Here is a 265,766-nt window from a genome sequence, read left to right on the forward strand (position 1 = left end):
AATCTCCCTGAACTGCTTCCTTAGCACCCGGTGGAGGGCGCAGTAGGCTACTCTTCAAATGTTTCACGAAATACTTACCATGATGACTACTCTTACTGTTTAACATTTTGGTGTACTTCATGTAATAAAATAATAACTTCATGGTAAGGCTACTAAAAATGACAAGGCTAAGTAATGTAATGCTAACTAACGTGCTCGCTACTCGTCGCTACAAGCTAGGTAGCTAACTTGACTATGTTCCATGCACAACATGTATATTACCTATGATATTACCTGATATGTCTGATCCAGCGACTCCTGGTCCTTTCATAAGACGGGAAGCGATAGAACGAGCAAGTGGTATGATCACTTTTGTGATTACAACATGGTACAAAAGCACACAGGCATCTTGTAAAAGTGAATTTATTGGAACAATCTCTTATATTTATTGGAGGGAATAAATCAGTTATGAAATCTTCTTTTTCGCTTTAATTACGAGTCGCAACCACTTGGAGCATTATCGCCTGTGACATCACATGCGCGACCCAGAATGGGATTTGGGATTTGTAGTCTTTGTAGTCGCATATTTTTCATAGTCTTATATTTCAACAGTTTTACGACAAAATGTGACTTTTTTGACATGGAAATGATTGTTTAAGATTGACAAACATCATATGTGTAGTTCGTGGCACAATTCAAACGGGATCAAAAGATACGTTTTCTCTCTCCATTGAATTCAATGTATAATTTTTCGCTTCCGGGGTCCCATGGACCGGAAGTAGATGGGCGTGACTTCGCCTCTCTATGCTGGCATGCAGTGTTTTTACAGTATAAATAATACCTGTTCAACCCATTGATGCTGCGTAGAGCAACATTGACCCAGGTGCCTGAAGCTGCATGGACGCAGCATTCGGGCTCATGAGATTTGAGGTTTGAGGTTGTTGGTTAAAGTGTTTTTTTTAAGTTTGGTATGTTAGAGCTGAATGAACACATTCTGATGCAAGATGAGGGTCTTAGCTTTTAAATGCTTATCATTTCATGTTTATTTCATGTCTTCGGAAGCTGAGGCTGAGGGCACCTTTTCCCAAAAAGGGTTATGTAGCAGGATTTTTGCAGGTGCTTTTTTTTATCATCTGTTTTGCAGTCATGCAGCAGCATAGATGAACATCTAAAAGAAAGAGAAGGAAAACAGCCATTCATCCTTGCGGTTGGCCGTACCCGTAACAAGATCGACACCTACTACGTCGCCGTTGACAAACGGCTCATTCCATGCCATGCTACCAGCTCACTGAGTGCGTTTGACGAACTTTTTAAATGTCACTACGTCTTCAACCTCTCGTATGATGAGTCCCTGGTCCATCTGTACACGTTTGTACAGACCACTGTATTCAACATCGATGTTACCTCCACGGAGGAGTCACCACGTGTCCGTGAGTTGCGTGCCAAGATCTTGAATGACAATGTTTAAATGTTTTATCTGTCAAGCCTTGCATACCACCAGTAAGGCCTTAATAAGCCACTTGCGGATAGGACACAGTTTTTACCCAAGCACCAAGTTCAAATTGTCTTGTTCTCAGGACGCCTGTCGGCGTCAGTTCAGTACATATGCAGGTTTGAAAAAGCATTTAAATACTATTCATGGTAATGATTTATGTCACAGTGATGATGCAGAAGAGGGTGGCCTCTTTGATGATGATCAGCGTGAACCTGATTGTGTTGCCTCTCAAAATCCTATTGAAGGAAATGATGTCTTGCAAGGTGCCGGGTGTTCTGAAAGCAATGGGTCTGGTCAGGGTAGCAGTGACAATACGAAACACATTTGTGCTGCAATTATTTCTAGACTAACTGGTAGTGGTGTGGCAAATAGTGTAGTATCATCAGTTGTTAGTCATTTAGAAGATTTTGCAGAAGGACTTCATTCTGAGTTTAAGCATAAAGTATTGTCTGCTATATCGGTTGATAATCCTGAAAGAAATACGTTGGAAAAATGTCTTGAAACCTTTGAAAACCCTGTTGAGAACTTTAATACTGAAACTAAAAGAAAGAAGTATTTAAGTGAAAAATGGGGAATTGTGGACCCTGTGAAAAAACTGTTGGGATTCCGCTATGATTCAAGACTCAATAAAGGTACGGGTACTTTTGATCAAGTACCAGTAAAAGACACTTTTGTTTATGTTCCAATTTTGGAAACAATCAAATTTATGTGTCGCAATACTCATATTTGTGGACTGCTTAGCACACCTTCTGTATCAACCGAAAACCGGTATGAAGACTTTTGCGATGGCAGTTACTTTAGATCACATCCATTGTTTTCAGAACAAAAGACATCCTTGCAAATTCAGTTATATTACGATGATTTTGAGACAGCGAACGCGCTTGGATCAAAACATGGACTTCATAAAGTTGGAGCACTGTACTTCGTTCTGAGAAATCTGCCCCCAAAGTTAAATTCTGCACTAATGAATATCCATTTAGTTGCATTGTTTCATGCAGAAGATGTTAAAAAATACGGCTTTGATCCCATTTTACAGCCTCTGATTGATGACATAAAAGTGTTGGAGAGTCGTGGAATTAGTTTGCCATATTCATCTGTGAATGTCCACGGCACAATTTGTCAAATCACAGGGGACAATTTAGGAATGCATGGGATTCTGGGTTTTATTGAGTGTTTCAGTGGCCGTTATTTTTGTCGTTTATGTTTGATTGAAAAAAGTGATGCCCAGAATGTGTTCAGTGAGGATGACCCAAAGATAATCTTACGAGGTAAAGAAATCTTTGAAACTCATTGCAACGAGTTACAGTCAGATCCACAAAAGTTGCATGTGTGTGGTTTAAAGAGGAATTCAACTCTAAACAGCTTACAGTTTTTTCACGTTTGCCAGAATTTTTCTCTGGATATAATGCATGACATTCTGGAAGGGGTAGGTCAGTTTGAGATGAAGCTGCTGTTGGGGTACCTGTCTGAGAACTTTTTGTCAAAAGCTGATCTTCTGTCTCGAATCTATGCTTTTGACTACGGGTACTTGGAGCGGAAAAATCGTCCAACAAGGGTCCACTTGGATAGTGCTAACAATACTATAGGATTGAACTCAATTCAGACTCTCTGTCTGATCAGAAATATTCCCTTGATTTTTGGTGACATTGTGCCGGAAGGTGATCAGAATTGGTCTTTGCTGTTGCTTCTACTACAAATCATTAACATAATTTTCTCTCCATCTGTAACAATGGGCATGACGGTGTATTTAAAACATTTAATAATGGAGCACCATGTCTTGTTTAGACAGCTTTATCCAAATAGAAATATGATCCCTAAACACCATTATATGTTACATTATCCGAGTTGTATCAGAAAAATTGGACCCTTAATTCATATGTGGAGTATGAGGTTCGAAGCAAAGCACCGGGTGTTCAAAAACACCCTGAACATTTTTAAGAACATCACAGTCTCACTTGCCAAAAAACACCAAATGTTGATAGCTTACAATTGGGAGACGTCCCCTTTAAACCACATAGAGTATGGTCCCCTGAAAGCATTTGATCCAGATAATGATCATGAACATTTACCCCAAGTTGTGCCATTAGTGCAAGATGGAGATGCCTTTTCAACTAACTGGGTAAAGATCAGTGGGACGGAGTATAGAGTTGGATTGGTTGTATCTATGGGCACTGACCACGAGATTCCTTTGTTTTACAGGATAAAAATTATACTTAAGGTTAATAATTGTGTCCATTTCATTGCCAATAAGCTTGACGTTGAATTCTTCAGTGAACATTTTCATGCATACAGTGTGTGTGAATCAGAGGAAAAAATTGTAATCAATGCAAACTTTCTGGAAAAGTATAGGCCATTTGACCTGCAGAGTAGTAATGGTACTGACGATGATCGTCTTTACATTGTACCATTGTTTTTGTAACCACTTTTTGTGGTGTCATTTGTAATTGTCATATGTTTGTAGCTGTGTTTGGTGCTTGGTGTAATAAAAATGATAAATGCATTATTTGCTTGTCTTTCTTCCCCCTGTTGTGTGTAAGATGACCCTATTAGCACTTCTAGAACAATTCATGTAGTTGAGTATATTCAATGTATTTAAATGTAAGGTTGCACACAGTCCAGATAAACATTACGTTTTAGAAAAAGCAGCATTTCTTTATTACAAAATAACACTAATTAGTGTTACATACTAACCCCTACAATGAGTAAAACTAACCCAATTCAACTCTCAAATGTGTTAAAACATAACACTATAGGTGTTAAGATGTTACACTTCCAGTGAAAAGTTTTAACACTAATCAGTGTGGAAAATACACTAGAATAGAGTCAAATGTAACACTGTAAGTGTTAAAGAATTAACACTGAAATAGAGTTAAACTATTAACACTATCCAAAGTGTTAACTTAACTCTGAACCAGTGAGGATTATATAAACTCTGGGAAAGTGTTAAATTTAACTCTATGGGAGTTGATTTAACACTGGCCGATTTGCTGTGCAGAGCTGATGTAGAGTTTATTGTTTTACATGGGGGGGGGGGGACATCATTTTGACATTTGAGTCAAATATGAATGTTTAGGTTTGAAAGTCACTGTGAAGTTGAGTTGAGTTTCCCCATGCTGAATTCCATAACATGCCTGACCGTCACTTGGCCTTTTCCTCATGTGCTCAGCCAACCTCATACTGTGATTAACAGGCAGCCACAGCAGGATTTATTCTGTATTTAACATCAGCTGGCTTCCAGGGTGGCCTGCAGTGTCAGCGTACATGACTGAAGGCTATCAATAGTCTTTGGTTAACCCTTGAGTCATTTATGGAAAGATGACATAGGTGATGGGCATATATAAAACATCATGTTTGGTTTATTTCTTTGTCACTGTCCGTGTTACTGCACAGGAAGACTGTTTTATAAGAAAAGGGTTGTTTTTTTTACCGGTAACACGCACTGAACTTCAAAATAGCAAAAGGTGCTCTATAGTGTAATTAATCAGTGTAAAATATAACTTCTGGCCAGTCAGCTGCATGAGACATTTATGTCATTTGATATTTTTGCTCCAGTAAGAAGTTGCAGATTTCAAGAGATAGTATTTCGTTCATTCACTTATTGCTATTTTTAAGTATGTTTTAGCCTGTAGTGCAGAAATCCTATTCAAGAACTATTCATATGTTTCACCATCATTTCTGGTCTTCTTTTAGGCCTTCAGCAACAGTCTGGGGAATTTATTGAAGAAGCAGGAAGGTAAATAATCCAACAGAAAAAGCTTGATATTATCGCTATTATTGCCTTTTCTTCCCAAACAGTAGCCTTTATAGTTCTCAAAAGAAGAGGACAGCTGCATTCGGGAGTATCCCAATAGCCACTTTGAGGCTTTAACATTTGGAAAATACAATTTGTTTCTGTACAAGTTTTCAACAAACCACTAAAAGGCAGTCAAAGTCAGGGCTGTTCCAATGTTAACAATGAAGTGTAATCACACCGCTCTGAAGACCAATCAGTCTGTCTGTGGCCTTCGTGTGAGCTCCGCTGCTGCTCCATTGCACAGGCAGAGGGGAGGGGGTCCGGTTCGGCCCCTCTGGAGGGCTGCAGAGTGGTCCGAGTGCCAGGGAGCCAGACTATGAACTGTGGGCATTTCCTCCTCTCAGATGGCTTTGGTTAAAATGGCGCTCCATTCTCTCAACCTTTGCTTGGCTTCACACCCGCCCCTGTGGAGCATCTTTCATTAGGACCTATTGTCGGTAGCCAAAACCTCAAGAGCTCGCTGCAGCACCACTCCCCACCATCAACACCTGCTAACACATGACACACAGGCTCCGACGGACTGCTGGGAAGAACTCCCTCCTGCTCTCCCGTCTCTGGATTTTGACTAACAAGGCCCTAAGCATCTCTTTATTTTCCTGACGCCTTTCTTGTCAGATGTCCCCTTCGGCTGCCATTTATTTTTCCAACTTAATGCTGCACTTTCTCATAAACGCCTGAGAGGTCGGAAAGTCATCACACTTGAGTTTAAAAATAAATGTTATTAGTTGGGAACGGGGATCACTTTTGTGGGTTGTTTGTCTTACGGCTCCATCACATGGTGTCTCTCATGAGAGTCACAATGACTCAGACAGTTGAACATGTTGTGTTGAACAGATCTGTCCTCCGTTCACTAGCTCTGGCCTTTAGACGGGGTAGCCCAGTCTCCTGTCTGCTTAACACATCATATATTGGCAAAGCCATAGGACCAGTTCCTCACAGGACCTATGGCTCCTTATTGGAAATTACGTCACCTCATAAAGGGACATGACCCGTTTCAAAATCACGCTGCTTCTTGTTATTCTTGCTCTACAAAAAAGAAAGTCTCTCTCCCTATGATTTGGTCGGTTTAATCAACTCAGCCTTGATTTTGTTTGTTTTTTATCCTTTCCTTGGATCACGTGAGTTCTCATGAAACCTCCCAGGTGGACAGGAAGGCCATCAAGGCTGGGCGAGCGCTTGATTAGAAACAGCACACAGTGAGTGTCTACGCAGCCACTCTGTGCTCTTCTTCATACCTACCCATCCAAAAAAAAAAAAGACAACTTGTCAAAACACGGCAGTGGAGTGTGTCGGTCCAGGGGCCTTTACATTGAGTCCCTGGGAACACATTTAGCCATTCATCTGTGATTGTCATGATCAGGGTTGAGCGCTGTCAACCCTGCAAGGTGTTGATACAGAGATGCCAAGAGCTCCTAACATGTCAGCATGTTTCATAGAACATGGTAATAACAACGTGATGTCGACATGTCTGGTACAAGGTCTTTGCGCGAAGCCTGAACCCACATAAGCGCAAAGGTATACATTCCAGAAACCTCTAGGGTTTCATGGGAGCGCTTGTTACACCATGAACACGCTCGTCAGGCGTCCCTCAGCTTTTATAAATGCAGAAATTCATAATGTGACGATATTTAACCTTGTGGAAATACAGTACATGCAATCAAAATTATGTCTTCACAAATCTATGGGGAATCCGACATTTTTCTCCTATTAGCTAACGTTTTCAAGACCACACATGTATCTCATGTTGTATTTGGCAATCAAGACTTTTTTGCAAAAGCCATAAAGGCTGCACCTGACACCTGCACGAATATTAGATATAGAGTACATTTATTAACACTTAAATGGCAGCCAATTGTGAAGGATAAAATAGCTGTAATGTTCTAATATAGCCATAGATAACGGTAGAAGGATGAATGTTTCAATATTCAACAATAAGTTGCTCCTCCACATGTAATCATGACATCATCAACTGCAGGTGCAAGGACTACGGTTGTATTTGTCCAGATTTTGAGAAATCTGTCCCTGTAGAACTGTTTATGTGTAGAACTGTTTATGTGTCTATTATTGCGAGTAAAGGCCCATTTACACCATAAAGTGAAGTAAAAAGTCTGCGTATCATTGTAATATAGACCAGGGTTCCCAAAGTGGGGGTCGCGAGATGATTACAAAATGAAAATGGAAAATAAAAAATAAAAAAGTTATAAAAAAAAATTGATTATCTTTTTTAATATATCTTTTTTTAAATTACTATTAATAATAACGTTTGCATAGACATTTTCAGGGGCGGACTAGTAGTAGTGATAGTAGTGAGGCAATAATAACACTCCCGCGAGAGTGCGGAAAACTGAAATTAATTCACTAGCTTGGTGAGGCCAGCACAGATAACCCTAACTCTATGAAACTCAATAATCGACTCTTAATCCAAAAAAAGAACTTGTCCTACTGACCTCTCTCGACCCTTCTGCAGTCCATTTCTGTTTCAGACGGCTGTCAGCTCATCTGAGGCCCTGCACACAAAAGCAATGAGCTTCTCAGGTATCTTGGAGGTCCTTGGATCTGTCCCTGTGGTGTAGCTGCTGCCACATGGAGGTAACTTTAGCAGATTCAATATTAATAACCATTGACCAGGGCCTCCTTGTAATCCACTTACCGTCATTACACTGGGTCAGCATGGCTACTGCTGCTGGTCTCTCATACCCCAGCTGGACGCTCTGCCACATTCCATTTGAGTGGTGTATGCTTGGACGATGGAGAAACACTGTTTTGCTACTTACATTTGCATGTATTGGGTTTTACAAAGTTGCATGAGGTTGTTCAAATGACAGCGCTGCTGGAAACGTATAATACAGACTTTTCAAAGAACAATTCATGCAATGAAAAGAGACGCATTTGGAAAGCAGGTGATATTGTCTCACTCACCTCATCGAGGGGCTGTGTTGAGACTAATTTGCAGCACACCAAGAAAGATCTTGACCTCCAGAGGGTTCCAACTTTAAAGATGACAGTTCCGCGTCCGTGTAATTAAAACAGCGTCGGAAGAGGGACACTCGGGAGGGAAAGTTTAAGAAAATACAGGTGGACAGCTCTAAACTCCTCTAACATAGTCAATGCCTTTGTGCAACCTCGGCCACGGTACCCTGCTTTAGCTCCACATGTGTCAGAGGAATTTTTTAGCGCAGCGGACCCTTCGGATGAACTTTTACCCCTTGGACTCATTTTCAAAAGTACACAGAGACGAGTTAACCTGTGCAACCGAAGCAAGCAGTGTATACATGAGGCACCCAGTATTAATGATCAACTGCTCTACGGCTATTAAACTGAGCGTGTTGTTATGATTTCCAGAATTCTGATAAGGTTGAAAGGCGTTCTCAGGCCACGGAGGAATGAAGGGCATCCACTGACTCCTCGCTCCCCACCCTCCAGGTTTCTTAAGTCCTGTAATTGAGGAATACAGCTCAAGGTAACGTGTCCTGAAGACCTTTGCCTACAGACATGAGGTAATGGTGGGGCTAATTAGGCTGAGGAGACAGGGTGGGCGGAAGCTCCTGGCCTGAAGCCCCATTAGTCTACAGAACAGTCTCCCAATGGTCAAGGACATTTACCCGGGATGAGGAAAACAGAGCGGCATCGCTGGCTGGCTCCTACGGTAAAGCCATGGTGATGGACTGAGTCACCACATGAAAGGATTGGGAAAAAGCCGGATAGCAGAGAAAAAGAAGCAGGAGAAAGAAAGGCCCATTCAGGACAAGAACTTATGAAAAAGATGAGGATTCTCAGCAGGAGCCTGGCTACCCCTCCCCTTTTCACCCCGACTACCCTCTTCTGATGCTCAATACAATCTGTCTGACTTATCACATTGAGCCCCGTTCAGGATATTCGTCCTGACTCTGTAATTTGAACGTAGTAAATCTAAATGATTGCAGTGTATATCGTAACGCGAGACTTAGAAGTTTCACTTTAACGGTTTTCAAAATGCGTGAATAGGAACCCCTATGACAGGACAGGACGGCATTTTGACTTTTCCACATCTTATTCCCCCTTGTCTGTCTAGCTTGGTACCACATCTTCTGAACAATGGAATCCCTTAATGCATGGATTTATGGGCATGAAAATATATACAGCTAAAGGGAAAGAACTAGAGCGATTCACAAACCATAACTGCAATATTAAACTCTGGAATCTGAGATTAAAGCTGGACTTCTGTTACAATAAATCCTTAGATTTAACTGTTAAACTATTATAGTCGTCTGAACTACAGTATAGACTAAGAGCAGTTGTTTGATTCTGTGAGCGCCAGTATTCATGTCTAAGCTGGGGAAGCCATTGCTTGGCCTTCACTCACATGGCAGCTCACTCTTCAAGAGATGACGGAGAAAGATGAATAGAGGGCGAGGGATTTGTTATCTTAAATCAGTCACGGGCTGCAGGCAGACGTTTATACTACTTTAGTAAAGATTTACGAGAGCGTCTCCTTTTTTTGCTACTACTTAATGTAGGGCAATGCCATTTACTGGTCCGTTTTATACATCATATATGCAGACCCAACTGTACGCACATAGTATTTTTCATTATTACATCATAACTCAGCTAAAGTACCTTGGCATATGGGGCTGATTCCTCTCGTTATCCTTGTCCAGGGATACCTAATCTGCGAACATGTGTTTCTGTCGTCCTAATTTAAAGAGAATAAAGCACAGCATCCGGGCTCCAATCTCTTGCGGGCTACTTAAGGCGCGGGATGATGGCATGTCAACGAAACAAGTGAGCAAGCAGAATGTCCGTCAGTAACTCCAAGGACGCTGAATCAGGCGCTCATCGTTTGTTACTGAAACAAGACTTGGGAGTCCAAGTCGCGTCACTCCCTTCTAAGGCAATCGAAGGGCTATCAAAACATAGCTCGACACCCTTGACACCTTCAGTCAAATAAATGCATGGAAAAACCTACAGCGGATGAGATAGTAGGTGAATAAAGACAAACTTGAATTTAATGGGTTGAAGCGAGGAGTGAATAATAGTCAAAACTAAAATACTGGAGAAGGAGCTACATTGGCTCCTCCAAGTCTGACAGAGAACATTTTACTCATGATATTTTGGGTTAAAAAGCCCAGAACACGGGTCCTTCTTTGGTATTACGACGTGAGAGAAAATGAAGTCCATTTACACTCACTTAGAACCTCCATAGTGTCTATACCAAGTATTCCACTTAGAACAATGTAGGGTGGCGTTTGTCTTGTGTTGAAAACGCATCATTGAGCTTGAAGGGGAAAAGCTTTCTCGCTCCCATACTCACTCGCTTTACTTGCCTTAGATCAGAGAGCATGATGGGAGAGTCTATGTTCCTGTACATACAGCTGGCAGTCTCCCTCCGTCACTCTGTTATCCTAATTAAGAAGAAAGACTGACTGAGGCAAGACATAAAGAGAGAGCAAGACATGGAATAACCAGTTCTTACGTTAACCCCAACTGAGAGCAGTTACCTCCTCCTGACCTTCCCTGCCTCCATCTCACTGTGTCTTTATCCACCTTGGCTGTAAACACCCCCCCCCACCCCCCCTCTCTCTCCTGCTCCACTCAGCCATCAAAGTGAACACTGTGGAAAAGAGGAAATGTGAAGGTTAGGCGACCTGATTTGGACTAGTGGGGGATTTATTTTGGAAATTCATCAAGCGGAGGCCCATTGAATCCTCGAGTGGGTCACTGGATAGAAGTTGAACTCCTCCAGAGCCCCCTTTTACCACCCCCACCGACTCCCCACCCTTTCACAGAGCCACTGTTTTCAAAGGTACAGTGACATCTGAATTAGTAATTTGGCTCACAGATGTAGCAGGACACTGGGGTTTAATTGGGCTGCATTGCTTTAGTGGTTTCAGCAGTAACTGGATTCAGGCCCTTTCCTTAAAGCTTTATCCAAATCTTCAACGTCTCTTTTAGGTGCTTAGACTCCATCTGGACTAAAAGTCTGTTTTTCGCGTGCATTTTCAATTTGCGCAACCAAGTAGAAAGGCCGGAAATTCAAAATATGGCTTGGCTGAGATGGAAATGTTGGTGTATGGAAAAAGCAAAATGAAGAGAAACAGACTCATCAAATTATTCATGATGTACATGAAGCATGCGACTTAAACGTCTGCTGAGGTTTCTGCACCGCTAAAGAAACAAAAGACAGCAGCAAACGAAAACATCAGATCTGTAAGTAGCAACATGAGGCTAATGTTTCTTAATTTAATACACGAAACAAACACATTTCTATTAGTTTGTCTGCTTCATTGGAGGTTTGACTCACGCTATTTCATTCAACTAATCTAGTTGCTCATTCTTTTTGTGAACGACTGGAAATAAGCACTTACCATTTATCTTGTTAAAATGTGAATTTTCTTCTCCTGATTTCCAATACATTTCTATTAAATCTAACGTCAAGCCAAATAACTATTTATAACTCATTTATCAAATGAAATTGCAGTTTAAGGAAAAGTACTCTGTACTATGATTTCAGAAATGGCCACAGACGGCGATTGACATTAGCTTCTCTCTAGCGCTGTCAGTAACGGGATGAAAGGTGTCAGCTCTGTTTGCACAACTGTGCACTCTTCTGTAGCGGCAGCTGAAAGATGTGGCTGGAATATTCTTCCCAAAACTGAACAAAGAGAGATGTGAATGGCACCCAATGGCACAAATCCCAGGAACACTGGAGCATTTTTCCACTTCACACATCACTGCTCTCAATATTTGCCCAGTTGAAGACAGCAATTCAGTTGACACCTTAGAAATACAAGTTTAGTTGGATTTTCTTTAATATAAAATGTAGCAGTTATCAAGAATAATGCAAATTCATACAACAGCATTTCATTTACAGCAACAAATTACAAATATTTTCTGGAGACTGTACATATCTGATTCTGATCTATAAAGAACATGCCAGAGGGCTAAGATATGCATGGGTGAGCAAGTACAATTATACATTAAAAGGGAACTTAATGTGATGCTAAAAATCAATAAAACACGAGAGGCAAAATGAGGGGTGTTAAAATATCATTACTGAACATTAACAGTCCTATTACCCTTTTAAAAAATTGACACGTTTATTTATAAATATTAGAGTAGGAGTTAAAGGAAGAATAGAAGACCAAATACATTTGGGTGATGCAACCTGAGCTGGACTCTTTAAAAAAAAACACAACTACAGGAATAGTTTTATGTTGTGAGAAATACACATATTGGCTTTCTTGCCAAGAAGACAAAGCATTGTGAAACTTATACTCTGAAGTAAAAAGAAAACGTGAATGAGCACCTTTAAAACTTCCAAATGAACATTACATGTTCTTCACAAACAGAAACAAGTATATTTAACCGCAACCTGAAAGGTGCTACATATTTTTGAACACAAGAAAGAGCCAGGCTAACTGTTTTTCTCCATTTCCAGTTTAACGCTAAGCTAAGCTAAGCTAGGCTAATTGTCTCTTGACTCTAGGTCCATATTATATAATATGTAGACATGAAGTGGTATCAATCTTTATCTGCAAGAAAGGAAATTAGTTAGCAAATAAATCCTTTACAGTGTAAAATGTTGCTAGCAGGGATCTAATATTGTTAATGATTAAAGTAAAGCCAGTATTAATGTCTAGCTTCTTTGAAAATGAAGTTAAAAAAGAGAAGCTATGAGTAAAAAATGAATAAGTTAGGCTGGAAATAGGAGACTAGAATCAGCAATAAACTTCTAATGCTCATAAAGTCAGTAGCAGCTAGGCTTACTTAGCATTTCATTAAAACCCTGGAAGTGTGCTTTGGACCTTCTATTAGCAGCCTTGCTGAAGCCCTTTTTATGTGAATAAAAATACAGACTCCACCCTAATAAAACACAATTGTGACCATTTTCTTCTAGCAGACAGCCAAAAATGTCCAGTTCTGGGACATTAAATGGCAAAGCCGTTATGCTGGGCACCTTCATATGAAGGGTGGATTTGCAAAACGTTTCTAAATGGAATAACACCTAAATAAAATGGCTCTTTGTGTGCTTTGTAGGGAGAAAGTACAGACCAGGGTTATGAAATCAAACAGTTTACTGAAAGAGCATACGCCTCTGGTTTAATAAGCTGTCAGAGATGTTGCTATTTTTAAGATCAGGTTACTTTAAAAGATATGTATATAAAATATAGGCAAAAAACACCCGGAGGGTATTAGAAAATATATTAAAATCTCTTAAATAAAATTATACTTAACTGCCCTTTCTCGAGTGTACCTGAAAATATTTTGTTTGGAGTAACAGTCAAGGAAGCATTATAGAAGCACAGACATATAAGACAGAAGGTGTTTTCCTTTTTCTCCCTCTTTTCCCCTCAGCGGTTGTGTTCTTTGACAGACATAATGCATGTCAGTTGTCCACCAAGAAGAAAGAAGTCAATCCCTTTGGTTTCTAATGGTCTAATGTTATAAACACTCTAAAAATGGAGACCTGGTTGAGGCTGTTTCTGATGTGCTGGCGGTCCAAGCTCGTTCCACATGGAGCTCCAACTCTTGCGGCACAGACTGAGACCCAGATCATTGTCGAGAACCTATATTCTGGACGTACGCCCTTAGCCTCAGCTCTGTCAGATCTGGTCAGACCTGGAGATCCGTATCCAGACCACAGCTGAGGTCTAAACCCAACCTGATCTCAGGCTAAAAGATTATTTTTAGCTCTGTGATGCTCAGGTATGGCGACGAAGCCGTTTGGCCTTGTTTTATTCCCGTTATTCCCCCAACACCAGCTGCAGCAGACATAGAAAGATATAAAAAACCTGCATAATATTGTCAAAGCCCTTCCCTTTTCTTTTTGTGTGGATCTCAGGATTGAGTCCAGCTAACCGGAACCCAGTGAGTCTCGGTCTCCACTTTCTTTAGCGCCAACCGCAGCTCGCTAAAGGCCGCCGAGAGGTCATCGTTGACTATGACCTTCTCAAACAGGTGGCCATGTTGAGTCTCCAGCGTCTGCGCAGTGTTCAGCATCTCCTGGAAGTCCTCGTCCTGCATGTGAGTACAGAGAGATGAAGATTTTTGAGGAGGCGATAAAAGCAGAGATTTATTTAACCTTTATTTAACCAGATAAAATAATTTAGATAAAATCTCATTTAAAATGCTGACCTGGCCCAGAAGGCAGCAACGTTACACATTATAACACAGACATGTAAAACACAGAGAACACAACTAAGTAAACAAAAGACGAAAAGCAGTGTGCACATTAGGACAGTAAGAAAGGTACACTACTTATTAGTGCAAGAGCAGCTGGTGGTAAGGACCTCAGACAACTTCAATTTAAAATAGGCTATAGGGACAAGTGCCCTCAGTCTGAGGCTTGATTGAAGGTCATTCCAAGACCAAGGACCAGAATAAAAAAGACTCATTTTTCCAGCCTCAGCCCGCACAGCAGGTAACTGGAACCGTATCCAGGCACTGGTTCTGAGGTTGTAAGAGTCACAAACTGGAGCAAATCTGGCACATATATACAGTGGAAGCTTACCTAAAATGAGATGAGATGCACAAGTTAAAGACAAAACAGTTCATCTGCTGCGAAGAGACAGCACTGGCCACAGTAAACAAGAGGGGAGACATATCCACATACTGTAAACACAAATTACACGGCCTTGAACACACAAATAAGCACAAAGTGGCCCGTACAGAACCCGTTATAACCTCTCAGAGACATGGTATCCACACATGAGCCCTGGCACCGACCACGTACTAAAACTTCCCTGCGCAACGACGCGACCTCAAGGAATTTTCATCATTTCCTTAAACATTTATCCAATTCACAAAGAAAAGAAAATATACTCAAAAATAAGCATAACCATCGTTTTCAAAAGGCTAACATTTAAAAACATACATTATTGTAGGTCTGGATTTGTGAAGCAGTGAAGCTGCTAAACACGGTCTCCTAAAACTGGACCGATAGTTATTACTATACCACGAGCATGTCTTGAAACTTTCATTCAACTTTATAAGGAAAAACGCTATAAATGGTTGTTCCTTTCACCGTAATGTAGTATCTGAATATTGGATAAGAAAGGCTGCAGAGATAGTGACTGAGGGATGACACATACTGGGTTTTTCAGGTCAATATGCACATCAGCTACGCAGTGTAAATAATAAAACCATATATCTGCGAGGGATTGCCAAATAACATATTTTGATCAGGGTGGGAGTAAACATTGCCTATCTGGGGTATCCAGGTATCTCTCCACGATGGCCCTCTGAGGCTTTCTGGTCTCAGCTGTGTGGGCCCTGGCTAAAGTGGCCGCCCCGAATTAGCCTCATGTTTTTACTGGGAACACTCAACTTTAGATTTCTGCACAGATATGGTTTTATAGTGAATCCCTGTGCCAGACACAAACATATAAATACACACAGATGCACATTCATGCACAGGAACCTAAATACACAAACAAACTGTATATGTGCCCACACACCCACAAACAGGCCGAGTGTGCATACAATGTGTACGCACATAAACACGGTCTAGTTAAAGTGTAAAAGTCCTATTTTGAGACGCTTCTTTCAGCCAGGAGTTACTTTAGAAGGTTTCTGGTGGTTTTCCGCTTCATTATGGATTAGCTGCGCGGCTAAATATAAACACTCACTTGCGCTGACATTCAAACGGCGGTCTGTGGATGACATCTCATACTCTATTGTCTTTTGGGAGGAACATATGATAGTTTTAAGCTCATAAGGTTTGTAGATCTGTGGAAAAAATAGTTCCACAGCCGGACTATTTTTCTCTCTCAGCTGGACCGAAGTCCCCGCAGGACTTCCACCGTTGGACTAACAAATGACCACTGTGTCCATCGCCAGGACGACAGCCCCTCTGACCTGTCCTTGCAGCTCCATGAACTCTGGAGACTTTGCGCTGCTTTGTGTTAATGTTTCCATGTCCACGAGGGACGTCTGTCTCTAGTTAGGCCATTCCAGGTAAAAATAACATTAATCACAGCAGGATGCCGCTTTAGGGACAGCGAGCTGGGCAGGGACATGGAAAGAGAATCAAGAAACAGAGGAGGAGAATAATAAGATCGATGTAGTCGAAATAAAGGGGCGGAGGAATGGATATAATGAAGGTAATAGAGGCGAATGGAAAGCTGGGCAAGAAGCAGGGAGTAGATATTCTTTGGCGTCAGCTCATCCGTGCTGGATCGCTCTCCTCAGAGGGTAGTTTGAGCTGATGCCACTTCTCGAGGGCCAAACTCGAGCTCATTTATCCCCACTGCCATTAGATTGCTTAATTTCCACAGTAGATGATGTAGCGTCTTGTATGTTAAAGTACTTATCCAGCACAGATAAATAACATGTTTTCACTCCACAATATGAGGTTATTAGCGCTGCTTTTACCACTGATGTTTGTCCATGCTGAGTAAACTGCAGGTTTTTAATCAGGATTTTATGGTTTTCTTTTTATCCAATATATTTGAGATTTTCTTTTAGCATTCGTTTTTCTGTAAATTCTGTCAAGAGTGGAAAATGTGCCTCAGGAGAACGGCGTGTGTCAGCCTCTGGTGTCATCTTTTAAAGGAGCCACACACACTTCGACCCCAGCGGGAAGCTTGCTTCATTGATCCCAATGAAACACACCATGTCTTCTTTAGAACAAACCAAGCAGATCCCAATAAATCATTTGAAAATGATTGCAGAGTATTCAGATGTCTGATTCTCTGCACTAAGCCTGAATTAAGCATTTAATCAGACAGTTTTTGGTTGTTTCTACATTGTGCTTACACTCCTTTTTAAAAAAAAAAGCCACTTTGAATCGTTTCCAGCTCAAACAATGGAGCTAAAGTCTGACTGCTCGGCTGAAACAATGATCCGAGTGTTCCTCAGTTTTTATCATTAAAGCAGACCCGTCTCTCTGACAGAATATACAGCTGGCAGAGGACAGAATATGTCTGAGACAACTCACCTAACAACAGCTCCTCTTTCAGAGCCTTTTATAGCAAATCTGAGGTGGCTTACGTCCTGTCAGTGTACATGAACATTTACACAGAACCAGTTTTTTTCCCCCTTGAAGTATGCCTGCTTGTCACACAGTTTTACAGACGTGTATTTGTATTACTTGAAAGAGCAGAAGGTAATAAACGGGCAGTGAGTACAGCCACAGTACGAATTGATAGGAATCACCATGCTCATTGTTCTCTGGAACCCTGCTGGGAAGTGAGAAGCAGACAGAGGAAACATGATATTTCACTATTGGACTAATGCCAGCTGACTTTGTAGAAGTTTTTAAAGCTTTAAAAACTTATGGGGAGGGTGACTCTGGGAAAGCCCAAATAACTACACATTGATCTCAATAAAACTTAGAATACATTAATATTATATAAATAAACCTAATTAATTGGGGACTATGTCCATGTCTTATTTGCAATCTAGATCAGAATTCATGTTTTCGAATTTTCCTTTATTTGTCTTGAATAGTTTGTGTAATGTTTTTCAAGCAACATGAGGTCACCACTGAAAAGGAAATGCTTTTCCGGACTTTTTTGGGTGGGATTTAAGTTTCGATTACAAATTCCAACCGCAATGAAGAATTGACATTTTTAAAACGTGAAATAATTTTATTTTGGTTATGGAAAATATTTTTCCTTTATTTTGTCAGGATAGGATTTATTTTTCACTCCCTAAGATTTAGTGTATATAATCTTTAAAGTAGTTGATTATTGAACTTAATTTTCCAAATGAAGTTTGTAAACTTAGAGTAGTAAGTATTTATCACGGTTTGGCGGGTATTTTTGTGTAAGAATGGGGTAAGAACAGAGGATGAATATTAAAAAGTAGGAAAGAATAAATGCAGCTGTGGCTCAGTGGCTGATGCGCTGATTGACCCCCACTGCAGTGAACATGTCTCTGGGTGGAACATGTCTTCCGAGTCACTTGCTTCAGAAGCGAGGCAAGAATCTTTCCTAGCCTCGGAAAACAAAGAATGGTGGAACAGGTCAACAGGTGTGCGTCATATGAGAGGCCTCGCCTTAAATGGAGCGCTATTTCCGCCAAAGATTTGGAAATTGGTCCGTCCGCAAAGCATTGTGGGGATTTTAAGACCGCGGAGTCTACACATGTGCAGCCTCGAAATTTCTCGCTATGAAGTACGCCGGCCTCGGTAGAATTCCAAGTGTGCTGGACATTGGAACAGTCCTTCGGCGGCACTCGATGACATAGTATGCTTGAAATAGTGGCTCTGGAGCAGCCTTCCTCGACATTGAGAAACACCCTCTGTGTCCTTGGGCAAGACACTTCACCCCATATAGCTCCTGTGGGTATATTGTCCACAGTATTGAATGTATTGCATGTCTAATAAGTAACATGTAATGTAATGGAAAAGCGCTAAATAAATACCATGTCTTAATACATTACATTATTTTCAATGAAGAAATATATAAATCATTGATTAAACTCCAGCTACGCACCATATTGGATCCACACCTGCAGAACAGCTTACACACCCCCCCCCCCCCTCCACTGTTCCCCTTCTGACAGCCTCTCAGCTTCACTCTCCCCCCATGGTGTCCCGTCGGGCCATCCACAGTGTGCTGCTGACCCAAGTCTTGGCCTTAGCGCTGCCTGTGGCGAGCGAGACACGCGCTCACCGCAGGCAATGGAGCTGGGAAAACCATCACCCCCCCCCACCCGGCAACTTCACAGCAGCATCGTACAATGGTTAATTGGTTTCATCTGCGTCCGAGCAGGATAAAGGTGTGTAAAGGATGACCTCATCACACACACATTGAACACATAGGGTCCAGATAGTGTTTCTTCCTGCTGCTAATCTGCTGCTTCAGTAAAACACCATCACGTTATTGAACTGTTTGTTCCCTAGATACACCCTTCATCCGACTGATCTTTTTGTAGAGATGTCAATTTTAGAGGATACAATTTAAATTACTCTCACACTTTATCTGTTGTAAATTTGCTCCCTGGCTGTATGTTAAATATCACCATTTATCTTAATGTAATGTATATCCTATTGGCTGTATCCTACGGAGCCCCCTAGGCTGGGGGACATGGAGAAGAAAAAAAAATGTATTTGAAAAAAAAATTCTTTTTGCGAGATCTCGCAAAACCCCTTTGCGAGATCTCGCAATACTTTTGTGAGATCTCGCAAAACTCTTCATTTAGCTCGATGTAGTTCCTGGTCAGTTCGGCAACACAGAAACCACAACAATGGAGCGGTTCATCGATTTTACTTTGAGCTTGGCCTTAAATATAAAGATATAACATCAGTGCTTGGCAATAGGCACGGGTTTCACTTAAGTGAAAGACACTTCAAGAGAACACTCAGAGCGAGGGGACATGCACGTCGCAAAACATACTCTGAGCTGAGTTATTGACTGATTCAAATTTCGCGGATCAATAACTCATGAACATAACGTTGTAAAAAATACAAACAACATGACTTTACAATCATAGCAAGGTAGACAACGAGCTACTGAGTCGATTTTATCAGAACAGTTCGATACGCGCCGTCATCCAAGCTAAACTTCAAGAATTGGTCACAATCTGCAGCCTGAGGAGGGAGAGGAGTGCTTAGGGACCGTCTACAAACTGCAACGGGGTTTTACGAGATCTCGCATCGCAAAACCTTTTTTTTTTTTTTTACCAAATAATTTTGTTTCTTCTTCTCCATGTCCCCTAGGGGGCTCCGTAGTATCCTGGTAGTTTCTGTTATACTGATCCAATTTCCTCATGGGGGTCATTAAACGTCCTTTAAATGTCATCTAAATAACATCAACAAATAGTTAAATCCAGTTTGGGAGCACAAGCAGGGCAACACACTGAGAAGTCTATATCATTGATTTCCTGTGATGGGCTAAATCAAGGAAAAACTGACACATCTGTTGCGCTCGACACGTTAAATGACTCTAAACAACATATTACGTTGAGAAATTCAGTGTGAGGATTACACATTCTCCTTGTTTCTTCTCTTACCGTGAATGACTTGGCAGTTCCTTTGTCGTCCTTGCTTGATATCATTTTTGCGCTTTGTCTGGTCTCCTTCAATCTCTCGATCCTCGGAGGCTTCACAAACACCACAAAGGGTTTGAACTCCGCCGTCCGCAGGTGTTTTATGGTCTGCAGAGAGGAAACAGGGAAATAATATGGAGTGTAAAAGCAAACGGAGAGTAAGTGAATAAATCTTTATCAACCTTATAATCATGAGCTGATTGAAGTAGGGGCAGACGAGTAGTTTCTTTAATGCAGTGGCTCCAAAACTAGAGGGTAGAGACTAATCAGATGATAAAAAAGATTTTTTAAAATAAATCTGAGAGAATAAACAGTTTGGCCTTTCTGGTCACATCTCATGACACTGGGTAGTTGTGTTTTAGAGAATTAAAAGCCAAAAGGAATGGCAACCACTTGTTCAATGTAAGGGCGGGTGAGGCTAACAGCAGGCCTTTTGTAGCACATGTGTTTCTTTTAGAAGATACATTCCTGTCCACATCTGCCCTGCCTTCTTGTCTCTTTTTTCTGGGGACAATTGCACGACACAACACCGCCAATCTGGTTCTCAAGAGGTAGAGGAAAAGTCAGAGGTGGTTAGTGGTGGCGTCAGGCTTCAGGCTCTCCCCTGGTTCTGGAGCCACGATCAGGGCTTCCCACAGTGCTAATAGGCAGTGGGTCCAAACCCACAACTGATAGGAAGATGGATAGAAAGCCAAAGGAGGGGCAGAAGAAGAACAGCCAACATGGGGGCAATAACACGCTTTGACACTGCCACTGATCTGACCCGTGAGTCACGATGGAGAACGGGCTTGCACAACACAATAGATGTATGCCAAAAAGAAAATAAAGCACATACGTATATGTACATACGCCCACATGAGCTTCTGCAGACTCACTCTCCCACACACTTTAGCCCAGGGCTCAGGGGCTGACTCTCATTGCTGCTCAGGCCAAGGTGGTTTGAGAAGCTGCCAGGCTAATCTATATAATGGTGTATTTACGCCTGCCATTATCCACTGAGCAAAAACAAACAGAGAGGAGCCGGTGGGGCAGAGGCAGCGCGATACGGAGGCCCGGTCCTGGACTAATGGGAATCGTGCCATTTGTGTGGGGTCTGATCGCCACCACCCAAGACACATAAGCCCAAGAGGAAATCTTCAAATAGAGGAAATTAGCGGTAATTGCTCCCTCAGAATGCCCCCTTTATAACCCACTTTGGTAACCTAGAAAGGAGCCAAGGCCTAAGGAAAATCCAGGGATGGGAGGGATTTGCTTTGATAGGGGCAGAGGTGGAAAATAAAGGAAAATGAGGGATGATGGGAAAGGGTTTGTGTCACTTACATGGGGCTGGACATCCAATAGGCACACTTTGTTCTTGGACAGGACGGATCGTATCGAGTCAAGGCCTGTCCCGTAGTAGTTCCCTTTGAACTCGCCATACTCGATGAACCTGAGAGGTGAAAGACATCGAAAGGGAGAAAAGAGGACATTGTCAAGAAAGGAAAACACAATTTTTGGGCACGGATTAGTTTGTAATGCAACACTAATGCCCCTCGGGAGTAACATTAGAATCTCATGCTAATCTGGTGTCAGCACACTTTGGAGATTCGTTTGAGAAATAATGATATATAAAGCCCTACAAATCCACCGAGACAGCAGGATTACTCTTTCAACCGCGGAGAGAAGATTCTGAACTTAAAAACCAGACGTTTTGCATGGAGTGTGTTCTTTTATAATCTCCTACGCAACACATTCAATCAGTAACACCTGTTTGTTCTAGAAAGACCACAAAGCCCCTGAATGCCAAACTGTACCCTCCTTTAATCCACACGGGTTTTAGTAACTGTGTGCGCGAGTAAACAAACACTTCTCCACCAGATAATCTTCCCCTTTTCTCACAAATCAACTGTCATGAGGAAAAAAGCCACCGGTGTATTTTTAGCTGAAAACATGGAGGAAAAAAGGCTGCGAGGAGAGTAACTACGTGGAAAGAATTTGAAGCTAATAGGAGTATGTGGTATGCTTGCAGTCTGCTCATGACTAGCGTCGGACAGAATGACTGATGTAAAAAGAACGTTTTATGGTAATTGCCCATGTAAGAAAGTTTTACTCACCTTTTTTTTTTTTTAAAGAGAGTAGGATTAAGTCTCTGACAAACCTATGTTCGGTTATGGGAAAAATAATTTAAGAGCTTACAGTAGCCTGCGTTTAAAAACTCACACCATACAGAATTCTGCGCTATTAGTCGTCAAATATATAAGGTATATAGATTACAGTAAAGCATGCCAATATAGGTTTGGCTGTTGCCATTTTTACACTGAACAGGGCTTCCCTTGGGAAAGTTGTTCAAGCTAAACATACGTTGTTGCGGATCCAATTCCGAGACCTTTTATTTCTGCATTGTTTCTGCTGCATGCGATGAGGCATAACGCAAACAAGTTCATCTCACTCCTCGTCTACTTTGCTGCCTTGTAATTTCAACGTGGAGTGTCCCACGCATCCACCCCACATCACAGCTCTGTCACTCTCCCCTCCGACTCCCTAAAAAGCATTGCATGCCTCGACCTGCACCGCAACATGGCCTAAATATACAGCCCCCTCTTCCCCTGTTCCCTTTGCATGCTCTGACTCTATATCCCCTCACCCCCACAGGCTTCCCTCCATGTCATATGCATTGTGTTTGCGTGCATAAATGTTTTGTATCTGCACCCTACAGTGTATCTTCTCATCACTTTCCAGCTCGTGTGAGACCAGCAGAAAGACATCCATCATTCTCAGGACTATAACATTTGTGGCATTTCAATTTGTTGGCCACAAATGTCAAGGCGGGCCCCGTGGTGTGGCTGCGTTTACAGAGAGCGCCTGAGGAAAGGAGGAAGCAAAGACAGGAGGGCTTGGGGCCACTGTCTGGAGATCTGTTACCGACACGGCCTGGCCCTGTCAACACCAGCTCACTCTCAGTTACAGAGACACGGACGGACGACAGCAGGGAGGCCGCAGAGCAGCGAGTACAGGGCCAGTCCGGCTGCTGCACTTCCTCCAGAGGTCCAGAGCACAGATAGGGAGGGACCCTGTTGTTTTCACTGGGGTCTCAAATCGCACATATTCTTAACTTAAAAGTAAAAAACCTATATTTGTACACATGTTCCATGTACATGTTAATACATGTCATTCTTTCTAATGTGATTAGGGATTGGAGATGTGTCAATTCATCCTTTAGCTGAGGAACACAGTCACCAAAGATCCTTTTTTGGTCTCAGGCAATTTTAAAGAAAACATGCCAAACATTGTTGTTCAAAGGTCATATAGTATAATTCACAAAAGTGAAAAAGCCTTCTGGAACACTCTGTGAAGAACAGGGCTGTATTAGAGGAATAGTAGTAATACTACAGGATATTATAACAGTAGCAAAGTTAGTGAATAGACTTAATACAACATAAAAAGTACTTAAAGGTGGGGTAGGTCATTTTGGAGAAACCAGATTGAGTGCGCTAGAATTTGAAAATACACAACCGGAAAAAATCTGCCACTTCCTTACAGAGCCCCTCCTCCAACACACACGAACGCGCACATGACAAATGAGGGCACGAGATTAGTTTGTGCACAGATGGAAGGCTGACAGGCAGGTAGGCCATCCAGCTAAAATGATTGGTCGTGCTTTTTACAGCACTAGGGCTTCCACAGATAGTATATATTGTCAAAGCATTTCATATATGCATTGCTATCGGGATGTTAAGAGAATTCCATGGAATATAACAAAAAGTGTTTCTGAAATAAATTACATACCCCACCTTTAAGTGGATATATTTGCAGTAGGGAATAACAATTGCATAAATAGGAGGAATTATGCAACCTGATTTTCATAGACATGTGTGCACTGTCTATATTGGAAATGTAGTCCTAACAAAGTGTAGCGGCGTAAGGTTTTACCTTTTAAAAGTGTTGAAAAAAGGAATATCTGAAGTCTTTTTACATTGTCTCAAGTTCAAATCTGGTGGCTAAACATTTAGTTAGGTGGAGTGCTCATGTTTTCCTTTACTCTACCATGCACAGTTGTGCCTACTTGTTATTTTGTATATCCGTGTCAAAGAGATGTTTGGAGATGAAGTGGTACTCCACGCCGTCGCTCTCCTGGTTCTTCTTGGCCCGACTGGTGTCTGAGAGAGAGGAGAAGAAAAAAAAGAGTGATTACTTAAAACCCAGACTGTGTGACTCACTGTTGGGGCTGGAAGCATCTGAACTCAGCCCCTTATTAACATCGCTGGAAGTCTGAAACACAGCACGCTGCGCCATGCCAACCCTTGTATATATTATTGTGTAATAGCACCATAAAATACACAACCTATAGCGCTGCAGCACTAAACGCAGACACTTAAGTGACATTCTGCAGAGGTTAACTGTGTCTTATTAACTGTGTCTCTTGTAATGTGGCTGCAGTAACAGAAGCAGTCGCGTTAGCCTCCACCGTTAGCCGCTGGAAGGTAATTGAGTTTGGGAGCTCTCATTAACATCAAGTCTCTACATTTACTTGGCCATAAACTGTAAAGCCTCGCTGTAAAATGAGCAGTGGAGGGCGGCACGTGGACAGGCAGCGCTGGAGGATTTGTAAAGGTCACGGGGTTGACTCGCACTACAGCTCCTTTCAGTGCTTCAAAGGTCAGAGGGGAGGGTGTACACCCGTCAGAAACTCCAACAAGCTCCAAAACAAACTATTACATTTGCATCACCTGCAACCAAAACTGCCAACTGCTCTACTCTCCCTCTGAGCAAGTTGTTCTTCTTGTCACTGTGTGTTTAAGTAAGCCATTTTAGTGGACTAGAGCTTTTCCTTTACAGGGTCCAGACTGATCTACAGGGTTTATGGAAAACCACTTTGTGATTTACAAAGTGTGTCACTTGTTCGAGAAGGAAAGACACTCATAAGTCTGACTGGGCTTTGGGAGGACACCGAAGAAGATCAATGAGCCGTAGACAACAGTAGGAAAAACATGATAATAAATAGAAAATATTCGTGTCTGTAGATACTTATATCTCCTGTTCAGAAATGTGTCAGATACAGCCAAACAGCACCTTGGGTAGTTTGACTAACACCATCCACCATGCATTGTTTTGGCATCTGTTTTGTGGCACAGCAAATAATTACAGTGCAACAAAAGAATGCGCATCAGTTCATTTCAAAATCATGGAAAATATCAGTAAACTTGGATTAAATTCAAAATGTTCAACCCCCAACTCTAATGGCTTATTGCAATGTGTTTCGGAGACGGCTGGTTTACGTTTTACAGCGACAAGCAGAGAAAGAAATTCAACCAGAGCCACAAGCCGGTGGTCTCCAAAGCTCCGGTTTTCAAATGACCAAAAAGGGATAACGCTTTCAGGCTTAATCTGAAACAACAGCAAGTGTTAAACACATCCATGTGTCTATTGGCAGCAATCAAACACTAAAGAGGAGGCAGATACTTTCCGAATCTCTTTCCTCTCATTGAGAGCCAGGACTTGTGCCATACGTCTTCTATCGTCAGCATCAGGCTGTCTGGGCTCGATTAAACACAGCATCACAGGTCACATTTGAGAACAATTAACATGCCTTGTGGAAATACGGCCCCACGGATGGGATTTTAATACCAGGGACATTTCAAGTGTCAGACTTGGGTAGGGACACATCATTTCTGCCACACGGCATGTAACGGACAGGAACATTTATATTAGTGGCGCGATATTTCCTCAAAGTCATGTCGCAGTTTCCCTACAAGCCCTACAGTAGGTGGTAACTACTCTATTACTAGTGCCATTACCCTGCTTAAATGTAGAACTCAAATAGATGTATTTGTCCCAGCGTTTTGGAAAATGATTAGTTTGGATTGCTCTAAGAATTTTAGCACGCTGTCGTTGGGTCCTTAAAGAGAGAAACAGGGAGGAGGCAGTGGAGGAAAGAGACAGAAAACGACAACAAAAAAGTGATAAATAGGTTGAGAAAGAAAGTAGAGCGAGTAGCTTGGTGCCAATTCATGAAGCAGTGGAATGGCATGTCTTCAGGAGATAGAACAACTCAGTTTCCTCTATCATTCGGAGCTCGTCAGGCAGACTGGGAAAAGATGACAATTACACGGGAGGAGAAAACTACCGCCTGGGCCTCGAGAGGAGCTGTCGTACCCTGAGTGTTAATGCAATGTGTACGAGTGTGTGTGTGTGTGTGTGTGTGTGTGTGTGTGTGTGTGTGTGTGTGTGTGTGTGTGTGTGTGTGTGTGTGTGTGTGTGTGTGTGTCTCAGACTGGACCGGCATCGCTCTAACAGCACACTGTCACACATTGTGAAGACTAGACTGGAACATGTACTGTAAGCTTGACGCCTTCAAAAGGGCCCTCAAGTCCCACCTGTTTGCCAAGGCCTTCGGCCCTTAATTGATTTGTTGTTTTGGCTGTCTGACTGTCTGTCTGACTTTTAGTTTTTGTTTGTTTGTTTTTACTCCTGTTTTTCTTTGTAAAGCGAACCTTGGGTCCCATGAAAGGCGCTATATAAATCCAAGCTATTAATATTATCATTAAGCTAAACGTCCTTCACCTAAAGCGGTTATTATGATTTGTTGCTAAAACTCTTTGTCGTAGGAATTTGATCGTGGGCTATACATTTCTTAAAGAATATTTTTGTTTCAGTGGACAGGTGTACAAGAAGCTTCTAAGGGACACATGGATTGAGAGAGGGAGACCACTTATCCACATGAGAATAGAGCTGTAGTGTGAGTTATTTAATGTTTGAGAAGGGTCCTTACTCGAGACACCTGCAGCTCAAAAACACCCTCAATCTTTCATGCTTATTCTATCATTCTGAGAATCTCGATGTTGTTTACAGTAAGTTGTCCTGAGATCGCATCAGTTATTATTAGTACAGAGTGAGAGCTCCCTCCAAAAGTCTACCACGCAGAAAACTAAATCTTGGTGATAAAGGTTTTTGCCTGAATGTCCAGGTGGCCTTGTGAAAACCTATTATTTAAATAACAGCAACAATACCAAAGAATAACATTTTCAAAAATGTACAGTATTTCTGGGTGCGATATCAAAATAATTTAAGAATAGAGATCAAATACAAATCGGAGCATTAATTAACACTATTATGCTAATTTCCAGGTTATATATTTGTATTTTGTGCCTCTACTGTGACATGAATACATTTTGCTTTATTTTTCCTCACAGTCCCTGTGCTGCAGCACCTCTTTTTACCCTCTGTCTGAAACCAGAGAGTGACGGTCTGCTCTGATTGGTTAGCTGGCCGGCTCTGTTGGGATTGGTCAACCACGAGATGTCCTACCCCTTTGCCTACCACGTACAATGTGTCAGAGCACTAGCCAATAGAAGCACAAATGTTACGTAGTGATGTCACCGACGTAAAAACAAAGGAGTCCAAGGAAGGCGTTTCAGGGAGAGAAACTCTCTCTGGAGGGAAAACAGCTCATAAGGGCCCCTTTAAAGCATAAAGTGACAATATTTGGTTTGGGTGCTGCCGAGTCTATTTCTTCTTCTGTCATTTCTAAATTTAACTTTTATACTATATGTATTCTATACATCAGGGGTTTCAAACTCTATTTCATCGTGGGCCACATTAGCATTATGGTTGCACTCAAAGGGCCGGTTGTAACTATATAAATATACATAAATACATAATATATATGAAATAATGTATTATATTATATTATTGCCTCTGCATTGGAATTGTATTGGATAGGGTAATAACTTCATAATTAACTACGTCTGAAAGCAGAAGTCTGGGGCAAATAATTACAAGTCTCTTCAGTGCGCATGTCACAAAATGAGATGCATTGTGGGACATATAGTTTATGGGCAACATGCTTCTGTAAGATAAGATAAAATAAGATGGACCTTTATTAATCCCCGTGGGGAAATTCAGTAGTTTAACAGCAACAGTGTAAGATTGAAAAACAGGACAGCACAGATTCACACAGATGAATACAATTAAGGATAAATCAAAGATACAAATTAAAAATGATAAATAACTATAAAATAAGAAATTAATTAAAAATGAACATATATACATATACTGTAAAGTAGCATGTAACCGTGTAATAAACGTATTATATTCTTTGCAAGCTCTTGCGGGCCACATACAATGAAGTTGCGTGCCGGATTTGGCCCCCGGGCCTTGAGTTTGACACCCCTGCTACATCATACAACATCATTTGAAATCTTTTTATTTTTGTATGAACATAATGAATATCCCACAAAGCACCAGTCTTTCTAATAAGCAGGTATAAATGCAGCATTTGGAAAAGGCCAAATGGTGTTTTGTTAGAAGGCTTCATGGTGGACACATTACGTAAAAAACAAAGTGGAAGACAAATGGATAGGAAAGAGGAGAAGACACATGACTTCATCACTTGGGAGACACTAATTTAATAATGTGGAGTGGAGGGTACTTACGTGGGATGGTCACACTGAAGTGCTGGGGGTCTGAGATCAGCAGTTTCCGCTTTAGCTCATTCAAGCCAACTCCTGTGGGTCCTGGACAAACACAGAAGCACATGTGAATATTAAAGAAGTCACAGAGTCCATCAGCACCTCTCTTAAATCAGTGTAGAGACAGGCTGCCATGCTGAAGGTCTTCCACTCTCTGGTGACTGACCTCGTTAGGGTTATTAGGAACACCTGTGCTTCTCATAATTTGACCGGTCATAATGTATGCTCTAAAATTAAACATAGTACAGTATGTATCCCAATACAGGCTTTATAAAGTGTTTTAATGAACTTTAATCACTAACAATACATTATCACCAATAGATTTATCTGGGATATCGAGTCAAAAAGAGACCCAAAAAAGACTGATTCAAAAAAAGAAAATCTAAATGTAAGCAGCAAACCTGAAATATATCCTTATATGTTTTATCTTTTATGGGTCTTACACTTCCGATAATGGAATTTTTCGGACGCCCCAATATTCATAATAATGATAATAACTTGTGAGTGCAGTGGGATGAGTAACTGAGGTTGGAAGGCTATCTCAAACAGATGAGTTTTCAGGGTTGACTTAAAGATGTCCAGAGAAGGGGCTTTACGCATTAGAGGGGGAAACAACCTGGCAAACAACTATGTCCTAAAACTTTTTCTAACTCCTAGTTTTTAAGAAAAATGCAAAACATGGTAAATCTGTATTGTTTTTCAGACTTTAGAATATTCTTCTCAGAGCTGCAGTTTTCAATAGGTAAGTTGTCCCTTTAAATAAAAGTAAAAAAATACATTAGACTATTTTACAAGAGTACAACTGCAAATGGTCCACCATTATATTACTAGTTATATTATTACTATGAGGGAGATAAAAAGGGGTCGCATATCAAACAGTGCTTTTTATTATATATTCTTTCGTTTATTATGATCCCTAATTTCTATAACTTTATATTTTATTTGGATCTATTTCATACAAATAGTTATCTTAGTTTCCTTACGGAGACCATGCTAACAGGACTTCTAGACCTCGAAGTGTTCCCTTTTTCTTCTCTTCAAAAATGATTTCAGTCTTCTTGTTATGTAATAATGAATCAATTTACCACGGGTCAACATTTATTTCAGATTCAATTAAAACACAATAGATGCAGTAAAAGCCTTTGGAGCAAAGATAATTGATTTCACAAGACAAAGTCATGGGTATTCTACAGTTACAGGTCATTATGTAACAATTAAAGGAACGTTTTTTCATTGTAGTTTGGCGGAACATTAAACCTTCAATATAGGTACACAGTAGAAGTGAGGAAGCCTTTTCCACGTATTGTTGCAAGTCAGCTGGACTTTCCATCAAATCCTCAGGGGGAAATCTGAGGCAATGGGTTGGATTTAATAGCAAACCCTCCAACATGTGGATATGGTAAAGCTCAATCAGACTGAGCAAAGTAATTCAATTTTGATATTAAGGAACACAAAAAAATATGCCAGAACGTTGTTTACACTGGTTTTGATTTCGAGGAAGTCACCAAATCCATTTCCAAATGTTCTATCTTCTATTACAGTTTCCCTTCTGTCTCTTTTTCTGCTTTCTGTCTCTGATGCCATTCTCCAGTATTTAAGTGGTTGTTACATGGGTACTACATCATCTTGAATTTGAACTGACTGGCATCAGTGTCCTCAACAAACTGGACAAGAAATCCGTTTTGGAGTAACAAGTGCACGGCTCGGCGTTTCAGTGTTTTGTGTGGACTTTTAGAGACAGCGCTTGATCTGGGCTTGAGATTCCTCGCATGCCTGACGTTCTGGGCAGGCACTACAATCGCATCGAAGCCTTTTGGAAATTCATTTCTCCAGGCAAATGTGTTTAGCAGCAGGCTGCTCCACTAAAACAAACGGACAATGAGTTCACTCAGCGATGCGGATACGGTGGAAAGAGAAGGAGAGATACAAAAAAAAGGTTGAAAAAGACTTTATATTTCTACGACTAAAGTACTCCCGTTTCCTCTTGTTCCATCTTCACTTTGCTTCTACATTTCATCAGATGAGAAGCAGGAAGGTTTCAGAGTGCCCCACAAGCTGATAAATAGGTGTGGACAACAGGGCTCCTTTAAGCATAATCTCTGACAGGGAAGCCTTTACACACAGACAAATTCACACCCCATGCTTTCCTTTTACTTCTGCACCCAGTAACACATGGTTTGGGTCCGATATGTGCGAGTTCTGTAAGTGATAAAAGCTGTTTCCTCAGCGCGCTTACACTGTGAATACAAAAAAATTGCGAAAAAAAACCCTGACCCTCTTTGGACGGACGGCGTGAAGCATTCTGTGGTTACCGTCTCTCAAACAAGCACATGGCCAGGAGAAGACAGCGATCAATCTTAGCTTGGGAGTTTTTCACTGAGGAGAGAAAGTCAGAGTACCTGGGGGTTGAGAGACTGCGTGATTTATTAAGATGAGGAAATGGAGTTCATTTCAAATTTGTTTCGGGAGTACAGGAGGAATGCGGAGGTGCTGTTTGAACAAGGCCGTGGACCAATGTTGTTGTAGGTGCTGAAGGTGGCAGAGCGTGGTAAAAGAGGCTCCTTTATGAGCCCTATCGCAGTAGTGCGGACAGTCCTCCCGGCAGGCCACAAACCTCCACACAAGCTTGTTTGCATGAATCTAAGCGTAGATATTAAGGCCCGGGCGCAGGGGACTAACAGAGACATTTCTGCTACCCTTCGTATGAGTAACGGCCCCACTTCTGCACACTCGTAAAAACATTTTCACCTTACATATCGTTCCCTTGCTTGCCACTTGTGATATCAATGATGCATGGCAGCAGGCCTTCATCAGAATACCTCGGATGGCGATTAAAGCTTATTCCAGCTGTACCACTGCCTGCCAAGGGGGCCCAACAGGACCACCACCGGGTCTTTTACAAGCAGAAGCTGTGTCCTGTGGTCCCGTTCCACCGTCTGACCTGAAACACGCCACCTCTTTGTGCATTGTTTGTCTTTAACAATGCCCCAATACAAGAGCAAAGTTATAAATTTGAATGCCACAATTAAAAAAGGCATAACAATTTTTTGGGACGAAAGCTGCCAGTTTCATTTATTGTGTTTATGTGTTTTTCTCTCCCTACATTTGTGTCTCTCGCTGGCCCTCTTGCGGTGCTTCTGGCCTTGCAGATTGGCATGCTAGTAAATGTGTCAGATTTCATTACTGCACTCATTAGAGAAGTTGCTTTTAATATCGCAAGCTTAATAACTTCCAGGCCAACCGTGGAGCGGAACGCATGTCGTTCGTACTGTAAGATGCAAAGGCCAGGCCCAACGAGGCCCGGCTCGGAGCCCTGACCCGGCCCCAAACGTCCCGGCCAGCCTCACATTCAGGGCAGTATATATTACAGCTCTACTCATAGTGCTGGCTGTGCTGCTACCACATTTAAAGGATGACAGTGGTGCAATGCGGTTACCACAAATCATTTACAATGCACTGCTACTGCATTTTAAAGAGGAGTTGAAATGGAGCCCTCATTTTATAAATCAGGAGACCACATATACATTCACTTAGGCATAGGTGTATATAAAAGAGATTGGAGCTAAACCCCAAACTTAAAGCTTCCAGTTAATCAAAAATCTTACTGTGAGTTAAGTGTCAAGTTACAAGGAAATGTGGAATTAGCAAAACCATTTTGCCAGGTTAGATAATCAGATTCTTTCAAACGTATCAGTGGTTGAGTCGATCTATTCATGCAGTATGTAAATTGTATTTTTATTGGCTCATTTAAAATCTGATTATAAGTATAAGAACCCAGATAAGCATCTTGATTTGTCTTTAAGACAGATCTCAGACTCTGCGCGAGAGGTGGGCAGCAGGGTACTGTGACACGTGCGTCCGCATAAATGAAGAAAGGCCTTTTGGGATTCCTTAAGATCTTTAAGAAGGGAGATGTTTGATATGAAAAGGGGGATTGTGGTTGCCGAGGTCCTGTCAAGGTGAGGGATGTGTCCTGTATAAAATAATGCAGACTTTACTCATTCTTCTCTGAAGTATTACATTGACCGTCTGCTCAACTTCCCCTCCCACTCATTTCTAAGCTTCTCCACATGTTAATTTTGTATCAGCTGGAGTATGAGCAATGCCCATAGTGTACATTTGTAAAGGAACACAAAAGAGCTGAAATGCATTACACTGTGCTATCTGCTCTAACATGAATTTAGCATGTCAGGCTAAAAAGGAGGCTAAGCCATGTTGTTAGCAAACTATTTTGTTATGTTTTTTATCAAATCAATAACATCAATAACATTCTTAGTTAAGGCCCATTCAGCAGTTTTGTTAATTCAATATGAGTTGGCTGGACTGTGTGTCGGCCTGAATTTGGAACTACTGTTAGCTTAATTAGCTGGCTAGCAAAAGCTGCTTAGCCTGCTGGTGACAACAGTAATTTCAGCTGATAAAATCCACAGTTGCTGTTACATATGCGACGCCTGCTTATTTCTGCCTTTGTCTGTAATAAAGGACACATTGTTTCAAAATACATTACATAAAATCAATGGTATATGTATGTACATGGTAAACTGCAAGTGTGCTGCTAATGGTCGACTCTGGGTGAAAATTGAAAATGACCAGAGTATAGGTTTGATGTTGGGAATTGCTTGGATAAAGTCAATGAAGAATGTTGAAAACGCATGCCCGTACATTGAGGGATAAAGTGTTTCAACCCCTGAACAGAAGGAGGGAAGGGCAGTTACACAGAAAAGCATTGGCGAGAAAATATTTTTCGAATAAGAAAAATCAAGAGACTCCGGGGAGAGGAAGAAGGAGAGAGGGAGGCAGAGAAACATAAAGCAGATCTTTCCTTAGTCCTTCGCTTCATTACGTGTGAAATTGTCCATAGGTTGTCCTCGAAAATTATGGACTTTAATTGAAAATATTTACATTAGCATGACAGGTGGGAGAGGTTCAGCCTCTGTGTAAGGCTGTGACATGCAGGCAGGAAAATGGGCTAGCTAATTAGCAACACGCCTGATGAAGTCCATGCTCTGCGTGGCGTTTTTTAAGTGAACCAAGGCCTGTTCAATCTACAAGCTCAACTCTGCAGAGAGCATGCGTGAGAGTGCGAAATAAAAAAGAAAAGAGAAAGACCTTGTTGCCAGTGGTGTTCATTTTTAAAATGAACCTCACAAATGTTTCAAATCTGCTGTCAGATAGTGCGAAATGAAAAAATGAAAAAATGGAACCGTACATTTCCTCCCTTGATGAATGGAAATAGATTGGAAGGAATCAAAATGTAAGGAATGTTTTGTTCCATCCGAGTCTGGGACATTCTTGTCATTTTTGTCATGATGGAGTAACACAATCTAAAAAGGGAAACGTGGAAAAAGCTAACTAACGGTACAGTTGGTCCTAGGAAAGATTTAAGTCTTACTGTTGCACCTGGCTTAGCATATTGTTCCGCCATTCACTGGCAAAGCTCGTCTTTTCACCACAATACAGAACGAGAAGCCGCTAAATTCATTTCAAGACCATGGCACGTTATAAAGCTCTTTGGAAGGTGTCCTCGAGGCAAGTGTTAACAATTCCACGGGCTCGACAAATTGAAAGGACATTGAAAGTGAGTGCTGTAAATGAAAGAACTAAATGTGACTGATTAATATGAGGTCTGCTCTGTCGATTTCCTTGTGGTGCTAACATTTTTTAAATTAAAGGAGGAATGACTGTGCGTAAGGCCCCGCATTGGGAAGCTTATTTCTGGTTTGGGGGTCGTGGAAGGACAAGGCCGGGCCACTCTGGAGCTCACAGTCACTTCTGTGATTTGTATTTGTCACCATGCTTGTGTGTGAGGAACATTATTACATCTATGGTGCCAAAGCGTGAGGTAAGCATTGATATTGTCATTTTTTCCCAGCTTTTTTTACTCACCTACTAGGATCACCAGCCTGTGCTTAGCCCCGCTCTGCCTGCGGTACTGGGTGACCTCCTCGTACGTGGGCACGTCAGCCATGTCGTACATTTCGCTTTTTTTACATTCGTACATGGTCTTGTTGGTCTTCTTTTCCCTCTTGCTCAGACGGAAGCTTCTTCTGAAACCAGCTGGAGGTCAGGATGAAAAGAGACAGGAAGGGAGAGGAGACAGAAAGAGACACATTAATCCAAAATGTCCGCCAACACAAAAACCTTTGTGTCCGTGTGTGTGTCTATGAGGAGTTTCTAAATTCAGACACATGTATGTACACACAATGGCGCAGCTGTGCATTTCGATTTATAGTCGTTTCAGCGTCTTGGCACACACCTCCACAGCTCCATGTCCAATACCTCATATTGTTTTGTGCAGCTCAGTTTTATGACCGCTATCTTTTGCTGTAGGTGAAAGAAGAACAGGGCCAAACCGTTTCCCTGGATCTCGAAGCCTAACACATTTTCTTCTGGTGACTTGCAGTAGATTTGAATTTTCTTCTTTTCTGCATGTCTCGCCAGATTGATTGTGTAAAAAATAAAAAACTAGATGTTCCTTTTATGTAATTCACTGCTACAGTATGTGAATGTACCACTAGTCTGTGGATGGTTGTTCACATAACTGTCAGGCTATGATTTGTAATTCATTCACACTGCAATTTTAGAATGTAATGAGGTATGTGTGTGTCCATGTATGTGTGTATCGTTTAGTGTTCTTGGCTGGCCCGCAAAGCAAAGATTGCACTGTGCATACGGGTCGTTTTACATCAGCCGTCGTATCTGATTGGTTTACAGGTCCTGTCCTTGGACTGCCGTCACAAAGGCATCTTAACATACTGATCCAAAATCGCACACTCCTTGATCTGATAATCTACAACAGAATCAAAAGGAGACATTTACCCCTAATTTGAGGACCACGGTTTAATATTCATGACAGATGTTGGTCGAACCTAATAGGATGTAAATCTCCAGAACTATGGACGTTTAATATCTTATTTCTGCTTGAATTCATGCAGCCTTCTCTTTTATTATTTCAGTTTTTAACGAATATGATGCAAGATTAGCACGATAAATGACAGACTAGGAGAAGAATCAGGAGTTGAAACAGATCCTGATATCCAACCCCTTTAATACTTTCCACAACATTTTTAAACCACAGTGGGGCTGTGCAGGAAAAAGAAAGTCTGCATTCTTCTCAGCTTGTTCTTTTCCAAACAGTCCCTTAATAAGGGATGGAACTACAGACCTATGCTGAGTTACAAATGAAACACACTATGAGTCACTGGAGCAGAATAATAATGTTTTTGCACGAGCCTGTGTACACGTATGAGTGTGCACACGCGCCTGGATATAGTGTTACACTGAACATTTACGGCAGACTTTGTTCCACTGTGGGCAAGCTGCGGCTTACGATGTCTGTGCCATTTCTGCTGTGGTTAATCTACTCATTCAGCACCCCCCCCCTCCCCTCCCCTCCCCTTTACACCCGCCCTCACCCAAGGAGTATTAGCCACTGCCACACAGTGGAAAACATCCACCGCTCATCTGCATTTCTCCTGTAGAGACATCAAACTGTAACCGATACCCACAGGGGTTGACATCATTACAATAAACATTAACAGTTAATGATATCCTATTGAAAGTGTGCAGTCAATTTCCTGGAAATTTAAAACCCAAGTCATTTTTCACAATAAACACAACCGGCTAATTAGGCTTAAGTAATACTATGATGGTCGTTAATTCTATGTGTCTGTACCTTGACAAGCTACCGTCTTATTGGATAGGGCCAATCGCAATCTTACTTTCCACTTTGCAGGCAGGTGCAGAGGGTTTCATTCACAGTTATAAATTGTCGTTTCTTAGTATTGTAGTGCCCCTCAAGATCACTTAAAAATGTTTAGACAGCTCCATCGAAGTAATTGTGGAGAACTATCCTGCGTTCCACTCTAGCGCTGCCTGAGGAAAGATAAATCAAAGTGTAATTTAACCGCAAGCAGCACCCAGTCCTTCACCAAAACCTCCAACAACCATCTCCACTTCAGCACCAACGGAGACTCAATTCCACAAAGGGGATGGACATTCATTTAACCCAGCGTTAGGGAGTGATTCAAATCCTGTTTGTCCTGAAAAGCCCTAAAGTTAGTTGGAACACCAACATGTTTGTCACAGGATGATCCTGGCACAACTCTTGCGAGTAGAAAGGAATGTATGATGTGAGTGGCACTGACATCAAATAATAATAATAATAATCATTTGACAGGTCAAATCTGTTGACAACGTATCTGTTTTTAATTTGTTCTGTAATGAGAGCTGCAGGCAGTGTCCTGGTGTGTTTTCCTCGCAAAAAAAAATAGTGTGGTTAGTGGTAAGGAGTTAAAGTTTCCTTGCGACTGGATGATTACCAACACTGCAATTGAAAACTTGCATGTAAGCACACAAACACACCATCTTCTCACTCTCTTCTCTCTAACAGACAGAGACATTTTGATTCAAAATCCTTTCAGCAGAACATTAGAATGAAAAAACAATGACGGAAAGAAAGACAAGCATATTTAATGTAGTGTCAACACAAGCTGTGACTACACACACACACACACACACACACACACACACACACACACACACACACACACACACACACACACACACACACACACACACACACACACACACACACACACACACACACACACACACACACACACACACACACACACACACACACACACACACACACACACACACACACACACACACACACACACACACACACACACACACACACACACACACACACACACACACACACACACACACACACGATCGCTTGAAAGTCGCCAGCTGTCCTTCAAGCTCATTTTCCAGTGTGATAATATCTAACAGCCACGTAGGAAATACAGCATCTGCGTAAAGAAAGCGCCGGCGGCCTTAGCAATCTGTGAATGCAAACTGCCCACTCGGACCCTAACATCCTGTGCATTGCTACAAACCCGCACCTGTTGAAGAAATAGCCGACACTGTAAAAAGAAAACAGTACAGTGCATTAAGACAAATGTACATACAAAAATAACAGATGGTTCGAAAAGGCTCATTTGCCAATGTCTGTCTGAAAGGAAGAAGAGAAGCCTGAGAATACCAGCATCAGGTCTTCCAGACATTACTCGTAGGCGAACAGTGAGATGACAACAGAGAATAGAATAAAAAATGAAGTTTTTCCTCCGATTAGACTTCATTTTGTGTGGAGAGGGAGAGTGAAACCGTGGAAAAGAAAAAGGCTCATAGTGAAACCACCTGTTGCGAGGCACCGATGCCGTGTGGGCCGCCGTCTGAGGCCGAAGTCAAACTACAGGAGACTGTGCTGACAGCTCCAGTGCCATCCTGGCTCTCCCAGAGGGGGCCCTCTCGCTCTCAGTTTGGACTAATGGAGACGACATCTATGGAATTAACCATGCATGGCAGCTGGAGATTAAGTGACTATTATTCTTGTGGCACAATGCCCTACGCTGTGGTTAAACGCTGTAACACTTAGTGGGCACCAAATGTGGGAAGCATTAGCAGCTCTCGTGCCCTCACTCTGTGCGCCCATTACTGGATGGGTTAGAAAGGATGAGGAAGGCTCATGGTAGGCAGCTAGGGAGGTGCAGGGCGCTTTCCATACTGTCAGCCATTATTACCCCAATGCTGAATAAAAGAAAGAGGAGCGTGGCTGCTTATAATGACAAAATACAAAGGCGTTTGGAATGATGTGGACTGAATGACTGGTCTGCTTGATTTATCATCGTTTTGCTACAAGGAATCCAAGGAAGACAATATATACGCAGATTGCAACGGACAGAAGTTGAGCCATGATAAACAGTAAAATACCTCAAGAGGTTTCAAGAAGGTATCAAGAAGTGGATAGGAATTACAGTAGGAGAGGCATCAGGTGAGAAAAGGAGAAAAGAGGAGAGGAATCAGGAGAGGAGAGAAGAGGAGAGAAAGGGAGGCATCAGGAGAGAAGAGGTGAAAAGAGGAGAGGAATCAGGAGAGGAGAGAAGAGGAGAGAGAAAGGGAAGCATCAGGAGAGAAGAGGTGAAAAGAGGATAGGAATCAAGAGAGGAATGAGGTGAGGAGAGAGACAGAGAGGAATCACAAAACTAATCGGGAAAGTAGAGAAGAGGAGAGGAATGAGGAGGAGAGAGGAGGAGAGGAATTAGGAAAGGAAAGGAATCATTAGAGGAACCAAAAAAGGAGTGGAGAGCAGTAAGGAGACGAGAGAAGATAAGAGGATTCAGGAAAGGAAAGGAATCATTAGAGGAATCAAAAAAGGAGTTGAGAGCAATAAGGAGGAGAGAAGATAAGAGGATTCAGGAAAGGAAAGGAATCAGGAGAGGAGAAGAAAATAATCTGGAGAGGATCCAGGAGACCAGAGGCCAAGGTCGTAAGGACAGCACGTGAAAAGGAGGAAAGGGACATTTCCAGGCAGACGTGTGTCCTTCAAATGCTCCCTCCACACAACTGTTAACAGGCATCTGTGAAACTGATTATGGTACAGTAGTAAAGTGTGCTCCAAGGCTGATCTTAGAATACTCAATTGTATCAAACGTCAAACTGTTCCTGGACAAGATCACAACGTTGTATACATACAGTACCAGATCTAACCTCTGGATTTTACTCCTCAACTACAAAATCAAAGCAAAAAGGTAACGTTCTTTAGCGTGACATTTGAAATATGTACGTGTGGCAGTCCACGGTGGTGAACTCATTAGAGTGTTATCTGGGGAGAACACATTCTGGGAGTAGTTTCCACGGCCCCCGCACAAAGCTTTTGGAAAGTGGTACCCAGGCTTATACGGTGGAATAGCGCTATAGACCTTTGGCTGCAAGAGGTTCATTTGTATCGAGCGCTATTTGTTTTTCCCCTCCATCGTATCCCGCGGCACTTTGGGATCAGGAATGTCTCGTCTCCAAACGATGCCTGATGCCTTATGTTGGCAAAGAGAAACACACACGCACAAGTACTTTTGCTTTTACTGGAGTCCTTGAAGCCACTATCAGCATGCCAATAGGGACCTCTTAGAGCCAAAGCACTGATTGCTTTCCTGTTTGTCTCATCAGTCCCATGTCAAAACAGAAAAGATGCTTTACAACAAAGCTACGTTCAAGGGAATTCCAGTCCATCTATCAATTTTGTACAATGATCCGTTGCTAATGCTAATAAAAGCACCCTTCTCAAGCCAGTGCGTATACCTGCTATGATAGAATCAAAATGTTGGCTTTCCATAAAACAAATATCCTTTTAATCTGAAAAGGTAAGTCCCCTCTGTTTGGACTCAGATTGGGAAAAACTCAGTAATCCTGATATATTGGCTCCTGCAAGTCCTCAATTATTTAAGCTACAGCCTGATGAACTCATCTCGCTTTGGAAATGCAGCATTTTTTATTTCAATTCATAGCACTTTACCATTTTTTCCCGTAACTTGGACATAATTGGATTGTGAGGGGCTGATGAATATCCCAGCCCCCAATCGTTGAACTTTAACTGATTTGGGACTACTTTCTTGCCCTCGGTTCACCCGTCTTTCTCTCTGGATGTTCAGTGTGCGACTTTTGTGACTTTAGGAATTACAATAGAGAATGTTATAATGCCTACTCCTCATAGTCTAAATATTTGAAGGTTCTGGTTGTCAATTGAGTGCACTGATGGTTCTTTAACATAACAAATGCTCCATGGGTGTCAAACTGTTGATACAGAATTGAAAGGCTCCTAATAGTACTTGTCTAGAAAGGCCTGATAAGAAGGTGGACTTAATTCTTGAGTTTGCTGGCTCTAGAAGCAGCAACATCAGAGCACAGGAATCTGCTCGCCCCCAGTAGAGCTCCAGGATCACTTTTGGCAAATGAACTTACAGACGTTGCATCACTGAGAGAGGCATGAAGGGGAAACAAACCAAAAATCTAAGGACAACAACCACCTACCCCCTCCCACCGCCTCCTTTATTTCCCCATGCAACCTCAGTAGCATTGCAAAAGCATCTGTAAGTTCTAGGATTTCAAACTTTTCAGGACGGGCCAACTCTAAATCACACAACCACATCCAACAGGCTGAAAAGCCATGCAGCAAGTACTCGCATAGAGAAGATGTTATTATAACTCAGATTTTCTTTTCTCCTCCTCCTGAGGGTCTCTCATTTCAGTTAAACCTCGTTCTGGGCTGCTTGAGTCAAGAAATGCTGCTAACCCGCTAGGGTGCTGGATGTTGTTTGGGTACCAAAGGGGGAAGAGGAGAGGCTGAGGTCATTGACCTTATGCAGGAGGCAGGGTGACAGTAAGGGCAAGCCTGAAGGGGACAGAGCAGAGTGAAAATACTGGACTGGTATTTGGCATAGTCCGGCCGTAGGAAATGACCCTGATTGAGCTTGGCAGACATGGCTCAAACTCAGTATTTATAAACCTGTGTGTGCACTGGATATCCTGTGAAATCTGGAGTCTAAACTGTGTAGTGTGCAGGGAGAGCTCTGAGGCCAGCTCACCTCTTGACCTCAACGTCTGAATATAGACAAAATGTGACAGAGAGAGAAGGAGAGAGAAATAAAGAGACAGAAACTGAAAGAAAAGGGAAGAAAGAGGATTAGAGTGCGAGCCAGCTACTAGGGCCTGTGGTCCTCCAGTGGGACGATACCTTGTGATTTGTTAGGGAAATGACAGTGGTAATAAAAACACGAGTACATTTTCTGTACAAGACAGATAATTGGATGCAGCTCCTTGGGAAGAGCTGCAGAACTAAAGCGGGCCACGGTAATTGTCATTAAGTCTGACCGGGACCACATCAACTAAAACCAGGACTGGGATGGACTTCCAGAACAAAACGAGAAAAAAAAAAACCCTTCTTTTTTACCCAAATCCATCCAGAACCACTCTCAAAAGATGCCTTTAGACCCGCAGCAGTGCCACACCAGAATAAGTACTATATTCTGCAATTCCATGACATGATCTGCCACTGCACTCATGCTGTCAGCAAGAGGGCAGAAATAGCACACCGTAGGTCAGTGAACCAGAACTACTACTTTGTGTTTTTACATGGGGGCCCAAGTTTAATGAGTTGTGACAAAAATAGGAGTATGTCAAGTTCATTATGAAAGAACAGTTATCCCTTTTACAGTGAAATAATGCATGTGTACACACTATACAGGCTGATCCATAAAGGAAGGGGTGAAGGGTTGAGGAAGGATTATTGTTGAGGACCCATGACAATCTAACACCATCTCGGCGACTGTCTTCAAAGTGAACGGATCAGAGAAATGGGCACATCTGGAGGGTATAGGATAGAAAGAGCAGAAGAAAGCACCGTCTCTCACCTAGCTGGAATCCGCTAATAGAGTCAGCGTCCTCTGGTTATGAGAAGAGAAAGAAAGGGGGGCCAGAAAAGAGGCAAATGAAACATGTAAAAGAGAAAAGTCAGAAAAGAAAGCAACAGGTACTTACCGCTCTGAAACATACTGAGAGGCAAAAGTCCATAGATGAAAAAACACAGGTATATTCAACACGACAGACATCTGATTAGATCGGTTTTGGTATTATTGTTGGTGGAGTTTGTCCACTTTTTCCAAAGTGATAGCCAAGGATGTAGTGGTGAATAAGACACGGGTTCACTATGACCTCCAGCCATGCGTCACGAGTCAAATGAGAACCAACATAATCAAAAGAATATGTTTAAATAATCATTTGAAAACTGTATTCTGGTTTATAGTCCACTACATCCCTGGCCATGCTATGGAGGGTTTGCTTTCTTTAATGTTATTAATAATGTAATATTATGAGTGAGTTTGGCAGGCGCAGGGTTACGGGTGTTGTCCATGTGTACAAATGATTCTCCAAACGATGAAAACGACAAGTTAGCAGGTGAGAGCCAATAAATCGTAAACTCTCCAACATTTTGAAGAGGGGAAATTGACAGGGGCGCCTGATGCTCTGCTTTGAATACGATTAGCTTTGACGTGAAGATACAGGCCAAATGAAAACAAGAAGTATGGAGAGCAGAGGTGAGAGGTAGACCTTTTGTTACACACAACATGATGAAGGGTAACCAAGCACAATGCTAATGTTTGGCCATATTGTATTAGCCAGTGACCTATTAGTAATGGCCTATTCAATGGGAGATGTTAGACAAGTAGTACCTTCGATCTCCTCAGCTGTGAGTGCAATAGAAGCAAGGAAGGGAAATGAGTCAAAGTTAGAAACAAAATTGGATTACAGAAAGTAGTTTAGGGACAATACAAGAGAATAAAGAAGAGGAAACATACCAAACTCTACAGCCACATCGTCTTAGAAAAGCAAGACAAAAGAAGAAACAAATGACAAAAAAAGAGTTATCATCTTAAATTAGAATTTGTTGTCAGCTGTTCATGCTGATTTGTCTCCATCTATTATAAAGAACACAACATTCACACATTTTATTACATGTTGTTTTGCGTTGAGTCATTTCTTGTATAAAATAGATACAGCTCGTTCTAAAATGTGATTTTGTAATGTTTAAGAAAAACGCTCTCTACCACAAATATTGTCTAAAAGTAAAATAACTCTATTAACTTAACAAAAAACAAATGAATACTAACTCAAGGTCCACTCACTAGTTTTTGGAAGCAACTCATGGCCTTCATCAATTGGTCATATGTGCTCAGTTGTCATGACACAAACAAAGTATGGAACTTCAGTGGGAGATTGTAAGCCCCAATACAACTTCTAACCCAGGTTACGGGAAAACGACAACCAATGATGAAGGAAACGTTAAAAGCTCAGGAAAAAACGAGTAATTGGACCTTGTATTAACACTACAATGTGTTTTTAAAGCTACAAGAATGAACATTGGCATTCTCTAAAAAAAATACATTTCTATATTACGGAAACACATGTTTATCCATTGTTACCTAGTGAGACACAGTCATCCATGGTGGCTACAAAGAAGAAGAAAAAGAAATGTAGATTCCAATCAAAAGGGATGCTTAAATCGCTCCGGGGGTCAAACCTTAATATTATAAAGGGACCATTTTGACTATTGAGAAACAGGAATAACATTTTTATTTCAGGAAGCTTTTTAAATTACTCCAGACGTTTAGGATTGCCATCCAAACAACTTTAAGATGCTGGTTTCAAAATGGTAGCTCATACAGGATCAGACAAGTGTGTGTGTGTTTGGTGTAAGACGCCGTGAACATTTGGAGGCACTTATAGTTGCTTCCTCCCCTTCACGTGTTACAATTTTGGCCAAACAAGGTTAAATCAAAACATTCATAACATCATCTACCACAGCATGGGGTTTGCCTTACAGCACCGCGATCATTTCCCAGAGCGCACTGCAACTCGGGGAGGTGTTACGTCACACCCGAGATAACGACTAGCCAGAACAGCAGTCAGGAGCGATCACTCCCGAGGTTGTTCCGATCCTAAAGCATCAGGTCTGTGAGCCGTGAACGTTTTGAAGTGCGGAGCCAAATGCGTCTGCCTTTATCTGACATCTTGTTTCACATGTTAGTGTTCACGGCGATGTTCCTACTGATGTTGCCCTCCTCCCACTGTTATGTGACATTTTAAGTTGAACCAGCAACCAAACCACATTTTGAGTAGGATGAGAGGTAATTGTAGAGGAGGGGGGGACGGGGGGCAAACTTGAAAGAGGAAACGACAAGGACAATATGAGAATGATAAAGATATCTAAAAATCCTTCCAAGTGCTGCCCTTATTACACTCTGGAAGGCTTTCATCTGGTGCCTATCTGCCACAGGAATGGTTTGCATTGCCTAATGGCCTTGTACACAGGCATTCCTAGTCTAATGAAACACCATGTGATAACACTGCAGACTTTGAATTGAAATGGCATGGCCTATCAGAGAATGCCTAAATTGTGGAAAACCTTGTTCTTTGCCCTTTTTTGAGGGTACATTTCCATCGCCATCTCAAACATTTTAAGAGCCGCGAGAATGAGCTGAGGTAATGATCTGATGTGTATGGTGATGGTGGCAGCTAAGCCTATCATTTACTGAGCTCAGGGGAGCCATGGCTGCTCAGATTGCGGCCGCCGTTTTTCGTAGACATTCTCGGTGTGCAGTCAAGCTGGTCGGCTACTCATTCTGACTGGATGCTTCATGGCCGCCCGCCCCAATCATCACTGGAAAGGGACGCACGCTTAAGGGTACATCCCATGTCGCCAACATACCAAAGAGTCACCGCAGAGGATGACAGAAGGGGTGAGATGAGGGTAGTGTTGGAATGAAGGGAAAGGATGGATGACAAAAACAGAAAGGCGAGTGGATGTAAGGTTTGTTAAAGGATTAATCAAGTGTTACAACTTGTTTTTGCGGTTTTGGCTTTCCTTTTGATTCGTAGAGTAAATTGTACTGATAATAATCACTAAGATCTGGATACAACATTTTATGGAAGGGAAAGAAACATAGACAATCAGACAATCAGACTGTCTGTAAACAACAGTTTAGACTGATTATTCTAACCAATTTATTTGACTGGGCTGAATAGCAGGTCATCATCAAAACCCATTGTTATTATCCCACCGATCATCACCCTAAGGGTATCAAAAGATGGTCCAGGTCACACTACCCCACTAGAGAAACATCCAATGTTGGGTATCTTTACTCCTTTGAGTTGTGTGGATTATATCTGGCACAGGAAACCATCCTGAAGTGCTGCCAGAAAATCTTTTAGCTATCTTCTTACGAGTCAGGAAGAGACAAAGGAATGACCCCTAGTCAGCACCCTGTAAATGGCCCTGAGTTACGAGCTGATGTCACCCTCGCAGCCAGCCAGCACACAGATGGCCTTCTCCTTGGACACACTTGACGCTGTCAATTTCTCTCTTGCTCGCAGTATCTCTCTCTCTCTCACTTTTTAAACAACCAACATGAGACCGGTGGAATTTTCCAGATGACAAGGAGTGAGATCTTTGTCATGCATCTTTTGGCCTTCAAATGTAGAGCCGGTTATTGGAACTCAGGAGGGGGAAAGTGAATGAAAGACAGAGCTGAGCTGGTCTGCATTAAAAGGCTGAATCCATACATTACCAAACGGTACATGTCACTCATAATTGTGATACTGACAATGAACCAATGTAAAAGGGAATTTTAACATGAAGGGCAACAATAACAACTTGATCTATAAAACTTTAAGGGTGGTCTCTGCGGGTTTAACTGGCTCTAATCTTCGAGAATAAAATGGAACTTTTGTCATGCACCCATTGCGCTTCTAAATCTACTCCCCGGTCTGTAAACGTTTAAAGTTGAAAAATGAAATGGACGGATAAATTGAACACGGGGCCAGGTTCAGGGCCACTTAAGAGCGATTTCGGACGGCATTTCGAAATGGTTCAGTCGCTCGTTGGAGGAGAGTTGAGAGGGAGAGCGCTGTAATATATGGAGAGAGACATATAGAGACCTCAAGGTGAGCGATAAGTGTGTCCACGTGTTTGGCAAACCGAGAACCAAACCAAACAATCAGACAGTGGAGAGGTTTGCACGTCAGACAGGAGTACAGACATACTGTAAGAAAGCCCAGAGAGCCGTTAGCACGTTCAGAGAGAACAGATGGGGAGGCTGGAGGAGAGCCAGGTATCAATGGAATTGAGCTAGGGGGTAAGAAGGGAGGAGGCAATTACTGTAGACTAGGTTGACAACTATGGATGTTAAATAGTTGATCTAACCCCAGTATCAGATTAATAATAGATTTAAACTGATGGTACTTTAAACATCAGTTTCATAGTCGAGGAATGCATCCACGAGAGCAACAGAAAGGAAAGGGATTATTTATATCTTGCAAATGTTAGGCGTAAATGGACACGGTTAAGCAATGCGCGCCGCAGCCCCTCGCCAACACCAATATTGTTCCAGCCGACGGAGCTCCCGGGCTGGAAAGGGAGAGAAAGAAAGGGACCCCCTCCTCAATCACCACCTCCGTCCTCCGCTTGGTAACAGCGGGGTCTCCACGGTATCCTTGAATTAGGTTGTAGTTTATGGCCCCGGGGCGCAGGCGGTCCGGCGCACACGGGGCCAGGATCCAAGCTTGATCCGCCTCAATCTCTCTTGACCCAGCCATCACCACTCCGCTGGGCCACATCTGCTACTGAATGTGACCGCTCCAATCAGTCCCTCCCCATCTATCTCTCTGTCAGTCCATCCATAATCCTTTTTCATTTTGCTAAATCTCCTTTTTTTGTCTTTTTCCTTCATTCCTTTCACTCAACTGGATCCAACATTCTTCTATAATCAAGGTTGTTTTGTTTTTTTTAATACCGAAAAAAATGAATGAACATAGAGTGAACTGTTATCTTTTCCCCAGTTATTACTGTAGTCCTGAGAGGGCCATGTCAAGGGACTTCCTACTACTGCTGCTCCAAATACAACTAATCCTTACAGTATGTATGAGGTTAGCTCAAAAGGAGACTTATGTTCTTTTGGTATGGGCTGCAACAAACGACATTTTACACCTGCCACCTTGTGTGCATATAGAGAGGATGGGGGAGAGGTTAGAAATCCAATAACTCATAAGAGGAACCGGGCCATTAAAATGAAATAGGAAGGGAACAGTACAGCACTGTCTGTCTTTAACTTTTTAGCAGGCTATTTTTGGCCATCCTGCACTATGTATGCCAGTATGTGGTTGAACATAACCAGGAAATGACAACATCCATAATTCACCCGAGGGCTTAAAGCCTGAAGCATAAAACGAGCCTAATGCTAAGTTTAGAGGTGGTCAGCTTAGCTCTGTTGGCTATTTTGGAGCTACATATTGGAAGAGTCACGTTACATTAAAGGCTCTGAGCCATGTTGAGGGAAACAAGTAGTCAAATGGATCTGTCTGTTTTTAAGTAGTAATGTACAGTAAAAAAAATATAGCCAATAAGAACTAGCTTTTGGTTCAATGGGGTCATTGTGAGACTGGTGCAGGCCTATAAAACAAAGTACAAGTGTGGTTCTGAGGGTTTGTATGTTGGGATGTGAAATGAGAGGAAGGAAACAAGCTGGATATTGCAAATGAGAACATATGTGGTCTCATTAGGCAAACATATGTGCTTTTGAACACAAAAATGTCAGCAAATACATATAAACAAAGCAAGGAAAAAAACAAGAAGGAAAGGAGAGGTGTGTAAGAAGGAGCCATGTGTGATTTGGAATCGAGAAAACACTTTCAATGATGAGTTGAGTGGTATATATATATGGATTATATCTTAGTATTGCTTAGTTAATGAAGTTGAACAAAAAAAAGGGTTGCAGAATTAATTTTCAGCTTTGAAGATTCCAATAAATGCAAATGCCAAGTAAAAAGCATTTAGTAAACTGCAGTCCAAGTGGGTCGAGTTGGCTCATAAGAACAGCAAGACCCACAGCAGATATTGGCAGAATGAACGACTTCTTTATGGCTACAGGCATGCACACGTAGTCATATTGTAATGCGCAGCCACAAAGCCAGCTGGATTAGGCTTCTGTTCACGCACTGTAGCCTACCATATACAAAACAAATTGCTGGTTGGCAACTGTTTTGTAAATTATAACTAATGTGTTTGTCATTTTGAGACTGCATATCAGGGAATATCTTACAGGTGCAAGGAGAGTCCTGCCAACAAGTCTGTCGATTTGGGCTTAAAATTAAGTATTTTTTCTTATGTGAGAACATTTCAACTTTAACTGGAGGAATTTACACTGTTGAGAAACCAAAATGAGTTTTTGTTCGGTAAGATTGATCAACATTCATGTCAGTTGCAGGCTTTTTCTTTTTTGACAGTAGTGTGTTTTGATTTGACTGTTTTATAAAATAGAAAAATTCAGTTCAATCTTTTTACATTCAGTCTATTACTGGGGGCACTATAGCTCCCAGAACAGTAGCCTCCAGTATTTCTAAACTATCATTCCATACAGGCCATACATAACTGTTCCTGCTGCTGTCATGTTCCTATAAGACATGGTTTATGTCTTCTGTCTTCATTATGAAGCCATCAGAAATCTTTGATTTATAAGGGCAATTAAGCTATACTCCCCCCCTTTCCTGATCTCCTACATCCTGGCTTGTTCCAGCATATATCTGCTAAGTACTCCCGCTGATGTTTTTTTTCCTAACATACCTGCACACACTGGCCAAGTTTGGGGTCACTGTAGAGACTTGTAAATACTGTAAATAAAATCTGTTATTACATCTTAAAGTCTAGCATCAGTTCATTAATCCGTCATTAGGCACTTTGATATGTGGCTGAGCTGAATGGGTAGGATGCTTGGATGTATACAAATAACTGGATATAGCATTGGAGGGCCCCGTTCAATCCTATTGGAGTTGCTCAGTGGTGCATTAAGCCAAAGTGGCTTGAGTCTCAAGGACAAAAGTACCTGTATTCGGGCCCATAGAGCGCGTGCGATTGCTTTTCCTTAACGGTACGTCCACACGGCGGCGTGCGTTGAAGCTTGCAGGTGGGCGTGTCTGAAACTCGACCAACAACCAATCACATGAATCTCCCGCCCCGGAAGAACAAGCACGCGGTTTGATTGGCTAGAGCTTATACTGGCATATGATTCGATTGGCTGACGTTTCCGTCGAAGCTTCAAAAGTTAAACATTGCTCAACTTTTGCAGAGAGCAACGCTCCAACAATGCAGTTCGGCGAAGCGTGACGCCACCCCATTCAAAGTGAACGGGCAGAAGCGATGAAGCTTCGACGCACGCTGCCGTGTGGACTGCCGTGTGGACAGGCCGTAAGACTTGCCTCCAATCTGGAGCTTCACGGCCGTTCACGCCTCAGTCAAATGAATGGAGTGGACTGATTTAGCTTTAGCACATCATACAACTTTGAGGAAGTATTGTTTAAAAAAGTGCTAAGGCTGTGAAGTTGATTGACCTAATGCTGATTTAAAAATAAAGTCTCTTTCCCACTGTAATTGAAATGAAATCACATAAGGAACACGGAAGTAGTATTACTGCTGTATGGCCACTACGAAAATGTGCTTCAATGCCCTGCACACTTCTTGTGGGCTTGGTAGGATGGTAGCGCCTGCATGACTAACACCACATCGACACATGGAGACACAGAGGGGGGCTGAGGAAGGAGGGTCTGGCAAGAGACTGGGAGATACGGAGAAAGCAAAAAAAAAAGGAGCAGACAGGAAAATAAGAAGGAAGGTAAATCCAGACACAACACTTCCTCTGATGACAGGTGTGAAGCAACTGTACCACAGACATCCAGAGATGAGTCTTGAGAAACATCCCTACCTTTCACTGTTTGTTAGTTACTACCAGCTACTCTGCAATACCTCTGTCATACCCATTAATATGTTGCGATGTGCTGTCACTATCTACTTTGTAAGGGCCTACCAGAGCTTATAATATATGCTTACATGATCGTCGGCTGGGGGTCTTCTGCAGTGGGAGAGTCGCAACAGGTTGCTTCAGTGCAAATCTCCTGGAAGAAGAGAGAGGAGGATAAAAGAAGAAAGGAAGAAGGCACAATAAAACCATCAGTTTTCATGACCACATTGGGAATAATAAACACTCCCTGCTATGCTACAATATCCACCATTCGGTCAGCTGAGACTTGAAAAGGAGAGTGAAAGAGTGAGAAAAAACACACTTGCTGCCGACAAAACTGCACGGTTAAATGTTTATGAATGTTCTTTTTCTTCATTTGCTCTCCTCCCTTCCCCTTTTTCAAAGCTCTTAGACGGTGCCAAGAAACTGCCCCGGCCTCCTGAGCTCTGTGTTCGTCCGAACGCACACTGATGTGTGATTTTCCATCCACTTGCCATCCAAAGTGGATCGGTACCAGCACTATCATTTTCTGTCATTACTCATTTCGGTCCAGACATTGTGCGGAAATCCAGACTATTTTGGCAGTATGAAGCAAGAACAGAAATAAGCGAAAATAAGGGGAGTGAAAGAGAAAGAGGGTGAAAGCTGTGTGACTATGACAGAAGTAAAGACGGTGGGTTCAGCCGTGTTAAGAGAGAATGGTTGACAAGACATGCTGATGGAGCTTGTTGTTTCCTACCTCTCCTGGAACTGTTTGGACGGAATTAAGCCGGCACGAGGATTGTCTTCTCCTTCGTGTTTGGCCTGCCACCAGGTTGCATCATCTTGGCTCATGACCTGTAGGATGTCGCCCATCTTGAACGCCAGTCCAGCCTCCTTACATGGGATGGCTCTGTCCTGCTTAGGCTCGTAGTCAAAGAGTGCCTTCATAAACACCTGGACATACAGCAGAGAAGGGATGGGGAGGGGGGGACAAAACAAAGAGCTGGATTGAGGGCAGAACAGGAAAAATCAGCGGTTCACTGTAAATGACTTTTCTCTCCATTGCGTAGAGTGTGAATACTCAAGGAAAGTCATCACGGGGAACACAGAAGGTGCTTCACCAACGCTCAGGGGGATTATTTTAGAAAGGTCATTGCAATCAGAAGTTGAAACCTGCGACTGCTGGCCAAGTTAGTTTCTCCATGTGGTTCAATCAACACTGAGGATGCAGTAAGCCCTGTCAACATATTCCAAGTGTGGCAAAACATAACATTTATTCCAGGCTCCAGTTGGAAGGGCATTGTTCCACACGTTCTTCTAAGTCTAAACACAAACTAATATATTTCCACACTAAGGGAACAAAAGTAGTTTTCTTTCTTTAAGGAGTTGTTCTTATTTGCTTTGTCGGCAGAGGTATACACAACTCATCAACACAAGGGAGGTTGGACCTTTAAGTGGAAAAATCGATGACATACGTCCCCCGTTGTGGCAGTTAAGCTGCAATCTAAAGCACCGTGATGCATCTTTTGCCATCATTGAGTTCTGTCATGATGAGTTAGTACCCAAAAGACACTTCAGTACAAGTGGAAATACAGGGAAGGTAAGTGTGTGAGAGAAAACGAGGAACAGGGAAGGAGAGATTATAGTTTTTATGTCCTATTGATTTAAAGAGTGCTTTTTGCCACGTATTAAAACTATCTTTCAGACAGAGAGGTTTTGTTTGGTTCTTAACAGCCTGTGTTGAAACCCTCCAGCTGAATACTGTACACTCATACATCTACACACTAAGATCTCTACCTCTCCCTTGGCCAAGTTTATCTGGCCTGTAGATGCTCAGCCACTTACTGTAGCTTTTACACTGCCTACTGTTAGCGCAAAGGCTGTTCCTATGACTGAGTGGCTGAGGGTTTGGCAGTGGTGAACTATTTCTCCACAGGCTCAACCATTTCAGGATTATAAATGTAAGAAGTAGCCGACCATGTCCTGTAAACCTCTGTTACACAAGAAGCCTTACCTTTGTTGTGAATAATGAAAAACTGCCTTTAAAAATGTTGAGTGGATGAACGTTTGATACATGTTGTATCAACACGCCACTGGGTGAGAATTATGGCATGGTTGAAGTAACAGTTAAACCAGCCTCAAATGGATGGCTGAAAGCTACTGTCTACGAGGGCAGCATTCCAAATAGAGATAATCTTGTCCTACAGTGAATGTAGCTGGGTATCAGCAGTGTTACAATGGTAACCTCAAAAACGATGGCCAAAAAAAACTGCAGGACTTAATGCTACAGGTTACAGTTATGATTATGTGGTCAGAATATAAACAGCTCTTATCATACTAGTCAGCAAAACGTTATTATTTGTGTTGTATTACAAACAATTTGAACCATTTGAAGTAGTCTGCTCTAAAAGGCTGTGTGGTTACATTGTTGTTGGAAAGAAGCAGCCTGTGGTTCACGAGCTGGTAGGATCAGAAAACAGAATGTTGGCTTAAGTGTATATAAGTGATGCTGCATGTCCATCTCTTTAAATTAAGGAAAATGTTACACTCGGTATCCTTTTACAATAGTTTATTGTTGTCTTAGCTCAACCCATTCAAGCCCCTATTGTGTCACTTTATGTCTCTACAACCTCTGCTGCAACCTCAGAAACACTTTGAACAAGGCCTTTGACTCAAGGTGGAAGAATGGTTTTTTTTAAGTCTCTGCTCTCCGTGTCATCTGGTAAAAAAACAGACACTTTGAGTTTCACGACTGAAGCAAAACCTTGGCCTATTTAAGTCGCAAGATCGTTACTATGGATCTGTAAGGTTTGGAGGGTTTAAAGATGTATTATCTAGGTATCGAAAACACAGGTTTTGTTTAGATTCATTAAAGTAAAGCATCCCAAATGTTTTAATGGTAACGAAACTTAAATAGCTTTTCTGCATTTCTGCAAGTTTTGATACATTTCAATAACCTGCCCTAGTTCTACAATCACATTACCATGTGTACAGCCCTTCTCCCCCCTTGTCCGTATATCATTGCCTCCCTGTGGCTCAAAAGCAATGTTCTGTATCCAATAAAAAAGTATTCTGAGAAGCTCTTAATGTCTTTTGAATGGATGAGTGTAACCCAAAGAACATAATGATTGCGCCTTACCTTTGGCTCCTTGCTTGGCGCCTCTTCCTTGATTGCAGGGACAAGTTTAAAGGTGATGGCTCCTTGTGACTGGGCCTGAACATTGGGAAAGACACGATAGATGCACCAGTTTAGGTACAAATGAAGGGGGCGGGAACCATTTATCTGTTTCACACAGCACCTAATTCAGTGAAAGTCACACAATGCGAACCACTGTATGATTTTTCAACAATGCTTCGGGTTATAAGGATTGGATGACTGTACTTGGCAGGGATAGGCAGCGTGTGTAGGGGTAAGAGGAGGAGTGTTGAAAGCTATCATCAGCTCCGGAGGCCTTTGTGTCTGTCTGAGTGGGCCTCCAGAGTTTAAGAGACTGTCTTTCCTCTCCAGTTGTCCCCCCTGGCAGAGCTCAGGCCCATGGCGGAGCTTGTTTGAGGCGTGCGGCGGAGGCTGCTTGGAAAAACGACTAAGCATCAATCTCATCCAGGGGGACCGCGTGGCTCTATGCATGCTGTCTAAAGACTTACAGAGAAAAGCCAGTGTTTGGTTTTCTGCACTGCGATGGGAGGCACGTGGTCCTAAGTGAGTTAGGGGAGGTTTTTTGCCATCACAAACAAGGATTGTTATGTTGGCCAAGGGACTGGAGCTTAAACACAGGAGAAAACTCTTGGACAGCACACACAAAAAACAGAGAGAGGGCAGACGAGGCTTACCAGAATACGGATGATTTCCTCCGGTTTCTTGTCATCCACAGGGATTCCGTTGACCTCCTTCAGTTCATCCCCAACATGAATCAATCCTGCCAAACACACACAATATTCTATTATTCTGATGTCCTAATACAGGTAAGTTACAGTTTAAAAAGTCCAGCTCTAATAAAGCCTAGGGATGTGTACAGCACACTACATTACTGTTTATCGTAGTGGTGGTATTAGAGTTTGGAAGGTAATCAAAACGTTATTGTCGACACATGTAGAGTTGTGCCTATGGCTACACTGTGGCAGAGCTGAACAACAGACTGGACACTATGAACACATTTTTGAATGGAAACCATTAGCGAAAACAACTGAAGCATTATACTTCATGTTTATAAGAAAAAAGTGAATAAGTAAAAGTGATGACACAGAACTTGTGGATTCAGGTGCAGTGATAATTCCTGAATACATCCCTGTTATGTCAGACTTCATTCCCCACTACATATTCACGTATAAAATGTTGAGACGAAAATGTATAAAAACATGTTTGAAAAAGAGGAAAAACTCACCACTTCTGTCGGCTGCCCCTCCTCTCATGATCCGGGCCACCAGGATGGCTCCTGTGTGATCGTCACGCATTATTGTTGCACCCTGCAGAGCAAAAACACAGAAAGGAGAACATTTGGATGAGCGGCAAGTACTTTTGTTAATAGATGCATCGTCAAAATGATGACATATTGCCCAAAATGACAGTAAGAAGTATTGGAAATTCAGTCAACACATCACCCTTTTTATAAAAAAAATTATGTGGATGTTTTTTTGTGATGTTTTTACCTCCCATGTAACTAATAGTGAGAACATGCCAAGTATGGCAAGACATAAAGACATGGCATTTTCTCTTTCTTGCTATGATATACCGTAGATACTCTTTGTAACTGGTTGCTGGGGTAAGGCACAGTGAGAGATCAATTTCATGTGTAAACCAATGGAAAAAAGCTCAAAGGTTTAAATAAATAGTCCCCCAATAGCATCTTGAAGCAAGTTTGCATTCATTTCTCCAAAGAAACAAATAGATTAAACAAATTACTGAACATAAGCATGCCAAGTAAAAGCATCAAACTATTTTACGTAGCTTATGGCTTGGAAAGAGAGGGGGAAGCTTAGCAGGTACGAGGCAGACGACTCAAAAGACACACCCAAACACAAAATCCTTCCCTGTCCTCCTTTATGGGCTTAGTGCTCAGCCAGAAAGACACACGAAGAAGAGGATAGTGTTTCAACTTCCTCATTGCTATGCTAAACAAAGTGTAGCATTGATGCATTTACCAGTTAACCAAAATAGACTCGGTAGGTCTAACGCGTGCCGACCTGTCACCCCACGATCACAGTTTGTCTGGCTGAGATTTAGAATGGAATAGGACAGCAAACTGCAACTGAACGTGTGGCGTCATTCTCGCTTGCGACCCGAAACCAGAGAAATGCGCCGTCTAGTCGGCACATAGTTTGTCGGGGCCGCAACTCATCGTCCACTAGCCGTGCCATATTTCAGCTGTCCTAACCCACTGTCGCCCAGGTGGACCGCTGGAGAGTAACAAAAGCTAGCTGGTCAGATTTGTGTCACTTTCCTGTTTGCCTTCCTCCGACAGGCCCAAAGTAGTTCTGGCTACTACCATGGATGGGAAGCCCAGGAAGAGATATTAAGAAAAACAGATCCTCAAAGACCAAAGGAGCCTCTGGTTTGTGCCACTTCGCCGATGCCATTAGCTTGTCATCTTGGTTGTTTTCACGACCTGTTCACACGTAATGGTTTTCCTCCTAGATAATGGTTTCCTCAAGGCTTTTTGGGGTGTGGAGATTGGAAAGGACATCAGGATAAGACAGTGGTAGGGTTTGCAGAGAGTCGCGCACCTAATAGAATAATGGGGCTAATTAGAGAAACCCGAGAGGTTGCAGTAGGAGAAAAATCGGTGGAGCAGGTCAGTGAGAGGGGAAGGCAATGCCAAACCCTGGTGTCAGGGTCACGTATAACCTCTCAGTGTGACTTTTTAAAGCAGCTGTTTGTGAAGCAATGGCCCTCAGAAAGACAGACAATTATCTTTGTGTGTGCGTCTGAAAGAATAGAGCGCTGCGGGAAAAGAGATGGACTGTGACAGACAACAGGGTGAGATGGGGAGTCTGCAGGAAATCTCACAGGAGCATTCAGACATGTGGTCATTAACTTTGCTTTCTGAATCTCCTTTTTGGAGGCTGGCTGATGGCCAGTGGTATGATGGATGTTTTTATTGTGTCCCCAGGGCTCCCTGGTGGCTGGTGGCAGTCTAAAGGCTAACTAAACAGCACAGAGAGAGCCTTGGACTCTGAGTTTGTTACGACAAAAGGCTTGTCTGCATAGACTCCAGAGACATGCTCTCCATCGCATGCCTGTGCCTATCTATGGAATCTGCTCACACATGGTGTGTTGATATAAATCTTGTTTTGACACATATGGCTTAAATCATATGTTGAAAGGCTGATGCCATTTAGAAACACCACTTTTATGACTTTTATTGCAAGTGGCAATGGTGATTATAGAGCAACACTTTTAGCGTTCAAACGCGAAAGCGTGGGGTCGTGAACCCAGATCTCCGGGAAGCCATTTTATTCCCATTCAAACCACCATGCTTTATGTGTTTTATACACCAGTAGAGAAACAAACAACTTTGCCCATGCGTGTTTTCAATTTACACCGCACTGACTCTCTATGAGGAGTTATTTGAAGCAGCAGTTATTTAAAAGGTCTTCATTCTTTCGTGACTCTCATCTGACCCACTGCCCTTCAAAGTGATGGGCCTACAACGGGATGCCAAGGCAGCAGCAAGGGAGAAAGAGATTCATGGAGGGAGGGGGAGCCTCCCTATATAATCTGGCCAACCCCAGTCTGAACTCAGCTCTGGTACGGTAGCCAAATGAGCTCTGTCCGATAAGGAAAGCTAAGAGAGGCCAAAACGCTCCAGTGGCAACACGAGCGAGCCAGACTGAAGGGTAAGTGGAAGAGCAGAAAGAGTCTGGACTGACAAGTTGACTGGGAAGGAAGCAAAGGAGGCAGACAGTGGGGGTCGGAGTTGAGCGTAAGACTGTTTTTGTATAAGTGATTTAGTAAGTGAATGAATAAGAGGTAGATATAAATTGAAGGGATATGATAAGAAATGGATAGTAAGAAATCAAGAATGCAAGAGATGTGCTAAGATGTCCAATGCAAAAACTCAAATGAGTCTTTACCGGACTGTCATGAAATGATTAAGAGTCAAATTAAAGACTTTGTAAAAACAAAAATATGAGTATTTTTGAAGTATTGCAGTACTTAGATTAACTTAATCTCTGCTTCTCTAGGCTACAACTAGCACATTTTATCCCTGGACGAATGTAGCTTACAGTCGTTTTTTGTTGCAGTGTCCTAAATAAAATGCTATATTCTTAGTTCTCTTCTTCTGTTTCAAATCTGCCTCCTGCATTTTAACCCATTAGAATATTTTTCAACAGTATATTATAGATTTTAGATATATACAAAACATGTCTCTGAAGTGTTTGGTGGGAAATACCAAACAGATCATGCATTGTAGCACACCGTATACCCCTCTGTTTCATTCCTAAAGTGCTGATTCTGTATCTGTAGCTTTAAATGCAAATGAACCGCCACTCCCCAACCCCTAAGCAAAAGTGTATGGTTTTTTAAAAAAAAGGTGGTGCTCTATGAGAAGATTCAGGTGATAAGGTGAGCGGTTGTAACCCTGGTTGGTTATTGGCTAATCGTCGCACAACCCCAACACATTCCTAAATATGTGGCCAAAATCTGATGAGCTAATTTTCACACAAGTTTTTATATAAATGGATCAGAAGAACAAAAAGGATGAGTCTTTTTTCCTGAAACTTTAAGAATCTTTTAACACAGAGGAGCTACATATTTATGTATAAAAGACATGAAAAAGTGGATTTTGCATAATAAGTGACCTTTAAAGCAAACAGGTTTGAGATCAAGTGAAGTCAGGCAACCTCATTGAAGGCACTCAAAATATGGAGGTAGTAAGTTAAAGATGTCAGAAAGTAGCCGAAGTTCAAATCGACAGCAAACTGTTGAAATAATCACACCTCACATTTTCACGTTTTTCTATGGCCATTCCCAAGTTTTCCCAATTCTTGATTATTTCGAGAGTGCCAAACTTCCCCCTCATTAGAATCTATAGTCAGCTTTCATATTCTCAATCCTCCAGGGGTCCATCAGCCTCTCCTGGAGGCCTGACGAATTGGAAGCAGTGAAGGCAGCTGGAACAAGCAGGGCAAATCCAACATCATGAACTCAGCATCACCTCCCCCTGTGCCTTGATACCCTATGGGTGCTATCATCAGAATCCAGCCATGCATGGCCACTAATGAGGAGTCCTTGCTCTGTTAAACAAATACATAAACAGTCAGGCTAGAAGCTAAATAAGCTCCATGAGGCGTGTGTGTGGTGGGGACGGAGGTACATCAGGAAGAAACAAGGTAGGTAAAGACCCTCAAGCACCTAGATGGGCTCCCTGGTGTAGCAGCTAAGCATTAGCACAAACTGATGGCAAGGCTTACACCGAGCCTTCAACGCCTACTGGCACATGGAAGCCATTTCAGACTTTTCCTTGCGTTTGGAAACAGCGCAGGAAGTCAGAAGGGGAATGTCTACGTCTGTCAAAGCACATACACGCATGAGTGACAGCATGTGTAGGTGTGTTTTTGTGTGCATGCAAGCGTGCCTGCGTGTGTGTTTCTATGAGAGCTTCTACCTGAAGTCAGGCCAAACTGGCCCAAGAGAAACCTCAAAAGACTGGATGATGGATGCTGGACAGCCACTAAGCCTGATGAATGGGCTATGCTATGTTAGCAATTAAAGACAGGGCGCCACTTAACTATCAAGTGGCTCAACTGCAATATTTGCAAAAGAAAAAGATAGAACTGCGCACACACAAGCCGGTAAGCTTGTTAGGGACTGATTTCATCTTCCTGTTGTCAACCATTGCTCCAGTTTGCACTTTAGCTGAGTGTAAAAATAGTACTTCCAGTATTGAAACATTGTAGGGCAGAAGGAACAGAAACAGTCAAAAATAGAGATGAGAGGGGGGTCATCGTGGACTGAGGAGGGCCTCCTAGCTGTGGTCAATTAGTCATCAGTAAGGCAATCCGAAGCCTCCACTCCTAACGTGATCAGCTCCATATGCAGCCGCTGCTCCCAGCTCTTTTCCTCAATTTCTAACACATAAATGCCTCTGATTGTTATTGTTCGGCCGGCCAAAACGCAAAGGCTTAGTCTCTGCTGTGTGATGAGGAGAACTGGAGCGACGCTTGTCCGTATCAAGCCATCGCCCCTCCCAGCGCATGCACTGGAGCGCACATACAGACATCGCAGCCACATTAAGTATGTGATGACAAATGGCTCACACCTCATACAGAGCAGGAAAAAAAACGAGAGAATAGGGAATCAAATATGGATGTATGAGAGTGTGTTTATTAGAGAGAATGGAATGGAGGCAAGCTTGTCCAGGGAACTGTCAGCGCACAGTAGTGCCATGAAACTTCAGCAGATAAGAGGAGTAAGACAAGCTGAATGTTGGATGCGTCATCATGTTAGCTTGCCTGCGGATTGGCCACATTGGGTTTCTGGCAAGCTGTGTCTTTAAGGGGCAATTAGAATGCCCTCTGGCTGATGGACGGGATTGATGGCTGGATGACATGATGGAAGCAGGCTGGCTTGTATTCTGGTTGTATGGATGACGAGAGAGCTGGCTAGTTGTCTTGGCCTGGCTCATCACGTCTCGGGGGCTGGGGCAGGCTATGTGTGGCCTGTCTGGTAAATGCCACAGTGGAAAAGAAGGATCCAAGGATCTCTTTACCTTGACGTGGCCACAGCTAAAGCCACTCCACAGTTCTTAACTCGCCAGGGAAAACAAGCACGCCGCTCCATTTCAAACACCGACCCCTCGGCCCGCAACGACAACTCAAAACATCGGCCCGTGAAGCGAACCGCACACTGTGGCATTTGACAAACATTATTTCTCCCTCCAGATTGAGAGCGACAAGGGAAAACAAACACGAGTGGCCCGGGCAGAGAGGCCAACGTGTTTTGACATTATGTCACTTAACAGCAAAAGTGTAACAGGGACAATAAACTCCTGCCGACTGCTGTGTTGACTGCTATGTTTAGAGGTATGAATACAAAGGTTAGTGGAAACACATGCTGACGTTCTTCACACCAGATGTCGATCATGGAAAAACCAAAATACAAATTGGGAATGGGCCCCCTGGACATTAAAATACAATTACCTCCAATCATATCAGGTGTTGGAGTGTGTCATTTCATCTTACCTCACTGGGATGGCATAGAGCCCCCCACACATAACACACATGACCGTTCCACACATTGAGAACTGCATATTTACGAGTTCTTACATCCTCGAACGCCACAGTCTCCAGGGCATCTCAGAAGGTGTAAAATAATGTAGTATTCGGTCATGATCAGAAAATCCATTGAGCGTTATGGTCACCTATAAACATTAATACAGTGCTGTAAAGAATTACCAGGAGCCCAGATGAAAATCTATTTTATTTTTGCGAAGGGAAAGAGCACCTGAAGTTTTACGTCAAATGATTTTTCGAGCTGATGCAACAAAGCTGCTGGCCAATCCCCTCTGGGTGTCCTGGTGCATGACTTTCCACCCGTTTATAAATCATTAATCATTATCACTTGTGATTGCAACTAATAAAAACGACTCCCCGCCCACCCTACCTTTCCTCTCTTCATTCCTAGACTCCCTCTTGCACTAAACCAGGCTCCGGTTTCTCTTTTTATTTCCTTAACCTCGGTCTTGACCTCCCAGTCGTAATTAACAAGTGTACTGAGAAAAAGGAAAATTGCGGGTCATTATTTTCATAATTATAGTGAGGAGGAGAGATTCCAGGAGAAACTGCCAGGTAATGTAATGCAGAGGGCCTTGTGACGGAACGGCTTACCTTCATGGCTCTTCCTCCACCCACTCTTTCCTTTTCCTCCTCTGCCTCTTTAAACCTTAATGTTAGCTCAAATCATTACCAAGTTGCTATGAAAACACACTTAGCAGCCCACCTCAGAACTTCAGACAGGTGCTGGCGAATTTGGGTGTGTGAATCTGTGTGGCAATCTCACCAAATGTGTGTATTTCTTTCCATACTGTCCGTATGACTCACCATGTAGACTGAGTGGAATCGCCGTCTCTTTGCTACAAGCCGGACAGTGCCAGATATTTAGTCATTATGTACTGTATGTGTGTGTCTTGTCTGAGAGCCCTGCATGAGCGCATACAAAGAGACAGTTGTGTCACAGAGAGAGGTCTATCTCTGCTGTGGGATTGTTTAGTGTTTTCCCCCCGTCGTTATCCCGGGTAAAGAAAACTGCACTTTCACATGTCACTTCTCATTTCCAAAGTGGGCTGGGAAGCAGGGCCGCTGAGGAGCACCCGGCCTGACGGGCAACAATGCTCGCATTCAGCCTCAGAGGCTCTCTGGCTCTCGGAGCGCCGAGCGGAAAAGAGCAGGAGTGCTGGGATGTGTGTCCTCGTTTATGATTACACATGATGGGAGGAAGACATTTTATTTAAGAGGGCCGTGAGATTAGGATCTGGGAATGCCTCAGATGTGGCTTTGGAGGCCGTGCATGTTTTCACATTCACAACTCGGCGGGCTGCAAGGGTGGTGTTACTAATGGCCGCTGGACTGAGTGTTGCACAAGAACATGCATATGAACAAACACAGGCTTTGAGAGGTCTGCCGTGTGCGATATTCTGCATTCTGTATGAGTTTTACACAAATGAACCTTCTCTTGTAGGGTATTACATTTTTTTTATTAGTCAATAAACACAAATGAATGTATTATTATATCTACCGAAACCCTTTTTATATGTTACTAGTTAAGCATCCTGCATCACCAACAACTATAATATAACATTTATAACACAAATATAATATATAATCGCTCCTACAACATCGCTATATAATGCCTGCTAATGTCATCAGGTCGAAAGGTGCAACAGAAGTCCCCAGATAGAATCAAAATAATGATTTGCAGGCATATGGTGTGCCTATTAACATTAAGGTCAACAGATGACCTGTTACTTTTTTATACCTTTTGACTCTTTTCTTTTAATAGGCATTTCACTGGTGCACAGGGAGTGTACAACACAATAAAAGACTTATAAATGACATCATTCTTTTTCTTTTAGCAAGTGTCTCTTGGGTGTAAGAAGTGCGGTCTAAATCTTCTTTCAACTCCCTGCTTGAGGTTTTAAAACAACTCTTGCTCTGCCTCTTTAGATGACATGTCAGTAGCTTAAAGGTTAGAAAGGAAAGGTTGGTCGCCCAACGGTGGAGCTAGAAAAAAAGTATTGTTCTCAGCGAAATCCACCCAATGAATTAAAAGGGCAAAAAACACTACAGGCACAAAAACACAATTACACAAATACAGTAAAACCAAACATACACACATAAGATTAAAGGAGGAAGGACATAAGGCGTTTGAACGAAGTGGATAAGCCTTTACTGCGACATGACGGCAACAGGGGTGTAAACTCAAAACAATCTAAAATGTAAAAACTCATCAGATCCACATGAATCACACGGATGATCAATATTGGATTTAAACGCCAACTTTGCACCCCTGCAGTGAGCCAGTCAACACCGGCAGTGCTCTCCACTTGTCCTCATCTTATGAGCATGGTGCTCCATCTTCTTCTGCAACGCTCCCAAGACACTGCCGCCTAATCCATCAAGTGAAAGATGTATTGCTTTTAAAGCACATGGGTCTATCTTTAAAACACTAACATGTGTGCTGTCTACTCTAATCTCATCTGCTCCATTAATTCCCAGCCAGTGTCATTACTTTCCTCATTCAGTCTACTTTCTGATGTAAACAGACAATAGAAAAGTCACTTTTTTGAAAAACACATCTATTTAGTCTGCTTGGTAACTGTCTCAATCAAGAACCTTTCCAAGGTTTTCAAGGATGCTCAAACTTACTGAGTAAACTTGGGTTTGTATACATTCACATCTAAACACTTTAAACGTGTAATAATTGAGATGGTATTAAGACTGTCTGAATGAATGCACTTGTGAAGACTTCCAGACAAATGAAATCACAGCAGACCCAATTGTGTCAGAGGGGGCGTGCCGGCCACAGATGAGAGAAGCATGGCATGACAAATTGCCAATAGATCATTCCTGCGACTGCCATTCATGGAAAACCAACTCCGTCACAAACTGAATCGATCACGAGAATGTCCTGCTTCACAATCATCAACTCCCTTATAAAGCAAAGAAAAATTCACTGACATCAATCTCACAGCTGGAGCTTTTACAATAATAACGTTGGACATGTCATCTGAATTTTAAAAAAATTGCAGCAACTTATAGAGCTTTGCAGTTGCACTGGTGCTATTTGTGGCTCTGTAATGAGAAGACCAGCTGATCCACTGGTGGCTGGGGCGGATGGCTGGGCTCAGTAATTTAATATCTGTATTGATTGGTGGTAGCTGGTGCCAGGCAGGAAGGTGTTGGCATTGCCAACTGGATGGCACGAATATTACAGTCTACACAGTTTCCATTCAGTTGTACCCGATGACACCCAGTCATATTGGAAACAACAGAGCAATAAGAAATGGAGAGTGGAGAGGAAGGAGAGTGATAGATCCTGACATGGATCCTGTCACATTCCTGGCAGTGGAGGTTTTATGGCTGCTAATGATGCCTAACAACCTGGGATGGAAGAAGTGAGTGAAAGAGGGATGGATAGAGTGTCAGTTTTGCACCGAGGATGAGGATTTTGCACAAATGCGAAACAGTACTGTAGAGAGGTGCATCTATAATTCTACATTCCTGAACTGCAGGTGTTCATATAGAAAAAGGGAAGTAAAGGGTTACTTGAAGTGAAATGCACTATCGTTAAGCTGTTGCATGTTAAAAGCAATAATGTCCTCATTTCAACTCAAATAAGATGTGTTATGTACCAAATAGCAAAACCAGGTGAAAGAAAATTACTTAAAAGACTATTGGCGAAATAGAAACACTGTGTGCTAGTAGGAGGACAACTTAGGATGAACTGAGTGGGAGAAGAGTATGAACATTACTCTGACAGCGATGAGAGCCGCCACCGACGGAGTGACATTGAGCAGGCTGTCAAGTGATGTATAAAACAAACTCACAAACAGCGGGGCGTGCGCGGCGAGCATCTCAAAGTCTGCTATTTACATCTGCGGCACTGGACTTCCAGAACATCCAAATGAGAGGAACAGAGCCGGCCACAGCGGGCTTGACAGCCTCGAATGTTCTCACATAATACCGATGGTCACCCGGAGCAGCTGCGGTGTACCCTGCTGTGGGCGTTCAAAATGGTCTTTTGCTACTCAACACATTTTGTGTGTGTGGAGATTGGGATCTTCCATAATGCTCTGGGACGACCATGTAACTCCTACAGTACATGGCAGTGCAAGTCAATTAAGTTCTTCAGCCAGCAACTCAAACACTTATGATCACAAATGTTTAAAATCTGGCATCTCACTACACTTGAACCAATAAAAATGACATTTAAATCTAGAGAAATTGGTGATTTAAAGCTGTATTAACAATAATGAAAGATGTAACACTATATAACTTGGGGGACATATTTTCAGCTCATGTTTTAGGCCTCTCTCGATCTTCCAAGCTCCTGTATTTTTTTGTTTTGGATGATTTGTGGGACACCAGTGCATTTCAACTTCCTCCAACTTTTGACTCCAACTCTGAGTCCTCCTATTTGTCAGTCTGCATTCAAGCCCTTCATCACCGGAGCAAAACCTCACCAGTATATCAGCAACACCAACACATACTCCGCACTGACGCAACCCCCTTAATGCTCAAATTTAGCCCCCCACCAAAACTGTTTTGAAACCCAATCCAAAATAACACATTCTTTTAATAAAAAGACATGGCTGAGCTGATGTTTCTGTATAAGTGCACATGTTTATGCCGCTCTCCAAACCCAATTATTTCAATGTCCTGACACCTGAGCTAATAAATCTGCCAGTTTGAGAGCAGCGGGAGAGCAGAGAGTACAACAGAAAGAGGGGGAAGAAGAAGGGGGGAGTTCGTCCTGGAAGATAGAGTTTTTAGTTCCACTGAAATGTCGCATGAAGTCAGGCTCTAAGAAATGATAGTAATTAATCAGAGCTACTGAATACAATCCGCTCAACTAATCACAATTAACTAAATGGATGAGTCACAAGGAAAGGGGTCTGCATGCTAACCACAGCCCAATCCCTACAAAAGTGTAGAATGAGAAAGGCAGATAGTGAAAAAACAAGAAAATAAAAAAGGGCGAAGTAAGGAGGGATGGAAAATAAATGAGATATTGTATAGCCACGTTGTAATCATGTGGAGATTGCGAATTTTAAGGCTGATTATATGAAATTAGGAGTTAAAGGGCACATCCAAATCAATTTGGTGCGGCACTGAATGAGGAACATTCGCAATTAGAGGGTTTTTCATTGGTTAGTGAATTGCTGTGATTTCACTTTCAGCATCTGACCTGCAGGTTGTTTCCTTAATATACGATCTACTGTAACTGTTCATTAGGGTCAGTTTCCCTTCAAAGATAGACATGATGACAACCGTTAAGGGGCCAGAGGTAGATGGATAACCTTCCCATTTCATGTCTAATTAGAGGGTCACACAAATAAAGTAACTTCACCTTCACAAATTGCAAAGTAACAAGAGCAATTTCACAATTTGTGCAGAATTTTGACAAATGTCAGCACATTTTCAGTTTGGGTGTGGTATTAGGAGCTGCTCTGCTGGAGCACTAGATCAGAATTTCATTCAGAGTTATTATGCATTTTTTAAGTTTAAAACCTTCATAATCAATACAAAAAAGCTTTCTGTATTGAAAAAGTTGTATGATGTGAACATATGGTGGTACTGGTTCTTTAGTGTAAAACTACTAGGTAAAGGATTGTTGAGAAAACATTAGACATGTACCTTAGGGAAAAAATATATATATTAGGTTTGAAAAGGCCTTTAGCTACACAGTCAAATATAGTACAAAATGTAGAAGTCCCACTTTTTTCTTGAAAGTCTACATTACTAAAGCTTTATTCCCTAAGGAACAATTTGACAAATGCAAGTTGCACTCTCGAGACACATTAATTCTATAGTGGACTTAAGAGTCATAGGTTCTGACCAAAGGTGTGTACATATGACTGTAATGATGGAAGTCTTTTTCAAAGGTTGCAAACCCTTGCCGACAAAGAGGCCTAATCTTCTAAGGGGATTCAAGTTGATCTTGTTTTGGTGCCCTACGTAAAAATAGAAAAACCATCACACTTGACATTTTTGAGATTGCTCGATACCACAATAGCAGGCCTTTAGAATTCTTTGTTTTCTTTCATGCATACATAGGAAAAGTATGGCCTGTAGAAGAATTCGCCGGTTGTCAACATCACGTCAGGCCTAACTATAGCCACAGTGGGTCCTATGGGCAGTGAGAGGGCAACTAAGACATGCACGAAAGAAACGCATTCAGTAAAGTGCTACTTCCAGTTGATCACCAGTTGTGTAAGATGTCATTGTAGAGTGTGAATTGGTCTGTGTAATTATTGTAGTTGCAAAAGCAAATTTGGTGGCTATTGGTGTTACGTTTAAGAAAAAGCTGTATTTTCCAATGCAGGTTGAGAGTGATTATAGCTTGATTCCCTGCTATGAATCAATTTGGGTAGCCTGCTCTGCATCAACAAACTAAACAGAATTAAATACTAGTATACTGGCCATTTCGACAATATTGCGGTGATACTGATGATATACTACATTTGAAAAACCACATTAAATAAAACCACTTTTAAATTGAACAAGTATTTATAAAACTGACCTCTAAAAGAACCCCGGAGGCACAGCACCTTCTCTATTTAAGTTTTTGAAAACACACAATAACCAGTGTCTACCCTTAACCTATAAATTGTAACTCATTCCCTATATTACTAGAAAAATGTATTCTACATAATTAACACCTTCAATCTTGTACAATACCACGCATTACACATTGTAAATGTGTGTTACAGATGTCCTCAGGAGCCAAATTTACTGAAACAAAAAAGAATCAAGCCGTGTAATGGAATAACACCGGCTGGATGATTACGCTGACTGGGGCGGGTGTAAATCACATTATGGTTTCAGGGAATGTGATCCAACATCACAAGACTCAGGAGAGGCCGGAACAGGAAGCGCCCGGGACAATGTGTGTTCAAACGGGAGAGCGAGAATTCCTGCGAGCCACATTATTACGTTCAGCAGCTCCGCAGAACATGCAACAGGCAACAACCCAAAAATGGTTTAGGTGTGTTCTCCGTCCCCAGGGGTGTGGTGAAAGGAGCGCGCCGGCCTGGAGCCAAGATGGTGGTTAGGGTGAAAACCACAAAGTGAAAATAGAGGCGGCTGGGGCCAGGAAACGTCCGGCATAGATCAAAGCTGGGCGGAGCCTCAGCACACAACAAAGTGCTTCAATGACAGATGGAGGTCAAGAGCTTGAGTAGAGGAGTGTTTACGTATGTGCTAGGGCACTGAGGTCAGTCAGTGAATCAAAACAACGGCAACACGTAAGTTATCAGGCGACAAAGATGAAGAAATGTAAAGGTATCAGGTGAAGCCAGCGGGAATTAGGTTTGGTGGGGTTACAGAAGCCTGCAGCATTGGCTGACAAGAGCAGGGAAATGCACGAAATAAAAACCATCGAACGACACAAACAGCCCAAGATGTCACTGCAATAAAGATTGGGCCAGAGGCCAACAGAGACGGGTGGGTGTTGACGTCTGGGACGGTGTCTGAAGAGCACGGACGTGAGAAGCATGTTACAATGAGAGAGCAACACTGACCAGGATAGAAAAGGGGAAGCCGTTCGCAGACAGTGAGCCTAGACTGGCTGAAAATACTCATGGCCAAGAGCAGGGTAATTGCGGTCGGTTTTGGTGTGCTTACAACTTCAAGGTTGCGGGTTGGATTCCCACAGGCAAGTACCTCAAAAGCATGTATGGTATTGGCTTGCCTTGTGGGATGGATGCTGCTTTGGTACGAGAAGTGTGTTCAGAAACGAAGTAAACAACAGCAAGATAAGAGGATTAGAGTGACAAAAATATGTTAACCAGAAATGATAAAGAACCTGATGATCATTTATTTTTGACGACATGGTTTCTTTTAGTATTTAAAAAACTTGATTGGGAAACAGTTTGCAACAAAAAGTCTTTAGCATCCCTTGGCGCTATTCGGGAATGTTGAGGCCTATGGTGGAAGCGTTTACACCCAGGCCACTAGGGCACCCCAAAGACATATTTTTACTATCTGTTAACTTCCCAAAACCATCTTTCAGACTTCTGGGAGCTGCTGAAAACTACGACGTGCAAATCAAACACACAATATAATATGAAAACTGACAAAGTTACTTACGAGAGGCTCCTTGTTTTTGACCAGTCTAATGATTTTCACAGAATCCTCATCGTCGTCAATGTCTTCAGGCAGCGGAGGTAGTTCAGGGTCGTAACTCTTCTGGGCGATAGTGTCGTGGACCGACAGGAGGCTCTAGTGAAAGAAAGAGAGGGAAAGAGGGATTAAATGGGAGGAAAGCAATAAGAGGCAAGGTTTACCAGTCAAAACATAAAGGCCTTTGCTTTTACCTTAGTCTAATTAGCCAAATAAAGTCTAGCAAAACGTGCTATTAAAAGTGAAATCCATCATTTCTTTCTTAGAAACAACTGCAGGGAGGATGGTTATAAATTGAGGTGTCCGCCTAAAATCCTGGGTGATGAATATGAACGCATTCATTGCCAGGAGTTGGAGCTACATGCATTAATTGCCATTAGCCCCACGCTCTCCCAACATACATTTCTCTGATTAAAGGCCACCAGCAGTCACCTGGACCAATACTCACCAGGGACCATAAGTGAAAGGGAATGGGGGGGGGGGGGGCAACCTTGGCAATGGTTTATAATACCGAAGCGTTTTAGGGCACTCGAGAAGCGTTGTTCTGTGCTGTTCGTCGGCAAGCTCAAAGTAATGAAGTTCTCAGAGGCCTAGGATATTTCGCACGTTCATGAGCAGACATGAAAAAGAGACGGGACGCAGACAAGAATGATGCCATTGAGACGTTCATTTTTCAAACTATTTAACGACTGCATGTCCGGACCAAGATGCAGCTGGACGCGTGCTGCTTTTTCCGTGGTTGAGGAGAGGGGAGAGAAAAGTGAGAAAAACATCTTCCACCGTGTGTGCCAGACAAAAGTATAGAGGGGGAGAGGGGGAGAGAAAGAGAGAGAAGGATATGGTGAGAAGAGGAGCAGTGTGTTTTATGACATGGGAGCATGCTGCAGTACAGCGTTCAAGATGTTGCTAACTGGGAGCAGATGAGAGGAGGAGACACAACTGGAGCTCTGTGGCCCAGATCCACTGAGAGACAGGCTGACCAACACACACACAGAGTTTGTCTTGTCTTGAATCGTTTTTTTCTTAGTGCTAAACTTAAAGTATAATGCAGGTTTATTAAAGGGGCCCTGTTATGATTATTTTCAGGTTTCATATTTGTAATTGTTGCCTCTACTGTGACATGATTACATGCTTTAATGTTCAAATAGATCTCTCATACTGCTGTAGCAGCACCTCTTTTTACCCTCTGTTTGAAACCAGAGCCCAGTCTGCTCTGATTGTTTAGCTGGCCAGCTTTGTTGTGATTGGTCAACAACTTAGAGATGCCCCCAAAAGCATAATAGGACCCCTTTAAAACATTTGTCTTACTTTTATACTTGTAGTCATTATTCCTATCTGAATGTATAACATTGTAAACATAGGGCACTCTTTGGCCTGGACCTTTATTGCAAGTTATTCCATCTCCCCCTCCTCTAATTTCTTGTCATCTCTTTCCAATTTGTAACAAAGACATAAATCGGCCGATAAGAAAATGTAATGAAGTTCATTTCTGTGATCTAAGAACATGGAAACATCAGTAAAAAAATAAGTATATCCAGGCTCGTAACCCTAGCGTTCTGGCAATCAAACCAGCTTTTAATAAATCCCTGGGTTAGTCAAACGTATCTAGAAAAAACGTAGGGGAACGATGAAAACATTGACAATACAATTTATTATAACCTATAGAAACCCTGGGGACACCAAAAAAAGTAAGATTTTAATACTTAGATTTTTCTTCCTGACCCAATGTTTGATTTAAACTTGTACCAAACAAAAGGCTGTAACTCAAAACTCTTAAATGTAACCTGTAATTCTATCTTCGGTCCATAGTTACTCTAGGTGTCTTAGTCTTCCTCTAAAATGCCATAAAAGTCTTTTGTTTGCTCTTCTTCAATTTAATCTTTCATGTATTTTTTTACCAATAAGTTCCTGGGGTCAGTTTGTTCATTTTTCGGAAAGGCCGAACAATGTGTCCCTGGGATTCATCCGCACTGTACGTCAACACACGCCTTTAGTATTTAATGACAGTGGATGCTGTCATTATAGTGTTGAACTATTCTTTTGGAACGCAGAAAACCAAAACTTTTTGCAGATGAGAAAAATAAAGTAAACAGAATGAATCCCAAACCTCTGCTCAATGTTTAACATATGTATTATGTTCGTAGCACAATTTAATGGTATGGACCCAGATTTGCAGTGCACTGATTTGACCATTCGAAAGTTTAGCTATATATGTGAAAATACATGACTCTATAACACAGCCAGTGAATGAAAGTAGCTCTTCATTCAGAGCAGAATAAAATATCACAGGGCAAATATTGACAGAAGAACGCTTCTGACTTTGCGGCCACCATCTCTAATCCTGTTTTCTTTTACTTATTTTTCTCCGTTTTTTCTCCCACAGGGGGTATGAGAAATATACTTTTAATTTGCCCTTGTGTCAAATACTATGAAAATATCCTTTGTTGAAAGGCAGCCTGTGCCGTGACATCTAACTCGGAGAAAGGGGAAGAGTTTTTGAGTTTGGGGTTGGATACATGTGGTGTTGTGGCTCTCTTTATGGTGTTTGACTGTCAGTCGTAGTACAGGCGTCTATCAGTGTCTCGGCGGGGTGTGACTCCCATGCAGGCCTGGTGCCCGGGAAGCAGAAAAGCAGTGATTTGTTTGAGCTGTCCACCATTAGTGCCTGGAATGAGAATAGGCTCATGGTGAAACAATTTGTCATTCAATTAGTTGATTGACAATCAGCCAATTAATTTGTCTGATTTAACCTGTGTAAATAAATACAACTCAAACTCAACTGTTCAATTCACAAATAATGTAATTTAAATAAACATGTGCTGGATCCAGCTTGTCAAATATGACACATTGCTGCTTTTTTCAGTTTTTTATCGGAACAAACTGAAAAAGGTTGGACTATGGACTTTTGTTGACCAAAGGTGATTTGGAAAATAAATAAACCTTTCCCTTTATTCTGACATGATGATAGACTCAATGATAAACACACTATTCATTTAGAAACGTTGTTGTTGCAGAAAGGAATACAAAATGTACAAAACAGAGGCTCACCTCAACCTTTCCTCCACTAACCTGCCAGTCGCTGTTTCCTCTGAGCTCTATCCATCATTTGGCATAATATCCCTCATTGTGAATGTCCTCTTATTGATGGCACTTCCTCAAATCTGGCATTGCTCCCCACCGCCAAACTCTCCCCCATGGCCATGCCTAACAACCCGTAACAGAGCCACAGCTAATTCCTTGTAAAAACTCTCTAGGAAGTAGCAATAACAGATGCATGCTAATAGATAGCACATGGTACATGCCCTGGCTGGTGACCGTTGACATACGAGTACAGCTACACAGGTACAAATGTTTAACACACTCTGTATGGAAGCTTTCTTCCTGGGTTGATATGATTCAGTGGGTCTTGTTATGCCTCGGTGTCGGTGAATTAGCTCCCTAATCAAATCTATATCCTTTTATAGGCCCTGCAGCTGAGCAGAAAAGAGAGTGAGGGACGGATTGAAAGATAAAGGGCAACGAAGCCACCCTTGTTTTCCAGGCATCCCGTCCTTTCTCGGTTCACGTGTTTGTGTTCATTAGGCATAATAGGGATTCTAGAAAAACAGATCACTGAGCTTGACTAAATAAACCTGCTGGTACATTCCTGGTGTTGGCCTCTCATTAAGGCCCCCCAGGCCCTGTCACGGGCCCACTCGTTTTTCAGCTGCTATTGGTGCGAGGTTACTGCTTTACCTAGGCGGGAAGGACCCTGCTGTGGGCGTTCTGCCTCTGAGACGCTGCTGTAGGCCAGCTGGGATTTGACACTCACGCCCACCCTCCATAAGCCTTGAACCTCAGCACGTACCGCCCCGAGTCAAACACATACTGCGAGCGTGTATACACGTCGTCCCTCATACACACCGGCGGAAACAGCCGGCCATCATAATTGGCACTTTCATCACTGTCAATATTAGTCTTGCTGAGGGGGGCTAATACGGGTAAAAGTTGTTTTCTCATGTGCAAATCGTAAAAGAGAAAGTTTGAGGCAAGGAAGAGAAAGGAAGAGAGGGGAGTTTTAAAGAGTCTGATTTATATCCCCACCCTAGGAATGGATCATTTCAGCTATAATTAAGAGTGATACAGTTACTATCGTACAGAGACGCCATTCAAAGGCTGCAACCATCTGCTTGTGTTTTACACCCCCGGACCTGTGATTTACACTCGGGTTGGCTGGTACGGTATCAAGTGCCCTGGAGGACAGATGGAGACAGAAAGAGACCAAAGTTGGAATTCTTGAAGCCCACATGCTGCCTACGGTTTTAGACACCATGTCAGGAGAACATCAAGAGCCTCACAGTCACAGTGAAAGCCTTCCCTCCTAACCTTGGTGCTCGAATTAATCTATTGTTGAGCGAGTGTTCCAGCAATAGCAATCAAGTTTCAGGCGCTCAAAACCTGAACCAACACGAAATAGTAGAGCCAGGTCGTAAAGTTGAGAGGTAGAGAAAACTGTGCATGTGTGTGAAGACATGCAGATGTCAATAGCTCACTTTGACAACTCTGAGTGTGATGCTTTCAATCTAAAACAAACACACTATGGTGAGTAACTCAGAGAACATCAAACAAAGAAGATCCAGAAACTCAAACTTTCTTTGATGTTTTGATGGACAGATTCTGTTCGTGTATTATCTACGAGGTGTTTTCTTTGGCATCTCATAGCCGTGATACGTTTGAAATAAATCTTTGTTGTAGTCTTAGGTCAGTGATGAGTCCAGCGTACTACGGGTCGTCTCCCTTGGCCTCAGTTGCTTCTGTGCTTCTGACAGTGCTCTCGGCCAGCAGTAAAGGAAGGAGCAGCTGAATATTTTTCATTGTTTGGCTGACCTTGTTCAGCACTAAAGCTCAGGTTGGTTGAGAAGCGTATGGAGGTGGTGAGAGACAAGAACAGCAATGAATAAAGAAATAAAAATGGAAAAGACTGACAACAAGTAAATTGTACTTTGATAGAAAAAGCTGAAGTCAGATAGAGGATTTTGTAACAGTGCAGAAGTGGCGCCACAAATTTCACATTTATTTTTCTCTAATTTGATTGTGACAGGTTTGAATTCAATTGAGGTTAATAGAGAAGACTTCCCATAAGTGACCCAATAATTGTTTGGTAACTGATGGAAATCTACATCTAATTATTAGGGCTGTACCAATTTGAAAACTTTGAAAATTCATTGATAATGTCGACATTGAAACTCTAGATTAACATTCGATAGCCGCACAGATTGCTATGTTTACATGTCTATTCATTGTGTTAAAGTCTTTTAAGCTGTGCACTTGAAACTAGACAAAGATAGGGTGCAGCAACATTTTTTATATTATACCATTTTTAGAATTAGATTACAGCAGTGGCTGTGTAGGATTGTTTCTTGTGTGATCCAAACAAATCAGCTATGCTGAAATGTAATGTGTAAGAAGAAAGTGAAGAATTTCGATTGAAATGATGCATGAACATTGGGGGCTTGAATGTGTGATGAGAGAAGAAAAGAAAGTAAAAAGGGTTGGAAAAGCAACAGAATATTTGAACTAACTTGATGGCGAATGATCTGTCGCCATGCCAAAGGCATTTGATGGCATCCCATAATACGCTTAGATGCGTTGATGGCTGCATCGTTACCAAACCTGTGAAGTTTTGGGTAGTTTTGAGCATTTTCACTGAAGTTATGAGAAAACCGTATTTCATGGTGAGCATTGTGTTGCCATGGCAACGGCATTTGAAGAAATCTCAAAACTGTCCCGTAGATGTCTTCATGGCTGGACTGTTAAGCATACATGTGAAGTTTGAGCACTTTTTTAACATTTTCATAGGAGTTATAGCGACATCGTCTTTTATGGCGAGGGATACGCATCCCTCGCCATGGAAACGGCATATGATGACACCCCATAATTGACGTAGAGCTGTTGAGGGCTGGACCGTTAACCATTATCTGAAGTCTGGTGCTCTGAGCATGTCAGTTGGAGTTATGACATCATTGTGTTCCATGACACAGGTGTTTATATTTGAGCTAACGAGGTATCCAGAGATCAAAGGTTTCCATGGTGATGTGCAGTAATCAGTGAGAGGAGAGCATTTTCATTGTTCTGAATGAGATAAACCTCTTACATGTGAACGTTTTGTTGAAGAACCGTAACAGATATCGGTGAAATCTCCAAGCGTGAAGCATGTCAAGGAACTTGAGCATCTGAAGTGTACTTTTTTTGTACTTTCGGGTTAATAATGTGGCCTTTTTGGTAGATTAACTAAAGGTGTGCGGCTGCTGTGGTGGGGAAAGATTGGGCTGAACTTACAATGGGGTTTAATGGAGACATGTTGAAAGTTTTTGTCACTTCATGCCCTCAAGAGGCATTTTGTTTAATTATTTTTGCTTAATCTTTTTTTATTTTTCAAGCTACGAGATGTTTTCCTACATTTCTCATGAACAATTATGTCTCAGGAATGTAGGGTTTGGGAATTATGGCAGGTTTAAAAGAAAATATGAAGTCAAAATGAAATCTGTCCTCCACTCTAGCTGTGACATCACACACTCTAAAATCTGAAGAAGGCCTCTTTACCAGGGTCTGAACAATGTTTAATATCTCTAAAAGTACGAATCAGATTTAAAAGTTGTGTAACACGAATAATGTGGGAAAGATGTGTAACATTTTAAAGTTGGAATGAGGTTTCTGAGTGAAAGTATGAAGGAGCAGTTAGCAGTTGAAGTTGCATGAAGATTGTTCAAGTCTGAAGAGTTTCTCCATTGACTCCATGTTAAAAATGTGATGAATTTCTGGAATTATGAAAGTTATGAATAAGAAAAGTAATAGCCATCGATTCCCGACCGAGCTAAACGTTTTGATGTTCAAACGGAGTTTCTGCGATGTGGAATGTGGGAGAAGAAGAGGTACAAAATAACCCGGCGGAATAATAAAGATTTTTATGCGTAGCATAACAGATAGTTGGAATGCTGTATCAGAATTCCCACTAAATTAGGGTGACATATTCAATACGTAATTCAAAAACGTAAATAAAAAGTATGATGTAAAAGAGTGACGTTTGGTATTATGCTTGTAATCATAGGAACATCTAATTTAATATAATATAAGCCTTGTTGGCCTCTGGCTAAAATTTTTTAAAGACATTGCGTTGGACTGTGTGTCTGCATGAGTGTGCACCTGGCTTGCCGTCCCTTACTCCTGGCTTCACCTCTCCTCGCTTCATCAGTGGAAGTTGTCGAGCTTCCTGATCGATGACTTTCACAAGCTCCGAAAGCCACGAGTTTTGATGGATTGACCGTTGCATCGTCAAATACCTTCGACTTAAATGCAATTAAAATAATAAACGCGGGATCTCTGACACAGGCATGCTTCATAGCGGGTGCTGTGATCATTTGCCGGCACATTTCACTCCGGGGCTGACAGAGACAAAGGAGGTCACGCTGTCCCAATGTAACAAAGTGGGAGAGCAGAGATGTGATAGATTGGGAACGTTTGTCTTCCGGATTCTGGCTGTGTGTATTCCAACACCGAGTGGGATTGTGTGTGTTGACTGCTGGTTAAGTGTGATTAACTCAATTCCCATTCCTTACTACTGTATGGGTCCATCTTTCCAAAAATGTATGCAACTATATTGTTTTCATTTAAGAAATTAATCATTACATCACAAGCGTAGACATTGAAAAAAACCACATGTTGATTACACTTGTAACCCTGATCCTTTTGGGGAACCACTGTCTTTCCACAACCCTTGACAGTGAGAGGGATTGAATATTTGCATGCACTGCGCTGTTAATATGTGTGTATTGTGTCGGGACAGGACTTCATACGGAGCTGTTGTTTCTGGCAGAGCCCAAACAAGCATGACGACAGAGCGTTAAAGAAGGAACGCCGTCCAGTTCTCCTTCTTAATCCGCCCGTCTCGAATGCAGCTCTGTCTGGCTGAGACACCTGCAGGGCCTGATGGATGGCCAGTAATACATTAGAAAATCAGAGTGTGGAAATTCATTTTGAAGCTGTCTGTGTCTGGATAACGAGGCAAGCGGACGCAGCCGAAAAAAGCAAGACAATCTGGATCTATACGCAATGTTATTTTGTGTACGGCATGATAATTGCATCGCTTGAACAAACAGTGATGCAAGATGTTTGTGTGATGACATCAGCTAGAATACGAGCCAAATGTGTAGTGTGCTGAAGCCAGAACTGCCTGATATTTTCATACTGTGCTTGCAGCTTTACATTTGTATTAAATGAATATAGACTCACCTTCACGTGGGGTTTGGCCAGCAGTTGGAGAAGCTCTTTGATTTCTCCATTGGCTGATTTCCCTTCCAACTCCTTGGACAACTAAAGAGAGGACACAAGAGAGGCAATGCATTTACAATCAGGGTGGGCTACTGGACATGCTGTTTGGAAAATAAAAAAACCCATTGTCTTCTCTGGAGATTCTCACAAAGATTTCTATTGATCATGATTAGTGTCTTTAAGTCCTTGCTTCCAAACTACTATACTCAGTAAGGAAGTGTTCAACAGTGACCCCTCAAAAGCATGTGTAAAAAGTACAGTTTTATACTCAAGAGTACTGGCTGTGTTTGTCCCTTCAGGCATAAATAACCGACGGGGGCCTATCTGACAGGAAAGGTGATATTGTGTTAAATTAGGTGCATCGTAATGGGAGACGAGGTCACAGCTTGTCGTGGGGCCTAGTATTCACACTTGTTGCCATTTTTCTCTTGATTCAATTTACTGTCCAGAAGGATCCTTTTTCAATAAAAGTCTCAGGCACAGTCCATTCCTCTTGGAAACAATGGCAGCTGTGAGAGCATCTCTGTGCAGTGGGACGGCGCTGGACTGCGTTCATGATGAATGTCTGGTAGCTCGGAGACGAGTGACTCTGCTTCTAAAGCCAGGGCCACGCTCCTCCGTCTGCGGGGCTGATTTATGGAAGATCCTCCTGGACGTGCTGTGAGTGTGGAGAGGAGAGGAGAGCTGACGCACACAAAGCTCTGCTTGTACTGAGCCGGGATCAGGAGCTAATGTGGGCTACACAGAGAGGGCCAGTGAGGATCACAGTGTGAAGGGATGGAGGACAGCACACAGACATGCACTGTCATGTTTGTATGTGTGGTGTGTGAGGCTGTGCTGTACATGTTGTGTGTATTTTGTACCACATGTAGGTTAAAAATAAAGACAGCACAGCAGATTGTCTTTACATATTCATATTTATGTTGCTTTTACATCAGCATATAAAAGCACACTTTAAGTAGTAGTGATAGTCATTTTTTTAAATTAACTATCTTGTTTGTTTGTGACTCGATTAATCTAAAGGAATATTTGTTGATTAATTCACAAGGAAAATAATTAAAACTTTTTTTTAAAACAACTTAAAAAGGGACTTTCCTCAAAGTATAAGTTTTCTAAATATACATACAAAACTGACTAAAAACTTTTTTTTTTTAAAGTATTGTTTTGAACCACAATGTCCCTTTTGTATTTCTCCTAATTGGGAGTCAAAGGGTGGAAGAGGTCATATTTTGTGCAGACTCTAAAACTTTCAGAGACAATATTTGTGATTTTGAGTTCTACAAATAAAAAGTTATTGCTGGAATAATGAAATCAAAAGTATAAACAAATCCTACAACAATACAATAAAAGAAAATACGCTTGTTTCTTCTTGATATGACGATAAACACTACACAAATTGTGAATGGTAAAATAGTTTGGTTGGATAGAACCGTGAGGAGACACATAGATGAATTTGTGCCTCTGATGTCATCACGTAACAGATAAGCAGAACAGGGGAACCTCTCCAACCGCAGTGTTCTCCTTTAAGGCAGACGATGACAGTTTGTTTGAATAACGACCCCTGTGGAGCGGGAATAAAGCTACAGAGGTGAGGCAGAGGTAAAGGCGGGGTGAAGGCAGAGGGCCGAGTCTTAGACAGGGGTTAGGGAGGAGGCTGTGTCACTTTACCCCAAGAAAGTAACATGTGCTATTGCCTGGGGAGAGGGGTCTTTTCAGTATTTCCATTAGCTTTGTCCCCCTAAGGGAGAGACACATGCTAATGAATAGTCACAGTGGTCAAGGTTACTCCAGCTGAACCTCAGTCAACCCTGCATTACTTCACTTTTTTTCAAATATACAAAATAATAGAAAGGTCAGGAGGGAGAGTGAGGAAGTGTGAGAAAAAACAAAATGTGCAGGGGGAGTAGCGCCACAAAACAAAGAGATGAGCCACGTGATCAATGAGAGAAAACAATGAGGAGGTGGACATAGAGGGGAGTCGGGGTCAGGGTCTTTAGTGAGGGAAAATCTCTTTCTCTGATACACCGCCATCCGTCATCTCATCGCCGAGTCGTTTACAGCGAGGGAGGGAGACACCGCAAGACAGAGAACTGTACATTTCCAGTCCCTCATATTGTCTTATTAAAGCACCTTGTCCCATAACTCAGCGTGGAGGACAGACGGGACATGTTTGACAACACGCTCTGCTCTTCACCTTCATGCTTCCACGTTGGAGTCATATTTTCCGTCCTCAGACTTCACAGAGAGAGGGGGAGGGGGCCAAACAAATGATGCTGGATCCCCTTTGAGACTGTGTTTATTTCATTTGTTAAATGTCATGACAGGCCCTGCAGTGTTTGGATAAGTTTGATCCCGGCATGTCAGTTTATAGCTCGCACTTGACCCTGAAAGGCTAAGGGCTCACCGCTTTGATATATAGCTGCCAATACATCAAGCTGACTTTATGTAAAGTGGTTTTATTTAAACATTAAACCTGCTAAGAGTTTATTTAGAAAAGTATGATCTCACTCATGCATTTCTTATGATGGATGAAATTCACTTTATTTAAATGTGTTACTGATTATTATTGCATCTGTTAACGTGAATCCATTCTCACAAAGCATTATGCATTGATTTTACACAGTTATGCACAAATATGTTTTCCTATTATTATATTTTATAGGTTCCAATAAACGCTTTAACGCGTCATGGTATAAAAATAACTGGCTTTCACTCGCTTAAAAATGAATAAAAAGAGAATAATGAATAAAATCAATTTGACTCACATTTAAAGAGTGTCTGAAAGGAAAAAGCTGTTTCATCCAAATGTATTTTCAATAGGGTCGATCTTAGAATACAAGCAGTATATCAGCAGAACTATTTAAGATGCTCTATTTATTATAATACCTAACAGGTGCTTATTTACAGCTCCAGCTTTCTCAAGCAAGAACACTGTTAACACTTTAAGAGAAAAGAAGATTTTGTGTAAACTACTATTTCGTGTGTAAACTAGTATTTATTTACAAGGATTGTATTCACAGAGCGATAATGAACTTGTAAAATAAATCAGTATGCCTTTTATAACGGCAAGAGTAATATTTTCAGTTATAACATGAGTCATAATCAATAAAAATACACAATTTGGGTTAAATGATCATGAAAAGTCCTGACTATCTACTAATTAAACTCGTTATTTAACATAAAGGTTAAATGGTCCTAAGGTATAAATATTATTTACATTTTAAGATACCAACCAAAGGCTTGTGGCGCCATCATTTGCTTAACAGTCAAATCTGACATATTTATATTAAAGCCCCCCCTCTCTGTTTGCCAGTCTCTGTCTCTTTCCTACATATTATAGTATGTATAGAACAGTGCCCTCTGATGGCACCCAGTGGTCTTCCTAAGTAACAGCACGTATTTGGGTGATAATAAAGATGTTGGGAAGCCGGCCAGAGGAGAAAAAGGAGGCTTTGAGGTAGGAAGGATACGAGTCAGCCACCACAGTCTCGGTTCAAGCGATGGACATACTGATCTGGAACAAGGGGCTGGCATTCATCTTACTGTTCAAGAGCGTATGTTGCTTTTCAACACGATTGATAGAGACTGATTGGATCGACATACATCGAGCTGGTTCACGTGTGAGACTGATTTGCCCTCTTTTGATTAATGTTAGTGGTATTCTTACATTCCACAATGAGGCAATAGTGCTTCTATTTCATCCTTAATAAGGGCTGGGGAGAAACTGTGCGGTAATAAACGCACGTGCATCCATAAAAGTGTGTGCGCAGTCACGTCCCGACATGTCTTCATGTGTTTGTAATACAGCACTTATTCCCTGGGCCCGTTATCGATCGTGTTTCAGCCGGTGTTGGCGGTTGTTTGAGCAGTGGCAGTCACCTGCTGTGTGCGCTAGACAGTGCAGCCGGGGGCAGGCAGGGGTTGAAGTGTCATTTTATGTTAGGTAATAAATTAAGCCTCCATTACCCGAAACCTAAGCCCAAAATGAATTTCATCTAACTGTAGATCTCTCCTGGTGCACTCTAGTCCTTAGCCACCACTTCAATAGTGTTCATTTGGAGCGGTGACACGGCTGAAAAACAATCCGCTTTAAAAATACATTGCTTTTTTGACTAGCCAAGAGAGGGGGTCTCAAGATTGTGGTGTGCTGCTTGACTCTTTGATACACCATCTCTGGGATTTATTCTGATACCCGATAATCCCAAGGAGACGCTTTGCGGGGCATTCACCAGGAAGCATAGATTTGAAAGTCTGTAATTTGACAAAAAAGAATGGGAAAGGAAACCTGCAAGGAGGAGGGGGAAGATGGAGGCTGATAGTTGGGGGTCTCTTGAGAAATGTATGGCCTCTCAACACGGAATAAAGAAGCAGAGTGAAGTCTTAGGAAATAGAAGCAATCCTTTCCACTCTGTTGGCTACTGGTAGGATTCTTGTTTTGGTGTTATTTGGTTAGTGGTGTTCCTTGCCGAGACTAAACGCAGGGTAGGAAAGAAACACAACCAGGAATGGAGCAATAAAATGTCTATTTGGGAATATCGTGCAGACGGATTGATTTAAGCGTGGCCATCCTGGTTTGGTTAAGGGTCCTGGTTGGGACTCCTATCATTTGCATTGGCGTGTGCGAACCTACCAGGATGGAACATTGCTGGCACTTTCACTTGTAAGGTCAGAAAAACCACTGGAGTCCACAACACGTATTTTCTCTGTGACAGTCTCCCTCCTCCTCGTTCTTTACCTCTACTGACTGTACAAACTTCGGCCCCTGTTGCGGTCGTCTTTCCCTTGACTCTGAACTAATTAGGATGATGTATGGCTGCGGGATCTTTAGAAGGGGTGGAATAGTCGGAGGCACTTTGATTACAATAAACAGAGCTGGGGATTTCAAACAAAACCACACACCAGTGAAAGGGCTTTTCCTCCCCTCCTCTGACCGTGCCAGGCTGGATCCTGGGTTTACACAGGTGTGTGTGCACGCATGTGGATGTGAGCGGGGCACTTGAATGTGTACACTTGGCTTTCAATAAATATCGGAGTTGAACAATACTGAAACAAATGTCAGGACACTGGCTCAATAAATCAGACGTAATATCTTTCACAGGTTGCAAGAGCAGCAGGGCCAATGGAAGAAAATCATCATCAGTGGTGTTGTTGGTACTATTTTTGTCTGTGTGATGACTTCTCATTAAGAGGTTAATTAATGAAGAGGGAATGCACGCCATGAGCATTGCTTCCTGTCTCTCTAAATTGGAATATCTCATGCTGTGATTTATGTTTATATGATGTAACTTCACAATCATATCTAGTTTGTCATTCGCGCCCATCCATCTTCAGTGTATTACTGAAATGGAAGCCTTTGCATCTGATTTTTGCCATGGGAAAATTCTAGGTCATGTCCTTGCAGAACTGGATTTTCGCTTTTGTGGTGTATGGCTAGATGTTTGGGCGACGAGTGGGCGGGCGAGTAGGTGGTGGGCGCAGAGGAGGGGTGCTGTAGTGTTATTGTAACAGTAAGTGAGTACGCACTGAGGGGTTACAGGTCGTAGTTCACTCCAGGGTAAGAGGTGAAAGAGGACAAACAGTGCCAGGGCTACTGCACGCTACTGGGGATGGTGTTGAGAGTATGTGTGTTACAGATAAAGACGCACTTGTGATGTGAATTTTTTTTCAGCTCAACCTACACAACATCTAACTGTGCAACAGCAGAACAAGACAGACTACCTCGCTGCCTTAACAGAGTCTCTGTGGGTTTGAGTATAAGCAAATCACGCTTGCTTTGTTTTTCAAACACAAAACAGTTAGACAGATCGTGGAAGGCAGAGAAGACAAAGTGTGTGTTTAGGCAGTTGACTAATTAAAAGGAAAACTTCACAGTACAGAAACTTAATTCTATTGTGTTGCTTTTAAATGCACCAAAACTAAACCCAATTGAACCTATTCAGATGTTTTTAGAAGCATGATGATCATCACTTTTAGAGGCCCAACACCACTCAGACACTTTATGATGCTTTTCCCTTTCATGTGTCAACCATCTGAATATGCGATAAATTGAAACCTTCCTTCCAAAGGAAGAAAATAACTTACTTCATGGGCCAGAGCAGCAGCGCTGTCCAGAACTGGGACGGGTTTGCTCTCTTCGTAGAGCTGCAGCTGCTCGTGGATCTGAAAGGACAGATTGCGTTTATCAGTAAGGGCGACAAAAAAAGGGAGAAAAAGAGGGGGGGAAAAGGGAGAGAGAGGGGAGGTCAATGTTGGGCTGCAGAGGCCACGGAGAGGCCTCTCCGAGCAAACACACCCATACACACACACCCATCTGCACTGCTACAAGCACACATATATGAAAACATGTACAGCCTCCATCCGCACCATGTTCTACTTGCTCACACTCACAGTAGATCTAAACGGCAACCAATCTCACACACACACACACACACACACACACACACACACACACACACACACACACACACACACACACACACACACACACACACACACACACACACACACACACACACACACACACACACACACACACACACACACACACACACACACACACACACACACACACACACACACACACACACACACACACACACACACACACACACACACACACACACACACACACACACACACACACACGTGCTTCTAAGTATGTCAACTCGCCTAGCCACTGTACAAACAATCCAGTTTTCCACCGTGCATTTGATATGCCCCAGCGGCCTGAGGATTCCAAATCATTTCAACAGTCTGGTTAAATTGGCTAAACATTTCCTTATCAGCCTGAGCGCTGCAACTGCACAATGTTGAGAGACAAAGATGTGTCTCTGGAGAATCACTAAAATGGAAAAGTAGGCCCGACCCTTATGTTAACGTTTACTCATTTACACACACAAAAACATTTTAAAAAACTGAAACGTGGAGCGGAGATGGAATTATTTCTACACGCGGGAAGGTGCTTGTGCTCCAGCCTACGTGCACAGAAAAAACACTACAGCAATTGAATTTGTCATTAGAGAGCAGCTGTGCAGGAATGTGTTGACAGGCTACTGTCAGGTCCCATCAGAGAACATTGACTATCCTCCCAACAGCCAATCCTGAGTCTCTCCTCAGCCCAGCAAGGTGAAGGGGAGCAAGGCCACGGGTCTGACTGATAGCTGGGCCCCGGTCCTGGAGCCTGCAGTTAGATGGCTCACACAGCATTCCAGCACAATGGTGGAACAGAAGGCCCTTTGGCTGGGGAGAGAGTGAAGAAGAAGCCCCTGGGCCAACTCGTTTGTAAGGGCCAAATTCACACATGTGGGAGCATACGCACACAGAAGGAGCTGTGTGACAGAGAATCGATTTGTAGAACAGAAAGAGACATGAGAAGCAGTTTGTTTGCCGTCACTTTGCGAGCAGCTACAGATGCTGTGTGCAATTAAAACATCTGTTTAAGAACTGACATCTTCGCTACACAAACGTGTTTTGACTACACTACAGTAGAAGCTCTGTGTAAACTTTAAAATGACAAAATCACAGCATGTGTTATTTCTAATGACATTCCCACTGGAAATGTTTTTCTTTCTTCTTTGAGCAAAAAGGTGCAGATACGGTAACTTGAATCTTTCTTGTTGTCATTGATATCCACCACTATGATCTCAATCACGACACAATAGCTTGTGTTAGCATTCAAAAGGGAGTTTTCTGGTGAGAAAAATGCAGGAGCAACTGTGTGTCAAATGTCTTTGCACACGTACGCCCCTCATGGTTCGTGAAAACTCCAGCTCAACTGTTTGGCCTTTAACAAGAACAGCCCTTTCAGCTTGACTTATCCACACACTTTCACGTGATAAATCATGACCTGTTAGGACTGTGTCTCAGCCAACAGAGCAGCCATGTTTCAAGGTCAGCTGAGAGGTTCAAATCCCTGTGTAAAGCCCACATTACTCGGCTATAAAACATGGTGCATTAGGCTCGTTGTGGACGTAATCTGCTGAAGGCCTGAGGGAGGCAGATGGTTAGTCGGCTGTAGAGCGCTGAAAGCTGCAACTGGAAGGGAAGTTAGACAAACGTTGTTGGAAATAGCAATACATTAGCGTCATAAGAGGTGCAGGTACATATACATGAGTAGAGATAAAGCAAGGGACAGATATACAAAAAAAAGAGGGGAATGCAGCACTTATAAGCCTGAGTAGACTCCACTGTTTAAGAGGTACTGGGTTAAACTGCTGTCAGTGTGTTCCATGTTTTATGGCATCACATTTAAGATGGACACTCTTGGGCATTTCCTGGACATTTTCATCCTCATCTGTTTAATTTCACATAACCGCGTCATATTTGAACAATTACTCTGTACTGTTCATAAAGTCCCAACAACTCCACCCTTTGCTCTGACTCCTCCGTCTGCAAAAGAAGGCTGTAAAAAGCCAGGCAGGCAGCTCTGGTTACTTCATCTGTCCTGATCAACTTTGTAAGAAAACAGATGAAATAAACGTGAGGTTGCCAGTGTCTTTAGCCCTCCAGCATACCGCAGTCCTAGTGACATCTGCTTAGGTAGTTGTTGCTCCACCACCTCGACTTACTTAGTTACTGTGGAATTTCTTCCCTGCTTGGTGAGCAAATGCAAGATTGAAATGCTTTTATTTACAGTTCAGGACACTTTCCAAGTGCCTGTCCATGACGCAGTAATGCATTTAAAAGTCATTACCCCAATTTTTTGCAAACGTTCTCTGTCCCTTTGGTGAGGCAGCAATGCCAAGTGGCCTGGCCCAACACAAAAAAAACGTGAGAGACAGTGTTGTACAGCCAAAGAGGCTTTAGCACAAACCAGAGTTTGATTCCTGGACACATACCCGAATCAAATTCTGGGATTATGAAGCTTCTCAGATGAAAAATGTATTGCATGCTGCTTCTATGTAAAATAAGGCAGTAGAGACAGGATCCAAATGCTTACAAATCAGGGAGGAAAGCTCCCTGAAGTAGGAGCTGAGAAAAGATGAATGAATGTGCACCTTCACTGAAGCTTAAGAAAAAAATGCTACAAAAGGAGCAGTGTGAGTGCTGTCTCCACAGAGGCCTCAGACTAAGTTGTGTTTGCTTCCAGGAATACCCTGCAGGCTTAAAATACACACAGCAACAACTTTTAAAAGAAAAAAACCGACACTGGTAAGAATTGATATGAAAGAATTCCAACAAGGATGGACTTGAAAACAAACATAGCATCCATCTTCATCATCTTTGGACAGGGGCTCTAACCCCTGCTAAGGATCACTTTTAAGGTAAAGGATCCGAAACCCTTAGTATTCAAACTCAGCAATTGGCTCTCAACATATACTGTAGGTATCAATAAAGCCGGGTTAAAAAGCTACCTTACAAACATCAACTCAGACACAATACAGCAACCGATGTCTGGCACAGAAGGAGGGTGACAGCGTGCAAAAGTGCAAAGGTTTGATAGATGGAGAAAGGAGAAAGAGAGGTCTGGAGATCACAGCGCTGTATAGTGTTTCTGTTTTCAAGTTCTGCAAAGAGGCTCAAGGCTTCTGGTTAATGTCCACTGCCCAGAACACTTCAGGTCGGACCAGTTAGGGTTGACAATCTTTCTTCCACTCCTGTTTCTATATCAACCCACCATAGAGGATCTAATATCAGGCCCTCATTGATCCACCAGGGTCCGATCTCCTGGTCAGATCCAGAACACCTTGTCAAGGCACCGTGGCATGGTACAGTAGATCAAGTTAAGGAGACAGGAAGGGGGAATTACAGGCAGACGTGCAGGGTTGCAGCTGGAATAGCTGTGAAATGATATGTTTACTCAAGGGAAAAAGAGAAAAAGATATTTTTTTTTCTTCTGTTACGGTAGGTTAGCTTACAAAGAACTGGCTTCATCCCCTGGTATGAGGGCATCAGATCCTGGATATTGTGCTGTTGTTTATGAATAAATCCTGCAGATGACAGTACCATTCACCATCAGCCTGTTAAGGGTGCAACCAACAATTTCACCCTTACAAAAAAGTAATTAAAACCAGTGTCGTCAAGAAGCAGATAAAGAAAACCACAGCATCTACCGGTAGTTAATATTGCCATTAGCAACTAAGCTCACACAGAAGGGTGGCACATATGTTATGCATGCACCTCCCAGAATATCTCCTCTCAGACAATGTTGTATGGTGGTTGATCTACAAAAATGTAGATTTGTATTTAGATGGATAAACCACACACCAGTAATTAGGAAGGTATGCCAAGGCTTTCAGCATTTTCTTCAGTCAATGTCAGTTTCTACATGGCAAGAGTTTAAGATCTTATCAGTATGCACCCCCTTCCACATAAATGTGATTAACTTTTTTTATTTGAAAATTATTCTAATTCTGAAATGGGTACCTGGGAGAGCATTGAAGGTCTTGAGGACACTTGTGGCGCATTTCCACCGCAGGCCTCGCTCGGTTTGGTTAGGCCTCATTAGGCCCGGCTCACTTTAATGCTGCGCTTCCTTTACAGTTTAGGAGCTGGGGCAGTAACTATAGTAACGCAGTGTAGGCGGAGCCGTGACATCATCTTCAATGAGCACCCGTGAGCACCCCAGAAAAAACAACATCAGCCGTTAGCTGTTTGCACTCAAGCTCCTCATATCTATTCAGAAACTAGACAAAAGTTAAACAAGTACAAACCACTGACTTTCTGTGTCATGGCGAATACAGTTGCTGGTTTATGTCTGTATAGGCCGTTGTGAGTGTGGACGGTCGGAGCATATAGTCTATAGCCTATTGCGTTAGCTTAGCCGATCTCCATTTAGACAACAAATCTAATCAAGTTTTATTTATATAGCACATTTTTAAACGATTTTTGGTCGAGCCAAAGTGCTGTACATATAATAAAAATACCCTACAGTAGAGACACTTTACAGCAAATACAACAGCACAGATTGTGCACAATATCAGCATGAGAAAACGACACCCTCTGTCCTTAAACCCTCACATCGTACAATGAAAAACCTCCAGAGAAAAACCCACAGTTTAAAGGGGAACATGGGAGAAACCTCAGGGAGAGCAACAGAGGAGGGATCCCTCTCCCAGGACGGACAGACGTGCAATAGATGCCGTGTGTAAATCGAAGAGATAATACATTTTACAGCGTAGGTAGACCAAATGTTTGGAAATGCATGTGTCTATAATAAGAAGATCACGCATTTTAAAAGGTTTTTCGCCTGCCGTCTGTCTGCAGACTTGTCAAAGCATTGATTCATGGTTTTTACTAACCGGTATCAGTGTGTTGTTACTTCGGCAACATTTTGGAACGTGTATTACAATTAAATCACGGTCAAATATGTTCATCTTGTCGTAGTTGTAACCCCCATGGCAGCGATTCTCTCTCTAGTTTAGCAAACCCAGCCCGACTCAGCCCTGTTTGTTGGCCTCGATAGAACCACGATTTAGTCGGGCCAGAAAAAAGGTGAAAAAGTAGCCCCGGGCCAAAACTAGGCCAAGTGGAAGCGCAACCAAAAACAGGCCCTGCACGGCTCGGCACGCTTAAAGCGAGCTCCGTGCTGCAGTGGAAACGCGCCATTGGTCATCTACTGATTAATGGGCAAATGTCCTCACATTATTGAGCAGAAAATCTACCTTTTCTTTACCAAGACCCCATACAGAGCAGTTTTGGCGAATAAGCTTGCCTCTCATTTGTTGTGGAAAAAGCCTGGAGAGTGTGACAGGTAATTAAGAGCTAGCAGTGGACACAGAGGACGAGACAGAGAGAGACCAAGGCAGCTGGCCAAAAGTCATGACAGCCACATCACTTAGATAGAGGATACATTTCCTCCTGGAGCTCTTGGAAAAGGAGCACAGAGGCCCCAGACACACCTCCATAGACGCTCTGTATGTTTTGAGGCCACAGTGCAGGACACAGTCATACTTGTCTACATACGACGACCGCCTTGAGACACAGCTGAAATTCCAACTTTTACAAAAACATCACCAAGTGAAGTGGCATCGATCAATTTAGAGACTCATTCATGTGAAGTATAGCAGCTATTCGTTCAGGAAAAGTATTCTGAATATGTAAGGGCGTAAAGCCAGGACAAATGCATCTGACTTACTAAATCAGATTGATTTGGGTTCTTTTCAGGCACTCAAATCAATATATAAAATTGTGAAGACTATATTTAAAAGCTCCAGGTGAGCCTTTTGTGTTTGCAGGCAGCTCTCAGGCCATATGGGAGTGATAAATACACTATATGGCACTATGAACCTAATTTTCCATATTCTGCGTATTGCTCGTATTCTCCATGTCCTATTAAGATTGGCTTCGTATCGACTAAACCTTCTGGTTTCACTTTGAGTCCTTTTTATTCCTTAGACATACGGAATCGGGTTCAACCAAAGTGACCTGGAATAATGGTTGTGGTATCCCTCCAGAGATTCTCCTTGATTACCAATATGGACATTTGACTGATAGAATGGGGGCTAGTGTATCTTTAGACCCCCTCTCATTTTCACTTTCCCCCCATTGCTCCAGACATGGTTCAATTGAATGATTTGAACGTTTTATTCAGCAGTCAAACGGCCATACTGCAATCTGTCTGCTGCACTAAGAAGCTTGCTCCCTCTTTACCTCTGTCCCTATCACAACCTTCCCTTTGGCTTCATCCTTCGTCTATTCGTCTAGCTCTTCTGGCTCAACTCAAAGGAGCTTGTTTGTGGAGATTAAGAATGATCTTTTGACTTAATGCTGTATTCGACTTTTAAACTCCTCGAAAAATATTTACAAGGTAGCCTTAGCGCAGAGTAAAACATTGCAAGGGGGGGGAGGTTTTCAAACTGTAAATAACCACCTGGCTTGTGTCGGAAAGAAGATTTTTCTAGCAACAAATTGCAGAGTTCTTAAGTTTGCAATCACTACCATACCGAATAAGAAGAGAAGAATGTACACATAGATGTATGAACATGAATATCATTTTATTATTATGGATAGAAGCTCGCTTTTCGAAAGCCGCCTGAAGGTATTTACTCAACTCCTCACGAGGGTTCCTGTTCCCCCAGAATAATAAATAGAGAGCTCAGAGTGCAGAGGACGTGAGGATCACAGACAGTACGAGTGGATCTCTGAGGTGGTATAGGTTTACAGGTTTAGACTTGAACCAGAGACAATTAGCCAGTTTTTTTTTTCTTCTGAGTACAGGGTGTGAGGCTTAAAGGACTCAGGGTGAGAGGTTTAGGACAATTTTCTTTTTGTGATCTTCATGGTTAATGCCTGGCAAGGGGCAAGTCATGTTTTGAGTAGAAAGGTTAAGATAACTGCCCAAAGAGCAAGTCTATGGTTGCTGTCAAGGACAACAGTGGACGGACATTACAGAGTGAGTCATACAACTTGGAAGGCTACCTAGAGCGCGGTCCAGTTATTCATGGGATACCAAGTCTGGTACTCAAGGAATACAGTCCAGTTTGTCTGAAAATGAGCTAATTTACCATAAATAGCTGAAACTTTCCATCTGGGTACAAGCGTTAGCTGCAGCACCTTTACATGTCGTTAAAGGCTCGTAGCACTGAAGAACAAACTGGCAAGCCCACATCAATGTTGCTGTGTTACAATGTGGCAAGTGCCAAGCCTATTAGCAACTAACAGAAGCTGAATTTAAGGGAAAACTGACTGACCACAAAATGAGGGATCTTGAGGCCTGGCTAAAGGCCTGCTGACAGAAACTTGGTCTTTAAGGAGAGCCCCACCTGAGGCAGGTGGAAATTGAATATTGTATTATATTTCCTGTGGGTTTTTGTTGAGCTGGAACTTGGCAGTGGAACAGTGAGTGTGGTGGAATTTAGAGAAAGCACACTTGAGTAACTCCCTTTAATTGAAAAGAGGGGAACTGTCTGCGTCGTTTTAGCCATGCTAGCTATACGCGCCAGCACTCGCATTACATGTCAGCACTGGTGGCGCACCGGTCTGCAAAATGAGGCGAACTTGGGAGCCGGGAGCCGCTGAAAGATGATATTAGAAAATATTTGTTTCGTCTTTGTGACATAATAGGATTAGGAGGCACATGAGAGGCTCTCCCAACTATCTGATGAGGACAGGTGAGGAGAGACAAAAAGAAACTAAGTCTGATTACGGTCTTCATGTAGGTCTTCTTCTTTCTTGTCTCTCTTTCCATCTTTGACACCTCTTCCTCTGGTACTTCTCTGTCCCTCCAGACAGACTGACCAGTAACCGATGCTTCATAATTACCCAGGTGAGGCTTGAGCGTTTCCATATGAGAGACCTGGGTTGCCGGGCCTGTCAGATTAACATGATGTGTGTGTTTTCTCTCTGCTGTTTAGCCATTCCCAAAGTATCCCCTTCACAGCCTTGTGGAATATAAGGTGGAACCTGTAGAGTTTTGGTGGTGGGGCTTAAGAGGAAGGGGACAATTAAGGTTTTTATTAATGGTGTGCCACTGACGTTAGCCATGTTCACCTGAATGTTGGGTCTGAGTGCTGGTCTTAGCTGTAAGGCGAGATGGTTGTTCTGTTCTTCTGTGTGTGTTTCAAAGTCAGCCTGTCTCTCTGTTTGGCTCACTAGCTGACAGGCTGGCTCACATCTCAGTACCAAGTAGAAAGCAGAGGAAACACATAGTTCTGCTTGTCTGGAGCGGGGCACTTTCCACTTATGCCTCCACGTTAACGATAAGAGACGCTAAAAGCAGCTCGGTTTCTCTCCATTGAATAAAAAGGAAGAATACGAAAATAGGTTCGAAAACGGGCTCATTGTGGTGAGAAAATGTGGTTTTTTGATGCTATAATGACTCATCATTTTGTGGCTGCGGTAGCCAGATAACTGTATAATATTCACAGCTACAGTAACAAAAGTGAATTGGGTGAATTAACTGCATTAACTTATAACTACGGAACCGTAATGAGATGGCGCCCAATGTGAGAAACGTTCAGTGTCCCTCTACCGCATGAAGAAAGTTGTATTCAGATTTCAGGACAGCATACAGGGAGTTGGTTTTACCATTAAACTGTTCTTTCATCCACACACTCACTAGCACACACTTACACCTGATATTTCAGCTTTTAACCCTAAAAATGCTCAATTTGTTGGGCTTCCTAAGGCCGTTCAAACAAACAAAAAAGAAAAGGATGGAATAGGGACAACTGCTTCCGAGATCCAACAGTAACTACTTCTACCTGGCTAATTTGTCCTGCTCCACCGGAGACTTCTAAGGGGATCCTAGGGCCGATGGGTTATCTAATCCCTCTGGTCTTGGGTTTCCTCCACATATTCAGTATCTAAGAATCCAATTCTCATCAATTCTTCCTTTATCTAATAGCGTTTCATTTTTTGTCTCTATCTTCACTTTTGCTGCAACAATGTACATTTCCCCTCTGTTTGAAGAATAAAGGTATTCTGATTCTGAATTATTCTCAATGGACAGCAGAGCAGATGTGCAGCCTATAACCTTTTTCCAAAAATATTTCAAAAAGCCATTTGTGCATAGCTTTCAACACATCAGGTAAAGAGCCTGTAATGCACTTTTGCTTCAACAGCACTAACACGTTCTACCCTTTATGTTTCTCTTGAAAGTTTACCTAGGTATAATCAGGAGTGATTAGAGGGCTAGGTAAATTGGGCACTCCACCCTTATGCCTGGCTAAATATCCCAGAAACATAATGCCACCTTCATTAAGATGATTCTATCTGCCCCACACTAAGCAGTGTTTTCTTTGGGGCCGGCCAGAATGAGAGCCTGAACATGCGCAGGCCCTGCCCATCATTATCCATGTTCAAGAGGCCTTATTCTTTGGCCATCCATAACAATCCAGGCATCAAATAAAATCCTTCTGGTTTCCTAAAGTCCTGACATCAGGGTTTTGCTCCAGAGTCTGAGGTATTCCATAATTCGGGCACTTTTACACGCTCACATTTGCGCATAACAACCTTGGATCCTGAACAAACATGCTTACACAGAAAGGATTTCTTAAAAAGGGAGGGGATGAAAATTATTTCAATTTTTCTCTCTCAATCGTCTCTGTGACATAATGATTCTGGCTGGAGAGAAAGGGAGACCACCAAAGAGGGAAATATATCAAGGCAGCATATGAAAATAGAGTTGGGCATTCTTTTAAAATGGAGACCATTAACAAGGGGATACCGTTAGCTGTAGCTCTAACAATTAGTGTGTTCTATGTAAATTGACAGCAAAGCATTACATCAGTGAACTAGAGAAACAGATCTGAAGCAGTGGTTTGAATAGTGACTGACAAACAAGCTGGTTTAGAGTACAAAAGCCCTCTTGTTCCTTTTTACAATAGAAGGAGAAGGAGAAAGAGATTGGCTGCCGATTGCAGAGAAACCCCAAGTGAAGATGGGACTGGGGCAGACAGACAGAATGTGTTACATTCATTACCTCCGCCTGTCTGCCAGCGTACTGTATAAAGATATCAAGTGTGCTCATCTTCTCCCTCAACGCTGCAACTATCTAGTTTTACAGTTTCATCGGACCACAGGCCAATTCACGCTGGCAGAGAAAGAGTTAGAAGATCTGGGTGGGTAGACTGTTGGAATGACAATAAACGAAGTAATGTATGAATGAGACCGCACGGAAAGAGTTTGAATAAAGCCGAATTGAGTATTTTTAAACGTGTGTTTTTATGTGAATAGGAGAGGTCGGCTCAAGGCCGGGGGTCGCAGGAGATGGAGTTTGGATTCTGTCCCACCCCGCGAGAGGAAGGATGTGACTGTAAAGGTGGGTAACAGAGACAGCGTTACATTTCATGGGGTTCCAGATCCTGTGTCAAGACATATATCGCCTGTCTAGCCTGAGACTCTAACAACCCCCCTACCATTTCATATTTTTTGATGTATTACTATGATTTGAAAAAGACACATTTTGTCTGCTTATCTGAATCCACCTCATTTTTGCATTTTTTTTTGCATTCTGCAGTGAAGGGAACTTCTGTCTGTTGAGTAAGAATTTCCAGATATAATTATTTTAAATAATTTGCACATGATAAGAGAAATCTCATACATTGAATTAAAGGATGTGAATTCAACTACATTGTAGTTAAAGGACACATGATGTGCAATAATGTTCTACACTATGATGGACATGAATTTCCCATTTGACAACTTCAGTGTTCTAGCATTAGCAACCTGGCTATTAAAACTAAAACACATTTTAACTGAATCACTAAGCAAACACATAACTCCAAAAAAAAGGTTGGAGTTTTTTTGTTTTACCTTGATCAGCGAGTGCAGGCTACGCTCCCCAAACATGTCCTGGAGGAAGGCGTTGTCCTCAGGACGGCTGACATGGGGCTGCAGCTGAGAGGGCAGAGCAGCAAGCAGCTCGTACAGACCTGCAGACGGGGAAGAGGAAACAGAGTCAGAATGTGGTAAAGGAACATAGTGTGCAGAATGACAGATACATAGACAGACAAGACAACACATGCAATTGTAAGAATTCACCTTAATAGGTTTTTTTTTGTCACACACATACACCTCAGTGTTTTCTTTGGGTGGTCTGCCCAGAAATACAGACAAAACACGTCGTTCTCCTGGTCACTGGAAGTAAAAAGGAAACATAGAGGCAATATAGTATTTCCCCCCCAGCCTCTGCTTCCCACCATTGTCCCAGCCTTTCCTGTTGTTTCAGGAACACTGCCGTCTCCAATCAGAAACAACTCCACAAACTCCTCGTTAGGCATCTAAAAAGTCCACCTACGGATTAGTTGAAAGGTTCAATGCTAATTTTTTATTATATCAATAAAACACATATCTTTCAAGGCTTTCAAGCAACGCATCCTTATTGCCTGCAAACAATCAAGTTGTGTTTGCTAAAGAGAAGTTCAGCACAATATCAGGCTGAAATCTAAGTGGCTGTTGTGCACATTTAAAAGGTTTTGCACTGAATTTGGAGGATAGTGAATTAAGCAGATGTGGCCGGTCCCTTTCCCAGCCAGTTGATGTCATGAGCTCAGAAGGACAGTGGACATTTGCATTTATGCAGGCCTATGTCATCAAGTCATCACCATAGCAAGGTTTGTTGTTGACAGTGAGAGAAACAGGGTGCATTGGTCCCCGTAGTTGAATGTGAATGATATCAAAACAAAACCTTCTGAAATCTGTCAGCTCTTTTGGGGTTTACTGACCTGGCATATAAAAGAAATTGCTATTTCAAATTCAATTTATACACAGCCAAACTGGGGAGCTGATGGTTTCAAGATTAAGCAGAAGGGAGTTGAAGCACTCAGCAGAGAGAGAGGGAGAGCACAAAACCAGCGAGTGAGTGGGGTGTGTTCCAAACACAACAGAGTCCTGGAGCAAAACTGATGGAGAGAAGTAGCAGATACTTGTTTGTTGCTCCGTTCTGGTCTTCAGGGTGGCTGTGATCCACTAAGCCAGGGGATACGTTAAAGGTCAGTCCCGTACCGAGTGCAGTCAGGCTGGCTTATATGCATCAAAGACCCCTTTATAAATGCACCAGAAAAGGCCCCCCAAGATTCAAACACAACCACACGGTGCTTAAACGTCTTTGAACTACTACTGATCATGTGAAGGAACTCTAAACACGTTCACGGCGGAGCCATCGAAACGTCAAAACAAACTTGAGCGGCTTGGCTACCTCTCTGAGAACGTCCCTCATCAGAGGACAGAGTGAAGGAGAGGAAGGAGGGAGGGAAAAAGGCACCACAGACGCAACTGGAGTAATTCGTAGCTGAAAATGATTGATTGAAAACAATGGTTGACGTCGTTGGCTGAATGAATGACTGGCTGACTGAACTGGCGGACGTTCCGACTGGGTTAGAGAAAGTGTGTGCTGGCAGCTCAGACCCCTTGGCGGGAGAGCCACGGCTGACTATTTTAGCTCATGTCAAATGCCCCTTCTTGCCGGGCACTCAGATAGATGGAGTGTCATCTGCCACTCTCAACCTTCTGCTTTCCATTTGGAGGTGATTTGGGGTTGAAGTGATCTTTGAGTAAACGCACAGGATACATCAAGATCATATCCTGCCCTGTTCTCCAGCTCGCAACACCGATTCCGTGCAGTGTTGGCGCCTCATACTTCACTGCTCCAACAGCAGCTCTGTGGTTAAGAAAGAAAGAGAGGAAAAGCCACTGAACAAGAGAGAAGGTTTACGCACAACACATGTGCACTTGTCATTACTTAGCCCCCCGTGGTTTTACTCAATCTGGGTGTGTGATATCTGCCCTGGTATGTGATCATCCGACGCCTGGTTCTGGGGTCCTCATCACCAGAAACTTTGTAGCTAATGCAAGCCCTGCCTGAGGGCAGCTGGCTCCCTCAAATCATTTACAACTTGGAACTCCCAACAGAACATCTCACATAATATATATAAAAAAAGATTTAAAGAGACATGGGATGAGGTGAGGGGTTTAGGAAAGGCGCTTAGAGTGGGGGGAAGAGATATGGTAATGTCATTACTATTGGCAGCGCTGAGATACCAGTAGGAGTGGATGAAGGGAGCGATGGATGGAAGGCGAGAGTGAGAGTCCCTAAGCGTGATTCTCCCCAGGTGCAAAGTCTCCTGTCTACACTCTCACTTATTCAATTCTTTATTTCTTCTGACAACAATAGCTTCCTATTTACGCTGGAAAAACCTAAACAGGCTGTATGTTGTGCGCCAATAGCACATTATGGGAAACACATCAACTCCATGAGTTTATCAGGAATAATTACATAATGGGAAAAAAGAGAAAGCTACCACTGTGCTCGCCTCCTGAGGTCACTATGTCAGGCCGAACCCAGTGAACCAAAGGTGACTCAGTTTCAAACAACAACAGAAAGAACTGCAGAGAAGCCAAGAGCTAAACAAGGACTCTGCAAAGCTGAAATTAAATGTAAGAATGTATGGGCGGATAAGCGAGCAAGAGACATGTAGGCAGAAAGAGAGAGAGAAAGGAAATGAGCCAACGTGCAACCACAGTGGTGGTAAAATCTCATGCATATGGACACTATAAAATGTGGAAAGAGAACTAAATCCAGGGCCAGATGTATGGACACATGTATGGTTCTGTAACATCAGAAACTGAGTCCAGCACAGACAGTGAGAGACAAAATGAGAGCGGGGGAAAGAAAAAGAAGAAAGGGAACATGATTGCGCCAACCCTTCACCACTAAAGGTTTGACCGATTCTTGCAGGGCTGGTCTGGATTCATTTGATTTGTTTTGGCCGGACTATTCTGGACCCTTGCGTGCTTCAGGTGGCAATGTCTTGAGGACCACTGTTCTGTTGTGGCTAGCCCAACCCAGTGATCCTGAAGACCGGCATGATGTTGCACAGGGTGGCCGAAAGAGTCTGCAGAGAAATTGGAGAGGCCAGAGCCTTCGAAGCTTCCGGTACAGAGGAAGTGACCACTCTACTGTAACTGCCAAACAGCACTTCCCCTCTCACGCCCACAGCGGTTACAGAAAATAACAGTGTTTTGCTCAGATTCCTTTTATGTAAAACTACAACAAAAAAATCCCAGACAATGAAATGCATTAAACATGATATGAGTCAAATTGCTAGTCTCATAGGTCAACAACCTTGGAGGGTTTTTAGAGCAGTGCAAGACGAGGAAATTACAGGGATTCATCTAGCATCACAGAGTGTTAATTATGGCCCTGTGACTTTGCCAATGTTTACTCAAATGCTACGATATGCAACATGTTCTGGGAGACAAACGTATATGTGTGTCCATAACATTACATGTTGGACTGCACAGCACGAATACTCAGGGACCCCACTCTCAGCTTGTAACTGGACTAAAGACAGAAAGACAAACTGTCTGTCTGCCTGGTGAAAATGAACTTTTTCGAATACAGGAAATGAACGTTGGGTTTCGATTCAATTTCTTTCCCCTGCACTTTCTCCCGTGTGCCGAATGAGTTATTGACCTCCCTCATATATCTTTCAGGAACATATAGAGAGGCACAATAGTTGTGAGGATCACCAGACTGTGGGAGGAAGAGAATTGTGACAACTTGTGGGGGCTTTCTTAGAAGGACAATATTTCAAACATGGCATTGTGAACGTGCAAGGGGCCATTTGCAGACAGGGGTGGCGGTAAGAGAAGCAGCTGCAGACTTTGAAGCCTAATCCACTCAAGTCTTGATTTACCTCCTTATTCTCCGTCCTAGAGAGGAGGAAAGGCTGCCTAAAGCTTAGAGAAGGCAGACGGAGAGCAGAGAGGGCAACTAATTAAAGCAAAAGGAAGAGACACACTGAAGAAGACATAAAGACACAAAAGGCAAAGAAACAGCATAGAAGAACTGGGGCTGATCGCTCTCTGCAACAGCAAGAAATAACTATGGCGATGATGAGTCTTGCACTAATGTAAACACATTTTGGTCCAATGGGAGAAACTCTAGACGGACAGTGGGTGGGAAGATGGATTTAACCCGAGTGGAATGCCAAACAAAAGGAGAAGTGTTTAGGGGCCCTTGTTCACAGCCAACACTGAGCTGATATGTCATCAGCCCACGGCCCCCAAAGAGCTTCTGTTCTGTCCTGAGGACCACCAGCGCCTGACGCCTTTCAACCAAAGTACAATATAGGAGAATGGAATATCAGAGGGGACATTGGTTATGTGGATTAAGTAAAAACCAGACGTAAAATTATTAAGTATTAAAAGATGAATTAGCTGAGCAGACGCTGTGATCTTTTAACATCACTTACAATGAGTTCAGTAGTGTTCTTACAGGACATTACTGCAGTGGACAGAGGAAGAGCGTGGTGAGCTATTTTATGAACGTAACAGCGGGAATCTGTGCTAAAGCCCACAAGCGTCTCATTGCCAGCTCTAAAGACCAAAACACATTAAAAAAAGATCAGGGGACAGTGACCATCTTCAATGATATTTCAGAATCACGGTCTTATTCGTTTTGGAGGGGGTACAAAAAAAAGATTGTGTGGCTTTTGCAAGATGTTAGTTGGGGCTCCGAGGCATGGAAAAATGACTTCAGCAAGTACAGTGGGCCGGTCCAGGTGCAATCAACCGTCCCTCCGATCATATATCGACTGTTTCACCACCGCAGACTGAACTCTGGATGTGTGTCATTTCAGGGACTATAAAGAACCCGTGGCCCTTGCTGAGATCATGCCTCGTTCAGGAGGCGGGGGGGAGGAAAAGGAATCCAAGTTACAGGACCTTATCAAAGATCTATTTCAAAGCCATGGAAGGCCAAGTTTTTCGAAAGGCATTTATTTGATTTCATCTTACTTTCAACATGCCATTGAATATCACGTTGTAAGTGCCTCGCCCATACACTGCTCCATTCTTCGTCACACCTTTAGACTTCAAAGGGCTGTCAGCACATTGAAAACAGAGCTCAGGACAAAAGTACAAGCCTAATCAACATAATTGAATGCATATAGTCTACGGGATCCGCCAGCAGTGTTTTGAGCTACGACGGTTTTACCAATCACACTGCGAACAAGTGAGGTTTGAGTGGAAGCACCTGCAACCCGGCTGGAGTAAAGTCACTTTTAGAAAACTCCGTCTCTTGTCCAGGTCTGAGTAGTTAAACTTGCCTTCGACCCCACTTCCCCGAAAGCTCGCAAGTGATATATAACGTAAAGAAAGATATAGAGGCAAACAAATTCAACATGGAGGAAAGACAAACAATTAGGAATACCTGGGCAAAGAGAACGATGATGACAGAGATACTATCGGGGATGAAGACAGATATATGAGATGTCGAGGGTGGAGAATAGAGCAGAGTTCCAGTGTAGTGTTTGTTGGAATACCAGGATGGAAGGTACTAAAGTCTGCGGGATAGTCCGGGTTTGGCAGTGGCCATCCAGAACTTCTTTTTTTTCAAAATAGAGATGAAAGGCCGTTGTTTGGCCGAGCTCATGTCAGCTAAGCTTAAATCTGCTCTTACATGGTGGACAAAACACAGAAGCCACAACAAGTTAGCCGCCTCCAAATGACCTGCCACCTCCGCTTATTGTGGCAATAGAGCAGCAGCAGACTCTCTGGCAGAGGCCTGCATGTTCTGTCCAAAGCCGTGGCCAGCTACTTACTTCAAGCAAGTCTTCCAGGGATATCAGAGGCAGATTTGCCAAGACCAGCAGAAAGGCTTCATTTTGATCACATATTAATAATGGCACTCTACAATTTACACTCTAAATCTTTCCTTTTCTCACTCTCATGAGCTATAACTCAAAAGCCCGATGCTTGATTGTCAAACAGAGAACATGGGCTGTAAAGCTGTTTACAGGTTCTTTCTAATGAAAGTGAGCATGTCCTGCCAGCCAATGACCGATTTAGTAGCCTGTGTGCTTTGGATGGGAACAGCGGAGGATGTCATCCTACCTCAACAAATAGAGAAAGAATTCTTCGAATTCAAACAAATAAAAGTCATCATTCCTCACTCTCAGTCGCACTCACTTGATTTCTTTCTTTTACATCTGTTTCCTTTGACTGAGTTTTTTTATTTTTTTGCTAAAATTATGTGGAAATTTTAGTTCTGATGTAACTGGAAACAGGGATCTCTTCCAGTGGCAACAAATCCTTGTGTTTCGGTGCTGTATCACAGCGGCACAGAGCCGGCTGCGGGCCAAGGACCACGACAAATGGCTGGAAGCTCCCATAGGAACGTCATCCACCCAACATAGGCAAAGGTCTCCAGACCTCCCCTATGTCTCCCACCATTTGGGGCCAGATGATGCTCTTGATTTCAATATCACGATGGAAAGAAAATCTGTTAACCTTGACAGAGGCCATATTCTTATCATATCAATCATATCTTTCTGGATTTGTGTTTCTATGTAAGCATTTGCTCTACATAGGCATATGTGGATACTATAATGCAGAGAAGTTACAAAGAGCCTCTCCATAGAAATGTCTGCATCTCATTACTCAGTATCATTATAGAGCCATCAGCTTTTCCAACAGCGGGTGTTCAAGATTGCAGAGAAGAGGATGGCTGGAATCGCTCATCTATCGCTCCTGCACAAACATGCACACATGCAGCCAGCAAGTTATTAGTGTATCTGGTAAAAGTGTTGTCCCTTCGCAAGATTTCCATGTGTAGTCTTTCATGCGAGTGTCGCCCACCTCCTCCGCAGCTGTGCATGGTTGAATCACCCTTATCTTTAAATGCTGTGCAGGGGCCATAAACCTTGATAGAACACGCAGGTACGGCTTGGAATAACACAGTTAACTTTAATAAGGTTAATAAAAGGGCATCGGGCCTTTAGAAGTGCCTGCTCCAGAGTGTGTGCGCGAGGATTAGAGTTGGTTACGGGTTTATGGTTTAAGGGGCACCATGCAGTGACTGTTATGGCACAAGGGGGGCTCGTCAGCCAACAGTTCACTCAGCTGCGGTATTGGGCAGGCCAGTCAGTCAAAACCAACTGATTTGAAACCACAACCAATTAGCCAATGTTCGTCTAGTTCGCTAAATCAGGTAGAAGAAACAATGCCGGGAGCCAAAGTTTAATATATCCAATTCAATTATTAACTTAAATAATAATAAGTTCTTGAGAGTTCATACAAATAAATTAAGGCTTTCTTTGAAAATAACTACACATTTTTTCTATTAAATTTTTAAGTCTGTTACAAATTCTTGATAGTTCTGATAATAACTATTGAATGATTTATTTTTCTAAACAAGTTTCATAAACATCTCTGACCATAAGGATCGTTTTTTTCAATCGACTATCTACCGACATAGATGTTTTATAGCTGAAAGAAAAATATTGTTAGTTTTCTCTGAGTATCGAACTATGCACTGTTTGTAAATGAACTCAAACACATTTAATTTCTAGACTCCAAATGTTTGTTATGTATCGGCTTATACCACTTAATCTGCAATATCTAAACGTCGATCTTTCTGCAAGCACTACTTGAAATACTGTTATGTTTGTGTTAACACTGGGGTTGTCACTTTTCATTTGAAATGTAAACTTGTGTTTGGATCAGGGAAAAATAAATGTAATTACCGGTAGTATTGTTAATGCTACAGTACAAGCACAACAGTACGCACAACAGTACACACAACAGTTGATGTGCTCCCTTAGCAGGTTCACAAGTCAAACTTTAAACTGGTCTTTAATCTTAACCTATGCACGTCCAAAACCCTAACCCTAACCCATCAGTAAACTAAGCTTATAAAAGATGAAAAATGAAAGATGGGATAATCACAGCACTGAAGCATCTGATAAGAAGTTTGTGGAACTACTTTGTGTTGTACAATGTTAGAAGGACACATTTTAAACAAAGATACAGACTTGCTTACTTTACTCCACACTCATTCTCAGGACCTTGCCAGAAACTTGCACAACAGGCCATCACCAACATGACAGCAAGATTTACATGAAAGGATATGCCACCCATTGGTACTGTTACGGGGAAGTGTTTTGGGATGATGAAGGACCCGGATCTACGATATAAAATTCAGAATTGAAAGTGTTATGTGTTAGTTCAAATAAGTTCCCATTTCACTTCTTGAAAAAGTGAGCAAGCAAGCATCTCAAATAAGTGAAACTGGAGATTGCGAGGTTTGGTCCCCTGCTTTCCAAAAGAGATTTAAGTCTAGCTTTTCTTTCTGATGTCTTAGCCTCTAAATCTCCAATGTCCCCCCGTTCTAACTCTCCCCCACAAACGAGCCATCTACCACAAAGCTGCAATCGCATAACTGCAGAAGCAGGGAGGAAATGGGGCTACAAGGAGCAAACACCCACTCTCACTGCAGGAGGCTCGCTGACCTCTGAATGGCATAAACCAGATGTTGTAACGTCTGATGGAAGAGAAGTGACGTTAGGAGCAATCGAGAAAGCTCCTCATCTGCCATTACTGCGCAACCCTCATTAAAAAAAGGGGCAAGTTAATACCGACGTGAATCCGAGTATAAAGAGAAATGTTTAAACACATGTGGAACGGCAGTGGACGGTCAATTCAATTGTCGTTGGAAAGACAATGTTGAAATTCACCTTTCCTATATTCTAGATTACTATTATCGTGTCTCTGTAAAAAGTATTTCAGGTACGTTTATCACAATGGCAATTCAAAGTGCTTTCCATAAGCATTATTATATCTTTAAGTGGCCTGGGTAAAATCAGAGGTAAACAGAAATGTTTTGTCCGTAAATCCAATCCAATCCAACTTTATTTATATAGCACTTTAAAAACTTTGAGACCAAAGTGCTGTACAGCGAGATAAGCTCACAAAACATAAATCAGGGTTTGGGAAGAATTCAGGTATTCTGGAAGTTTTTTTAGCATGAAGGTGATATTTAAATTTGACATCCTGTGATGCTATAGGGGTCGATAGAGGTTTTTCATAAAGCCACAATACAAATGAAGCACATGTGACACCCACATGGTGTAAAACAAAAAGAGAAAGAACTCTAGAAAGGTATCCTCGCAGCTAATGGAGCTCAGTAGGGAGATGAATGTTGTGTAGCAGACAGAGGAGTGGGCTGGATTTGTCTGTCTGTAGATCCCAGAGTGGGAGCTGAGATAAACTGAGAGGATTCGAGCCAAGCCGTGCGGAGGCGTAACGGTTATCTGTCCCTGACTGAACGCACAACAAAAGTCCATCACGGCCAAACAGCAGGAGAAACGACTAAACAGCAGCTGTCTGGAGGAGAGCAGCTGCATAGCTTTTTGGAATGGGGTTACACTGTGCTCAGGTTAATATGAGCACAGTTTAGCCTCGACGTCTATGTGGCGCAAGCTTCCAATCATCAGCCCCTCTGAAGTGTTTGCATAATTAAAAGCTCATTTTTTGTCTTTTCTTGGCTGCCTTGTTACAGTGGGAATTAATATGAGTATTAGATCCTAAGAGCGGCAGCCAACAAAATGTCACATAACAGCGTCCAAAGCGTGGGGCAGGGTTTTCTGGAAGAATGGAGAGGTACAACAATTCAAACATCTTGAGCAAGGCGAGCATCATTAAATAAAGCCCTGTGATTAACCTGCTTCCAAAGAATTATAAAAAAAAAGTCACACAGTCAAATGAGTTCAGAGTAACCCAATCACCAGGACATTTTCTTAAACACTCCCCATGGTAGTATTGAGCAATTTTTCCAATATTTTATAGCTTTTTTAAGTAGATTTTTATCACTTTTTGGTGACATTTTATGAAAATCTAATTCACATGGAGGCAAGTTGTTTATCTGGGCTTAGACGGAGAGAAAGGAAAGAGAGGGAGAGAGAAAGAGATGGTGTTGTCTTACATGCGCCCTCCATTTGTCTACCCACGTATTTGCTCTCCAAACACTCCGATAATGAGCATTTTAATAAGAGCCACACACACACACACACACACACACACACACACACACACACACACACACACACACACACACACACACACACACACACACACACACACACACACACACACACACACACACACACACACACACACACACACACACACACACACACACACACACACACACACACACACACACACACACACACACACACACACACACACACACACACACACACACACACACATACACACACACACACATACACACACACACACACACACACACACACACACACACACACACGTCCAAATCTGGGGATGAAAAAGGAGAGCTGCTACTAACGAATAGTTAAATTAATGATAATATTTTCCCCCATTATGTTAAAAGCCCCAGCACGGTACTTCATCTTCTGTCCTTGCGTGTGTGTGTGTGTGTGTGTGTGGGGGGGGGTATTGAGGGGTCTGCCGATGGCAGGGCTGCTAATGAAAAGAAGGTAAGGTCCTGGCAAGACCCCGAAATGTCTCTGTAATTATTGGCAGCCTCCGCAATGTGGAGGCGGTGTTGTTAGCCTCTGTGGATTTATGCTCGTCTGCAGAGGTGTTGCTACCTACACGCCAAATCCCCAGAACGCTGCAGAGGGTCCCGCTGCAGCTGATGAGGACGCCCTCTGAACTGAGACTACACGTCAGCAAGTGCAAAACGGTTCCGTTAAATTACAGAATTTAGACATGATTACTAACAGTCATAATAAGAAATGTAAATATTAGATTTGTTTTTTAAGAACAGGACTGTTTTCTAACACAGTGACTTTTGGTAAAATCAATGTTTAGTGATATAAGGAGTGTTTCTTATGCAACATGTCTGGGATTTCTATTTAACAAGGATGATAACATATTTTAATGAAGGATACTATGTTGTGTGGGGAAGAGGTTGCTGTTGTCTTTCTGAGCTTAAGTTATTCACTCAATAATGTTAAATATAAATAAGATGCTGTTGTTTGCTAGCTGGGGAACACAATTCGACCTAAAATTAATAAAAAGATCGTTTTTTGCGATTTACGATTTTGTTGGAGTGGAATGTTTTTCCAACAGATACCTGGTGACATGAACTTTTAAACATTCTTGGTCTTGGAAACCGCAGAGAGAATAGATACGTGTTATTATTTATGATCCTGGAGGAATTCAGGATGAAGTCAGGATTGCTTTTAGACATCACAAGGTTTTTGAGATATTTTTCTGTAGAATCTGAGATCATTCTGGAACCTGGTTCAGGTCAGGTAAACCCCTTTTTCCCTAATGCAGATAACATGCTTAACTGCCCTCATTGTGTGTTTATGTATTTATTATTGTGTGGAATATTAATAAAGATACACTACATGTTATAGTTAGCTGCTCAACATGGCTAATAATCATGGCTTGTTGACTTAGTTTACGAAAATGGGTCGTTTTCCCACTACTACTAAATTCCTCTTTAAATTACATGTATTTAGGGTTGGGCTTAATAAAGTATCTGATCCTATGTTTTATTTCTGAAACTCTGTCACATTTACTACTATTTGTTTTTATTTACTGCTTCAACATTATTCTTAAAGTATAATAAAGAATAGATAGGACAATGTTTCGGATCAAATATGTTATTTTAAATATGTTCAATGAATAGTTGTACTTGCAGAAGAGGGCACAATTACAAAATAAAACTTCTGAAAAGTGTTTCCCCAAGCTTTTAAAACCAGGAAAAGACCACTTTTATGAAGTATTGAGTATAGATTGAGACAATGATACAGTAAGTCAGGAATAATTCCTTCACATGTTTTTTAAAATTGTACTTTTCTATTTACAGTGTTAAAAGTCTCCATCGGTCAAGAACAGATGTAGTGGAAGGTTTATGTCTTGCATTTCTTAATATGTCCCATTTTCCAACATGCTAGTAACACTTTATCTCTTTAAAAAAGCGGCATTGTTATGGTTCCAAAAGATATAGAGTTCTGTGTAAATGCTGGTAGAGTGCCAGGCAGTGCCAATGCCAGCTGTGAGTATGTGTGACATCACCAGGCCTGGAGATCAGTGATCTAACGTTCATCAATAATCTTCATCATGTTTCACCTGCGCACAAAACTTCACAGGACCATCACGGGGGAATCAGAGGAGACGGAGCAGAGGAGTCTTTACGTGTTTTATTTGGAAACCTGAGCCCTTGCCGGTAATTGCCACAAAATGACTCTAATCGTAATTGGCGGTCTGGCTTTCTACTTTGTCTGCGCACATTTCCAGGATGACGGGGGCTACGGTAACTCTGTTAAAAGTCTGGACGCAGAGACCCACACACTCTTTATCAATCAGAGCGGGACATAATGTCTGTCCTCCTTTTGTCCTTTTGTTATCATGCTCTCGTCGGGTCTTCTGCGTGCGTGCTAGCGTGCGTGCGTGATGATGTAGCCGGCCATTAATCCAGACTGAGAAGAGGATAGTGCTCCTGAGGGGAGAGAGGTGGTGATTTCTGGCAGCTGTCTCGGCGTTGACAAGCTTGACGTGTTCTCCTTATTTTGACATGACGCCATCACACACACACTTACAAACAGAAAAACATACAGAGAGATGGAGTGTATATTTGGACATTATTTGTTGCTGTTAATGGATGATGTGATTATTTGCCATGGTGCGTTTTTCATTGGGAAGGGAACAAAATAAGTGAAAATGGACTCTGGTTTGTTTTCCAACCACAGTTTTTAGACCGTCCACTCAAGTCCAGAGAAAAGGCCGACTAAGACAGTTTCAAAGTAAATCATTTCTAATATGAAATTAAACTTAAGTGTTGGCACAAAACCTGGCTTCCGTATCCACAGGCCATAATATTATTAAACACCTGAACTCTGTGAAGAACATCCATGAACATCCATAGACATTCATCTGTTTGCATCTTGCAAATTATTTATCCATATATTATATTCCATTTACTAGTATATTGTAGGGATGTAACGATGCCAAAAACTCACGGTACGATAATATCGCGATAAAAAGTCCACGGTACGATATTTATCGCAATATTGAAAAATAAAGGGGAAAAAATGTGAATTTTTTTAATTTATTAAATAATAAATCTGATTTGTACAGCATTTTAGTAGGATAGTAGTATTTTAAAGTGTCAACAATATAATAATCAGATCTTGCAATAGAATAAATCAAGTTTCACTTTAGTTTTTCAAGTAACTCAACTCTCTCAGCATCATCAAGGTTATCTTTTAGGAATATGAGCATGTCCACATTTCCAGGTAGAAGCTGGGATGTTTGGGCGTTTACAATATCCCCTGCTGTGGAAAAAACTCTCTTGCTTGGTACTGATGTTGCTGGGACAGAGAGATAGGCTTTGGCCATGGGTGACAGCAGTGGGTCAAACTGTGCATTGTCTCTCCACCACTTCAAAAACAATAGAGTTTTTGCCAAGAAGGTGAGGCTTATTGACAGGGTGAGATATAAATATACTGTCGGTACTTGTCAATGTCTCTAGGTATGTACATGTAGCCCTGTAAATACGATGTCCTTTTGTGTTATCTGTTGTTTTATGTTCATGTTGTAACCTACTTGCTGCCATGTTGGAGAGGTCTCCCTTGAAAAAGAGATTGATTATCTCAACGGGACCATCTGGTTAAATAAAGTTTTTTTTTTTTTTAAATATATTTTTAAAAAAAAGTTATTTAAAACTTTTTTTTTTTCTTTTTTTTTATTTTTTAAATCGCGGTATATTTTGTCAGTCTCACGACGGTATTGAGACATTTATTTACCGCGATATTCGATATATCGTTACATCCCTAGTATATTGACTCTTCTGGCACTATTTCTATTTTATTTGTATTACTTGCACAGCTCAAACATTCTCTTGCACTATTGTATCTGTTTTATGTCCTATATATATTCATGTTGCACGGTTGGAGGGGCCTGTGACTTAAGTTTTTCATTGCCATATCTACACTGTAGCTAATGTGCACATGACAATAAAGCCCTGAAAAAGATATATTGAGTTTAAGGCTGGCATCCCACTTGGTGCTTGTGTTCACGTTTGTCTGTTTGTGCATTGATGAGTGCATTTCTGTGCAGAGATTCTTGTGTTTGGGATTGGACGAAGGGTCTGTACCTGGCTCGTGGCCGGCTCCGGTGGCCAGGGCAGGCATGGCTCCTGCTGGCTGCTTCCTGATTCCCCTCAGGCTGTGGAAAATGGCAGCGGGGCGTCAGAGTAGTGAGTTCCTCGGCAGCTCTCCCCAGGGACCAGCTGAATGTGAGGACAGGCTTTATGCCATGGAGCCCTGCAAGAGAACAAGATTTTAGAGCCTGCTTGTCAAATGGCAGAACGGCCGCATGCACGTGTGTGTCAGTGTCAGTCCGCTACTGTGTTCTGTGTTGTGGGATCTCATGGCCACCTGTAGCCATGGAAATTAATATCTACCATACTATCAAATATATGTTTCTGTGTGTAGGTGAGCCAGCGATTGAAAGTGAATGACTCACAGAGTGTGCATGTGTGTCTTCACAGTTGACTCTAGGTGTTTACAACCTGACACTTTTTTTTTTTTCTAAGCTGCTGAACATCTTGCTTTGTACATGAGCCAACATCACCTCACCAGGAACGCATACACACGTACACTCAGACACACACACATACATACATACATCCAGGTGCCCCACACTTTATTCAGCATCCAGCGGAAACAAGAGAAACTTTATCCGCTTAGGGGAAAGTAAGCAAGCGAATGCAACAGACCTGTGAAAAATCAAACAGGCGTGGAAAAGCATCGCTTCGTAAATAATAGCGCTGAACTGGAAAGCCAGATAGAGCAGGGACAGGAAGAGAAGGGCTGTAGAACACACATAAAAAGCCTGTGGCTCATTGAAACCTCCACCTGCAGTGGATGATGCAGACACACGTAGTAGCATACAATAAACTCCTAAACCACAACAGGAGGAAACGGTTTAATATGTATTGATTAGGATAATGACAAGTGCAGAGCAGAGCAGTAGATTTAAGACTTGGTCACAACTTTTCTACACTAAGACGTTACTTGCTTTAGACCAGAAGTTCCCAACTGGTGGGTTGCGGTCCAAAAGTAGGTTGTGGGACCGTTTAACTAATAAATAAACTAAAACAACTTTTGATTTTGAAATATTTCTGGAAAAATATGTATCGCTTTATGCAGAGCTTTGTTTGCAGGCTGCAAGTTATTATTATTGTTATTATTGATGTAAGTCTATATTTCCCACATGGAAAGTGTATTAATTTATCTTATGTCTATGAACTCATGACTGAGGAGAAACTGGACACTGAGGCTGGAACAGTTGGGAACCACTGCTTTAGACCCCCTCCATATATCTGACTTTGCTTAGAGCTTTCATTTAACTTTAAAGTTTGGTATGCCCGGAAAAAAGGTCAAATTATCAAGCAGAGCTCAAAAGGCCTTATTGCTATACAAAAAAAAAAAAATTAACGACAAATCAAAGAAAAGTGCAGCATCAATTCAATGTTACAAACACTGGAAAGCCTTGCAATTTAACTTTTGGGCGCTTATTAAAACATGACATAAGGCTTCACCCGAGAGACCTCAAAACAGGTTGAAAGCAACCGTAAAAGCAGGCCTCACAGGTAGGTAAGAACTTGCTATAAACGTGTCTTTGGGTGTGCTTAATGTTTCAAAGTGACAGTGACCTCGACTTGTTGACAGCTTTTGTATGCGCTGTCAGAGCAGGGTGGCAGAAAGCTGAAATCTGTACAAGTAATAGAGGGCCCCAGTGGACGCCCTTGGCCACACACCGACACCGTCCACCTTTCCCTGGCCTCAGCCACAGCCCATCTTATTGAACCTTTAACAGGTCCCCAGCCAATGTTTCCTAAAAGGTATTACAAGCTTTTTCAAAGGCCACTAAACCTCAACAAGTCCCTAAGTCAAGCGAAGTCCTGCCACCAGCATGAACGCTATCTGAAAAAAGGGGAACGGAAAACAATTAGGATCGAGCCTTTGGTTCTTTACAGCATGCGGCTTAATGACCCATTATATGTCAGCTCCCATGTGCGGTGGCCCAGTCAAGCTCAGTTTCCTAAACTGTAAAGCCTTGGGGTCCTGTTACTTGTTCACTTCACTGGAAGAAAATGCTCAAAATAAACACGGCTGTGAGATAAGCTACATTCTGCATCTCCCATGATGGTAAGTGTTGCAGCCATTACTTGTTGTGGTGTCCGCCACACACACACTTTTTGAAATATTGTGACTTCCCTTCCATATCAGTTGGCCAAAATGTTGACTGAAAATGCATTATATATATATATATATATGTGTGTATTTCACAAAGAATCTCTCATTCAGCCCCCGCAGTGAGAACTGTACAGGAGTGAGTATTTCCTGGCACCTTGCCCACATGTACACACACACACACACACACACACACACACACACACACACACACACACACACACACACACACACACACACACACACACACACACACACACACACACACACACACACACACACACACACACACACACACACACACACACACACACACACACACACACACACACACACACACACACACACACACACACACACACACACACACACACACACACACACACACACACACACACACACACACACACACACACACACACACACACACACACACACACACACACACACACACACACACACACAGGTTAAGGCTCAAACCTGCCATGAAGTCAGCCCACGTAGAAAAATGCTACCACGCCTGTCTGACATTCTGTGATGTGAACTCACCTCAGGGCCCGGCAGACCCCAGGTGGAACCTTGTGGAAAAAGCATCTAGATAATACAATCCAGAAGATGTCTAATCGTGAGCAGGTAAGCAAGCCATCAGGAGCATATCAGAAAAAGATATTTCTCGTCTGGATTGAGATGCACAAAGTATGGTGCATTCATCACACAGCACTTGAAAAAGGGTCAGTTTTCCACCGAGAGAAGATATGGGATTGAAAACCCTGCAGGCATTTCGCGCCAGCACAATTCCGTAGGCCAGATTGGTGAGTCGTTTGCATATAGCTTTGCATGAGCATCACGTACAAGCGGAAAACCTGCTGAAATTGGAGTTCATCTCTTTGTATACTTCAATAAAATAGGTTAAGAGGACCAGCAGAGAAAGGGCAGCGGCGCCTCGAGCAGTGACCACGAAATCACTCCAGCAGGCCGGTTTGAAGAGGAGACTGAGCCTAACAGCCACCGCGCTCGTGCCAAGATAACTGACCCGTACTAAATCAGTTCAGTGTTTCACAGAGAGGGCCACAGCACGGTTTTGTCATAAGGCTTTGTGATTGGATTGACAGACTTGAGGAAAGACAAGGGACAGTAATACTCTTAAGGTATGCCGCGCTGTAATATCAGTCGTTCGCCTTTTGTTGCATCCAAAGGGGAATGACCACATATTCCCCAATCTGAGGAGGGATCCATCTTTCCATTTGAGGGAGCTCTGGGAGTGCCAGGAAGCATGTCGCAGAGCCCAGAACACCTGGGACTTTTTAAAAGGCCCAAAAGGATCATATAGACATACTTAAAGAAACATTCCCCACTGTCAGAATGCTCTTACCGTGTCGGTTGAGATCTCACAATATCAGATGGTCATGGGGGGAGTAAAGGGACACTTTACCATGTGGAGGAGAGATGGGATAGGCTTAATTGCAATGAGATGTGCCTCCCTCTCAGTCTGACAACTTCAAATGGTTCTGCCACCATCTAGTGGGAACTTTCACTATTGCAGGGTATTTACCCAGAAACCCCAGCTGGGACGGAATCTGAGGCACCTCACACTTACAACGACCTGTATGTATAGATGTCGGGAAACGTCTGTGTCTCTGCTTAGTCTTGTTGTGGGTGTGAAACCTGAGGTCAAATCAGTGTTTAAAGAGAAAATAGCCCAGGGTGATGGATGGATAGGTAGAAGGATGGAAACAGGGAGGTGTAGAAGAATGTTATTTTTCCTCTCTTTTCAAAAACAAGCCTGTCCGTCCAGTTAGGGGGAACATGGGTGGAGTCGTCTGACTCTCAGCTGGATTTTGATGAAGTTAGTGACAGTAATAACAGAGTCGGGAGGTGAATGACTGACAGTGAAAAACACAGGAAGACTTGTCATTTCTAAGGGCCTGTTAACAATTTGAATCCATGCTTTGAGGTTAGAACTGTAGATCAGTTTAATTATGAAGCTTCTTCCCTTCCTCGTCGAGGGGGGCTGAACTGTGGAAAGATCACTGTTCAAAGCACATTGCCCAACGACGACAAGATCCTCAGGAAAACATGTCATGCTCCGAAGCGTTCACAGGCTGGAAATGATTCTGCGTTCATGTCAGCTCTGCTATTCAGCACCATGGAACCTTCGCCTGCGGTGCTGGGTTATTCTGTCCTGGATTGTCCAACATTAAGTGACAGGAAGGCCAGCTACTGGCCAAGGTTTTTACTGGGCCACCATGTATGACACCGATCCTCTTCAACGCATGAAAGATGGCCACCAAAAGCCAAACCTGTCACATCTTCTTTGGTTACAGTCTGAAGGACCAATTTGCTCCAAAGCGACCCACCAGCTTCAATGTCTGCTGATTCGCTCCAATCTGAAGAGTTTATTTAGACTGGTGCTTGTTAGGAGAGAAGATCTATTTGGCAGTCTGGGTGACACCTGCTCAGGTTACCAATTCTGTACTGTCTGTTGCAACATCGTGAGGCTTTGTTTCTGCACTTAACTTACACTATTGTAAAACGAAGGCAATCCGGGTTTATTGTCCGATGTGTCCTGCTGCTTTTATCTTATGGGTCTCTTATACTGAACTGTTTTAGGAAGTAACTTTGTTACTAATTAAGTGAACAAATTAATGTAAAGTTTAAGGCATACATAAAATAACTTTGCCTGAATAAATTTTGAGGAGTAACTGATCAAAGCAAAACATTTGACATTATTGGACGAGACATGACAGCTTTTGTTAATAGGTAGAATTCAATAAAACGTAAATAAATGAACACATTGACCAGCTGTAGTCCTGCAGTCAGTAGTGCCCGCAAAAAGCACACAGAGCAGTTCACAAAACAGGTTTTTAAATAATACAATTTGATTGAAGACACAAAAGTGGGACGCCCTTGAATGGGTTTTTCAGAGATGTTTCTTTTATGGAAAACTATGTTCTTTTACTTTAAGCCCCGTTGTTGAGCTTCAGCTTCGGGGTATTAGTGTGGGGGGAGTTGTGAAGACAGATTGGATGTAAGATCAATTTGTATTTCAGCTACTCTACATCATATTGGTTTTTTTTTAACCACAAAGTGCAAAGTCAGACAGACAGAAGTAGATAGAGTTACAGCCACATGCACACTGACACTACCTTACATGACACAATCGTAAGGGTATAATTGCAGTGTATCCAAATGTGGTATAGGCGAACATTCATTTACACACGGGCACATGGTGGAACTACATTTCAATGTGCTGTGCGTAATTGCAGCGCATTAAACCATGGTGGAGGGGAATGTTCATCCACATGACATTTTGAAAACTGAAAAAAGAAATCCCTCTGATGCAAGCGTTGCAAATGCAGCCTTTTCTGTTTCTTCTGTGGAAAAACACATTGTTGAATAATGTCTGTCTCCTGCCTCGGCGCAGCGCTGCCAAAATGTCCCCATGTCGATTCCTATTAAGAGTGAGCCGCGTGACGCTGGCGGGACAGGGTTGTGTTTTCAGGCGTGTGCCACAGGACTTCTCGTTAATAGCCGTTAGCTTTACGAGGGATTGGGGCTGCCTAAATTAAGACTCAGCGGTACCTGGCAAGGCTGATGTTCCAGGAATGACTGACTGCTGTGGGGTAGCAGTAATAACATTGAGCAATAAGGAGGAATACAACTAAAAAAAAGCTTATGGAAACAGATTAGGGGAGCAAATGTGGAATATCAATGAACGCCATTAAGCCATGACAGAAGAAAAGTACATATCAACAGAAATGGCTTCATCCGATGTGATGGGTTGACAGTGAAATGGGAAAAGTGAGCGCTCTTCTTTTGGTCGCAGGTGGGACAAGTGTTAGTCATAAGGGTCCAGTTTTTCCACATAAAATACATCTGCTTACGTGTATTTACATGTGTGTTGTAAGCACTTATACACACAGATATAAATCTTTTGTTTAGGTCAACCTGACTTTCCAGAGTCATGATGTCATTCTCCCCTTTCAGCCACCTCAACACTCAACTGGCTGGATTTCATTGTGCTTAAAAAAAAAGAGAGAGACCCATGTAATTTACAAGAGAAATGGAAAGATGTTTTAGGAACTCGGGGCTCACTGATGTGGAAGATTATGAGTCAGGGCACTCCAAGAAAATCAAATGTGACAGACTGTAAGTCTCCAGTTGACATTAATGGCAGAATACTACAATGAATGTCTGGTGGATGTGTCAAAGGAGTCTTATCTCACAATTACATAACAAGAAAAGGTATAAAGTTACTCAAAGCTAAAGCAACATACAATAACAAATCAAGTTTGAAAGTCTTTTTCACCTAACAATATTACTGTGACCACAGTAACACCTATTCACAAATATGTTATAGACATATGAAACAAATGAAGGCGATTTACTAACGCACGTCATAATGATACTCTATAAAGAAACAAAAGCTGTGAAGGGACTTACCAAAACACACAGAAAGTTAGCTTCACACGCTGCAGTTGGCACGGCCTCTACACTATTACAGTGCACACAAACTACATCCTCCCATACAGGAAGAGACCCGCCCACCAGGTGTTTCAGCTCACCTGAACAGACCTGAAACTCAAGTTTTTTTTTCTGCCTTTCCGCCCTTCATTTATTTGTTTAACCTCACATCTCAATTCAATTGTAAACAGAGAGGGTTAACTAATGTCACCTGGGAAGAGAACCATTTGCATGACAGTAACGGGTAACGCATACCATACGGTTTAAAAGCAAATTTAGCTGTATAAGTTATTCTAAATGTGAAATGTAAAATATTTGGAGTAAAGAATTCAAAAGTATTTCTATACAACTCAAATGTTTTTACTGCATTGGGCTTTGAAGCTTTTGGGACCATACCATAATAAACTGATCAAACATAATGCAAAATACATTTTTCAATTATTTAATGCAAAATCCTTCAATATTCCACAACCTACGTCACAAAAAGTCAATAAACAGACAAAAGTCAATAAACAGACAAACGTTGGTACAATTAGGAAAATTAATTCATATTATAATACATTGTTTTATGTGTTGAAAGGGACAGCCGGCTATCCTTTTACTCACTGTTCCTAGTTTCCCTGCGGTGACAACAAATGACCACTAGATGGAGCTCTAAGCTCTCTAAATATCTCCAGTCTACTCATTTTGTCCCAAAAACTATTAATGAAAGTATCTTGGTTTCTTTTGTGTGTGTGTGTGTGTGTATTTCTGTCCACAACTGTGTGCGTGTGTGTGTGTTTGTCGCTGCCCTCACCATGACCTCAGATGTGCCTCAGGGTGCCAGTAAAGATGGGCTCCAGTAATCTCATCCACTGCCTGCCAGGGGCCCGTTATTACTAAAACCAAGGCAGGCTGCCACACTCACACAAAAGCCTGTTTTGTTCGGCACAAAGGATATCTATAAAAGAAATATATCAAAATATATTCTGAGAAATTAAACATTTTTGCTAGGTCTTTCCAATAGGGATACTTTGTACTTGTACGCCTGGTGAAGTCCTTGTTAACGAGCCATCGTTAGTATTATTCGCAACACCTGGAGTCTAATTGTCCTACTCAAAAAATATACTTTTAGAGCTTTAAACATTTACCTCCAAACTGTAATACAAAAGCTTAAAGAGAAGATCAAACTATTGGAATCACTGTTTCAAATATTTCTGATCAAACACATCAATATCAATACTGAGAGACATTTTGCAGAGTTGACTTTTGGTGGATTCAAAAATATTTACACAATGAAATGTTTACTTAATAATCATTAGTCATGTGGTAATAATGTCTAAGTGGTTAAATGGAAATAGCAGAACAGCTAGAACAGTACGATAGGTCTGTATGCTTTATTACAATATCCAAAATGTAAGACGAAATGTAGTATTATATCACGATATTGATGTAGCATTGTTTTATTGCCCAGATAAGACATACACAACAAAGATGTTACCAATGCCACATTTAATCAATTATTTTAATCTAAACAGAGGTTCATCGTTTAAGACGTAACCTTTGGATCTGAGAACCTGATCAGTTTATTAAATGATTACTCATAATAAATACTCATTAGTTGCAAAACGACATTGTAGTCTCAATTACTTCCTTGTCTTAACACCTCTTTGTCCTCCTCCCATCTCTGCCTTCTGGTTCCCATGCACACACAGCCGCTCTTTGTCTCTTCCTGACCCATTAACAGTGAGAGGAGACCACAGTCACTATCAGTCGCCACTCACACATTCCTCACCGTCTCTCTCACACACACACAAACACAGCATGTAGGGTCGCCATTGCATTCATTTGTTAATGACCAATTCAATTAATCCTGGACCTGAAATGTCAACATTAAATTTGACTATAAACTCAACAGAAGGACAGAAAGACAGGGTGGGTGTATTGACTAGAACCCACTTTGCTTAATCAAAAAAATAAACATCATTTATTCGAGTGCTTTATTTAAGCCCTGTAGAATTGTACTTATGTATAGGGAGGGAGAGACGTTAATCCTCTAAACATACAGAATGTATATGTAACTCGGCTTTCCACTGACATTAATTAGATGATGACGGATTTTCAGATGAGTGATTTGAGCTGTTAATAGCAATGCAGCTGCAGTGAGAGGCACGCAGAGAGAGCAGCAGGTAGCCATAAGCCTCACTAATCCAGAAGTCCTTTTTAAATGTGTTGCCGGGTAACCTACTATCGCACCAGATATTGCCAGAGTGAGTTACGCTACCTGGAGCGAAGGGAGAGAGACGCGTAGAAACAGAAAGAGACAGCTGGTTTCACAGACAGACAGACAGACAGACAGACAGACAGACAGACAGACAGACAGACAGACAGACAGACGGGATAAAAAAAGCAGCGATGCTACAGAATAGAATCATATTTATGATTCTCTTACACGTTAATGTGGGGTTGCGTTCCAATAGTCCATTTAGCTTAGGAACCTTCCTAACCAAGTGAAATGACCCGGAAGTCCCTCAGTGGCAGCCATGATAAGTTCCGTTCGAATTCTCTAGAATGATAGGAAAGGAGGTTTCAAACTTCCTTTATAACCTCCTTTAGCTTAGGAACCTTTGGACCTCCCTTACCGAAAGGAGAGGAGAAAATGCTGCCCCACAATGCCTTGCAGCCGCAGCATTTGCCGTCACACAACAGTCGGCCGTTCACGGAAACAAACGATTATGACGGAGAAGTTATATCATGAAAGTTACGGTGCTTATTAAGCATTTTAAAACGTATGTGGTAAGTTGCCAAAGTGCTTTGTTTTGAACGTTCATCAGTATTATAATCAAATAGAGAAATATGAACGTTAGTTTTTACTGAAATGATCAAATAAAGTCAACATTTCACTGAGCTGTGTGGGGTTTGTTCAACTTTTAAAAGATCTTTGAATGGTGATATACACAGTGATAGATGTTAAGGACTAACGTTTATAATAAATACATTTGTATTTCTTTTTAAGATATTTTCATACAATCATAAGTATTGGGATCATTTGTATTAATGTGGACCGGAGGGAGAGGGTGACGAGCATAAGTTTCACTTTCCTTTTTTTATTTCAATTCCAACTTTGGTCATGAAGAATATGTTTCTCTGTTGTCCACGTTCATAAAGCATAAAACAACAGCATCAGAGCACGGTGCAGAGTCTCTAGATGAGTCCCTCGTTCTTATTAAACATCCATGTTGTAGTCCGTTGTATATAGAACACTGTCGTTTCCATAGTTTCACCACAGCAGCAGACGCACACAATGACGTCCGCTGGCGCATCATAAACACGTCAGATAGTGAAAGTGCATTTGGATTCTCTAAAGTACCGCAGTCTCTTCTCCTAAGTCCTTTTGAATTCTCCTATCCACTATCCCTTAACCCCGTGACGTTTCACTCAGAGGTTAAGGAATAGGAGATAGGGTTAGAATTTAGGAGCTGATTTTTGGATTATCGGAACGCAACCTGGGTGTTTACAGGACATGTTAACAGAGCTGCAGCAGGAAGTGGAAGTGAGCCCATTAACAGGTGCATTATTGATGCACACGGTCAAATTGAAGAGAGGAACGAAAAAGTAGGAAAAGATTAAACAAAAGCAGCGTAAAAGGTACAGATGAGTGTCACATAGATACAAATAGATACAAAGAAAAGAGGTGTAGAAAGTCACTCGCTCCCATTAGTCTGTAAGCTGCATACCTAACACACTTTAGGAAAAATAACAAATTGTAATATTCACTCGTCACTGCTGCTAAAAATAATCCTTCTTACTATCAACAAGTGTCTGTGTAAAATAGTTCCAGGCCAACTTCTGATACAAGGCAGCCACACCAAGCAAGCCCGAGTAGAATTGGGTATCATATCAGGTATAAGCTTGCTGCAGAAATAGCCGCATGTTGCTCGGTAAGTTACAAGGAATAGTGGAAATGCGAAAGATATGCTTGCGGTCATTTAGTGTTGCTATTTGTTTTTGGTAAAATAACCCCTCAGTACGTATGCAAGTAGGGACAATTTAGAAAACACATAGATTCTGCAGCCATGCTAGCACAGGATGCTAATGTACACGTGACTATAGTATATGGTAATAAACAATAGTATCGGACCAATTCTGATATCACCAACATCTTTTCAATTCATTCAACGGAACACAAGTGTTGTACTAGTTTAATGTTAATCATTAGTCAACGTTGCTAGCCTTGAAAAACAATGTTTATTTATGTTACATCATAAAACCGATATCAGATTTGTTTGAACTCAAGTGTCTGTTTTAGAAATCCAGTATTGGTCTGGCAATACAAGAGTTCATCTTAAATAATACATCTTTAACTAAATACAAAAACACCAAACTTTATTTTAAATTGATGAAAGGTAAAATAAATGATGAGAAAAGACACAAGATTCAGACCACATAATCAACTCCTACTTTAGCCATTTGTGACAATTACTGCCAGTTCTTGCTACATACAACGTGACTGTTTCCAAGAAAGTTCAAAATGCCGCCCTTGTCCTTAATTCTCCGCAGTGTAAACCAGCCGGGCTCTGGTCGGGGTTGAACGGGGAGAGGGAGAGTTTGTTGGGTGCTCAGATGGCAGAGCTAGAACTCCAGGAGAGCCGGAGAGTAGGTGAGGAGGGCCAAAGTCTGATAAGGTTACACCAATGGAGACCCAAATATACATGCTATCACGCTCAGGAGATGGAAACATAAACACCTAAGTGATAGTTTGAGACATGGTATGGTAACACAGCACCTCATCTACTCAAGGAGTCATTCTGAGGTCTAAATTAAATCATGAACAGAGTCAAATCCCAGGGTCCAGTTCCAGAAAAGGCCAGTGTATAAATCAGCAACCCAATGAGCATTGAGGACACACATCTGTATCAGTTACTAGATAGCAAAACTACAGTCCAACTGTAGAGCAAACAAAAAAATAGAGTGTGGATTTGTTTCTGTTTTTTAATCTGAGAGTCCTATGATGCCAAAAATATCATGAACTATATCCAGGCTTAAAGTGTAATGGGATTATTTCCCATTTGGGACTGCTTTAATAGCTACAGTATATTTAGTCAGTTCAAATTGTTCTATGCTACAGTGGCCATATTCAGTCTTGTTGCAACTATGTTTGTATATGTGTAAGTAAACATCTAAAAAAGAAAAGGGCCCTATTACGCTATTCTGGGTTTTCTCTTTTCCTGTAATGTGATGTGTTTGTGTGCATGTAAATGGTCTGCAAAGGCTACAATTCGATAGTCAATGCCAGGGGGAGTTTCTCTCCCACACACTCCCCCATCTGCCTGAAACGCCTCGATTTGATTCCTTTGTTTACTTCTGTCACATAATGACATCACGATGTAACACTCGTACTTCTATTGGCTAGCGCTCATACACATTGTACGTGATAAACTAAGAGGCAGGACTTCTTCAAATGGTTCACCAATGACAACAGAGCCGGCCAGCTAACTGGGCTCTGGTTTCAGACAGAGGGTGAAAAGAGTTGCTGCAGCATAGGCAGCATGAGAAAAAGAAGGCACTTTTTTAACATTAAAGAATAAAATGAGCACAATAGGGAGGCGTGTGGCGCAGTGGATAGAGTGTTGGAGTTCGGATCAAGGGAGCACATGTTCAAACCCCACTTCAGTCAGCATGTCGTTGTGTCCCTGAGACACTTCACCCCAAATTGCTCCTGTGGGGATTGCCCACAGTATTGAGTATGTAGGTCACTTTGGATAAAAGCGTCTAACAAGTAACATGTAATGTAATGTAATGGATAACAATAGGGCCCCCTTAAGAATATAATTGAGATACCTAAATTACAACATATTCTAAAAGCAGATGTAAATCTACTCTTCCATATGATTGTGATTCAAAACCATGTTGGTATCTGTCTCCGTCTTTCAGTGCTGTGGCTCACTCCCCACACACAGGTGTCTGCACAGCATTGAGGCTTTCTTTTGTCCTTTCACTATTTTTGATCTTGACAGAACATTCTAGAGAGGCAAAATAAGACGCAAACCATCCTTCTGCTGTGGCACGGAAACATCACTTGTAGCGACCGATAATCCTGGTGCTAAGCTGCTTATGATAGAAAACAAACAATTACTAGATGGCACCCAGATGGTGTTATGGCATCATTTTAACCGCACTACAGAAGGATGAATAGAAAACCTGATTTGAGATTGTGTCCATGAAAACAGACATTGGAGAAGAAGGTTGTAATCATGGAGCCACATTTTTGGTTTTACTGTCAAAAGTGGCTTCTCTCACAAACAAACAAGGAAAAAAACTCCTCAAAAATAGGATAAAATGTGTTTAACCACATCATGACAGACACTTTTATACCATATTATCCAGTAATTAAATCCACAGACTATTGTCTCTATTGGGCTGCCATGCCAACCACTGTAGCCAAATCTTCAGGGGCACAGTCATGCCCTCTGCCTCCTTCCCCCTGCCCAGGACACAAACACAAGTGTAAATCAGCCGGGGGAGACATCTCTCCCATCCGCAGTGTTACTCACTCCGACAGGAAAATTCCAAACCAATGAGCATCTTAAATGCTGCCCTGTGCTCCATCAGCTTCCCTCACCCTCCCACACAGGGGCCTAAGACAGTAAGGGCCTCTTAAAACGCAGATATGAAAGGGGCAGGTTTAAATGATGTCTGTGCTTGTGAATGAAGAAATGAAAACAGGAAGAAAGCTTTGTTGAATACTAAATGTTGGCCGTGGAGAGATTCCATTAAGTACAAATCAGGCCCAGAGTTGCCTGGGCATCAGCGTACTGGGTGGAAAAAGATACACTGGAACAGATACTTTGTTTAGAAAAGACACAAAATGTCAACTTTAATTCTGATATTTTTACAAGAGAAGTCGTGGCTTTTGAAAGTCAAGGTTAGAAATGTCCCACAGAACTTGCTTTTCTATTCTCAGTCGGATAATGCCATAAACAATACAATGTGTAAAAACTATATTAGGTTATTTTGCAGGAGTTCATGTGGAAGTTAAACCCAACCTTTGATAATTTCCCAATACTTCACAAAAAGGCATTGAGGTTGGGAGTCTCAGTCAATCTGCAGTGTCAGGGTATATGCAGGAATCCTGAAGTCAAGTGTAATACCTTTTAAGACCCTTTCCATACATTTTAAGACCTCATCGCCAATTCGAGTTTTAACCGGTTACATTGGCGACACACTTTACCTCACATTATACAGTATTGATTGTCCTTCTTCCTTATCTTCCAACCATTTGGAACGCAAACTTGCATTTCCCCATAACGATGTTGTTTAACAACCGGCGTAAACTGACCTTTGCGCGCCATCAAGCAGTGAGCGTGCTGTTCAGATGACGTCAAATCCGACGGGATGCCATAAATAAACTACACAGAATCACACTACACACCTATTCAATGATTACATTCAGGCAGACTGTAGAATACAACCTCTTTGGACAATTTATATACTTATTGAAAACAAGCTACAAAATGTAATACCTTGGAAAATGCTGTTTAATACTTTTTAATACTTCTTAATAGCCTTAATTTTCGCTAAATTGATTTATCGACTTTTAATACTTTTTAAGACCCCGCGGACACCCTGAGTGTGTACGGTTTACTTAGTATTAGTGCTGTGGCTGTAAAGGTCATCGATATAAGAGGCAAGGTCAGAGCAGCATTTCAAAACAGCAACATCCCTTCAGTGATCATCAGTAGATCTGGTCAGGGTGGGGGACGGGGAATCTCCTTGATTCTTTTACATTGATTTGAACTGTGTCAAATGATACGTACCATTGAACAACAGCAAATTATAATCACAGTTGTGACATTTAAAGGAACAGAGAGCCAGAAATAGAAGAAGCCATTGTAACTTCAACTATCATAAAACAATATTTTTGGTTTTCCAGCAACATAGTAAATTGGAAAAAAAGGGATAAAATAAAAACAGTGGAGGGATGCATGAGATGAGAACGTTTCATTAACATCTCTTTTTAGAAGAGAATTGTGGGAAAGGGACTTTCATCTGCCTGTACATCGTTCTCCATTTAACCAGTGCATGTAGAAAGGGTCAAGAACTTCACTTAAAAAAACAAAACATATTGCGTGAGAGAGCAAGAGCTGCTCCTGTCTTGCAATGTCAATTTAGGTTCCCAAGGGCCAGGCAGAACATGTATAAAGAAAGGTCTTCTATTCCCTATGCGATACCGGCATGAAAACAGAATGACCTGTTATTGCACATATGCAATATTGTTTATGTTGTGTTTTGTGTATTGCAAGTCCTTAAATAACCCTTAAACAAGTGTTTTTACATACAGACAAGGGTTAACAGTCCTAGCATCTCCTGTCAACAAACACCACTCTCTTTTTTCCGTTGCACCCAGCACATGAAGCCTCTAGCAACCTTTTCTTCACTTGTCCATTCCCCACTATGTGGACATATGATCCCCAAGAGAGTAATGAAGAAAGTCCTCGAGATGACCCAGACCTGACCCTGACCCAGGGGCCTGCAGGACTCAGACAGACAGGAAGACAGATGGGCTGCAGCAACCAGCAGCTGAGCCCCACTCTACTCCTAATAACCAAGGGATGCTCAAGTGTACGTTAAAGCAACTTACACAAATCTGCATAATAAGCAGAATCACATGGCAGGACAAATGAAGAAGGCTGGAGAAGTATTACATCATTTCTTACAGGAATGGGTCAAGAACGAGGTGCACATTTTGACTTGTAGTTACGTAATAAACTAAAATAATAGGCAATTTAACGTGTTATAGAACCGTGAGTGTAAATGTTTTTTATAGCGATGTGAAACTTTAACAAGCTGTTGAATACCCTGAAAGTGCATCAGATGTGTTCGCAGACTACACTAACATGAGTCACGCACTACATTTGAGTCCATTCATTTTCCCCAACTTCTATGATTCAAACAATTATGTAACACACAGCACAGCAAGACTTCTGTACAACACAGAAAAGACAACAATGACGCAAATCCTTTTAGACGTCGTTCACATGAGATTTAATATGAGGACTGTTGGCATGGAGACTACAGGTTAGCGAGCGCCGCTAATCATTCAAGCTTTGCAGGCTAAGCTCTGCTGCGTGTATTATTGTTCTTGGGGCATTACATCGTCATGAAACTCTACACTGGTCTACAGTGACACACGAGAGGGTCTGTAGAGTGTGTGTGTGTGTGTGTGTGTGTGTGTGTGTGTGTGTGTGTGTGTGTGTGTGTGTGTGTGTGTGTGTGTGTGTGTGTGTGTGTACGCGTGTGTGTGTGTACGCGTGTCTAACAACATCATTATACATTTATAATGACAGCGTATGAAGAGAGCTTGCTTGTAAATATTAGAAGAGAGATTCAGAGCATCAGAGAGAAGAAAGAGTAGTATAAGTGCTAGCATACTCTGTGAGATGTTCAGAATACTTATTCTACAACTTCAGTAGGACCGGACGCCCCCTCACATTCCATCCCTCAACATGAAGTGGCAGCATTTTTTACATTCCTCTAAATGTAAATTAAAAGTACTACAGGAATGCAATACTTTTTGTAGTCGTTGTTTGTTTTTCGTGTGCAGCCCATGTCAGAAAGATTGAAGTCAGCAGTTTAAAAAAAAATAGTTGCTTCCGGACTTTATTTATTTCTGCTTGCTAGGGAACCACCAAATCTTTTGCCTTTGCAGTTTGCATTCTTGCTCTAAAAACACAGGGTAGGCAGGGTGTTAACTAACAGCCGTTTAACCTTTACGTAGAAAGAAGTAAAGGCTAACATTTCTTTAGATATAGTAGTTTGCCTAGGGCTATGCTCAAATTGAGCCAACGTTAGATTACAAATTACCACATCAGAAGTCTTGCCTCTAAATTTGTCCAATTGGCAGGAAGCAAAAGCAATGCGCAAAGCACTTCACCCTTATTGAGAACAATAACAAAAAGCCGCCCCAGAATTCTAAAAAGTACTCCATCTTAATATGTCGCAGACAAACTACAACTTTGCAACCCTGTGTTATGAAATGACAAAGGAAACTTGAACATTTTCGTGCTTTTTTACCTACACAATGTCAAAATATTAGGTGAGACCCAATACTGTACATTCAAATGTTACTATATGCTGAAATGGATTGCGTGGTATGCTTCGTATCCTCGATAATGAACTATTTTCTCTATTTAAGTGAAATGCTTTGCTTTTCATCATTATGACAAATTGCACTTTAACTTGTAGCTTACTCATCTTTTTCAGCAAACTGTTTGTCAACAAACAAGTCAGTAATGAGGCGACAGAAACTCTGTTCACGCTGAGTGCCTGATTCCTATCCAGATGGAGTAAGCGAGATGATGATATGATGTCTCGGCAGCTTTGCTGGTAGCAGATGCTGCACTAAATCTGCTCCTTAGGGTACGACCATCAGCCAAAATGCTATTGTCAGCATAGCAACGGAGCAGAAGCAGAAACATGGACCACCGTAATGCTTGCATGTAAGAGTACTGATAATCCTTTTCAGCATCATAATCAGAAACAGGTTTATTGCCAGGTAGGTTATAAACATTGTGTGCATTAATGTAATGCATATAGAGACTACGTTGTGGCTGAGGTAAGTGTCAGTGGGGGGCAGGGCCTTGTTTAAGGAGGGGGTTTTTTCATCTGATTGTCAACATTTTATTATCCCCGAGCGGTTGGACATGGACACAAGCACCAACGCCTGTGAGCAGATGGGATGGATACAGAATCAATCCTGACAACTCTGTGTCATAATATATATACAGGACGAGCGCATGACCTTGAAGACTTTACCATAAATTACAAGAAAGCGACTCAGCATTTTCCACCACAGAGCAGAGTTACACATAAACGGGCTGTCGAGAATTGAAGTATCATCATAGCCTGCTCCTGGCACGGTGACAGCAGCCATAATGGAGTGTCAGCGATCAGCACCTCCCAAATTACCGACACACAGGTCACTCTGCAGCCTAATACTGTGTGTGTGTGTGTGTGTGTGTGTGTGTGTGTGTGTGTGTGTGTGTGTGTGTGTGTGTGTGTGTGTGTGTGTGTGTGTGTGTGTGTGTGTGTGTGTGTGTGTGTGTGTGTGTGTGTGTGTGTGTGTGTGTGTGTGTGTGTGTGTGTGTGTGTGTGTGTGTGTGTGTGTGTGTGTGTGTGTGTGTGTGTGTGTGTGTGTGTGATTACATGGGAGTGCCAAGCCTTCTCTTATAGCCCACGCTGATAGAGACCCTCACTGCAGCCTTTACAAAGTCATTACACTCTGTGATTATCCCTGTGATTAGATGAGCATTGTAATCAGGAACGCAAACCCATGTTCTGTATGCTAACTGCAACTCAATCCCAGGCGAAATCTGTTGGGATGCTTCGGTTACTTGTTTTTAGGGCTTGGCCTCTAGCAGTATTATATCAATACAGTGATATGAGAATAGATACTGTCTTACATTTTGTCATATTAGAGTATTTTCCTAGTTTTAAATGCTACTCTACACTAAATGTAGGTCATTTTCTGATATTACTAGACTATATTTAGCTGCATTATTATTTGTCTTCACCCGCTTAGACATTATATCCACATAACTAATGATTATTTATCCAAATTTAACAGCGTGAATATTTTTAAAAAGTGGCAATCGTCAACCCTACAATACGGTTGCCGTATCAATAGAGGTATTTGATCGGCAATATTGGATTTTTACCCAATAGCCGAGCCCTATTTGGGAGGTGGAGATATATTTTATAGAGTTTATTAAGATGTTTGATCCCCGTTTAAAATTCTGTTATTGCTGTTTTTGACTGCTGTTTAGAAGCTCCAGATGTTACCAATAACCCTAACGATGGCTCGTTATCAGGTGTGCCGGTTAAAAGGAATATCCCCATAGGAAAGTGCTAGCAAAACTTTTTTTCAGACTAAATCTAGGTTTTTTCTAGAAATGTATAGTATGAGGGCGCTAACGTCTCTTCCAGCCCAAATTACAGCCCCGCCCACTTTCTGGCGAAAATAATGCATTAGTGCAAAGCGGAAAATAATAGGTTCTTCAGTCAAACGTTTCACCTCAAAGAACAAATAAATCCAGAGTTACAGTATCTTTACTTCCTCTACAGAAAAAAGGACCGTAAAATAAACAATCGAATAAAGAAATCACAGTTTAAGTGTAAGCCTGCGGCCTGCCACTCGTCCACCAGTCGACCGACCAGAAGTCAACCCACTATTTTATTCTATGTCTATGCCGACTGACTGTCTATTTGACAAGATTTTCATCTTTTTGGAGAACAAATATTGTTTTCTGGCATCACTTACAAATCTGCATTTTGGTATGAGGGAGCACGCCGAAGATAAGGGGCGCTGTTAACCGGTTTAGACAAAACCCTGTATTTTATATTTTATATATTTAATCTCCTCAATATCGCTCACTCCTATTTATTTATGTTCCCGCTGCTTCAGGTTTAGGTTGATTTTCTTAGTTTGGAAAAGGACAGGGAGGGGCATATCTCACTTGTCAGCAGTGAAACATAATTAGTCCCAGGTCATCTCCCCCCAATTAAAGGGATTGACGAGGCGCCGAGTGCAGCTCCATGGTAAGACTTTGGTCTGTTTTTAGAGTCAGGGGAGCTTTAGAGTCAGGTTGCAGGGTAAAGGAGGTAAGCTAAAATGATTGGGGGGTTGATAGTGGTGCTCTGGATGTTCCAGTCTGGCCAAAGACTCCGGCCCTTCTGGTTCTTGATTAGATGTAAAGGAGTAACTCTAGTCTAGAGGCTCTGCAGAGCTTGTCAGAGCAAGAAAAACTGAACTTCTATTTGGCTCCATCACAAATGTTATCTGTTTGATTTCTCACGTTGATTAAAGATCAGAGAAAAAAGGATTTGGTCGATGTTGCGTCACATTAACTCGTGGGTGTGTTTCTGCAGGTTTTGTGCGCTAGATGAAAATCAATTCCTAATCTTTTTTGGAAGCAGGATCAAATAGCTCAGGTAATGGCTTGTAAAAACAGGCCTCTGTGCAGCAGGGTATAATGGCCACAAACATGTTTAGCTCTAGTTTGCAGTGCCTGCTTTGGGGAATAAGTAGGGAATTTACGTTTTTGTACCATGCGGTAAATGAAGGCTGCAACCAGAGATAACTTTATCTATCCATAGAATCCAAGGTGTGTGAATGGCCAACACCCAAATACCTTACGCTTTCTGTAATATAAAACAAGAAATGCAGCAAATCCAGAAAAATACATAACCAAAGACTTGTAGGTTATTTTTCTTTAAATTACTACTAATACTTCTAAGATTCAAATAGTTGCAGATGAAGTTCCTGTTGACCGACTTATCAATTATTCAGCAAATATTTCAGTTCTTTACAGGCCTTAGATTTTCTAATCCTTTGTAAAAACAGCAGGAGGGTGGTAAAAAATATATATAAAAAAGCCAAAGCAGCAGAAAATGAATACGGCCTGGTCAAGAGAATAAAGAATAATGCTAACGGAGAGGGTCTTAACTCTTTTGGAGCCCAGTTCATGGGACTTTGGGACCCATCCCTTTTATCTACCATACTGAATAACAATAATCATTCATCATGGTTCAAACAAACTGAAACCTGAAAGTCAATGAAAACCAAAATAGCTAAAGTAATACTACCTGAAACCCATCTTATATTTCTGACATGGGACAGTTATGGCAACTTAAGAAATTGAGAATCCAACAAGCCTGCACGACAGACCAGCGTGTGTGAGCAAACGTGAGAAAGTATGCAGGCTTTGAGCTTCCATATCAAGTTCCCTTTCTTTCTTTATGTGCTTAAACACCATTCATTATTTTGAAAAAGAAACTGCTAACCACAGCCTTTAATTTATGGGGCATTGAATTGTTGTATACCTACTTGGTTATTGCCCCTTATGCCTTAGCTTAAAGTTGAAAAAAACAAATGACTGTTAGTCCGTTTACTCATATTCTTCCAAGTCTGGACCACCAAGAGCTAAACAAAACATTTGTGCCTTCTTCATCATGAACCTTTCCTTCCTGTGTTTGCACTGAATCCCCCCCTGTTGGTAATTCTGCACTCCTGAATGAGAACAAAACTAACAGCGGGCGAGTTATTACATGCAATTAGCAGTTAGACTGTGAGATACTGGGATGTTTCAGAGAAAGACAAACAGAGGTATTTACAGGGAGATCAGTAAAGTAGCTCAACGGCTTTCTGCTGGGGGGAAACTGCGTGTGTGAATACACCTCAGGCAGGGAAAGGGGAAAAGTGAACTGGATGATCCAGCATGAAAAATGTATTCTGTCTCTGCTGAGTTTCAGAGAGCCTCCTCCTTTATCCCTCCGTTAGCCCCACCAATTAACACATTCCTCCACTCTGCTGTGAAGTACTCGGACATGTTACACTGATAAAATGGTGTGTGTGTGTGTGTGTGTGTGTGTGTGTGTGTGTGTGTGTGTGTGTGTGTGTGTGTGTGTGTGTGTGTGTGTGTGTGTGTGTGTGTGTGTGTGTGTGTGTGTGTGTGTGTGTGTGTGTGTGTGTGTGTGTAACCCCATTTCCTGGTACCCCTAATCATTTTGCATGGGCTTTAGTTGCTAGGACCGTAGGCATGTAGTAGGGAGGAGGCTAAAAGAACAAAGCCGCAATTGAGCATCACAGTGGGCGCCCTCAACTCTTAATGTGACTCACCTCATTTAAATATCATCGGACTAACAATGTGCTGAAAAGGGCCATCAGGGGACTTTACACCGAAGGGGAGGAATGTGTTATTAATTTGTGTTATTCTGCCTGCACTAACATTTGGAACTTATGAACAACTGTGAGATAACGTAAGTTATGTTGTTGGCAGTGATGGAAGTGGTACTCAGATCTTTCACTTAGTGGCAATATCAAGTTGTACAAATATTGTAATATATCTATATATATATTACAAGATAAAGTTCTATATTTAAAGTCTTACTTAAGTAAAAGTAATCAAATCCAAATATTTTGATTTGCTATGCGTGATGGCCCATTTTAGAATCATAAATTAAACATTGCTGTATTATGATTTCTGATGCATTAATAAATTATAATATCTATTCAATAAATAAATAATGTTTGTTTTTTTGTATTTATAATCTGAATCTATAAAGAAAGGTAAAAAGTACAACATTGGCTTCTAAAATGTAGTAGAGTAGAACAATAAAGTAGCAAAATTAGGGCTGCTCAATTAATCGTATTTTAACCGCAATTAAGATTTTGGCTTGCAACGATTATGAAAACAACATAATCAAAATAAAACGATTATTTGTATTTATTTTTCGGTTGAATTATATTTAAAGTTCAGGGTAATCAACTGTTAAAAACATATTGTTCAAAAAAAAATTCAATAAATGGATGTTTTCAAAGTAAATGGATAATCGTTTTTAATAATCGTGATATCAATTATTGACCCAAATAATCGAGATTATGATTTTTGTCATAATCGAGCAGCCCTAAGCAAAATACGAAAATACTAAGGTAAAATGTAACTTAAAGAGCAACTTCCAGGTTAAAGACACCTGTGAATAAATGTGTAGGAAAATGATGAATACACTAGATTTTCAAAAATATATACAGAAATATACACTACAGTGACATCTGGCTTCGTTTTTGCAAGACATTTTCACTTCCGCATAAAAAACCCTCGGCACGTGACCTCCCGCGTGTGACGTAACACGGGGGACACAAGGGGGAGAGCGGCCGGTGTAACGTATTAATAAACATGGATCCCAATGCTAGTTTCGACACAGAAGACACAGAAGAAGTTGAACATGAATATTCGAATGCATATGACGGACCACAACCTTATAATTATGAGCCTGATAGGCGTCCAAGAGACCAGGAGCGGCCAAGGATTAGAAGGAATAACGGCCATCGGAGAGAAATTGAGCTGTGGTGTGAGGAGAACCAGTGGAGAACTGGGCAGCTATCTTGGTGAGTGACCGGCGTTAGCTACAGAATGTTAGCTAACGTCACATCACAACATTGTAAAGTTAGCTATCATATATCAGGCTATAACTAAAGTAGCATTGATAATATAGTAACGTTACTGGCAGGACTGTTGATACTGATCCATAACAGAAACTAATGCGCAAGTATCAGCCGTATCTCGCGTTACCTAATGCAACTCCACACTACGGTGCTGTGTGCCGGAGGAGGGACGCGAGATACGGCTGATACTTGACGATCTGGCGGAGAAAGGTTGTGGAGCCTCAGTTGATATGCCGTTGTAAATGGCTTGATGGAAAGCAGGTGTGTAGTCGGGGAGGGTGCACAGCTGATTGCAGCAGGTGAGTGGAGGTTGAGCCGGGAGCCAGGAGGGACAGCCACCACGCACACACAAACACAGACAGGGGGAAACAAACAAACACAAAGGAGACGGCTGGAGCAGTACAGCCACCACAGCGTTACCTAATGCAACTCCACACTACGTCTTACGGTGCCGTGTACCGGAGGGGAGAGAGAGAGAGAGCAGCGAAGGGGGGGGGGGGGGGGGAGAGATGTAATACGGTTTCATGATAAAGCTGAGAGCGTATGTGCTGCAGGGAGGTGGATGCACAACGCACCCAGGATCGAACGCTAGCTCCGGTCCTTTTTACTGTGGACTCGATGTCCTGACAGGCTGGTATTTGTGCAACCTGCACAAACACAATACTGCACCATGATTACAAATGGTGAAATACAATGTAAAACTACCGGGTAACTATACCCGCGGTCAGAGAGCGGAGATGTTTACCCTTTGTGTATGACCTTAAAAAAAAAAGCCGTTTTTAAGAGCAGAGCTCAAAATAGCTCCTTTCCCTCTGAATTCCTGCCCTTATGTCTCGTAAAACATATCAAATCCTACATTCACTTTTTTTAAATTGTAATTGTCAAGCAAGTTTAAGCATAAATGTAGAAAAAGAAAAAAACTGCAAGATGCTCTTCACACACACACACACACACACACACACACACACACACACACACACACACACACACACACACACACACACACACACACACACACACACACACACACACACACACACACACACACACACACACACACACACACACACACACACACACACACACACACACACACACACACACACACACACACACACACACACACACACACACACACACACACACACACACACACACACACACACACACACACACACACAAAGAGGCCAGCGTTTAAAAAGTCCACACAATGTAAAAGCTTTAATTAAAAAAAAAAGCACTGTGAGGGAAGAAGAGACTCGTTTGATTAAGTATGTAATTTAATGTCCGCCCTTTAAATGCTTAATCAGGTGAAGTTGCAAGGTTCGAAGGCCAAGCTCTGGGGAAGTGGACGACACTAAAGATTTATGAGGAACTACCATGATACAAAACACCTGCTGACTTGTTTGGTTTGCAATAACACATCAGGAGTCATAGTACTCACAAATGCAACCAAAACTTGGAGGAAATTCAATGCTGTGTCACAGTTTTTGTGAGATCTGGTACAGAAGCTTTGGATTACTGAAACCACTTTTAAGCATTAATGGTAAACTAGTCACTCAGCACAAATCAGGAAGGAAGCGCCATCTGTAGATGAGACACTTGCTGACTGGAATATTAGCTTGCCATACAGGAGAGAGGACAAGACATTGATCAAGACTGAACTTTTTTACCTTATAAAAACACCAGGTAGAATATAGGGCTGCACCCGAATATTCGGTCATTGGCCTACTATTCGGTTTTCTTTTCCTAAATGTATGGATTGCCACATTCTAATACTATATTTATACTTTTAATTGCACTGTTAAAACTTTTAATTGCACTGTTAAAATGCGGAAATAAATACATTCTCAGTTTGTGCGCCTGACATCACTTTCACACACAGCGTCATGAATGCGAACGTCACGCTTCACTTTGCTTCACACACCTGAAAACAAAACGGCTAGTCGTCAGCGGCGACCGGCTCGGTTCGCTGGCGGGCGGCACCGCGACAGAGGTCCACAGTTTCCCCGTAGCGAGGCTCCCCCCGCCCTCCTGTTGACAGTTCACGAGCGTCGAGCTCTCCAAGCCCCCCCCCTGTTCACAGTTCACGAGCGTTGAGCTCTTCCCCCCCCCCGAAGGCAGTGTGTCAAATATGCAATATGAAACTGGCCTACCACGGTGGCACAACAACTATGAAAAGTGCTGTAAGTAGTCGCTTAGCTTAGTTGTTGTCATGATGAAGTTGCTTTATCTGCCGATTAGACAGTAACGTTACACATACGCGTTGAAGCGCGCCCCTCGAATCTCTGTAAAACTATAGGTTACTTACGTAACCCCAGTTCTCAGAGTAACATGAAGTGAGATGTCTCACTATGGGATGCGCCTCAACGCGTATGCAAACAGAAGCATCAATCTCATTACGCCAATCACGATTGGCTGGTGATCTTGACGTCTACGTCAGGGAATCCACCCACCCTATAAGTAGCTTACGCTACGACGCAGCGTCATTCAAAATAAGCACCTCTTCTTGCTTCGCCTAAGCAAGAAGGGCCGTCTGGTGAGACATCTCACTTCATGTTACTCTGAGAACTGGGGTTACGTAAGTAACCTATAGTTCTCATTCATAACACTCCGTTCGATGTCTCACTATGGGATATTGAAACTCCCGTATTGCTAGACATGCTTATCTCGAAAATCACCAAAACAACCAGAACTTAACAGGTAGAACCCGGTCTCAACACGGGGCCCAGCACTGCACGGGCCACACTTGGAGAAGAGACATCTAGCCTGTAAAAGCGGACAAAAGTGAGCGGTGAGTCTTGGATGGAAACACCCTTGAACAAAGCCCAGGATGTAGCCAGTCCACGAGTAGAATGAGCACGCAGGCCCGTTGGTGCCTGCAAACCCTGACTCGTATAAGTCAGAGCAATCGCTTCCACAATCCAGTGGGAGAGCCGTTGCCTGGTAACGGGCTTGCCCTTCTGAGGGTTAGCCCAGGATATAAAAAGTTGGTCATTGCAACTAAACTCTTTTGAACTGTCCATATAGGTGCGTAAAGCGCAAACTGGACACAGCAAATTCGGCCGCTGTTCCTCAGAGGAACACAGCAGCGGAGGAAATGCCACAATGTCAATGGGGGTACATGAGCCAACTACCTTAGGTATAAAGGCAGGGTTGGGCTTCAGCAACACATGAAGGATTGCATGAAGGATGCACAGAGAGCGAATGAATGTCACTGACTCGCTTGGCAGATGCCAGAGCCAGTAACAGCACTGTCTTCAGTGACAGGTGTTTCATGTCAGCTTCTTCCAGGGGGTCAAATGGAGGTTGAGTGAGCCCATCTAAAACCACTGCCAAGTCCCATAAGGGCACCAGTGACCTGGAAACAGGGAGGAGCCTGCGAGCCCCTTTCATAAAACGGCAGACCAAAGGATGTTGGCTAGCCGTCTTTCCCTCAAAGCCCACATGGCATGCAGCAATAGCAGCCAGGTACACTTTGATCGTAGAGAAAGCTCTGTGTTTATCAATCAGGTCCTGTAGAAATGATAAAATCACCCCGACAGGACATTGAAAAGAGATGTGCCCTTTTTGAAGGCACCACTCCTCAAACACCCTCCACTTACAGTCATAGAGAGACCTGGTGGAGGAAGCTCTTGCACTCTGAATAGTGTTTATCACCTTCTGAAGGAGCCCCACTGTATTCAGATTGTACCACTCACGGGCCAGGCCCATAGTGCCAAGCGCTCTGGGTGTGGGTGAAAGATCGTCGTCCCCCCTCCTGAGACAGTATGTCCCTGCGTAGTGGGAGCTGCCACGGCTGCCCGCACAGCAGCTGATATATCTCCGCCAGCCAGTACATTGCAGGCCAGTGCGGAGCTATCAGGATCAGTGTGTGGCGTTGTTCTCTCTGGCCAGAGTGAGAGAGTTTCAGAGCCAGGCAGGGGTGGGAACGCGTACAGAAGGACCGGAGGCCAAACGTGCGCGAGCGCGTCCACGCCTAACGGTGCGTTTAAATCGCGCATTGAAAAGAACAGCTGACATTGAGCATTTTATTTTGATGCGAACATATCTACCGCGGCTCGGCCGTAACGCACCCACAGCTGACTCACAACCATTGGATGTAGAGTCCAGTCTGCATATAGTGGTGCACCTCTGGACAGCAGATCTGCCCCGAGGTCCATCACTCCTGGTAAGTGTGTCGCTCTCAGAGAGAGGAGACGTCCGCAGCTCCATAAGATCAGTTTGCGTGCCAGCATGTGTAACTGGAGAGAACGCAAACCCCCTTGGCGGTTTATATACGATATTGTGGTCGTGTTGTCTGTCCTCCCGAGGAGATGATGTCCTCTGAGAAAAGGCAGAAAGCGTTTTAGGGTGAGGAACACCGCTAAAAGCTCCAGATAATTTATGTGTGACCGTTGGAGGTCTCTGCTCCAGAGACCCCTCACAGGTCGACCTTAGTATATACCACCCCAGCCCGTCAGACATGCGTCTGTGGTGACCACCTTCCGCGATAGGACAGCACCCATAGGCACGCCCCGTACTAGAAAAGTTGGGTGTAGCCAGTGGCGCAGTGCCATTACGCATTTCATATTGACCATCACTCTCCGCGCGCCATGACGCGCGGGGTCCAGTCTGAGGGCAGCTACCCAGCGCTGAAACTCCCTCATGTGTAAGCGTCCCAGTCGTACCACCAGGATGGCTGACACCATGAGCCCCAGTAACTGCAGACATGATCTGAAGAGAACATATTTGCGTAGCCGGAAATGAGCGAGGCAAGCTCTGAAGGCTTTCACTCTTTCTGCTGACAGGCGGGCTGTAAAGGGCACCGAATTCAGGTGTAGGCCCAGGAAGAGTACAGTCTGGGCTGGGGACAACATGCTCTTTTCTGTGTTTATTACGAAACCCAGATCGAGCAGGTGTTTTACGAGGACATTCGTCTGCGTAATAGCCTCTTGCTCCGACTGTGCGAGAAGCAGCCAGTCGTCCAGATAAGTTGCCAAGCGAATACCCTGTTGTCTTAACGGGGCTATCGCGGCTTCCGTACACCGTACAAACACTCGCGGGCTGAGAGACAGACCAAAGGGAAGGACTCTGTACTCGTAACAGACACCCTGAAAGGCGAATCTCAGATATTTCCCGTGTGGGTAATATACTGGGATGTGGAAATACGCATCTTTCAGGTCGACTGATGTGAAACAGTCGTTTTGGCTCACGAGACGCAACAGAGATGTGTGAGTGAGCAATCTGAATTTGTATCTTTTGAGATATTTGTTCAGAGCTCTCAAATCTAGTATAGGCCGAATTCCGTTCCCTCCCCGTTTGGGAACGAGGAAATACTTGGAATAAAAGTCGCTCTGACTCTGTTCGGTGGGTATTATAGATATAGCCTTCTCTCTCTTGCGCCAGAATATGGGCCGACTCTCCCCGGGCTTGTGAATACAGAATGCCCGAGAAGCGAGGGGTGGTGACAGCGAATTGGAGCCTGTAGCCCCGTGTTACTGTATGGAAAACCCAAGCAGAATCTGTGAGCATCTTCCACTTTTCGCTTCTTAAAGTGAGCGGAGATGTCACATCTCTGTCGTCTGCCCTCTGTGTCTTTATTTGTTGTGTTATGGGGCCCTCTAGTGTCTGAACACGGTGGTACCCCCGGTCGACACTGTGCATGCGCGTGGTGGTGGTGCCTTCACAATCCCGTCTAATGTCCGCCTTTTGAGAGAGGCCGTAGCCGCTCTCAAAGAGGGGTAGACGATAGACTGTTTATTGTTTCTATTGTTTTTCTTTTCATTTTTATTGACTGCGCCCTTGGCTTCAAGCCTGGAAACGACAGTGGAAAATGATTTATTAGGAAACAATAATGATGACATGTGTTTGTGTGACTTAAACAGGCAGCGGAACTTGCTGTCTTTGATGTTAGGTCCATTTCCCTTATGGCGCGAACTTGAGGATGACATTCTGGCATCACTCGAGGCGGCGGGAAGATGGGGGCATGGTGGCACCCCGAAAACACATGAGCATCTAACACTGGAACGTGTTCTGGAGCTGGGGGACAGGGAACTTCCAGCTCTCTCGTTGAGTCGAGGAGATGAGGCTGTCAGGGCGCCCGCTTCTTCTTCCTCGCCTGGTGGCTGAAACCTGGGTCGGCTGTGCCTGAGCGGCAGCTGCCGGAACCGGAGATCTTCTTGGCCAGCTCATCCTCGCCTCGTGCTTGGGCTGGGGACCCGGGACGGGTAGCGGTCTCTGCTGCTTCGGTATCTTGAACCGGGCAGGACGTGAGGCAGCTTGAGTGAAGGCCTGCCGCGGGACCGTTGAAGGTGGCGGCTGGACCCTTCAGGGGAGACAGAGCTGGAGAGCCTCGTCTTCCTTTTTTTTTTTTATTCGCATCTCAGCTGCATCAAAGCTAGAGCGGAGCCAAATATGCTCTCGGGAACAATAGGCATGTCCAGAACATCCTCTTTTTCCTGGTCTGGAAGGTTCGTCAGGTTGAGCCACCTGGCTCTCTACTGTACCACCATAATTCCCAGTGCTTTGCCCGTGGCTTGGACTGCACAGCGCTGCACACGGAGGCAAATGTCCGTGATCGCTGCGATCTCGTCCCACACGGCAGGCTCAGGTTTGCTCGACAAGTCTTCGCAGAGCTCCGCCTGGTAGGCGGTCAGCAGCGAGGAGACGTTGAGTGCCCTGGCGGACAAAGCTGCGGCTTTATAGGCCCGTTCGGTCATCGCTGACTGAAAAAGGTCTGCATTTGCCAGTAGCGTGGGGTTCCTGCTCGGTGTCGAAGCCAGCCTCGGTTGGAGGTGGGCTGCCACCAGCGGTTCCATGGGCGGCATGCGGAGCAGGCCGAGCCTCTCCATACCGTCACAGTCCAGGAAGGACGCACCCTGGATTGGGGCCTTGTTGCTGAAAGGGCGGTCTCTCCACGAGACCGACACCTCGTCCAGCATCTCCGGAAAGACTGGAAGGAGCTGCCTCTTCGTCCTCGCTGCTTGGGGCAATTGCTTCCCCTCGTAGCGAGATCTGGAGGTCTCCTTGGCCACTTCAGGCCATGGGATGTCCAGCCTGGACGCAGCGTGTTGACACACGGCCTGCAAGTCCATACTTAGGCAGGGCGAAGCTGGTGTGTTTTCGCCCGGGAGAGCGGACATCGCTCCCGGCTTTGCAGCCTTAGCCGATGAAACGAAGATGTCATCCTCGTGCTCATCCGAGTCGGACAGGAGGAACTCAGAGGCATCCTCTTCTTCCTCCATATAGTCCAACTCCAGGACATCCTCCGCGGGTGGAACCATGGTGAGGTCCAGTTGGGAGCCCCAGCTTGACACAGCGCAGGGCTCCGCTCTCGCGGCTCTTGCCGCCACCGGACCCCAGCCTGACACGGCGCGGGGCTCAATCTCTGCGGCGGACGCCACCATGTCTTGATTGCCGGCCGGCGAATCAGCGGACATGAGGGGGTCCTGTCCCGACAAGCTAGCTTGGCGTGCTAGCCGTCGGCGGAGGCTCTTAATGGTGAAGCGGCCACAAGGCCCGCACGAGCCGGGGTTATCGATAGCCTCCTGGGCGTGTTCCAGCCCGAGGCAAGACGAGCAGACCTGGTGTGAGTTTGTGCCTGAGATCTTAAACCCGCAGCCGCATAGCCGAGCCTCCGAGTCCCTGACTCCTCTGGTGTGAGGGAGAGAAGGGTCCATCTTTGTTCGCCGGGGTGTCGGCGTGGAGTGGACACGCTAGTAACAGGTACGTTACTGAGAAAAAAATCCAACCTTGTCGTTAATCCGAAAGGAAAAAGCGACGGTGTAGATTTTATTCTTTAAAGAATATTAACAGGTGTGTTAATACCTTTTTTTTTATCTCCGTCTCCTCTGGTGTGAGAGAGAAAAGAGAACGTCCTCGCTACCGTGGTGTCGGTGTGGAGGGAAGAAAAGCTAGCGACAGGTATGTTACTAGCTTGAAGAAAAAAATCAAACCTTACCGTCATTTCGAAAGAAAGAAACGGCGAGAGGCAGATTACAATATTAACTGGTGTGTTAATATTGTTCAGTCTTCTTGCAAAGCAAAAAGGTAACCGGCAAGCGCCCGTCGACCGAATGTTAGCTTTGGGTTCAGTCTGTGGACAGTTAAGCTAGCCCGGCTACTGATAATTCGAGATGTGCTCTGAAGCGAGAAGAGGTGTTTGAATGACGCTGCGTCGTAGCGCAAGCTACTTATAGGGTGGGTGGATTCCCTGACGTAGACTTCAAGATCACCAGCCAATCAGGATTGGCGTAATGAGATTGATGCTTCTGTTTGCATACGTGTTGAGGCGCATCCCATAGTGAGACATCGAACGGAGTGTTATGAATGAGAACACTGATACTTCAGTGTTTTACGGCCCTTCCACACAGCGGCGTGCGTTGAAGCTTCAACGCTTCTGCCCATTCACTTTGAATGGGCTGACGTCACGCTTCGCCGAACTGCATTGTGGACGCTCCGTTACATTCAGATGAAAAAGATTACTTTTTTTTCCTTTTTTATACATTCAAATAATAATCCGTGGCCACGCAGCCTCTGTGAGCGAGAGAGACAGAGATAGAGCGAGAGAGCTAGAGAGAGCACACCTGTAACTATTTAATATAGTTGTAAAAAATAAAGTAAGAAATCATTCCAATGCGTACGATAGGACAGTAAAAAAGTTTAAAAAGGGGAGTTATTAGTAATATGCATAAAGAAAAAGAAAGAATACTAATTAGGTAACATAAGATAAGAATAAACAAGTTTAAATTATAGATAATATAGAAATTATTAGATGTGTTATTGGTTGTGATCATATTCTAAAGATGTTTGGATTATGGAAAAGTATACAGCTCTCTTTCATATGAGTGTTGGGAGCTGTATCCATAAATTCATTTTCTGCTCAAAGTGCAGAAAATAATTAAATTACATACATTTTATTTTTGATTGTTTGTTATGTGGATGTGTAGTATTTCTGTTACTATATGTTCAATAAAGGTGATTTAGCAACACCTGTAGAGCCTCAAGAGCCTTTCTTGTGCTGGCCTGGCAGACACATATAGAAACATATTGGCGGGGCGCACTTCGCACGCGCACACACTAAAGAATGACTCCATAGGGGAAACACTGAGTCTTGAATTATTTTTAAGATAACATTCTCTGAGATAACCACATCAAAATGTCTGAAAGTCTGAAAATGCCAGATTTTGTTGAGTCAGCGAAGGAGTATTTGGCTTGTATTTCAGTGAGAATGAACTAATGCTAAGAAATGAACTTCACGGTTGCCAATTAGCACACACAAGTCTGGCTAAAACTACTACAAGCAAATGCCACAGATGGACTGTTGTGGTTGTGGCTATGGCTACCGGTGATAATCCTCATTTATGTAAATGGTGACCACACATACAGCTGTCACATATCTACTAAAGCATATTGGCCTTAAAATGTTGACAGTATAAGGATGCGCCTGATGTGACTCACAGGACAGCCCAAACTGACCTTTACCTCACGCTCTGTGCAAATACACCCAGGTGTACACTATACACACAGATTGACATTCACACCCCCAAATGAAGAAGCCAGCATTTCTGCCACAGTTGCTTAGACGCAGACATTTGTTGAGAATGTTTGTGTTTGCCAACTCTCTCATTCAAACCCTTTGAAGCTTTAGGAAGGCATCATTGGAAAAACTGCTAAAACACTAATTGTTGTGGTGGTATCAGAAGTGAGCAGGTTTTATACTTTCTACACATTAGGATTTAGAGGTTTTCTCAATTAGATCCTGAATAACATCTACATCTAAGAACAGGTTTTTAGTTTCCTCTAAATATTCTTGCAGCTATCAACTGGAGCTTCTTACATGCATATGAAACCATCATATGAACCTGCCCCAGAAAAATAGAAGATTACAAAACATATCCATGTGCCTGAAGAGTAATTTACATTTTGTGCCTGGATAATGCAAATGTTAAAGCCATGAAAGTCTCCCCAGTTATAGTGAGTCTTCTCAGGGCTTCCGGATAAACCCACAAGGTGCTGCAGGGTAAAACGTCTGCCTGAGCATTGGGAAGGCTGAACATGCCACAGACAAAACAAAAAAACGTATTCAGTAGCATCCAGAAGTGTAACTTTGTTATTAACCAGTCTATCCGTCACACGACTTCACTGACCTCATTTCATTCCATTTGTTGTAGCATTAATAGTTTTTAAACACTGGCCGGTTTGCCTCAACACAAACCTTTTAACATTCCCAGGCTTCAGTGTGACTCTTTGTTTAAGTGCATACAGTGTCTGTAGTAGGAAATAGCAACAATCTAAGCAACGATTCTTTGGATCAAATCTTTTCAACTAGTGTTTAAATAATACAAAGATAAAGGATAGCAGGACTGGGAGGTTAAATGTACTATCATCAACACACGTAGAAGAAAAAAGAAATAACATAGATTTGACAATAACTCTTTGGAAAATGTGTTATAACTGTATTCAGGGTACCTTTGGCATTTTAAGGAATCAATAAGGCAATCGTATGGATAATTTTGTAACAAATACTTGAAAACAAATACACAACATTCCATAAAGAATGTATTGTGTTATACATATGAAGAGTTATCCCACTTTCAAAATCTGCCCTGTCAGGTAGCTGACTTGAAGTCTTTAGATGTTTTTCGACCAAATCTGGTTCGAATTTTTACCCATTTATGTGTTACATCTAAAAAGAAAAGGCTACTCATCGGAGAGTGTATTATACTCAAGTCTTTACTATGTTCATTAAAGACCAGGTTACCCACAATCAACTTCAGGCAACACTAGGCCACTCACTGTAGTCCTACAGGAAATCTAAACTTTTCAAGGTCAAATTAATTCACAAAAAGGTATGAGGTATAACAACATACAGATGATGAGCATTAGCAGACTATGCTGTAAAATCCTCTATGTCAGTGTTTCTCACATAACAGCCACTGTGGCCAAAGACTCTGTATATTTGTATTCCAAACACTGCAGAAGCTGATCTCACTGTTTATTAGTTCCTCCCCCTGAGAGAAGTTGTGCTACTCAGCAAAATCAGCTGCTGAATGTTTGTTTGGAATAACATGTGCACTGTGTTGTGTTGTGGTAGCTCAGAGACATTTCCAAGTCCGATAACACAAGAAAAACAGTTTGAATCCCAAGAACAAGACAGCTTGCAGACCCTTTGACACCTACCTGACCTCTTCCTCTGTCAATTTAGTGTACTGGGCTCACTTAATCTGACTTGAGTTGCATTTTTCTTTTTTTTTAAGTAGTATGATCCTGTTTGGAAACTCCAGTATAGGCACACAAAATGCCATTTATGTTTAACCAAGCTGCTTGGTTGTTGGTTGCTGTGTTCGGTACAAGCTGCTGCAAGGGGACTTGTTGTTGTGCTCTCATGCAGAAACAAGGTTTGTTCTGACATTTGTGCGGTTTACAGTGCACACATATCTGATGCTGGGGTATTTCTCTCTGGTAAAGGTAGTACTGGTACTTTTTCCTTGGTGTAATTGAATGAGCAACTCAGATCTCTTAAACTTATCCAGCCTGCAAACTATTTCCTTCTCTGGGAATCCTTATAAATACACATTCTGAGTCAATGAGCTTAATTCCAGAATGAAATTAGGTTATAAAGTGATGAGTCAAGAATGCATGACTGGAAGACAGCATCGGCTAGGTACTGCTTTCTTTCAGAAGAATCCTGTCCTTGAATCTGTAACAATTACTGAGCCGTTGTGAATAGTGTTGCTAAATAAAACCAGCTCACAGCATGACCCTGTGTCACAGAATAATGATGACATTTCATGAGACCAACATTTTCCTCGGTAGTCTCCCATTCAACCAACAGCTCATAGTTTGTATTAGCAGCGTCAACATGGAGCCTAATATCCCATTAATAGTAAACCTATAGCCCAAAATGAATCAGTATTACAATGTATCAAAAGATCAACAAGAACACACTTTTTTGGATCTTTAACACCAGTTCCATCCTGTAAGCCGCCTGTCCCACTGTGGCCCACTGGCACACAATACTCCTCTGTTCCCCAAATGCCAAATAGTCCAGTCATCACCCTTCATGCCACCCCCCCCCCCCCCCACCCCTCCTTTGCAATCTCTCTCAGTCTTTTCCCCTTGTATCGGTCTTTCCCTGACCAGGACAGAAGCTGCTGATGGTCAGTCAGATTAGCGTCCAGCCACTGAAGGGACGACTTCGAAAACGGACAAAGAAAGAGCGGCTTTGTCTCGATCTGGTTCTGGCCACCCCGGATGTAAAAGAGGAAACTGGGCGGACAGAAAAAGCCTTACAAGAGACCTTGTAATGACCAACTGTGAGAGCCTGTATGGAGGAGATCTAAGAAGTTGGCAGTATCTTGGGAGTGGTGGAGGAAGTATTCGGATCCTTAAGAAAAATCCTAATACAACACTGTTAAAAACTATATACCAGTCAAGGCCCTGCCTGCATGGAGAAATGTACGTAGAAGTATTTAAGAGTGTTTGAAAGGACTTAAACCAAATTGCTGCCAATTAATTTTCTGTCAACCCACTCTTGTTTTAGGTACTTACAATGTTGTATATAAAAAAACATCATATTTTAAAAGTCTTTCATGACTTTTATTTGTAAAAATCTTTATCTATAAAGCAACTAAAGTAATAAATACAATTATTGAAGTAAAAAGAACAATATTTTCCTTTGGGTGGAGTAGAAGTATAACATTGCAAAGAAAGAAAAATACAAGTGCCTAACATTTGTACTTATGTACAGTATTTCATTTGATTACATTTATTTAGATGGATCGACCACTGCTTGTACACATTTCACATAAGACCCTTTCAAAAAGGCATCTTAAACAAAAAAGTGTACGGTAGGAGAACTTTCTGAAATCATACACTCGTTTTTTTGGAGGTGTTCTTTGGATAAGTCTACATGTAGATGAAAAAACTCACCAAAAAACTCCTTGGAACTCTCTTTTTAAACAGCTGCAATTCAATTAATGGCTGTTAAACGTAATCTCACTATATTATAAAATATCAATGGTGTATGACTTCAAACATTTCTGTTCTATTGTTACAAATCATGGCTCAATTGAACTAGATCCTCAGAAATGAAAAGAAGCTATTGCGCCACATCTTAAGTAAGTGTTGAGTTATCCAATAACATGACAAACCATGCTAAGTACATTCCTGCGATATATTGTACTATGAACCATAAACAAACTTTATGACCCGGTGAACCTACCAAGCAAAACCCAACTCCACCCTGCGGAGGCCATTTATACAAACTCTATTCAAAATCTGACCTCACTCTACAAGCTGCATGACGATGCAGTCGCCATCATTACAAGCAGAGTCAACTACTCCTACAAACACTGCTGCGTGAACATCATAAACACTCTCTGTTATCAAGGCTTAACAATCCAAAGCAAAGTATAAATATCACACTTTAATTTTACCACAGCCAAAAACCTCAGCTTAAAAACATTTCCATAAGGTTACTCAGCAATTAGTGGTGCACTAAGGGATAAGTTAGCCGAGAAGACTGTCCTTTGATTTGAGTGTGCCATATGATTAGCAGCAAAGGAGGATGACAGCTGTTAAAATGTGAGCATGCTTCTTAAATAAGGGGCAAATGCCCAAAAACATCTGTCACAACGTATTATCGCAGCCACTCCATTCAGCCAGCCGTAGGCAGCTCTTGGACATTTTGACTTGTGTGGCCAAATTTGACAGTATCGCAAAACTGATTGGACTGGCGAATGGCAAATGATATGGTAGTGCTGAAGAAAATATGTTATATGTGTGGCAGCTCAGGTAGGCAACTAAGTGAGCATATTACACAAAGCTCAAGATAACTTTAAAAATCTGACAAATGAGAAAAATCTCTAAATCAAATTGTCCAAACATAAGTCTCATAAAAAGGAATCACTGCAAGTATGAAACATCACAATAAACATGTATAAAATATTTCAAATGGGAATGTCAACGTTTCTTCAAAACATATGAACTGAAAAGCAGGAGTTTTATTTATCAACTAGACCTCTAGCGAAAGCTTTTAACTAAGTAAATGCTAAAACATAGTTTAACAGCAGCTCAAGTAGAGAATTGTCGTTAAATCAATAAACTCACACAGTAACAACGCTTGCTTTGCACAGCAATATCTATCCAAAGTTTGCTAACATTAGCCACCATTAGCCCCTGGTTATACAAGACTAATTTACTTGTGTTTTCTGTATTTGTAAACATGTGTTTTCCTAAATGCAATGGATGATGTGTTATTGTGCACTATTGAATGGGATCAGTCCATCTGCTTGTGTCATCTTAAGCTGTCTGTTAAACTCTCTGTCACAATTTCAGAAATGATTACCCTCATGCTGTCCATCACATATGACGAAACTTTGATTACACAGTCCCTTTTAATGTTTAACTTACAAGCCTAAAGTTAACATTGAATGAATAAGATACTAGGCCGCTCTGTTGGTGGGCATAGGGGCAGATAATGTGCCATTTTAAACAAATTAAAAACTGGGCACAGAGTGAAGAGTCCCATTTGTTTAAATGGTTAACAATCCCCATGTCTGCCATCATCTGGATTGAGTAGTTTGAATCACGTGGGCCTTGCCATCAAAGAGTGAAGATTGCATAATGGTTCTAATAGGCTGTTGTGAAGGGCTATTCACAGTCAAATTGCTGCAATTGCACTGAATGAGCATCAAGGGAATAGACCAAGAGTGGGCCAAGTGGACTATGGAAGAATGAAAGCCTGTCCGAAACATATACACACACACAAACATGCACACACACACACACTTTCAAGTCCAGCGACAAAAGCATGTATTCACACAACATGCACACAGAACTCCTCTCGCCAATCAAACATTTACGTGTTGTGGAGTCGAGAGCCAATTAAGGCGGGCAGAGATGTTAACAGGCAAATCCAAATGTAGCCTCGGGGGGCCTGTAGCTGCAAGGAGGTGGCAGGAGACACAGCAACAAGTGTACACAGCTACAGCTGACACTACTCGAGACGGCCCACACACAAAGGAAGGGGTTTACTCCACAAACTGAGAGAAAACAGGCAGCTAAAGAGACCCCACATTGGATAATTAGCACTTTTTTTGAAGACCTCTGAAAGACCCCACCCCAGCGTCACAACAAAAAAAACTCAAACCTTCTCAAATAAATGCTTATACTGTAGCAAGGTCAAGGAAGGAGTAGATATCTTGAGTGGCACCAGGAAATGAAACATGCTTTAATTGAATATAGCCATCCATTGAGTGAATGTGGGTAAATGGCAATAGATTGACAAGGAAAATACGATGCGAGATGTAAGCAACGTTGGACCATCCGTGCTTTTTTGCCTTATTGCGTTAGAAGTCCATTACTACTGCAGCTAGAAAGACAAGAGGAGTCATGAGATGATATTAGAATACTTTACTAGAAGGGTTCCCTAAGTGCAAGGTAGCAGATGAAATGAGTGTGTATGGTTCAAATAATCTAAAAGGAACATTCAACATTTGGCTTAGAATATTCTTCTGGTTATTTTCCGGTGACTTTACCCTCTCAAAACTTCGACCATTGGATTCCTAAAATGGTTCTCTCAACATGTGTGAGAGAAAAATGTTTGTTCCCATCTGTTATTTGATAGAAGCAAGGTCTATCACAACAACCGGCAAACAGAAACAGTGGTGACATTGATGTGTTACAAAACTACTGCGTTCTAATTACCCCTTACAGGATTTACAGTGTTTTATATCATGGTCAAGTTACTGTCACTGTCATCTTAAGTGATCAGGGCAGGAAGGAAAACATCAGTCAAAGGTAACCAAGCTCCCTTACCCCTCTAAATATCAACACAAGCTACATGAATATTGCAACATCATGTTCCATTAATAAAGCACCGGATACCCATCCCTGACAGGTGACATAGATCCAATCCCACTTGTAGCAGTGTGGTCAAGCAGAAAAAATGGCAAGTAATACCTTGTCCGTTGTCTTATCTTACCAACTTATTGCACCTGTTTGAATCCTTAACATTAATCCACATACATTTCCATCAGCATGAGTATACATGTATATACCTAGAAGAACTGTAGATCCCTTGTGGAAGCTGTGATTTACTCTACACTACCACGAGTAAGTACACTTTTGGTCCTATTTTGGTTGTGTTCTCTCCAAGTATGTTTAATTATTCACAGGGCTGCTAAGGGGGATAGGCGTAGTAGACCCCTCATAAATAAAGCAGCATTTGACAAATAAGCTTGACATCGTTGAAGTGAACCCATTGCCTCGCTATGTAAGACTATAGCCTTCTCCGACTACTGACAAATTGGGTACAAGCTGAAACAGACTTATGGTATGTCTTTACAAGATTGTGCAAACATTCCCTTTAAAACTATTTATTTTTAACTATGGATTTACAAAACTTCAATTGTGCAAGTCTATGATCAAGGCGTTTTGTGTTTAAAATTCCCACAGCAATAACTGTTAAAACAAGTTCCTGTTAGCCCGAGGCTTCAAATGCTAACCGCATAATTAGGCTAAAGATGTAGCTGAATAAAAGGAGCATTATACTTTGTAACTGGAGCTTTACATTTCCTAATAGTACATGCTTTAAAACAGGAATGAAACAGTGTCACGTAACAACACACTGCACTTTCCTACCACTCAGGTCTAGACGTATATATACACAGTAACAAATTACGGCTTTAACCTTCTCCCTGAGGGTTCACAGCCTTACTTGCTTTCCCACACGCATTACTTTTATTAATGCATGGCGAGAGCACAGCTTTGGAGCTGGAATACGACGCAGGTGTCTGATGGCTGCCATTTGCTGGGTGGGCTCATTCCAGGGCAGCACAGCAGAAGCTTAGGGGGTGAGAAACCGTACACCTCTGTAGGGCGAGCAGGGGCAAAACAACACAGCAGCACTACTGGTGATGCTCATCATCTGTGACCCTGCCACAGACCCTGCCAAGTACATCGTTTTAATCTCCGCCTGGGATCAGCAGAGCAGCAGGAAGCTCACAAGTCCACAGCGGACTCGCAACTGAGATTAGTGATACCTTCGAGAAGGATGTCTGTGAGTGTGCATTAAGAGGATAGATGAATAAAGAATACAAAAATGAAACGTGCAAATGGATAAAAGACAGATCTGACGCCCTGAGTGTCAGTGGGGATGGTTAGATGTCCTTCACTGCTCAATTCAACATAACCATAATGATACGTTGCAATAATGCCCCAAACCAAACCAGAAATGGGGCTGTTCTACTCCACTTGTTCTTTTTGGTTTTCCATTAGGGAAAGTGCTTAGTACTTTTTAGTACCAAGGCAATTCCAAATGGTGACGTTAAAAACAGCTTGATCAGGGAAAATCTTCCCTAGCCCGTAGCTGGAAATCCTTCACAAACCCATCCATTTTAGGATGCAAACAACTGTTTTTAATCGAAAACATTTACTTATTTTTTTGACTTCATCAAGATAGCGCAACTGTGCCTTTAGGTGCAGAGGTTCCTCTGTTTCTTTCAAGTGGTGCTGCTGTGCTGGGATCAACAGAAACACAGCTCCAGGTGTTTTGACCAGAGTGGTTCCAGACTTTATAACTGGATAAAGCTACTACAACAACATACATGTATACATATTTCATATGATGCTAAGTTTAGCAATGACTGGTGGTAAAGTAGGTGCATTGTGTCAGGAAGCAGTGTTCAGAGATCTTTGAACTGACAAACCACTCAAGCAGAGGCACTATTAAGGGAGGCAAAAACTAACTCACAACCTATATTTGAAATGTTCTGGCTCCTCTACACTTGCTTTATCAGGGTACCCGAATGACTACTTTCATGCAGAAAAATAAACTTGAAAATGCTGTATTTCAGGCAAGAGCCATTGCTTAAAATAAAGATGTATTTAGCCCCTGCATGTGTGAAATGTAATGTACATTGAAGTTGGAAAAGACAACATTTCTATCAGACAAAGGCAATGTTCTGTCCTGAGTGAGCTGATCGTGATCTAAACTAATGCTCGGATTAAGGGTTTTAAACCACTATATCCTATCCACCCTTAAGCCCCAAGAAAATATAGCCTTGCTGCTGACAAGCAGTTATGGAAGCCAACTAGGGCTTTGTCCCTCTCCAACAGCGCAATGGGCTGCTGACAGGTTTCTCATCAACACAAGCTGCACTGTTGTAATGACAGGAAGCGTTTGTCTCAATCAGCAGGTTGCTCGGATGAATTCTTAGTGTTGCGCGCTAGCATTCTCAGTTCCCAGACCTCCCTCCCCCTACTCGGTGACCCTCCACGCCAGGAACAAAACCCTGGGAATGTGAGCTATGCAGAACTGCAGCTTGGAGACACCTGTTCAGACAACCAACACAGAACGTAGCCTCGTACTCTGGCTTTTCGTCTGAGCCGCTGCATCCGACCCCACCCTGACCTCGGCTGCCTTGGCTCCACATACACACTCCAGCATTGTGAGCACAAAAATGGAGAAACATGCATCTATTTTCATGTCACATACACAGGCCTGCCAAGACTTTCTCAATGTGGTGAAAGTTGACAGTTATATATATCACTTCTGTGTTTGTGTATTTGCTGTGTAGAAAAGGGCAAAAGTAAGCCATAAGACACCTGTCATGATGCTTAACTGTTGACTTTACTAACAGTAAAAGCGATGAACTGGACTGAAATGCTAATATACAAAGTCTCCACGGAGAGTCCCCCTGCACAGCTGGAATACAGACTAAAAGGCCCCCCAATTTTTTTACTAGACACGATTTAAAAAGAAGAACTAGGCTACTCCCAGTGAGAGCAGAGGAGCTTGCCAAAACTGCAGACAAGCCATTGAGGCTTCGGAGTTTACACAGAGAAATGTCAGCTCTCCAGAGAGTACCCTCAGGGGCATTCAAATACAAGCCAAGGAAAGCCGTTGTCCATGTCCTCCTCTTTTTCTCGCAGCCAGAGCACCATGACAGCGGAGGAAAGACAACAAGTGACTGGTTAGAAAGAATGGGACATGAGGCAGAGATTATATCTGGCAAGCAGTGAGGTACACACACTATTAGACAAGGTTTAAATGGAATGTTTTGGAAGCAATATGCAATGGATGCAACTCTGCAGTTTTTGGTTTATTCATTCAAGCTGTAAAAATGCTTTTCTAAGCGTAGATGCAAAACATATTTCCCAGCGCCTACAAAACCAAGTATGGCAATTTTTGGAAACTCTGGCGAAAAAACAAATGACTCAATGCACAAAAAATGGCATTACTATTTTCAAGAGAGGGCTGGCCAATATGAAGAAATTCAAGTATCACAGTATTTGTGGCATTAATATCAGTGTGCTAACAAAAATGTTTTGTTGACCATTGAGGCTTTTACCAAATATTTACATGTTATGGATATAATATTGATATATTGCTAGTTTAATTAGACATGTTTATGTTAAATTAAAGATACACTAGTGTCTTACAAAATTTGACAAGATCTCATTTATATCATGGCGTAGCCTCAAGCAATTATGGTTATGATGAGATAATGGTGTCAGACCAAAACACATGGTGTCCCCTATCATTACAATACACATTTAAATAAACTAATGGCTGGATATGATGGAAGCTGGCCAAGTGCTGAGTCTCTCGGTGGGCTGCCAGCACAGGGGCTCGGCGCTGTCAGCCAGTGACAAGCTCCGTGTCAACACACTTGAATTCGCAGGAGCACAAGGGCTCTGTATTCCCTCTGGCCATGATACACGACACACTACTTCATGGAGGAGTAACTCCGTGCGTTTAGGGCGTGGGTGTGTGTGTGTGGGTTTTGTGGAAGTTGAGAGTTCTGACACGAGGAAATGTAGTCATAATGGTTTGAGTATCTGTTACCACACGCAGACTAGCATTTCCTCTTGTTTTCTCGACTAATTCGCGCGGTAAAAATAGCTTCTGTAAACTACTTAACATGCGTTAGCCCTATATTAAAGCTACATTCACTTTCCCTCGTAAACATTCCCAAAGCCAGGTGAAATTCCATTGAAATTCATAGTATAAAAAGTCCTATCAGTGAAGAGTGGTACATTTGGACGTGCACTGTTGGGGTTAGGTTTTCTGTTAAGTAAAAAGCTGTTTTATCATGTATGCCAATGGGTAGGCTGCAGTGATACTTTAATATCATGCACCTAGCTTAGCTATAACACAAGTTCGCTGCTTTATTAGCCACAAGTACCACACACAAGTGCTCTGTGATTAGGTGAGCGCTTGTATTAGGGCTTACGTTATGCCTTCCCCATGAGCCATACAGATATTTCTCAACTTATCATGCCGATAACATCACCACTGTATTTTTGTTTTCATCCGCATAACAAGTTTTTAGCTGGATAAAATGTGTTAGTTACTCACTTTGCATCGGAGGTCGGAGTTGAATGGTTCTTTGCCGGTCACAGTGTACTCCAATGGTTCCTTCGAAAACAAAACGTATCTGTTCTGTTATTCTCCACTTTGGAAACCGCGTTGTTCCTTTAAACCTACTTAACTCATCCCCGCTTACTATGTGCTGAAGACAACCTTTCAAAATGTTACGCCTCAGCCGTGCCACTCTCCGAGACAGATAAAGTGTTCTGTTAAGGCGCTGACTTGGAAACGGTTTGTTGATATAGAAATTACGTTAACGGGTGGATGTGAAAACACAAAACTGTTCTGGGATCTGAGCCGTACAGGGCTTTTACCAGAGAGTCCGCCCAATCTGTTCGGTCATTGGTGAGTTTTCAATTAAGGCGTGGTAGAGGATCCACTTCTGTATTTTCATTGGCTCGTTGTATTGTCAATCATCAGCTAACGCCTCCGTTGTAAATGCGCTTCAACACCGACAGGATTACAGTGAACAATCGCACTGTCTTGTGTACAGCATAAGAGAAATATTTCTTATCAATGTATAGACATATATCAATATTATTAAGAAGCTACATTTTAGAAAAATAAAATAAGTTTTGAATTTGAATTTTGAACTGATAATATATGTAACTTTCCTTAATGATTAAAATCATTACATATAGGCAATTCATTTGCATCATCAATTTAAACTGGGTTGAATTCTTTATGTTCTATTAATATTAGCACTGCACATATGTTGGAGGATCTATTGAGCTTAGCCTTCTTAATATCTGCACAACCCTTGTAAAATCACTAACATCTACAAATAATGTAATCAATGTTTTGCATTGGGTTTTTGATGCTGCCATGTAGTTCTAGGAAAAAAATATTCTAGTTAGATGTATAATTAAATTAACTTAAACCTGACAAAACACTGTTTTGATAAATGGTATCTTATTTAGCAGTGGTAAGCATCACATGGGTGAGTTTTGTTAAACTGTTTGATAGCTCCCCCTACAGGCCATTTTAAGATACACTGCAATTGCAACAAGTAGTCAGTCAAACAACAGAAAAGGCACATGTAAAGAATGTGAGTCGATTCTTTTCCAAAAAAAGAATTGAAAAATAAATCAAATGTGTCTTCAAACAGCTGAGTTAGACAAGTGTATCTTCAGTCACTTTTAGTGTGTGTGTGACCCTACTGACCACTGAACAAGGACACTGCTGTAGATTAACCTCCTACATTCCCCTCTAATTTTTGCACAACATTAAATATCAGCAAAATATTTTGTTTACATATCAGATTTTATATTTAAACACATTATCTTGATTTCGTTTTTAAAAAATGTATCTGATAGGCTAATATTGATCTACTTAGGTGTACTCTATATTTTGTATTTGTCAAGTAATTGAATGAGGAACCGAGCATTTCACAGCAATATGTGATGAATAAAAACTTGGAACAAATCCTTACACATTATTTTTTTTAATTCAGCAAACAAATTAGTGGACACCTGATGAATTAAAAATATCAAACAGAATTTGCATCAAACACATGAATACATATAAAAGGGTGCGTGTGTTTCCATCTGCCTGTGTGTGAACAAGTTCCAGAAATGGGCAAACAATAGCAGTGCACCCTTTTGTGCCCCCCTTTTCCCAACATTAAAGTGTGTTGTGTGCCAAAACGCTGAGCCACAGCTTCTTTTGTCCACAATATGATGTGGGTTATATTGTCTGGGAACAATGGAGCCCAGCAGCTCTCTTCTGACAGATAGGCTTCTCACTCTGAAACATCAATTCAACCTAGCCACAAAAATGTGAAGAGACTACTCAGCATGCACACAATGCTTCATTTCATCTGCCTAATTATAGACTTTGCTTTCCAACATACTTATTTGTAATACTTTTGAATGATTTATATATTTTATGACACATGTTTTTATAATATTTGGATATTTTCCCTCTGCAATACTCTCACCAGTGTTTAATGCCCCAGGGTATGTGCAGATGTTTAGGATGGCCTGTTGGTCTATGGATAAACTGTGTAGGGATTATGCTGATCTCTTGCTCCTTGCTTTGTTACCATAAAACCACTAGATGTCAGGAGAGAACAAATCATTGCCTGCTGTAGGTCTTTAATGCTCTAAATACATTTGATCCACAGCTTTTGTAGGAAATGGGCAAACTGGGTTATTTATTCTAAACAGTTGTAAATGCAGTTGTGGGTACAAAATGAAAATCCATCCAGCAAAAATATAAAGGTATACGAGTTTTAGCGGACTGCCCCACAACAACTAGTGTGTGTCCCGGATGTTGCCATCGGAAGGGGGAGGATATGGGTTGCAGTCAAGTTGCCAGGTCTGTACAAAACCCAATGTTGTCAATCTATTTAATTGATATTCCATAACTGCTCGATTTGCTTGAACATTAATAGAATAAGTCATAATCCTTACACTTGAGACTGATAGGAGTCTTACTCTCTATTCCTCCATTTGTTTTGTTACACTGTTACAGTGTTTATTAAGCTTTTGTGCTAATATTGTAGTAACATTAATAGTTATAAGTGAGTGAAATTAAATACGTGTTCATGTATAAACCAACAGGAAAACACCCCCCATATTATTTACTTGGCATTACATGGTTACTTGACATTTTTCCTAGGTATTATTGCTTTATAAAGGGGTTATCCCACTGGTTAGTGTACAATATCTGGCAACCCAGCGCGCAGCTCTACTGCTACGTTTTGTGGGCAGATAGAGATACGGCTGTGTCTGAGTGGGAGATGGACTGAGTGAGGGCGCTCTTTCGACCAGTGCTGCTGATAGCATTGAAATACACACAAGCTAGGTTGAAATTATTGACAATTTTAGATCTCCGAATCAACAAGAAGAATAGAGTACCGTTATCAATCTTTCACATCCCACTCCACACACACTAACACGGCATTGATGGTAATGTATGCAAGGAAACAACCGAGACTCGGCGATGGGTAAACATCCTTTTAACGTTACTTATTCTGATTTTCCTTTAACTCGTAGCTACGCTTTTACAATCCGCCATTTTTACTGAAACCAAAATAAGTGCATAGCAACTTAGACGTTCAGCTGTTGCTGCTCTTAGAACTATTTATATTATTTGACATTTAAAGCGTTATATTCACAACTGTCTTTCTTTTTATTTGCAGGTGCGACCGAAGAGATACTCAGCCCTATCAGGTACTTGTTAGCTTGTTTAGCCTGTTAGCTTGCTAGCAGCAAATAAGATTAAAATGGACACTCTAGTTCAGGCTTCTGGAAAGCACAACAGGCCGCAGTCAGTGCGGAAAATAACGTGAAAAGTGACATATTGTGTTCGAAATTACGGTCTAAACGTTGCAAATACGTTCAGACGTGGTTATTACCAGGCAACGACAACATAGTCTGGATGTTTCGTCGAATTCAGCTGTTTTTGAAAAGGTACAGGCGAGTTTAGTTGCAGCTCAAAGCTAATGATAGCCTGTTACAGTTAGCTTGGTTGCTAGTCAGTCCGATTAGGGCCTGACCGCAATCTGTCATTTTAAGGATATAGCTAGCTAAGCTTCCGAAACATTAAAGGGGCTCCTAATGAATACTGCAAAACCACGCATAAACCACTACATTCAAAATATAGTTTATAACTAATGACGAAGGTGAATACTAGGTTGTCTTATAAAACCTTCTGTTTACTTCCTTAATCCGAAAAATAAATGTCATTATACATAAGTGCATTGTTACTAAGTGAGCATTCACTATAGTTGATATTGTGACACTAACGCGACATATATTAATCTTCTACTTTGAAACCATACATAAATAGCTGTTTGATTCAAGATTAGCACCCCTAACCAATTACTAAAATATTCATAGCAAGTTTGTTTTTCACTTTGGTACATTGAACAGCCCAACAAGGGGTGACACTGGTTTGAGAGACATTGTGATGATGACACAAGGAGGAAATCAGTCTTCGTACAAAATATTGGATTGTTGTGAGGTGTTTGATTTGTGTTTACAGGCTCTCAAATACTCGTCCAAGAGCCATCCAGGAGGGGACCACCGCCATGAAAAGATGCGAGACTCCTCAGATGTCACTCCTCCCTGCAAAATGCTCAGGAGGTCTGACAGCCCTGAAAACAAACACATCGACAGCACAGGGCACAGCAGAGCAAAGGCTGTCCATACACACCGGGCCAGAGACAGGGATGGAGGTGAGAGAGTGGTTATTGAGACTATAATGGGTTTAGATTCAAAACAAACTGCACTACGCCTCTTCAACACTGCAGCTGTATACTTCATTCCTGTTACCCTCAGATATAAATACAGCCAAGTAGTAAAGTAGTTATTTCAGAGGCTGAAGTTACATAGATGCACTGAGGAAATTTGGTAGCAACCTACCAAATATCTATAACAAAAATCACTTAATTTCAACCAGTTGAGTAAATGTCAGTTGTCGGCAGTTAATTTCTATAACTGAAACCACAAAAATAGATGTTGTTTACATTCTAATGCAGTGTAGTGAAGTGGAATATGGTTGTATTCATTTGAATTTTTTCAGAAGTACAACATTTTTAATTGACTGGATTTCTTTTAAGGATTGTGGAAAAAGCTGAAAGGCAGTTTTATCCATCTATGTGGTATATGTGATGTGGGGCTGATTATAGTTTATTATGGTGGTATTGTTCTGAGTTTCAAAAAATTTGATTTGTGTAGCCTGTTTTTCAAATTTGTATGGTCATAACATATGCGTAAGACAAATCATGAACTGCAGTAGCCACTGCTGTGTGTACAACATCCGTCTAAAGACAAGCGGCTACAAAACTAATAAGGATGTATAGTATTTTGCGGTTCAATGGTTGATGGAGATGTTGTGGGTTACTTTGTAGATCAAGATGAAAATATGACCCATAACAACACACAGACAGTTACAAGAATATGTGTACAATGTGCATAAACCCAGTGTTGCTTTTTATTCTGAGATATATAAGATTGGATATTGTCTATGCTTTAGATAATGACATAAAAAAACAAAGTGACAGCTTACATTGATTCAGCAGTCTTATGCTATAGGAAGCTGCCTATTAGGGCTTTGTTTTTGATCAAACTGGGTTTCTATACAAACGCCAATGTTGTTTTTGGGTATGAGATAAATACTTTAAGATGTACAACAGGTTAAATGACAACAAATGCTGCTCATGTTATTTTCTGGTTCTAGCTATAGCTCTTGAACACTATAAGCTTGTTATTTATAACTCTCATTACTTGCAAATGTTGACAGCCTAACCTGAGAAGTAAGAATTACTTACTTTGGATCTTATAGGTTTGGCGAATGATTTCAAATCAGAATCACACATGCCATACAGGCCAAATTACTCATAGTGTAAGATGGCTGAAATGTGCTGATCTGGGGGGAAAACGCTGCTTTTTTTGAGGATTGACAAGTTGACGCTGGAAAGTGGTACAGTGGTGCATATCTTTGTGTGGATACGCATCAAGATACCGCCAGTGTATGGGCTTGAATACAAAAACAATGGATGTGGTACTTTTGACGCCCATCTTGCATTGCCATGTTTGCTGCCCTTCTATTTCCCATTATCCTCTCTGTGCATATTGAAAAGGGATGAATGGAAAAGCTTTTATGAAAGCCAAACCAAGCTCATTAAAGTGTCTGCTGTAATTTCAGCTACAGGTGAGAGTTCTTCATCGGTTATTAGCTTCCCTGGAAAAATAGATTGTTAATTGCAGACTGGGTAATGTCTAGTCTTTTAGAAACCATCTCTTGTGATTGGAATAATGTTTTTACTAATGAAAATGGCTAATGTAATCATGGATTCATTATTCTGCAGCAGCTATCGTGATTTCAAATTGGTGTAATTGTGCCATAGTGGGCTGTGAAAGGGGGATTGGAAATGTACCTACAACAAGTCCTGTGTGGTTGATAGCCGGAAAATAATTAAATAGTTGAAATTCAGAACCAACTTTGTCACACAAGTATACCTAATGACTAAATTACTCATATGCTACGGACAGTCTTACTCATTAGTAACTTTGGGATGTTCCCAAAATCCCTTATGCCACAAAGCTATTGGACCAGCATTATTTGATAAAAAATGTTGCAGGGCTTCTGAAAGGAGCTTATTGTGGAGGCCCTTTACTTTCTCTTAAATACCTGCATTACCAGGACTAAATTAAACAGTATACATTTGAATATTTAAGTGGTGAGTACGTTGCTAGGTCAATAAATCAATCACTTGTTGTTAAATACCGGGAATATCGCAGAGGCAAACAAATCTCTTATTGATCCTGTTTAACAAAGATAGCCAATAGTAATGGACTGCATTTATATAGCTCTTTTATTTTTTGCAACCCCTCAAAGCGCTTTTACATATACTAGTCAACACTCGCATGTTAACGCACATTCATACAGATGCAAGGGATGCCATACATTTTGGAAAATGTGGGTTCAAATCAAATGTGGAAAACCTTTAGGTAGCAGGCCCTATGTGTCACTTGTGAAAATGTCAAACTTCACAGGCTGTAGTTTAAAAACAACCACAGCTAATTAAAGTGAATTATCTAACGGATAAATAGAGTATTCCGTCTGTTGTCGGATTATTTTCTCTGCAAGGTGCCCTCTTGTAGACATGATTTGAACAAGCTGTCTTTGAACATATTTTTGAAGTTCAAATACAAAAAGCTTCTGAAATGGAAGGGTCTCTTACTCCTAATGATCCGTTTGATCGCACTGACATCATTAATTACACCTGGCTGGAGTCAGTTCTGCATCCACTGTTGTTCATTTGTTGGGGCTTTTGTTTACCTAGATCACTGTGCATTGCAGTGTTTCAATGGAACATACTGCACCGTCATTTGACAGCTGAAATAGACAGAGTGAAATATCTGTAGAAATATGATATTATAGAATTGAATGGGCCCAAATGATTAACTAAATTGGGAACCTGGATCATATAGAATATACCTGGAAAAGACAAATCATGCATGCCTGAGAGCCTGTAACTCTCATGCACACGGTTAACACCCTAATATACTTTGTGTTGAGTTGGACCTTGGTGTTGGGAATAAAAAAAATATAGCATCATACAGAATGTGATGATGCAAATATCAAAGGTCAGTGAAAATGAAAAATACCCAAAGCGCAACACTGTCAGGCAACGACTTGCAGAGTTTAGGAACGTGGTAAGGAATCTACCCTGAACAAAAATATAAATACAACACTTTTGTTTTTGCTCCCATTTTTCATGAGATGAGCTCAAAGATCTAAAACATTTTCTCCATACACAAAATAACCATTTGTCTCAAATATTGTTCACAAATCTGAAAAAATCTGTGACACTGAGCACTTCTCCTTTGCCGAGATAATCCATCCCACCTCACAGGTGTGGCATATCAAGATGCTGATTAGACAGCATGATTTTTGCACAGGTTTGCCCTAGGCTGGCCACAATAAAAGGCCACTCTGAAACGTGCCTTTTTGCTTTATTGGGGGGGTCCGAAAACCATTCAGTATCTGGTGTGAGGCTTAGGGTTAGGGTTAGGGTTAGGGTAATGTTGTGAATCGAGTGGCCCGTGGTGGTGGTGGGGTTATGGTATGGGCAGGCGTATGTCATGGACGACAAACACAGGCCACTCGATTCACAACATTACCCTAACCCTAAGCCTCACACCAGATACTGACTGGTTTTCGGACCCCCCCAGACCCCCCCAATAAAGCAAAAATGCACGTTTCAGAGTGGCCTTTTATTTTATTTGAGTTCCTCTCGCCAAGGCTGTATCATTGATAACCCTGCACGGTATGGTCAAATCCTTTTTAAATGCTGTTCAATTCAAGTAATGCAGCGTGAAGGCCTACATTACATTGTAGGGAACTAGGTTTAATAGGACAATGTATTGTGGAGGATAATTGGTTACAAACATGGGTTATGCCATTTCAAACAAGGTTGTGGGTTAGATGAAGTGATGACATTTGTCAGCCACGCACAGATTTGAGATTCACTTGAGAATAAAGGTATTATTATTAAGGTTTTTAACAGATTTTTTAGCAACATTTGGGACATGCCTGTCCAACTCAAGGATAAGTTGGATTGTAAACTGTTTTGTAAAATATTTTCTTTATTCGCTTCAAATCTCCTTTTAGTATTTCGCCGGGTTTTCGCACGTTTGTTATCCCTGACACCTATGGTATGATTTTCATGATCAAGCTGCAGGTGAATGCCCCATTAGATGCTGTAGTTTACAAGTTAAATCATTTATTTTGCACTTGTGGTTGTGCCCAAGATTGTTGCCAGTCCTGTGTGTTTACACATTGCAAAACACGGCTCGGTGTGGTAGGGCTGCTCGATTATGGCAAAAATCATAATCTCGATTATTTGGGTCAATAATTGATATCACGATTATTAAAAACAATTATCCATTTACTTTGAAAACATTATTTATTAATTTATTGGAGAAAAAATGTGAACAGCATGTTTTGAGCAGTTGATTATCCTGAACTCTAAGTATAACTCAACTGAAAATAATAATACAAATGTAATTTGAAAAATGTAAAGTAATAATAATAAAAAAATAATAATTTTATTTCGATTACGTTGTTTTCGTAATCGTTGCAAGCCATAATCGTAATTGCAATTAAAATACGATTAATTGAGCAGCCCTACCGTGTGGCCCCAAGGGCACGCACGAGTGCTCACTGCGTCCTCCCTCTCTTGCTGCTTTATTTGAGAAAAACCTTTTCACCAAAAGTTTTCAATCCAAGTCTTCCTCTGCCTCTCTGAAATGTTATTATACTCCTGAAGGACGTTTAAAAAATGTTACAAATATACAATTATCCTCAAGTGCTTACATGGCATCTAATAAAAGTTTGACAGATTTGAGAAGATAGGATCAACAGAAGCGTGTTCAGTCTTGCTCTCTGATAGCTTCACTTATTCTGTTTCCTTTGGTGGTGTTTACATCAGAAACACCAGGGAGGCAGCACAAGTATTGGGACAGATTTTTAACCAATTTTAAGAAATACTGCTACACAAATGGACTTCTGATCTTGAGCTTTTTGTTTAAAAAGTGTAAATAATGATTCTACACCCCTATGCTCTTGATTTACCCCTCCAAAAGATGATGCCATATTTATATCATCGTGGCAGCTTTACATACATTGAGAAACATTTTGGTAGGACACTTTTTGAAATTGACAGTGCTATCGTTTCATATAGGGGATACTCTACCAAAATCATATTTTGTTAAATTGTGGTACGGGATTTTATAGTACAACTCAGATTTAAGGCATTGGAGACAGCGTGCGTCATAAAAATGACATCATTAGAAATGTATAACCAAAATCCCACAGTGGGACTGCTGCTACTACCCACATGTACAGACCAACAAATGCTGATATGGCATAAAATCAACCAGAATACACAGGCTAGCTAGTGTAAGGCTAAAGCTTGAGGTTTCTGCTCATAAAAGTGTCAGTGCTGTGACCAAAGCTTGTTTATTGTGTCGCCAAATGTACATGACGGCAGCGCAAATAGATGACGTCATGTGATGACATGTTTCTGCTTGAATCATTTATTTGTATTTAAAGTGTAGCTCTACTCTTCATCAGGTATTTACTGCACATTTTGACATGCCTGCTGTCTGTCATAGTTTTCAAGCAACACATACTTTACAGCTCCCTCTTGCGCAGTGATGCAATAACACTACAAGTAATTGCATATGATGTATACTAGTTCAGAACTCAACTTGGTGCTCTAAACCATGGAATGACTTCTTTACATTTATTATTTAACAGACGAATGCAAGTGTCGAACACAGACACAATCCTCTTGCTGGGGGATGAGGTGGCATTTTGCTCCTGGCTACTTTGGTTAACTATTTTCATTATAAATAATATAATGGATTTTCGTTTCACGCTCAACAAACACTTTCCCAAAAGGCAACAGAAAACTGGAATCAACATATCAAATATTATACATTTTGTTATATTCCATGGAATGCTCTTAAAGAGCATCTTGCAGGTTGTTATTTTTTCTACATTTATGCTTAAACTTGCTTAAAAATTACAATTTAAAAAAGTGAATGCAGGATTTGATATGTTTTACGAGACATAAGGGCAGGAATTCAGAGGGAAAGGAGCAATTTTGAGCTCTGCTCTTAAAAACGGCTTTTTTTTAAGGTCATACGTCAAACTCGTCATATTACATCACACAGGGGACACATCTCCGCTCTCTGACCGCGGGTATAGTAGAGTTGTGTTGAGTAGAGCGGTTGTGTTTTAAGGAGCTGGTATTTTTCGGTAGTTTTACATTGTATTTCACCATTTGTAATCATGGTGCAGTATTGTGTTTGTGCAGGTTGCACAAATACCAGCCTGTCAGGACATCGAGTCCACAGTAAAAAGGACCGGAGCTAGCGTTCGTTCCTGGGTGCGTTGTGCATCCACCTTCCTGCAGCACATACTCTCCACAGCTTTATCAGGAAACCGTATTACTTCTCTCCCGTGTGTGCGTGGTGGCTGTCACTCCTGGCTCCGGGCTCAACCTCCACTCACCTGCTGCAATCAGCTGTGCACCCTCCCCGACTACACACCTGCTTTCCATCAAGCCATTTACAATGGCATATCAACGGAGGCTCCACAACCTTTCTCCGCCAGATCGTCAAGTCTCAGCCGTATCTCGCGTCTCTCCTCCGGTACACAGCACCGTAGTGTGGAGTTGCATTAGGTAACGCGAGATACGGCTGATACTTGCGCATTAGTTTCTGTTATGGATCAGTATCAACAGTCCTGCCAGTAACGTTACTATATTATCAATACTACTTTAGTTATAGCCTGATATATGATAGCTAACTTTACAATGTTGTGATGTGACCTTAGCTAACATTCTGTAGCTAACGCCGGTCACTCACCAAGATAGCTGCTCTGTTCTCCACTGGTTCTCCTCACACCACAGCTCAATTTCTCTCCGATGGCCGTTATTTCTTCTAATCCTTGGCTGCTCCTGGTCTCTTGGACGCCTAGCAGGCTCATAATTATAAGGTTGTGGTCCGTCATATGCATTTGAATATTCATGTTCAACTTCTTCTGTGTCTTCTGTGTCGAAACTAGCATTGGGATCCATGTTTATTAATACGTTACACCGGCCGCTCTCCCCCTTGAGTCCCCCGTGTTACGTCACACGCGGGAGGTCACGTGCCGAGGCTTTTTTATGCGGAAGTGAACATTTCTTACAAAAACGACGCCAGATGTCACTTTAGTGTATATTTCTGTACATTTTTGGGAAAATCTAGTGTATTCATCATTTTCCTACACATTTATTCACAGGTGTCTTTAACCTGGAAGTTGCTCTTTAACATCCCGAGAGCAATGAATATCTTAAGTGCTTTGACAAAAAATCCATACAAAAATGTCATCTGTGGAAGCCGTAATACTGTAAAAAGCACGACCAATCATTTTAGCCGGGCCTTCCATCTGTGCACAAAATTATCTCGTGCCCTCATTGCTCATGTGTGCGTTCGTGCGTGTTGGAGGAGGGGCTCTGTAAGGAAGTGGCAGATTTCTTCCGGCTGTGTATTTTAAAATTCTAGCGCACTCGAGCTGGTTTCTCCAAAATTACCTACCCCACCTTTTAAAGCTATAGTGTTCAATTGAAACTTGTCACCTTTTGGCAAGTTGAATTAGAAATATGTCATCTTTGTGATTTGTTTTTGAAAGGAGGGTAGGGGCTAGAGGGGGTTTACATCTTTGTCACAAATGACCGTTGTCTCTCTTTTTGTGTTTTGTTGCAGGGACCAGTTTTTCTCCACAAGAAAACTCTCACAACCACAGTTCCCTTCATAGCTCCAACTCACATTCTAACCCCAGCAAGACCTCAGACACAGTAAGTGTTTCCTTCGCCTCGGCATGAGGGCACGGTGGACTAAAACACAGCACAACGCAACAGTTTTTCTTGGTAGTTTATGCTGTACTGTAGTTATACCACGTTGATCATAGATATGTGTTTTGAAACAATCAGTGCACAACCTTAACTACTACATATAGTTGCATTGCTATCGTTTGAACCAAGAAAATGGAGAGAGCAAAGTGCGTCATAGCCAATTCAAAATCTGCAGGCTTGATAATCGATGATATATTGCCACATAGAGGGATCAGCCACACTGTTACGGTCATTTCAAGTTTGCTTAAGTAATGGACATAATTAATTTCGATGGGCTTGTCTCGTCATATCAAGACTTCAATGAAGCACTGGATTACACTGTAAAATGGTAACGGTGTGCAATTTTGTTCTAATTTTCTGCATTCTGTTTCACTTTGGTTACCTCAGGTATCATGATCACTATCAGAAATAAGCCTTGCCTTCCGCTTAAAAAGCTTCTGCGTATATCTTTTGTACTTTTCAGATGTCATTACAAGCTCTTGCATCACATCCCCTCACAACACCCTTGCACACAATAGTTTTCTGGCTGGCTGGCTCCTGCAGCTTAATATGTGCTCTTCTTCTTCACAGCCTCACGAACCCGGGGACGACTGGTCAGAGCACATCAGCTCGTCCGGAAAGAAATATTATTACAACTGCAGGACAGAGGTGTCCCAGTGGGAGAAACCTAAAGAATGGTTGGAGAGGTAGCTACAAACCCTTGACGTCAACCGCTTGTTTGTACATACTCCATACATTTGAGTTTTTAAATAGGTGCCTCGTAGAGATTGGATAAACGAATAACTGGTTTCATGCATACTTGTTTGTGTCTTACAGAGAACAGAAGCAAAAAGAGACGACAAAGACTGCGGTTGTCAACAGTTTCCCCAAAGACAGGGACTACAGACGGGAGGCTATGCAAGCATCGGCAGCCCCCGGCTTCACTGCAGCTAGTAAGTGTTAAAAACATCACAAAAACACACATTATCCTCACCAGTCTGCTGCGACTGGTGTTAATTCATTACATGTCTTTGTTTGATGCAGGGTTTACAGGGGCACTGCACCGGCGCCCTCTTATCAAAATGTTTTCCCGTAAAATGTTAAAGGGATGCCAGAAAACAATATTTCTGTGATATGAAATATGAAAATCGTGTCAAATAGACAGTCCGATGGCAGCTTTGTTTTCATGGCCCTCCGAATAAATAGTGGATTAGTTTCCGGTTGGTCTGCTGGTGGACAAGTGGCAGGCAGCAGGCTTAAACTTAAACTGTGATTTTTTTTTTTTTAATTACCCTAATTTTCGGACTATAAGCCTCGCCTTTTTCCCTATTTTTCGACGCTGCGGTTTATATAACGGTGCGGCTAATCTATGGATTTTTACAGCTAACGGCCAACACCTTTAACTCTATGGGCTCTATGGCCGGTCCGCGGACCCCAACCTTTAAGCGGCGGGTTCCAGCAGGAAAAGCTGGAGGCCGGAAAAGAGTGAGACAGGTAGCGCGCAAAAGTAAAAGTGGAACCGAGAGTGGTATGCCGCTGCTGCGGTTTATATTCAGGTGCGGCTTATAGTCCGAAAATTACGGTAGATCTAGTCTAATGCATTATTTCGCCGGAAAGTTGGCTGGCCGTAATATTCGTTAGCGCCCTCGTACTATGTGCTGCATATCCTGCTTGGCTGGACGAGGATGAGTGTTTCCATTTTTGTCCCCATCTTTGCTTAAAGCTATGTTTTTAAAAAGTGTTATTACCTGATGATGACTGTTTTTGAGCTGATCAACGGCAGTCTTGTTAGTTAGTGTTGACACTCGAGATAAGAAAAGATAGTTGTTTGTGTGTGATGGTGAATTCTAATCAGGTTTTTCCTTATAAAATTGCTGCCCCTTTTTCTCAAAGCAATGATAAACCTGTGAGTTGGATGTAGAAAAGTTAGAATCAATATATAATTGTTTTATTGTAAAGTCAATTCAGATTGAACATAGTAAAAAAAAATGGGATATATATTTTCTAAATCCTCTGGAGCAGAGAGAGGAGCTGTGTATTATTGTTATTGATTAATGCATCAGTGTTTCTTAGGGTCAAAAACACTAAACTCACATTAAAATGAAAGTGTTTAGTTTATTTAATAAAAGAGCACATGTTCAATGTGAAAAGTGACCGTAGATATAGATTAGTTGCAATTTGGTGCTATATGTAAAAAAGAAAAAGAAAAAAATGAATAAAAAGAAAAATTAAACACCTTTTTTTTTTAAACACCTTGAATTTCAGGAGGGGCGCCTGGTTCTGTTGGCGGCGCGCAGCGCCCCTCCAAGTCAATGGTAGGGGAAACACTGCATTTGACCTTTTTTAGAGAGGTTTAGTAACAAAAAACACATTTGGGTGTATTTGCCGTTTCTCTGGAACCCATTGGTTGATTTTGGTGATTGACACCTCGTTTTAACCGTTAGAGCCAATAGAATCGAAGGGGGAGTTCCACATACACACACGTTACCATTGACAAGTGAGAGCTATGCGCACGCAGTCGAAAGCAATGTTATGCTCTGAAAACTGAAACCTAGGCTCCAACTAGTATGTATGAAGATGGATTATCAGGAATCATTTCAGAGTGACACAGACACATTGGATTCACCTTCAGCAGCGTTTTTATTGTTTTGATGCCATTGAACACTAGGGATGGGTATCGTTAGGATTTTACCGGTACTGGTACTGCTTATCGGTATCGGTATTTTTCGATACTATTATCGATACTTTTCAATAATTTGTTGATCAAAATTATAGAAATGAATACAAGATGTGAAGATTAAACAGTCCTTTTATTGTAATTTTCTTGCAGAAAAAATTGTATAACTTATACATTAGCTTCTCAGAAGCAGACACGAATAAATAAAATAACTTAAAGGGGCCTGGCTCGCCCTATCATGCTTTTCGGGGTTTCCCCTCAGACAGAGGATGAAAATAGGAATTTTTTAACATTTGTAAATCAGTTACATCTTCATCCAGACATTTCAAACTGACAACCTAGCTTAACAAGAGATCCGTATATTATCCTGGATTGTACTTTTAAATCATCACAAAATAGATGATATGCTGAACTGAAACACGTCAAATTGTGACTGAAGGTTTAATCATAGAACAAAGTATTTTAGCTTAAATATGTCAATTCCTAGTAAACGACCAACAATTGTTGAACCATACATTGAAACGTTGACCTTTAACAACATTTAAATGCAGTTTTCCAATTCACAAGGACATCTGTAAGTTTAACTGGTTTATAAAGCATTCAATGAAAGGCCAAATTATTATAGGTGTAGGAGCTCACATTAATACACTGTCAGTGTTAATAAACTAAAAAAAGACAAGGCAATGTGCCTGCAAGACTTCACTCAGGTAAACAAAACATATTACCGTGCACAGCAGCTAACCTGCCTGCGAGCCTTTGCTCAGGTCACATTTACACACGGCCCGCAAATCGTATCAGGTTGCACTGAGGGAGGACGTTGTTAGCGTGCTACTGCTAGCACTATTAGCACTAGCACGGGAGTCTGAACAATAATAAGAGCGCTGTTGAGAGAGATGAAGAGTGGCATTTTCAGTGGCCAATCAGATGGATGAGGGTTCCCAACCAACCAGAATGGTTTAAAGTTAAACTAAGGAAGTAGACGTAACACATATACCGATAGCAGCACCGTTTGTCCAGCGGTTTAACGGTATACCGATACCGTCCAATCAGGTACCATTATTGACTTAGTACCGGTTCTCGTCCCTATTGAACACACATTTTGATCAGAACAACAGCTAAGGTAAGAAGCTTCCTCCATGAAGCTACGTGTTGTGATATCTGTTTTCGCTTCCCCTGTATCGAGTTCGGATCGCTCAGTGATGATACTAATATTTCTGGAATCTGTGGAATCTCAGCTTGCTAATCTTCTTGTGAGACTTGTGTTTTTGTTTCGGTAAAAATGGTTCGTATCGTCAGGTAGCTGAGTTTCTTCCCGTATTATGACAGTATCATGCAGCTCGCGGATCCAGTAATGAGTGACCCGACAGTAAAACTAAACATATCTATAACTAGTTTAGGTAGTTTGAGAGGTAATTAAAATAGCTACGAGTGATATTCTAACCTGAAGTGTGTGTTTTGTTCCGCTCACCGCTGCATGTAATCATGCAGAGCTGCCTGTCGACTCGTCAGCAGCAGCTGATCTCTCTCTTCCGTCAGATTAGACTTCACTCGCGTTTATGTCCATATCGATCAGATCCAGCTAGTTCTAGCTAATGATATGACTATCTGCTTATTAAAAGACACCTAAACAATAAATGTCGCTATGCAACCGGGTGAGGCCACAAAGTATAGCGCAGCATTATGCATTTGTTTACATGCCCACCGGAACCCCAAGGCATTACCAACAGATCAACGCACAATCAACCCATACAGGACATCTCTTTCTCCACATTAAGTGTTAGACGTTAGAATTGACTATTCTTGTCTCTCACATACTCTTCTTGTCTGTCACATAAGTGGCGCAACTGAAGCGGTATTGCGCTAAAGGGATATTATTTTGCCAGACATTTTGACCGAAGAGATTTAGATTTGCCGGCTTACGGGAACTCTGACGTCGCCATTTTGTGTGCTTCGTGGATGCGCTCGGCTCTTCTCGACTGCTTCTCGGGTCTGCTCGGTCAGCTTCCGGATGAGGAAGCATTCGTTCGACCAACTTACAGTAGATAACATTACAAACATTTTTAACAGTGGCCACAATAGTGTAAATAATGTTTGTTTTGGCAGTTATAGCATCATGTAATGTTTTCTACTTTTTTACATCTGGGAAGGCATTTGCCTTCATCAGATGGAAAGTTTTTTTGACAAACAACTTAAGTATTTCTTATAGCTATGCAGGGCATGCAAGCAAGCAAACACAAACAAACAAACAAACAAGTGAAATGAAGAATAAAATTGAAATTGTACAATATAATATTGTGGTGGTTCATCTTATAATTCAGTCTAATGCACCAGACAGCATCTAAGACCTGCAAACATCTAAATGTTCTAGACGAGGCCCCCCAAACCCTTCGTGTGTCATTTCGTCCGCGCGCATTTTTCAGGGCAATCTCTATTGGGCTCAGGGCCATCTGTAAATTAGCTTAGATGGCCCACAGGGCCATCTCCCAAAATCCTTAATGTCATGCACTGCGCTGATATCGAGCAAAGTTGACCTTTGACCAAAGTTCTTTTCCGTGAGCTCACAGTATCATAGTGTGTGTGATGCAGTAGGGCTGTGCGATTATGGCAAAAATCATAATCAAGATTATTTGGGTCAATAATTGATGACGATTATTTTGACAATTATTCATTGACCATTTATTGAACTTTAAAATGAATAATATTTTACCAATAAACAAGATCACAAATATGTTGGAGCGCACTTCCAAAACCATACTAAACATATATTAATATGATAAATTAAAAATAAATTAGACCAAAATAAATTAAATCAAATATGTTGCAGTGCACTGTCACAACCTACTGAAAACTCCTTAACATAGCCAACATTTTGGTAAAACATATTCAACATATTCCACCTGAATTGATAATAGACTATAATCAATTTAAACAGAACATATCTTGATGTTTGCATTCTTATACCATTTTGTACAATAATTATAATGTATAAGTTCAAACAAACTAAAACTTACAGCTGATTAATAACGGTATCTAACTTGAGTTTTTATTATATCAAAAACCTGTTGAAATGCTACTGTTATTTTTACTGTCCCCAAAAAGCGCGTTGACAGCCTCCAGGAATGCTTCTTTCACAACTTCGCCGTCTTTGAAAGACTTCATGTGTTTCGCAAGAACTTGACTGACACGATAAGATGCTATGGTAGCAGCCTTGCTCTTGTTGTTGGGCCTGGTGAAAATGGACTGTTGTGCATTTTAGCTGTCCTTTCAGGTCCCTCGCCTTTTGGGAGCGTAGGGCAGAATTAGGAGGGAATTCCGTCTCGTAGCGTTTGTGCACTGTTTTGAAATGCCGCTCCTAAATTACCCTTCTTCGATAAAGCCACACTCGCATTGCAGATGAGACCTTTAAATATACAGTCTATGGATGAGACAGATGGACTTTGAATTGGAATAGAACATAATTCAATCCTCCCACTCGGAGTGAAAATGATATATTTTGGGCTTTTTTTGCTTCTGCCATAATTGCGGTCTTGTGTGTGTGCGGACTGTCACTCCTGTTGACACGGACAACGTCAGCGAAATAGTGCCCACCAGCCACTCCCCGACACATGGGGTGACGCCGGCCAATCACAAAGCTTTGATGCGTTCAAGTGCATTATTCTGGCACAGGAAAATTATGTTATAGAATATTGTTGTTCTATTTTTAGACACATCTCGCGATCGACTGGGAATCTCCCTGCGACCCTTCTTTTTAACGAGTTGGTGCTCTTGTTCTGACATCTTCGCTCGCGCTGAACACTCACAACACATGTCACTCCCACATGGCCGAGTGGGCTTTTAGGGAGGGGCGAAAGCGCACCCAGCTAAATAATCGTGTTTTGTCAATTATGCTGTTTTCATAATCCTCGCAAGCCATAATCGTAATCGCGATTAAAATACGATTAATTGCACAGCCTTATGATGCAGTATAATTCCGTTCATGAGACTTTACTGCAAAGCAACAGCTCACTTGGATTTCACGTTCATCTCCAGTTGGCCAATTCTTCATCAGAACGTATCGTTTTTTCTCAGATTCTTTGTCATTTCCATACACACTGCACCATAACTAAGCAAGGCAAACTGTTTCTGATGAATCAGTGTTTCTGTTCTGATACAGTTCTCTCAGTTTGTTTACACACACACACACACACACACACACACACACACACACACACACACACACACACACACACACACACACACACACACACACACACACACACACACACACACACACACACACACACACACACACACACACACACACACACACACACACACACACACACACACACACACACACACACACACACACACACACACACACACACACACACACACACACACACACACACACACAATTCAATTCAGTCTGCATGTCGTCCAGAGTGTTGTACCCCATCTGGTTGTCAACCCTATAAAGATAGTCTTGGTGGAAATAGCTGACGTACGATGTGTCTGACCTAGGGTTGCATATCGTTGCTTTTTTACGATACCAATACCACTAAACGATACCGATACATATCGTGATACTTTCATGTTGCATAAGGGAACAATTGAATCATCCTGCAATTACTCTCATGAAGTGCTTTATGATATAGTTAACATGTCAAATGAATATTACATTTAATTGTGGGACCTTTTTAGTACTGAACAAACAATGAAAAACACGTTATCTATGAAGAAAACAGATTCTGCAATATCATTTATAACAACCATCAGGTGTACCAAGTACATCTTGGCACCAGAGAAAATAGCACCAGTATAATCAATATTCAACCTGAGATTTGACTGACCAGAGAACACATAAAGGATCATGAGATCTCGGCATTGCACATAAAACAAATGGCTTCATTAAAATCAACATTTGCCTGATGAAAGAAAACAAATCCCATCAGAGTTCAGTTTTGTGCATTCATCTTCAAGAAGCTAGGATATCACCTGCTGAACTGAACACTCCCTTGCTTGGCACGCTGCTTCCCTGAACACAAAGGTACTTGGTTTCCATACGAGACAGCATTGGTTGGAGGTTGGATGTGTTGCCACCTTTCCCAGAAATAAACTTCTTGCAGTGGCTACAGACCCCACCATTCAGACTGGCAGTCATATGCAAATCTAAAGTGACTCGTTTGCGGAGTTTCACAGCGAAATTGACATCGTAATTCCGACGGTTTGGGCGCGAGTTTAAGGACATTACGCCTAATTTGTATTAAAAGAAAAAAATTGTGTCGAAAACCGGATCTGATTCTAGCAGCCGCCAGTAACCGTTATTTCGGTAATACCAGGAACCGGTATGCACCCCTAGTCTGACCTTTTTGTATGTTTCAATAATACATATATTCCTGGCTAAAACTCACACATTGATGCAGGATAATAGTGCCAAACGGGTAATATTCAGTCACCTGAAAATGATATTTCTCCTAGGTTCAATGTTTTGTAATGATTTCAAGACGGTGGTGCTCCTCTATCAAACTACTCCAAAGATACTTAAGCTATCACTGAGAGGATGACATGTATCATGAATAACCTGTTTCTAACCACTCCCATAATCTATGAAATGCCTTTGATAGTTGCATGCATAGAACGACGACATACGAAGGGCTAATTCAGACATGCACTGCGTGTGCCAGTTCAGGGACTCATTCGATACAGAGGATTGATTTTTTTGTTTGTGCTCATTCTTAACAGTGTTTTATAAGGAAAAGGAATTCTGTGTCCGAGCACGCTGGTGTTACTGGGAAGATTTACCTCAAACCTTTCTCCGCGTTTTTAATATCCTGTTTTAATTGGTTTGTAGCCTTTTGAACCAAATATTCTCAGGGTTCCTATGGATATTTAAGTCCTAGACATTACATTTGTTAAACTTAAAATGAGGCAAGAGAGCAACAGCATGGGAAGGTGCCAGTGTACATCTAAACTGTGACAAGAAAACAATGTCCTGATGCATAGTGGTAAAAGATTGTCAGCTCATGAGTGTGCTGTTGGAGGTTAGCTCTGATGGGTGCATACTGACACACACACACACACACACACACACACACACACACACACACATACACACGCCACAATTGTTCTCCTTTGCACATCAAGCAAATTTGATTACATTATCTTTTAGCCTTGTTGTTCTGAATGTAAACAAATAAAACAGCTTGAGGAAAATAGAAAGCAAGATCAAGACCCCCCTCCCCCCTCTTTTTTTGCCACCCCTGCAATTGCAGTGTTTTTATATAGATGAACTGAACCCTAGGGCTGTCCCGAATACCATTTTTCGGGCGCCGGATATTCGGTAGTAATCAGCAGCGGATATTCGGGGGGGGGGGGGTGGTAGTAATCAGCAGCGAATATTCGGCGTGTGCACGTTTTTATTATGTGTTACGTTACTGTTTAAACTGCGGATAAAGCAGCTTCATTAATTATAGTAGTAGTAGTAACTACATTATTCAAAAGTTTACAGTAAGAGAGAGCTCTCTCCCTCTCCTGACAGCCCGTCAGTATCTCATGCAGTTCGCTGATCCAGTAATGACTGAGTGACCCAATAGTAAAAATAAACATATCTATAACTAGTTTAGGTACTGTAGTTTGAAAGGTAGGCTAAATACATTTATTAAAATAGCTAAGTGTGATTTTCTAACCTGAAGTGTGTGTTTTTCTCCGCTCACCGCTGCAGGTCATTATGCAGAGCTGCGTGTCGACTCGTCAGCAGCAGCTGATCTCTCTCTCCTGTCAGATTAGACTTCACTCGCGTCTATGTCTATATCGATCAGATCTAGCTATTGAAAGCGATGTCAGGCGCCCAAGCTGAGATCGTATATATTTCCGCATTTTAACAGTGCAATTAAAAAGTATAAGAATGTGGCAATTCTCCTTTATTGATAGCATACATTTAGGAGAAAAAATAAGAAAAAAAAAGAATATCAGAATAACGAAATTGAAAACCGAATAGTAGGCCAACGACCGAATATTCAGATATTCGGGTACAGCCCTACTGAACCTGAGGGTGAAACGCTCCAACAACTTGTCCGAACAAGCTAGGTGTCAAAGCAAAGACACAAACAATCTACATGTTGTGTTCTTTCTGGATTCATTGATGTGGGTTCACTAACCCCATGTTCATTCCATTAGGACAATTTACCAGAAGTCCTTCTGTCATGAGGGACATTGTCACTGCAGAAACCCCTGTTCACTTGCTGTGGAAAGCTAGTGCTGATGTTTGAAACTTCTGTTGATCGTAACACTTGCTGAATATACTTCATAATAAATGATCAATATATGATAGTTGGCTAATCAAGACCAGTGTTAGACTCATAGAGGGCAGCTTGGCCTGTAGCATCATCACTACTAACGGCTCCTAATAACTGTGGGTGATCACATGGCAGGAACTCTGTGTTGCATTAGAGGCAGATGGAGATGTTCTGCCCTCAGTCAAAATGTTGACTGAAGCTGACGTTCAGTTATTACTGAGCCCTGTGTATAGGGAGCTTTTACATTCTCAAATGACTAGTTTCACATATAATATAGGTGTTAGGGACTCATTGATATATAATAACATTTAAATCGCCTAACTTTGCACAAACAAAAACACCAGTTGAAATCTAAGGTGCTTTTTTAGATTATTCTTGGCTTCTTTCATTTTTCATACATGCAAAACTTGCATTGACACTTCAAAGGATTTTAATTTGAAACTTGTAATTATATCATGCCATACCTTGACAACTAAATCAACTAACACATTTTCAATTCATGTTGCAAAAGCAAATATTTAGTTGTCGGGGTACCGTCTTATCCAGAGAGCAGTGCGCTTAAATAGCAAAGGGGGCCTTCTGTTGGGGGGAATGTTATTCAAGGTCCCTTTAGAGACAGTGAAATGCATTTGAAGAAATCCAGATTAACAGAATAAAAGGTTTATCAGAGGGCAAAACATAACTGTTAACTGTTTTTAATTCGGAGTGGAGTCTACCAGGAATGTGTGCTCCCTTGCATGTGATGGAAACTGTTGTACATCCAATACTGCTATAGTTAAACCCTCTGTTGGCATCATGCTGAGATGCCAGAGTATCCTTAAATGAATGAGAGGCCTGTTTTATCTCATGGAAGGCTTCAGTCTGTTCCAACGCAGCCTTAAGACAAATTCATGATTTCGGTGAAAATCTTTAAGGATCGGCGAGGGTCTGTAGGAACCCCTATGCCGACCTACAGCCAACATTTCGACCGCACTTAATCCTACCACACAGCTTGGTTATTAAGCATGATTTAGAGCCGGTAATTGGTCGCTCGTTTTGTGTACTGTAATTATGATGTATTCACTTACCCTTCTATGAGCAGCTTTTTCTCGTTTATATTAAGTCAAATACAACAAGCGATGTAGTTTGAATGACTCGCAGATTGTAGTATGTATTGCTCAGAAGCTCAAGCAAGTCTGCACCTGTCCTTGTCTCCTGATGTATGATATCTTGTCACAGAATGCCATGCAGGGCCATAAACCCTATTTGTAGATTGCCAGAAGTTGCAGGGCCGAATCTCTGTGTGTCTTTTTATATGCATGTCTTCTGCACAGCCAAAGGATGTGATAGCATTCCATAATGGGGCTGATGTGTGATTTCACTTGCTCAATGTTGAGCAACTGCATTATCACTTGGTAAGAATTGATTTGTGAGACTGCCTTTGTTGATGGAATGGCTTCCTCCTTTCTGCAGAGTCAGCCCAGGTGGAGAAGCCTGCAGCCACGCAGTCATCGTCATCTTCTGGTTCTGGGGGCTTGAACGCCTCATCGGGGCCCCACGGATCATCAGCCTCAACGGTGCCCGTGTCCCCAGTCCTGCAGTCCCCTGCCCCCCCACTCCTCCATGACCCCGCCCTGCTCCGCCAGCTCCTCCCAGCACTTCAGACCGCGCTGCAGCTCAACAACGCCAGCGTAGACATGGCGAAAATCAACGAAGGTAAGAAAGAAGGCAGACGATGCGTGACAACTGTCTCCATTCAGCTGGCTGCAGTGGCTCTTTGATGAGCACTAGTTACAGGGCGACACTTTGAAATGATACCATGTACTGCTCTCTGCTTCTGGACTGAAGTGAAAAGGATTCCTCCAAGGGAAATGAAACTGAGTGGTTTGACAACTTTCTTTTTTACGGTGGTATGAAGTTAGGAATTTAATCGTGGTATTTCACTGGAGTGGGTGTTGACATACTGCAGTGAGTATGCTGATCTGAACAGGTGGGCTTTGAGGTGGGACTTGAAGGTGGTGATTGTGTCAGACTGTCAGATGTGTGGGGGGAGAGAGTTCCATCATTTGGGAGCAGGGCAGCTAAAAGCCTGAGCACCCATGGTGACTAGGTATGGGGTGGGGGCGGTTAGCCGGCCAGCAGAGGAAGAGCAAAGGGAGCGAGAGGGGGTGTACTCTTGAAGGAGGCCAGCCAGGTTGTGAAGGGCATTGAATGCGAGCAGGAGGTTTTTGTTGTCGTGACTTTCTTAACCAGTGACAGTGTTTTGAGACTTCTGTCAGAGTGAAAGTAACCACCTACTTTCACTTTGAAAACAAAACAAGTATGAAGCTGTTGTTGATGACAAATGCTTTACATAAAAACAAAAATTAAGAAAGAGCAGTTGAGCTGACCTTGTTATTCACTTTGAGATGGTTTGGATAGTTTTTTGGGCCAGTGATAAAGAATTCCTGTCACAGCCATGTGGAAAGGAAAAGCGTAGAAAGCTGTGGTTATACCGGATAAACCGACTGTGAGCCTCTCCGCTCACACAGGGTTCAAATAGGGACGGAAAGAGCAGGTTGGTTGAACACAGGCGTTTATTAACTCCAAACAAAAATATACGCGGGTCTCAAACGTTGCCCGGGTGGGAACTTTCACAGGTCCTTTGGCGAGCTTCCAGGATCCCGCCTACTGCAAAACAGACCCGAACCAGGTTACAACATGCTTTTATTCCGGCACTGATTACCTGATTCTGATCAGCTGTCTGGCCTCCGGCCGAGCCACTCCCTTCACTCCAGCAGCCAGCGCCCAAACCGACCATCAGAGAGAGGCGAGACAGAATCATTTTAAATATAAAGAAGAAGAAGACACTTTCACATTGTCTGTCAGGAAAAGGCAACTGTGGGGGGGCTACAAATGTATCCCACGTTACTTTTTTAGCTATGAGAAATTGGTGGAAGCAGTCCCCTCTATCCCAGTTGGATTTAAGATACCCATTGATCATCCCACAAGCACTTTAGTTGAGTACACTATGAATGACTATTCTTAGAGTCCATGTTGTGCCAAAACTGAGAGAAAACCTTGGCTGACATTGTAAGGGGCACATCATGCATCCGGACTGGCTGTGTTTTTTCCCTCGGTGGTTTTTGTACGCTCATCCCATCAGCGAAGATGACGCCATCATACGCTTCTCAGAAGTTGGTTGTCTGAAAGGACTCAGACTCATTTTGTTCTTTGACTAAGCTTTTCTTAATTGCCGTTTATTTATTGCTTCTTCTCCTCGTGTTCCTGTTCCATGTTCTTACATGCGCATGTTTAATTAAATGTATGAATAGAACAGGGTTTGTTTTTGCCGAAGTTGCTCATTTCTATTCTTCCTGTCCAGTCAGAATAAAGTACTTGCATAATAATAATAAACAAAACCTATTCATACCTAGAAAATGCCTAGATCATTATTGGACTTCAATTGTTGGTGAGCCATTCGTTGTTTATTCAAGTTTCTCAACAAATACTTTTTACAAGATTACATTTGAACACATAACCTAATTTACCCTTCCACAATACAGAATATCGACCAATAACAATCGCTGGCTGATCAATCCTCTTCAGCACTGTGGACCTAGTGCATGTTCCATTTGGACACATTACTGTATTTGACTGTGTAGCAGGACTTTATAAATCAGTGCAGGGACTAACAGTGTGTCTCTTTACCTCTCCAGTTCTCACAGCTGCTGTCACACAGGCTTCACTACAGTCGATGCTCCATAAGATCCTCACTGCTGGACCATCAGCTTTCAATATCACTACTATCCTCTCTCAAGCTGCTCAGCTCTCCAACCAAGGTAAGCACAACTCACACAGAAGCTTGTCTATTCCAATAATTACTGCTGATAAACTTAAAGTTTTGATAATGGCATCAGCGAACCTGACTTGCATGAATGTCTTTAAGATTTCCCCGATCATGTACCTGCTCATAGTGGTTTTCTTGCCGGCTGTAATTCGAGAAGATTGACTGAAACCCTTATGCTGTTTTGCTTTTTCTCTGCGTACGTCCAGCAGCTCAGCAATCGAACCAGTCCCCCATGTCGTTAACATCGGACGCCTCATCGCCCAGGTCTTATGTTTCTCCGAGGATCAGCACGCCACAGAGCAACGCCGGTCACAACAAACCCCTCCACAACACGCAGCCCGCCATCTCACATTCAAAAGTAAGACACAAACATTCAGTGTGTTTAAATACAGTGGGGAGATAGGCCAGCTGGTTGAAATTTAAGACGTTTTTATATAGATATATCAAACTACACTTTGAAGTATACATGTATATGTATACTGTGTATTTTGGAGAGGATCTGGATTGATGTGTTGTTTCTCATTTGTGTTTAGGCGAGTACGACATCAGGGAAGCAGTCCTCTCATCCCCAGCCCTCCTCCCAACAGACCCTCTCCAGCGAGAAGCAGCACAGTCACGATGCCTCCACGGCCTCCCCCCGCAACCTGCAGCGCCAGGGGTACGTGCAAGAGCACTAGGTTCAGAAGAATAAGTAGCACGAGAAGGGAATTCTAGATCCGTTTGCTTAACTTTTGTCATTATTATACCAGGCTCCTGGGGTGGCAGCTGTTGCTAAGTCCATATACTCACATTTGGCCAAGACAGAAGTGGAAATACCTCATCTCCCAATGTTTTGGAGAACCCATTCATATCAAAGTTTGGACCACCACATAAAAAATGGTTTTCCTGCCTTTAGATTATCCTCGTTGTGTAATGTTGTGGCACCACCTGCTGTTCATTGATGGAACAATGTAGCTGCTTCATTCAGAAGTCTCTCATTGAAGTCATTCATTGCTTTGTGAAACGATTTCCAAAAAGGGGAGGAAGCTCCCTGATGCTTCTGTTCCTCTGTGAATATATTGTTGGCAGGTGAAGACACAGCTGTTTGTAAAAATATTTGATCAGCCTTAGTGTTCCTTCTTGTTTCAAAGTCAGTCATTTGCTCGGAAGTTTCATCAGTGAGGAACTGAGATAGACCCAAATCTTGCTATGTGTTCTAGCATGTAAATACAAGGTCTAAGTTACTACTTTTCATTTTGTATTATGTTGTTTGTCTTTCCAACGCGTAGCACACTCCTGGTTTTCTACCATCTAAATTCCTTTTTCTCATCTGAAACTCTAGTAAATGTTCACATGAAACGAATGAAGCCGAGCTGCTGCATCAAAAACCTGTTAAGCCCGATTGCCCCCGCAACAATATTGCACAAAACTGTCTCAGGGCTTCTTAACATTTAACAACCTATTAATATGTCATACCCACTTAACGGGAAGAAACTCAGCTATCAGACGATATAAACAATTTTTACCTAAACGAAACACAAGTCTAACACCAAGCGTCTGAATCAGCACTAAGCGAAGAAATACTAACGCACTTTTAGCACATAACTCACGGTAGCGATACTCTATACCTCATGCTATCTGCACTAGATATCATATGAAAGCTGAGATTCCACAGATTCCATTGGTATAAGTATCATCACTGTGCGACCTCACCGAACTAGCAGTCAGCAAAGACAACATTCAACTTCACTTTACGGGGCCAAAACGGCAAATACGTCTTACCTTTGCTGTTTTCCGATCACAAGTTGTGTTCAAGGGCATTAAAACGCTGCTGAAGGTTAATCCAATGGCTCTGTGTCCATTTCTGGCCATAAACGTATTTTTCATATAGAGTGTAACGGAGCTTCCGGTTTGGGGCATGCTGCGAGCGCATCATTCTAACTCACCAATGGTAATGTTTAGATGGATTTAGGAACTTCCCCTCGATTCTATTGGCTCTAACGGTTACAAAGTGGTGTCAATCACCCAAATCGACCAATGGGTTCCAGAGATACGGCAAATACGGCAGAGGTGAGTCCGCCTGGACCTACTTTTTCTAAACCTCTCTAAAAAGGTTTGTTTTGCATCACTCTTGATACAGGGGACATGTTATAGTTTAGATTCCTAAAGCTTTTAGTCTACTATCCCATCATTCAAAGGTGGTTTTCACTATAAGTAATGTTTTTTAATTTTTTAGACGGGAACTATAATTTACATTTTTTTTACTATGTTCAATCTGAATTTACTTTAAAATAAAAACATCTATATTGATTCTGAAGAAGTGAAGATATAGTCATTTGTTCTGGGCATGTCATTTTCGAGCCTGAGGCCTGAAAAACAGGCTCGGGGCTTAACAGGTTAAGAGCCGTGATCAAATAGTAATCTTCCTGAAGATGTCTGTTAGCTAAGACCTATATTTGGTGATCAGCTATATTGAGACTCGAGGGAAGTTGTGTTTTTAATATTGCTGCTGAGAACAATTTGATTGGTCCTTTTTGTGAAAGGTCCGTTTCTCCTTATGTCTCAACACTGACATGCTCCTTCAACCCGTGTTTGTTGCAGCAGTCATAGGAGCCCCTCCCCGGGTCCCAACCACGTCTCCTCCTCCTCCTCCAGCAGCCACGCCCCCAACTCTGCCTCCGCTCCCCCCTCCGCCTCAGCAGCCCGGACCTCCTTCACCCCCTCCCTCGCCGCCCATTTCAACGAGAATCTTATCAAGCACGTGCAGGGCTGGCCTGCCGAGCACGCGGAGAAACAGGTCTGTACCTCTTAACTGTCCAACTTGTTATCTTTTTAGCAGCAACACCCATTTATTAAACTAATGTTCCTGTGTGACCCTTAAAGGCATCGAGACTACGTGAAGAGGCGCACACCATGGGGAGCATCTGCATGTCGGAGAACTGCACCGAGCTCAAAAACCTGCGCTCCTTGGTCAGAGTCTGTGAAATACAAGCGACATTGCGTGAGCAGAGGTGAGGAGGAATTTGTATTCTCTAAGAAAGCACCTGTTGGCATTTATGGTAGAACAAATAATCACTGTCCTCTCCGTCTTTCCCCACAGGATACTGTTTCTGAGACAGCAAATCAAAGAACTAGAAAAGTTGAAGAATCAGAATTCTTTCATGGTCTGAAGACTTCTGCAGTTGAAGCAGGGGGGTTGTGGGAGAAAAAGGGGGAAGACCCATTGCACATAGTTGGAAGCTGGAGGGCGAGCAGCCGGTCACTTCCTCTGGAGCCCAGTCTTAAACACAGGAGCTGCAGTTTGGACCGTCGGGCTGGAGAACCAAGAGTGAAACCTGACGAGCTGTCGGAGGGGGGGGCTGCTTTACAAGACTCGATTCTGTAAAAAAAAAAACAAGCCCACGGCAGGGGGGGAAATGTAGATTTCTTGTAGATGTGATTATCTATGTTGTACATACGTTTTGTAGATTGAATGCCATGGAAAGCCATGCCTATTAAAGCTTTTGACATCGAAACTAATCAACGGCTAGGTGGCTACATTCATTAGCTAGTCTCTCCTTCATTTTAACGCAGACTTTAAAAAGCTTCATTTGGTCATAGATCATTGAACCATTAAGCATGTGGAGGAGGAAGCCATTAATATACACACAAGTCTAGCACTGGTGTCAATGTCGTTTAAATATCTCTAAATTCTCTTCCTGTGAAATATAAGCTGTACTCAGGCGCCATGGACGTCCCCTCTCTTTGGTCTTTGCTGAAAAACGGTTCACTGATCTACTCGCAGCTTCTGGTGGCTCTGCATGTCCCAATCTGAGAATTAAAAAAACAGTGCCTGGTGGTGTGGTGGAATGAGTGATTTAAATTGAGATGTGACGGCGTGCTGCTTTGGACCATTCCCCCCCCCCCCCCCCCCCCCTCTCTCATATTCTACGAAGAGGCGGGTACCACTGGTTCATTCCTTTGTACAGTCGCTAACCAGCAGAGGTTTTATTTATAAATAACAACGATATCCACACACTTTGATTTGCACCCATATAAGGAGTGGTCCTCCAGCAGTGTGGGGTTCAAGGCGGATGTATGTGGATCACCTCTTGTGTCAGAGCAGGGCAGCAAGAGGGCACACGGTCAAATGTGAAATGTATGTATTGTAATAAAGATGTTCAACTAAAGCGAGCACTGGTTATTTTATTGGAGTTTTAGGTTTGGTTCTTACGCTAGTGCCTTGTTGAAAGTCTTAAGTGTCACAGCCTCGTTTACCTGCAACACCCACACTTTATTTCACCCAACAGGAACAGATCTTCAACAAGCATGTCATGCACACGGTTGGTTTTTTTTCTAGCACGTCCCATCCCGCTCTTGTTTGTTCCCCACTGTTGAAGAGCAGGGTTCTCAGCTGTTTCATTTCCACCATACTATCTATTGGGTCTATAACTGAACTGCAACACACTCAGTAACTGTGCCCACGTCATTGCTTTGTATATTGTTTCCTGAAATATATTGACATGAAATAAAATATGCCTCTCTGGGGCCATGTTGTTCTTGGGTTTTTGATGGTACCTGTAGCTTCAATTTATTGTCTTTGGCTCTTTGACACTTATGTGTTGTGGATCGTTTGAAGTAGGCATAGTCAAAGATGACACACTGTTTGTTTAAAGGTGACCTAAGCAACTACTACTCTAAGGATTAAGTATAATATTCAATTAAAAAAGGGAAACTTAAGGGAAAACTAACCATTTGCTATAACTTACATGAACAGTTTAACCTTTAGACTCTACTGCCCTCTGCTGGTGTTTCAGTGTTATTTAAATAACATGCCAACGTAGTGGACATGACTCCTCTAGCCTCAGAATATCTACAGGTGGACTTAAGTAGCTTTACTAAAGGCTTATTGATGTTGAAGAAAAGTAGGCTGGTTATTTGTAACACATCGGATTTAATTTACATTCTAATTCAGACAACAGCGATAGCAAACTCTACTACAACACTCAATAGTACTAAGATTACTTTGGTTTAAATCTGCAAAAATCAATGCATTTATCCATACTTGCTAAATGTTTAATTTGAAGCACAAGTAATAAGCAGTGAACCTGACTTTTGGACTGAGGATATTATTAACATACATCAAGTATTATTTATGTATACATTTCCCATTACACCATATTAACTCAAACCTTTTTTTACATGATTATTTAATATGTCATGGTTTGATGTCCGAGCTAGACAAAGGGGAAAGTACTGATCCAGTGAATTGATGATTCTTTCTTGTATAAATGTCATATTTTAATATTACAGTTTAATATAACTGTGAAGACACACTAGCCAACAAAAATATTTATTTAAAGTAATATAGCTTATTTATTAAATTCAAATGAATCAATTCAAAATCTTACTCAATGCTGTGTGGATAGACTTGAGAATAACTGTTGCACATACAAATGTTATACCATGAAGTTCCTACAGAGGGCGGTGTCTCTCCAATAATAGGTTGCATCAAGAAAATCTTACACAAGGTCCCCTCCATGGTCAGATCTTTTGTCTGTAGACCACAAAACAATGTTTTAAGGAAATACAAAATTCCATATTTTCAGCTCCATGCATGGGCTTTAAATGGATGAGGAGAAGTTTGGAAAAAGGTACTTACATGTGAATATAAGAGGGTTTTTTGCCACTTTTTCTAATGTATTTGTTTGTATAAAAAGTAAAACCACCTTAAATTAATCTTGACCTCTTGTATTGAGATACTTCATTTTACTATGACTACATTTTATATGTGGCTGTTTTGATTATGTTGAATGAAACAGCTGATATATGTAGGGAGAGTAGTAGAAGTAGAGATATTTTCTTTTTGTTCCCCTTTTTTGCTCTCTGCATCAGTAGAACAACAGACATTTAACCGTATTGTTTGGGTTTGCACTGTACACACATCGGTCATAACAATTTTACCTTTTCTAATCAGTAGTTTTCATGTGTTCTCAAGGTATCAAAAACTGCTTCTACTTCCTGCAGAACTGTATTATTTCTTCATAATCCCCCATATTGTCATGCACTAAGGAGGCATCACTCTTCGTGCTCAAACGCAGTTTATCTACACAGTCATCTCTGAATGTGGATAAGAGGACAGAGTGCTACTGAATTAATTCCCAACATAAAAACAAAGGTGGACGCTTTCAGTTTCCTGCATGCGAGCACTCTAGATAAAGTCAGCATGAGTGCATGTGAATGCTGAGCCTGTAACCCAATCTGTAACATCAAAGCTGCTCCCGGCACATCTCCAGTATGGATCCACATAACTGCTGCTGGACCTCTGACTCTGATGCTGCGCTCCATTATCTGGAGGAGAATAAAATGGATCATGAAGGATGGAGACAGTCTGCCTGTCTCTGATTCTTCAGAAACCTTGATATGGCTCACATCAAAGAGAGAGGAGGAAGCCAGGAGGTGTCGGAGGAAGTGTGTCTACCCGGGTGTGTGTCCTCGTGGATCATAGAGGGAGTTTTGATCTTCAAAGTGGGAATATTTAGAGCAGGTCATTTTGTCGGGTTAGGACTCATGAGAAAAGTGGTTTTAGAGACTTCTATTTAAAGTTTAAATCCAGTTTTTGAGTCATCTACTATGGTAGACTTGACCTCCACACCCCCCATTAACTCAGCAGCAACCCAGCCATCGTTGGCCTAGCAGTAGGGGGGCTTTTGTTAAGCAAAGCCCATACATTCTGTAGCAGGTCACACCTACAGTGTCTCCTAATGTGTGAAAGCAGACAGCCTGTGGGGTGTAATCTCCCTAAAAGGCCACTTACATGAAACCCCCTCATGATGAAGGCTTGTCGACGCTCATCCTCTCAGCATGTAAAGACACACAGTTTTGTTTTCTTAAACAACGTTTCCCAGTCTGGAAGTTGGAAGTCTTGACAAAACAAGGCTAGGTTTTCATTAAGATTTCATATGTATTCTTAATTTAGTCACATAAAAGAATGGTACAACACGTTGGTTTTACTTGTCACAAAGAGCTCTGAGCTTGTGAAAACAGTTGCATGATGACCTCTGTGTCTTTAGAGGGAGCGTTCACAGGTCTATGAAAACAGCCCTTATGATGTCATAGTAGTGATGTCATGCAAGGTATTTATCGGAAAATATATTTCGGTAAAGCCTGGATTAAAAAAACGAAGGTGTTTGTTAGAGATGAGTGGATTTACCAAGCAGGGAAGGTCAAACATAAGTCAGGATGACTTTGTCCCTGCTTCACAGAGTTTGACCATTCCTTTTTATATTCTAAATCAGGACACTTTTAATATGGGCAATACTACAATGTCTTAAGTGCCTGTGATGAGGCCATATTTTAAAAATAAAATCCTCATACCAGTTATGACCAACAGATGGTGATGTTTAACTATCCAACACAAGTTATTGCAGCATTAAAGAGGCTGAACAATCTACTAAAAAAGGGCCTTTCTGATCCTATTAAACTAAATGAACTCCAAACATTGTGAAATAAATCTCCTAATTGTATATTTTAATTCATTTATATTAGGAGGCACAGTCATAGACAACCGCATATTTTGCCATAGGGGCTCCCATGCCTATATGAAAAATAATTACACCTAGTATCACATAAACTGGTTAACTCTGGGAGAATAAAACGTGTATTTCTGCTGACTTCCTCCCTTCTTATGCAACTCTCAGTAAAGATAAAAGCTGTAGTCGTGGACTGGCGCCTCTGTGTAATTGCAGATAATTACGGTAATTGCAGTGAGTAGGCCTATGTTCCCTAAAGCGGTATCCTCATCCTGTTGTCTATTGCACACAACCAAGGCCTGCTATGCTTTATTTCTAGAGGAATGGGTCTTCCCTGATGATATCATATTCATTTTAAGATTCTTTAAGTTCTTTAAGTTATAATTTGTTCGTCGTATCGTTTGAGATAACACAACTCAAATTGAAACTCTCAAAAATTAATCAAAGCTTATCTATATATAAACATGCATTAAAGCTATAAAGAGTATTGATTTTTTAACCATTGACCTGATCGGGCACGTGTGTCTTGCATGCCGATTTTAAAATGACAATCGTGTCTAGTGCTCGCTCTGTGTGTGTGTGTGTGCGTGTGTGTGCGTGTGTGTGTGTGTGTGTGTGTGTGTGTGTGTGTGTGTGTGTGTGTGTGTGTGTGTGTGTGTGTGTGTGTGTGTGTGTGTGTTTCGTCTCGGTGGCGCCATGTGCCTTTTTGGATTGCTAATTTGTGTAAACGGCTGTCCGGCTCTGCTCCCGGCAGCAGCAGCAGTCTGTAGCCTGAAGGGAAGCGGCTCAGCGCGGCGTCACTCTGGCTGCCGGCTCGATGACACTGCAGGTACTGCTGCAGACCGACCAGGGTTCACTTGCACAACATTTACATATATTAATTTAAATGCATGGAACCTGGGATGACACACTACATATGGTATATAATGATGTTGCTATGTCATTAAATCATTGAAGGAATCTTAACCTTCCATTTCTAGAGAATAATCTGCACTTTTGGGAACTATTTTACTCTTTATATCGCTTTTGGTTGCATAATCCCGCTAACACGTATTTATAAAAGCCTTGCATTTTTTATGTATTCTTATATAAATGAACTAAGTTACATATAGGCTAACAGGATAAGGGAAGGTAGATTTGTTTGTGTTGAGGATCATATTTGTTACGTAATGATTACACATGCAACACTGAAGGATGTAAATCAAATAGGCTTTGTTATGGCACTGTCCAGGAGTTGACATAAGTTTATATTTCAATGTTTAAATGGTGATCAATGTAACAAAGCAACATTTTCAGGCTATGTTGTTAATGGCAACCTCATGCTGCCCCAATCAATGGAGTTTATAAATGACATATGGAATATGGTGTTATGGAAATGAATGATGATGAATGGCTTGACCTGGGTCATCAAGCGAGAGAGGGACAGAGAAAATAGAACCGGAAAAAGGGTGAAATGGTCTAAAAAATAAAACAAGGGGAAACATATAAATCTTTTAAATTGGACCTACATAACAGTTGAGTAAGTGATAGTGCAGCAGGGATTTATTATTTAGTTTTTTGATGAAACATACCATTTGTAAAGCCCACTTCATGAGGTCGGGCTACATTATTAATGTATATTGTTAATGTATCATATTTTGTGCATTTATTGTCAATTAAATGTATGATGTTTGACCTTCAATATTGTTATTTAAATAATGTATTTTTTCCCTAATTGTAATCGCTTTGTTGCTAGGTTATAGAATACACTTCCCTTGCCTTATTTTGAAAATGATTACCGGAAACAGAGTCATTATGCATCCTAAGATCCTAACTGATTTCTCTCTCGGTGGTTTGGCCAATCAGCTTGCAGAGGGCGGATCTCTGACAGACCACAACTATTTCTCCTGCTAAATCTTGTGTGTCCGGAGTCTGTGTGCAGTCTTTGGTACAGCGGTGTTCTCCGTCTTTTTCGAACATTTCTCCGTCCAGGAATACAAAAGTGATGCCTCTCCTTGACCGGTCGAATACAGAGGCAAAGGAGGACCAGCGGTGACAACTTTACATCCCATTTAACTCACTTTCCCGGAGGATATTTCCCTTTTTGTCCTTTCGGCTTGAAGAAGAAGACGTTGTGTTTTGGGTCCTCCAGTAATGTCGGACCGCTTTTAAAAACATACTTTTTCTGTCTCCATGCGGGAGAAGAAACATTTTGGAGTGTTTTTTTGATACTTTTGTATCTGTAAGGATTGTGAGCAGTCGTGTTTCAGCACGGGAATGACTCATGTTTGGCCGTAGCTTCATGTAAATATTTTTGTCGTCCAGCTCTTCGCTCAGCGGACTCAAGCCGCTGCTACTGGATATACGAGGACTTTAGCGCAGTAACTTGCTGTAAATGGATCGCCAGTCCACTTTCATTTCCCTTTGGCTACAACTGGAACTTTGTGCCATGGCTGTTCTTCTTACTAAAGGTATAGACTTTGTTCTGGGTGACAGGGCATGTTCATTCGCTTATTAAAACTAATATTTTACAGTGATAAACCAGGACTGAGTTTACACCTCACTAAACGGCCGGACTTGACTCTTAAACTTGTTTTAAAGTCGTGCTTCGTTTACTCAAAATGTCCCTTCTTAGCAAGAAAACAATGTTGCTTTTTGCCCGTATAACCTATTTCAGAAAACACTGGAATAAAGCAACGTTCCGGAGGAGAGTTGAGATAACTCTACTTGTAATCATTGAAAACAAACTTGATTTACATATTTTAGGGCCTGTTTTATGCCAATGTACATTACACATGACTATTATTGGATCAAATCCTGTAATAACTGCATCGTAAACAACTAAATGACTTACAATTATTGACTTCTTTAAAGAAAATAGCCCTGCATTTTTTCCCAGATATAATTCCCAACTTTATATTCCAAATGATAACAGTGTTATTAAATGGCAACAGTTATTATTTGCAGATAACACTCATATTCTGTCTTTGCCTGTTGTGTTTCACTTGGATAACTCCATGTTTAACTCAGTTTTGAAGCTGCCATTCATAGAGGACTGAGCAGGGCTAACAGGCAGCCCCCCCCTCCCTTATCCCACAAAGGGGCCTCTCCTTTCTAATGAAATATTCTCCAAATGACCTGCCCGGGCCCTGCTGCTCCAATCATTCACAGGGAAAACACTGATCTGATGAATGTGCTCCTGCATTCAGAGGCTCCACCACAGAGAGGAACACTTTCTGAAACTTTCATCATCTGGCTGATGTCATTTTAGCCTAATTCTTTAATGTAGCACATGAAAACCAAAGGCAATACTTTTGTTGTATTGTTATAATTCCACACATTAAAACAGATCCTACAATAATCATTATCCTTTAAAATATCACTAGAGGACATCACAGCTCATCAACAGAAGTTTATAATAATCTTAAAGTCATGTTTTTTTTTTTTTAAGGACAGATCCATTTGTTATTTTTAAAGATTTCAAGGAGAAGCCACGGCTCCAGTAATGAGTGGGCCCGTGTAGAAGCAGGCAGCCGTAATGATATGGTTGCTGGAAGCTCTTTAGATGGGACCTCGGTGCACCCTGCCCCCCCAGGCAGTCCTGACCACAAGTGAAGCTTTGCGTGCAAACGGGGGGGGGGGAGAGGAGACTCCGGCCCCCTCCTCCCTCTTTACAAGTTTCCATTTGGGTTGAAAGAAATTGACTTTGGCAAACAAACCACTAATTATAAGCTACACGGTTCCTGTTTTATAATACAGACAAAAAGGGCAATTTTGCACGAGAAGCTCTTGAAATGAAGCTGCTGAATTGATGCAAAAAGTGGAATATTCCCCTGAGGTCTTTAAAAAAGTTACCTGGCTGTTTATTGCCGCGCATAGCACACACTTTGCGAGCAAACACACTTTCAAAATAAAAGTATAGGAGACCACAGACTGCCTATGATGGGATTAAGTCCTTAAAGCATAGGAAAAGCAGATGTGGAATATGTTTTCATACAAAATGACATACTAATAATAATGATACCATTTAAATCAACATCCTGGTATTGGTGACTTACTGAACCCTGACAAACACAAGCCATGTTATTGTCAGAAAAGCTCTTCTAACCCTGACCCTTTTTCTTTTCCAGGAGAAATAAGGTGTTACTGTGATGCGCCACACTGCGTTGCCACGGGATACATGTGCAAGTCAGAACTGAACGCCTGCTTCACCAAGGTCCTGGACCCGCTCAATATAAACTCCCCGCTCACCCATGGGTGTTTAGACCCCATCGTCAACTCTGCGGACATCTGCAGCAGCAGCTCCAGGGCCGTGGACATCCTGAGTGGGGCCTCGACGTTGGAGTGTTGCCACGACGACATGTGCAACTACAGAGGCCTTCACGACCTGGCGCACACCAGGGACTCGACAGGTAAAAGACGAAACCCTCGTACAGCTCAATCCCTTTCTGTCAGGATGTTTGCTTTTTCAATGAAATTCTCTTAAAACTGCTTTAAAAATGATTGCACTCTTTGGGGGGATTTTTTACGATTCCTCCTTAGCAAATATTCAATATTTGACTCTTTCCTGTTCCAGAAGTAATACGTTTAGCTGTAGGGTTCTTCAAACACTCTGCTGTTTATGGACATGCAGGCCACCCTTGCCCCTCCACCCCTTCCGAGCTTTACAGAACTTCAATTTGACTTTTAATAGGATCCAGCTCTGTGCCTGGGAAGCCAAGGAGCCGCCAGTTTACCTTAAGCACTTGGAAAGAGATCAGATATATTCCTTTTTTTATGATGTGTGCACCATGTAATTTTCCCACCGAGTAGGAATGTGCCTTAGAGTGAATATCCCCTGACAAGCCTGCATGTTGGGCACTGGCTCACAGAGTTATGGAGAGATGCACAGAGACAGGAGGGGACGTTTTATTGGGACTCTGACCAGAGCACACTAGAGTTTATTAGCTCAAATTAATTATTGGCTCTGATTCTGGACAGGGTGACTCATTTCTGCGCTTTCTCACTCTCCCGCTCTTGTTTGTCCGTCTTATTTTCTCTATGTGGTTACTGGAATACCTGGAGAGAAGAGCTTATTTTTAGTATGTCTTTAATCTGAGTAAATGAAGAGATGAGTTGTGCCAGATTTAGCTTTTACCTCATTTCAATTTGCAGTGCATACTTCTACACACACTTAAAACACGACATAGTCTCTATCACTCTAACAATTATACAGACAGGTCAAAGTAGAGAATGGTGAAAAAAACTGCATATTTATCAGTGCAGCTCAACATTTAAATTCATTTCAACTTAAAACTCACATTACGCTCAAGTTAATGATGTCAAGGTTTCTCAATATCTTTTTTTTCTTAACATGGGAAAAAGAGTGTGAACACTTTAAGCTCAGCTGGAATCATATGATCATTAAAGTGCAACTCCATTCATATATTCAAACTTTGAAGGCACATAAGAGTATATAATAGCAGCGGAAACATGTGAGTTAAACAGTTGGTTATCTTTATTTTTCAGATCATAGCCGCTACCAGCCGGACACCAACAACAGGAACCTAGTGACCCGGGTTCAGGAACTAGCCTCGGCCAAGGAGGTGTGGTTCCGGGCGGCGGTGATCGCGGTCCCCATCGCCGGCGGCCTCATCCTGGTGCTGCTCATCATGCTGGCGTTGCGAATGCTGCGCAGCGAGAACAAACGACTTCAGGACCAGCGGCAACAGATGCTGTCGCGCCTCCACTACAGCTTCCACGGCCACCACACCAAGAAGGGCCACGTGGCGAAGCTGGACCTGGAGTGCATGGTGCCCGTCACGGGACACGAGAACTGCTGCCTGACCTGCGACAAGATGAGGCAGGCCGACCTGGGCAACGACAAGATCCTGTCTCTGGTGCACTGGGGGATGTACAGCGGCCACGGGAAGCTGGAGTTTGTATGATTCTTGCCGGGAACTCTGACATTGACACAAACAGCCTTCTCTAACGTTGGCTTTCTTCTTTTTAAAAAGACATTCCCATGTTTTTGTCCATCGGGCTGTTGGGTTCAGTTCTTTTTAAACCAGTGGCGAAAAAATACGAGACTGATCTCATGCCGTGTGGTTTTTGCTAGAGGAGCACTTTACTTGAAAATGAAAAGGCGAAGCAACGAGGAGCTGTATTTAAAAACTTGAGAGGGCAGAACTGAGGTGGAGTGAGCGCTCCGTCACTGCTCCTGAGGATCCTGGACTTTAACACTGAGCGCTGAAGGATTCCAAATCTGTCTTATTTGCACATTTGTAAAAAAAAAAAAAAAAAAAGTTGTCGTTGCTTAAAACAAGAATTTTACACTGACACCAGGGTACAAAAAAACAACTTGTCTGAGGAGTAAAACAAATTCAGTGTTTGACTGTAGGTGTGCACACTCCTCTGTGTACATTTCATGATTCAAGCTTATTGTAAAGATTTTAAATATATATATATTTTTGTCTGATAAAACTGACCGGTGTGTGTCTTGCTCTGGGTGAATGTCCAACATCTCTCTCTGTGATCAGACTATAAGCTTGATTGTGAGTGTGAAAGAAAACCTTCCATTAAAATGACTTTTTATTTAATTCACGATTCATTCTTGTGTTTTTACTTCATATTTAAAACAGTGAAAGATTAGATCAATCTGATAAAAAAAATAAGGTGTGTGTGTGTGTGTGTGTGTGTGTGTGTGTGTGTGTGTGTGTGTGTGTGTGTGTGTGTGTGTGTGTGTGTGTGTGTGTGTGTGTGTGTGTGTGTGTGTGTGTGTGTGTGTGTGTGTGTGTGTGTGTGTGTGTGTGTGGCCTTGTTATACAGTGAGCTGCTACATCTGTCAGTTGTTCTTGAACCCTCTCCAAAGGTCACGTTTTAACTTCTCTTCCCCCCCCCCCCCCCTCAGGAGTTAAATGTATCCTGGAAGTAGTGGAGCTATTTATTTTATCATTACTCTAATACCTCTGAAGAGCCCATTTACTGGATGTCAGTTAAACACTGTCCCCCCTGTGTTCAGCAGACTGTTTAATATTATTTTTGGTCTTTTTTAAAACATGGCTGGTGGTCTATATTTTTCTTGTCCAAGAGTTCCATAAAAAAATACAACCAACAAATATTGTGTCTATTAAAAGCGATAACCCCCCCCCCCCCCCCCCAGTAAAACACCTCAGTGAGCCACACTACAGCCTCCTGCTGTCAGAGACATTAGTAAGACTTGTATCAATCCGCAGCTGAAAATAGTCCCTGAGAAATCCACCACCTTTCTATTTTGGGTAACATTTGCTAAAAACTATATTTGTGACCAAACAAAGATCCTTATTATTTCCAATGGGCTTGAGCCTGAGTGCAATGACTAATATTTTCTGGTTTTGTTCTTTTATTGGGATTTGATGATAATTAGAAGATAACTGCAGTCTTGTGCTTTACCAGTCATTTTTTGTTATTAAATAGCTTGTTTACCCAATACACAAAGTGTTACCTAGCCAATAGATTTTTTTTTTCTGGGTTTTTGAGTGAAATATACTCAAGGGCTGTTCAAGATCTTGCAGGAAAGCTCTTTTTGCAGGATATTGCAATTACTATTGCTATATTTCCACAAGTCATACTCATACTACCCTCAGTCACTGGAACATCATATTCAAACCATTAAGGGAGACTGTCAATTCCTGGCAAATCTGTATCCAAATAGCAACAAGTAGAACGGCAAAAGCTTGATTTTGACAGTTTGTTTGGCACCTGGGGTTAGGTTTCTGTCTCACTCATTCGTCAGGAGTTTCTCAACTCCAGCTGAATATTTACGTTTCCAGAAGCCCAAATGTCACAGTAATCATGACGGGACTGCAAAAGTCAGTGTGTTATGTACAGCCTGCGTCACACAGGGCAAGATGGGTTGTTGGGTTGAAAGGTTCACACACTTTATTCTCCCTTATCACCATGGCAACCGCAAGTAAGACATCCTGTAAGTAGTTCAAAGTCGAGGTCCGCTTCAGTGAAGAGTGTGTGTCTCCGTGCTGAGCGGTGACCCTTGTTTCTTTCCATTAGGAAGACAGGAAAACACTATTAACAGCTAACCACTTAGCGGCAGCTTGCATTAGCGAGACTCAGCCCACGCTCAGGGCCTCCCCCAGGACTATTACCCCTGTAATAATAACAATGTCCTCTGCCTGGCCTGCCTAATGTGACTGCTGTTTTCTTTAGCCTGATTCCACTTTGCTGGCTCACCCGTGGGTGTCAGGTGGCCACGAGAAGATTAAGAAATCAACATATGTGAGACTTAAGAGCATTGTTTTTATCTTTGAGGAGACATAAGTTTAATGCAGTGGTATATTAACTACGTTTAGTACAATTCTGAACTACTAATACATTTCAATTTCCTGCACCTCAGGAACCTATAGGTTAAAAACATTTGATACTTTCATGACTTTTTCAAAGCCACCCAGCAGTATTTCTAGTAAAAACCTTTTTAAAAAGTCAACCATTAAATAATGGGCCATTTTGTATAGTGAGTTCCTTTACTTTTGTAAGTAAATGTTACTTTAGTACTATAACTTAAGTAAAGAATGTAGGTCTTTACGTATAACTAGAGTGTTTCTTCATTGTGGCAATACTTCTCTAACTTAAGTAAAGGAGTAAATCTCCACCACTTATTATATTTAAGTACGGAGACACACTTTTCCTTTGTCTGGCTGCTTATGCATTAAATATATGCACACCACCTAGACCACCACAGACAAACCACCTCAATGTGCTACTGTATCCAGGCCGACATCCAGCAGTCACAACTCTGCCTTGACAATAGCCGTCGCGCATCGGCCATTTTGTGCAGCACTAGGCGGTCAAGCTGTTTGTATTCACATGCAAATTTAATGAGGTGGCTCACCGGCCTCTATCAAAAGAGCCCCAATTTGTTTAGAAGTGACTCCAATGGACCCCCACCATCAGAGGATTTATGTACAACTCTCACTGTACTGTATTTTTTTTATCCGCTTTTACAATTTCATCATCACTTCCAGGCCTCTTTCTTTCCTCAGGTGGGTGACATTCCTGAAGCAGGGCTAACAACATGCAGGCATTTAAATATGTGAGGTGCTGCCTCTGTGTTTCCCCCCCTGCTACCCTTTGCAATAATGCAGTAATAGTCCAGTAAGGCCTTGTACCGACTGTGAAGGGAGCAGCATGTGGAACAATATATGAAGTGTAAACACACATGGAACCTGTTAACACCTGGGCACAGTAATGGATGCACACCTCCCAGGGTAGTAACAGGCCTTTCTAAATCCTTGTATGTTTTTCTTGGTTTTCTTCCCTCCATGTCCTCACATCCACCATGTTCCACCAGGTCTCCTGTTCCACTGGCGGAACACACACTCACTTAGTGTTTGCCCTCCATTAATGTTACAGTAGTCAAAATGAATATGGACAATAATGGCGACAGAGCCCTTATATGATATACTGGTAGCATGCAAAAGCTTCGTTTCAGTGTGAAGCAGTCCCAGTCTAAATCATATCGCTGATACTTGAAGGCTGTTTAACAGTTCCCAAGCACAAACAAATACAGACATTCCAGAAAATAAACACAACTGGTCATTCCAGAAGTCCAAAAAAATGAAATAGGATAAATTAATTTACAAATCAGCATGACTGCGGAGACAAATCATCCTCTGTGGTGACAGACATCCGCTGAAATAAGACATGATCTAAATATTTAGCCAACTCATTTCCGTCCAATGGATAAAACTACGGCTCCAGTGCATGTCTTCATACACCTCCTCCCCCCATCTAAACATTTACCCAAGTATGTTGTTAACATCTAGATATACATCTGCCCCAAAAGAAAAATAATAATGTTAGGAATGTTTACAGGACGGACTGGGCTTCTTGAAGCTAAATGTCAGTCTGTAAATAGCAAAAAGGTTTTGTTATGTTTCTAAGAGAGGGGTTTTTAGCCAATCCAGCAAGAAAGTGCAAACAGAATGTGTGCACACACTTGTTATCCATGTCTAGGAGCCAGGAGGATCACACACACACAGGGCACACATCACTGAGCTGTCAGGTACAGGTGAACTCTCTCAGGGGCTTCATGGATGACGTGGTGTCTCATGTTGTCCTCTTTGTGCAGCCAAGGGCACTCACTGGCCCCTATCTGTCAGCTGGGGGCCACCAGGCCACTAAAGACAGATGGCAGAACAATGTCCCCCCCCCCTTCCTCACTGCGGTAAGAGGCAGACTGTCCCTCCAACCTCATTCACTCACAGATGACATGAAAGGATGTTGTAGCTACTGTACATGAGTGGTAGAATGTCTTGTATGTGTTGGTACTGTGACCTAAGTTGCCTGATTACTCGTGCTACTGTTGCTTTTTTGAAGTGGGATTCTATATATTCATTGTCAATTTTGTGTTTCTACATTTCTTTAACCTTATCTTTCTTTCATTGATTGCCAACATGTTGACCAACTGACGGTTCTCTAAGGCCCCTCCCTCTTAGAAACTGTTGCTCAACATGTCAAACGTTCTAGTCTTGGACTGGATATATGCAGTTTCCAATGATGAACAGTCAAAGATTTACAACTCAAACTATTTTTAAATGTATTTTTTTTAAAGAATGAATCGCTTCTGGATATAACATTGGCCTACATGCAGACAAAACAGATTCTCATTTTTAGAGGCCGACAGCCTCTTTTGTTCTGATGGCTGGCAGATTTGATGTGCTGTAGCTAGCTAGCTAATTAAGCTAGTTTTTCAAATAGGTTGACTAATGTTTAAAACTCTTGTAGTTCTTTAGTAGGCAAAGCAGAACATAGCCACTTATGTTAGCTTACATACCAACTCTCACACAATGGGGACATTTCAAAGTGTTTTTTTTAATGTAATTAGTCAACCAAAAAAACCATTTAGTATGAAATGATGCTGGCCAATTACTATAAGAACTAAGCTAGACAGACATTCTAGCATTTGAAGCACACAAACATGATTGAATCCATTACTTCTTTTTATGATTTTAGTAAACATGTAGGCCTAATGTAAGAATCAATATGGAGTTCTGAAACGTGCAAGGCCAAAAAATGCACAGCACTTCACCGCGTCTAGTTATGGTATTATATGGCACAATTCATGATTGGACAATTGCTGGGTTAGCCAACAGTTCATCACAATCAACTACCTTTTAACAACAATAAATACATGGTTGGTTTGAATTGATGTTTGTAAACTAAAGAGCTACCATGGTAACATAATGAACACTTAATAAACATGAATCTGTGGCGGAAGGAAAGGCACCTAGAGGTGTGGCTACCTCCTGAAGCTTGCGTGCATGCTGAGGACTGATCATAATGGCTCCCACAAAGCCATTTAGCTTGGCAGCATGCCAGCCTTTTTTCAAACTAACAGAGATGAGCACCTTGAGCTGGCAGCATAGCCTTGGGACCTGATGCTAGCTGGCTGGCTCTGATGTGTGTTCATTGTGAGTGTAGATCCCAGGGATTACCGGGCTGAAAGCAGAGAAGCTTGTGTCTCTCTGACAACGTCTCTGTGTGAGCTAGGCTAAACCATATCAGTTTAGGAAGTGGTCTAAAATAACATGCGGCTGCCCGGTGAGATAGATTCTTCCAGATTTTATACACTGAAGCTGGTGTTACATTTAAATTGTTTAAGTCTAATCTCACACCAATACAGGACACTATGTTCCGGATTTTAGCTACATAATAAGTGCAAGAAGGGGCAGGCAGAATCATTGGGCTCCATAAACAGGCAGGCAGACAGGGTCAGCGCGGATCATTTGAAATGCTGGAGCACTTGGCAGTACACACATGAAAATATGGCAGTAACAAAGGGAGAATGAGCTGGTATGCTCTTGGGCTAATGAGGGGATGAGCTGCAGGTGGGGAGATGGGCTGGGCCAATCAGGTGAGGGCAATGAGCTGATTGCAAGAGCCAGGAGGAGGCGGGATCTGAAATGACAGGAGAGTTAATGTTAAACAATAAGTGTTGGGATCTTGTGACAAATGAAATTAAAACACATTGTTAACTGTGTTTACAGTTCAACATTAGGCCACAAGCATTGTTACTAATTATTCACCACTTTCTTCCATTTTATGTGAATTAATTTTGTATGAGTAATTGTTATCAGTTCCGAGGCTACGAAAGGGACGATGTTGCACTGAAGGACGATGTTTCACGCAACATATTTACTTGGTCTTAATACAATGAGTATGTGTTATTGTATGGATCAAAACATACTTGTTTGAGTTTTTCCTTCATCCTTAATCTCAACCCAGGCAATAACCTTTAGCTAGCTGAACATTTTTTTAGCCCGGGTCAGAGTTTGACCAATGAGAATTATATTCCATACATTTTTGAGAAGGATAATGGTCCTTGTTTTTAGTCAAACTTTATTCTATTCTAGCTGTAGATTCTTGTATTTTTTTTAATGGATTTTTGTTATGTTTCTGACCACAACCTTTTACCATTTTCATTATAAACATATTTTATACTCTGTGCCTAATAAAGAATATCAATTACAGTTGAGCACTAGAGTAAAACAGCTAAAGGTATGCTCATGTGAACTTTATCCTTAAGGAGATGAATAATTTTTATTTTGTTTCCCATTTTACAGACATTAAGACAAGCTAACCTCACTCTGATAATGTGATTACAAGGATCGTATAGACTAAATAATGTGGACTGACTGTATAACAATACATAGTTAACTACTGCTTCTACATCGTGTGTTTATTCTGGCTTTGTCAAGAATAGCCGTCCAACATGTTGAGGAAAAATGCTCGGGTGTGTATTATGACAGAGAAGACCCGCCACTTCACACGCTAAAGGAGTCTGTGAGTGATAAAAGCAAGTGGAGCGCAAAAATCCTCTCTGCCTGACAAAATGAATTTATCTATTTGTTTATGTTTGAGCACCCGCTAACTGACATAGCTACCACATGTTGAGTGTAGCGCCTCGAGGCGTGTAAAATATGACATTTAGGAGCTGCTGTATGTTGGGTATCACCGGGTAATTATTTTCAAGCCGGGGTGCTTTATGATGTTTCCTTGGGAATCTTAAACGGCGGAATTTGTTTATGGGAAAATGTCTATATTACCCTTGAGAAATAAGGCCAGACTAGATCATAGTATAGCGCTGAGTTAGCCATTAGCCTAGCAAAGTAAAGCATACACACAGACAGGTTTGACTATGATCAGAAACACTGAATTGGTACATTTTTTATATGAAAAGTGTGTTTTTTGCCTTCTTTTTTGTTGTGCATTACAGTGCTATATCACAAGACAGCAACATCACCACCACCTCTCTTCCCAGACCAGTTGTGTTCTCTTGAGGAAAGACCGGATACTTATTAGCCAGTGATCCAGCACATGAGGCCCTTAACCTGCCCCCTGTTGCACAGACACTTAGGGGTCAACGCCTCCCCCATCATGTCCTTAGCAGCTTCCCCCAAAACACACTCACATACAGGCATGTGCACACACACATGATTAGACCAGACAATACGGTCAGTGTCAAGGGTTGACCCGGAAACTCCACTCCGCTCGGTTTTAAACCACTTTTGTGGTGAATGTCAACTAGTTTGCTGTTAATGTTTATTTCATGTTTACATTAGACATTATTTATCAGGAGGTTGTGGTGGGAATGACTTTTATTGCTATTAATACACTGTTTCAATGCAAATGTAATGTAACTATACATTGTAACAACTATGTAACTATATGTTGACTAAAAGTGAGTTAATCCTTAGATTTCTTTTCGTACAATAGGAGAAACTCACCTGTTGTTGTTTACCTCATTTAAGAGGTTTGTCAGATTTATTTAAATTATTCAGTCTCAACTCTTATGGCTACTTCAGTCATAATAATCCATTTTTTTACCATCGTTTATTCGGGGTGGAGGGTTAGGTTTAAAGTTAATCACTTAATCAATCAGAAAAAAGTCTTTTTTAATTGTTCTAATTATTTTTTTCATGACAGCTTTTGTCATCGTGCTATGCTGTTTCAAAGTTCATAAGCTTGTCTCCTATGTCTACTGTTTTTACTTGCAAAAGTGGGCAACACTCTGCAGTCGTATGCAACAATATTTGTATTGCTTCTTGTCAGCAGTGTTTTATATACCTTGACCACGATGCTGAATATCAATTCGATGTCTTTTTCAGCCTAGAGCCTCGACCAACAAGGAAGTTTACTCAGTCCATCAGTTGATCCCAGATCTGCCCCAGGCCTCTCTGTGCTCTTACGAGTCTGTGTCCTGTTTGGAAACTGGAGCATACAGAGATAAACAGCAGTGCCTCTGCTTATCTGGCCCTTCTTTCTAAGTATATGAAGCGGCTACCTTAAGCCCTCCAGGTTCAAACTGGCATCCAGTTTGGGAAACCGGTGAGGCAGGCCTTGTAGTTTCTTTACTTTGTGTGCTTTGGGTGTTTTTTCCATGCAGGTTTGGTGTGTCCGGTGGTTTTAGTGTTAAGTGACCTCGTCCTAACCTCAGTGTTTGAGGCTCTCAGCAGGGAGCCACCCTAAATGCTGTAGCTGTAGCCATTCCAGTTTAACACACAATCGAAGTGAGGATCTGAGGCAACCGCTCACTGTGCACCTTTCAAGCCTTACATATTCAAATTCTTGACATCTCCAAAAACCTTGCAATAAAATAAAAATGTTCCTTAGGTTGAATCAGTGTACGACAAACAGCTCTTAACTGAAAACCCAAGAGTCCCTCTTTTCCTCCCTTTATTGAACAAAAGGGGGAAGTTGGCTTCCAAACGTAAATATGTCGAGACATTGGTCCTTCTCTGGGGATTGCCATGGAACAGGTCAAGCAAAACAAACACGGGGCTTCCTCTGTCCGCTCCGTACTAAGCCAGAAATCAGGAGGTTCCCTGCATCAAACAGAGCTTTAAAGGCACTAAAAAGCACCATTAGGGGAAAAATAGGGTATTCCGAGCTTTATCTGTCAATACAAAGGTTAAAGATGTTGGAGTACGGAATGAGAAACAGGGTGAAATAGTGAAAGCAACATGCCTTTCCTCTGCGCCCGGGCCAGCTCTGCTATTCATCATCAGGTGGAAAAACTGTTTACTGCCGGGGTCAAGGTCCCTCTCACATAAGCCATTGTTGTTAAAGCGCACCTCGTGCATGGAACGGCCACACTGAAGATCATATCTAACAGGGCCCCTCTGCCCTGGGGCTAAAAGAAGCCCATTTTAACCAGATTCATAAGATCGAGTCACAACGGGACATTTAAAACCCATTTAGAGTCAGGATAAGACATCCGCACACGCTTGGTTATCTATCTCCCGTGGCTATTTTCCTTTTCTGCCCTTTTTTTATTCCTCCGAGTTAATGTTTTATTTGTGCTTTGATTTGCCCTGAGACATGCTGAATTAAACATAACATTTTATCTCCATGGCCACTCTTCGTAATTCCATAACCTGCGTGCTAGAAGCCAGGAACTCTGGCTTTCATTTGCTCCCTTTTTTTCAGTGTGGGAGGTTATGTGACCGCTCTAACCTTTTTAACATTAAAGTTTTTCCCCCTCTCAGGAGATTGTTGCGATAATCCTCCCCTTCCACCCCTTTGGTCCTTTGACTCCACTCCCCTGTGGGGTGTACAGGAAAGTGCTTTTACTGCGGTACAACCTCTGTGCTCGCCTCTTCGCTACCCCTCACTCTCCTCTTCTTTCAAGCCTGGCAACACCACAGTGTGCCACTAACCCTGGAACGTCCTGTGTGGTGGAGCGGATGGTGGCGTCCCCTCATCTGTGGAGCATTAAGAGTGAGAAGTAGATTAAGGCTGTCTCCTAACTGGACACTGGGCAGACCTCTGTAGTCTGCAGTTAGAGTAAGATGTGGGGGGGGGGGGTCACTTATTTTGACAGGAGTTATTTGATGCCAAAACATTTTCGTCAAATCTCTATTTTGAAAGCATTACTTGTGTTCAATTTGTATAAATGTTGTTATAAAATACACATTTCATAGACCTTGCACAAGAGGAAATGTTAAGTAAAGCTAATGTTAAATGCTCTATAATATCAGCTAAGATAATACATAGCAAATATCTTGGCCATGATTTCATTTTCGGCGCACTGCGTATTGCTAACAGTCCAATTAGCAACATGAGAATGGATTTGGAGTTATAAGACAACATCTAAGATGTAAGCCAATAGCTCTATTGCTTTCCACACGGACTGTTTGTGTGCATTAAACCATAGCCTGCTCAAATGTGTCCTTGCAGTCAATACAGCTTATTAGCTTTTTCACCTCTTTTTCATTCTTTGTGTTAAGCTAAGCTAACCGGCTGCTGGCTCATATTAATTGGGCAGATATGAAATTTGAATTAATCTTCTTATTGAACTTTTAGCAAGAAAGCAAAATGTCTGTAATATAATACTCACGCCACAAGTAATAACACTTCTACAGTAGTTGTGGCCCTATTGCTTAGAAACATTACTACTTATCTAAAAGAGTAGAAAAAACAACAACATTTGAATGGTTTGATCCCCTCACACGAAGGATATCAATGTTAGCATGTGACTGGGGTAACATGTTTTTGTACGTGGTAGTGGATATATGTGCATGAATAAACAGAAATAAATGAATTATACTAAACCAAACCCATTTTTCAAAACTTGAATATAACACGCATCCTGCATTATATTATTTGTTATTCTCTCCGCCTTTCTTTTAAAATATAGTTATTGCTGTTTTACCAAAATTATAATTTTTTCCCATGCTTTACCCTCTTATTCTTTTGTTTTGTAAATCAATTGCATATGTTGTTGCCTTTTTATTTGTAAGTATGTCTTAATTGTTTACATGTGCCCAAATTTGGTGAATAAAAGGGGAAAACATACAAAAGTATCATGCTGCTTGTATTTGTATTCTTTCTAAAGTTTAGTAAACTAATAATGGTCGAGTCAGCCAAAGCAAAGTGGATATTTCCAAAGTTACAATCATTTTAGTTCAAAATTCTCTCTTTGTGTGAGTATTGTATTAGGATAGACTGAGAAAAGCCCAGACCTATACTTTAAACCTATTTTTTAACCCTGTAATTTTACATGAGGTGAATCGTCAGCAGTGTTTCGGTACGCCTCTACTTGAGCCGGTATCTGGTACTCTTTCCAGCAGAGCGCTTGGGGAGTAGTGACAGGGGGGAGAGGGATGTGGGCACTGGGATGATGGTGGTGTGGGGAGGGTTAGTGTGGCAGTCTGGGACAGACAGCCATAATTTAGACCAGAGGTGGAACCTGAGAGCCCTGCAGTCTGACAGGAAGCACTGGCTTAACTCCTGTCCCATTTAGATGACAGGAGGCCCGGCCTGGCCTGGTACGGCTTGGCTTTGATGAAACCTGGGCTAGCTTTAACCTCAGACCAAACAACACTCAACTGAAGGAAAAATACATGTTTACTTAATATCATATATATAAAGGCAAAGGCATTCCAGTACTTCAAAGAGTAGCAAATGTCTCTGAAAAGTATTTGATCTGAAAGGATGAAATATAGTTGCTAGCAATGGTGGAAGAAATATCCAGAATTGCTACTTTATTAAAACAAAGCAAAACAATACCCCATTACTGGAAAAAAAAGTAATGCATTTAACCTTTAACTGCCGTACCAAGAAAAAAGCTATGGAAAAATTATTTTTTTGCATTTTCTTATCGCATGATAAATAAATAAGCACAAACACATTTTTTTTTTTTTGACTGACCACACAGTTTTGTCTTTATGAGCCTCTACCAAATGGTCGAGCTGGCCTTCTATGGTAAAAGTACATTTTCAACAATCATCATATACAGTACAGTATTTGTATGCATCAAACTCAAATAAAACACAAACTCAAATAAATGTGTTTCTTTTATGGAAAATGAGCAATATATACAACCAGATATATTCATAAAAGAGAATAAATTATAATTGTAAAAAAAAAAAAATGGAAAAAAGTAATGTAAAGTGTTTTTCATGATAAAAAAAATACTTGCTCATCTTACTGTATATGCTAAATTGGCCTAACAGGAAACCACTGGCCTAACAGAACATGTCCATATCCTGTGTTGGCCTAACTTGCTCATCTATGTGCAATTTTGGGCTGAATGCCATGCATGAAAGCTGCTATATAAATGATTATCACTCTTTCACTCTGAGACTCATATGGCAGTACTAGATTTAGTAATATTACCATGAATCTAGCCATTTATTTACCATATTTTATTGGAAAACATCTCTGAAACTCTGAAAAAGTGATATTGCTAGCTTACCATAAAAGGCCAATACGACCGATTGGTTGAGCATATTTTCAAAAAATTAATAATTACACCCTTGTTAAAACTTTTTTTGTGAATCAAGTTATCTAATTATGTTCAGTCAGTGCCCTGCCACTAAACTATGTCAAAAAAGATATGGTTACCTTTCAAAAGTTGACCAAAAAGAGTGATTTCTTCAGCTGTGATTTTTAGCATTGCCAACTTTCTCAGTTGAAGCTAGCTGAAGGGCATTATGTTTGAACCACAGTGACATCTAGAGGTTGTTTTGTGCATAACATGTCAACCAAAAGGTAGAGCTGGCTGAATCAGATGGAGTTCAACTTTATTTATTTATTTTTCAACAAGATATCAAGACGCGAAATGTGCTCTACCAAATGGTGGTGCTGGCAGTTGAAGGGTTAAAATAGTAATTCAATTAGTCTTTTTAGAAAAATAAATATTTCATTGCTGAATTTTTTGTGATGCATCATATTGAAGCTGGTAAAGGAGAAGCTAGCGTATGTAGCGGAAGCTCCATACAATAGAAATACTAAAGTAAAGTACAAGTACACCAATATTGTATTTATGTACCAATACATTATTGTACTTCCACCACTGGCTGCCGGGGGTTTGAATTCGACATTTTGAGATATAATGTTACCTAGCTCTCATTCAAATAGTGAGATGCGAACATCAATATCACTGTAATTTCTGTGCGCTAAATATAATGCTAGCTAGAAGGCAATTAGCTTAGCTGAGAATAATCACTTTAAACAGGGGTTAACAGCTAGCATTGCTCCCCTAAAATACGCGTTTCGACACCTTGAGCTTGTTAATTAACACTTCTTGTTTGTTTAATTAACAGAAATGTAAAAAGTTGTGGTTTAAGGGGGAGCTATAGTACATGCTTAAGCAATCCTTAGCATGTGCCACATCTGACGAGCAAGAATCAAATGTAGTTTGGAAGCAGACAGCCTCTCTGTGAAACACTGAGTGATTGACACCATCACTGATGTTCTTGTTAATATGTGAATAAACACTGTGAGCTGGCTGACTAACAGACTGCTGCCGTGTTAGAGCCTCTGTCTGGCACAGTGGAAAAAAGCATGAAGCTAGTTAACTGTCTCTGCTTTTAATATGGTGTTGCAGGGAGAATCTGCTCCTATTAAACTATAATGCTGCATTTAAAGCTGAGCTTAAAGAAACTACAGTCTAGTCTGGCAGACAAACAGACACAGGAGTCATGTAAACGCAGTTTTGAGAAACAAGCCGGAGCTTTGTGAAAGTTCATGTCTCCCATGTGTGTAAAAAGAGGCTTCACCATAATGTGAAGTTTCCTTTCATTTTATAGGTGAGTCTTTTCACTAGTAGCAAAGTGTTTGATATTGTGAATAAAATAAAGTACTAACATAAGTAAAAGAAGAAAATTAAAAGGTAAAACACACACGAGCATGTCTAAAAACACATACAACAGGGAAAACATAAAATAAAATCACCTAAGCTGAGTTTCCAGTCTTTGTCAATCTTGAGTAATGTCAGAATAGTGTATGTGTGTATACTTTTAGCATTGTGGGCACTTATGTCATTCACAGAGTAGGTCTGTTGTGTATGTGTGGATGAGAGAAGGACAGTGTGCCCCTACCAGTGGATTAGTGTGTGTGCGTGTGTGAGACATATCCGCTGTTGGCAAGACTTTTCCGTTCTCACAGCAGCGTCCAGGAATTTTTCATCGTCCGTTTCCCTGTTTTCATGACCAAGGGTGTGTGATGTCATCTGCATGAATTTCAAACACTATGACGGCTATCCCTCTGATTTCACCTCTGGTGCTTTTTTGCATAAAACTGTCCTGTAAAACTTATAAAACTGGTTGTATCTCCATATTCGCTGCTTTATAAAGGATTATTTTGAAGTTGTAGCTGCTAATGCTAGCTGTTTTTAGATTTTTGGAATATATTTTTTAATCCTAGCAGCTGCAGCAATCCAGCCTCACCGCAAAGATCATTAAAGCTTCATCTAATCTCCTCTAAACTCAATGAATGCTGCATTGTTGCAGGGGGTAAAGTACGTTAGTTTTGGCAGCAGGATGACGGAAACTCTGCGACAGCGCTGTGTCCTTTTGCAAAACCTGAGTCAACCAGTATGTTGTGCAGGCAAATGATAAGTGTTGGGGGGGAGGCGAGTTGACTGGGACATGGCAGCAGCAGCTCTATAAAACTGCAAACAGGAACCAGATGAGGTGCGATTAGTGCTGACAGGCAGGCTTCCCCTCTCTCTGCACGGCTTGCATGGTTCGTCCACAGACCCAAAAGTGTGCTGGCAAACACGGTTACTTTACATCAAATCTCCCCAGTGAGGATCATATTCGGTAAAATGGGTTGATTATGAGATTAAATTGCGCTAGGACAACTTTTTAAAAAAAGCATGATCTTGTTATTGAATCCTGAGGAGGTCAGGATGTGATGTTCGGGGAAAAATTGCCTGTGAATAAATGAAGTAGAATGCCAAACTGTTGGATCCCAGCTGGATTATGGGCTGTAGAAACAATTTGTCACTCATTTGTAAGCACCATCTCTTGTCCAAGAGCTTTTCCCTCCTGCAACATTCATTTGCACTGTGAAGAGCATTCGCAAATTAAATACATGACCACATTCTGGATCAATTTCAACATTTTCTCTTAGTTCCCATGGCCTCTCTGTGGTGAGCCTTCTGAGCTCTCCTACTGAACGGTGCAGCAGTTGCACAAAGAGAAGAGCTGTAGTGGGGTCCAAAACACTAGGCCCGACAGAAAGAGGGCTCCCTCAGAGCTACAGTCTCTAATTTATTAGATTTTAGAGGCAGACACAGACACGATCATGATAGCACGGTTCTCACGGCCTGGGAGGAACTCCTCCGCAACATGATCTGCCGGTGTATAATCAAATTTGCGATGTTAATAACCCTTCAAGAGTCAAGGATGTGATTGGCATCAGTGAGCTGGAGAGGGGTTTACCCCCACGTATAACAGGATTGGAAGTAAAGCTCAGCAAGTGATGAAAAGTAACTTCTTGGCTTTATTATTGGGAGCTGACTCTGTATTATATTGGCCAAGAAGATCTTTAAATGAGATTCAAAGCATTGCACACAATATAATATATCTTTTTATTTTCATTTGATGTCTTTCTTACATTTTCCCATAGGACTTAGTGATACCAATGGCAAAATGTTCCTAAACACCAACAATGCACTTGGTGAGTTAAATGCTATTAAATCTCTATATTGGGAAAAACTACAAAAAGTACCAGACTATAAGAAATCAGCTACTAATAGTTACTTATAACAACAACTAGTACAGTATTAATAATACTCACAAGTTTGTTGTTCATGTTTTTGTTTTCAGATTCAGAAACATTGTAATTATCTCTTAAATTAGATTTCGTAAGTTGCTTTATTTCAGGGTTAGGGTTAACCATTACCCCTAACCCTAACCCTTTTTAAATAATAGGTCAAAAAGTGCATATTGTCCTGCAATATATAACAACAATACATCTATAAAGTATATATTACAATATAAAGTTACATTAGTGTATTCATATAAATTATGATGTTGAACACCAGATGATTGCTCAAAATGCAGTATTTCGTTTTGATGCCATGTGTTTTGGCTGATGATTTGACTTTGACATATGTAGCAGCTCAGTGAAGTTCTGCTCCACTAGCAGAGTGAGTGACAGGGGCCCACTGAGGGCTCTGCTAATGAAACTCATTTCACTGCGTGTCTGTCTCCACGGTAGCTTTACCCCCTCCCCGAACAACTCCCCATGTCTGCTGGCTACGACACACATCCGAGCTCCTATGGGCTGCTCCCTGCTTCCCATAAAGCAGAGGAGCACTTATGCCCCCCTTTTTTTCCTCTACGGTGTATATTCTCCTGTTCATTGAGTCTAACTGCAGGAAGAAGTGTAGGAGAGGAGGGTGTCCTCCATGTCGATAAGTATCAAGGTCTGCTGGGTGGGTGGGCCCCATGTGAAAGGTCATTGAAACGACAACATTACACAGTCACTGAAAAAATACAGATAGTGAAAAGTCGTTGAGAGAGTATTGTATATTCAATTCTTATGCTTGTGTAAAAAAACCACACATTAAATATTCAATTTAACGTGCCAAGTAAATGTATCGTTATGTTGAAACTTTGCTAGGGAAACACTATCAAAGTAATTATATCATAACACCAGTAAAGTGAAACTTACCTTGACAGTGTTATAATGAATTTACTATGATGTGATTTTATGACTAACGATATTGCCTTCCATAACTGCAGATTTTTCAGATTTGCATGAGGAAGAAAAAGTAATGAAAAAAGCCTCTCAACGTGTAAATCTGCACTTTTTTAATTAGTGAATGGAACTTATTGTAGGCTACTCATAACCAATGGAGGCCACAACACTTATATTGCTACAACTGTGGTTGTGGCTGGGGCTAATGCTTTGGCTGTGAGTTAACTGTGGCTGGGATTGTGACAAACAGAAGTCAGAAAGCACCCGCCAGTCTTGGAACTAGTTTCTTCTATCACATTTGACAGGATGTGGTAACAATACAGCTACAGTAGCTTCACCATGACATTCAGTATTCAAAGCAATACCCCTGCATGTATTTGTAAAATACAAATTAAAAACTTGTCCTGTTCAAAGTCAAATAACTTGATCAACTTTAGGTGCTTACACCATAAGCACCACCATCAAAGTACAGTGTCAAACAGGCTAACCTAGCTTACTTTTTATTAGCTAATCATATAAATGCTAACAAATTAGCTTCCTGTCCAGCTAGGCTAACATTTGTCAACTCAAAATACATTTACCATTAGCAAAATTCTAAGTGCTTACTTAAGGTTTCCTCTTCAATAAACTTTTAATGAACAAAATGAAACAAACAGGCGCCATACCTGACCAGACCGGTTATTAAACAGCGGTAAGATGCAAGATACGACAGTTGACCCGACTAGTGCAACTAAATGAAGTTCAAGATTGATAAAGCTATAAAGATAAATACAAATGTTTAATTGCCTACTGTAACCTTGTGAGCATGTGCTACTATGTATGCATGTACTTGTTAGTTCTGCAGAAGACATACAAATGCAGGAAAAGAAAATCCAAACATTGAAAACACAAAAAGTATCATGAATGAAAAAAACAAGAAAAGAAAACAAGCACGTGTAAAGAAATGAAGGGACGGTTAAGCACTGTGCTTGCTTCAGGTAGACTGTCTCAGGCAGAACAGAGACAGGAAGAAATTCCCAGCGGGGGGCAGCTCATTATGATATCCTGTTACAGCCTGGAGCAGCCTACCAGCTACAGTTTAGTAGACGTTACAGTCCTGCGCTCTCTCTTTCTGCCTGCCTCTGTCCTACACAGGACCTTTGCAAGTGTAGAAATCAATCTTTTCTCATTTAAAAGTGTTAACATCTGTTTCAAGACTATGGTTCACTTTTTGCACACTGCTCTTCTCTTTGCTTAATCCCCCCCTCCCACCTTCATAACTAGTCTAAATTATTATTGCACACAATGATTATACATCATTGAGGCTGCTTTACCTTTTTCATTTCCATGCAACCAACTCCCAATTACACTCATCAAAGATGGGGAGTGGAGGAGGAGTGTAGGCAGGTTTGGTTACAGTTTCAAACGCAACGAGACTTCCTGTTGCTCAGAAAGAGAGCCTTAGGAAAGCTGGATGGATGCTTTCTTTTCTTTTTTCTACCCCGAATGATAAAAGACAATGTTTTAGAGACATGACACGCATCTCCAAAATGGCTGCTCAAAGAATGCAGTAAAAGTTTGAAACAGATAATCACAGTATGGTGAATGCGTTTTTTTTTTGGACAACGACACATCGAGGCCTATTAAAACAGGCATTACAACACCGCCATACTTCAGACATCTCCTTAGTTATCTCCGAAAACATATCAACCTTGGATTACTGTTGGAAAAACAGAAAGAGTTGCAATTTTATGTTTGCCTTGAGCAGAGGTGCTGACGAGGCTTGAAAATGTAACGAGTTTCTCGATGAAGCCACAACTTAATGAGTTTTCAGGCAAAGCCGTACCACACAGCGAGATGCTGGGAGATGCAGAGTTGGTAGTTGGAAGTTTTTTGTTTCTTTTTTCACGTGTGTGTAGCTCTGTTAGGGAATTCTTATAAATTCCATGACCTGATTGGTCACCACAGACGCCAAACCGAAGTGTAATTGCATGGAAGTTTATGAGATTCATTTGGAATAGTGGGTGATTGGGTATAATGCGAGAGTATGTGTGGGTCTCTGGGTGGGTATTATCCTTAACACAAACATAAACGTACTTTTGTATGTACACACACCCACAGACATATAGACATTTAATGAAAGACTTACATTGTCTAGTTCCCGTGGTATTTCAGTAAAGGTTATGTGAGAGGCGTCAGAGCAGAAAGAGATTATGTCTGCCCTGTCTGCATTTTCCCTTCTTTACGACCAAATTATATGTAATAGTTCAGGGCTTAATTGAATCAAGTCATTATTCTGGATTCAGTTAATGCCATCCAAGAGTCAGGAGGGAGAGAGCATGTTCCAACAGCTAACCAGCTGCAATGTGGTTTTATTTTGTGAAATCGTAAAATCTGTTCGTGTCAGTACATTTCGATCTCTGTATGAGCTCTAAGAAATTGCAGAGGATGGGCAGTACTGGAAGTGATCTACTAGTGGATGGCGCAGTATTTTGACCACATAACGCTGTGACATCATGTGAATCAGGGTGGGGTTAGCAATCCCGTTTTAAGGAGTCATACAGTACCTCTTTCTCTACTGCTAGGTCATAAGTCTACGTTTATGTAGACAGGAGTTGTCAGTTTGGATCTGAAGAAACTGCAGCTGCTTTCACTTACAATTAATTGGTAAATTCTCTACCTTTGATGGAATTTAGCTATATAGATCTCTTTGGAAAATGTGGAAAAGACGCCTGAAAAGTGTTATATGTGTACACATTTTTAGCACAAGCTGCATTCAATCTAATTTAAATGAAGTTCTGTTTTTCTTGTTGCCCTGCTTAAAGTCTAAGTGGCTTTTAGGTTTGCACACATTCACAATATTGCACTTTAAAAATAATCATGTATACATCTGTCATTGGTCCCTGTCTGATTGGGTTACGTTCTTTATGTCATTACTCCTATATCTTAGCCACCCCCCCTCTTGTACTATCTGGAAACATTACAAGGTGCTCTGCTGTATTATGAGCTTGTTAAAGGCCATATCAAACATCTTGTAGTTTCTGACACCTCTGTTGGACACATTTTTCTCCCTGGTGTTGTTTTCCATGGTACAGTGCCAGAGGCGCTTGTTGTCATGATAATATGTACCTCGCTCTGGCCTGGGAATGGTTTACCACGGTAATTAGTGTTTGTAAGCAGCACTGAAGAAATAAGAAGAAGCACCTGGTGACACGCCTGCGCACACACACACACACACACACACACACACACACACACACACACACACACACACACACACACACACACACACACACACACACACACACACACACACACTCACACACACACACACACACACACACACACACACACACACACACACACACACACACACACACACACACACACACACAACAACTTTTTTTTAGAGCTGGGTTCAAAGTTTGCACTACATTTTTCCCTCTCCACACAACCACGGCTAACGACTGTCTTATAAGGGTCCTTCTGTCATGATAGTATACCTGAGGAAATACTCGGTCCGCACACCACCTCCCTAAACAAAAAGCCGTCTGACAATGACAGCTCATTTCTGCTATGATATTCCGGGAACAGAAGCTACCAAACTGTGTAATTCCAGCAGCTTCAGACCTGTCATTTAACCTTCGAAACTGGTTTCAACCAGCTCAACAGGGCTTTCAGACTACTGAGACCTCAATGAAAGGCTGACTAAAAGCAGAAACTCTGCCTCTTCAGTTCCATTGTGGTTCCGCGGGGAAATAGATTTTTCAATAGGACACCACTAAAATGTTGTGTATGCAAATGCAAACTATGACAGTACAGATATTAACCAAACTTAAAAAAAGATGTTGAAACCACTTTTTGGAAAGAAAAACTTTAAACAGTGTCTTTAACCTTCAAGCTAACAGCTTCAGTGGTTTGCTCCTGACTGGACAATGTCAAACAGATCAGCCCAAACAATGTTTTTGCTCAAAGTGAAAGTCAGCTTTAGTATCAATATATCTGATTGTGTTACAACAGGGAGACCAAAATTCAGTTTCACAGCCAATATATAAAATGAACAAATAAATATATAAGAATATCAATAAATATATAAAAATAGCAATAAATATATAAAAACAACAACTTTGACCCATCATATTGTAAAATGTCAATTTCACCTGGAAAGTAAATTCTCATTGGAGATGTATTTATCTCTTTATGGAATCGAGATTTTCTACTGTTATCTGTGAAGTTGTGTGGCCTGAAGAAGACATGACTCTAGGTCTGCTTTGAGGTGAAGAGAGGCAGAACAACATGGCAAGAGATTCTCTTTCTCTGAGAAAAATGCAAATTCTCACGAGGTATCCAACATTGCCACATAGACAATGATATTTAAAAAACATTCCACACCAACTGTGGACAAACTTCAATTATCCACCGCCGTTCACAGTCTTTTTGAGTGTCTGGGACAGCTTTTGTAGGACCCATCACCCTGTCATTTGAGCAGTTCCAACCTCGAGGAACCTCTCATCTTGCCTTCTGTTTCTCCATTCATTTTTGTCCTTAGGGCTCTGTTCCAGCGCCAGCTCACAATGGCCGTGCCACTCAACATAGATCCATGACGTTTACATAGACAGAGACAGAGGTGAACATTGGCATGTGGTGCAGAGTGAATGGTCTAAAGAGGTTAAGTGTGTGGGTAGCCTGCAGCCACTTTGCAAAGTTAAAGGAAAAATATCCTGGACCATTACATTTGTTAAGGCCTTATTAAGGTTTAAGAAGTGTCATTACTTCCCATTATGAATCATTATGGGATTTGGATCTTATCGTAGGCCAATATCTAAAGAAAGGCCTCTGTTCATACTATGCACAGATAGAGTCTTTTTTTGCTATTAACAGAGCCCCAATCCCAGTTTGGCATGTGCTAAGCATTTTATAGAATGACATACTGTGTACGCCAGTTATTCAGCCTCTAGGAAGCATTAGCATGTAGCAAGCAATGACGTTGGTGCTCACTCTTTCCATTCCAGTAGAGCAGGGTGATGTCAAAGCTTGAGGTGCCTAACGTGAATATTATAGGGTTTACAGCCATTTTAATCTGAAGCAGTTGTTGGCCCAAACACTGAAACATATAATCACATTAACACAAAGCCAAACTCATGATGACAAAACTAACAAATATGTGGCTAATAGCTTATACATCATTCATTATGAGAGAATGGTAGCTTTAGGTCTATGTGTGTGACCAGACAGACATAATAGACCATTGGCCACTCGGTATACCAGGCTGTAAACACAACAATGACACATTATCACCTGTGACATTTGTAATTGGTGACCAACCAGTTGTCTTTTTACACATAGGAAACACAATTCACACTTGTTTAACAGTTAGCTCTGTTTTGGTCCCCAACAACACCCGAGGTAAATATCTGGCTCTATAGCTTCACTTTGCTCCATATCAAGTGGCTGACTTGCTGGTCAGGTACCAATCTTTATAACTGAAAACAGCTGTCTGCTGCTACTGGAAACAGGGTTGATGAGAGCCATGAGGCTGAACCAAACAGTTAAATTGTGGGCCACAAAATCAAAACAATGAAACAAGCATCCCGTTTCAGCTCACATGTTGTCATTAATCTGTACATAATACATAGAGCAGCAATACAATACTTTGAATACACTCCTTTTACAGATGAACAATTACTTTAAAGTATGTTACTATTGTTAGTACAGTAAACACAGTAGATCTAATGTAGACTGGTGCTTTTCAGAAGGTTTACTGTACACTGAAGAGTACTGCAAAATGACTGTATAATTAAGTTGTCATAGCTTCAAATAAATCTGAAATGTTTCTAGTGAATTCAATTAGTTTGACTTGTTTTAGCTCTAGTTTGATGATACTAATCCATTGTATAAATGTCTAAGAAGAATATTGATTTGTTAACTTCACCTAATGCTGTCATACAATATTCAATTTAACAATGGCAGTCTAGCATGAGTAACATTTGAAACCTTTCAAGGCTCAAAAACAAACCAGTCGCCTGATGTAAATAAGTGTAGTTGTTCCTTTTAGTGCAGCTGCTTCTTTCACAGTGTGTTTGTGTGTGTTTGTGCGTGTGTCTATACGCTGACGGTTCATCTGTGTCCGTGACATGTGTTTAAGTTTAACAAGCAGCTCTTTGACTGTTTACCCTCAGCGTTTTGTTTGTCCTGCCGGCTACTTGCTTTCATTCTCTGTTAGTAGAAGAAGAGAAGGGAAGAAAAAGCTAAAGAAGAAAAAATACATGGCGGGTTGGTACTTGGAAGTAATGTACAGTAGGGTGGGGGGCATGTCAGCAGAGGAGTATAGACAGATAGTGGCCAAATATTTACTGTGCGACTCCCCGGGAGGCCTGCTTAATGAAAGACGAGGGGTGTTTAGAGGAGGGTGCGGCCGTTCAATTAGCATCTCCCACCAGCAGACAGTAGTTTGTGTACAAACACTCAGCTACTGAATTACTAGGGGGGTTGTGTATGTGTGCTAAGGATGTGAGTGTAGGCGTTTATTTGTGTGTGTTAATTAAAGCATCTTGCACATTCATCATTTTGAATATTTGAGTGGTATTTTCAGAGTGGGTGCAGTGGTTGTATGAGAGCCGGGGGAGGTATGCACTGAAGTGTGTGTGTTGAGGGGGGGGGGGGGGGGGGGGGTTGAGGGTCTTTCCAGCTCTTTATTATGTAAACAGTGGTTATGTTGTCCACTGAGAAACCCCAGAGGGATGTTTAGACAGAGGGTTTCATCAACTAACACTGAAGCCATTAGCAGTAGACACACACATTCACACACACACTCTTCAATACATACAGTGCAAACACACGCTTGCACAAAAAACACAGAAAATAACTTTCTTTCTTTCTTTTAGGGAGTTTTTGTTCAGCTGTTAAAGGGAGGACTATGAAGATAAAGGAAGGGGTCACTCCACACACACACACACACACACACACACACACACACACACACACACACACACACACACACACACACACACACACACACACACACACACACACACACACACACACACACACACACACACACACACACACAACATAACCCCTTATATCTACACGTGCATGTGCGTGTGCTTGTGGGAAGTAGGGAGGTGTAAAAGCTACAAATGATTTGCAACACATTTATCTGAGAAACAACTCAGCTGCGTCATGAGTTGCTGTACAGCCTGCGTCCAACAAACACAATACCATTCCCTTTATGTCACTGTGTACACTGTGTCAGCCAGCCTGCCCAACAAGCTCTGTATCCACTTCTCATTTCCCTAAATGTAATCAAAATCATACTCCCAAAGAGCTCTACAAACACGCATCGCAACTCACAAAACACACACTACAGCATGTATGCTCTTTGTAATCGAATGAATGCTGCGGTAGTACAGATGGCTAATTGGAACTGGCAGTAAATGAGCATACACAAGCCAGCGTTTTGGAGAATAAGAATAAAGAGATTGGAAGAGGCACGTAATTGCCCCGGGGCACATTCAGACATCAGAGGAAAGTTTCTTTTTTTTGTTTTTGGAACTATTTAGCTGTGGCTGCTTCTGTCCCAGTAACGGAGAAACTTAACTGACTTGCTGGACGTTGCTACCCAGCATGTCTTGCGAGAAAAAACACGCCTCCTCTGACTCTAATTGGCTTTGCCCTTCCAGGCGTTTGGTAGATGCCAACGTTTGTCCAGCCAAATAAATGATATAGATTTTTCTTAACGCTCTTGTCTAGCTATGATGCTAAGAGTCACTACGGATTAGCAGCTCACGTTCTTGTTCCTGTATTGTATCGGTAGGCTACCTGGTCCTAACATACCTTGGCACCAAAGCAGCAAAGAAACTGAGGTGGTAAACTAGGTACATTTAGTTTAGCTCCAGTGGGCTCACAGAGGAGTACGTGAAAGTGACTTGCCATCTCCGTAGGCACTAGCTTCCTCTCGTGCCAGATTTTGGAGCTTCACAACACAAAAATGTTGTAGAAAATGTTTGCTTTGCTCTCGATTTGAGAGAGAATATTTGACTTAAATTTGTCATAGAATGTTTATGTCCAAGTAATGCAGTTTGAACATTCGTAATAGTTGAATTGTCTTTAAAATCGTTTTTAGTATAGCTCCTTTTTTCGTGTTCTTCTTTTTGTGACTTGTATGCACCAAAGCAAATTCCTTGTATGTGTAAACTGCTTTTTAATAAAACCGATTCTGATTTTGATAGAAAAACGTAACAAATATTTTTAAGAAATCCATTTTTTAAAGGTTGTCTAAAACACAAACATACTGTTTATATACGCCTTTTTTCTTCTTCTTTAAGGCGTGACTAATGTAGAGTATCTCCTTTGCTTTTTTCATGCATGATTCACTTGACTTTCTATCACTGGAAGTCATTTCTAACCTTGTTTACTATAAACTGTTGCTTCTGAGGAACATTTTAATTTAATACGTGGCTTATGCAAAATTGGGATTAAAATTGATTTGCAACGGATTGCTCTTTTTAAAAAGTCCATGCAATTTGAACTCATATTGAAAAACAGGCAAAACAGCTTTGGATAAAGTTTCTGATGAAAGGTCAACTTTTTAGTGTCTCAGAGTGGCAGTTAGCGTGCCTTGCCTATAATGATGCATTGGCTTGGAGCAGTAACTACACTTTGTTGTACTGTAGCACTGACTCAGATGCAGCACCTGTAGAGGACAACAAACTGGACGTTATGGGATGGAAAGAGCTTGATGTGATGAAATGTGATAGGAACCAATCAAGCTTTTGGTAACGACTCCTCTGTTCCTCCTGTTGTGGTTTCTGTTTTTCTGATGTTGCATGGATTATATGACGCCTTAAGGTCCTTTAGAGTTTCTGTCCCTGTCTCATCCTGGAAGTGTTTATCCCATTCTTATCAGGAACTCTTCCTCTTTCCTTCCCCTAGTATACCACTTGACACAAGATGCCCACCGCACTATGTTTAGAAAGGAAGTCTTAGAAGTGAGACGACTGACTCATCAAGACCACAGACTGATGTACTCACACAGCACACACACATACAATGTCCAAGTGTGCAATCTACAGCCTTCAGGTACTCTAAACACATACACGCCATGTTGCGTGCTCTCCCTGTGTTTAGTCTTAAAAAGTCCAGGAAACGCCCCTCCTTTGAAGCTCCTAAGAAGCCCAAGCATGCCTTCCAGCGTCTCCTCTGCTCTGGGTTTAGAGCTGCTGTGGCCTACATGGATCCAGTTAGAGCCTCGCTATAGGAACGTTCATATTTTGTCTTTATGGGCATATAAAACATTCTGTTTATATTATAATGTACCACAGAATGGTCTATTAGCTGTAATAGGTTCCTTGGCAAACCTCCAAATAATGAATCAAATAAACAATGTGTCTATTCATCCCCGTCATAGCCTGCCTTGCTAAATGGAGAAAAACAATACAACACGGGCGATAAAAGCCATTTTAGAATAATTCAGTGTCTTCAATTGAATTAGCCAAGTAGCCCCAAGCAGTGCAGAGAGAACAGATAAAACATGAGATTTGTCAAATGCATTTACTTTGCTGCCCGAACTGTTCCCCTTCTTTCAGCCACTTCACCTTTGGATTTTAGGAGAATACAAAAGTAGAGTTCTCTCCTTTACAAGACATCTGTAATGTTTTTTTTATTGGTGTGCATCTTGGTTCGGAGTAGAAGAGATTTATTCTGCTATGACAAGTACAGGAATGCTCTTTTGTTGGCTTTTAAATGTCCCAGAGATCTAAATGACACAGATATATCAGTATGGTGTTCAAAGACATATATTTAAATACTGATATTTAAGAAGCAGCCTTTTTATCAACTTGTTTTCCAGCAGTTCAGAGATAGACAGGAAATGTGGGGAGCGGTTTGACATGCTACGACTGGAATCGAATGATTTAAAATGTGCCATAACTATGACCACAAGGACACCATGCAACATTGGAAGCCTTCCGGCATTTTCAAATATATCTGAATTTTGTTCTTGGGCAAAGCACCACTTGCACAAGACCAGGCCCCAGAAAAGTCCATGTCCTGGCGGTAATACTTTTTGACGGCCCAAGAACTATGACTGCTGCAAGCCTCAAAGGCAACTTGTCAACAATATGCTTCCACACAGTAAATGGCCTGCTCTGTATGTATGGCCTGCGTGTTGTTGGCACGTTGGTCCGGACAGCCATAAATTTCAGGCTGCACATGGGTGGCCCTCGTGGCCAATGTGGACAAGAAAAGTATAATTCTTGCTTCAACAAGCACTGGTTGTTTCCATTCTCAAGCATAAAACACTCAGAAAATTGCTACCACTTTGGAAATGGGCACGTTATAATATCTGTTTCCACATGTTTTTTAACGTAACATCCTACAGTCGACAAAGAACAGTACTGAATCTCTGCGTTGTTCAAGAACATAATTGCCTCTCAAATAAAGTTTTGTTCAGTGATCAGCCTATTCACCTAATCCCGTTATTCAGATGCAGTGGAAAAGCATATAGAAATGCATATAAGGGGGGACACCTCGCCCCCCCTAGTTTTTGGAACTTATACGAAATGAACAGGTCAGGAAAATACTACATATAAGACATTTTCATGCCTAAGTAACTGCCAAACATTTATTGTGTAAGTTACCAACTTTTTGAACACATTTTTAGTTGGATGTTTATTTAGGCTTGCTTGTCAGGAACCAATCTCCATACTTATCCACACTGGCAGTTCGAAGTTTGCTCTGTAGCGGACCAGAACAGGTGTTCCCTGGCTCTTTGTGAAAGATAATAAAATACATTTCAGCAAACCATATGCTTGCCAACAAGCAGGCATGGCGCTAGGTCTTCTAGTGAAGGACGAAAATGTCACTGAGCTGTCATTATCTGAGCAGACTTAACTGATGCAAACGCTACACAATATTATCCCATAATTAGAGTTGTAGCCACACCCGTTGATTCAGTGTTTTTACCACACCCATCAAACCTTCAGGTCTTGTGCTAGGTCTTTATTACAAACAGTATAATTAAATCTTTGTCTCTATGTGTGGCACCTCTTTTAAAACCGAAAGAGAATGCAGAAAGGCTTGCATGGGGTCTTTTTCCCATCAACGTTTAGACAAACAAAGACAATCTCAGTGGTATGCTACTTCTGTGTAACTGCTCATGACATGCCGAGGGCATACAGAGCCACCAGTGTGACCACTGTGATGGCAGATAAGGCTTTCAGACAGACGGTGATATACCAAGACGACAAACCCTAGAGGAAGACACACACTTTGCACCATCAGATAAGCACCAAACTCATAAACAAAATAAAAAATCCCCCCCCCTTTTTTTCCTTTTCAAAATGAATGCAATGCATGTGCATATACTCATGCACGCAATCATGAGACATGTATGAGGCGGGCGGATAGGAGTGGTTGAGGATCGTCCCTTGGGAAGCTAGCTGTTCCTCCGGCCTGTCTGGAGATAAGATTTGGAAAAAATCCTGTTCCTCCTCCTCAGTCTGAGCCTTGTTTTTGCTATCTGTCCTGGCTCTTTCCTTTCCTCCCACAGTATCTCCTTTACCTCCTCTCCTCAGTATCGCCAGAAGTCCAGAGCCCCTTTTTATCAAACGTCTCAGAATAACCCCAAGGAATTCCCCCTAAAGTTACCCTCAGACCTAGAAAACTCCACTGTCTGATCTTCTTGAAGAATTCTATACCGACCCTCAGCAAATGAAAAAGCTGGTTCAGGCAGTATCACCGTCAATAAGAAATGATGATGTTTTTTTATAGTTTATCTCAGAGTTGCAGTATTCAATGATGGTAACATTTGAAACAAAGACAAAAGCAACATTTTGTAAGTAATTAATGAGATCCGAGTCAAATGTCAAGTTACACAATATGATAAAAGACTTTTACTCCTAGTCTTAAAAGTAGGAGCAAAAGTGTATGAGAATGTTTGGCCAGCTTGAGGGATTTCATAGTCTGTAACTCTCGAAAATGCACTCCCAGATACATGTTAGTAGGGCTAAGGTAGGACAAACATAAAGCATCGGTTTTGTATGCATTTTTTAAACTTTGGTGAAAATGATGTAAAAAATCTGAACACTGTGCATTGTTTTGACTATAACGTATATCATTGGAGGATTTTTTAACTCCTTTTCCAGCATAAAATGCAAACAAGTACAGAGTGCAAATGAAAACACCAGTTCACAGAGAAGGTTTTAACGCCCAACTGTTTGTTTAACTGATATTAAAAGATAATTTCCCTTAATTCTGTCTGAAACGGTCCAGACAGTGTCTGAGTTGATGCACCGTGGCGGCATGACAAATTCCTCGATGTTTGGTCAGTTAGCATGGGGCCTTTAGAACGATGACCCCAGACTCACCCCTGTGCACAACGCTGGGCCCAGGGAACCCACTCGGCCCCAATAATGAGATCATTACCAACAGTTAATTAAAAGCGATGCGTCTTCTAAAGCTTTGCCCCATATCGCAGTGTCCAAACAATTGCTTCTCTTGTGGACGTCCGAGGATGAAAGGGTGAGCCAAATGGAGGAGAACGCCCATTGTCCTTTTCCTGAGAAACTGTCTTCCCTCGCTTTTTGCCTTTCAATGAATTCTTTGTGTGTGCGCCGGGGTCCGGGGCAGTCCTCCCGGGTTCAGGGGGACAGAGCTTTGCCGAGTCGAGCCATACCCGGCCCCAGTTTCAGCTGGCCAGAGACTTGTGATAAACGGAACCCTGGTGAGGAGGAGCAGAGGTGCTGCCACAAATGATTTTCTATTGCTTTGTGTTTTGGATAAGGATTTTACACCGTTATAAAATGTCCTAATCAGAGAATTATGCAACTTGTTATTTATTTCTCCTCTAGCTTAACTGGATAAACTCTGTGTCGTCTCTACAAATCCCACACTTGATAATAATACCCAGCAAAATACATACTTGTTGCTGTGTGATAATGTTTTAAAAAGCACCACCCTTCCAACCGTCGTGTTTCCTTCTCTCTGTATCTTTCTGCACGATAACACTCGGGGAAACATGTTCCATAGTCGGAGGCTCTCATATATTATCTGCTGTGTGCTTGTTGTTGTTCACCAAGACAACCTTGGAAGAGGAACACAAGTATGTTGAGGATATCTCCTGGTCCGGTGCCACTTCCCCTATCGCTTAGACCATGTCTGTGTGACCTTGAGAAGACCCTGAGAGGACGCCATCTGTTGTGAGAGACAAAAAGGGAGGGGCCTTCAGAGATAAGCCAATGAAACTGGAAGGAAAAACATCAGGTTTCTGTGATGAAGCACTGTTTTATTATTGGATAAATAGCAAAGTGACGCTTGATCAAAGACCATACTGTGCAAGTCTGTTTGAAGTGGTCCAGGCTTAGACCTTATTTACACAAGCCTTAGATTAGGGGTTGAGGTATGTTACAACCCATATCACAAAAACATAACCTCTTTCTGTCGTTTCATTCAGTGAACATAAGGTCAGTGTCAAGATATTGGTGCTGTGGAGGGGAACGTGATATGATAAAGGAACCAAACTCTAAAGCAACAAGTTAAACTTCAGTTTAAGGCAGAATAACATGACGTAGTCTACAAAATGACATGCTATGTAGTGGAATGCGGAATAGTGGACTTGAAGGAGTCTCCACACTTTATGATTAGTACCTTGGGTGACAGCCACACACAACAGAAGTGTTTTATTGTCTGGCAAACTTTGTGTCTGTCATTTCACACAACCTGTTCTCATGGCCTGATGGAGAGCAATTTGCGGAATGGCGAGGAATCCTCCTACCTGCCTCTTAACCTCTGTGAAAAGCTTCTGTCGGCCCGTTTCTGTCGCTGGTCTTTTGTAATTCCTCACATTCTCCTCTATTACATAAACAGGCTAGAAGCTCACCTTGGCGCCTCTTCTCCTCAAGCTTCCCCGCAGGCGTGTAATTAGGACTAACCTCTCCTGTTCAAACAGTGTAATGACATGAGTTACACGTATTGCAGAGGCCCAGAAAACGCTACGCATCACAATGGTATATTTCTGGGAAGGATGCTAAAACTCAACCCCGGCTAACTAGGGTTATAGTTATCGAAGCTTGAATCAGCAAAAAAAGACCCACAGTAACAGCAGTGGGTTAATTCAAAGTAACCTAGACAGTGTTTTGATTCTAGAAATGTAACTCAGATAATAGGCACTTTGTAAAAGAGTGCAGACAGTCTTTATTTGACAACAAGAGTTACAGTAGCTAATGCTAACACAGGCTTTCTTAACTGTGGTGCTTGTGTGTCATAACAACAACTAACTTTTATTAACCTAAATTGTTAAAGAAATAGAGGGTTTGTTTTCTAAGTTAAGTTGGTTGATTAGGAATAACTACGGCATTGTTGTTGCTAAGCTAATAAGAGCTAACTGGCTACATTCTATACATGGGATGAGGCTACAGCAGGTCCATTCCCCAAGCCTATACCTGTGAACCTTTAACCTCTCTCACTGGGGGAACAGGTGACGTATTCTGCTGTGCATTTTATTCTTAGGTGTATTTCCAGGTGGGGAGTGGCAGCAAAAAAAAACGTTCTTTCAACGTGCCTCAAGCTAGTTGTTGAAAGCGAAGAAACTCCCAAACCCATATTTAGAGAAGAAAGAGAGAAATACATTATTTGTGGTGGTTAGAACACAGTAACCATAGTGTTGAATTTTGAAGGGACTTAAATCAAGTTTGGCATTACATCACAGAAAAAGTTCCAAAGTATTAAAATGACAGTGAGCATTTCATTGTGAACCCATTGTCTGCAAGAAGAGTCAGCAGGACTGTATTTAAAACCAAAATGGAAGAAGTTTGACCAAGATTTTGTTCTTTCCTTCATAACCTCATAGCTTGGTTGGTATTTCAAAGGCATTTCCTTCTCCAATGAAAATTTCTTTGTGGGACAGAGGCTTTGAAAAACTCCCAGTGAATCCTATTAAAAGAAATATCATATAATTCAATTCATTTTTTCTTTGTTACCAGAGGGGCCTTTGTGAACAAGATGTGCTCCAAACATTTCCGTGCAACATCTGTTTGTAATGCCTTCCTATTCTAGGCACTGGGCAACCAAAAGGGGGAAAAGGAAGACAGTGCTCCTCGTCATAGGATACAATTTGATTTGCACACAACAAAGCAAGAGGACATAAATCCAGATTTTTTGGACATTGTGGGATTTTTAATACACACAGTATATTGCATTTCCATCGGGATGACATCAGTGCCATGCTGATTGAGTCGTTTTCTGACCTTTTGCACGACCACTTTGTTGTTAGAAGCAGGAGCGTCTTCCTTTTGCCTTTTTTTTATTCAATACCGTTCCTGGTCTTGATTGAAACCTCCCTTTTCAAAGAGGCCACAGAGATTTACTGAACTATTTTGTTTAACTTGCCAATTAAGCCATTCCTTTTTGTTTGCTTTCTTCTCTTTTTTAAAAGGACACATCCGTTTTCCATTACCTAACACAACAACAAGCTTAATTGGACAAAGGACAGCGTAGCCGCGAGTCAGGAATATGATGTCACATGGCTCTATAATGTCCTAAATATGACAAGGTGGAGCTCTTTGCTGGCAAACACATGTCTGCAAAGACCTCCTTCATCTGTTATGTCTTCGGTCTGTTTTCACAGCTCTAATCATTAGAAGATTTTAGCTAGATCAGCCATGCAAACAGACAGCAATGTTGTGCTATCTGTGACTCACCTCACACCATGTGTTGTGTTATTAGATCATAATTAATTACAGTACGAGCCTATGAAGCATAAATACACTTTGTCTTAATGACAGAGCTGTTTGTTTTCTTTTGCACGGTAAATTATCCCCCAGTAAGCAATGTCCAATATTAGTTACAGGGCAGGCTACTTTGAAGTTAAACTATAACCCTGTTTCCAGTATCTGGGAGTCCGCCTGTCTGTCTGCGAGTGGGAAAAAGATAAATACAGACAGGCGGCTGACTGTGCACTACAGAGGGGTAAACAGGTATGAGTAGAAGAGGACCTGCTGGGCAATGTGCAGCAGGGGTGAGGTTAATAGGTGAACACACAAACTATGTTTACCTATTGCCTAGAAAACCTTTAGGTTGAGTACAGTATGACGATGGTTAAGCTAATCTTGTGTCGGTGTGATTGATCAGGAGAGGCACGGCAGACAGCTCCAGCTGGAGATCAAAGGAAAGCCTCTCCTGTGCAGAAGAAGAGGAGGGAGGGAGGGAGGGAGGTTGGAGGTGCGTCCCGCCCCCGTCCACCAGTGCCAGATGTTCTGCTCTCTCCGTGTCCCATCATGCTTGATAATTGCACGGCGCACCGTAGGCCCCGCCCATGCCCCCTTGACATTAAAGTGCAGCGCCTGGTGGAACTTTGAATTAGTCCTGGATACGGCACTAACACAGGCTAGGAGTGTGACACTCATGCTACATACACACGTCTCCACCTACTTCCAGAGGCCCTGAGTGTCCTGCAGGTCTCCGGGCTGAGGGGCACGGTCCCCCACCAAACATGGGTCCACAGAGTGGCAGCTGGTGGAAGTGGAGGCAGTGGTTTGCCTGTTTACGTGCATGTTTACACCGCGTGCAACCTCTAATTTCCCTGTGTGTTGCATCTAAAAGTCCAGCTAGCTTGCTCATCACTCTTTGTTATAGTGTGAGTCACCACCGCTGTGAACCCTGGGGCATGTTCCACTGGCACCAGCCCTCCCCTCTGTGTTGCCATCATTATAGGTATTCCAGGGAGCCATGGGGGCTGAAATTAGGGCATGCAGGGACAGATAATGACAAGGTAGAGATGCTGCAGACATGACACTAGCTTTTAGTGAGGCAAACTGGCTCCATATGTCCAGAGTGAGTCCCACTGTCTCGTCCCTCGCGACCTCCTACCTCCATGGTCACAGTGCCCCAGTTAGAGGCTCCACTCACTGAACTGTCTGGGAGATTCAGGTGCCTCCTCCATCTGTCCTCCAGGAGCCAGATGGAAGAAGATAAGTGGCTGCAGGCTGCAGGTGGTGCAACGTATCCACACACACTCAGCTGTTACTATCTCCACACACACAATACTCCCTAGCTTGCGGTTCTATCATCACTAGCCCTGGCCAAACAGACTCTCCCGCCCCACAGCCTTAACCCTGGTGCACCTGTACTGCTGAGGATACACCCAGAGATAGACATGACCTTGCTTTTATTTGTTCATTCATTAAAGCCCTCGTTTGTCTCACACGAAAAGGGTGCAGTGTGCTGCTTGAACAGTAAGACCATTGAACATGTTTTGGTGAATGGATCCAGATGTGACTCGATGGGAAGGTAGCTACTCAAGATAGACTGAACGAAAAAAAAATTGGGTTTTTAACAATATTTATGTAGCAATTTGTTTTATTCTTAACATTATACCCAACCAACTGATGCTTACGTTTCACGGAATACTACATTTACAACTTATGGAATGAGCCTTAGCATACCCCCTGCCGTTCTACCATGTGCTCCCCTAACACGTAACCATAAACCTTGTGTTGATAAATTACGCCACTGTGAGCAGGATGTGTTTACATAACCTACAGGATTGCTCTACCGGAGTTATGTTTTGATTTTACCCATATTGCCCCACATTGTTACCAACTCTGGTTTCCTCAAGGTCGTGTACCCTGTTAAATCACTAACAGAGGCCTCCCCCCAAGAGAGGGAGAGGGGGGAGTGACTGGAAGCGAACAGTTTCCTGCCAACTCTTGGCACGTACCTCCCTTCCAACTCATGAATGAACACTAATATAATATAAAGACCATGTAAAATCCATCCCATCCCATCACTCCCACCCACCTCCGTTTTATTTTTTTCTCAGGTTGTGCCGAAGCGTTTGCCTCGGAGCCTTGGAGTTTGACATGCAGAGGTGTGAGAGAGCTAAGCTGGAGCCGGCGGCTGGAGTCAGACCGTAAAGCTCCCGTCTCCTTAGAGATCCGTCTGAAGCTTTGATGGCGTTTCGATGTTAATGCCGCTCTGCTCAAAGCACAGAGAGCAGGCAGTCACTTTAAATGGGGGTCATTGTGCGGGGGGATACTGTGGCGGTGTGTGGTGTAATGCAGGAAGGAGGTATATGATCAGCAGCGTGTCCCAGTGGTTAACATGCAAGATTAAATGATATACCATCATAAAACATTGGTCGGGAAATTCTTAACATATTACGTTTACTGTATGAACGAGAAATATGGGACACCTGAGGAAAGAGTATGGATGGATATACTGTACATCCACTTTTTATATGCAAACTACAGGCCATAACATATGCAATGCATTATGTAACTGCACTGGCAAGTTTACAATTCTGAACAAGTTACTTTTCAGTGAAGGTCACAACTTTTTTCTTGGTGAAATACTCTCATTCCTACATGTTTGTTAAAAGAATGATTAATCATTGTAATGATGTTTTATTATTGGGTAATGATTTGGCTAATGGGTACGAAGGTTACTCGGGCTCACCATGGTCATACATTAACTTTCAAGTGCACAAATAAGTTTTAAAATGCAGTCTGTGGGAGAGCTGGGAACTGTCTGCATGTTTGAATGAGAGCATATATGTAGTGGGCCATATATGTAGTAGAGACCTTTGTTTGAAGATTCAAAAGCCATCATTTTTGACAAAGCCCGCAATGTTATAGATTCCATGTCTTAACACTGAAAGGTAAGAAATATACTATCCATATTGATATTTTTTCCATTACATTAATATTGCATTACATCTAAGCAGACTCCGTTTTGATCCAATAAGCACACACTGGCTCCCTTGTTCTTTACTTTCAGGATTCCACGCACCCTGGCGTCTACCGCTTTGCTGTCATATGAGGGGTTGCTTGTGGTGCGACTGTTTTTGAAGCGAAGGGAGTGATAGGATCTTCGCTCTGATCTCACCATAATCGCATTAGTGCTGTTTGAACTTTGTTTTCCTCCACTTCGCAGGGATTCGCTTTAGACAAATAAACTTATATGAAATGTATTTACAGAAGATTACAAACTGATGGACAGCAGATAGGAAACATGGAAGATTTGTTTCATGTGACCCACCCGCCGCCACCACCCTTTGTCTTTCCTTCCTCTCTTTCATGTTTTGATTTTTCTCGTCCCTAAAACACCACCACCACACTCGTATCTGTGTGCCTCTATCTGTCCTCGCTTTGCTGTTTCTGCTCCCTCCTCTCTGTCTGTCCTCTCTGCAGGTTATCAGGTCAAAGTGAAGTGCATGCCACTGAGTACACTGGCCTTTCCCTGGGAGACAGCACAGACGGTTCCTCTAATGAATAATGGAGGGGGGAAAACACAGGGCTTCCTTCTATATCTCTTTTTTCTTACATAAATTCTATATACTTTTTGGTATTGGTCATGTAAACAATCATTACATTACATTTGCATCCCTACCACTAAGCTAAAGGCTGTCTTGTGTAGGTGTGAGGACGTTTAGTAGTTTAATTAGTCACTTGTTAGAAACTGTAATTTTTATGACACATAGAAGCTTCAGATATTCACGAGTATTTATTGACATCCTAAGTCGTAGAACACAACGGGAAAATCTCCTAAGATTCTGTTAACCACAGACCTTATTTCAGGCTTCTTAGCACAGACACGTTCATAAAACCATTGACCATTGAGTATAGCACTGTTGGCTACATAGAGTAATAACTTTTAGAAATTGCCATGAACAATTGATCTTTTTCTAGAGTTTTTATATTGTTAAAATGCGAAACCAAAATATTAAATCTTGAATTTATTTATGATCTTTACAGCGGCAAATCTAGGATTTGTGGACATTGGGGGCACAGTACTGATGTTCAGCTTGTCACATGACTCTTAAATTCCTTATTTATCCTTTATCCATTGATATACATAACATTTCATTTTTCATTAAAAGATATTCTGAAATCAACAACTGCCTATATTGTTGATTTTCAACGCTTTGAACCTGGACATGAAGCATAAAATGATTTGGACCTAAAGGGTTAAGGATTTCATGAGCTGCATGGGCACTGGAAGAATCGTGCGGCAAGGAGTCGTTCAGTTGTCGAGGAACATTTGAGGATTCATTGTCAAAAAGTGAAGTCTTAAAAGTCAATGTAAAAAAAAAGATGCAATTTTTGTCTTTATGTCTAGAAGTTCAAAATGAATGACAGACACAGAGCTAGCAAAGGTCAGCTCGAAAGCTGGAACCCATATTTTTCTCCCCATAATGTCAACCCATCTTTTTTTACAAGGCACTTGAAATAGTGCAAGATAAAATATCAAAAGGCGACTCAGCGAAAGAGGAACGTCTGCAGTTATAATTTAGCCTTCAGAACAAGCCCAAATGGAGCTTCTCTCCCACTTTATATAAGAAGCAGAGGAGAGAGAAAATAAAGGAGTCGGGAAGCCAAACCATCTCTGAATGATTTAGAAGCCTCTCTGCTTGGTGTGGCCATAATTATGGCTGTGCGAGATTGAAGGGTAGGAGGAGATGCTGGAGCCCAGGCCAAGATTATAGTGTGTTCTGTAAAGAGAGACTGAACGAGAGACAGAGTGAGCAAGCGTGGGGTTGGTTAGATAGACATACGGGAAACAGAGCATTACAAAATGAAAAGGTGTAAGAGAAAGAGGAAGAGAGTACGTAAAAAATGTAAACTATCTGTTGGCAATAAAGTATTACCAAGCAACAAGTGACCAATGTTTGCTAGCAAGAAAGTATTAGCAAAAAACCAGCCTGCAATCCCTTTTGTCAAGAAAGTAGGCTATTAGCAAGAAACGACAAAAAAAAATAGCAGGGCAGCTAGCGTTAAGAAGAAATGACCAGAAGCAAACTAAATAACAACAATACCAGGATCATAAGAATATATATACATAAAAAGGCTAAATAGTAGCCTTCAGTCTTTCTGCCATGCGTGTATATATGCGGTATATATAGTACTGTTTCGGATATCTACCCTGCTCTTGTGGGGACATTCATCAAGACTCCACCACACATTCAGATCCACCAGCGCAGGAGGCACAGAGGCAGGGAAGGAACTTTTTTTTTTCCATCCATGAAGCTGGTCAGAAATAGCTTGAAACACACAAATGATTTCTCTATATTGGATTAAAATGAAATGGTACATTGTGCCAAGCCAAGGATGTCAGGGAATGTTGGAAGGATGTTAGGATTCTGAGGGCAGTCTCCCTATCTGCACATTCCTGTTCTAAAATGATGTGCAGTTACTTATCGCTATTTTACATCAATTAAAAATAAATATGTTGAATGAATGAATGAATGAATGTTAGAAAAAGAGAAAAAAGCACCTTCACAAGGCCATGCTATAAATACTACAAAAGTAGGACTTACACGTAAACCCATACTGATTAAAACCAGTTCTCTCCGGGGTCATGTTGTGATTGGTCGGGTGGAAAGCAGGGTTTTTTTTGCCAAAGGGGGGGAAACTATACACTGATATGGCCTCCTAATGAGTCCAAGTACACGCAGGGAATGGATACAGGCACACACACACATCCCACCCTCCCTTTTAAGTAGGGCAAACATTATTTATGAAACCCTAGAACTGTCCCTGACTTTCCAGTTTCCTGCAACATGAAGTAGTAAGGGAGATTCTCATTGACTTTGATGAAAGCCAGGGAGACCACTTGACTCTGAGGGGTCTGGCGTTGTTTAGGCTTGGTTTTTTTCTGGAAGACAGTGACTAATTGAACTTATTGAGCGGTCAAACGCTGGGGAAAGGATCCAGTGAGGGCATGCACCAGCAAGCTAAGGGGGAGACATTGATAAATGTGAGAAAAAGCTTCTGGAAGATCATTCTCAGATACCACACTTCCTTCCGGAATGCAGCCAGAATGCCTGTACAGATTAATGTGGGTAATTATTTAAAATGCACATAAAAAATGCTAAATATACGTCCTTTTCCATAAAAAAAACAACTACAAAAGTGAATTAATTTGTTGATTGTTGCTCGTCATCTGATTATGATTAGGTGACGAAGAATAAAAATGTGCTGCAAAAACCAATTGTATACTAAAAAAATTCAATAAGCTAGTTTAATCGTAGCTTGGGTTAAAATCATAAAAAAAACGGGTTGCACCATACTAAATAGTTAGAACTAAAAATGTACCTGCACGCACACACAGACACGTTGCGTCATACAGCAGCAGAGGCCGGTAGGTATCTGGATGAAACCACATCTGAATGACAGCTTGACGCCTGTTTGTCTATGGAAGCATCATTCACATTGTGTACTCCAAATTGGCGTCTCCATGAACACAATGATGGCTAACGTTTCTCCTGCCGGCTGAACCAACTCCCAAGCTTCTCAGTTCCTGGGGCCTATGATTTGGTGGGTGGCAGTTTCTGGTGGCTTTTATGGTTAGATGACTAAGTCAATACCTGCATGATAATATTACTCTAGGAGGGGAAGACGGAAGATTGAATGAATAACCCAGCGGTGATACAGGATGTGTCATCGTCATGATATTCAGGTCCTGGTGAAGAATGACACTGGTGATTATCAAAGACAATCAACCCCTTGAAACATGAAGGAACTATATATAAAAAACGTTGTGGAATATTTTATGAATGACTGAGCATGTTTTTTTAGCTCGTTTCAGGCATGCAATAAATACAATTGCAGGCTTTCCATTGAAGGCTTTTTGTAATTCAGATGGTATTACAGAGCAATGTCTGTTGCCTGTGTTTAAGAGCTATGCTACAAGGAATCAATGACAGAAGTATAAAATCATAAGAGGTACTGTGGATGAAACATTTTTGGCCTTCATCCGAGTAGGGAGATTAAACACATACACAAAACAATCCTGTTGACAATTAAAACAATCCTAAATCCGGGTCACTGCGATTTGAGTACGGCATTTTTTCAAAGGAGGTCAAGCTGTTTTAACGTCAGCAACAAACAAACACACCTTGCAAATCCTCCTCCGCCTCTCTTGCTACTTGTGCAGCCCTCGCCACACCCGCATTGTGCCGCTGAATGGCTGCTGCGGATAATAAACTGTTCAGGTTACTGAAGGAGAAAAGCTCTTAAGTCAAGAGGTAAGCCAACAAAGGGAGTTGTTGTCAAAAGGCTCGCGGCTGTGGAGCTGCCACTCGGCTCATTGTTTTACATCAGAATGTCAGACAGATTCAATTTGCGCACACACACACAAACACACACAAACACACACACACACACACACACACACACACACACACACACACACACACACACACACACACACACACACACACACACACACACACACACACACACACACACACACACACACACACACACACACACACACACACACACACACACACACACACACACACACACACACACACACACACACACGCACACACACAAACAAACTGCCACATAGTTATTGTGACATTTATGTGCATTTACCCCTATGATTATACCACAAATGGACACATTCACAGCTTCCTCATGTGTACAGGTAAACTAAAACACACCCACATAGATGCTTTGACACACACCCACACACTCTAAAAGAATCTGTTAAGTGGGGGGGTCAGCAGGTCCCACAACAAAGCTTCAGTCAGACACAAGTATGCAGCCGACCATGGAATCAACTACTGCTGACAGACCTGCCCAACGCCAGCAGAGACACAGGGAGAATAAGATCAGAGGAATGACAGAGACAGAGAATATTACCGAGCGAAAAACAAAAGAGATAAAGAGAGATAGACTGTGAATGGGGCGAGCGAGGCTGAGACAGTGGAATTAGCAGATTGTGAAAAAGCCAGAGAGCCCCTGCAGGTTGTTCCGTGTGTTTTTGTCAGCCATTATGGCCCATTAGTGCTGTGTGTGGCTCTAGTTTCTGGCTGAGATTAAAGTCTTAGCTGAGGGATACCTGAGAGACAGCTCTAAACTCTCCCAAGACAGAGAGCCATCACAGCACTAAGAGGGAATAGGCCTTAGGGGGGGCTATGAAGAGGTGTGTCCTGTAAAAATAACTAGCATTTTGTGTCATTATTTTAAAGTCCACATTTTTTCTCCTTGAACAATATTTAAGTTGTCTAAAAGTCCATTACAGATCTGAAATCTATGGAGTTTTACTGTCTGTGGCTGCCTAGGTCCACGATATGTAAATAGGGTCATCTTACCATATACTCGAAAGTCTTAGAAACAGTTGAATTGGCAAGTATGGGTTGCATATCCAGCGGATGTATTTTTGGTGAATGTGCCAGAAGACATATGAACCATCCTTGTATGCAGATACCAAACACATCCGGTGAAGTCTACATGTGTCTGCATTGACATTCATAGATTATATTACCGTAGTTCACATAAATATAATCAACAGCCCTTTTTTTTTCTTACATTACAATTAACCATTCCATTTATTTAACACACAAATACTTCCACACCTATTTCTGCCAATGTAATGTTATATATTCTAAGATTTGATCCTCGACACTAAGAATTTTATTTTTATTTTTTTGTGTTCCTGTAATAATTGAACCCATGCAGCGGACTCTTATCTTATATTGCAATTAAAAAGCTCTTGTGAGATCAGACTAATTTGAGTTAAGGTAGTCCAGATGTGTTAATGGGCATTAGATGTTGCTGATTGGACGACTGACATATGACGGTGGCAGGCCCGGCTGGGTGAGTGAGAGAAACGGAGGGATGGCATTAGCTGATAGGTTGGTGACTGATTTAGAAACATGCATAAACCCTACCACCCACAAACAACATACGTTTACAGTCACACTTAGTTTCAAAAGCATTCAAAAAAGAACATTTAAAAAGCACAATCTTCATAGGAACAAAACATCTGATCCGACTGACTTCATCCTCACCATTCTACACCACGTTTTATCCTACACACAGACACACACCGACACACACAAAGAAGCACTTCATCTTACCCCACAGTAAGACAGTAGCAGTGTGGTGCAGAGGTGTAATTAGACTGTCTGCCTGCACTCCGCCACAAAAAAGAGAGGCTTCTGACAAACACTCATCTGGAGATCTCCCCTCCAACTCCATCATTATGTCTGAGTGTGTGTGAGTAGACAACACTGACATTGTGTGTTTATACAGAAATAGCCCCTTTCTTTGTCCCAATTTGGTCCTTTTTTTGCAGTCACTTTTTGTGGTAACCTCCGTGAGCAGTCTGGCTCCTCACACACACACATTCACACACACTGCCATTCCCCAACACCCTATCCACCATCCTGTATGGCTGTAGGGGGACCCAGGCTCGTCACTGGCAGCTCCTTTGTCTTGTGCGCCCAGATGAAAGCCAACTCTCTCTAGCCCCCCCACATCATGCTCCTGCTCCTGCACGGTAATCTTCCATAATCCCACTCCTGCAATTTTCAGCCTCCAGCTCTACAACCACTCTTTCCATTTGCTGCCATGCTTCTGATCCGTTTTTTTTCCCTCAGTGGCTCTCTGTCTAGCTCTTTATATATCCTTCAAAAAGAGTTTGAAGTAAGAAGATCACAAAGTAACAAAAGCAGGACACGGCTCTTATATAAGTTGCATCTAAAATATCATGATGTCAAAGATCAATAAAAAACTTGCCATGTACAAACTATGTTCTGTATACAAGCAGGAAGACAATTGGTTGTGTGAGCTGTGTATTTGGATGAGTTGTTTCCATTTGAGTTTGGTTTTTTTTCAAATAAATTGCTCGCCAAATCCCTTAAATGTTTGCTATTTTTAGCTGTGGGTTGAGCTAACTTCTTCTACAAACAGTGGAAAAATAAGGCATGATGGAGCATTTAATTAGTCTTTATTGCAATTTCTCTATTTCAGAGTTTTGTAAAATGTATTATAGCCTTCCACACAACCAAAATCACAACAGAAAAAGTGTAAGGAGTGGATTAAATGGCGAGTGCATTGCACATAAAAGCATAAGGACCGTTATCCTTATCCTACGCACACATATACACATTCAGAGACTCATCACTGTGCTTTTGTACATGAATATAAACATACAAACTATATGAACAAACTTCAAAACTGATACATAGGACAAACACGCAGTCTGCATAATGTCCCTTAAGATTAAGAAGAGAAATATATGTGGTGGTCTATTAGCAGTAATATCAGACTTGGGAAAGCCTTTGCACACGTTTGTTTAAAAGTCACCGTGTGCAGACTTTTCTGTGTGCTTTTGTAGACCATTTACTTTTTCTCCACAGTAGAGCAAGTTCGTCTAATCCCCTCAGTCTTATTTGGGGCCCCCAGTGGGACAGGTATGAAAATTACCCCCTACTACCCTACCTTCCCCTGGGCTTCCAAATGGGGCTCATCAACCTTCTTTCACACACAGACTGGGGCGGAACTAATACATACTTGTAAATTAAAGTCTATTTCAGTCATGATTGATTTGATTTAGCTCAGTGTTGCTCAAATACTGCAAACACACAATTCTAGCCATTCTCACACACAATACTGTACCCTCACTGAAAATGTTTTACATATCATCCACTCATACACATGTAAGACATAAAGGCCTTTTGGTTACTTTAAATCTGTCATTCCTTCTGTAAATGGAAAACATCCCTCTCTTAACCAAGAGGCCCGAGTGTGTTTTTCCACCAAATGATCTTTAGCCGTGAACGTAGTTCCATCAATAGTAAGCATGCAGCTTTAATTGGTCTCCTGCTTTGACTTGCCGCTTGGTGGCTTATAAGGGCTGTGGAGAACTCATGTTGACATTTTCAAGGAACACTTAAGGTGGTGAAACATCTCCCCGGGAACATTGTGGCAAAGAAATGAAGGGAAATTCATCATCCAGCATTGAATAGAATATTTTGTGAACTTTTATAGGGAGGGAAAGATAAATTGGAGTGGGCTTTGTGGTTTGGACGAGATATGGATTTAAAATAAACTAACAAATAAAAAAGTGATGGTATATTATGTGGTATGGAAATGTTTTCTTTGCCCTGAATACAACCCTGTCCTGTTGAAGTCTTATTCGATTCAAGTAGTTTCTTGTTGAAAGTCCAAAAAGTCCAATAAGAGACAAAAAAAAAAGATGAGGCCGAGATATCCTAATTGTACCCCCGTTTAGACTGTTGTCAGCCCTAATAGGCGTTTTCGGTGGGTAAAACAGAATCAGAATCAGAATACCTTTATTAGTCCCACAGAGGGGAAATGTGCATCGTTACAGCAGGAAAGAGCCACAGACAGCTTAATGTTACCTATGTTAAGAAAAAAGTACTAAGTTATGATATAATATAAAAAATAAAAGTAAAAGAAAAAATATTTTCCAAAAAACAAATCCTGTAACAGTTCTTGGGATTTAGCAGCCAGGTATATATTACACAGTTATTAATGGAATATGTATATAATGCATATATTGCTCATATAGCACATATTGCACATAGTATGATGGTATTTAACTGCAGCAAGTTACACAATTTACAAAATACAAAATGCAAAAAAACACACCTTGTAACGGTGAAAAGAGGAATGCTACAAAGGACCTCTAGCAGAAGTGAGGTGAAATTGTAAAAAAAGGTGTCCACATCGTTAAGATTCACTTTTACTTAAACAAACATAGTTATTTTAACTCAATTCCCAATACATTTGGCTGCATAAACCTTAAGAAGTGGTTTGGTTGCGTTGAAAACCTTACGTTTTGTTCAGTTATAATGTGTTTCATTTTTTTTCATTTTTACAATTAGTCAAATACAGTAGATGCAGTTTGGCCAAGCTGACCTTCAGGAAGTATTGATAACCACTCATAGGATATCACGTTTCTAAAAGCTGATAAAATACTTTTCAAATGTTTACGTGTCTCTTGTTTGGGTCAATGTCCCAAATGATTAAACATGTTTATAACCCAAGATGAAAAAAAGCTGATGACATAATTAAGGTTATTTTGGCATGGGCAAAAACTGATGAACGAACCAACCCAGTGATATTAGATATGGCATCCATACAGGCTAAAATGTGCACAATACTGTGAATAATAGTTCTCTAGTTAGAAAATAACTAAACAATAGAAAAAGTACCACATTTTCAGATAGATTTTTGTGTCAACAGTGTGTGTGATGCATTTGCCCCAGTGACCGCATTAAAGCCCTGTGTGTGTATTGTGCACAGACAATAGAACTGTATGGAGGACTGTATGGGCATGGACTGAGCACAGTGACCTGAAGCTGTGGCACATTAGACTGTGAGCCAAGAAACCGCTGCCAAAGTTGGTTTGAAGCCCACAGTACGTCTACACCGTTTCACTGCTGAGAGAGTGAACCAGACAGATTTCTCAGCATTATCATGGTTGTCAATTTAGAGGACTTTGCTCCCTTGTAATTAGCCAAAACAAATAAAGCGCAGATACCATTAGCAGTTTCCTTGTTGCGTTAATAAATCAGCAACATCTGCTGCTTCTCCGCTCCTTCGTTTGAAGTACGCAGAGCTTTAGAGCAGCAGCTAATAGACCCAGTCTGCTCTACATTAATCCCTGGCATTAAAAGACACTGCCGCCCCATACATGTATATATTTATTTTCTGCTGTTACTTAATGTCAGGAGATGGAAATATATGTTTTAAGAATTTCAAACCCACATTGAGGTTATGGTTACCTAATGATCTTGAGGTATTTAATGTTATGGGGATAGACGATTTGCCAATACATAACTCCAGGCTTAACAATATGTGGGTTTCGTGTTGGTGTTGCACTGGGAGAGTTTTTCGGATGTTGTAGGGTAAATGAGTGTGGGTCGATGTCAGACCAAGTCGGTAGCTAGGAAGTATATTACTTTCAGATGTTGTGCTAGTACATGACTGCCTCCCCCCCACCTTTTTCTCCCTACCACTGAAGGTTGTCAGACTTTAAGACGTCATCCTGCTGTGTATAATCTCTCCGCAGATTGTTTGAAATCACCTCTTACTTTTATTATCTGTTGATTCCCTTCCCAATCAGCAAATACTGGAGGAGTTGGACATCCGCCACTTTTTATACAGTCCTGTTTGCTGTGATGTGTGTAAACAGTCAGGCAGACAGTATGTCTGTTCTATTTCCTTCAACAGCATAATCAAGTGTTTTTGCCATGTTTGCCGCATGGCTCTAGAGATTGCCACATTGGGGTGCCAGTTGGTTCACCATTTTGATCCTGACCGAAATATTTAATCAAACGTTGGAGAGATTGCTATTATATTTGGTACAGATATAGAGGATCCTGAGAGGATGAATCCTAATGACTTTCCTGAGCACCCTCTTTTAGTGTGTTAAATATATCCACCATACAGTTCCCTCAAAATTCCCACATATGTATAAAACTTTAACGCCAACAACCCACTATTCAATGCAACACATTTTTTACGATCAATGATGACGCAAAATGCTAAGGATGATTAGGTGACTGAAACCTCAATTTTACTGCTCACTATAAAAAGTGAGTGTCTCTTGAGTCGTGCGTGATAGAAAAAGGGAGTGATTTTGGACACAGCTTCAGTGTCCAATTACCTTTTTGATATAAATAAATGTCTGTTTTGCTTTTGTGAAGTACTCACACTTGAACTGAGATCTCAAATCATAAAAGCTTTTATGTTTCCTTTTCCTTTCTGGAACGACTTTCCTGAAGAAAAACCTCTTCCGGCACAGGAAGTGATGCATTTTAGATTAAGAGGAATGCATGAGTAACCTGTTTAGAACAAAAATAAGTGCACTGATTAGAAGCTAGTACGTATATACTGTATAAGCTGATACACAGAGTGATTCAGTCATTTGTGGACCCTTATCAGCACCAATGACACTCCCCCCTGCGGTCTAATAGAGGTGGACTTGGATCAGCAGCCCATTTTTTCTTGATTGTATCAAACCTATCTCTTTATATATTTTTGTTTTCTATCCGATTATCCCACCCCTTAACAACACACAAATCATTCTTACTTTGAGCCATAAATGATAATGCCAGTTGACAACAGTGGCCTCTGTTTTCACTTCACACACATACCTAGAGTTTCCTATCCATACCTTCCTGTCAATGCAGAATTCCTTTCCCAGACTTTTAGCCTTGCCAGGTATTTCAGCCTGCACGTCCCGCATTCCCAGCTGTACGTCTGCCCACAATGAAGCCATAACACTACTGTCTCCGCAGCCAGTTAGTGGTGGGAATACTGCCTGTGTGTGGCTGAGTGAAATTATGTGTGTGTACTTGTGTGTGTGTGTGTGTGTGTGTGTGTGTGTGTGTGTGTGTGTGTGTGTGTGTGTGTGTGTGTGTGTGTGTGTGTGTACGGTGTGCCCTTATCCAAACTTTTGCATGTGTGTTGATGACTTAATCCTCACCCCAGTCCCAGGCGTCAGGGCATATTTTTAACAACGAGCGCATGTGTGTGTAAGACATGTGAGTGGGTATTGCCGTTATGGAGCCCGATGCTGTTTCACATTACAGGGAAGCTGGGGTTGATTTCCTGTTGATGGACGGGGCCGGTGTGCAGATAGAAACAGGTTTAACATGGGGGATTAGGAAGCCGATGTAGCACTCAGCTGTTTAGGAGGTGAGACTGGTAGGTGAAGTGTAGCATTAAATCTGAGGTATTAGGCCAATACATACAGGTGAGAGTGTTGAGAGCCATTTAATATTGCAACATCATGGTTTAGATTCTGGTTGCCTGGAGCCAGGTTGGCATTAAGCAAGGTCACTTAACTTTTCTCAGATGAACAGAAATAAGAGAAAGTTCGTTTTTTCACCCCAAGACCAAAGTAAAACAAAAAATAAGATATCTGAGCTACAGAGGAGAAATGCATGTGAATCGAATCCTTTTTTAAAACTCTGACTTCTGGATTTTGCCATGCTGAAATAGTAACATTCTAAAACCAAGCAATCAGAAATCAATTTTTGTTGGCCTCTAGGTGGCAGTGCAACTAGATATACATGTAAGCAAAACAGTGATGTACGTTCTACTTATGCAATTATAACAGGTCAGCAAACAGCTGCTTATTTACAAATCCACACATAGCAATGGCTCTTGTTCCTGACAGATTCCCGTATATTTGTACTCTTCTTTCAGAAACTCCAATATGTCAAGCCTTGTTAGCAGCTAAAAAGGGCTCGTTCATTTGCAAGCCACTACATGTATCAGTTTAGGCTTTGATCTGTACAGATTGTTGGTTGTTCACAACAGCCTCCTGATGCAATTGATAATTTATGATCATAAAAACAGCAGTATATGATTGTGGGCGGCTTAACTAAAATCAATGAGGAAAAGGTGCTAAAGCTAGTTAGTAATACTTCTTGAGTTAGATAGTGATTTGACCTCTTGTCAATATAAAATATAGGTTCACGCCAAAACACAGTGAAGTGAAGTGGAAGCTTAAAATGAGTCTATCAGTTGATTGACATTTTTCAATTTGTTAACACCATACTGACTATACAAATTACTACTTATGGTAAGAAATGGACATCTTATTGCCAAAAATACTTCAATAAAAGACTGTAAAAGCGATGGATAGTTTTGTCCTGGTATGGGGAGAGTAGGGGAGCAAACAAGCTTAATTACATTGTGGTCGGTTTGCAGCCAATTTCAGTTCACTTTGCACGAGTCTAGAATAACTACACTGTCTCATGTAATGAATGGCGGCCGGGCTCAGAGTCTGCTTCACTGAGGAGGCTGATTCTAAAGCAAACACTACCAAATCAGCAAACAAACACAGAGACGACACACATGTGCCTGCGGTCTGTGTCTGCACATTAGTCAAAGAGAGAGGACTTACGGACAGATTGATAGATACATACAGTAGAGTCAGCAGTCCCGCTCCCCCCCCCACGCTTCTGTGTCACGTTCCACAGACCCCTCAAGGGACCCTATAGGAAACCCATCCCTCATTTTCCCCTCTTAATAAGGGGCAGCGTTTTATATGGCCACGACAGAAGGTTTGTGTTAGCATCGTTAGCGATAGCCACGGTCCCAACCACAGCCACAACCACCCTTCCCCTCCTCTAAGCGACACCTGGGACTCATTCTGACCCAGCAGGCCACACCATCACTAGGGTTGTACCTGGCCAAAGATTGGGGGCCCACTCTGGAGCTCCATGAAGCTGTGGATAACCCCCTTCCATAAATTCACTGGGAATACAGGCAGTAACCAATGTTTGAATGCTGACTCATGTGTTTACACGTTGGAGGCTTCCTGCAGTATGGACAGATGCCTGATGGGATTGAGATGGATGATTATTTCCACTGGGACACAACAAAAATTGAGGAGGAAGTGGGATTGCAGCAGAAGTCTGAGCGAGAGTTCAAATACCACCAGGATAATGAATGTGTAATGCTCTACATGTGTGCTGTAAAGTGATGATATGAAAGCGATCACACAAACATGCACACAGAAAGAGAAGCTTTCACTGCGGCTGAGTGATCCTCTGTTTTCTTTACAGTGTGTTCCAGCAACCATTCATCTTCTCCTGTCTCAGATAATTAATACATTCCTCTGTAGGAGGCTGTTTTCTCTAATATGGGGTGTATATTGCGTGCACATGTGTTTTTATTCAGATGTCTGTTCTTTATTCTGATCCCCACTAGCTTCCAAAGTAGATGCAAGTCTTCTTGTGGTAGACAGCACAGATACGTTTAACATTTTCTTACTTTTTTACCCCCCAATTTCATTCATGAATATATACAGGTCAAGTCAATCTTACCGAGCCAATTGTAACTTACAGCTGATTAAATACATCATGTTTGTTTAAAAATACATCTAAATGTATCATATCTTTACACATTTTCCTGTGTTCTTTCTTAGGCTGCATTCCAAATTGTCTGAGGATGAAAGATGCATTTTACATTATGTAATGGCCTTTCCGTCTGTGTCTCTGTATTTTTTACTTTGATGATCCACAAAGGATGTACATGCATTCATGTGGCTGTGTTCAAGCATGCGTGTGTCTTTACATGACAGAGTACGTGTGAAGCCCCTGTCTCCATCCCCCTTGTAACGTTAACCCACAGTCTCCACCACAGTTGGCCTGAAGTCTGCCAGCCCCCTCCTCATATTTATCCCACCCTCCCCTACTTCCCTATCCATCAGCCTGCTCCACTTCCCCCCACATTCCTGCATTTCACTGCCATAAACAACTATTAACTTAATGGTTACAAAAATCATTAAAGAAGAAACATCTGTGCGCCCGCCGCAGCCAATCAGGTGAGGCGAAGAGCAGCCAAGCCCGGGAAGGAAGACTTTGGTTGGCTGCCTGGAGTGCTTGCACCTTGTTGAGTCCCTCCTACTACCATGCACGCTCTTTATAGTCTGTTTAGCGAGGGGAAGAAGCAGCGGGACGCAGCCGGAAAAAAAGAGGTGGGGGATTGAGCAAAGACACACAGACACATGGAAATTGTTAGCATCTCGGTGGTGGCAGGCAGCAACCCGCTCTCTTTCCCTCTCTGTTCTTTTTCATTTTCGATCTTTTACGTCCCAAAATAGGAAACAGATTGCCACTGCGGCCTCTTAATTTGAGCTCCATTACTGTTTAAGGATGCAACTGGAGATTGAGGTGGAAAAAATTAAGAAACAAAAAAAAAGGAATAGGTAGCTGTGGGGGTATAAATCTCATAATTACAGGCATTAAATCAGCTTGAGCTTTCTGAATTAAGCCTGCACAGCTACCACTTTAATAATGCAACGTTGAGCTATATGGGCATGCTGGAAGAGTTTTGTGTGGCAGACCATCAAAATCGTATTAATCAAACAGATGCAAGCACTATTAGATCTCACTGAAGGGATAAAATGGTAACAAGCTGAGGCAATCTGACTTACATGGAAAGTTCCATGTGTTCTGTAAGCAAATGCTGCTTTAACCTGGCGGCCACCCTTGAGCTTTGTGATCAGGGTATGAAACAAGGAAGGGAACGTAAAATAAATGAATGGAACTCTAGGATGATCGTTCCCATGCAGAGGCCACCACTGCTTCCCCTCAACCCAGATTGAATGTGACTTCTGTCAGACGAAGACCCTCGTCTCCATGGCCACTGGGTAACCCTGCCCTGACATGAAAGCATTTTCCACCACGCATAATATCCATGAAAATAATACACGCATTGTGTAATCACGGCACCAAAAAAGCCCAGAAATACACGAAGAATGTACAAAGAAGCTGTTATGCCGTTTGGTTAACTGTGCGGGCCCGGGAGCCAAGTGCTAGGGACATGGTGAAAGCTGGCGTCGCCTTGTGAATGGAGTCGGAGTAAAACACCTCGCACGCTACCTCAAGGTGAATGTGGAAGTGGTGTTCATTTTAGCAACTGTTTTTTTATGACGTGACAAAGTTATTGCTGCAGGTGAGGACAGCGCAGGGGGACGCGGGGCGGAAGAGTGGTGCTGTGAGTATTTGTGTCTGACTGCATGAGGGTGCACCCATGTGTGTGTGTGTGCGTGTAAAGTCACAAGGGCGATTTTGTGGGCACCCCTGGCTAGTTTCTGTGTTCCCACGCTGCTGGATCCAGAGTTTCCTGATCTCTGTAAAATGGCTGCTGCTTTGACTAACACAAACAGATCCTAAAAAGGCTCTTCAGTCTGACTGTGGGAGCTGAGTGGAGCTCCCAGTTTATAGATTTTTGTTGGACGGGATCACTTCAGCTGTGTCTTCTCTGATTTTGAGAGCTGTACAGCTTCGCATATCACTTTATAAACAACAAACTTTACATCCACAAACAGCAGCACAAGTTAATTGATTGCGAGAAAATTAACCAGGTCACTGCGAAAAGGAGGCCTTCCAGGACATATGACATCAGCATGGGAGTTGCAGTTTAAGTCTTACATGTGGAGTTAGAAATGTTGACTGTTCCCATAAAGTTACCACAGTCTCCACCCAACATGGCCAAACGGTTGGCACCAACATGGCGAGCTCGGCAACAGGACTCCAGCTGACCTTGGTATTGCCTCGCATAAATATTATGAAGGTCTGTCTTCTTAATGAACTAATTCTTCAGAACTTTTTTTGTAACTTAACAGTGTGCGTCCTGGAAGTGAGGGCAGTGCGGTTTGGAAGACCTGGACTATTGACGCTGGCACAGCGAGGTGTAAAAAGTTATGCAGTCACGCCACAAAATCGTATTCACTTGTGACTTTCATAGAACTTCCTTGTTCAGTGTGCCACCGTTTGCTGAGCTTGGGTATAAAATATGGCCGTTTGGCAATGAGTCTGTACTTATGGGAATTACAGGGGGTAGGCAAAATAATATGTACAGTGAAAAAGGAGTTTAACGTGAGACTATGTAGCTTTTGAAAGAAGAAATAACAGTCTCCTGCTTGCAAATGAAAAGTTATATTTATGGGCAATAAAACGCACCCTTGCTTTACCCATAAACTCAGCTCGTACTGTTCTAGCCGTTCTGTGCCTGGTGTCTTCCAGTGGCTGTTAGCATATGCTAGCTTTTATGCTACATATGTCTTTTATGTCTAATGATCCGAAGTAGTTATGCAATGATTTTGACAGTTACACTTGCAGTTTGGGATCAAATAAAATCAGTCTTTAAAGCTTGGATAATTGTTTTTTTTTCTTAAATCTAAATGTCGACCTATCTTTGACGCAGAGTTTGTATTTGTGAAAAGGAAACTAACTTAAGAGTTAGGTATTTTATTATTTTGTCTACCCCCTATATATTCTTTATGGTCCTCTGCCACTGTTCCAGCTTTGTGTATTATCTGAGGAAGTGGCTGTCTGGTAAACGGACAGGGCAGGCTGATTTATAATTATTAGTTTAAGGCCCCGGCCCACTATGTTCTGCCATCTCCTCTCGGCAGCGAGGGTCACAGGAGCAATAAAACATGATTAAGTGAAGGAGCTGTGGCTGTAAACTTCGTTTCCAGCCGCTCATGGATGAAAAATGACAGTGAAATCAGTCGCAGCATGGGAACATGTCTGGGCTCTCCTGTAATGATTAAACCCCTGGTTTGGATAACCAGTAGCAGACAGACACATCCGTAGGGCCACAATAGCTAGAAGAGCAGAAACATCTGCAGTGTACTTTGTATCATATAATAGGCTTAACAGTGGATGATTTAGGGTATGCAGCATGGAGCACGCTGGGAGTTATATGCCAATTATCTACACTGCTACACTGCACTAACATAACATTACACATGGAGCAGTAAGAATCATCTAGTGATACCTTGACATTCAATGTATTGCAATAGGAATATTCTGGAACAGGAAGTGTAATGAATATCTCACCAGCTTACTATGAATCTACGATTTATGAATGACTTTATATCCCCTAAAAGTTGGTTGCAATACTGATCATAATACTGATAGTGCTGCCAATGAACAAAATCCTCTATGACCACATTATTAACTGTGATTCCACTGAGAAAATCAGTTTAAAAGGTCCTTTCAGGGTCTATAAATTCTTAATAGATGTTTTTTAAACTTTTCATAAGAACAAATCTTGGGTTGCATGATTGAGTGCCGCTCCAGCATGACTTTTTTTAGAGCTCCAATTTAAGATTATTTTCAAATATTGATGAATGTACAGACTATTATCTCAATTAATCCTTCCAATTCATGTCATGCAAAATGTTGCCTTTGGCATGTTAGCGAAATGTTTGCTGCATTGTTGATCTTAGCAATTGCAGGATTAATGATTTGTAACATTTAACTAATTATAAGGGACGCTTCACCTTCCTGTCGTTTGAGGTTTCATAATAGTGATGACCTTTAAAGCAGATTATTTGCAAGTTGTTTGTCTTTGTGGATTTCCTAACAATACTCTAACATCCTCAGCTTCCTTGATCAAACAGGCAGGATGGTAGCGTCTTTTGTTAGCAGCACTGAATAGCACTGATGCTGCCAGGAGTAATTACGGGTAATTGGCTGGACAATACCGCGATGACAGCTGTGGAACCGTCACAACATAAGGGTAAGGTTTGGCCCAGCTCGTGATCCGGGCAGCACCCTTACCTCACTCCCCACCACCGTCACAATCCACTGGGCGCAATTAAACCACACAATAACCTTTTTGTGGAACCTCGTCCGGCATATATCAACACCACATCGAGAGCTAAAAAAAATGTCCTCTAAAATATTTCCTCAGTGTCTCGCCCAAGAGAATCATTTGTTTTAATCAGGGAAAATAAAGACAGAAATAAATGCATGAAAGTTAGGGCTGCAATCTAAATAAACCTTGAAGAGGTGTAAGAGACCTGGCTAATGATGATAGACAAAAAAGGGATAAGTCATACAAGTGCTTAAGAGCCATGCAATACTTCCTCAATCTGGCTGACAGCTTGTTTCTGTGGCAGCAAAGGTAAAAATAAAAAGTCCTGAAACCATCAGTTAATTCGCTTGTTGGTTTTGGCACCAGCGCAGCTTCCTTCCTCTCCTCCCTCAAGTCAAACGAGGGACTTGGTGGTTGCGGGAAAAAAGAAGGAATTGATCATCGTTGTGAATTTCCTGTTCAATTTGCTGAGAGAGCTGCTTTTCCTCAACAACAGATTAACCTCTGTCTGCTTGTGGGAACTACTGAAGTTAAGACCTCTGTATGATGAAGAAAGAGGAAGCATAAAGCCATTTTGAACTCAAGTTCTCACAATGCTATATTTAAATAGCCATTATGGTGATATCAATTCTGCTATAGATGAACCCCAACACAAAGAGGTGTCTTTTCAGCGTTCGTTCTTTCTGTGTTTTAATGTAAAGATGACAGATTGCAAGTAAATAACACTAGTAAGCACACTACGTTTCATATCAAGGCTGTTGTTTATTGAGGCTCTGCCTATTAGCTTATGGCACAGCAATGAACTTTGGTCAGGATAATGCACAAAGCCTTGAGCTGAACTTTCCCCTCATAGATAAAAAATACAGAAATGCTGATCAATGGACTAATATCAACACAGATGGTGGGAGAGAAAATATTGTTGTTTAAAGAAGGGAAACCCCCGCTGTAATATCAAATGATAAAATGCGTTCTGAAAAAACATTCTGCCATTCGGACTTCTCCCTGGCGCGAGTTCACACCAAATTAAAATACTTGACAGACAGAAATAAAAGATGAGTGGAATCCGGGATATCACCAATACACCCGAGTACTTTTCCCAGTATAGTTCCGAAAATGTGCGTTCACACCAAAAAAATCCGGAACTAGAACTTAGTTCATGAGAACCTTTTCACCCCCTTTTCAGTCCCTGCTAGAGAGCAGGTACTTTCATGGGAGAAAAAGGTTCCCATTTCTGATTGGTCTTAAAACTCCCAAAAGGTTTTGTGAAGTCGTCATTGTATTTGCTGGCATTAGCATTATTAGCATTAGCATTAGCCCAGCGCACCAACGGAGATATACTAACTTATGGCAACAAAAAAAAACATGGGAGCGGTGGAGTGACGAGTAGAAGTAGAAGCTGCTGGGAGTCCCAGCAGCTTCTACTGAAGCCAGTCCCCAACTCCGGGGACTTCCGGCCGGGGACTTCGGGTGGCAGAGAGGCGAAGTCCCTCCCATTCCGGGGGACCTCCATGGGACCTTATTTCGGAAAAAGTATGTATTGAAGTCAATGGAGAGAGAAAGATTATCTTTCGATCCCGTTTGAATTGTGCCACAAATTACACATATGATGTTTGTCAATTTAAAAGATAATTTTGCAAGTCAAAAAATAAAAAAGTGTCGTAAAATTGTGAAGTAACACTTTTTTTGTGCGAAACAGCTCAATGAACTACATCTCCCGTCCCGCAGTGTTACAGTAACGTAAGTACTTTTTCCGGGTAAAAAGTAGTGTAACGCACTACTACGGAAAATTTGGTAACGTAACGTAGTTTCTTCTTCAATTCGCCGCAACGTTACTTTTCCCAGGGACGAGTGACAGTGACACCGCCTAGTCAGCTGCGTGCTTACGCATTAGGCACGAGCTCTCATTCCACACTGTACGTGATAGAGGCTGGCCGCTGGTGGTGGCATGAAGACTGAAGAGCAGTGATGGCAAGCGAGAAGCAGGCGCAGCCAACGCTAACATTCGAGGGATGGAGGTATTCCCATTACTTAGAACTTGTTGAAACTAAGGGGAAAAATGTGAGTGTAAGGTGTACGTTGTGCCCTGGACAGAAACTTACTGGCCGTTAACTCAACTGCCAACCTCACCAAGCATTTGAAAGGAAAACATGCTAGCATGAAGCTAGTAGCTCAAGATCCCCGGGGAAATTATGATATTTCGAGTCCAAGCCCAAAGCAGCTAAAACTTCAGTTTCTCCCAGAGGTGGGACCAAGTCATTGTTTTAGAAGTCCGAGTCAAGTCTCAAGTCTTTGCGCTCAAGTCCAAGTCAAGTCTCAAGTCAGGATGGGCAAGTTCAAGTCAAATCCAAGTCCTAAACTTTGACAAAACGAGTCTTAAACAAGTCTATATGTGCTTTTCACTAAATGTAATGACATCGATCAACAGAATAATACTTAATAATCAAACTGCTCTTTATTAGTCACATTAATAATTTAATAATCTATTTTCTCTGCTGGTAAAGTAACATGTTATTTTCTATTTTAAGAGGGATAAGTAAGGTAAGGCTACCGTGACGGTTTGATTCAGAAGGAGTTTAATGTATAAGATCCCTGATGTTGAGGTAACCAGAATGTTTATTTCCACTGTGTACAACATCCATGGACCCACAATCTATCTTTATGCAAGGGACAATGTGCAGCGAGGCGGTCTCTATCGGGAAAAGAACACCTGAATCTAGATCGCTCTGCAGGTAGTATTTTAAGTATATTTTGATGCTAATACTTTTGCACTTTTACTTTTGAATGCAGGGCTTTTTATTTTTACCGAGTATTCCTAAACTCTGGTACTTTTACTCAAGTACAAGATCTGAACTTCTCCCACCTCTGCCAATTATCCTGAGTGGTTACCATAAAAAAAAAACCCTGCTCTGAAGGTTATTTTCATTTTACAAATCCTGCACTCAGCTTTGCTTTCTCCAATATCATTGAAATGCAGCCAGATGCTGCTTCTTTTCTCGGTTTTCGCTCATTTCTTGACTTTTTCCGACGCGCTTGCATTTAAATCCGTCTCCCCGTCGCTCTGTGCAGCTGGCCTGTACCACTACACCTGCTGTGCCCCCCACCCTTCTTTCACATAATGGTATGATCCTAGTGTGTCCTCGCATATGATTGGCCGCATGGTGGCCCAGCTAAATAAAGACCAGCCCCTGCCTGCGAGGGTTCTCAGGAAGAGTAGGAGCGGCTGAAGATTCTGCTCTCCCCGACCGGAGTCTGCTCTTCTAGCGGCATCTCGCAATCGGCGTGTTGGAGACCTCTGAATTAAATTATCAAGTCACCTCAAGTCAGAAGACTCAAGTCCAAGTCAAGTCCCGAGTCATTGCTGTTCAAGTCCGAGTCGAGTCGCAAGTGTTTTGTGATTTTGTCAAGTCGAGTCTCAAGTCATCAAATTGGAGACTCGAGTCTGACTCGAGTCCAAGTCGTGTGACTGTGTTTCTCCTATCTAAACAAGAGTTGGACAAACTTGTAGCTTCGTTCATCGTCGAAGAAATGTTGCCCATCAATACTGTTGAATCTCCCACTTTCAGAAAGATACTTAGCAGGATACCGATAACAGGAGACAGGCGCCCATGGTCAGATCTTAAAACGTTCATTGGCTATCTGGATGAATGCTATCTGAAAATGGAGAGTGAATTAAAGAAAACGTTCGAGAGTTTGCCGTATCTGTCAACCACTGTGGATATATGGAGTAGTCATAACAGAAGCTTTTTGGGAATCACTGTGCACTGGATCAATCCATGCGACTTTAAACGTGAGAAAGCTGCCATCGCATGCAAAAGAATAAAGGGCAGGCATACATATGATGTTATAGGCTTTGAAATGGAACAGATTCACTCAGCATTTGGCCTTTCACATTCCACCGTTACAGACAACGGGTCTAATTTTGTTAAAGCTTTCAGATGTATGCACCCCCTGAGCCTAACGAGGAGGAGGATAACGACGAGCAAGGTGTAGTTTTCACAGATGTGGAAGAGTTGCTTGGGACCACAGAAGAACAGTTTTCTCTTCCCCCGCATTTCAGGTGTGCTTCGCATACACTCAATTTGATCTCGTGCAATGACATCGAGAAATGGGTGTTCTCCAACAGTGACTCAAAATGTGTGTACAGGAGTGCAACGGCAAAGTGCGCTGCTCTTTGGACAAAGGCGAGCCGCTCTACCTTGGCCTTTGAGATTGTCGATGATTTGTTATATACCCTTTGTTGGCAATGACAGAGGTCAAACGTTTTCTGTAAGTCTTCACAAGGTTTTCACACACTGTTGCTGGTATTTTGGCCCATTCCTCCATGCAGATCTCCTCTAGAGCAGTGATGCTTTGGGGCTGTCTGGGGTTGAGATCTGGAGACTGGCTAGGCCACTCCAGGACCTTGAAATGCTTCTTACGAAGCCACTCCTTCGTTGCCCGGGCGGTGTGTTTGGGATCATTGTCATGCTGAAAGACCCAGCCACGTTTCATCTTCAATGCCCTTGCTGATGGAAGGAGGTTGTCACTCAAAATCTCACGATACATGGCCCCATTCATTCTTTCCTTTACACGGATCAGTCGTCCTGATCCCTTTGCAGAAAAACAGCCCCAAAGCATGATGTTTCCACCCCCATGTTTCACAGTAGGTAAGGTGTTCTTTGGATGCAACTCAGCATTCTTTCTCCTCCAAACACGTCTAGTTGAGTTTTTACCAAAGAGTTCTATTTTGGTTTCATCTGACCATATGACATTTTCCCAATCCTCTTCTGGATCATCTAAATGCTCTCTAGCAAACTTCAGACGGGCCTGGACATGTACTGGCTTAAGCAGGGGGACACGTCTGGCACTGCAGGATTTGAGTCCCTGGCGGCGTAGTGTGTTACTGATGGTAGCCTTTGTTAATTTGGTCCCAGCCCTCTGCAGGTCATTGACTAGGTCCCCCCGTGTGGTTCTGGGATTTTTGCTCACCGTTCTTGTGATCATTTTGACCCCACGGGGTGAGATCTTGCGTGGAGCCCCAGATTGAGGGAGATTATCAGTGGTCTTGTATGTTTTCCATTTTCTTATAATTGCTCCCACAGTTGATTTCTTCACACCAAGCTGCTAACCTATTGCAGATTCAGTCTTCCCAGCCTGGTGCAGGTCTACAATTTTGTTTCTGGTGTCCTTTGACCAAAATTGTCCATTGGAACCCATATCAAAAGATGTTGGAATAGCAACGAATTTGACGAGTTTTGAATTTGCCGGGGAAATCTGCAGTCGACCTTCGCCTTCGTGGGCGTGGCTTGCGATTTACTGCGTGACTTCACGAGATGGACGCCGCCGCACTGTTTACATTCACCACCGTTCATTTTTTCTCTTTTTCAAAGACGAATTTCTCAACGTTTTTGAGCTAGTATTTTCCTGGAAAGTGTGTCGGAGTCGACTGGAAGTGATTGCCAATCGAGAAAACCTGACAATGGAGGCGACAGTGAAGAAAGAGGGATGAAAAACACAGGGGAAACGATGCATTGCCGCTGGCTGTAGTAATGTCAAGTCTGCCGAAGTGGCGATGTTTCTCTTCCCAAAAGATGAAGGTGAGCCTGGCTGGTGTCATTGTTTCGTAGATTCTTTGATTGATCATGATAAATAAAGGCCACTGGTCGATTCGAGAGAGAGAGAAAGAGAGACTGACAGAGTTACATGGTTGTTGTTAGCATCTGTTGCTAGCTCGGAGCTAACGGAGATTAGCTGTTTCAACAATAAGGAGAGGGAGAGTGCTCTCCTGTGGGACTGAGAGAGATAACGTCAGCTCAGGGAGGTAAACTGTAGCCTAAGTTATCTCAGTGGGTTTGGTCATCTATGTAAACAAATATTTCCATCTATGTAATATTAGTTGTATAAAATAGGTTAAGAAATCCTTCCAATGTTTTTTGATTATTGAAATATATGTTTCATATGAGTGTTGAGAGCTGTATCCATAAATCTCTTAATGTTGCCCTCAAAGTGCACCAGATTGATTACTTTCCTCATCTATCCTGTCCGAAAAGCTGTCATTTAAAAAAAAAAATCAATCATTTCTCTCACACTAGTATCACTTTCCAAAGTCTCCGCCATGTTTACAATCGCAACTGGGTACATCTTGTGACGTCACAGCCACTATCGTCTGCAACTTCCGTTAGGCTCAGACGGCAAAATTAATAATTCATTAATTCATTCATTATGAATTATTACAAAATATTTTAGCCATGAACAGGCACAATGATATGTAAGGAATGAAACTGCCATTTCATTTTGGTCCAAAAACATGCACTTCACTGGGTCTTTAATACAGTTAACAAGTGGAGGACAGAGGAGGCTCTTAAAGAAGAAGTTACAGGTCTGTGAGAGCCAGAAATCTTGTTTGTTTGTAGGTGACCAAATACTTATTTTCCACCATAATTTGCAAATAAATTCTTTAAAAATCAGACAATGTGAGTTTCTGGATTTTTTTTTCTCATTTTGTCTCTCATAGTTGAGGTATACCTAGGATGAAAATTACAGGCCTCTCTCATCTTTTTAAGTGGGAGAACTTGCACAATTGGTGGCTGACTAAATACTTTTTTGCCCCACTGTAAATGTGCCTATCCATTAACGGACATCTCTTAATAAATATTCTTAAGATAAATGCATTATGCCTCCCCTGATAGAGCTCTAGTGAGTCGTGTGTCTGAAAACTAGGCTTATTTCCTATATATAATTTTGTCCTAGGCTATCAAGACGCGATTCGCACCAGTGTTGGAGAGCAGTGAAGCTTTGCGCTGCGCATGCACTGCTCATCGCGGAGTGTTGCACTCTACCCCGTGATGAATAGCCGGCTGAGAATAAAAACCGAGAAGTTGCCGCACACAGCAGCGTCAATGAGAATGACTTTTTTTCTTTTGATGAGGAAGAGGAAGAAGCAATGTCCATTAGCGCAGACTCGGAGGTACTTGAGTACATGAAATCTTGCTCAGAGTTAGAAGTCCTCAACCGTTTCCCCCGAGTGAAAGCTGTGTCCATGAAATACAACACTGCCACACCATCCAGTGCACCGGTGGAGAGGCTGTTCAGCCTGGGAGGTATTGTGCTTACCCCCAGAAGAAACAGACTCTCAGATAAACGTTTTGAAAGACTGCTCCTGATGAGGTATAATCACACGTTTTGTACTGATGTGGAATAGGTTGCCTGCCACCCATGCTGTAGACATAGCTCAAGCCTATGCCTAATATCTTCTTTTTTTATCTGCCATCATACTGTGAAGAAGGGCCAGCATATTCAGTGAACATAGCCTTTTAATTCTGAGGCCAGTCCTGCTTTAAGTTGTTCTTGATTTTATTTTGGCTAAAATGTCTTTGCTTCCAAGCTGTATTATGCCATTTTATTTTATTTACACAAGCCATCGATATCAAGACATTTTGAAGTTATTCTTTTTCTGTTGGATTTACATGAGGCATGTTTTATTTTGAGACACATGAGCCATTTTGAGGTTTTCATCATGTTGCTCCTAAGGAGCCTATTGATATGATTTGCACTAGCTTTGCACCTATTTTGGGGCTAGCCTGTTTAATGATTATGATTTTATATTGATATTGTTTGATATTATTGTTTAGCCTACACATTTAGGAACAGAGATGGGGTTCTGCCCAAAGTCGAGCAACATAAAAGTAACTTAAAAGTAACGAGTAACGTAAAAAGTTACTTTCCTTGGAGGGTAACTAAGTAAAGTAGCAACGAGCAAACACTACTTTTTAAAAGTAACTTCCCCAACACTGCACACCACACACCAAGACGACCGTCACGTTGGCACATTTCACTTCTTTCTTTCAGAATGAGGCGAAAACTATTAAAAGAGGTGAAAATCACTCCAAGTCTGGGCATGATGAGAGCTGTACATACTACATACACTAAAGGGGAGTTAGTCGGTTCCGTAAGAGCCAGCATGCGGGACCGGGATTCTGGGATTTGTAGTCTTTCTAGTTGCGTATTTGTCATAGTCTTATATTTCAACAGTTTTACGACAAACTGTGACTTTTTTGACATGGAAATTATTTTTTAAGATTGACAAACATCATATGTGTAATTCATGGCACAATTCAAATGGGATCGAAAGATAATCTTTCTCTCCCCATTGACTTCAATACCTAATTTTTCCGAAATAAGGTCCCATGGGTCGGAAGTAGATGGGCGGGACTTCGCCTCTCTATACGCCGTGAAGTTGTTTGCGGCCTGCCAGTAAACCCAAAGCAGAAGAAGAAGAAGTGACGTCAGTGGCTTCATTTGCCTAATCCTCCCTCAGGGACTTATTCCGGTGTGAACGCGATCTGTTCTTTTGTTCTAGTTCTTAAGTACGGCAAAGTATTTGGTGTGAAAGCACCTATTGCTGAGAAGCAGGCTGCACATGGCACCTGGGTGCTAAAGAGCTAGCAGGACATCGTGGAGCCTCTTTAATAGACTTGTCTGTTTGTAATTGTTATATACGTTGAAGAACTTTGAATCAGTATACCTGTATAATTATGATAATGTACCTATTTATATTAACTTTCTTACTCAACCCAATAATGGTCTTATTGCAAAAAAAAGAAATTAAATATGAGCCTCTAAATTAAAATGTAACATATCACATATGAAACATTTTTATAGTTATGATCTTTGAACTTTATTTGGTTCAATAAATGCATCTAATAATAAAAGAAAAAATCATCATTACCAATATTAAAAGTTTCACTCTGGATTTACCAGATATGCGAGTGTATTTTCACGAGAAAACCAAATTTACAATGAAATACCATTGACTGTATCACATTGACGACAGTTTTAACAGTTTGCAATACTGCATTATCATAACCACATTTCAAACTATTTGGTGAGAAAGTTACGACTTTGTTGACTCTTAATTTGCGCAATAAGCCCCCTAAACCAAGCATATTGGAATCAGAAGCATTTATTTCATTATACAAGTACAACGAGAAATAGGGGACATTTTCTCCATGTTTTACGGAGAGAAAACACATTTCACCATTTGAATCTAACTTTTACTACTTTGACTGCCAGCCCTGATGACAGTGGCTATGGATCACTGCAGTCATACACACACACACACACACACACACACACACACACACACACACACACACACACACACACACACACACACACACACACACACACACACACACACACACACACACACACACACACACACACACACACACACACACACACACACACACACACACACACACACACACACACACACACACAGTCCTATCTCTACTATCAGTCCTGGCCCTGCAGCGTGCGTCCCCTCAGTGCGGGACAGAGCTGAAAGGTCACAGTGTGTTGCTGCTGTCGCCAGTTAAATGTCACCAGGCCACTCCTGCTGTGTCCAGCCTGTCTGTCTCTCATATTAAGTCTCTCTCAACAATAAACTACAGTCTCGCTGCTGAGGTGCATGAAATCATCAAACATCATACAGACAGAGGTTAACACAATTAGGACAATGCTCCTTTTTATGTGGTATCGTACATTGCATCATGTGAGGGAATTTAAAATTGATGTGACTCAGCAAACAAGAGTGGAGCAAATAAAAAAGGAACTGTAACTGAGCTCTTTTATTACCAAACTTTGTTTACTGAATGCAACACAAAAAGCCCTCTTGTTTAAGCCCTCTATCTGTCTTTGCAGCAAACAATACGCATTTTTGGGTGAAGTAAAAGGAAAACAGGGAATGAATGGGGGGCCTGTGGAGAGTTGTGTCACAATGTGCTGATGATAAGCTTGGCATGGCTCATATTGAACACATCGAGACTATCTGCTCTGCGCATTTGGAGTTGTCTGTGGGAAAGAGACATGCCTCAGTGTGGGAAACGGTCTTCTTTTGATACGGAGCTGGAGATCAGCAGTCTGCTATCATCTGCGATGGAAAAGTTCAGCCTGGTTTAAGGAGGGCACATATAAACAGGGGCTTTTTGTCCATTGCTGTGACCCTATGTCACCCCCATGGGCTTAGCCAATGGGCGGAGCCTTTGAGGTTGCTTGATAAATTGCCAAGATAAGTGGTTTGGTACTAATCTCCAGTCACCAAATGTAGCTCTATTAGAAAATGATATTGATAAATGTGAGTAATGTTGCCACTCATGAGATCAAGCTACGCTCTGTCTGTCTCTCGCATCTCCCACTCTCCCCTCTTGTCCGTCTGTCTCTGGTCCTCTTGGCTCCAGGACTGAGTCACATGGTTGACTGATCAAGTCGGGGTGTTGAGGCGAGCTCAGTGGGTGAAGCGCAGGAGCTCCGACGGGTTGCTGCTGGGGCTGAAATCAGTCTAAGTAGGCCAGGCCGAACACAAACACACCTCACCTCCCCTCCTCACCTCCCCTCTCTCTGTCCTTCCACCCCAATCCTGGCTCAGCTCGGCCATAGAGCTAGTTACATTCTCAGAGCGAATTGTGTCCGTATCCAAAATATAATAACACAACTTAGCCTGGTCTTGAACACATTTTTGTTCCGATTCCAGATTTGTATTTGTTGCTATCAAGTCAGCATGATTTAAAATGTCTGACTTAATAACAGTTAATTGGGATATGAAAAAATATGGTGGGAATAAACAATTTTAAGCTAGGCTAGCTACACTCTCCAAATGGAACGTGAAAGTTAGCATAGCACCTTGGGTAAATCCTATCTAAGTTAAATAACTCCAAATGTTGAATCTGGAAAAGGGACAGATGTATATTTTTAAATTGCTTGCGCTAAAGGGCTATCTTAGTATTTGTCCTAGCAGGCTGTCCTCAAACACTATGTAAAACACTTTCAATAGATTATCCCGCAAACCAGGTGAGGGGAATGAGCTGATTGCAAGAGCCAGGAGGAGGCAGGATCTGAAATGACAGGAGTTAATGCTAACTAGATAAACAACTAAGATTGTGTGGAACCTTTCATGGTAGTTTTTTTAATCAAGTGTTAACTTATTTGTCCCATAACTGACATATTGGAGTAATGCCACTTCTGTGTTTATTTGAACATGAACCACAATCTTGTCCTTAACCTAACCAAATGATTCCTGGATGTTTGTAGAACACTTACAAGAAACATTTTGAATTTTTTGTAGATTATTTTGGGCGTTTATCAGAGATACATTTGAAGGGGGGAGATAGAAAGGATAAATAGCGCAAATAATCCACAGGCCAGATTCGAACCTCGACTGTTGCAGGAACGTGCTCCATATCATAAGATGCTAACTCTACCAGCTGAGCCAATAATATCTTTTTTTACGTACGATACAAACTGTTATCTTAGCAATGACATCAATCAATGCTGGCTTTCAAATGTCAGTCACCCACTACCATGGTAAACAGTCACCCAGATGCTCAAGGTTGAAATGTTCTTCCACAAATGTATCACTAAACGATTTCACCCTGAGGCAAAATAGACTCAACGAAATAGCTTGAGTACTGTTACTTAGTTTGTTTTCGTTCAAATTTCAAATAATTCTCATCTCGCATGACCCTCACCCTCCTCTGAAAATGATCAGAGGTCAGCAACAGATATAGTACAGCAGTTAGGTATCTGAGAGGAGCGTATTGTACATCACTTTACAATCACGTCTGTAGAATTTGAAACTTTCTACTTTTAACAACAGGAGTCCATCACTGGGAATCAGCACACTTTTAAAACACCTGCTGGAGATTTTTCCATTTTCACCATGGAAGGTAGAGAGGAGGAAGGAAATAGAGGACAGAGGGGGGAAAGGGTGAATTCTCAGGCTATCCTAACCCATCCACCCCCACCCAAATCCAGGCTCATTAACTCAATTCATAATCGTCCCTTTTTCTCCCCCTCCTTCTCTCACCCCTACTGGCTAGATAGGTAGAGTTGGGGGGAGGTAGCTGAGCTCATTAGGCCAGCTTCACTCTTAAAATAACCACTGCTGCACAGAAAAAAAAACTCATGTTCAAGTTTCCACAGTTTCGTGTTGACAAAATATCTTGGTGGCTGATGGACAACTCTGTCCCCTCAGTCTCTTTCTCGTCTTTTTCCCCCTCTTTCCCGTCCAGGCAGCTTGAAGCAGAACCACTAAATGGGGATAATTGGGGGGAAAGTGGCCGACCCTTGTCTTGCCGACCCAATCTTCTCACAAAACAATCAGCAGATTGTTCCTGGGACCCGGTAACGCAACAACCTCCTAGTGTAGAATCGGGGTGTAATTAGCAAGCAGCTAGCGACATGCATGTCAGATGCGCTTATATGTAGCAAATCAATTACAGAATTCCTTCCACTGCTTGTTTTCTCAACAACCTAGCCCTTTCATTCCTCTGACCCATCTTTTGGATTGTTTTGAGCTGCAGCGGGTGTTCCCTCGGAGCGCTGGATCGATGCTGCGCGGAGGTTTGTTTGCTGTCTCTGGAGATGAGACGGATGGTCAGTTGGAGGGGCCCATTTTGTGTGTGCCTGACTGGACACTGGTTAACCATCTAATGAGGGCAGAGGGAGCGTGTTCACAGATCCAAAGCAGCAGGACCTTCCCCTGTCTGTTTCTCCCTCTTCAAATACACACACGCACACACACATGCACATGGATGAACTCTTTTTGACACTTGCTCCGTGTATACTCAAACATACACAGCGTCAGGGAATGTTTGTCTTGCTTTTAAATTCTAAATCCTCTGCTTCTTCTGTTTACTTACGTGTGTATAATCCTCAGCATGATCTCTGATTATACACAAACAGGCACACACAAACACACATGACATGAAGGGTTCACAGAGTGCTCACAGTTGCAAGTTGCTGTGTGTGTTTGCTTTACAGGCAACATGCAGTAATGTGTACCAGATAAGAAGCTGTCCTTAATCTACTTACCGTGTGTATGGACTACACAAGAATAAATAATGTGGAGGGACTCATTACGCTAAGATTAACGAGAAGGGAAATGCAAATAACAAGCGTTCTAATGTTTTAAAAGTTTAAATATGCAAGTGTTTCTTGGTCATTTTCACATAATATGCTGATTTTTAAGCCCAAAGACATTAAATTGATGCCCTTTTTTTGTCAAATTGCTTCACAAGCAACTATGTACACATAATCTCTCTGTTATAACATATAATAGAGCCAATTACATAATTTGGAATGTTGTTATTCACACATTGTTCTCTTCGGTGGTCAGAAAATCCAACGGAACTCAAACAGAATTCTTCCTTGTGCCATTCCTAGTAGAACTACTTTTGTACTTTACCAAAAGTTATAATTAAGAAAGCTACTTAGGTGATGTGAGCATCAGTTTCAGAAGGAGGACAAGCTGCCAAAACAATTAAACCTACAGAATTTACACAAAAATTACACCATGAGTTGAAAATTAATAACACCCCATTTTTAAGTATTTGATCTACTCGTTCCATTTCCATCAGCCTTTACTTTTTAAATCAATGAATACACTGGAAAACCAGCCTAAATATCTGCTGTTATTATGTTGCTGTTACCACTATTTATGTATTTTAGCCAATTTAGTAGAAATAGAGGCCCATTCTGACAGAGCGTCAGACATAAATAGTGGTTGTGTTGTGCGTATCTAATGACTGACATGGAAACATTCACATACTTTACACAAAACATTCGAACGGACTGGATACGTTGGAAAAGGTCGCAAAGGGCCATAACTCGGAGTCATCACTTCATGAGAATTAGAAGACGTCTTTTATCATCATATGTCACAGAGATAGAGAGCAGACATGGACGGCTGCTAGATAGCCATCGCTGTGTGTAAGTGATACTGCTGAGCGGAGAGTAGGTCATCCTCATGGCCTGGAAGTGATGACAAACAAGATGTCTGATGGTCTTGGAATGAGACATATTCCCACACGGTATTTCTTTACGTACTTAAAGGGAAAACTTTGGAAATAACTAAGAGCAGAGGGCCACCATGTATGTTTTGGCTTCTTCTTCTGTGCTTATGGTTGAGTAAATGAAATTAGCAAATTTGTGTTGCAGGTGATATGAGGTCAGCGTTTTGTTTGTGTATTTATATGCGTGTGAGTATGTGTGTGTTTGTTTTGAGTGGTGAGTAAGGGAAGCCAAAATATGGAAGGGCTAAATGTCGAGCATTGGCGGAGTAGGAAGTATAACGTGGAGATCAAACATCCCATTAAGTTGTCAGAGGCAGCCAAGGGCAATAACACAGAAGCTGGGCCTCGTCTGTCCACAGATGGACAGATAGACAGGCAGGTAGACAGACAGGCAGGCAGACACACTGTGCACAAACACAGCCCAGTTTGTGTCCGCAGCCTCGAAACAATCATTGTCTTTGACATGGACTACTTTCATTCTATAAAATCTCCTATTATTTCAGGGTCAAAGTATCTGTTGTTAAACCTGGCTTGGCTTAGCTCAGATTTGCTTTATAAAATATTCATTACACTTTTAACAATAAACTTTTCTGAACCGCCTATCTGAAAAACCCATCAATCGCAAAGTGATCCTTCAGTTTCCGATCGGTAGAGATTTTCTACCACATCAGTTGACATCATTTATTCATTTAAATGATATCTTAAGTGAAACTTGTAGCATTGTCCTTTTAACGTACAAAGTCATGTCATTTTACTGGAGTAACTGGATGCTATGGGCAAAAAACGTGTTGTTTGATAATGGGCGGTCTACATTGAAATACGTTGGTAAAAACAAAAGGAAAATATTGTCCAACTTCCTCCCCTCTCCATACCTGACACCTCTGGGGCTTCGGTCGACTCGGTCCAGGGGGGCTGATGGGAGTCAAGCCTGTTGGATGGACAGGGTGAGCCAGAACACTTGCGGGGTCAATTTTGCATGTGACCGGTGTTTCGTATTTAATGAGAGCTGCTGTCACTTCGACTCAGGGCAGAGAGGTAGAGGGAGAGAAAGAGCAAGAGAGAGAAAGAGGGTAGGGGGGGGTAAAGAGGGAGTTAAGCAGGAAAATCAAACCTAAATACCGAGTGTATAGCTATTATTTTAGGAAACAGCACATTACCAAAATGTCCTCACAAGTTAAAACAAACACCAAAGTGACATTACGCCTATAATCCCAGCCCTCCCACTGTGCACCTCTCTCTGCCACCTTCCACCCACCCACCCACATTCCCCTGATCCTCCAAAACCTCCCGCTCCGACCCCCTGCCCCCACTCCCGGAGGCCTGGCCCACGCTGGACCCTCATTAGGTCATGTGTACTCAATCCTGTTGTTCCTGCGTCCCTTAATTTCCACTGTTATGGGGACAAAGGAAGGCACAAAGCGCATCGCAGCCCCGGGTCCTTGCAGTCGACCTCATTCGCTCATTACTGTCGCCATAGAAACTCGCTCCCCTCATCACCTCCAGGCGACCCCTCCCACAGAGTGTGTATGAATGGAATTTTTATAGCAGTTTAGATGTGATGGGAGTGATAGGTAGGTGTGTGTGTGTGTGTGGGCTGAATCTTCTGATAACAGGAACTACTGTTTTACTTGATTACTCCAGTGTTAGTGGCCAGCCGCCCCCCCTATTTGTGTGTGTGAGCAGGAGCGTGTTATATTAGGGGTGACGTTCCAAGACCTTTTCCTCTCTGAACTTTTGGGAACAGGACATTTCTGTCGGATGCAGAAATGCGATGGTGTGGCTCAGGTTTCTTGATCCTGGAATATCTCCAGAAGGCATTACTGGAGAAAAGGATCTTTATAATCTTTATGAAGAGAGAAACATCCACACTCAGTGTATCAGCAAGCACAGCAAGTCCATTATTTTTGATTAATCTGGCCACTGGTATTTGCCATGTCAGTGACTTGTGATGAGTGTGTGTGTTTTACATATTAAGCGCAGGGTTTGCCAAAGGTTCCTCAGAGTCTGGGAGAGATGTTTTCTTTCTCAGGCGTCACTGTGGTCGAGGTTTTTGAACAAGGAACCATGCAGACATGTAGCCGTGTGTCCTGAAAGCTGAATTTGTTCTTGTTGTCCCACTCTGGAACCCCGCAGGAGGCTTTACTTGCTTCATTTACAATATGTTTGAAGGTTAAACATTGTAAAAATATACAAGAGGAAGGTAGAACTGTTTCTCAGAGTCGAGTTAATCCAAGAAATTCAACACACACACACACACACACACACACACACACACACACACACACACACACACACACACACACACACACACACACACACACACACACACACACACACACACACACACACACACACACACACACACACACACACACACACACACACACACGAAAGGGCTCCCTCTGCTGAGCTCAGAGTCCCTAGCTCCCTCCAGCCCCCTCTCCTATCCTCTGCCCGACCGTCTCATCAACACCCACCTGAAGACCCTGCCTGTGTTAAGCTCCTTTGCTTGCACTGTCACCTCCATTCATCATCAATGATCAAGTCATTTCCGCTGCTTCGTTCACCTTGAAGCATTTGCAAGGAGCTGAATGAGTTGGAAGATACAGTTTGTATGCTTTTAAATTCTAAAAAATAAATGAAAAACTAACACACTGATATTTTGATTGAGTTTTGTTTCCGTTTATTTTGTTTCAATCAAAGAAAATGTTCTGAAAAGTTACATTTGTTTCAGACACTGCATCCCCATACAAAAATGTATACTCTTTCCTTCCAACATAAAGTGTAACTTAAGAAAACAGCTAACCTTTTTACCATACTCACAAAAATACGCAACTTCCCCGGTTCTTTCATGTTAAGACTTTCTTCTGTAAAACTTAAAAACATAAAACTGCCCTAAATTATATTAAATGGTTTAAAAGTCTTAAATAATGGTTTTAGAATATCTATAATGTTCAGGTTTTAAGTTACCGAATGTAAACTCCCCTCAAGCTGCTAAAACTAACCAACATTTAATTCAACATGCAATACACCACTTCTTTTTCACTTTCCAGTATTATAGAGAAGGCTTTTTTGGATTCTAAAATATTGTCAACAGTTAGATGTTGATTCATAAATCCATTTGTGTTCCTTAAAACAGGAAGAAACTAAACAAATGAGGAATCCCCACATTTTTGTTTGAGTGATAACCTTGGGTCAGGATTACCTGGAGCACAGGTGGGATTAGGGCTGAGCCTCAGGTTCCTTTTTCAAAAATCACAGTTCCTTAAAGCTTACAGTATTCCTCTAGGCTAGTTTACCTTCCCATTGTAAGAGTATGTACTGTACTCATTCAGAAAGTAATTGAATAAAGACAATATATGAAGAAAATATTTTAAAGACCGTTATCACATAGACACAACCTTTGACCTTAAGATCCTTGAAGGTAAAAAAAGAGTAATAGCTCTCTTTGTTGGAATCTCAAACACATGCCTCAAAGAAAAATAATAAAGCAACTAGAAAAGTAGCAGATGAAGTACAAGGATGAAAAGGTTTTAGAAGCCATAATAGTACATACAAGTAGAAATAAAAGGGTTTGCTCTTTGCTGAGACAGAAAAAGTTGGTGTAAATGCAACAAAGTGAAAGGGAAAGAGTTCTGCAGACACATTATCATGTAAATAAAGCCAGTGGTGTACTGTCCATCTGGCATGCTGAGACAAATACATAGCAGGTTGGCCCTGTTTATCAATGATGTTGTCTTGTTGCAGCCTCAATGGTGTGGTAATGGTTGCCTCCTGGAGGAGAACATGCTATTGCTAGTTAGTCACAACAGCTTTTCAAGTGTAGTTTTTTTCTGCACTGGGCCGTTTCCATCTCCCCTCTGCTATTTTGTTCTCAGGATTGTACCTTATACATTCAATACAAAGTAATGACCTACTGTGTTAGTTAGCAAGCTTGATTACTGCAAGCTAGCTCACTCAGTTCATGATAGTTAGCAAGCGCATTAGCTTAGTTGCTAAAGGGAATTGACACAGACCATTCAAAAGATATATAATTGTTGGACTCTGGTTCTATGGATGGACATCACCACCAGAACTGGCACAAATTTGACAACGTTTACCAGGGTTGATATCACTCACTAACTAAGCCTATCATGTAAAACTACTTATCAAGGCGATTTATTATATTGTAATTATTTTGGTATTACCAAGAAATTCAGCCAGTGAAATTGCTAGTAGCTCCAGGCTAGTAGAATGCGACAGTGAATACGTGAGGCCATACAGTTAATGAGTATATGCGTGCAGCAGGGAGAGCAGGCCGGGCAGGTTGGGTATCAGCACATCACTGTGAGGTTGGTCTGCCTCCTGTCTGCTGCGATAGAGACAGGCGACCTGTACAGACTCGCCCTGCAGTCCCCAGGTGAGCAGGCGGCCCTCAGCCATACTCATTATTATCTCCCAGAGGAATGCCACCCAAGTCAGATTGAGAAAAACGGCAATTTGAACAGGAATGCGGAAAACATCGAAATAGGTGTAGTGTATTGTGTGAAAACAGACTAACATAATGGAGATCCATTCTTGGAGCCTTTCTTATGCCAAAAAAGGAACAATGACAGCAGAAAATCTTATTTAGCTCTTGCACCAGGATTAGAAAAGAAGCTGTACAGTGTTTCACAGTAAGAGATCTGCTCTTCTGTTCCTCATCATGACACAGCAGAATTGGAGAAGATTGGAGGTTGGGGGGGGCACAGTGAAAGTAAATGAAAAGAGTAAAAGAGATGAATGTAATTTGGATGTGATGTATTTTTAATGAGGCTCCGGTCATGGAGGGGTTAAGGAGCAGGCTGAGCTGAAGAGAACAGAACGGGGGGAGCAGAGACAAGGCAGTCGGGCCACTATTGATCAAAGGGCTGGTGGAGTTAGGCTGGCACCAGGACAGGGTGACCTGTACTGCTGTACAGCATGATGCTCAGACAGGGAAACAGGAGGTATGAGCTGGACTGAAAAGAAATCTAAAAATCTTCTGTTACAAATAAAAAATGAGATGGCTCTGTTCAGGCAGCATTTCTTCATCTGTGATTAAATGTCTTAAAAAGACAAAAGCAAGAAATAAAAAATGTCCCAAAGTTTGTGTATGGTTTGGAAAACTTAAAATCTTTGAAAATAGATAAATTATTTATCACATTCGAGCCAAAAACACAACTTTTACATTTTGGTCTAGAAGTGAAAGTATAAACACATTCAAATCAGAGTGAAACTTTTCTAATAACACAAACTACTACAAATCCAGCCTTATGATATTACATTGCTCTACAGAAGGTTGTTAGGAAAAGACATGAACAAACAGTCTTTCTCACACAATAACATCCAATAAGTTGTCAAAATTAAATGACAAATTGTCCTTTGTTAGTGTTTTTCCTTCCCTATCTGTAGGAACAATCACTTCCAAAACAATAACAGTACAACTCATTTTAACAAAAATAAGTCATGTTTCCTTATCTGCTATTGGAAGAGTTAAGGTTTTATTTGGCCAAATCCCAGGAACATATTGTTCCAGATGAAATGGCCCACAGCAGGGCATACAGGTTTCTGACTGGGGTATCAGTAAAAGGCCAGAAGAGTGTGTGATGACTGCGATAATGTGAGCTAAAGGTGATAAAGTGTCTCTCCAGGTGTGATCAAGACTTTCATCAAGGCTCCAGTGAAGAAGCCCACCAGCATATCAGCACAGTGACAACGGTCGGAGTAACGACGACAGTAGCAGTAAAGCGCCTCAGGGTGGATTCCTGGCTCCAGGGAGGGTGTCACATCCTCCTTTAATCATTAAAGAAGCAGGAAGACCCCCACCTATCAACCACCATTAACATTTAACCCCCCTGGCCCGTCTCTCTCTGTGGCCCCCAGCCATAGAAGCTCCTCAGTAAACCAGCCTTGCCTTCCTCCCACCAATGGAGACAGACCAGTGGCTCCACAGCGCCTGATAATCGATGTCTGCCCCTCAGCACCCCGAGGCCCAGGCCTGCCTCCTCAGCTCCTATAAAGATGCCTGATACACACACAAGCACAGCCATCAAGTATGCATGCGTGTGTATGCTTACTTGAGTATGCAAAGAAGAAGTACATTCAGACAATGGTCCCCTGACCCCAGTAACAGGGGTGCACTAATGCTGCCCACTCCCTGTGTGTCTCCAGCCCCCCCCCCCCCCCCTCCGCTGTGCAGACACAGACATTGACTGCTGGATCACAACCCCTTTACCTGAGTCAATAAAGCCCCAGCACAGAATTGATTTGGCAGGGAAAGAGAGTGGAAGTGGGGACAGGGGGACAGGGGGGGGGCGAGCAACAGGACTCTCAAATCCATAGATGGATTTTTGACTCTCCGTCGCCGCTGTTGTCAGTCAACCTCTTTTGTGTGCTGAGAAACTGAAGGAAAAAACTGACTCGAAAGGAGACAGTCTTATCTATCGCAGACTGATCATGCAGGACATCTGAATTCTGAGCGTTCAAAATATAGATGTAGAAGAAGAAACAGTACTAGCATTTAAAGATTAGATATAACCAATCAAAGTATAGCCCTGCTTTCTCTTGCGTAACTACTTTTATTTTGACTAAATGTTCTAGTTTGCTGTAATTTAAACGACATCTGATCCAGGGTGCCTTTTTCAGGCTCTCCATAAGCATTGCAACGGAAACTGGCCCCAATGAGTGTGATGAGTGAGAGTAACAAGGTAAGGGAAAGTGAGTCATCAGATGTAAACCACCTCCTCACCCTCGACCTCTTTCACAGCTCTGAAAACATTGTTGCAGTATCTTGGGGAATAACTAAATGGTGGTCTACACAGAAACCATGACTAACATAACCACTAAATTACTGTTGATTAATGCTCTGAGCGCTAAAATCGTTTTTCAAGAAATCCAATAGCTCTTTAAGAACGACTTATCCGAGACAAGTCCGATTTCAGCAAGGCAACCAAATCTGTACGTAATGGAGCTGGAAATACCGGTACTTCATCTTTTTTGTCAACAAATTCCAGGATATAGCCAAAACCAACAATGTTTTAGTCCATCGTTCAATACTCTGTGACTCCCACACGCTGCGTCCTTTTTCAAAAGGATTAGTCGTTTTTTTAAACCGCTGGAGAACTAATTGTTATGTATTGATGGTCATATTTAAGATAATTGTCTGCCTTGTAATACTTGTACGCTAAAGTGCTGTGTACCTTTCCTAAATGTAACGACAAGATATTAATTGAAAACTTCATGATGATAAATAAAAAGTCACCCCTACAAAATGTATTTATTAAAAAATGATGTATCATAAAGTAAGGCATGGACAAATGCACCTATTTCTAATCCTTAATTACATTTTTTCCATAACCTGCATGCATCTGTGGAAAAAAACCGTCTTACTTCTGGTTTAACACGGTTACATTTATAATTATGGTGCTGTTTAATTGTACTAAACAGCGCCTGACTTGATAGATTTCTCTGAAAGTAATATTTGCTCACGTCACAAGCTTTTAAGAAGAAAGAATTTGACACAATACTTGTTAGAAGATGCATTGTTATTTTGGGTATTTCATTAGATTCATGACTTAAAATGTATAGCATATGGCAAAACATACAGTTTATAACCAGTTACCTTTAAATGTTTGAGCAAGTGTAGAACTATTAGCAGAGCACACCATCTGCTGCCACTCACATCAAGGTCTTGTTTTATTAGTGTCGACATAATGGCTCAGTGTATGTACAGTCTACATAGACAGGCTTTTCCCTTAACTCCCAGCATGTAGCCTATGAAATGACTTCATGAGTGGCGACAGCTTATCTCTCCCTGCGGATGGGATCAATAGACTGGCGCTCTTGCGTTCCTCGTTGACGTGAAACATCGGAGACCGGCTATCATATGCACTGTTGTCCGCCTGCTTTGGGTAAACACGGGACCTCTCTCAGGTTCCCCCCCCCCCCCCCTCCCCTTTCTATCAGTCCAGGGAGGTTACATTGAGCAAGATGTGGCTGCCTCTTTATATTTACCCTAACATGACTCTGTGTTATGTATAGAAATGTTGACATGCAGACATCGGTTCGTGTAGTCAGGACGGGGGAGATGGGAGGACATGGAGTCTCTGCTATCAGTCCATCTCGGAGACGACCTATTGTGTAAACAGCAGGAACAACCTGTTGGCTGCAGGCGGCTTGTCCTCTTGGGTGTCAACAAGTTGTGGGACGTTAGTGATGATATCATTTTGCATTTTTTTGTAGGCAATCGTGTTTAGGATGATGTCAGTTTGCACGCAAGAGCCTGAAGACTCAAAGTGACCGTTGTATTTTTAGCAGGTATAACCTCTGGTGTTGTTTATTTAAAGGTCTCCTATCATGCTATTTTTAGGCAATAGCATAGGTCTCAGATATATAAAAAAATATAAAAAACATGTCTATGAAGTGTTTTGATCAAAAACCAAACAGATCACCCATTCTAGCCATGCCTCATATCCCTCTATTTCTCTTCCTGTTACAAAAGTGCAGATTCTGGATATGAACAGGTCTCTCTTGAGAATGAGACCCTGTGTCTCAATGAGATTTTCACCTGTATAAAAAAAATTAAGCTTTTTTTTTTAAACTGAAAAAAATAAGAGGGGGCGGAGCATATGCCGCGGTGATGAAACACAAGGATTATTAGATCAAGGATTATTTCTGAAACAGTATGGAGCTCAAAGGCTTTCTCTCTGGCCAGTTAT

General features: G+C 41.8%; 3 protein-coding genes and 1 long non-coding RNA gene across 10 annotated transcripts in view; 2 read left to right on the plus strand and 2 right to left on the minus strand.

The window, feature by feature from the left end:
• Nucleotides 1–12,037: 12,037 nt before the first annotated feature.
• Nucleotides 12,038–150,987, minus strand: mpp7a (MAGUK p55 scaffold protein 7a). Of its 3 annotated transcripts, XM_079662313.1 has the most exons (20): nt 150,731–150,987; nt 107,831–107,999; nt 93,706–93,824; nt 82,591–82,668; nt 76,471–76,551; nt 68,170–68,301; nt 54,243–54,324; nt 53,692–53,777; nt 53,000–53,074; nt 50,618–50,814; nt 49,968–50,032; nt 42,889–42,909; nt 42,763–42,777; nt 41,944–41,976; nt 34,574–34,744; nt 28,652–28,732; nt 24,283–24,376; nt 21,561–21,669; nt 20,205–20,348; nt 12,038–14,264 (listed from the first exon to the last, which is right to left on the minus strand). In XM_079662313.1, exons 2-20 carry the CDS (start codon nt 107,865–107,867, stop codon nt 14,085–14,087), a joined length of 1,800 nt encoding a protein of 599 aa, XP_079518439.1. In that variant the 5' UTR covers nt 107,868–107,999; nt 150,731–150,987; the 3' UTR covers nt 12,038–14,084. The 3 variants fall into 3 exon arrangements, with proteins under 3 accessions (XP_079518439.1, XP_079518440.1, XP_079518441.1); XM_079662314.1 differs by lacking the exon at nt 42,763–42,777 and having other exon boundaries at nt 150,731–150,986; XM_079662315.1 differs by lacking the exons at nt 41,944–41,976; nt 42,763–42,777; nt 42,889–42,909 and having other exon boundaries at nt 150,731–150,983.
• A 2,452-nt stretch (nt 150,988–153,439) lies between these two features.
• waca (WW domain containing adaptor with coiled-coil a) lies at nt 153,440–180,909 on the plus strand. 2 transcript variants are annotated; one of them, XM_079661031.1, is made up of 13 exons: nt 153,440–153,692; nt 153,888–153,918; nt 154,733–154,925; nt 162,514–162,605; nt 163,233–163,348; nt 163,479–163,594; nt 174,048–174,290; nt 176,273–176,395; nt 176,610–176,761; nt 176,937–177,061; nt 178,984–179,179; nt 179,266–179,393; nt 179,483–180,909. In XM_079661031.1, exons 1-13 carry the CDS (start codon nt 153,652–153,654, stop codon nt 179,550–179,552), a joined length of 1,626 nt encoding a protein of 541 aa, XP_079517157.1. In that variant the 5' UTR covers nt 153,440–153,651; the 3' UTR covers nt 179,553–180,909. The 2 variants fall into 2 exon arrangements, with proteins under 2 accessions (XP_079517157.1, XP_079517158.1); XM_079661032.1 differs by having other exon boundaries at nt 176,613–176,761.
• A 4,834-nt stretch (nt 180,910–185,743) lies between these two features.
• On the plus strand, nt 185,744–190,450 carry bambia (BMP and activin membrane-bound inhibitor homolog a). Its single transcript, XM_079661416.1, has 3 exons — nt 185,744–186,343; nt 188,003–188,284; nt 189,381–190,450. The coding sequence occupies exons 1-3, from the start codon at nt 186,268–186,270 to the stop codon at nt 189,797–189,799; spliced, it is 777 nt and encodes a 258-aa protein (XP_079517542.1). The 5' UTR covers nt 185,744–186,267; the 3' UTR covers nt 189,800–190,450.
• Nucleotides 190,451–194,768: 4,318 nt separating this feature from the next.
• The window catches only part of LOC307026720, a 197,170-nt gene continuing 126,172 nt past the window's right edge, over nt 194,769–265,766 (minus strand). For 3 of the 4 annotated variants that reach the window (XR_013804434.1, XR_013804436.1, XR_013804437.1), the window contains one exon: nt 194,769–195,803. This is a non-coding gene — a long non-coding RNA (uncharacterized lncRNA). Of the gene's footprint in view, nt 195,804–199,489; nt 199,610–265,766 lie in introns of all 4 variants that reach the window. The other variant, XR_013804435.1, reaches the window with a different exon arrangement.

This window comes from Notothenia rossii (genome assembly GCF_949606895.1).
Source record: "Notothenia rossii genome assembly, chromosome: 12".
NCBI classification, from domain to species: Eukaryota; Metazoa; Chordata; class Actinopteri; order Perciformes; family Nototheniidae; genus Notothenia; species Notothenia rossii.

Excerpts from the sequence above, each read along its gene's own strand:
- mpp7a (XM_079662313.1), bottom strand. The coding sequence starts at position 107,867 with ATGCCTGCCCTGGCCACCGGAGCCGGCCACGAGCCAG. Across the intron at positions 82,669-93,705 it reads GCCTGCACTCGCTGATCAAG|ATCCACGAGCAGCTGCAGCT; the intron begins GTAAAACAAAAA and ends CTGTCCTTTCAG. Across the intron at positions 28,733-34,573 it reads CAGGCTGGTGATCCTAGTAG|GACCCACAGGAGTTGGCTTG; the intron begins GTGAGTAAAAAA and ends GTGTTTGTCCAG.
- waca (XM_079661031.1), top strand. The coding sequence starts at position 153,652 with ATGGTAATGTATGCAAGGAAACAACCGAGACTCGGCGATGG. Across the intron at positions 153,919-154,732 it reads GAGATACTCAGCCCTATCAG|GCTCTCAAATACTCGTCCAA; the intron begins GTACTTGTTAGC and ends TTGTGTTTACAG. Across the intron at positions 176,762-176,936 it reads CCGCCATCTCACATTCAAAA|GCGAGTACGACATCAGGGAA; the intron begins GTAAGACACAAA and ends ATTTGTGTTTAG.
- bambia (XM_079661416.1), top strand. The coding sequence starts at position 186,268 with ATGGATCGCCAGTCCACTTTCATTTCCCTTTGGCTACAACTGGAACTT. Across the intron at positions 186,344-188,002 it reads GGCTGTTCTTCTTACTAAAG|GAGAAATAAGGTGTTACTGT; the intron begins GTATAGACTTTG and ends TTTCTTTTCCAG. Across the intron at positions 188,285-189,380 it reads GCACACCAGGGACTCGACAG|ATCATAGCCGCTACCAGCCG; the intron begins GTAAAAGACGAA and ends TTTATTTTTCAG.